The sequence below is a fragment of the Aspergillus brasiliensis genome, assembly GCF_001889945.1.
Source record: "Aspergillus brasiliensis CBS 101740 unplaced genomic scaffold ASPBRscaffold_2, whole genome shotgun sequence".
Taxonomy (NCBI): Eukaryota; Fungi; Ascomycota; class Eurotiomycetes; order Eurotiales; family Aspergillaceae; genus Aspergillus; species Aspergillus brasiliensis.
In genome coordinates, this window is record NW_027137443.1 from 2,236,769 (window position 1) to 2,498,269 (window position 261,501).

Here is a 261,501-nt window from a genome sequence, read left to right on the forward strand (position 1 = left end):
AGTTGTACGGCGTGTAGTGCTTGAGGGGGGTGTCGCTGTAGAGTTAGCCGCCGAGGTTTGATAACAGGGCCTGGGGGAGCCGCAGCCCACTTAACGGACATTGGCTATTGTAGTCGAAGCTCGCAGATTGCAATCGAATCCTAATCAGTCGATGCGATACTCTCAAGCCCAGAGAGGTTCTAAGAATATCCCCGCCTGGATGTGTCGATAAATCAGAGGTCGCGAAGGTCGTCACAGTAGGCGCCGGCCATGACCCTGGACGGCGTCTGGACGGCGTCAGGACGCCTCAGTGGCTCTTTCCCTGTTGACAGCCTGCAACCTGCTTGAGCTTTCTCCAAATGGACCAATCACAGTAATTTCAGAAGAACTTGGGTGCTTACTGTGTGATGAAGTTTGGTTGTAGATGGGTCAGACAGAGATTAACAGACACTGTAAACGGAGAGTCGGCGGGAAGTAAAACAATAGAGCGACCTTGTAGCTCGAGCTGCTGCTATTCTTGGTTAAATTTAGTTTCATGCCCATCGAAAAGTCCCTGAGCCTAACAGCATGCCGTATCTGTTTTCCAGTCCCTTAGGTGCTCGGGTCAATCAGTGCAACTTGCAACAGGTGAAGGTGCAAGAAGAACGCGCCACTCTTTGCAACCATGTCACATGACATGGTATCGTACAATAAGCGATCAACAATCCAATAAAAGTAGAGGGAAAAGCTTTACAGTTACTCAAGTTCCACGTCTTAATTAGCCATATTATTATCATTGTCCTTGCATGACTCCTGATGAGTCTGGAACTATCGGTCATCGGCTTATATAACTGTATTCCAGCTCCCGTCTGGACAAGAGGTTCTCCTCACTGAGAGGATACATGAACAACGTATGAAACATTAAGAGTCAAGATAAGAGGAGCAAAGCAGACCCGGAAAATGGTGGGAGCAATCCGCTGCCCCCGAGCTCTATTAAGGCGAACCACAAATAAACAATGCGCATGCTGAAGGGAATCTAGTAAAACCGTCTAAGCAACCGGTCATGTCCAAAGAAGTAAGGTCGAAAGCAAGTCCATCATATACTCGTCATAATTCATGCCTTGACATCGTACTTGCGGCGGAACATATCGTCCACCTCAGTCAAGTAGTAGGTACCAGGGTAGAGAGTCTCCGTGCTGCCGGAAGGCTTGAAGTTCTTCTTGAGATGAGCATGCTCACGCAGGGCACAGAACTGTAAGCAAATGTTAGCAGCTAATCATAATGAATGTCGAGGCGCATGGCAAGGATAGGTCGTTCCAGCTACTTACATCAACGTAGGACTGGGGAGGGAGAACGTTGCGGTCGCTAAGACGGTTCTTGAGATCGAGCTTCTCCACCAGGCTGGACACGTCTCCGACAATCTTCACGCTAAGCAGGGAGCTGGCAAGACCACTGCCGTAGGAGAAGAGACCGATACGCTTGGGCTCGCTAGCATCGAAAGAGACGTGGGAGATCAAGCTAGCCAGACCAGCCCAAACAGTGGCAGTGTACATGTTACCGCAGAGAGTGGCCACCTCAAGGGCGGGCTTGACACGCTCAGCGAAGCGCTTCTTGGTCAGACCCATGAAGGTCTTCTCCACGTTCTTGTCAGTGAGGGAGGTTGCGTAATCCAAATCACGGAGCTCAGGAGCCACTTCGGCGAAAGCAGGGTGGGTGGGGTTCGTAAGGTAGTCGTTGTACAGCATACGAGCGAAGGACTTCTGCACCAGCTTGCAGGTAGGGGCGTGGTAGCAGAGGTAGTCGAAGCGGTCCAAGGCAGTCTTGGAGTCGTCCTGGGCGGTGCCGTTGGTACCGTTCTGGACCTTCTCCTTCAAGGTCTTCTCACGAGCATTGTAAGCCTTGTAGCAGGCGTCGACTGCCTCAGTGTAGCATCTGAGGGAGAAGTGGCCGTCCACGACGGGGTACTCGCTGGTCAGGTCGGGCTTGAAGAAGTCGTAGGCGTGGGTGACATAGGAGGCACGAAGACCAGGCTCGAACACAATAGGGGCGTCGGGACCGATCAGCATGGCGACACAGCCAGCACCACCGGTAGGGCGAGCAGCACCCTCGGCGTACAGGGCAATGTCACCGCAGACGACGACGGCATCTCTGCCATCCCAGGCAGAGGACTCGAGCCAGTTGATGCTGTTGAAAACAGCGTTGGTGCCACCGTAGCAAGCATTGACGTTGTCAACACCCTCAACGTTGGTGTTTCCGTGAGGGGCCAGAAGCTGCATCAGGACGGACTTGACGGACTTGGACTTGTCCAGCAAGGTCTCGGTACCGACCTCCAGGCGGCCAATGGAGTTGGGATCAATGTTGTACTTGCGGAGAAGGGAGGAGAAGGTGGTCAGGGCAATGGAGTAGATATCTGCCGACAAATGCACATTAGCATTGCCACGCAACCATGACATGTAGACCATGTTTGTCAATATTCCTGAAACATACCTTCACGGTCATCACAGAAGCTCATCTTGGTCTGACCAAGACCAATGGTGTATTTGCCCTCGCTCACGCCATCGAACTTCTCAAGTTCGCTCTGGTCGACGCACTAGATATTACGAGCACGTGTTAGAATGTAGCTCAAAATCGACAAGCAGGAGAATTGAGCTGCGTGGCAAGAGGTACGAACCTGACGAGGGAAGTAGACCTCAATGGCCTTGATACCAATGTTCTGAGGACGGGCAGCCATGGTGATTGTGTAAAGGAGGAGGGGTAAATATTAAGCGGAAAGTGGGACAGTAAAAGTAAAGACACTAAACACTCAAGAAAGAGAGCTATTGAGGAGGATATGAGGTATGGGAGGGAAAAGGGGGAATCGAGAGAAATTGATTAAGAGAGAAAGGAGAAGATTTTGTTGGAAGAGAGAAAGAGAAAAAAAGAGGTGCAGAGAAGGTGAAAGAGGAGAGTATAAGTAGTGAAGCTCACGATATACTGTGAGGGTCCCCCCGAGTCCAGCGGGCGAACGGTTTCCCAGGTGGTCACTGACCATCGGCCGGAGGCAAAAGAAAAAAAAAGCCCAACTGGGCCGACCCCCGTTCCTACTATGCAGCCAGACAATACTTAATGGATCAGCTATGGAGTAGTGTGCTTCTAGTGCGTGGCCTGGTGGGGCCGTCTGGCTCGGTCTGCGAGTTGTGGTTGGTCGACGCCCTGACCTGCCCTGGGGTGCCTGAGGTTGTCCCGGGCGATGTTCTCGCAGTCACGCCGCCTCAGATCTATAGTATAGATGGTATCTGGAGTATAGAGGTCACGGCGCGACACATCAACAGCTTCATTCCACGATACACCATTTCTTCCCCATGACTGGGGCAGGAAAAGGGGTCGAAATTGTGGATGGGGAGTTTCACCGGAAAGGACTCCAACTCAAAACGATCCACCTCCTAATTTCCACAATTGTTGAGAGGGAGAAAATCTGATGGTGTCCAGGATCTGGTATACGCCGTACTCTTCATCCTATGTCCCGAAAACGGGGGAACAGGATACGGCTGCCTCCAACCACAGCTCTCACACACCAACGCATCATTGCACAACCTAGCTCCAAATGGTCTTACCGACAGCTCATCTTGCTCCGGGTGGTTGATTTCTTTTTGGTTCTTCCTTTTCACCGACTCTTGCCCGCCATGTTCTGTCATATGGTCGGTATCTCAACTCACCCTAACTAGTAGTTATACATCCGCCCTCGATCAACACCGACCCATGTTTTTCTTCCACAGTTGGCCAACATAAGCATGGGGATTCGATCTCCACGCCATCATAGGGGATCACTGCTGCAATATTTCCCTACCTACGACAATGCAGCTCAACTGCAGACACATGATGTAACCCGCAATTTGCAGTTCTGTCCCCCGGTTGCCAAGCACTTTAACGCGGCATTGGGATGCGTTCCCTGGTATCCTTTGTCTCTCCCCTGCATCCCGACCATTGATTGCCCATGACGACAAGCCTGCTTACGAGGGAAACTCCGTCTGGGCTCGGAGTATCTTCACGCGGCTTGTTTCTGATCAGACGGTCAATAGACTACACGGGATAGGCTTGTCCGATGGTGTTGCCCGAACCGTAGGCTTTCAGTGTCGCATGCCCCTCGTCTTCTTCCTTTTTTCCCACTCTCTCCTCCTAGCATGGCTCAGTAACTCAGTCGAATTAATTACCAGACAAAAGTAGTCACCTGAGAACTATAGTGCGCTTGCAGTGACATCTACGTATAAAGTGTAAGTATGTTAGCTCCAAGTCCCGTTCTTCGACACCTGCATACGCCAGATACCAAACAAACGGGATGAGGCAAGCAAGCAATATCAGAAAGACACCTCTCTCAATAAGACCCAATTCCGACCGAATCTAGTTCCGACCACATCCACCCGGTATAGCCTGGCCGTGGGGTGGAACAGTGAAACAAGTTGAGGGATTAATCAATCTTATCTTGTGGAGCTTTTCGGTGCCATTGCTGTAAACGAGCCTCCATCTTGCCGAGACTCACAGGCACAAGTAGGGTCCCAGTGGGTTCCGATGTGGAAACAGGAAAGAGGCAAGAACAAGCCCTCCAGTGAAGATTATACCCGATCTTTGGCCGTACTCATCGGGCGCGAAATGGGTCGAGAGACACTCAATAGTCGTTGACGAGAATCCCACATTCTCACACCAATTTGTCTATATTTTAGTAGTAGGCTGCCTGGTGGATAGCAATGGCAGGAAGATCCACCATCATACAATTGGTTCAATTCTTTCATTCTCTCTCAATTTCAGTCACTGGCGCCGAATGACATTCTCGGGGCTGCAGTTGTGTGGTAATTGAGAAACAAAAAGATATCTGTTTGAAACGTTACCAACATCTAGATTGCGTGTGCTGCAGATGCTGTGAACCGCAGTGGAGAGCAAGGGACCACGTCAAGCAATGATGTCGGGCATTTGATCAAGTAGAGGAGTAACTCAGTAAACTCAATAAGCATGATCAAGAGCCTTGCGGCGTTTATCTAACGATGGGACTTGCCAGACCATAACATAGTAGTTGGTAGTGCATATTTGACGCAGGATGTTCAAATTGTTCTCTGATGCTCTACCGGTGAGCTACTAGTAGACAGTAGTACCAAACCAGGTGTGCATCGTAGTCTTACTAGTAGTATTCGGGTGGTATTATTGACAGACCGGCATGTTGATGTTGAACAACTGATCAGGATATATATATTAGCCATACAATCCGCTTCTGAGTTCTTCTTCAATACTTAGTACTTGAGATCCTTCTCTCTACGAGTATCATTACTAATTGTGCTGACACTTCCTTTCATTTCCTAGTACTACTTGGAGTACCATGACCTAGTAGTAGTTGATGAAGTCAAGTTATATACTGTTCCTGGTCCTACTAAACTGTCAATGAGACGGGCAGCGCATCTCGATACGATATGTATGGCCAGCGTCGCTGTATGTGTCTAATTTTCACTTCTATCAGTTGTGAAGCTCCCTTCTCTACTTCCTCCCAATTCAACCAATACCTACCTCATCCTCATCATGACCGGTTGCAATCCATTCAATATGACCGCTGGACATGTGGACAAATGGCCGGATTAAATGGATGATTACATATCAATCGGTCGGGAGAAATCTGTTCCAGAACCCTTCTGCCTGCGGAAGCCGAGCCGTGGCCCCGACCAGCAACTCCCTCGACTGCGCCACGCGTAAGTAGCCTCAATGTCCCCCCAAGTCAGTTCGAACTGACGGGCGGTCCGGGGAACCGAAGTGAGTTCTCACTCACTACCTACTCGAGATCTGACACTGCGATTCGACTACTGACCATCCTCGTCCGTGTTCAGAATACCTTATCACACCCCCCCTTTTCTTTCACCTTCAACCCCTTAGTATATCCCACACTCTCTTTATCACCACCCTCGTCGTTCGTTCCCGCCCCTCCGATCGGGAGCATGGCTGCATTGGCTGTCACTCCTTTCCCATCCAGATCATGATCCCGCTTAGCCCGGTATCTGTGATACTACCCAACTCGCACGGCTCTCGGGAGCCCCGTATCTCCCGCCATGGGCAACGACAATAAATTCGAATATGAAGCCCTCCCAATCCCCTCTTACGAAGAGGCCATCGGCGCTCGTCCGGGTTCCTCTCGATCGCACCTCGATTCTTCCGAAGAAGTGAGCGACAACACCGAAAGACAAGGCTTGCTCCAGCGCGGTCCCCAAACCGGAGCCCGCGGAGAGACTAGACCTCATGGATACCACCCTCCCACCGTCGAGTCCGCTCGGAATAGCCTCGATGACCTTGAGTCCGGGTCTGGATCGGATAGGGGCTCGCTCGAGGAGTTACAGCGGGAACTGGCTCAGATGGACGTGGAGGACGCTGGTCAGCAAACGTCGTCTCAACGCTCTCGCCTACGGTCCCGGTTTTCCAAGCGATTCAACGATCTCACCCGTACATTATCTTCATTCAATCTACCATTTCGCCGTTATTTGCCAAGGTTGCCAAATTTCAGGTTTACTGTTCACCTAGACGAAGCTCGATCGGGCTTAAAACACAATGGTTGCATGATCATGTTGCGTGTCTTTGGATTGCTCCTAGTTGTCACCATTGTGTACATCTTCTTCATTTCCGACCTCTTCAGCATGAACAACCGTTTCATCATGGGCCAATCTTACAGCGCCGCATCCGTGGAGAACTTCGTCCAGGGTCATATCAATGAGACTAGTATTGCGGAAAATCTGAAGAGGTTGACTGCGTACCCTCATATTGCCGGTACGGAAGGCAGTTTTGTCCTGGCGGAATGGGTGGCATCGGAGTTCAACAAGGCCAATTTTGACGAAGTTGAAATGGAAGAGTTCCAAGTATACTTGAATTACCCCCAGCAGGACGGTCGGAGGGTGGCGATCGTCGACCCTCCCGACCTTACCTGGGAGGCTACTTTGGAAGAGGATAACGAGCAGACTTTGGTTTTCCATGGCCACTCGAAGTCGGGGAACGTCACTGGCCACCTCGTCTATGCAAACTACGGCTCCCGAGAAGATTTTCAATATCTGAAAGATCAAGGAGTTGCCCTGGATGGCTCCATAGCGCTGGTCCGTTATGGTGGGTCAGAGAGCGATCGGGCCTTGAAGGTCAAAGCCGCAGAATTAGCCGGTGCAGCTGGTTGTATTATATATTCCGATCCGGCTGAGGATGGCTTTGTCCGCGGTCCTGCCTTCCCCGAGGGACGCTACATGCCAGCAGACGGAACACAAAGAGGCGCTGTCAGTTTGATGTCATGGGTGGTTGGTGATGTACTCTCACCAGGGTTCGCATCGACTCCGGACGAGAAGAAGAGACTCAAGCCAGAGGAGAGCCAGGGATTGACGGCTATTCCTAGCATTCCTCTTGCCTGGCGCGATGCCCAACGGCTCTTGCAGGTGCTGAAGGGCCACGGTTCGAAGGTACCGGCCAAGTGGGTTGGCGGTGTCCCGGACGTGAATCAGTGGTGGACTGGGGACGCGTCGTCCCCCACCGTTAACCTCATGAACTTGCAAGACGAGGTAGAAAGACAGCCAATTTACAATGTGGTTGGGAGGATCATCGGTTTGGAACAGCCAGAGAAGAAGATCATTGTCGGAAATCACCGAGACTCGTGGTGCTTAGGAAGTGCGGATCCAGGGAGTGGCACGGCTGTGTTTCTCGAGCTCGCTCGGGTTTTCGGGGAACTGCTGACATTTGGCTGGCGCCCTCTACGCACCATCGAGTTTATCAGCTGGGATGCTGAAGAGTACAATCTTGTTGGATCGACGGAACACGTTGAAAAGGAATTGCAAGCCCTTCGCGAGAACGCATATGCCTACATCAACGTCGATGTTGGTGTAAGTGGCAAAGAGTTTGACGCCTCAGGAAGTCCGCTCTTCGAGAACGTCATTATGCAGATCCTAGCTCGCATTTCGGATCCTAACAGCAATGAAACGCTCAAAGATCTTTGGGAGAAGAAGAAGAAAAGACTTGGACCTCTTGGCGCTGGTAGCGATTACGTCGCTTTTCAGGACATCGCCGGAACGTCCAGTGTCGATTTTGGATTCATCGGCGAACCCTTCCCCTACCACAGCTGTTATGAGAATTGGGACTGGATGACTAAATTCGGTGACCCTGGGTTTCAGTATCACAAGGTTCTGGGCCAGTTCTGGGGTCTGTTACTTCTGCAGCTCGCAGACAGCCCCATCCTGCCTTTCGACTTGGAGGCATATGCGGCGCACGTTGGTGGCTATATTTCTGGCCTGGAAAATTATGCTAAGTCAAGGAATGTCCCAGTCGCCGATAACCCACCTCAAAACGCTGCTCGCGATGCTTCTGTGACCTTCAAACCCTTGTATGAAGCAGCAGCGAAATTCAAGGACGATGCGGCCCATTTTCAGGAATGGGCTAGGGTCTGGCATGATGCTGTTTGGGGAGCTGGTGGATTCGAGAACAACGTTATTGCCGTTCAGCGGCTGGCACATAATACGCGGATGGCTCATTTCGAAACCCATCTTCTTGACGACAGGCCAGATGGCGGCGTAAGTGACTTAAAGGTTTTCTGTATGGAACAAAGACTAACCGCACATGAATAGGTTCCGAATCGCACACAATTCAAGCATGTCATCTTCGGCCCTGAACTGTGGTCCGGCTATGATCCTACTCTCTTCCCTGCCATCCGAGACAGCATCGATTCTGGCAATTGGACGCTAACTCAGGAGTGGATTGACCGGGTCTCCAACGTCATCAGCGACGCGAGCAACCACCTCGTCCATAAGGACTGATTATTCCATTGGACTGCGGAAATCCCTCCTCACTTCTTCCCAAACGACTTTCTGCTTCAGTCTATCTTCCTAGGCTTTCCTTCTGCCAGATGACGACCCGATACTGTCATAAACTCGACACCCGCTTTATCACCATCATCTCCCGACTCTGCACAGTATACCTCCATAGCTCTTGTCTCTTGTGTATCCTCCTTTTGCGCAAAAGATTCCCTCCCTTGGCATTCGCTGTCCCTTGATAGACGGGCATTGACGAGCCCTCTTCTTTCCTACCAAGCCTTATATTCATGCATCTGTGTCACGTCCTGCCTATCGAATCACATATCTTCTTGTATCTAGCCACCCTGATCCCCCACGGTCCGGGTTTCTTATGCGTCCATCTACCACTACTGTCTTTTTATCTTTTCGTCTTTGTATCTACATTTAGGAGTTTGTCTGCCTCGGTGCTTGCTTTTGCACCTTGCTGTGAAATTATGGTGCATTCGGAGTATATCAACTACTACCACTACTACTAGTCAATGACAAGATTTGTTCTTCGGTTTCCTTTCCCTTACTCCCCTTTGTTCATTTCCGAATAACATCAATCACCTCACGCCGCATTAGTCCGTTCATTATAACACTAAAGAGCAAGTAGCTCTTACCCGACTCGTCATATTCCTCAAAACTACAACGTCCTGCAACCTAAAATACACACCCGTACTGAAATACAATACATACATCATGCCCAAATCAATTCTTATGTATGAGATGATTCCGACATAAATCCCACTAACCCCGAAGTAGCCAAATAGGTCGTTGCCATTATGAGTTTATTGAGTACTACAATGTACTAACCAGTCTCACTATTACATGATTTTTTTTTTCCCTCTAAAGGAGAAATTATTACTTGCGATATTCTCCATAGTTACCAGGACTACGTAGATGAACTTGAATAGAACTCTGAAACTCATAATAGGTGCGTCATTCGCTGACTTATATTGGCCGTTCCCCATGTATCCTTTTGTCTCCATCACGTGCTGTTTTATTTATTTTTTATTTTATTTTATTTTTTTTTTCCAATTTCTTTGGTAGAAATCAACTATATCCTACATTCACGTGCGTGCTGCACACATTGCCATTGCAGTCAGCTAGCTACATCCCCGTTGGAAGGAGTCGAAGAAGTAATAAGAGAGACGAAGTGGAAAATTCAGGATCCAAGGACAGTAGCGGTCAGGCGGAGGGCATTACTATGCGGGGGAGAATAGAACAGGAGTGCTGGAGAAGAAACGCATCGCAGACCACGGCGGCCATAGATGGAAGAAGTAGATTGAATGGTGCTCAGAGAGAATAAACAATAAAGGCTATAAGATAAGGAAGAAGAGACAGCCAGGCCCTCATCCCACATACCCATGCATGCGCCGTGTTATGTATTAGTCAGTCAAACCCAGATTTTATATACAGTACATGTTCGGAAGACAAGGAGGAATCAGAAGGGTAGAAAGGCGACGAAAATAGAATGGAAACGTATTAAATATGCATTATCCCGGTTTCGCCTTTTTTTCGTGGTCATGGGCTGTATGCAATGTGGAGCCGGAAGATGGTTCCTTTGCATGGCTCTATAGGACAGTTCGCGTGGTTTTGGGTGGGGAGAAATGATGTGCAAGAGATGATGTGCTTGTGGTTGGATGTAGTAGGATATCTGCTTTTGGAGATGAATGAATCGAGTAGCCGGAGCCTTCGGAATTGTAAAGAACCGAATACGGAGGAAGATAATACCTCCGTCAGCGCAAGTCAGGACTGACTCATGATCAGTATGGAGGATATACACCATATTTCCATTCCTTCTCAGGCTTCCGGTGCGCTGCTTACTTGCGGAAACTCTCAACTCCCAGCGTTGGTGTTTCAACCATGCGATCGCAGGGCACACCTTCATCGCGTCTCCGGGCGAAGAAGCTATCACATTCGGATACAATCTGTGCCCATTCCGCAAGAGCCCTACCTGCGTATTTACTGGCGGCGAGTTTGTCGTTCATCGCAAGACTGATATCAAGATCATTGGACTGCTTTTCCGACTCCGTAGTGTCGTCTGTTCGAGCTCCTTGTTCGTCCGACTCGTGTGCACCCTGCGGGTCATAACTCTCATCGTCGTCGTCTCCCTCCGCCGCTGAAACGTATTCGGACGACGTGTCACACTCATCCCGCTTAATCAGAGATTTTCGGAGCTGCAGATGCAGCTGCGACCCCACAGGAAGACAAGGCGTGTAGAGACGCTTGTTCTTGCTAGGCCATTGAGGCCGGTCCATCCATTCTAGTGAGAATTTGAACGAGTAGGGCTGGTGTGCAGTCTTGGGCCGACTCAGCTCCCCAGACTGGTTCTGAGGCCGCCAATTACTGTCCAAGGGTTTGTCTGCAGATGCCACATTCTCGGAGCTGGCAGACTCTGACTCGTCAGAACTGCTGGAAGAGGATGCCTCCCCGTTAGTCTTCGAGTTAGAAGAGCCACCGAACATGGCTTTGAGGATGCCCCATTTCCGCTTAGGCGCGGGCAGGGATTCCAACGATTCCGCTTTCGAGGAAGCATTGCTACTGGAGAAGGCGGACGTTTTCTCTGGTGGAGCTGGAGGAACAACGCGATCGAACGATACGAAGAAGTTCGATGGCGACAACTGATTATCGCATCTGATGATGATAATCCTCCGGCCTGGTGCTGGCGTGCACGGTGCAGAAGAAAGCGGTGTGGTGAGTTCTTCGTCGGATTTGGCCTGAAAAGCAAGGTAGTATTTCCAAGTGCGCTGCAGTCGGTTCCAGAGCGTCTCATATATCGTAGTGTCTAGAGACGTAGGCTCATCGTTAAACCTCCCCAGCCTCCAACACAATAGACGATGAAAATATGCGCGAACCATTGGACTCCAGTGACTAAAGTAGTGGTAGAAGATAGATTCTTCCAGGAGGAATCGCAAGCAAAGGTCGGCTTTTCTTTCCTCTGAAGCAGTCCACGTGCTCCAGATAGCAAAGAGAAAAGAGAACACCCGGACTTCAGTGAGAGAATTGTGACTTTGCATCATCTGATGGCAGACTTTCAGCCAGAATTTCCAGTCGAACAAGTCATTCTGAATAGAATGAGAATATCGTACTATGATAGGAATAGCCTCTTCCACAAAGTCGCATAGGAGGAAACAAGCATTATGGTCGAACAGCGACGTCTTCTCCGCAGCTGCTCTCATGATGGTACAGAATGATTCAGCATACAGCAACCTTGCGTGGTTCGGCTCGAGCGAAGATTCCGAGAGAAAATCCCGAAGCAGGATAATCAAGCGATTCTCAGCCATCAAACGATGACTATTCGCTGCCCCCAACGGAAGTGCCGAGACTGCCGCATCGGTTCCTTCTATGAAATCATCGAACGTGACCGCAGCAGCCGTGTGAGTGGTTTCCTGCATTTGCGGAACCGATTGCTTGTAGAGGGTGTCCTCAAGAACAACTAGGAGCTGCGAGTGAATCGGCAGTAAACCTGGTGCCAGGATCCGCTTCGCCTTGTCAAGATCCGGCGGCAGCGCATCGGCGTACAGAACGTGAATGTACTTGACGAAAACGAAGAAAAGATCCGTATCCCGGCCACTCCATCGCGAAACCCACGGGCTCTGCCAGGGGATTTGAACAGTGCTCAAAGGTACGTCAGGCTTTTGACGAAGGTATCGCACTAGAGCCGTATGGGCGTGAAAAGCAAGCGTTCGCAAGGCTGCGGGGAAGTTTAGAGCAAGTTCCTGGGTTAAAGCTTTCGTGCCACTGCTTTTGTCGAGATTTGACTGGGCAAGTACGCGCCGGAAAATGCTAGGAGGTGTATTCCACAGCCGCACAAGAATATCGGCAACGCCAGGACAGAAGAAGAATGCATACGCACAGGCCTTGCCACAGAATGCCACTAAGCTGGCAGGCGCATGTCTCATGGACATCCTTTCAACCACAAATGACATCTGAGACAACAGGTTCTGCGTGAAAATATTCCTAATGTTGTGATGGATAGACTCGAGGAGAAAGTCGGAGCCTGACGAGCCATCCGAGCTCTCCGATATAGAAGTTGACGCATGTTTGAGCGGCTTTGGGCAACTGCTGTTTGACGGAGGAAGAGGAAAAGGAACCCTCCACTCGGGTCGAGTCATAATGCCGACGATTGCTTCCAAATATACCGGTCTATCCGTCCCGGATATGGACTGGTTGTTCTTGCCGTTGAGCATTTCCAGCAGCCCCGTCCACCATTTGTTGAGTATATTGACCCGACGATCTAGGTCCTCCGGTCTCAAGTGTTTACATGATTGATGTGGCTGGTTTCGGCTCAGAAACGGCAGAAGCGCGGATCGGATGACGTTGGCTTTCAAGGCGCTGGACTTGGCCTGAAACCTGAATGGAGACTAGGTCAACGAACGTATGCATATATGTAACTTCTTTGAGGACTCACTTCTGAAAGTCAGCCTCGAGGCCCCGGAAAACACCCCAGAGCTCATCCTTTTTCCGCGGCACGTCCACAGTTCCAGCGGGGTTCGTAGATGCCGGTGCTTTAGGCACCGGGGGTAGGACTGGCGTTGAGACATTAAGGGTTGCAGTAAGCTTTTCTAGCGAATTCTTGGCCACTAGCGATTGAGGTGAAGAACTACTGGGAGTACTTGGACTATCTGCTCGACTCTGGGTCACAACCGCGACCATCGGGCGTCGTGGTCGTTTCTGTAGGATTGTCCGCCTGCGCGCGGGGGCAGTAGGCTCAGTTTCCGCACTCCTAGGATCTGCTTGGCCGTTCACCTTGGGAGAGGTTGTTGGTGGATTGAGGGTTTGTTCCTCTGCACGTAGAGTACGAAGCCGGGAGCTTTTCCCAGAAGGCGGCGAGCTGGACACCCAGGGTTTTCGAGCCAAACTGGCCAGTCTGCCGGACATAGAGCGGGCTTTGGAGGGGCGAGCAACGGGCGACGGTGCCCTTGTTTCCGGAATCTTGGCAGGAGGAACTGGGGTTTCTGGGCCAGCAGGATCCGACACATCCTCTGTCGATACGGTAAAGCGAGAAACAGCGATCGTAGGTTTGTTTTTAGACCGAAGCGAGGTCCGTCGTAAGATGTCTTTGCCAGCAGCCACATCCTCTTTTGACGGCGACTCCGTCTGAACAGGGTGATTGAGGTCAGAGAACGTCCTCCGCAGGCCAGGCCGGCCGGACTCGGTGGCCAATAGATCCGGAAGGTGGTTGTAACTGGCGGCATGAGTCAAATGGACGTGTTCGTCATCGGAATGAGTGGTCGCGAGCTCTGGAGAGGAAGAAGACATGGTCAAGGATAGCCAATCTCGGCTATAGTTCCACGCAGAGGAAGAGCACTAGCGAGGTGTACATCTCCTCCAGCCGCAGAAGGCTGGGCAATATACTATCACTCAGACGGGAGTTGGGGAGACCAGCTCCTCCATATACAACGAAAGCCACTCCCAGAAAGATCAAATCATATACGGACCGGGTCTATTCCAGTAGCATTGAGTCGTCCGGTCACCGATGCGGAGAAAGACAGTGGGTGCGACAGGGGAGGCTTGGAATGACAGCGGCGCAGAAAGGCAGAGGAAAGGCAAGCGACCGCAGCGAGCGAATACGGCGGTTATCGACGAAGCTCGGGATGAGACTGGCTCCGAAAAGCTAAACCGAAAACATTCGACGACGCACGGCAAACTAGGGACTGAGTGTTAGCCAATGCTGGACAGGAGTAAAATGAAGAGTGCGCGGTAGATCGACGGACGGGCAGGATTCCGGCGTGAATTCGAAGTATAACTAGCGGAGGGAACGATCGTTAAGGTTGAACGAGGGGCAGGTAGAAAAGCCGGCAGGGGGGCAAATAGATAGTAGACAGGAGAGCGCAGCAGAGCTCAGACTGACTTGCTTGCTCCTTTCTGGTTTCTTTATAAGGGCCAGGGAGTGATAGAGCGGAGGAATAATGGGGAGTGAACCAGCAAACGAATGTCGGGGGATCAACGAGGGAAGGGAGCAGAGCAGGAACCAAGCGGAATAGAGTAGGGAAAAGGGTGAAAAGGAGCCGCAAGATGAGATGGGATGAACAAGCCAGCGAGAGCCAGCGACGGCCAAAGAAAGAGAGACAGAAACAGAGGGAGAGGGAGATGACGAGCAGGCCGAATGGGGCAGAGCAGATGAACTGACCGGTTTCGATAATACTTCCTCTTCCTATTACATACAAGCAAGCCCACTTCTGCTCTTCTCCTGGTGGCTTCTCCTCTCTAACCCTTGATTTAGCCCTTCAGGAACCCGGGCAGATGGGGCTTTTCTCAGACTGGAGCAGCCCCGTGAAGCTTGGCTCCAGCGATGAAGGGTATAATGATCTCACTAAGTGATTATCTTCCCTTTGAACGACGACGACGACGATGATGATGATGGGGGAGTGAACAGTGGCCTTGCGGGCGGGAAAAGTAGATGACGAGGAGAAACTGGGACTCCTTCCACGTTTAAGATGAGAAAGAAAATAAAAAGCTGTCCTATTCTAAGAGTTCAGGTTGACTTGCCCAAGTAGGCGGTCGCTTAGAATTTCTTCCTTTTCACTATTACTTTCCTAAATTTTTTTTATTTTCTTTTTCTTTTCTTATTTTCCATCTGCCTGCTTATCTGGATTCGATGGCTTGATGATGTACCCCGTCCACGCATGGAGGGAAGAAGGTACACACCGTCTGGCTTGCGCTTGGGCGGTATCGTCTCTTACAGTAAGTACCGGGTATGTATGTATGTGACTATGTATTCTATTACCATACCGCATCCGAACACCAGGCTCGCCCAGAATGAAACTCCATTGTCCGTCGAGAGATCAATTGGGACGAGGGTGGTGATGCTCATCTGATGAGATCGAGGGAAAAGAAGTGCCTGGACTTTGATATTTGTCCCCCTTTATCGCCCCCGCCTTCCTTTTTACGGAGTAGTACTTTCCTATATTTCACGAAGTGATTGAATCGTCCGGGGGCGTCCCTGGTGCTTCAGCCTCGTAGCATATACATGAGGATGGGTGGACTTAATGAGTTTGCCCCATGCAAGGCTGTGAAGAGAATTCGATAATCGCGTCATGACGAGCCCATCCTCCAGGCTGAACTTTTACTATGAATAAAAAAAGACCAAACCCCACTGTCTTGGTCCTTGTGCCTACTTAGGTTCAAGTGGTAGGTGGCTATGGTAACAAAAGGGTGGAGAGAGGGGGGTTTGGAGCATTGCGACTATTGATGAAGGAAAACTGTAAGTGTGACGGTACCATACTTACATCCCATCTCGCTGAGCTCCGGGCTCCGATCCTTCTTGAGGCTGCATGCACGTCCAACAGCAGCTTGCAGGAACAGGTTGGGTACGCAGTAGAGTTTTGGATCCTCGTCCTGGCCCCCGAGTTGGGCAATGCGAAGCGTTTGTGGGAAGGGTTGTGCTGACTCGTCCGAGGGGCGCAGTGGGTGGGAAGTGGAACATTCTCCCGCGTTATTATTAGTAGTAGTAAGTGACATGATTGTAGTTATCTATTTCGTACAGGAGGAGGGCTGGGATCTTGGCAGGACCCTGATATTAGACCCTGTTTGGTTACCATATGGGGTAATTGTGAAACACTGTGAGTAAAGCCGCGCGCACTCGACTTGGCATAGTGAATGGTTTAGTCAGGCTGGGGAGAAAGGAGTGAAGAGCTACTTAGTTACATCTAGTAGATATATTATTCAAGAGCTGTTTGTGTAGAAGGGACTTGCTATCAACCGGGGGCGTGGATGATGGATGTCTGCCCCTGCTTTGTAAGGAAAGTTAACTAAGTAGTCAAGTAAATAAGTATCTCTGGGTGAACTTGGCCTTCACCGTCCGCGCCGTAACTTACCATTCATTGTTTGTTTGGTACCACCAAATATACTTGGATCGGATCTCCAGCAGTACCACCGCAACTCAAAACCTTCAATCCAGCATCCTCTGGGAATAGTCAGGTCGCTAATCAAATCTTAATTTAAGTGGATTTCCATGATCCTCCATAAGACAGATGTGAATTCCTGCCAATTCAATCCTCCGAAGGAATGTTGTACAGCTATAAGCGGTCCACCTGGAGACTCCCGCTCTCATTCCATTTGGCCAACGTCATTCTGTTGATAACAACCGGGGGATGAAGTGGCTCAGCCAGCCATTACATCCCTGCCACCGTTTCCTGGCCTGGAGTATGAGAAATTGAGAATTACTTTGACTGACAGGCCATCGATCGCTCAATCATTTCCCAGATCGACCCTGCAGGTATGGCCGTAAGTATGAGCCCTATGTGTTGAAAAGGAGACCCGATTGCAACAACCTCATAGTGTGATGTAGACAGACAGACATATAGACCAAGACAGATTAATTATCGTATCTGTCTTTCAATCAGAAGGCTGAGCTCTGATAGTCTAGCGGTCTGGGAAAACACTCCTGGCTGGAGCTGTCATATCTCACGCTTCCCACTCACTGTAGAACAACTAACGCTAAATCCCCTGCATGGACAGATCTTACCAACACATTACTAACAACGATGATTCGTATTGCATGTTTTATAAGCCCGATGAAGAAGGACACGTTATGATCGTCTCTCAGCCCGAAGTAAGGTAGATGAAGTTGCATACCCTTGGGAAGATCAAGAGCTGTCCTATCCTTCCATCCGGTCACCGGCGCCCATGTGCACTTGACCAAATGTACCAGATGGATTTGCAACTTCCACCACACGTCGCACACTAAGGTCATCATTGCAGGAGGCGAGTTTCAATTTGCCTGGCTGTACCATGCCCGCTGTACTCCGGACAGCGGTCTCAAGTGGCGTGCTGGGATCAATCTACCAGTTATCAATCAGGAGAAATTCGGACGGTCGGATATATCAAACCCGCCCGCGCCACGGTCGCCTGAGGCCATTTTCTGCGCTCGGGGTACCCGCTTTGGCCAAACTACTCCCACTTCCACTCGTCTTTCTTCAACAACAACCCTTCCGGATTATGTTCCGAAAGGATGCAAAACATACTTGACTTGAAGAGCTTGGAGGAAAAAAGAAAAGTTCATGTGCTCAAAGTAGGTTTAATTTACAGAAGTTACTCCAGGACTCAAACAGCGGAGGATATCACATTAAGTCCATCCCATTGTCTATAAGCCCCGACTCTCCCTTATCTTGTCGGTGAAACAACAGATACCTAGTGAGCAGCGGGGGCCTCCTCCGGCTCCTCCTCGAACCAGCTCTCCTCAACGGGAGCGGCCTCACCAGCGGCGGCCTGGCCCTCAACCTCGACCTCCTGGCTCTCGTAGGACTTCAGCTCATTGGCGAGGTTGGCCTCCTCGGGGGACTGGGGGGCAGCGGGAACAGCGAACTTCTGAACGTGAGCGTCGGCGTCACCGGGCTTGACGGGGGTGGGCTTGTAGGCACGGAGTTCGCGGAGGTAGAGCTCCTGGACAGGGTCGGCTGCAAGACGTTAGAATACCGTAGATGCCTCATATATACGGCTACATTGCCGAATTCGTGTAGTATTCTTGATAAAACTGAATTCCACACTGTATGAAGAGGGTCACATACCCTGACGAACAGCCGAGGTCAGGAAAGTGCGGCGAGAAACAGAGGAAACCTGTTGCCGAGAGACGTGGGAGAAGAGAGAGCGCTACCAAACAGGGTCAGTCACCATGTCATCCGTGAGAGTTGGGGGGTAAATGGCAGGTGTGTCATAAGCTTACCGACGCTCTGAGAGTCTGGGACATCATCGCGGCGGGGTGATAGATGAGGGGGGTTGGAGGAAGGTGGGTTTCTGCGAGGAGAGCAAGTGCTGATTGAAGCCGATGTTGGAAGTTCGACGTTTGTTCGGGAGCCTTCGGCTTGGCGGCTGACTCAGCAGGGCGGCTGCGACGTCCAAGTCAGGTGCATCTCCAAGCTGGGTTCTGTCCGCTTCGCCCCTCAACCTCAATTCTTTCGCTTCTCTTCCTTTCCTCTCTTCTCTCTCTCGTCGTTCTTTGTTCCCCTCCCTTTCTAACCTCCCAGCCACCTCTTCCGCAAGGCCTTCCTTGTCTGCTCTGCGACACTTTTTCGTGATACGACCCTCACGGAGAGACCTTGACTGGTTCCATCGCGGTCGGGCAAGTTTGGCTTCGAGGTTTCGGGGAATACGCTGGAGAAGGAGATCACCGAGTACTTCAGTGCTTTACTCTGGGAACTTTGGCAGGACCAAGAGTCCTTCACCTGCCCGGAAAGGTAAAGCGCTAGCTTATAGAACCTGATCCCCTCGAGGACAAACTGCATGTTGGTGACTACCGGTCAACCTTCACCGAATGTCATGCATCATGTAGTTTTCACTCGGGAATCTCCTGCATCGTCTCCCATTGGAGTTGTTGTTCAGATATGCTTGGGGCTTTCAGGCTAACATCAGTACAAAGGCAGTGACGTGGAGACGTGATTGCAGATCACTCTGAGCGATTTGCCCCGCTGCTGTCCCATCCTTTCTCGCCGCTACACCGAGCACGCCGGTTCACAGAGTCTTTTCGACAGACTTTGGTCGTGAGCCTTCGTTCGCCACTCAAAGGTGTCTTGCATCTACGAATATCTCGACTATCCGCGAGAATCGCAACATTGAATAGCCATACGACAACATCCAGATTCTGCCGCAGTACCTTTCAATATGGCTGCCGTTTCCCCTGCTGCAGCTAGGGCTGAACCGGGTCAATGGAAGAAGAACCTTTCAGCCCACGTCATTTGCCCCGAGTGCAAAGAAGTTCCTCCGAATCTCGAGTTCCCTGGCTCCCACGAAACTGTTTGCGGCTCGTGTGGATTGGTGCTTGCTGATCGGGAAATCGACATGCACTCAGAATGGCGTACATTCTCCAACGACGATCAGAACAACGATGACCCTTCTCGTGTTGGAGATGCCATGAACCCGTTACTCAACGGTGATCAACTGGAGACCCAAATCGCTAGTGGTGGGTCGGGCCGCGTTCGCGACCTTTATCGGGCTCAGAACAAACAGTCGAGTGAGAAGGCCAACAAGTCTCTCCTGGCAGCCTACAAGGAGATTGGTGCTCTCTGCGATGGTTTCAACATACAGAAAAACGTGGCAGATACAGCGAAGTACTTGTTCAAGATTGTGGATGATGCCAAGGCCTTCAAGGGAAAGTCTCAGGACGTGATCATCGCAGGTTGTATATTCATTGCCTGTCGCCAGTGCAAGGTGCCACGCACCTTCACCGAAATCTTCGCGGTGACCAAGGTTACAAGAAAGGAAATCGGGCGTATCTACAAGGCTTTGGAGAAGTTCTTCACCGCGCAGAACCTCGAGCGTATCAACGCTGTGGTCTCTAGCGGAGGTGTACCTGACCCCAATGACACATACACCGCAACTACGTCCACCAAGCCCAGTGACCTCTGCAACCGTTTCTGTAACCTTCTGGATCTGCCATTCCAGGTTACCAGCGTCTCCTCTGCACTTTCCGATCGCGTGACAACGATGGGAGATTTGGCTGGGCGTTCTCCCCTGTCCATTGTGGCAGCCTGCATTTACATGGCTTCGTACCTGATGGGACATGGCAAGACCGCCAAGGAGATTTCCCAGGTGGCGCATGTCAGCGATGGTACGATCCGCGGTGCTTACAAGCAGCTATATGCTGAGAGAGAGCGCCTAATCGATCCCGAGTGGATCAAGGACGGGAAGGGTGACTTGAAGAACTTGCCTAATAGTTAAATGGGCTGGACTTTGCCCTTCACGCATTTTGGACTACTACTCGACATTTGCCGGAACAGCTGCTCGTGCTTCCCCAAGCTCACTAGTCAAACCTCGCTACTAGCCACTGAGAGTAAACATGATACCCCAAATCACCTAGAGATATAAAACAAGAGAGAAGAAACCAAAAACAAAAACAAAACCAGACATCTAATCCAATTTATTCCATACCGTCGCTTCTCCATATCAAACAAAGAATGGCAGAGTGAGAATCAGATCCAGATACCAAAAAGGGAAATTGAACCCTGAATGAAACCTTTCCAGAAAAAAAAAAACCATAATCTGTTTTGTTTTCACAGTCATGCGCCGTCATATATACATGCCGTCTTTGACATTCTCCAGTTTGTCCGCCTGTCCAGAAGCAAGCGATTGAACTCCAAAAGCAGCCTTGATGGACAGACAACTTTTTGCTTTTCCTCCTGTTTCAAGTTGAATTTGCCAAACTCTCTCAAGTTTGCTTACCCATTTGCTCAGTCTCTTTAGCCTTCCTTCCTTCCTTACTGTATGTAATTAATCCAGACATAACCTAAGTTACTAGCTACTAGCATACTCACATGCATGCATGCGTCATTATTTCAAACAATCAATTACAGTCATTGCTACGAGCCACAGGATTCATACTAACTAGTAGATACTACAGTAACCTAACAGCTCTTGGATTCACAGGAGTTAAATAACCCCTTATCTCCCTTATCTCTGTAGTATTATTATAAGAGTGATCAGTGAGTAAGTAGAGTATTGAACTTCGGCCAGTGAAGGAAGGATAATTAGTAAAAGTACCACCACCATGGGCGGGTGCTATGTGTCGCCGCGCTTCACACAAACGTCCAAAAGAATAATGTACGAACGAATGAACGGATGGATACGGAATAGAACTGCTGGAAGTGGGCAGGCACTCAAGCTAGCTAGCTAGATGTACTTACGCTTGTCAACTGGTGGTGGTGGAGGCGGTGGTTGTTGTCGTTGTTGCTCTATAGCTACTGCACAGAGGTATAGTAGTACTATGCGTGTATGTGCTATCGAGGGAGTGAAACAAGACGGTGTGGGGTGCAAGAGTGTCTCAAGGAAAGCTAAGAAAACAAATGAAAAGAAAGAGAAAGCAACATGCAGAAGCAGAACTGTCAATAGCCGGTACTTCACTGGGTCTCGCCAATGTCACCTTCCGAAGGCCGTTTGCCGTCCGCAGAGGCAGCTAGGGTTTCGGCGACGTTGTCGACGTCTTGCTCAGGAGATGAGGTCTCTTTGGCGATGGGGACATCTTCCTTCACCACAGGTTCAACAGCGGGGCTTGGTTCAGCCGCACTGTCGGTTGTTGGTATTGTGTGGGCAGCCTCGGTGAATGTAGGTTCCTTGGACTCAGTGACCGCTGTGTCTTCCGGTGAAGCTGGGGCTTGGTCTTCCTTCTCCGGCAATGGCTGTGGATCAACAGATTCACCGGCGGCGTTCTTTGCAATCGCCGGAGCCATGGTATCGGGCTTGGTATCAGAAGCAGCAGGGTTGGCTTCAGATCCAACGACCAAATTACCATCTTCACCAACTTGCCAGACATTCCACGTTGTGGTGATCTTGACCTCAGGGATAGTGGGTAACCTCGTGCTGGATTTCTCAACGGCAGGCTTTCTCCGCGCGGGTCCACGAGCGCGGCCCTTCCGAGCATCACTCAAAGGTTGTTTTTCTACTGGGGCCGCTTCTTCCTCTTTCTGCTTCTCCTGAGGTTTGGGAGGGGCCTGCGGCCCAAGCTGCAACCGTGAGTTCAGATCCGACAGGAATCCTGCCTTCAAAGCAGCAATCTTGCTGCCGCCAGGACGCGCTGGCACGGCCGGTTTGGGCTTGGCGGCTATATCCTTTGACTCTTCGGGGCTTGCACGAGTAATAGGCTTGGCTGGACGAGCTGGAATTTGAGGCTTGGGTCTATCCGGGATTACCGGTGGTTGACGCTTTTCAGTAGGCGAAGTGACCGGCTTCGCTGACGCATCCACTGCTGGGGCTTGCTGCGGGCGTTTCTGGGGACGTAAGGGAATGCTCGGCTTCGAGGGAACTTCCGGACTCTTGACCTCTTCCTCTGCCGGCTCTATGGTCGTCACTAGTGTATGGCTTTCAGGCGCATCCTCCCAGATGTCACGGCTGGGAAATCTCTGCTTGGCCACTTCCGGTCGAGCGGGTGGCTTCTCATCATGCTCTTCAGACTCCAAGATCTGCGACGCGACCTGATGGGGATCCAAGTGACTCGCGTGGCTCCTACGGAACGACTCTTGCTCCGGAGTCTCGAACGCCTCCTGCTTGGGGCCCTCCGGGGTAGACACCGTGGCGTGCAGCTGCAGACTGTTGGGCGAGTCCTCCCAGATATCCTGGCTAGGGAACCTATGTTTGAGCTCTGGACGCTGCTTAAAGCGCTCTGCAGTCGAGACAGTCTTCTTGTCCTTCGCGTCATCCTCAGGGAACAAGGGCTCGTATTCCTCGACATCTTCAAGGGGGGTGTAGACGCCCCCGTGCTCTTCGCGCGAGTCATATCGTGTCAAAGCAGGCATGCCACTCTGTACACTAGCAGCCCTGCTGTTAGATCTGCTGTGCGTGGCACTAGGTGTGTGACTTCTGCCTTCATAATCGACACTACCACTCCTGTCAAACGAGGGTGAGACAGCGGGATGCTGAAACGCCGACTCGGGACGCACTTCATCGGCAGCCAATATGGGCTCGTCGTCTTCATTAAAATCAGTAGCACCGCGGTTGAGCTCTTCCGGATCCGGAGTTTGAGCGAAACCATCGGGATGGTGCAAGTGGTGATAGGGCTCGTCAACATGGATCACTCGAGGTTCTTCTGGCTTCTCGCCTGCATCCTTTTCCGCCGCGTCTTCCTGCTGTGCCTGAGACTCTGCGACTGGTAAACTCGACTTGCGAAGTGGGGATTCATATGCCGGACGACGATGCGTATACTCGTCAGAGGCAATATAACCGACTTCCTCCTCTGGGGTTCCCGCCACAGCAGGCGAGGTACCTAGACATCATCATCAGCACCATAGTTCCGTTTATTAGCGTGTATTAGTTGTATAACGAACCGAGTCCAGAGCCAGTGACGGCAGAACCACGAACAATCTTGTTCAGGTCATCGCTGCTCAAAGCCCAATCTGGTCTAGGAGTGCCCACACCGGGACCATACTGGCCTTGTTCTTCCTTGACATATTCTTCAGGGTGCTTCTCATACCACGCTTTCTCGAACTTGTCGTTCGTGGGTACACCGTGTCCATGGAGGCCATAACTTCCGGGTGGCAGAGAGGCCTCGCGACCACTACGGGTTCGGTGGTGACTCCGACCTGCGCGTTGTTGCGGGTGCTCTGCGACATATGGACTGGGAGACGGAGCCTGGACATCGCCCGCGTTGGGGTACATGGGGACTCTCTGCCCAATCTCCGGGATTCCGTGTTCATCACCGTGGAGTGACTCTCGGCGATCTGCGGACGCGGTTGAAGACTCAGCGCGTGAGCCACTCGCGCGCGAATGCAATGAGCGAGTGGGCCTTTCGGCATGATCATCATGAAGAGGAGACCCGGCACGGCCCAGACCGGCTGCAGCAGCTTGACGAGAATCTGTACGTGTGACAGCTTGCACCTTGGCCTTGGCGCTGGAGGAGGGTAATGATGGCCTTGGCGCATGGAGCTTGAGATCGCTTCCCACGTTGCGTGTTTCCGCGGGGGTCGACTGGTGGGTGTCGGAGACGTTGCCAACATCCAAGTCTTCGTACTCGATACCCTCTTCACCCAAAGAGGGGATTGTGACACTCGGAGGACGAGGAGGCAAATCGGTCGACGGGGAACGCTTCATACCCGAACCATTGGGCAGCTCATTCAAGGGAGAAGGTGCATAGCTATCGCGGTAGGGAGACACGGAGCGCTCAATGCGGTGGGTAGGACGAGGAGGGATCCTGGGCATGTCTGCTGAGGGAGGTGCAAGGCCTTGGGGTGATCTTGACGGTCGGGGAGGGACGACTGGGGCTGGTTGACTCGACATGATTGTCTGGTTGGTCTGATGTATATGGATTCGGTGAATACTGTGAATCAATTCTAACAATCATCAGTCACATCGGAGCATTGAAATCAAGCAACGAACAAGTGTCACATGAGCCTTTGAATCTCGATGGCGGGGAAGTGGTCAGGGTTGGGTTTGAATTGGAGCTAGCACAGGGCAGCTGTGCATAGGTCACGGAAACAGGACAGGATGCAGGGGCGGTGTTCGGTCTGGAGGGACGTGCTCCCACTGGAAAGATAGAAGAGAGCACTATCTAGCTAGTAGAGGAGCTAGCCTAGGAGCTGCAGAAGAGGGCACGAGGCGAACTGGCGCAGGGATTGTACATATGTCGCCGGAAGCAGGTTGATAAGATAGGTGCCATGCGAAGCCGCTCTCATTCTTTGTTGTCTTGGCCTTGCCCAACAGACTTCTGAAGGCGGAGAGGAAGCCGTTTCAAGAAGATTGGAACGACAGAGAGAGGAACACCAATTGCAGTGAATGATAAGGGACATAGAATTGATTCGCTTACCTGGCAAGAATAACAAGCGTTGACGCAATGATGGAAGGAGGACTCAACTCGAGCTCTAGAATGGGATGAGGAACGGGGGTGGGGAAAGTCAATTCTGGGAGAAACCAGCAGATGAATAGGAATATGTTGCTGAGGCAAGATGGAAATATACGAGAGAATGTGTCTTGAGGAGGGGGAATGAGGATGATAGTGAAGTAATAGAAACAGTAGCAAGTAGTAGGAGGAGGAGCAGCAGCTTGGCAGCAGAAGACGGTCAGGCCTTGCAAGATAACTACTAGTTAACTAAGTAACTAGTTATGGGGATGATGTATGACTCTTGATTCCCGCAAAGTGGCCGTAACAGCCAGCCTAACCGCTTTCTTCCTGCCACGGCCCACCGCCCCATCGCGTGACGTGCTCTGACGGCATGATACCGCCCCTTTCCCCTCATGGAAACCGTATGGTAACCGTATCTGGGCTGTGAGCCAACCGACGCTGTTTGTTGCATTTATTGTTGAGGCGGTGGCAGAGGACCCCGCTGGGATCAGGAGTCATTTTTAGGTTTCCCATTTTTTTTTTCTTTCTGTATCAGTGTGTATTATTCCATTTCCTCTCCCTTTCTTTTGAGACACGTTCCACTAGACCCTTGGGGGTTCCATCATGACCTTTGCACAGGATGTTCATGGTCATCGTTTTAGATAGATAATCATATTAGCTAGCTAGCTAGCTAGATAGATAGATAAAGAAGACTACGTACAAACTGTTAGTCACCCAGGCATCATCGTTCAGCTGACGGTAATCCACCAATAATAGCTGATTAACAACAAAGCCCAAGTCTCTCAAATGAGACTTGCCCTATGCATGAATGACAGTAATGGCTAGGTATGATTAGTTACTGTCACAGCTGATGTTCTTTCTGCATTGCATCATTTGAGGCATTTTCCCCCCCTCTGGTATGCATTGTGTTCAACCTTCCAAGAGCAGACTAAAGTTGCCAGGGCGTCTTAATCGGCCTAGACGCCTAGTTACTAGGTACTACCCCAGTAACGTTAACGATAACACGTTAGCGCTTCGTGATACTACGAATTAGCATCTATGATAAGGTCAGCTCAGACCCCAAAGGCAAGGCCATCGCCCCCGCCTTGCACAACGCAGAAACCCGGTACTATCAAAACTCGCGGACTATGGTTGATGATCTGTGGCCGATCCATTCTTGAGATTCCCCCGTTCGCTCTAAGAATAGTTAGGGAAAATTAAATCCCTCCCCTATTTTCTTTACCGAGTACGGAGTATATCCGTTGAACGGTGCGGGGAGAGGAAGGAGAACATTCTGATACTGGTAAGGAACATAATGTTGGGAAAATGAGTCGGGCTAGACCATGGTCCAGATGTAGTCTCAGCCACAGCGCCACCCAAGGGGTATTCACCTCCCAAGTAAGATGCCCGTTGCTACTGTTGTACTCCGTACAGTTTGAAGAGACCTTTAAATGGATGATACTAAGTCTTTGGGAGACGGGGTATATACTTGGCGACGTAATTCATGTTACCTGAACAGACTATTTCTTCCAATGCATAATTAGTTATCCTCTTTTGCATTGCTCCAATGCTTCATTGTGGCGGTGCAGACTGCTTCCCGGGCTGATTCACTGTGGTACAACAGATGTGTGTGTATGCGTGCGTTGGTTGCCGGTCAAATATCGAGTTACTCCAGGCAAGGCTGCATGTTACTATGCATGCATATAACCTCAAGTTTCTAAGGTCCTAGGTGTCAGCTAATACCGCTAATTCATATATCCATTCACTGGGGTCACCGTGAAGACTACATATATGTGGAGTAGTATATGTAGCATAACATGATGTCGCAGTTGGACATTCCATGTAGTCTATGTCAAAAATGTATCCATGTTTAGGCGGCAAGGTTGTGGCTGTCCTTGGCGCATCCTCCCTGTCCTTATCAGATCACGAAAGAGTAACTATAAAAACACAACACAGACGGTTGATATAAGAGGAGTCTCTCCTTAGTTTCTGCCTAAGTTGATATAGTTACTATATACCTCCAAGAGTCACTTGAGTACTCTTGCATTATCCAAAAATTTATGATTTCAGAACAGATATACTAGTTAGTTGTAGAGATAGTTTCTAGTTCTCTATAAACTAGACATGGATGACAACAGTAACCTTACTACTCCGTGTGCTGGTTGATCATGCCGTGCAAGACTGACTGCGGTGATGCTACATACTTACATAATAGATGTGTCTCTCGAAAGAGAGTCCTCGTCTCCAGCAGGCATCATATCAAAACTTGAATTTGCAGCATTGAGAAAAGGAGAAAGAGTGAGGGAGGGTGTGATTCTTCCCCTGAACGGCTGACCCTAACGACGAAGACCATACCTTGACGAAGCTAAACCATAAAGTAACCTCCAGAAGAACCAGAAGTATTTATTTAACATGGCAGGTCGGTATGGCCACAGACGTGAACAGCTGTCTTCCCTATTTCAAGGACGGTCGTAAGCAGTTGGGATGCGTCGACATAAAGCCAGCCACTAGGAATTATATTGAGCTGCACAAATAAAAGAGATCCCTGCCGGAAGGTACTAATACATGACGGAGGCCACAAAAAGACCGGTTTTTCCGAAAACCAAAGGCAAGTTCCTGGTCGACGGGAAGGGGAGGCGATAGACTTCTGAAGGTGGAAGGGAGGCCAGCGGGCGCCCTTGACGTGTTAGGCGTAGGAAATTATTGGTGCGCTGGTCCGGAAAACTTATCCTACCGGCAGGGCCAGCTATCACTGGCTCCGTCCTGCCTTTACAGGTTCCCCCAAAAGCAGGCGGACTGGTCCTCCGGGTTCAGTCTTGCAACTCGAAACTGTCGTCCACTGGCTCACGCCACTTTCGTCTTCACGTCAATGCCTTATCTATTTCATCGTCTCTGTTCGGAGGCATCTCATTTGAATAGATCCTTGTCGTCTTCTACTGACGATTTATCGTGGTCTTTCAAAAGATATGCCGCATTCTTCATGAAACACACATGAACACTGATGAGAGCCCCCCTCGTGGTACAGGATCTGAACTTCCCCCATCATATGCCCTCCGATTGAATCTGTTCCTTTCGGCTCCCATTTCCTATCCATTCCATCTGATATCTCTATATGATTCGATGCAAACACAATAACGGAGCAACAATGCCATTCTGGCAAATAACGTTATGTCACCTCGGGCTTACAGCCATTGTGAAGTCTCCTGCCCCCTGTGATCCAGCACAGCAACAGCTTCTGGGGGTAACGTGAGCCTCGAGGACTGAACGATGCTCTCTAGATTGCGAAGCATCTCCTTAGCTAACGCGAATCTCTTGCTGAAAGCCACTAGAAACCGACACAATTCCACGAACGCATCCTTCGAATCGTCCTCGTTTAAGGCACCTAAAAAGACAATGAGACTAGTATTGGTGGGCTCGAGTATCTGCCTGGGTATTTGTCGCAGTCCGTAGGATTCATGGTACGAGCGGAGACAATGGACAACTTGCTTCGCCGATCGAAGCTGGTTCGACCTGGCTTGCTCAAATTCTGATGGATGGGACGCTGGGCCGAAATGTTGATGCTCCAGGAAAAATTGAAACAGGACCATGATCGTATGGTGATATCCGATACTGAACTGGCAGTTAGAGATGGTGTGCACATCTGCTCTGGGGAGTTTATATTCCATACTACAGGTATAAGATCTGTGGTGGTTTCTCATCGTCGGCTTCAAAGTCCTTCGGAAGGCTGTCAAGCCATCGTTGCAAGCGAACGCATTTCTTGTTTGCCGCTATCCACAGTTCGCCGATTGCCATGTCAAGCCCCTTGTCAAACAGCAGCTCCGGTATGTCTGCGACAATCTCGGTCAAATCGATCATTTTGGTCATGACAAGTCGTAAATATGCCGGTTGTTTGGCGTGGTCAACCTGATTGAAGCGAGGATAAGGTGTCCACATCACATCATCATCATCGAGAGCAGTTACGGAATAAGGTTTATATTTTGGCGGCTTCAAGTCTGCAACCTTGCGACTATGCAACGACGTTTGCCTGCAGGAATCAGCCGGTTAGTTTGGCCGATTTACGTCGCGGATACCGTCATACCAGTTCAAGATGAAGAGACCCCAAGCAGTGATTGCACAAGCATGCTGCAGTCTGGGAGACATTTTCTCCCACTGGCGGTGTCTCATCCTCGGTGACGTGAACATGCCAAAATCCTGTGCGAGCTGCACTGCTTGCCTGAGCATCAGCCAGCTTAAATCGTCTTTACCCTGAAATTTCAAGCTTCGATAGTCAGTTCTTGCCTGAATTGGGTTATTAGAAATAGAGGGACCGTCATACAAACGACTCATTAAAGCCACAGCTTGGATATTGGCCAGCGAAGCGCGGCCTTCCTCCGCGTTCCACAATCGCTCTGCTTCCGCATAGAAATGCTGCCCCCGTGACGTCTCATCGTCAGGTATAGCGAACACTTCTGGAAAGTCGGAATAGATCTTGTCATGGTCAGAAATAGCTAATCGGAAGAAGGATGGAAGCAACCCACACTTGCCACCGCTAGGATGCTATTCACAAGCAGCGAGGTGCAGCACTCTGGATCGGTTTCTTTGGTAGTCATATGCTTCAGAAACATCTCTTGATCCACGACCTGCAATAACGGATGGTCCCAAGTGAAGTATAGCGATATGAGGTGCGAAACAATATGGTCATCATTAGTAACAGCCGTCCAAGGCCCAGATGGTACCTGAAACAAGGGACTATCGCATAGTCTTTCCACTGTTATCCGCAAGTGGGCGTCGACAACGGGGCGCTCATGCTGCGATGCGATATCTTCCGCTGGTCCGACGCTTTTGGAGTGCTCTGAACTTGCATCACTGAAATCATTGACTGGGGCGTCAATAACAGACACGAGATCGTTCAATTGAGCATTCCCACGGATCTTTTCCAACATCTGCCGGGCTTTGTCTTCATCTGAGGACCGAAGCGTCTCGAGAAGCGAGTATAACAGGCCTCGGTAGTACTCTAGCTCTCCTTGGGTGCGCCTCGCAGCGACCTTCCGCCTTAGGTCGAGCGTCTCATCGAAGATGCATCCCCCGGTGTTTTGGCATGCTTTGCAAGGTGGTGGGCGTCCGCTGCACTGTGATCCCTCTTCGTTAGCCAGAAGAGCAGAAGAGGTGGAGGCACAAATGAAGAGCACAAGAAGCAGGGTACTTCTTCGAAAGAAAGGCCCTGGGAAGCCCAGATCACATTTGGTGAGACACGCACACACAGTGTCTCTCCCTTTCCCCCTCTTTGTGTTCCCACTGCTTTTTACTCAGAGGTAAGAATCCAGGTATTACCTTTCGCTTTGCTTGCTTGCATGGCAAACATGCGGTCGAGTTCTTCCTCGACTTGGCCAAGGTGGTTGATCCAGTTGCAACAGGGCCGCGGGGCCCTGGGGCTAGGGAGGGAAGATGTTTGCCTTGATTTTCGGTGTTCATTTCAGGCGACAATGTCCCCCGGCTGACGAAGGAAAGGTGGCTATGAGGTGCTCGAGGGATGCTATCGCATCGCTAATTAGTGGTCGAGGCTGCTCTTGTGTCAGTTGAATCGTACGACAGGGGAATCACAACAAAACGTACGGCGGTACTTTTGCAATCTGAATCGATTAATCTTGAGGGAAAGGACTGCAAAGCAGTGAATTTCGGCTCAGGAACACGGGCGAAAATGTTAAATCACCTCACCCTATCAAAATTTTCGGTATGTCGCGCGACCTTGGTGGGTTTAACTTTCATGAAAAGAACAACCTATTTCGGGAATCCTATCAATAGGCATATTTCGTCAAACACGGATATCTAGCCTTTCAACGGTCGGTGGTCGTTGCTGATGGCTTGTGCTGCGGGGACAGAAAGACCCAGTGGGGGTTTGGGAGGACAATATCAGCCCAGAAGTGATGGAAGGGTTCAGCAAATGGATTACACCATGATACACCTGATCATAGACTTCATCTATACGAGAGCCTGGGGATGGGAAGGGGCAGGGCTGGCAGAAGCAGAAAGGCTTACCAGATGACTAACGACCATCACATTAAAGCCAAAGCGCTTGTCTGGTATGAAAGACCCCTCAGCGGGAAGCAAACAAGCATCAATACCGGTTATTTCTGGGGCGAATTCCGATCCCTAACAAGGGGCCCTGCTTAAAAAGGCTCCCAACTAAGTGGATGGCTCCCGGTTTTCTCCCCAAGGTTCCTCGATGGGCAAAGGTCTGGCAGCAGCGCGAGGCGCGACGGAGCAAGCTTGTCGTGGTATTGGTTACGACCCTATACCGTTCGCTCTGGTCTGATCTACAGGCAATGATACCATGTTCGCACCCCCAAAGCGAATGGCTAGTGTCAATGTCTTATGGCGCTATAGGTGAGGAAGCTTGGGTGTCACTAGCCCGAACGCATGCTAAAAGGCCTGGAATGTTCGTTTAGGGCGATATAACACCTAAGGTGACAGGTATGCACGGGGTCCCTCGGACCGCAATTGGTCTACACAGTACCCTCAGGCCGTCATATAAGCGTGCCACAAGGTAGGCCAGCAAGGCACGCGCCCATCTTGCTGCTACTGCCATCGGGTCAATCCAGTGCACTGTTGACCAGGATGAGGGATCCAGGACTCGAATGCATACAATACATGACATAGGTCAAACTTTACCTGCGGGTACCATCCATTCCTAGCGATCTTACAGGCCGGGTAAAACAGCCATCGGGCCAGCGAACCGCAAAGCAAAGTAAGGGAGAGTTTTCTAAGGGAAGCACACAGGGCAGAGGGGAAAAAAATCCAAAAAGAAGAGGCGGGCAATATGGCTTCAGCCGACACCCCGTATGCAGCAAATACAATAGGTGGAAAAGTTCACCGACCCGCAACACAATGGAATAGCACCGGCTGGAGGACGACCAGATCCTAGACTGGTAGAGGTCGAGGTCCACCATAAATCAGGTCGCCGGTCCACTCCTCGAAAACGAATAGCTACCAAACCAGACAGCTTCTTACATCAGCCCAGCCGGCTCGCCTGTCAGAATGGGGGCCCGCATCCTTCCCTTTGCTTCCTTACTGCGCGGCGAATGATGCCCCGTTCTAGTCTGCCATGGCATGGTCCCCGCAGCAGTTTCTCGAATAATCCTGGTTAGCAGCTCGAGATTGGCGCCGGCTTATGTAGCTCGCTCGAACCATTGTGGTTTGTGCGGTGCAAAATTCCGTGGGCGTGACGCCTCGTAGCAAACCCGGCTGAGCGGGTATTAGATGGCTATTTGAGACGGGGTCTACCAACTTGAGAACAGAACCTTCTTGCAGTGGGACTATGACCAGAGACTAGAGCTCTCGTGTTATAAGCTTAAATCGAGGACCAGAGATCCCAATTCTCTTTTGACAGTATGACATCCACTGGGGCGCATTTCTATGCACCGAGTGGTCATCCTCCTTGCAGTATAGGGACGGGAGGGGCGCGAGCTGGCTAACATCCCCCATCTCCACATAGCACCTGCGGGCGAAAGTCGCGCCTGTCGATCATCAATAGTTTCAGAGTTGCATTGGCTGGTCATCTGTTGCCGTGGGATCCTTGAGGCAAGTGTGCATACGCGGCTTGAGATATTCTCAAGAGGGTCACAACGAATGGGTCGGATCACCTGACAGCCCGCAACCCATCCGATTTGCGCAAAAACGGCCTTTTACATCACTGTGACATGAGCCTGAACCTCCGTCCATCGTCGGCCTGTTACGAGGGATCCAGGATTTCAGTTACAATGTTGGTGTCAACCCGACGTTGGCCCTCCTTCTTTGCACAGTCATTCGCCACCAATCATGATGATGGGACCATAGGGCCCGGTTTCGCATTTCCAGCAGCATGCGATTCCCCAGCATTTCAAGTTCATTATTCCTCGAATTCTGGGGCAACGCTTTCTCGGCCTGAGTCTGCCAGGGGAGAACGTTAGTAAGGTCCAGGCGCTTGGCATCATATATCTCTCTGCACCGCAAAGCATCGATTTAAATCACCCGGACTCGTCCTTGCCTCCATGGCCTCAGCAGCGCCAATCAAAATCTTATGCAGACCCAGCCTCCGCCCCTTCGTACGCCATCTGGCTCTACAGACAGCCTGCCTAGATGTATGGCAAACATAGTCCACTTCTCAACAAAGCCCCCCTCCCCTCTTCCTGCAACATCACCGTTTGAAGGTACTGGTGGACAGCCCGACGACCCAACAATAACATTCTTCTGTTCGGGCACCACGCGGAAGGAACCCAAGAGCTGGGCATCCATGGTTATACAAGTGTCCGTGGTACAAAGTGCTTTCCCTTTACAGTTTCGCTTTTACGACTTGGACTGTCCATCTGGCTCAATAAACCCCGAGACTTTTCTTCATCCTTGCGTGCGGTGAGTGCAGGAGCTGGCTAATAAAGTTCTAGATAAGCACTCGAATCACACCTACTAATAATCTGTTGTCTCCAATCAAAAGGACCGCAACATGCATCCACAACATTTCAGTCCTTACGAGTGTTTCTAGCCTTTCTAGCTCTACTGAATGTGATACGGGCTCATGGTACCCAAGGATATCTCATTTAGCATGCTTTTCACTTGCTCCCGACGCTCTAAACCACAAGGTATGTGCGCCTGGACTTCTGTGCAATGCATTCTACACCTCTAGTTGGGGGTACGTATGGAGGTCTGTGGGATCGGAATACTTTGCAGGAATTGTTTCACCTCCGCATACATCCTGCCACGGGACTATTCGGCTCGGTATGCTAGTCTCCCACGGGTTCTGAGCACCAATGAATCTGAATCTGTATGCCTTTCATTGGAAGAGAGATCATACTTTGAGACTTAAATGATTGGAAAGCCAGGCAGGAGCTCACCGGCATGAGTCTAGACGACCTGTGATACTAACCGGTCAATTAAGCTACTAATGAATAATTGCCCAGGCCGCAGAAAACCCCCCTGGGAGTGGAAGAATGAATCCTGAGGATATTGCCTAATTAAGGCGAAGATGACTCCTTTCACCTCCGTTTCCGGAGCGATAAGCCGTCTATCTAATCAGGAGCACACCGCCTTCGGTTAGAATCGGTACGAGGGGCTCAACGCGTCAAGCCGATCGATATGCAGACTATGGAGTCCGATGTCTGATATAGAAAAATATCGAATCTGTTACCAAATTGATGCGACAAAGAAACGGACATCAGCCTATCACCGCAAGTCGTGTTAGTTCGCGCCCTGTCAAGAACATGGCGGGACGTTGCATATCGCGTGGAGGCTCGGATATCGATGGCAAAAAGCGAGTCGTCCCATAGAATCAAGGCACCCGAACCGGCAAGTCAGTAAAAACTTTTTTTTCTTTGGTTTACCCTTTTCCCTTGCGGGGATTGTCTGGGTGCTCCTTAAATTCAGTAGATAGATTCGACGGTTCCTCCTCGTTTGTAGAAAAATTTGCCATCTCAATTCCTTCTCTCATCACTCGCTTTGCCACCGTACCTCGTGCGCAACAAGTTCAATCTCTGCAACTAGTAGGTTTCTCCCCGCTCGGGTTACGGAACCGAAGTCGACGCATAAGGTACTTAGGTTGCGCCTCCGAACGGATCGCCAGGGTCAGTCACTCACTTGTTCTGTGACTCATAAAGCATCTTCTTCGTGGAATTCACTTGCACCCAATCATCTCTTGCTTGTCAATTCGGCGTATAATAAGCTTGGGGCCCTATTTTTTTTTATTTTATTTTTGAATTCCCTTCCTTGCTCACGTTCCACGCAAATCATACCACAACGCAATAATGGGTTCTGTTGCGCCTTCTCCTGCGGAGCTCGACGCCTCCGTCGTCAAGGTCACTCGCTCGACCAACCTTCGCGATGTGCCTCTTCCTGGCTCCCCCGAGGAATTGAGCCACTCTCACTGCACCGACCACATGGTCACTGCACGTTGGACTGTCGCCAATGGCTGGGAGACACCCGAAGTGCGGCCCTTTGAGAACCTGAGCATCCCGCCCACCGCCTCGTGTCTGCACTATGCCACCGAATGTTTTGAGGGTATGAAGGTATACCGGGGATTCGATGGCAAGCTGCGTCTGTTCCGGCCCGACCTCAATGGCGAGCGCCTGATGAACAGCTCTAAGCGGTCCTCTTTGCCCTCGTTCCGGTATGAAGAGATCAAGCGCCTCATTGCCAAGTTGATGCAGATCGATGGACCTCGTAAGTTGGACCCGATTGCCGGATGTGACTTCCGAGAGAGAGAGCCCTGAATTGACTGACACTTTTCTCTTTTGTCTTCCCATAGGTTGGCTGCCCAAGGATCAACCCGGTCGTTTCCTCTACCTGCGTCCCGCAATGATCGGTAGCGGCCCACACCTAGGCGTTCAGACACCCAAGGAAGCCCTTCTTTTCATCATCGCCGTGCCGTGGCCCGACCCCTCGAAGAAGAAGTCTGAGCAGCCTGGTGTTCCGCAGGGGCTGAAGCTGTACGCTTCTCAACCCGATAGCATCCGTGCTTGGCCTGGTGGTTTCGGATACGCGAAGCTCGGTGCGAACTATGGACCGTCATTGCTGGCGCATGGCAAGGCGCAGGAGCTTGGGTTCGATCAGGTGCTGTGGCTGTTCGGCGAGGACCGTCAGGTGACGGAGGCTGGTGCTAGTAACTTCTTCATCGTGTGGGAGAACAAGGAGACCAAGAAGCTGGAGCTGGTTACTCCGTCATTGGAGAGTCAGCTCATCCTTCCGGGTGTTACTCGTCGCAGTGTTCTCGAGTTGGCCAGGACGCGTCTGACTCAGTCGGTCGGGAAGCTTGCTGCCGTTGATGTTGTCGAGAAGCACTTCACTATTGGCGATGTTGAGGAGGCTTGGAGGGAAGGTCGCATCGTCGAGTCGTTCGTCTGTGGTACTGCTGTGAGTTTTACTTTCCCCTTCAAAACGTTTTATCCATATGTGTCTGGCGATGATGGATGCGATACTAACCATGACACTTAGTTCTTCGTCACTCCCATCAAGCTGATCCGCAACGGAGACGTAGATATGAACATGCAAGAGGCTGGTGTTGAACGCGCCGGCTACGCCGCTCAGATCAAGTCCTGGCTCGAGGCCATCATGTTCGGCATGAAGGGCGAAGAGGCTCACGAGTGGGGATACGTCATCGATGATGAACTCGAACAGTAAACAATGACTATCATGATCGTGATGATAGTGGTTTGTTTGGGTTAAGGAAAAGGTAATCGAGCCCGCTGGAAGGACTCGAGTAGGTTCGTAAAGAAAACGGTGAGAAGTTGGGCGCGCGGGCAAGGCAGCAGGAGGGAGAAAGGGGGGGAGAGTTGCAGCGACTACTTGGAGCTTACTGTATATACCTCACTTATTTTCTCTAGTACTTTTTTAGACTGCAATGATAGACTCATGTGATATGTCACGCTCCTCGCTATTTTAGTTGGCGCTTACTGCAGTAGTCAGTTAGCTCATTGGCTTTCGTTCTCCCAAACCCTGCTGTTCTGCTTCGCTAGTAGATGCAAACATGGCATGATAATTTTACTTATGTGTATGGGTTAGAGCTGGTGCATCCATGCTAGTAGCAATCAGGTCTTGAGATCAATCAGTGATTGCGTAGAGCAGTGCTACATGTTAAGAATTGTTATAGTACTCCGTAGTATATTCATCCGATCCGTTCTAGCTGTAGTATATACTATTCACCTAGCAGCGGACACTTAACTAGTTGTTGCAGATCAACATTTCCAACCCAAAGACTAAAACTACTAGGCAGTGGATACTGCTAACGCATTGATAAGTATGGGTTGTGTGAACATCTATGCCTTGAATAACAATTCATGATTATAAAGTGCGTATAGACTCATGCATACTTCAATAATGCCGTCTTTAAGCCTCTCCCAAATCTACATGATCCTGAGTGGAACTGTCTCCCAGATCTACCACCATTGGGGCATACTCTCCTAGTTCGTCGTCTTCATCATCATCATGCATGTCGAGCTCCACCTGTTCGCCATCCTCCAGTTGAACCATACCCCGCCGAACAAAGACCTCGCGGTTCAGCTCCCAATCGTATTCTTCTTTGACCCAAGACTCGAGCCTGTCAAACTCCGTCTTCACCACTGACTCTGTCCCATCGACCACCTCGTAGAGCGACCGTCTGAACTTCACAAGTAGTCTCCGTAGGAACTCCCCACCTTCCTCCCCGTCAAGGTCGAAAAGTCCCCCTTCAACATCATCACACCTCTTCAGCTGTAGTAAAAGCAACCTCAGCACCCCGGCCACCAAGGCCTCCCGATCGCGTATAGCCGTCCGACACGTTAGAATCAACTCCAACAGCCTCTTCCACTGCTGAAGACAAGAGTAATTCATGAGCGTCAAGATCATTAGAAATGCAAATTGCAACTCCCCCAGCACCTGAGCCTCCCCAACCTTTTCATCCCCTCCCACGTCCTCAGATACTCGATGTATCAAATCACCCAGCGCCCATGAGCGGTCCTGCGCAGCCTCCGTCCTCTCACGCCCAATAGCCCCCTCCCGCCACGTCCGCTTCAGATCAACCGGCAAAAACCCGAACTCACTCTCCTTCTCCCCCGTAATCTTCTCCAATTCCTCCGTCGCCTCCGCCGAATCCATAAGCCCAGGTATAACATCCGTATCCCTCTGTGCCGAGCTAGCAGACGTAACCATCCACCGCGGCCGACCATCCACATCCAAAGCCGGATCGCCCACGACCCGCGTCAAAAGCCGCGGCGTCAATTTATCCGTCAACTCCTTCCAGGCCTGTCTTCCTTCTTCCTCATCCTCCTCGTCGATTTCAAGTTGTACCGGATGTCCCGCATTCTGTTGCGCCAACGCCGCCGGTGAGACACGGCTGCGGTACCGGAACAATCCGCCCCTTTGCCATATAGCTCCCAGATTGGCTTTATGGCGCATCGCTTCTTGTTTGTCTGCGTCGCTGTCAATGGTTAATGGGGCTAGGGTCTCGGTGTCGTTGTTCCATTTCCAGACGATTATGTCTGCGCCGGGGTGCGAGGGGGTGCGAAGGGAGAGAGAGCCGGCTTCGGCTTCGTTGAATTTGGTGATGTCTCCAACGTAGAACCAGCCGCCGCTTCGGAGTGATAGGCTCTCTGTTGTACCCGTGTAGAGGAAGTGCCATCCTGAGGGGAGGTCACGGATTCCGTGGAAGTTGGGGGTCGAGGTGAAGGTTATTAGGTCTATACCGACAAAGGTCTTTGGTGGGAGGTGGGGGACGAGGATCGTAGGGGAGGGAGAGAGAGAGGATGTCATGTCTGCGTTAGGGGTATCGTTTGATTAAAATTCTCAACGGTGGGATGGTTGCGTTTGGTCGTGTCGCATGTGAAAAGATCGGAGCCGATCCCAAAACTGACGTCAAATCAGTTTGAGGCTGGATGAGGCTAACGGTTGATGATAATGGCATATGCACGGGTATGGTAGAGGAAGTAATTAATGCATGGAGAATTGTTTGATGAGTCCCACCAGAATTCGACGTGTAAGAAAAAGTGGGAGTGACAGGATATGGTGGTGGTGGGAAGCTCTGGGTAGATCGATAAAATGTGCTTATCTTAGCTTGATTGCGGGATAAGCAAGCCCGACTAGGGAGTATCGAGAATCAATGCCTGCCATACCTTGGGATCCCATCTCATATACGCAAGATGCTTCTATAGGCAAGGAATAGAACATTAAGATGGATGCATGGATTTGATACGCATATTGTTGTCTACGGTAATTCTCTACACATCAAATTACAAACAAGGACCACATCAAGTTCTAGGTTCAGTTATATTGACTAGAGCAACCGCCACGAAGACAGCAGACTACCTAAATCCAGAACCGAAAGACACACTTTTGGGTATGTAATAAATTGAAGACCAGGCGATAAAGGCCGTTCTTCGCGTTTATTCCATCCACATACGGCAAGCAAGGCAAAGTCCGCTCCAATCCAACCATGCGGAGAAGCTCCGCACAACTTGGAAGAGATGAACCCGCACATGCTTACAAACGACGACCACGGCGACCACCCTTGCGACGAGTAGAGTCGGAGGGAGTGGGAGTGACGTCCTCGATACGGCCGATTCTCATGCCGGAACGGGCAAGAGCACGGAGGGCGGACTGAGCACCGGGACCGGGGGTCTTGGTGCCGTTACCTATATCCAGTATTAGTCTCTTGTCTCTTGGGCTGATGACTTTGATAGCGCTCTTTCACATACCACCAGTGGCACGGATCTTGATGTGGAGGGCGTTGATGCCAAGCTCCTTGCAGCGAGCAGCAACATCCTGAGCAGCCAACATGGCAGCGTAGGGAGAAGACTCGTCACGGTCAGCCTTGACCTTCATACCACCGGTGACACGGCAGATGGTTTCGCGACCACTGTTATCCCAATCAGTTAGCCAACTGTGTCCCGCGCAATAGCCTATGCGAAAATTCACGATATCCGGCTCCTAGTTCCATTGCGGGGCGCAAAATGTTCACCGGAGATCGGAAGTTCGTGCAGTCGATAATCGGGGAACTTTAGATTGTGACGAACCTCAGATCGGTAACGTGGACGAAGGTATCGTTGAAGGAGGCGAAGATACGGGCAACGCCGAAAACGAGCTTGCCTGCAATTCATCAAATATCAAATTAGACATGGTCCTCGAACCGAAAGTCGTACAGCGTGCACTGGATTGTACATACCATCTCCGGCCAGAGGACCGAGAGAGACGTTCTCCTTGGCAGCACCGGGGGTGGTCTTCTTGGGAGCCATTTTTGTCGACTTGCTGGGGTAGTGGGATGGAATATGGAAAGGAAGGGGAAAAAAACGAAGTCGATAGGCCTCAAATGGCTTGGATACAGAAAATGACTGGTGTGTGCCCTACCCACGGCGGCTCAGTCGCTGATTGGCTGAGAGTCCTCCAGGGCGGTGGGCAAGCGAGTATTGCAGCCTGAGGCCGCGGAAGCGCGGTGAAACCAACTCGATGACTCTTTCTGTGACAGGCATTGTAACGCCGGATGGGCAGTCGGCCCGGACTTGGTGCTCCCACCAGCACTATTTAAAATTTCTGCTGCAACCTCCCGAGTGATAACTTTCTTCTTTCTCTTCATATCCAATCAGACAGACAGTCGGATTCAGTGGCTTTGTCTGCTGGCTTGTTTACTGGCGCAATTGAGCGTGTCGTGCAGCCTAGTTTCTCAACAAACAGGACTGAACCAGGAACTAATTCAACCAGCAAACATGGGCTTCACCAAAGAGTCAGCCGCGATCGGCATCATTGGCATGGGAGACATGGGCAAGATGTACGCCCAGCGTCTGAGCGCTGCCGGATGGAGGTAATATTTAAACAATGTGTCCTTCCCAGTCAGTTGTTTCCGATTATCACCCTGGTGGTGTACCATCGTAATAGGTGAGCTTCTTCCCCTTCTGTTCTTTCTTATCTCCCGCTTTCCCTTCTCCCCTTTGGATGATGACTTGAGTGCATTTGGCTCGAGTATAGTCTGGCGGTAAGTTTTCCTACCTTGGTAGGCTTGCGACTCCGCCAGGCTGTCAATGATGTAAATTCTCAGCTACCTATATTTCTTTGTCTGAAACCAAAGCTATCAACATTTTTTTTATGATTGATTCACACACACACTTGTGCATTATGGGCTTGTGCTAACCATTCTGCCAAACTAGGTTCTCGCGTTATATATTTTTCTTAGAAAAGCAGAAACCGGACTGGATTAGCTATACTAACTATTTACTCTTTTTATTTATCAAGGATTAATGCATGTGACAAACCCGACTCGTATGAGAGTCTTATAAAGGAATTCGAATCTACAGTACGTCCATGATACTTCGCAGCTCGCGCTGTCCAGACATAAACTCATCCTTCATAAAATCAAAAAGCAAAATGTCACTATCTTTCCCAATGGCCACCTGGTTTCCAGAATAAGCGATTACATTATTTACAGTGTAGAGGCCGGTGTCATTGACAAGGTAGTGGAAATGTATGGCCCGTGTATGTATTTCAGTTGTCAAAAGGCTTGCTTGCTGCGTCCTTATATATGCATCATGAGTGAAATGTGCCTGTGTCTGACTTGTGGAATATCACATAAAAGCTACCAAGGTCGGCGCAATTGTCGGTGGTCAAACGTCCTGCAAGGCCCCTGAGCTCGCGGCTTTCGACAAACACCTTCCCAAGGACGTAGAGATCGTATCATGCCATTCGCTACATGGCCCTCAAGTCAACCCCAAGGGACAACCTCTGGTACGCTGCTGCCTGCCTGTTCTGCTTGAGCATGTTGTCGCTCAGGTCAAGATTCGCACAGTACAAAGTTTGATAACGTTCCGTGTTTGTCTTCCTACGTCTAGGTTTTGATCCAGCACCGTGCCTCCGATGAAAGCCTCAACTTCGTCAAAGAAGTCCTGTCATGCTTCGAATCCAAGTTCGTTTTCCTCTCCGGAGAGATGCATGACCGCATCACGGCAGATACCCAGGCTGTCACCCATGCGGCCTTCCTGAGCATGGGAACGGCGTGGCAGGCCAACCAGCAGTTCCCATGGGAAATCTCCCGCTGGGTGGGAGGCATCGAGAACGTGAAGATCAACATCACCCTACGCATCTACTCCAACAAGTGGCACGTGTACGCCGGTCTTGCTATCCTGAACCCGGCCGCGAAGAAGCAGATCCGGCAGTATGCAGAGTCCGTGACAGATCTGTACAAGCTCATGATTGAGGGCCGCCGAGACGAACTCAAACGCCGTGTCAGAGCTGCAGGGGAGGCCGTTTTCAAAGCGGGTACCAACGGCCAGGATCTGCTGCTGAAGGACGAAGTTCTCGACCGTTTCTCCCTGTCAAACCGGGAACGTGAGGCGTCTCCTCCAAACAGCCATCTCAGTCTGCTCGCCATCGTTGATTGCTGGTCCAAGCTCGGAATTGTCCCGTACGATCATATGATCTGTTCGACGCCTGTGAGTGCTTGTCCCTTGCCTTCCCATGGCGTTACTGCATTCTTTCCCTTCTTTCCCCGCGTAATATATGCAATGTAACGTTGCTTTAAATCAAAAGCTAAATCACGGCACGCGTGCAATCTATATAGCTTTTCCGTCTCTGGCTGGGCGTCACGGAATACCTGTTCCGCAATCCCGACCTCCTCGAGGCGGCCCTGGACACTGCAGTCGACGATAAGACGTTCCGTTCGGATGACTTGGAATTTACCTTTGCAGCTCGCGTGAGTACCACCCTGTTTAGCTCCACGAAGAAACCCACAAAAGACCCTGGCCGCGTTTGTGCGGTTTTATTCCAACCCAATGGATATGGATGGGCATCAAAAGAAATCAGACCCCTCCATCCCCCATGCACATTTATGTCCGACTTGTACACACACCATCGCTGACGTCATTCACTATAATCGTGCAGGCATGGTCGGACTGCGTATCGTTCGGTGATTTCGAATCCTACCGCGACCGGTTCGAGCGGATCCAGCAGTACTTTGCTCCCCGATTCCCCGAAGCCGTCAAGCTGGGCAACGAAATGATGAAGACCATTCTGGAGAAGACCGCCACGGGCCAAGCCTAGTATAGGAGAAGAAGACATGAAAGAGATGAGAATATCGAATAATACCAATGGCTCCTCACCCCCCAAAAGTCTAAAAGCCCAATCACAAGAAGCCGACTAGGGAAAGTCGGGTAGCGCGTTTAGATTGGACGTCTCTGCGCCAGTCCGGCAGGATCGGGAGGGGGCAAACCCATAATAAAAACCATAATCATAACTAATATATTAGTGATATTAATAATAATGTGTAATAGGCAGCAACTGGCTCGCTCGCTCTCTGGATGGATAACGACGGATGTCAACGACGACAGGTAATAATAACAGTGGAATTTTTGAGAGACGACGTTACGGTGATTATTATTATCCCTTGAACTAATCGCAATCGGGCAGGTAAGGGTAACCGTCGCATTGTTTTTGATGGAGAATCATAGAAAGTCATGGATTCTTCTAATCATTATCGTTATGGTGCCTGTCGTTGTTCGGTGTGGTTGGAGGAGTTCTTGGTATGCTGAATGGGCATGTATGTATGTATGTTTTTGTTCACGCGCGCGCGGGGGCTCAGTTCGCTCACTCTTTTGCGCACGGAATATTCCACCGTATCGCTATGGCCTGGGCTTTATCCATTTAAGGCAATTCGCATACGTTTCATGGGTCCCGCTTGTGGCAGTCACTAAGTTGCTAGGCCAGGATATTATTAGCCCAAGCGGTGGCTAAAGGCACTAGGCTGCTTGGTGTCGTATCTTTTTGAGAGGTGCCAATACTCTGGAAATGGAGATCGTAGACCCAATCCGATCCCAACAGACTTGAGCAGGGTAGTATCGATCTTGGACCTCTTGCATGGATAGATATTTTGTAGAGTGTGTGCGCGCAAGCGCATTTCGAAGCGACTAGCTACTGCTAGAGCCGAGATCTTATATTACTTGCATGGCCTGCTTTGGGAAAAACTGATGGTTGATCCGTATGCTGCATGACGTTTTGGACGGAGACCCTCCTTTCCAAGGCTTCAACCCCGGGTCGTGGGAAGTCCGCGGTTCCGGGCTCATGGGGACAGGGATTTACGGAGCACGCCGGATCATGTCAATCGACTGTTATCCGGATGGATACTAAACTTTGAATACCATGAATCTCGGACGAGAGGGTCAGGATTGGCAACGAGGATTGGTATTGGTAATGGTCCGGAGCAGGCCGTTTTTGCTCCTCGGGGCACGTCGAATTTCACAGGTTGTGCTCGATCGATGAACCTTGGCATTGATGCGCTGCTAAGTCCAAAGCGGTTGGTAGCAGCCTAGTTGGATATTGATAGTTCATGAACCTGTCGTATACAAAGTATCTTAGAACTGAAGTACTATCTGAGCGGACCAGGCCGTCTTGTGGCGTAGTATCGTCGTATCTGCCGGGGTCTGCTAGGATGATTACGATCCAGGCTATGGCGCTCCCTGGCCTGCATCATCATCTGCATGGCCATCGTCTTTGCAAGCCACCAGATGATGTAGTGGTTGTCAGAGTGGGGTATCACATGGCTGCACTATTTGCATGGCAAAATTTTTTTGCTTGCGAGGTGCTACTAATAACCGAGCTGTGGACTGATCGAGCCTAAAGGCGTCGGAGGCTCGGAGAACTTGTGCGTTATTGGCCTAGTCCGCCCTGGACGAGTCACAATAATGACAGCTTCAGGAGCCCAAAACATAGGGGGTGTCCAACCAAGGTGGTCCTGCTTCTTTTCTGAAACCATGCTGCGCAACCTTTCCCCATACACTTTTCATGTCCGTACAGTGTACGGAGTACTACTCCGCTGCACGCAACAGGCCATACTGACTGTCGGTCAACTCACGAGAACGTGCGGAAAATTGCTGCGTTGTCATATGCTTTAGGAGAACGCGTGGAAAGCGTATAGGAATACGGTGTCTGGTCTTTCCTTTGGTGCATAAACCATGGCCATGAATAGACTTTTCCATCTCAACCCCTCTTGGTTCCCCATTCGCCTCGAACCCCTTTTTATGGCAAAGTAAAAAGGGTTAAGCCCAGCCATTTTCAACCCAAGGTTGCCCGGCTGTCCTATTTCAAGAATGGTAAAACCGCCGTCTCGAGACCTCGCAATCGGCGTAGTCCTCACCCGTGGAAAGCTAGTAAACGAAGGTCCCGTCTCCCGGCTCGACCGTGTGATTGGTTCCGTCATTCCGTCGGTCCACCCCTGGATGAGCAGCGAAAGAACGCCCAGGATCGGTGAGAATATGACCGCTTCCGAGATCCGAGAACTTGGTCTTAGCTACGGAAGACGGATGCTGATTGGTAGCAGTGGTCCTTCACAGGATTCGTGCGTCCGAGAAAGTCGTGTGGGTGACCACTCACGTCTGGTGACGAAAGGGTCCATGATTGGCGCCAGGAACATTAAGCGGACTTTGAGGTCGACGATGCCAGTAGGACCGTAGGAGTAGACTAGATAGTCAAGAGAATGGTAGCTAATTATTACACCGGAGCCACTATGTAAGTAAGAGCTCAGTTTTGAGAAAGTAGTGGTGGGAAGGGGAAGGAAGCTGAGTGAAAGATGGAAAACAACCGAGATACCTACCTGTATCTGAATAGAACATACAGTGCCGACTTAGGTACCCCAATTCTGGTTCGCCAACCGGAGTACTTTTAACTCCGGACCCTTGCCAAAATGGAGAATGAATCATTTTACCATAGCTTCTTGAGATTTGGAGAGTGATCAAGAAAGGTGTAACCAAACGGGAAAGCAATCTCTCATTTCGTTTGTAGATGATGGATGGACCTTCAAACGAACCAACAGATGCGTGCCAGAGAGGGAAGGGGCAGGACAACAGAAAGAATACCTAACAACAACAAGGGAAAAGGACTTGACTCTTGAGTTGATGGGTCCGGCTGCAGGCTGCAGTCTGATTGATCAGCTGCTGGTCTCCGACCCAATTGGCATGCCCCATCCATTGAACGGTCGAAAATCCATGATGCTGAATTCCCGGCAGAAGTTCCTTTCGCTTTTTTTGCCCCCCTCTCCGAGACTCCGTCGGCCTGTCTTTTACAGTTTTGCTCTTTTGCCTTCCTTAATCCTTACTGTGCTTACACTACTACAGTACTAGTGCCCTTCCTTCCCACCCCCAAATCCACACTCTACCCCCCCCCCCAAAGAAACCCAAATTCAATCCAGGCTCCTCCCCCCGTCTGCAAATAAGCACCCAAACGAAGGTTGCGCATGGACCCAACTCCATGGATATGGCATAGTCCCAACCTGGTTTGATTAAATGTCCACTAGGCAGTCATCGTACCTTGGGATGGAACTCCCCCCTCCCCGGCTGCTAGTATGGTTTGGGACATTGCTGGGCTCTTCCTTCAGCGCTGTGTCTGGGCACAAGCTGGCGAGCACAGACCATGTGGCCATTCCACTCCCAAAATATGCCCACTGAGAGCCCGGAGAGGCGTGGCAGCTGGGGGAACTTTAAATTGGAAAAAACCCGAGGATTTTCGCCATGGTTGATCTGAGAAAAAATCAAGGTACCCGCTTGCCCTGCGCGGTGGGCATATCTATCTGACAATCGCCCATTTGGATTGACGATCTTCTCCTTTCGTGGGCCCAATCGTGCTTTCTATCGCTGTGGGATCTGAATAGGCTCGATTGCCTTCACTTGCTCTTCTGCCCTTTCTGTCTCCCTGGCAGCTGCTAGTCCGTCCATCGGAGGGTGTTCGCCCGCATGGTAGCGTGATCTCCCATCTCTTCATCGTTGTGATTGCCATGCAGATCTGTCGCATGGCATCTGTGGCACATCACTATGTGGCTTAGGACAATCATGTACCATTCGATTCTTCAATTGCTCTAAGTATGAACAGCCCTTGTTTCCCCTGTCCCTCCAAACATGGCACCTATGCTCCAGCAATCCCTTGCCAATGGACGTCACAACGGCCCTCCCGTCGCCTCCGAGACCCGTTGATGGTTCCTTAGGGAATGGGGACTTTCGGTCATGTATACCGAGAGAATCCAGTAGACGTTGATTCCCTCAAAGGATAGTGTTTGGTCTTTACTGACAGAATCTTATCTGCGCAGTGATGTTTCTCACCTCGTCTATCTATGAATACCAGAACTCCAGCACCAGCAGCAGCTAAGATTTCAGCATCTATACTCCCAGGAAACCTCTACTAAAGCGTCGCCCGCACGCAATCCTGGTAACATTCTATTCACGACAGTCCTTTTTTGATACTATCCTTTTGGTATCCTCTTATTCTTTCTCATTGTATTATTCGCGAAGTGGCTTGGGCCCGCTGTCTCCTCTCATTATCCCTACATCTACACAGATCCGACTATCAATCGTCTGCCTTTTCCTTCCTTTCTCCAAAACCTACCTACCCTGAAACAATCCTTACTATCATCCAAATGAAGTTTTCAAATTTCTTTGCTGCTGCAGTCGCTGCCTTTGGTTTGGGTAAGTTCTTCCCTGTGGAATCGTTGTAGCTGCCGAATTGGCTGACTGTATCTCTTTAGTGCGCTCGGGTTGCAGCCAAATAGTCCGACACAGACCTTCAGAAGGTGCAGGTGTCTCTTATAGTATCAATGTACCTAAGAATACCTCTTTGGAGGGCACCGGCCCCATATTTCTTCAGCTAAAGGCACCACCCGGTGTCAAATGGTTTGCCCTGGGCCAGGGGTCCCAAATGACAGATGGGAACTTGTTCATCGTCTATGCGGCATCCAGAGACAATGTCACTTTGTCCACTCGAAGGGCAACCGGCCATGTGCAACCTCTTTATGACCCGAGTATCGAGGCATATCTTCTCGATGGCTCTGGTATCCATGACGGGGTCATGACCGCTAACATCCGTTGTGACAATTGCACAACACTGGCTAGTGGAGAGAGTGCACTGGGCAATTCCAGCACCTGGATGTGGGCTTTGACGCATGGCCCTCCACTGATGTCCAGCAATGTATCCCAGTTGTTATACCAACATGACTGGCACGGCACTTTCTCCTTGAATACTACCCAGGCTGTTGGAGGGAACAATAGCAATCCCTTCGTCATCCCGATGGGGACCATGCACGAGCTCTCGGAATACACTCACCAGCAGCAAGTCAGCGATACAATTCTCCATAAGAAGCGAATCGCCCATGGTGTGATGACCTCGGTTGCTTTCGTCCTTCTTTTTCCCAACTTCGCTCTTCTTTTGTACATCGTCCCGTCTCGGCGTACAGTAGCATGGATCCATGCTCCCCTGCAGCTTTTTGCTGTGCTTCTGGCATTAGCTGGATTTGGAGTCGGTGTCTCTGTCTCCAAAGACCTCCAGGAGCTTGGAGGTTACCACCCGGTCATCGGGTATGTGGCGGTTGGAGGTGTTGTTTTGATCCAGCCAGTACTGGGCATCATGCAACATCTTCATTTCCGCAAGACGGGAACAAGTTCCCTGTATGGCGTCTCCCATCGTTACCTGGGACGCTTTTTCGCAGCCTTGGGAATCATCAATGGCGGGGTAGGGTTTCATTATGCTTCCGCCAAAAACCCTGATATTCCGCCGGCCTCCCCTATTGCTTATGGCATAATATGTGGATCAATGTTCCTCATCTACGTCTCCGTTATCTTTTGGAGGAGATCAAAATCGTCGCCAAAGACCACGAAGAGATTTGATTTAGCCTTTTTCCGACGGCAACTAGAGACGCCGACAATTGCCGAACCAAAGACCACGAAGGGATTTGGTTTACCCTTCTTCCGACGGCAACAAGAGAAGCCGACAATTGCCAAACTTGGCAATAACAGCGACAGCACACTTTGTGTCAATGGGGTTGTCGAGACGTCTCGGGAGAAGTCATGGGTGCCATGAAGTTTCCACAGTATATCACGATCATTATCAGCATCTTGTACTACCAAGCGTACATTTTCGTTGGGTCTTGCATATCCGGAGTTTGTCGTACTACAGCATCTTGCCATCTTCATTCTCTTCAATCTCTTCTATTCTTCCCCCCCTGTCTTCATGTAACATTTCATTGCATCAACGGGATCTCTCACTTGTCTTTCTCTCTTCCCCCAACTTTCGCTAATCTTATGCATTATATCTCCGAGAGATTTTTCTGTATATATACGAGCTAGCTCGTTTGACTGCTTGCCATGTGGTTCATGACTGTTAGTCTTTCGCGAATGGCATCGATCGCGATGCTAATCAATCATATCTACTAGTTAATTATAAAATGTGTATCAATAACAAAACAGAGTATAGACATACACTTAATGCTTAAAAAATCGGTGAGTGAATAGTTAGTAGATGAACTAACTAGTACTACGTTGTACTAGGTCAAGTTAGTTAGCCTGAGGCGATAAGAGCGGGTTAGTCAGCTGGGGATCCCAGCCTGAAACCACCGGCGGTGGGATTGGAGAAAGACCCCGGTCATTGAGGCAGATTGCTTGCTTCGTGCTCTAACTAGCATCTAGCGTTGTCATCTGCAACCTGTGCTACATGTGATTTAGTTCTTAGACGCCCTCAACCTTCCCGATCGCCCCCCTCCTCAGCCTCACCACCTTCGTGACCGCCGTGATTTCGTTTCCCCTCCCCTCCCTTTTGAGGTGCCCGCCGTCAGCGAAACACGCCCATCGAGAGAGAGCAGTTGGTTTTCAGTCACCCCGGGCAGTTTGATCGCTCCGATAGTGTTGGTGATTTTGTCGGCGAACTCAATGCAGTCCTCCGTCCCTTATTTCAATTGCGACAGGTGATACGCACTCCTTTGCGGCTAGATGGAGCTCTATGGCGTCCGGACATAACTCAGCGTTCTCCGCGACGTCAATCCAGCACCGTGCTGTGGGCGATGGACGGTCATATAATAGCTTGGAGGATAACAATGCGGACGGTAGCTGGGCTGAGTCCGCTACGCGAACCGGACGAAATGCTCGTTCCGAGTCTGGAGGCAGTGCGACCATTGGTCTCCGGGGAGGGTCATTAGCCCCTTCTTCGGGGGCCCCTGGTAGCTTCAGCTCTGAACTTAAAAGCATGAAGACGTCGCGGAGCACTACTCCTCGACCCGAAGGTGTTCCAGCACGAAGACCGAGCAGCTTGACAGAGCACGATGAGTTGTCCAGCACCGAGGAGCGCCAGGCCGTGATACGGGACAAGATCGCGAAAGAGATGAAAATCAAGACAGGGACGGAAAACATGCTCGAGGCGCTCCTGGCGAAGAATCCGAAACATACCAAAGATCAAAGGTTAAGGGTGGAATCGGAGCTGAGTTCGTCCAACCGCAAGCTTGCCGAGCTACACCATGAACTGGAGGAGGAGATGCTACGTGCGCAGGCGCCGTCCACCCCTCCCCGAAGCCGCCTCTCAAGCCTATTCCAAGGCGGTCCGATGCGTTCGCCGACTCGCAGCAATATGCCTATCGATGAGCAGCAGATCCCGGAAGGTGAAGCGGAAATGGAATCACCGACATATGTGCTTGCAGAAACACTCCAGGCCTTGGAGATTGAGGGCATGTCCCCAGACTACTACGTCGAGCGTGCGAATAGCCTGGTGGAACTGTTCAAGAGACATCCCACTTTGAAGTACGACTTGGAGTGGTCGGTGTTTGGGCTCCGCGTACAAATAATGCTCTTAAGTGACAGCAAGGAAGCCGTAGCCGCAGGGTATCGTTTGACTCGGTATGCCATCGCGGATCGGAAGTCGCTGCAGATCATCCGGTCATTACATACAGACGAGCTAGTTATATTGTCTCTTGTCAAGGAAAGCAAGGCGAGCATCGAGCGTGAGCAGGCGTTGAAGTTTGTTAGAGCGTTCTTGGACGTCAAGGATGGCGTCCGGGAGATTTCGCGTGCTGTGGTCAGAACAATCGTCTCCGTTGCCGAGCATTACGAGGACCGCCTCCGGAATATTTCCATCATGACTCTAGCTGAAATCTTGGTGAAGGATCCGGCACTAGTCGCATACTCTGGGGGCTTTGCCACTCTACATGACGCTCTAGCAGAGGGGACTTTTGGCGCGTCAGAAAGTCTGATAGCAAGCTTTCTTCATGTCCTCGATACCCCTCACAGCAGGAAACACCTCCGGGGAGGGTGTGAGCTAGAGGCTGTTCTCGCGCCGTTCACAGACTCTTTGTCGGATACTGTTCGCAATGGGCGTCTTAAATCTTCGGCTAGGGCCATTTCTGCCATGCTCAAGACGTGGCCAGGATTGATAGTTCTCGCGAGAAACGGGGGCCAGCCTTTGCAATCGCTTTTGGACTCGTTACACTACCCTGACCCACAGGCAAGGGATCTAATTATGGAGCTTCTGTTCGATGCATTGAGGATAAAACCGCCTTCATGGTCATCCTCATTCCTCGCTGGTCGGAGATTGACGACTTACGGAAGAGTGGCTAATCTCAGGACTGAGACCGATACAAAGCAAGCTCGGAGTTTCTATGATGATGATGGGAATAGATTCGACCTGACAGCGCATTTCTCGACTCTCATTCTGGCGACCCTGGTGGATGCAGGATTGTCCAAGGTCGGTTCCTCCCTGTTCTGGATTGTAGTTAAAAGTATTAACACGGTGCAGGCTCTTTCCGATCTCATCGAAGATGAAACAGACCTGTCTCTTAGACGTAAGGCGACGTTGCTCCTGACCGAAGTTCTGAAGCTGGCACATCACTCTCTACCCCAGCATATCAGCGCGAAGCTCCAGGTTCTCCCCCATTTATTACCCGCCGCTATCAAATTCGATGTGGATAATCATGATGTTTCCACTTCAACCATATACCAGATCGAAAGCATCAATCGAACACTGGCCCGCTCAGTAGGGGGCGTTTCAAATGGAGCGGGGCGTTATAACGTCGACGTTGACATTTCTGCCTCTCTGCTCACTGGCGACCAAGGAAAGGAGAAAATGAGTCCTGCCATGGATGAGACCCAGTTCCGAAATGCGATCTTGGAGACCCATGTTCTCAATACTGTAAACTACCTGAAGTGGAAATGGGACTTGATCCACCGTATTGTCGAGGGCCCTCTGACCAACCCCAAGAGGCTGGAGGAAGCAATCAAGGGTTCAAAGTTCATGAAGCGACTCATGGGGTTTTACCGGCCTTTCAAGTATAGGTTTTCTATGCTGCCGAACACGAAACCAAACCAACGTTATGTCCGCACTGGTTGTGCGCTAATGCGCACGCTGGTACAACTACCAGAGGGCACGAAGTACTTGGCCGAGAACAAGTTCTTGAGGCAGGTTGCAGAGTGCCTTGCTCAGGTTGACCGCATGAGCGGACTGACCTCCTCCTCGCCCTTGTTCTCGAAGGAACAGATGACCAACACATTGAGCGGGGGATATTTTGCGATGCTGGGAGTCCTCAGTGGCGACGCCAACGGGCTTGCGATGATGGAACGTTGGCATATGCTCAACATGTTCTACCATATCATTGAGCTTCGGGATCGAGACGATCTCATACAAACACTGCTCGGTAACATGGACTATGCTAAGGAAAGTCATTTAAGAGTCATTCTCTCCAAGGCACTCACCACGGGCTCCAAGGAGATTCGCATATTTGCGACCAGACTCCTTCGAAAGTATGCGGTCGGAAACGTTCCCCTTTCCTCACAGTCGGCCACTGGCAATGCGGACTGGGTAGTCAAGCTACTCGTCACACAGCTATACGATCCTGACGTATCCGTTTGTCAAGTAGCCGTGAAGATCCTCGAAGAGGCATGCAACCAGCGTCACTACCTCGAGTTCGTGGTCAAGTGTCGTCCTTCTCTCGACCACTTAGGCGAGATTGGCGCGCCGTTGCTATTGCGTTTCTTGTCCACCTCAGTTGGGTATCATTATCTGGATGGTCTCGACTACATTACACAGGAGATGGATGATTGGTTCCTGGGCCGTAACGACGCATATGTGGGCCTGGTCGAAGCCGCGCTCTCGCGTGCCTACGTCGATCAACCGCGGCGGAACAGCTTTGTCCCTGAAGATCTTGTAGATCTCCAGGATATCGGACTAGTGCCTCCCCATTTCTATAGAGAACTCGCTCGGACAGCGGAAGGATGCAAACTCCTGGAGCAGTCAGGCCATTTCAACGAGTTTGCGTGGACCATCCGAGATTTTCAGCTGGATGAAGAAGACACAGAGGCTCTTCTTAAGGTCAAAGGCTGCCTTTGGGCTGTTGGTAATGTGGGCTCCATGGAGCTTGGTGCGCCGTTCCTTGAGCCTGATATTGTTCAGCATATTGTGAAGATCGCGGAAAGCGCGGAGGTCTTGACGATGAGAGGAACTGCCTTTTTTGTTCTGGGATTGATCTCGCGTAGTAGACATGGTCTTGAGGTCCTGAGAGATTTCGGGTGGGACTCTGCTCTCGACCATAAGGGACACTCTTTGGGGTTGAGTTTGCCGACCGACTTCAACAAGCTTTTCTTGGTATGTTTCCAATCGCTGATACCACTGTGCACGCCGCTAATCATCTTGATTTTACAGGTTGATTTCCCCAGCCATTCCCGGAATCCTGAGTCGAAGCGCACGTCTCAGGAGAAATTCAAAGAAGCCGCCATGGATACGGATCCGGTCAACCAGAAGATTCTGAAATTGATTGTCGATATGGGCAATACCGTGCTATCCAAGCGGGCTGCGGCAGACCTTCATAAGTAAGGGATATACCTTGTTTAGTCTAATCACACACCATAAATGCTAACATAAACTGAACCTCCAGTCTCAAGGCCAAACAGCCCGATCGTTTCCATCAGCCTCACCTTTTCCGCAAGACCCTTGGTATCCTTGAAAGCCACCACTTCCGACTCCCTGCACGCCGCTTTGCCCTGGACTTGTTTGACAAGAGTGTCATGCGACGCATAGTATTAGAAGATGATTCCGATTCAGACTCGGATGCATCGTCTTCACAGGTATCAAGCTAGGCCGGTTCAAATATCTCACAATGGGCTCTTGTACGCTTTGTTCGCACAATTTCTCTTATTACGAACTATTATGCGCCAAGCTGGACCACAGCATCCGGTGACCTTACGTTTCCTCTCATGTTGGAAATCTTCTTTCTCAGCCACCCTTTCTTTCTGTCTTCCTGGCTATGGCGTTGGATGGTTCCGGTCATGAGCAACGAAAGGATGTTAGCATATCATGTTCTGCACTATTCTACCTTGGTTTCAGGCACATTTGCCGTAGATCCGATACCTTTGTCTGTGTTTCCCTCTTTTTCTTTTTACCTGCTTGCATCAAATCGAGAGTTTGCTCACGGGGTTTGTGGGATTCCTTGCATCAATGATCACTATCTTCCATCTCATGAGTGCCCTTTGCCTTGCTCCTGGGCGCATATGTACTGTATATACTCAAAGATTACCATTTTACCATTTGCAGTCCATGGAAACTTGGACACTTTTTGTCTGATGACTACTAAATAAAAGGTGTCTTGCCCGCCCGCCATGACATCGAAGGCGCCCCCCGAACCTCGGATGACGGCCGGAGGGAGCTCCGTCCGGCATTGAAGACCAACCAGCTCCAGCTCGTCTCCACCCGTCACTGAAGTAAGCCCAACAAAACATCAATCTAACTAGCAGTCAATCAATCAAACAGTCTAAGCGCCGACCGACCGACCGACCGACCCCTTGGCCTAGATCCTTACCATATTCTCTTATATCAAACTCCTCTCCACCCCCCACGATCCCCAATCTACCTACCAAATCCGAACCCGAAGCAGAACCACCCATCCCCAAATGGAAGATGCCAGCATGCCCAGCCCTCCACCACCACCATCACCTCCGCATCCCATAAAAGCAGCAGCAGCAGCAGAAGAAGAAAAAGACGGCGATAATCACCTCTCCTCCACCAGCTCACGCGACACAGACCCGCTCCTTTCCCTGACGTCCGCACATTCCATCATCCGCCTCATCCAATGCCCGCGCTGCTCGTTACCGCTCCGAACCCCGCTGCGCTTACCCTGCGGAAACACAATCTGCAAGTCGTGTCTACCGCCGATTCGGCAGCGAACGGGAATCACGTACCCGGCGAATGAGGAGCGGAAACAGGGGTTTACGTGCTATTGGGGAGGAGATGCGGCGGGCTGCTGCTCTGGGGAACATTGTCTTGGGGATTGTGGGACGGATGTTTTGTTGGGGAGGGTGGTGGATGTGTTTGAGGAGGTGTTAGGGAAGGTGCATGATGGTGGTTGTGATGGTGATGGGGTTGGGTGGTGCGATGTGAAGTGGGAGAGGAAGAGCATGAATACTACAAGGTTGGAGGGCGAGGTTCAGGGGAAAGGGTTGGAGACAGAAGCAAAGACAGAAACAGAAACAGAAGTATGTGTCGCTAGGATTAGGCGTGATGATTTGTTACGCGGGGTGTATGGGCTGGTTAAGGAGGGTCGGGTTGGGTATGATGATTTGCTGGAGGTGGGAGATGACAATACTACGTTTGAGGAGGGCCAAAGGCAACAATCATACAAGAGGTTGAAGGAGGCAGTCCGGGGCGAATTGGACTGTCAGGTCTGCTACTCGCTTATATTGGATCCGCTGACGACTTCTTGTGGACATACGTTCTGTCGCGGATGCGTGGCTATGGTTCTGAATCATAGTGACCTGTGTCCGCTTTGTCGGCGCAAGTTGAACATGGCTTCGACCGTCCGGGCTGAGCCGGCTAATGGGAGGATATCGGATCTGGTGGAGACTTTGCTCCCTGAGCAGGTTGCATCGCGTCGCGAGGGTTCTTCTAATGAGGATGGGGTGGCGACTACTGGGGATGGAGAACGGACTATTCCCTTGTTCGTGAGCTCGCTTTCGTTTCCGACGATGCCGACTTTCCTGCATGTTTTTGAGCCCCGATATCGGACTATGATTCATAGAGTCATGCAGACCAGGGATAAGAAGTTTGGCATGGTGATGTATAATCGCTCCGGTCGTCGGCAGGAGGGTTTGGGGAGGGCCCAGTTTATGCAGTATGGCACGGTGCTGGTGGTGGAACGGTTCGAGCTACTCCCGGATGGAAGAAGTTTGGTGATTGCGTCGGGGGTGTCGCGCTTCAAGGTGATCAGCTTTGAGATGGTGGATGGCTACCATGTTGGAAGAATACAGCGTGTGGATGATATTGCGATATCTGAGGAGGAAAGGCTAGAGTCTTTGGAAACGTCTTCAGGAACGGGTGAATCGCCATCGCCAGCATCATCCCCACCTGAGTCTCTGTCCACGCAGCAGCTTTTTCAGATCGCCTTGGATTTTATCGATAAAAGCCGACGTGAAGGAGCAGCATGGCTCCATCCGCGTGTCTTGCTAGCATATGGCGAAGTACCTACTGATCCGGCTGTGTTTCCCTGGTGGTTCGCCTGCGTTCTGCCTCTTTGGGAAGATGAAAAGTATCAGCTTCTATCGACCACCAGTGTCCGGGATAGGCTGAAGATGGTTGTGCGGTGGGTGAGGAAGTCAGAGTCTCGAGAGTGGTAGGTAGATGATCGGCCTGCTTTCATTTCGGCTTTTTCTTCCACATTCCTTCCTGACTGGTGCTCACAATTTCTCTCGATAAGGTTGGCTCGACCCCGACCACCATTCGCCTCGGTCTTATGACTAGCCGTCCCTCTCCTCGTCTTCTCCCTCGTGCCAATGGTTCTGAGTCCAGTTTTGACATACCTGGCGCCGTCCGCGGGAGTCTTTACGTCCTTCACGCCATTCTCCATGTCTGTCTCCATCTCGTTTGGGTCTCCTCGTCCAGTAGATCCTGATCGCCGGCAACGGGCGCAGAGTCAGGATTCAGGAGGAAGCTATATCCCACAGACTCTTGTTATGGGGGTTTTCTTGGCTATCTTTGCAACGCAAATGGCCATCAATGTCGTCCAAATTCGGCGAGCCAGACGGCGAGAACCACGCTGATAGACATGAACAACGCGAGACGAGGGAATTGCAAGACGAGGAAGAGGGACACCACTCATTCGCGACAAGGTACGGACTAATAATTGACGTATCGAAGGCGCTGACAGTACGCGACAGCGTTTACTGGTCCTTCTACAAGTTGACCTTCGTGGCGCCCGGCCTAAGACTGTGGCAGCCATAGTTTCTCCTCACCTCTGTGGAGCAGCAAAACCGAGGAGTATAAGTAGTCTATCCCCCGTTTTAGCTGGTGACTGGTTGCGCAGGGGTCCACTAGTTTCGGGAGCTATCCATCGCATCGTATAGGCGGGCTAACACCCATCTCGTAAGAGTCCGGTGCGACTCCATGCAGGCATGGTATACTTTCTTTCTTTCTGTTCTTCTTTTTTTCCTCCTATGATCGACCGATGACAGGGTCGACGGGAACTTACAGATTTCTGCAGATAGAGGGGTAATAGGAGGGTTAGGAAGGTTTTCAGGCAACTAAAAGTTTGGGAATCCCTGCATGTACGTTGAGAGAGCACATTGTGTGGTGGAACTGGAAGAGCCAACCCGTAGCTATCTATGCATAAAGTAGGAGCGAAATACGCCTTGCGTGCGTACCGCAGCAGGTGGAGATGGCTAATGGCAAAGGCTGATAAGAGAACAATGTTGCCTAACTGGCAGGGGTAGAGCCTCTGGGCGACAGTTCAAGCTCTGACTTGTCCACCGCAATGCAGTGCTGCTGCGGCCGTTTGCCGCTGAGCTGCGCTGGTTGGTGGCCGTTGGTCACACAAGCGCTGCATCTGGGATTTGCGACGCCAAACCACCCATACCGTCCAAAATGACGAGTAGAGAGCAGAGAGCAGATGCAGCTCCTGCAATCCTAATCGCCCTTTCCCATGGCGTGCCTCGTCGCTTGCCTGTTCGGGCGCCATTGAGTCTGGTTCGCCATGCTGGGTGCTGATGCGTTGGCTTGCCAGCTCCCCCGGTCGTTTTCCTTCCTTCGCTTCTTTTTCGCCTTTCTTCCTTTATCTGCAATTGATCCGCTGTTGCGTCTTATCTGCAGTCGCCTTTTTTATCACCTCCAGATCTTTTACGACGCGTGGAGCGCCCACGGTGAGTAGTTATATCCAAACTGCATAGTGTATTGTTTTTCGTCAGCAGGATGGAATCTGTGAGAGAAGACACCAGAGACATCGGAACAAGGCTTCTGTAAGAAAATGAGTAAAGAAGAAAAAGAGTCGGGTGATCCATCGTGCTTCCAAAGTTGATGTGGAGCGACCTTGGATTGGAGATATCAACTTCCCTTTCCTCCTCTTCTCCCCTCTACTTCTTCCCCTGTTCTTCGTCTCTTCATGCTTCCCCTGTGCTTCTTTCAGCTCCTCTTTTGCATCTTCCAAGTAAAGATTGCTCAGGCTGACAGCGTCTCCCCAGTATTATCTCAATGTCTACTTCTTCAGGTAAGCTTGGCTTCATCGTCAGTTGTTTAGTTGCGGGCGGATCGCCTGATCTCCACTAAACTCACCCCACGCCCAGATTCCCGTACTATGGCCTCGTCAACCACATTCGCAGGCCACCCCAATAGCTATATGTCTCGAAGGTGAGTGGCAGTGGCATTCAAATTCTATTCTCGTGCTGTCTACAGTTACGCGCTTTTTCCATTTCCCCTGAGATATGTACTATCCAACTGACTGTTTTCAAAACAGACCATATGCTGTGAGTCCCATAACTGCTCACTTAAACTCCATCAATTGCGAGCTGATCATACGACTTCATCATGACACAGCAACTGCCTAGCTATAGAAGTATCCCATCAAACGCAGAGACCGTCACCATCCCCCGCTCGGAATATGATCGTCTAGTAAGTTCAATGTGACAGGTCCAGGATGGCCCCTCACTGACCGGTAACACTTCGTAGCTCCAAGATTCGCAACATTTCGGTATGAGACCGCCTCTCATATATCTAATAGCCACACCGAAGGCTAACATCAGTCATCACAGCTAAATTAAGATCTTCACTCCTCACTGGAGGGCTGTCGCAAGAGACTCTTGATGTTAGAACACGCCCATTGATTGGCGTATATTTACTGATCTATACAGGTATTGGTTTACGGGGCTGCTCAACAGCATTCTGATCAAAATGCCCGCGGAAACATCTCTCAGAGCCCGCCGACTTCTAATGCGACACTCGAGAATAAGGCCCCCGACTGTCATGAACACTCAGGTGTGAAAGTTCATGACCCTGAAGAGTTCGACATTGGTGAAGATGAGGACGAAGACGAAGACGCTTTGCTGGACTCCCATGGCAGCGAAGACAAAGATGACTATGATGAGTCCTCCAGAAGTGCAGGATCTTCACCTACCCCAAGCGCTCAACAACGTACCGTACTGATTCGGAATCTTCCCGACCGCATCATGCACAAGGACATCGTTGCAGCTATAAGGGGCGGGGCCCTACTGCACATCTACTTACGTGCGCGGGAACACATGGCCAGTGTGTCTTTCGTGGAGGAAGCGGCCGCTCGTGATTTCTTCCGGACTACGAAGGCCTACGGTCTCATTGTTGCTGGGAAGCGTGTAAGTGCTCAACCCGGAAAACGGTAGCACCGCTAACCGGTACTATAGGTGGAAGTGGGTTGGAATGACAGACAATTCTACCTTCCTCCCTATGTCCGTGCCAAAATCGACAATGGAGCATCGCGCAATCTAGTCGTCTACAATGTACAGCCGAACGTCACGGAGTGGGTCATCCGGAAGGATCTGGACCATATCCACAACCTAATCGTGATCTCGGTACAATTCAAGAATGGCAATGCCTACATTTCCACCAATTCGGTGCATAATGCGCTCTTTGCGCGCTCCTGCATGATGTCTCGGTTTACATACAAGGGCATGAAAATTGGATTCTATCCGGACGAGTGCGTAGGATCTCCAGGGAAGAATCTCAAGAAAGAACCACAGACACCAGCAAAGAAAACCGGCTCCGTGCCCAATCGATTTCAGCTTCTCTCCCTGGATGGGGCCGATGATGAGGACGACCATAGCAATCATGATGGACTGGGAGCGATGAATAACGGAATGCGATGGGCCGATAATAGAGTTTCAGCCTGACTGGTTACCTCACCTCTCCCTGTTCCCTCTGTTTTGCTTCATTTTATTCGTTGCGCCACCAATAGTCGGGCAGTACCTTATCTTTAGGCGGGACGAGTCGTCTAATCTGGGGGAATTGCTAGTAGGGTGGCGTGTTGCGTGGAGGGGGGAGGTCTGGCGTAAGGCACGGGATGATTGATTAGGTTGTCCGGACAAACTTGACGGGTAAGCAACGGCGGTGGGGTGAGAATGAATCAGATGGCGGATGATCTACGAGAGGGATGGCCAGACTGATTGCCAGATGCTATCATGTACCGTGGCGAGCGCATAATCAGTCATTTACAACAGTGCATCCATTACAAGAATGTGCGTTTGTATGCTAATACAACGCACGGACAGCCAATACAAGTTGATAGTGACAGGACTGACGACAAAAAAAGAAATTGGGTGATATTTGAGATAGTCCAGGCTTTTACTAAATAACAGCCCAAGACCGGAGCCAGCATTGCACCATAATTTCCAAACACAGCCACTGTAAACAACCCAAACCATCCTCGTATTGATTGAATTGTCTGCAGTGGTGGAATGGGACCACCACACCAGATCTCTCTCTTCTTCTCTCCCTCACCCCAGTAAGTACAACCGTTAAAACGACAAACAGCAACAACAGACACCATCCCGCGAAATATCCCGTTTCTGCCCCACAAATCCCTCATAACCCGGCCATAATCATAAGAGGGGAAACGTTATAGGGGAAAACTTTTTTTTTAAAACCGATCCGAGCCAAGCATGCAAAACCCGGACCGTAAAAGGAGGGGAAGCATAACAGCCGGGAAAATAGGGGGCCCCAGATCCATAATTTCCCTTCTTTCGAAACGGAAAACGGAAACAGGAACAAGAAATGAGACAGAAAAGAAAGAGACGCGGAGCAGCTTGTATGAGTGTATATTGTTGGTGTAATTGGAAGCCGTTTAACGGTAGGACTTCTGGTAGCGAGCGCGGGCACCACGACCACCGAACTTCTTGGGCTCCGTACGACGGTTGTCGGCGACGAGGAGTGTGCGGTCGTACTGGACAAGAGCCTGCTTCAGCTGGTTCTTGGAGTGCTCATCGACGTACTTCTGGTAGTAGGCGACGATGGACTTGGCGATGGCCTGACGGATGGCGTAAACCTGGGAGGTGTGACCACCACCGGAGACGCGGACGCGGATGTCGACACCGGCGAACTTGTCGGCTCCAACGATCAGGAGGGGCTCGTAGACCTATTCATTGAGAAGATTCCTTGTGTCAATTAACCCGTCCATGGCACTTCGCGAAAACCCAGACAGGTAGGTGAGTTGTACCTTGAAGCGGAGGATCTCAGGCTGGACCAGAGAGAGGGGCTGGCCGTTGACCCGGATCATGCCCTTGCCTTGCTGTAGTTGGAAGAAACGAATCAGTTTGATGTTCCTTTTTCATCGTCTTATTCCCCAGTCCCGTTGCGATTTGGTTTCATCTGATATGCGATGCGGATGCAGATGTGTCGTTCGGTTTGGTCGCGCATTGTCTTCTTTATTTTCCTTCACGTGTTCGTCTGCCTTCACATTTCATATTCGTTTCGTTTCATCATTTCGATACTCGATATCGCTTCCCCGTATTTCCCATGCAGTCCACAATATTCACAATCCTAAACCCTTGATGTCGAATGATACCCTTATATCCCAACCTTCCGAACCCTAATATTGACCAAATATCGAACGACACATCGGCATCCGCAACACGATAAATCCTAGACCCAAGGGGGATGGGAAGAGACAGAGAACGTAATTCTCATACCTTGCAGTGGGCGACAGCGGTGGCTAAAATCACACATCAACCGTTAGCATCCTATGCTACCTTCCGAACCCTCCCAATCTTCAAATCCTCCAACAACCCAATCATAACCACCACGAAAAATATAGAGGGGAGAACTCACCCGTCTTCTTCTTGCCGAAGCATTGCACACTCGGGACGGAAGCCATGATGGGGAGGCGGCGAAGTGTGCTGGGTGGTGGGAAGTAAGGTAGACGGTGTCGGGGTCGTGGAGTATTTTGTCGTCGATTAACGGAGTCGCGCTGTATTAATTTTCGCTTCGCACAGTCAGGCGGTGCGATTTCTTCTTTGGGGCTTGTGGTTTTGCTGACTGTCCAATTCCTGTGTCTCGCTTAGTGCGCTGCGCTAGGCCGCTTTCGGAGGCTGAGGTAGGGCTTGCCTAAAGTGACCTTTTGTGTCACGTGATGGGGGAAAGTTCGGACTCCCGGGATAGTTCGAAGCATATGGAGAAAGTTGTAGGTGATAGATTGAGTAAGGCATATAGCTATAAGTTTTACGTCAAGATGTCGCAGACTGTTGGAAAGGTATATCCTTTGGCCCCATTGTCTCATTGTCCCCCTATACACTCTTATTTCCTCACATGTTGTTCCTTCCTCTCTTTCTGCTACTGTTTCAATTTGTCTAACTGTATATCAACTTCATTGATTATAGACCCGTCTCGCCTTCTCCCGAACATGGCACTACGTCGACGTCGGCAGTGACCCTCGCAGTCTGGGCAGACTCGCCTCCTCCATTGCCCTGACTCTCATGGGCAAGAACAAGCCCATCTATGACCCCTCCACGGACTGCGGTGACTATGTCGTCGCCGTCGGCTGCCACGACCTCCGCGTCACCGGCAAGAAGCGCCTCCAGAAGAAGTATTACACGCACAACACCCGCCCTGGTAGTCTGCGGAGCATGACTATGGACATGATGTTTGAGAAATGGGGTGGTGGTGAGGTTCTCCGTCGTGCTGTTCGCGGCATGTTGCCCAAGAATCGCTTGCGGGATAAGCGCTTGGCTAGACTGAAGAGTGAGTATAATTCTCTATCATTTACCTCTGATCTGGCGGTTACTTGGAATTTCTTATGCGGGGTGAAAAGATATATGCTAATGATCGTGTTGTATAGCTTTCGAAGGTCTTGCGCACCCCTACAAGGAGAACATCGTCAAGCTCAACGGACAGTCGGTCATCGGGAACTTGCCCGAGGTGAAGGAGGCTTTCAAGGCCGCTAAGACGGATGCGTAATTGCATTGTATTGTCTGCGCGCATCTATCGACTTGCTGGATCGGGATACCATTCACTCTATTTACCTCTTGTACTTTTACATATGTCATTGATATTGCTGTTGTCATGTTATGACTTGCTAGCGCATGGGTGGGAGTTCTATGATTTTGTTTTCCTTTTTTTATATTTTGTGTGATATATATTGTTTATATTATTACTAGCTACGCTACACAGATTACAACAGCTTCGTGGCATCTTCTACCGGTGTGTATTGGTTCATGGTGTATCAGAACATGGTGTGAATGATGCTATTATCCCTAACCTATATACAAGTGCCCGAACTCCATCTCATAACTGCTAATGCAATACTACAATAATCATCCTACAGCTTCGCCTTCGTGTTGCGACCAACCGTGCACTTAATCAGTCCGTTCGGGTTGGTCTGCGGCGCATACACCTCGGCGTCCTTGCCGGTGTTCTTCAGGCCCTTGTGCCAGCTCAGGTCTGCGACAAGACAGCGGGGTTAGCCGGAATCTGGTATACGAGCAGATATAAACCGAACGGATTACGTACCAACTTCAAAGTAGTGCTTGTTAGGCAGAGAGTACTCGACCGTGTCGAGTAAGGGCTGATGAGCCAGGATCTGCTCCGCCATCTTGTACATAGTGTTCTGCACACTGGCCGAGTTGTCCTCGGCAAAGGTCTTAAGTGTGATATCCCTGGCCGCCGACCAGGTCGCATCGAACTGGGGCACAGTAGCGCGCACCTCGTCCAGCCCGCTGAACCGGCGCCACTGCCAGCTGGCGTCGACATCGGTGCTGAGAATACGATCCCATGTCTCCGGGAGGGTGGTGTACTCGTCGCGCAGGAAGCCCCAGAACTGCGAGTTGGTGCTCTTCAGCACGGTCAACTTGGCCAGAGCCGACTTGATGTCCACTCCCTTGCCCTCGACGACATCGACCTGCACGTTGCGGGTTTCCTCGCCATCCCGGAGGAAGGAGTGCGGGTGCGGCTTGCCGTCGATGGAGATACGGGTCCAACGGTGGGTGATGATGTTGACATGGGCGGCGTGGATGTGGTTGTACTTGGTGATGAAGTGGGTTCCAAGGATGGAGCCGAAGAGCTCGGGGGGAGTGACAGGGTTTTGCTTGGCGGTGATGTAGATGGTGTTCTTGATGGAGTCGGTTGCGACAATCACACTGTTATCGGCCTTGGTGTAGCTATAGGAAATGAGAGTTAGCTTTGAGTGTGAGCTAGAAGGAAGGAGTATACATACGAGGTGTCGATGTCACCCTCCAAAAGGACGCAGACGGTCATCTCCACGACCGTCTGGACGCCGGTCTTCTCGTCGCGGTGGACCTTGTATACTCGGACATTGTCCTTGCCGTAGCGGGCCGCAGTGACTGGGGAAGACATGGTGGGTATGGGGTAGGGAGAAGGAGAAGTGGATGAGCAACCAAGAAGGGAATCAAATCAACAATGTATACAGAACTGGAGATTTCAACTGCAACACCTGTGGCAGCAGGATGAAGCTTTTTAAGACTTCTCCGGAGCCAGGGAGCAGTCGGGATGGGGAGAGGCAGCGTATCGGCCACCTCCGAAGCCCGCGGGACTTGACGGCCGCAGCCTCCCTCGCTTTATCTTATCGCCCCGGGATTCGTAACCTTTGGGGAAATGCAAACATCAGGCAATCCCGGGCTGTGGTTGCCGGGGGTGTTGGCGAGAATGTAATGTAACTAAATGATCGGGATGGATTCATCTGGCTGCCGTCGGTGGTTACATTCATAGAGCAGGAATGACAGCCAGACTAAGAAAAACCCCCAAACGTAGATGAAATAACTAACTATCGGACATGTGACCGCCCCGACGTCATCCACTCAACATGAATCTCGCGACTCAACAAACAATGAATCCCCAGATGCACAGTGGTTTTCATGCCATTAATACTGGAAATGTCGGGATCTGCTGTTTTTCTGAATAGAGCATATCCCGTTTGAACTCTCGACTGGCCTTCAATCGTTCTGCTACGGACCTGTCCGATACCGCGGGACCAGCCAGTTGTCCATCGGTACAGCAGTGAGAGCAGACCGGCTCAATCGTGCTGATCAGGATATCCAGGTGACAAACTGGGTATACTATGTGGTTTACAACTGAATTCAGAGAGCGCCCGCCATGGCTTCTCAAGTACCGTTCCTCCACGGCCTTCATTATCGCGACAGTCTGGACCTCTTCGTTCACAGTATGCAGACGTTCTATACCAGCAGGGACTCAAAAGCTGACGCCGACAGGACTACTTTCTCTATGCCATGGTGAGCGTCAATCATAGCCACATCTATATTGCCATCTGACTGTCTAGATCGTCCCCGTAATGCCAACAGCCCTAGTTGACCGCGCTAAGATTCCCTATGAAGACCGTATGTCACCCTGCACCATGATCGACCTAATCTACACCATCTAACACACGACCAGGCGAACGCTGGGTTAGCATACTTCTCATCTGCGAGGCCACAGTCGCATTCATCTGCTGTCCGATCTTCGGATACCTGATCGATGTCGCACCCACGCGCAAACTCCCTTACCTCCTTGGGCTCATCCTGCTCGGCGCATCTATGCTCATCCTCTGCCTCGCACGCACTATTGGCTTCTTCGTCATCGCACGCCTCTTGCAAGGCAGCGCAACCGCCGTGGTTGTCGTCGCTGGACTCGCCCTTCTCACTGACTCCGTCCCATTCGAGAACCTAGGCCAGACCGTCGGATACCTAGGGTCAGCCGTTACCCTAGGGTTCCTTCTTGGTCCATTGTTAGGGGGTCTTGTGTATCGGGTAGCAGGGTATCAGCCCGTATTTGCCATGGCATTTGCCATTGTAGGGATAGACCTGGTAATGCGATTTGCAGTGATCGAGAAGAGAGTCGCGAAGCGGTGGATGGCACTCGCGCAAGATGACGCCGACGACAACGACGATGACACCAACAACCATAATAATCCATCCGATAATAACCCACTTGAGTCCGAGTCCGCAGACAACGAGACAACCATCGTACCCAAGCACTCCCGTAAACCTACACTCCTGCTCCTCATTCAACAACCCCGAATCCTCATATCATCCTGGGGCCTTCTCGTCCACGGCATGATATACGCAGCTTTTGACGCCGTACGTCCCTCTCCCACCTCCACCTCCAACCATACTCCACCCTACCTATCCAACCCTACTAATATCGCACCCAATGAACCAGACAATCCCCATCTTCGTAGAATCCCACTTCAACTGGACCCCTCTAGGCGCCGGCCTAACCTTCCTTCCCTCGTCCATGACCGCTCTTTTCGAGCCCTACTTCGGTAATTCCCCTTTATCCCCCCCCTTCCATAAAACCAATTAACCAACCAACCCACTACTAATAAACACAGGAAAACTAACCGACCACCTAACCCCCCACCCAATAGCAACAAGCACCTTCCTCCTCCTCCCCATCCCACTAACCCTCCTCGCGCTCTCCACGCACCCCACAACCACCCACATCACCCTCCTATTGACAAACCTCACCCTCACCGGCCTCCTCGTCAACATCGCCACACCAGCCCTGTACCTCGAGACGCAGCGCGTCCTGGACACCATGGAGCGCCGGGAGCCAGGGATCTTCGGACCCCGGGGCGCAGTCGCCCAGGCGTTTGGGATCCAGACGATGGCGCAGTTTCTGGGGTTGAGTTTGGGGCCGTTGGCGGGGTTCGTGGAGGGGAGGTTTGGGTGGGGGGTTGTGGTTGTGGGGTTGGGGGTGGTTTGTTTGGGGACCGGGGTGGTGATGGGGATTGGATTGAAGAATAAGAATTATTATTATGAGGATGATACAGAAGAAGGGGAGCGGGAGAGGGAGAGGTTACTTGGTGGTGATCAAGTCGCTGAGTATCTGGGTAGGTAGGTCGGTAGGTCGGTAGGTGTAATAGTTGAATATAGATTGGATTGCTTTTGCTTTGATTCCAGGTAATGTGACTATAATAACACTGAGAAGGGGGAATCTTTGTATGTAAAGTAGTTAAGAAACCCCTTAGATTGGGTCAGATGCTGATACACATTCCCGTATTTCAGATCAGATCTAATCATCCATCCATCATACCACTGCACCTTTTATCGAAAGACTAGAAAAAGATTCATGCATCACACAAGACGGAATTGTTCTTCATATACAAATTCAATCTTCAATCCAAATATACACCGGTGTTGGGTGTAGCGTAGCGTAGCATAGCAGGGCGGAGCGGAGCGGAGAAAAAGATGAATCCATATCAGCAGCACCAGAATGAAATGATTCATATAGGATAAGTAAGGAACTTGAGTAGTTGTGAATCGAAAGTATAAAAAGGGGTAAGGTTTTTTGGTCTGTATTCACCGTCACATCCCACGGAGGAGGAAAAAAGAGGAAAAGAGAAATGAAAGATATTAACGCCATCCAATGCCCTACTTGGACGCCAATCACCCCTACACAGTAGGGGGGATAAAATGTAATGAAAGAAAAAGAAAAGTGAACTCCACTGTAACGCTCGTATCCCCAAACACCAGAGATAAATCAGTCAATCATCAAATCATAGACTTAGCTGGTCAATACTTCCAACTCTACCGCTTCCACCGAGCCGACCTCCGCCCTTCGTCACCATCCCTAAGCGGTAAAACCGCTCCTCGCCGCCAGGTGTCCGACCCCCAATATACCACTTCTCCGGGCCCAGCGCATCGCGGAACCCTCCCGAGCCACTTGAGCTGTCGCTGCCGCGACGCTGACGGCCTTGGTTGTTTGTAATAGGGATGGGGTTGGATGCGGCCGGAGTGGGCGGGGAAGAGGCGACCTGCTGCTGGGGCTGAGGCGGGACCGGGGATGCTGGGGAGGATTCAGACGGGTTCAATGGGGATCGCTGGTGCGAGTGAGGACGGGAGTGGGAGGAGGATGAGGCGCTAGTGGTGGAATGATGGTGGTAGTGATGGGTGGTGGTCGATGGAGAGGCATCTGATGAAGCAGCGGCTGCGTTGCCGCTGCTGGCCTTGGTGGCTATAGCTCGCGCGCCTTGCGAGATTTGGGTGGAAGAGAGAGAGGATGGGCCAGCGGTAGCGGATTGCGAGCCTGCTGTTGAGGCTTTGTAGGTGGACTGGGCGCGAAAGGCCGCTAGGAAGTTGGCCAGGAATGGCCGGTTGGTGGACATGGTGGCGAGGGGGGGAGCCACGGTGAGAAGATGGAATGAATTAAATTTGGACTGACAGGGGTACGCTAGTCGGATGGGACTAGGGCCTGTAGTCGGTCGGAAATTGGGCTTTGCTGATTTTGATGTAGGAAGTATTGGTTGGTGAATGTGAGGAGTGGTTGAGGTGAGGGGATTGTGAGTCTTGTATATAGAGTTGGTATGGGTGGTCGTCGGTCGAGATCGGGGCGATAGTAGCCGCGGAGTTGCGGAGAAGACGAGATCTAGACGGGGGGTCTGAGAGGAGAACTGTGGATGGAGAGAGAGACTGAGTACACGGGGTACACGAGTACACGAGCACAGACAGGAGAAGAAGGAAACTGCAGGAGGGGACGGACGATCGGAGCCAGAAGAATGACGGAGGAGGACGATGACGAGAGAAACGGCGAAGGACGAGATTCAGAAGTGAAGCTGGAGGACCTCCGGGGAGTCCCGTGGGCGGCGGCCAATCAGCGGGGGTGGATATCAATCCGGGGGAGCCCCTCGGCGGTGACGTCTAGTATTAATTACTTCCTGATGCTGGTTAATCGTAGTTGATACCTTAGTTATATCCTGTTGGTGATGTAGTCACTAAAGTGCTCTAGATAACAACTCGTGCATCTCTCTCTCTCTCTCTCTCATGCTGGGTGGATATCCACCTCTAGTAATACGATGTCTTTCTCTATCTTCCCTCCCCCACTGGCTCCCCTCCAGCATCGGCTTACACTTTGGCACATGCGAAACCCAAATAGAAGGGGAAAACAAGAATCAAATCACCTGCAACAAGAGGATCCGGTCGCACTAACCAGACAGCGCTCACCGTAGGGAAATCCCGGGATCTTCCCCAGGCCATCTCCGCCCCGAACCAAAGGTTGACTGGTTCGGTCGGGAAAGTCAAGTTCCAGGGAGTCACGGGGTGTTCACATGGCCTGTCCGTTCCGATCCCATGAGGCTCTCCTCATTATCCTAGTAGTTTACTTTTTCCACTCCTACACCTCTTCTCCAAAATGATGAATGAATCATGTAAATATGGCCCTTGTTATTTCTCGTTCAACTCCGAAGCACACTGGCTGTCTATATTCTAGCTTTTGGATTCCCGTGGCTTCCCATAAGTGACAACTTCCACCAGGCCTGATGCAGGAGGGTTTCAAATGGCCTCCCTGGCCTCCAGACTCCAGGACCAGATACAAGAAGAAAATGCATGCGGCATCATGGATAGAACAAGTACATAACCGACGTATGGAACATCTGGGGGCTGACCAGGGGTGTGCATCCAGGCAGATCAACCAACCGCCGTCCGGAGTAACAAAACAAAAACAGGCTCCAACACAGCAGGAGTGTCCCTGACTGCGGCCAGGATCTGCAAGCAACCCAGCCGCGAAACGTAGGAAATCGGGCAGTTGAAAAAGCACCATGCTACCTTTTTCAATCACAAAAGGAAAAATGAAAAGAAACAGACAATGGATAAAGCATGAGACACGAAAGGAAACCGAAGCACACTGACACAAAATTCACACTAGATAGGAAAACGCAGGAGGCAAATGATAAACACAAGACGACGCAACACCTTTCATCCTAGCTCGACCTCGTATGTCCTCCATCGGACACACAGAATGTACTTACATGGTCGACTGGAAGACAACATGCGGATAGGAAACGGCCGTGACGGTTTATGCAAACAAATGCCGAACACACTCAACCCTCCGTGCAGCTCAAAATTTGGACAGGAATAAGGGAACATGCGATTCGGAACGAAGAGTGGACGGAGACCTTCCCCGCAAGAAATCTTTTGAAGACTCGAAGATAAGAGCCCTGACGCAACAAAAATCGAAAACACATGCCCAAGTCTATGATTGGACGCCAGTTAAAAACCACACACACCATCCCATCAACCCACTCATAATGGATGGAAACAAAACAAAACAGGTCCAGTATCACCGCAAATCTGCACTCGCCGTAGAAAATGCTCACAAGATTTTTCAAATAAAACATGGATGACCAGAGAACCCAGTAGGACAAAAAAGAGACGTTTTCATAACAATGAGTAATCCGGATGCTGTAATCTAGACCAACGCTGTGGCGCGCTGCGCGGAGTCGGTGGCCGAAACGAGCTTTTTTCTATCTGTAGTTTTTTCTTTCCTCCGTTTTTCGGTTCTTTTTTTAATTCTTTTTTTATGTTCTTTTCAGGGGAACAACCCTCAATAATCATTCACGTGGCTTTCCAGGCTGGATTCATGTGCATAATCCAGGAGATCGGTCAAGACGCCAGACCGCATGGCAGGTACACCCGTTATGTAAAAGCATCAACGGGCATGACGGAGAGGCGTCCTCACAAGTGCTCCCAGACAAATGCCTAGCATCTGCAAGACATCGCTAGACTTATGCATAACATCGTTTGACAACATAACCCAGTTAGTAAGACAAATTTTTGTAACCGTTCGTTAAGGCCGCAGTACTTCGTCTCCCTTGACATTATGCATATCAAGCTCAACGTGGTCAGCTCAAGACATCCCTTTTGAGTCACCACTATTGTCTAGCAGGCTGGACGGTACCTAGGATTCGGGGATCAGCATGCCGTCGATCATACGCAGGGGCGGGATTGAGTTCCGAATCTCCATCACTTACCGTCGCCGCTCAACGTGGTCGAAGCCAGGTAGAGACCGTTCATCCCACTCTCCTGGGGGCCAGCGGTGGTGGTGGGGTAAAACTTGCGTTCGGTATCGACGTGAGCGTGGATGGGCTCCTGGCCGGACGCCATGGTCTGGGGGAAGACGGGATTGATGTAACCGTCGGACGCTCCGGGCTGAAACATCGAAGTCCAGTCAATTTCGCCAGCGTGATTGGGAGGTCCAGGCATGACAGGACGTTTAGGGTCTTGAACAACCGGGGGCTTTACCTGCTCAATAGGAGGACGATCAACATTCAGCTGCTGGCCATTTGCATCTGCGCCAGGCTGCACCATGTACGGGTTCTGCTTGGGAGCAGCAAGCCAGGGTCCGCGCTGGTGAGGCTGTCCGCCGGGGAACGCGTCTTCGGGCTGACCGCGGTTCATCCCATTGACGGAAGGCATGGAGAAACCCATGGGCTGCTGATCCGGATATCCGGGGCGACCGGGGGCCATGCCGTTGCCGTTGACGGGCGCCTCGCCATATGTGGCACCCGGCATACCGTTAGGATGCGGGACGGTCGTAGGGACTTCATCCTGAACGGGTTTAACAGCATTCTGCGCAGCTTGAGACCGCTTCAAGTGTGCCTGAGGGTGCGACAAGTGAGTCGCCCCGGTAGGGTTCCCGCGTCGCAACGAGCACTTCTGGAAGTGGCGCTTGAGGATATCACTGCGAGAGAAAGTATCCTTGCAGAGCACACACATGTACGGACGGTCTCCAGTGTCTATCAAAGAAAAAAGGATTAGTCATCGGACCCATTCAATCCCCGCCATGCGCTACCAAATTATCCGAATGAAAGAGGGGTACTCACGTCTCAGCAAATGGCGCTTCAAATGCTTCGCATGAAGATAGGTCTTGTTACAGTGCGGGCAAGGGAACTTTCCATCCGCGTCCTTGGCCGGAATAGTAGTGTTCTTCGCGGTACCATTGACACCGTTCGTGACGGGAGTCGCGCGTCCCGGAACGCTCGGCAAGATTCCGCGGCGGCCCTGCGACCCAACAACCTGTGTCCTGGGCGGTTCCTTCGCAGCATAAGGAGGAGCACCGTTTGCACCTGCAACAGGGTCGGGGTTCATCCAAGGCGAGCCCTTGTTATCGGTGTAGCTGAAAGCACCCGAGGGAAGACCAGAGTAATCCGAGCGACGATCACGCGGAGGTGCCGGCGCAATCGGCTGCGGATAGGTCTGCGCGCTGGACGCGGGAGGCAGCACGCTATGAGGCGGAGGGTAGGCTTGCGACGGCTGGGGTTGAGCCTGCGGATTGGGGTGGGACAGGAAGGACGAGGGAGGCAGACTACCCACGGTGGTGTGAGGCATGATAGGAGCCGCGGAAGACGCGTAGACATCGTGAGTAGATGCGGGATACCTCGACAGATCCGGCCGGTACGGCTGGCCCATGTAGGAGTGAGGGGCAGGGGATTGACTGTGATGAGGCTGCAGCGGGGGGAGAGTATGCGGCTGGGACACAGGGTATTGAGGCTGCATGGTGTACTGAGGCATAGGCATGCTCGAGATGGGTGTTGAAGACAAAGGCGTGGAGCCCTGGGGTAGGCTGGTGGATGGGGGCCGTGAAGGATGAGATCTGGGATCCATCGTGACGCGGAGAGGCTTTCAAACACGGGAGGGGAGGAGGAAGGAGAGAAGAGAATTGGGGGGTAAGGAACTGGCGGAAGAAGATTTCACGATGTCTCGATCATTGATCGCAGGGCGAGAAAACCTTTTCGTAGGATGTGTCTTGCGACCAAGGCAGTGCTCCGTGGATGCGAAAAGACTGCCAATGCCACCTTGTTCAAATCCTGATCGCGTTCGCTCGCAAAATTCTCCTGCCCGGAGTTGTGTGCTCGCTTCTCTTCGATTGTGACTTCTGGGTCCTTTTTTTTTCTCTTTCCTTGTTCCGACAACTTAACAATTCTCCCACTTGATGCGGAGAATTGACGATGAGATTCGCGGAGGAGGTAGGTTCGATAAGCAAATCGACGCTCAAGGATCCTCAAGGTCGACGATAGACGTGCAGGATCAAGTCCGACTCCACTGCAGAAAAGAAGTCAGGAAAGAGGTCGAGATGCTTAATCTGAATTCCCCACGGTCACCCACCAGAAACTCGAGTTGTGTGGGAACTTCTCACTATCCGCACGTTGTCAAAACAGTCAATGGTTCTGATCCACCAGGGAGGCGGCGTGTAAGTGGGTCTAACACAATCAGCAGTGCTAGAGGGAAATTTCGCTAGCCAATTTTTGCTTCGCGTCAACAATGCGCGCGAGATTGACCAGGATGGCTCTGATGGGAAGATCACAACTGCCAGGGACAACGCGTATAGATGCGGAGACAAGGGCGAAGGAAGAGGAAAAGTAAGGGGGGGAAGAAGAAGAAGAGGGCAAAAAAAGAAAATGGAAATGCAAATGAAAATGGATGATAAAATAAAATAAAATAAAATAGGAAAAAAAGCTTAGGAAAATTTGTTCCAAGAGGGAACACCCAAGGTAGCCGTCCCTAGGGTAGTCACGGGAATGGAGGGAGGATGAGGGGGGGGTGGAAGGGGGGGCGACGAACGGCGGCGGCGGCACAAAGTTAAGTGGGTGAAGGAGAAAAAAAAAATGTTAGGGGGAAAAAATATTATCGTCAGTATCGGAAGAGCGAAAGATGACACACTACCTACTACTAAAGGCAACGGAGGAAAAAAGTGGAAGAGGGAAAGAATTCACGACTAATTGAAGGTTAACTGGGGATTGGCGGTGACGATCTTAACTCTGGGAGGCGACAACCGTAAAGGAAGAGAGGGTAAAAAAAAAAAAGAAAAATGTAAGTAAAAAAAGAAATATGGTAAAAAAAGGTAAATACTGCTATTAAAAAATATAGAACGGAAGATATTAGTTATTTTTCTATGATTTTATTAGCATCGTTTTTTTTTCTCTCTACGCAGTCAGCACCCAACGTTTGGGACAGTTGCTGGTTGCCGTTGACCTGATTCGTGCCTCGTCCGGTTTCCGAAACCCAGTCAAGAGCCGAACAAGGTCTGCATTTTCTCTGCAAACTATCTAGCCTATCCTACTTTTGTGTTCTTCCTAGTCGCTTTACCTTTTGGGTACAACGATGTCGAAAACGTTAACCAAGATCTGCGTTCTTCGGTAGACTTCGCAGTGCCTTTGGCACTGGGAATTCTAACTAACCCACGAGAAGGGGAACGGTTCTGTAAACTTTCTGCCGCCCAAGAGACGGCAAACTCGGCTCAACAATCAGAGTCTTTTCCGAAATGTAGTAAAGACCGGAAGGGTAAGGAAAGAGTTGATTTTGGTTGGCACCAGCGGCAAGCAGGGGAAAATTGTTGAAGGCGCTATTTCGATCGACGATGCTGGTTGGCTAACCAGTCTATCACATAATGTATTTTAATTATTCGGATTTCTTGGTCAGGCTTCCTCTGTGTCACAGATTGGTTTGGATGGGAGACACATCGGGCGTGTACCGAAGTACAGACCCCGATGTACTCGATCGTATCCTCGCCGCAGACAACCACGGGAAAGATACCTGGCAGGAACTTGTTGTTACCGGTCTTATAGCCTACCAATCATAACGCGTCAGAGACTGCGCGGACGCAAGCGGAGAAACGCATGAACTGTTCTAGGCCAAGCGTGAAGCATAATGAAGAATTAATTATATTCCTCGACGTAGCTATGAGAATACGGTCTTAAAAGGACATTCTGCGTATCCAGAACGGAGTCGGACAGTTCAATGTCCGCGTCTCGATTGTTACACCCATCGCAAAGAAGACCGTAATTTTACGCATGCTGGTTGTATATTCCCCGGGAAGGCAAGGGCCGGAGGGAGGGCCGGAGACATACTACGAGTAGAGGACTACAAACACACCAGGCCGGGTGGAAGGATCAAAGGAGAGTAGTAAACAGACACAGCAGCAGCATAGCAAATCATCTCTCCTGATGATGAGGGGGATAGTAAGTCATGGAGGGGCGGGAGGTCTAAGACTGCATGCCCGCCGTAAGATTGAGCTTCCGACGAGCGTAAAGCCGGAGCTTTGGTCTCGAAAGCTTAGTGAATCACGTAAAGTATCCCTGTACGTAGTTAGTTACAACTTACATGCTCCATAGTAGTAGATGCATGCCTACTGGCAGTACATACTAAGTAACGTTCCTGTTTTTGGTACATACTGAAAACTACTAGCAGAGATTAGTTAGCAGGCAGGCAGTGCTCCGTCCGGTCGCGTTCAACTGCCCTTTCAAGCTGGGACATATCACTGAGGCTTCATTTTGACCTGAGTGCAGCAGAGTCTTTCAACGAGCTCTTGGGTCTCTCCTCATATTGGAGGAAGCAGTAGTCTTCAACTTTGCATGCTTGATGTCATGAGGCGGATGGAGTTCTGCATCCCTTCTCCGCAGTTGACAGGCCCGCTTGCTCGATATTGGCTCCTTGGGGCGCTCAGTCCTCATGGCACATCCACAATCCCACATGAATTAGGTAGGGGCAGGAAACCTTATCAAAGCGATATCTTTGTTCGGAGTGGAGTGGCATCCTGGCTTGGACCTGAGCTTCACGGCTGGGAATAATGGTAGAGTTGCCCACTCTACTCCACGGCTGTCAATCTCGATTTTAGAAGTATATACTCCATCAAAGTACTCCATAACGTTTGACATCCGATGGGGATCCCTATGGGGCCTTCCTTCCTGCACTTCTCCATCACCGGTATTTATATCAACTGCGGCTTGTCCGCATCATTCAGGTACCTTCCTTCAGTTGATAGTGATTCAAAATCCAATGTCTCCTGCCTCGGGCTACAACACCTATGCAGCCACAGTGTTATGCTCTTCATTGTCCTGTATCTTTAACTTCAGTTGATATACATTCTACGGTCTTTATTAAGGACTGACAGGACTTAGTCTAACGGTGGTGTCACAAGCAACGACTCAACGGCTGAGCCTGCATCTAACTATTACTCAGATCATGCGCTCGGGTTGCTTTTGACTAACCAGTTATTATTTCGGACTTGCGTAAGCTGCGCTGGATGGGCTCCCCAAGTAGGGTATGTGTGTGCCTCCTGAGACATCCTGAGATTACAGGTTCGGCGTTCAGATCACTCAGGCTACCCTCCAAGTCTCCTGGGAATGAAAATCCAACGCCTAAGGACAAGTGATGTTCAGCGCAAAGACACCACCACCTACAGGGCTCCGACCATTGATTGAACGCCTCAGGTATATACCATCTGCATGGAGCTTCTAGACTGCAGGCCGCAAGCGTGGTACTTTTGCGTTTCGGGGAGTGGCAGAAATCCGGCCAATTGGCAAGTCGAGGCGGCCACGCACCTTGTTCCATCCATGCCCGTGTGCCACCCCTAACAGCTTGATTACGCCTTGGAAATTGTGAATTCGGAGAGCCGAGTAATACCACATTTTCCAGGAGTAACCCGTGGTTCGGCGCTGCGTATCCTTGCCACTTCCGACCGGAGGTATGATGGATCATAATCAACTCATTCCTGAAATCGCTGCTGGCGTCAATCCTCGAGTTCCGGAATGGGACATTAGAGCAGCGAGCAGGATCATCCAATGTCTACGGCTGTTAACCTACAAATCATTCTTCAGAGTTCAGGTAAAAGATTCTTTATCATGATGGGTCCTCTTTTAGACTTCAAGATTGCGGCTGTTCTCCACCAGGAGATTTTCGCTGGGAGCTTCTCCCGCTTCGATTGTGGACCTTGACCTCTGGCTTAGGCGGGCGAGTGGAATCGCTGCACTTGCTTCTCCGTATTATATCCGCAGCTACGGAGTACCTGATCTGACTACCCAGAAGGGGTCACACAGCATGCAGCGATTCATAAACTCAGAAGAGGCGCACCCAAGTAACTACAGTCTACTGTGCAAGAGAAATTGGCGATGCATGGCGGAATTGCGCGGAGGAAAAATTCCGTCAGTTTGCAAATGCGGAAGCCTATTTTGCCTTCTTCTTTCCCAGGAGGAATAATATTAACTACATTCGGACGAGGCCTCGCGCTCGTGGCCACGGAGCACTACGGGTGCGTGAAGGACAGATGCCGTCATACACCCCCCGTACCATCCATACATAACTTTGTTACCAACCCGGTATTATCATTACTAATGTGTGCGGAACGGGAACTGAATCTTGCAATCTGCACTCGGCTGGATGGAATTTCCGTTGCTGACTTGGAATCTCCTTATCCTAAACTCATTAGTTGTCTCTCATGTTGTTGGGAGTTGTCCATACTATCATCGCCTGTGCGATCGGATATATCGCTCATTCACGACTAACAAAACAGCTAGACTAGCGCTTGCTCCTAGGCCGGTGGTTCTGCAACATCTCGCCCGACTTGCCACTTACGCTGACGTTCCAGGGAACAGGCGCCCGCAGTTCTCGCGCCGGTCAGCACCACTGCGAGACGCCTTCCCGGACACGGTAAGACCAACATGATGCATCCAGTGGTAGCCTCCCGGTACTACCCTGCACCTCGCCCAATGTGGCGGTCCGATCACGGCCGCCGGTCTCCACCAACGAAGCCGATGGCCCGCTCATGGAAACTTCTACGGAGACACCAAGCAAGGCGGTGTGGGAGATCCCAGGAAGGCCCAGTGGGATAGTGGCTGTCGTCCGAGAGAAGGCGCACTAGACGATGTTTGTCCTTAGGCAGCGCATAGCCAGAGGTTAAACCAGGTGCTTAACGGCATGGCTTAACGAGAAATTGTCCGACCGATCGCCGCCAACTTGCTATCGTCCTAAAGCTTGGCCTCGCTTGTGAGACATTTGCGTACTAGTTGGACTACGGAGTACACAGTAGGTAGGCATATTGCTGTCCGCCACTCTCCGCCAACCATACGGTGTCAGGCACAAAAGGACTATCGGGCTTGGTACTCACTCCTACTGGGTACGGAGTCCTTCCCAGCTGCAATAGTAGCCAAGCACCTATATGTGGTGTCAAGTTCCTTCGTACCGACACGTACCTACAGCAAATTGCGTCGAGTTCCATATATAGATCCTACGGACACCGCTGCCCTCAACAAAAAGGACTGTGTGCAGGCCCGAAAGTAACATCCACCACAATAGATCGATAGAACCTCTGCCGTAGACTTATCTACGTGGCAGGGATGAGCAGGCACAACCGCGCAGCGTGGCTGGTCCGAGTCCAATCTCTGAACAATGAAAACCAACAGGCGCCGCGAAAATAACATAATAGTGATATAATGCCACTAAACTCCGTACCCGGACTAGTGCAGCAGCGCTAAAGTCCTTAGCCCCTCGACGAAAAGCATCCTTACGGGTCCTACAGAGCAGAAAAGAACTCAAAACGACCGCATGCAGATCCTCCCGCCGAATCCGGGACGGTCACAGAGTCGGCCGGATACTTCCTCGGCACTTTTACCCTGCCAGGGTGGTTTTTCCGGCCATGGCCGGAGTAATGCCGAAGCTCAAGTCTGGATCGGCTCAGTTTCAGACCTCGCGTGCAATCCAATCACAACGAAAGTGTTGAGCGAGGCGAGAACGCCACTCACCTCATTCCACTTGATGCCAAGCCGACCGGACGCTCTTGCGATGCACAATTTGTTGGTTGTTCGGTGTGAGTATTCAGGATTGTGTGCTGTGTGGCCTGAGCCTGAGCTGCTTTTGGCTTTTTTCCCCCCCCTCTTCGCTCACCTGTTTTGGTTGGTAAGAAAAGGAACTAACTACTCAACTACTCCGTAGTTAGTTAGCGATTGATCTGGATCGCATGGGTGAGGTAATCCTGGTCATGTGCCTGACGCTGCGAGTCAGTCAGCCAGCCCGTTCTCGCTCTGTCTTCCGCCCTTCCGCCCGGATTACTCTCGCTTCTGCTGCTGCCGCCGCCATCATTACTTTTTCCCAATCAATCAGATACATCTCGAGTTACCCAGCAGGTGGCTGGGGTAGATACCCTCCATCCTTCGAGGTATCTACTACGTACACCGGCTGGCTTATGTCTGAAAATTAGGGCCACACTTAAACAATGGCTATCAAAAGTAACTTACAAGATCATAAGCTACTACTCCGTACTGCCCTAGTTGACAGAAGTGTAAGAGCGAGTAGTAATTAATTAAATTGAGATTTTATTGCAGATACAGGCTACTATACAGAACTTGACGGGCATGTTGGCGCTTGCAACAGTTGCTCTATCCATTCGCCAGCCACCCAGACTAGGGGTCATGCATAACTGAGGGGGGGAGGGACTCGCTCGATCGAACGATGTACCCAGTCGGACATGGGCGGCACTGACACTGGTCGTCGATCCGAGGGTAGCCATCGAACCATGGTCTTGGATCCGAGGATGGGCCATGGCAACACGACCGCATGGTCCCTGTTGACTCTTTTTGAATGATACGATCGCGGAACCTTGGGATACGGGATGTATCGACCAGGGCCGCGTCATGATGTTTCCGACTGGCTTGACTCGCATGTATGATCCGGCGAGTGTGATATGTTCAACCGTCTCAAATGCTACCAGGGCCGGAGTGGCATCCGGGTGGCTATGGTGAGAATGGCCTGATTAGTAGGATTAAAGTTCGTTGAGCGTAACGCCGTTACTCAGCGGCGTGGCGGAAGGCCTATACCATAGTTACTGTGTGTGTTGTGTACAAATTTCAGATAGAGTATGTGGCTGCCTGAGGCGTGATCAGATAAACGACGAACCCTCCTCCCCCCCCCTCCCACTAAAGCTGCAGGGGTATGTCCGCACTACGGAGAAGAGAGGAGGAACTAGGGAAAGGAGGAGGAGGGGGGGGGGAAGAGGGATGCTGAGGGGATGCTGAGGGGAAAGGGGGAAGGAAACCTGGAGTTGAGGTATCCATTATCCATGATCTGCTCAATGGCCTTCCCTTCCGTATGGCCAGCAAGGCAAGTCTAAAACCCGTCCCGCTTGTCTGTTGTTGTGAATTATAAGGAGTTTGCCACCGGTGACAGGCCGACAAGCAGCCACGCGGACTGGGATTTCAGTGTGAGACAACTGACAAGACAGGTTTATCTGCCTAGTCTAGTCTATGTGGCAGATTATAATTTCTTCCTAGGCTGGAAACGGATTGTTGTGACTTTCCTCAATAGGCATCTTCCACGGTCTTAAGACAGGGAAGAGGCAGTAATATTGAGAGGTAAGCTGATTCTATCCTGCCTTTAGATGTCGATTACTATTATCATTCTTATTATTATCACATTCATTCTGTCATCTGATGATTCACTACCACCAAGGTTGTTCTCGCAGTGAAACAGCATCAACAATCTTCGGCTGCCGAGGCACAAGAATACTGATAAAACCGCAAGAGGGTCAGCCCCAGGCAAACTAACTAAACTCACTACTAGCGAGTTAGGGGCCTCAGGCGGGACAATCGGAATAACGGACTCGTCGCCAAGCACCAACCTCCCTCCCCCCTCTTCCTTTTCCCCCTGTCAATCAATCTATTCCCCCAGCCCAAACCCACCTCAGCCCGCTGCTCTACGTAGTATGTAGTATGTACCACTCGTGTTCTTTCTTTCTCTCAAGGCTTGGGATTGACTTGGTCTTTCCAAGCAGAAGATAAAGTTACAAGCTACACCCTATAGTCGATGCAACTTTCATCCGAATACGGGCTAACATCCGACGGAAGAGCATACCAAGCAATCAACTTACATGAAGAAATACTAGCTAGATAGTTACTCCGTAGATGCTAACTAATCATTCTAAACCGAGTATGCTCGACAAATGTTGTCGGCAGCACCAGGTTAAATTACCAATGGACAATTTTGCCGATACGATTACGATAGGCAACGACTTGCCTACAACTTATCTACCAGCATCCCCGAAAAATATAAGTTGAGTTGCAAAAGTCGGTGAAGAACTGAAGACAGGTTGAATATCATCGCTTACCTGACTACCTGCTAAGTAGGAAATGAAAGTAAAGATACGAAGTCGTTACCATGGATTTATCAACTACCTAAGTAAGTAAGTAACATATTCCTCCTCGTAAATAAAATATACACCAACCAAACTGCTACATAGTGGAATACTATCGCTACTCTACAAAACACCCTGCATTGTGTGACAGTGACACAGTGGATAGATCAAATCAGATATATAGTTAGATAGACATCGGATACAGATACAGATGAATGGATACACCAAACCCAGCCCTACTAAGTTAACTAGTTACACCATAAGTAGATATAGTAACTACTGCAACCTGCGTACCTGCAGGAAATTGCAATGACCCCCATCAAAGTGAAATTCTGTACGATCCAACCGGATCAATTAGGTTAATGGGCTTAAGCAGAAACAACCCGCGTCAAGGTTGCAGACTTGCAGGGCTTCTTTGGACATAAGGGAAAGAGAGGGAGGGAGGGAGAGACGGGAAGTTAGTTCATTCGTTCGATCGGAGGAGGCGTAAGTGGAGATAGTACGGAGTGTATGGGTTTTTTCTGGTGGTCGGGGCTGGCGTGATGTGGATCAGGTAGTAGGGATTATGCTTGCTGATGGAGTACATATGTTGGTGCTTGGTGGTGCTACTACTGATTACTCAGTGTGGTATGGTTTCGTGTATGGTGTGACTGATTGCTATCTATTATCTACTATCTTAGTAGTATGGAGGAAATGTTGTTGGAGATACAATGTAGTTAGTAGTATGTAGGGCACTGGTTGATAAATAGGGATATTTTCATGTATTCTATTTTATATTTATGATACGCTTCGTGAATGGATATCAGTAGTACTGGTACTTTACATGGTCTTGAGTTAAGGATACATTAGATGATGGTTAGTATATATAATAGTAGTATGCCGCGTTGGTGTTGCTTTATCCTTCAATATATAGTACTGCGGAGACTGCAAATTCAACTATTTTACCTCTGCACCATCGCACAGACTCCGAAGACGACTACTAGTATATACAGTTGAGCCTTCTCGAGTCATCTTCACCCAAAGAAATATATAAATCGCGTTATTCTCAGGTAACTACTAAGTATAGTCCATGATAACCTTAGCACCTCAATTTCTACTCTGGTACTTAAGCCTACTAAGCGAAATATATTCACGTTCCCATCATGGGAGTGCTAGTAGAACATTACCATAAAACCACTATATAACCATAACTTCTCTCTTAATATGATTTTACATTCCATTTGATTACCACTGATGATGCTGTTTTCTACCTAATTGCTCATTTACTACTAATAGAGACATGGTCGGCTATGATAACATCTAATATTTCATGCTACTAGTAAATAGTGGTTGATTCTAGTCATGTGCATGGTTATAGATACCAATATCTTGTATACACCCGTCTTCATACAAAAGAGCACTGCATTGTTATGAATAAACAAAAAGCATATATTCTCATAGTAAGTACTAATACTCGAAAAATATAAAAAACCCCAATCATCCACTGCTTTCTAAATCATTGCTGATATATAGGAAAGCCAAGTTCCTTCTTAATGGAAAGTTACTTGTTGCTTCTGTTGAATATTGCCACCCACCAGCAATGCCTGTCTATACTTTCAATTTCCCCCCTCTCTCTCCTTATGCACATTCAAGTCCCTCCCACGAGATAGAAGTATAGGACCTTGTGACTAACTATCGCTCATAGGATGGAAGAAAGAAGATCAGTATCAGGAGATTAACTCAGAACCAGTCAGTCCAGTATATCATACTACTTCATACATGCTTTGATTTTCACGAGGTTTATATCACACCAGTGGCATCAAGGTCCCATCACTGTCCTCCCTACGACACCAAATACTCCACCGACTCCACCATCACAGCAACCCCAACCAAACACAAACACATCTTCCCATGCAACTCTAAACAGTATAGCAACTGTCTCACACCAATCATCTCTATCACATCGAGTGGATCCGAAGGTCCTGGTAATCCGAAGATGTCTTTGATGAGCTTGCCTTGCTGCTTTGGATACTCCTCCTCCTCCTCCTCCCCACCTTCATTCTTCATGTCATCATTGTCACTGTCATCCTTCTTCTCATCCTGTTGCTCCTCAGGCAGAAAGATCAACGTCTCACAAGCCTCCGGTATCAAACTACCCTGAATCACAACAAGTACAATATAAGTCGGAAGCAGAAGCAGAACCTGAGCCACAAGCATAAGTCCCGCAACGAGGACATCGTGTCTCACGAGGGCAGTAATATCCGATAAAACCGACGAGGATGTCATGGCTTGATATTGCTGCTGCTGCTGCTGTTGCTCGCCAAGTAGTGAACCCGGCAGATAGATCATGATCGTCTCAGCAATAGCATAAACTAGTGTCGGGAAGTAAAGAGTTGTCACTCGGTCACGATCATGATCAAGAGGCATGTAGCGTATCTGCTCAGCGGGAGGTAGGACCGAGCCTGCGGTCCAGAAAAAATGGTATTCGGCTAGGACGACAGAGGCAATGAGGTGTGCAACGGGTGGGTGAGGGAAGAATAGAGGCCATGAGAGCAAGTTTGTGAGCATGATATGAAGTGTTGCGTAGAGACAGGCGTAGTTGAGGCCGTTGAGGAGGAAATCCAACCCTCCTTTACGGTAGAGGGTGGTGATGGTTTGGCGGAGGTTGCGAGTGGTAATCGATCTTGGTTTTGACTTCTTGTCCTTGTTGGCTTGATTGGGGCGGTTTTCAAGGGTTTCGAGGATTAAGAGTGGCATTATAACGTAGCTGATGATGTAGCGAATCTGGGGTGGGTGGTGGAAAAACTTGTGAGTTTGAGCGTGTCTGGGGGACGAAGATTGGGGTGCTTACTGCCATATCAAGGATTATGCCTACTGTGGTTGAAGTCGAGATTAGCACATTGTGAGTGGGTTGAGTAGGAGGACTCTTTGGGAAGAGCCCATGAGCGCGTGCCAGTAGTGGATCGTTCCCTGAGGAGTAGATGAAGGCATTGAGGAGTTTGCGAAAGATAAATAGCAGAAAGTGCGACATTGTGAGTCCGCTGTAGACAGTGAGCGTGAAAACCACGCCAGAAGCAAAGGGTCTGGAACTTCCACGGTCTAAGGGACATAACCAGTGAGGTATAAGTACTAGAAGCTATCCCTGCTTCGTCGAGGTGTTGTTGGCACTTTCCTGCTTCCTATTTCGGGAGGCATGCCTAACCTATGGCAACATCCGCAAGTAAGTGAGCGTTCTTACGGATACTAGACTAGGCTCTTGAAAGGGTCCATATATAGGGCTGAAGAGACTCTAATGCTTCTGGGGCCTAAGTGCGGGTGGATCCTGCTTGTGGAGAAGAGAAATGGTAGCTGATCATGAAGGAACAGCGATATCCTCCCATACCACCACAATTAATAACTTTTACTTCGGGAAGTAGTAGTGCAAGAAAAGTTTTTGTCCTTGCCTACCGGTCCCCCCCACCGATAAAAGAATTAGTCTTATATAGACTGGGATGCGTTAGGTCGAACAAGCTTCAGAGATACAATACTAATCTAGTGGTATATTGACGTACGGTGCCGGATCATTTACAACAGAGTATGCGGCGTATGTGGACGACTGTATCCCAAATCAGAAATGTCACACTAACAATTTCAAGTGAGACAACTACCTCGTAGATGCCTTGCTCGACGCGCTATCTTGGCCTACATCCTCATCTGCTCCCACACCTTCTATAACAGCCGCATCGCCCGCTGCGTGGATTGCGTGCTCCACATTGACCTTCGGTCCCGTGAACCACTTGTGCGCATCCACAACCCACCAGATAGTTACCGCCAACATGGGCGCACCCCAGACCAGACACGTCCAGTTCATCAGATCTGGTGTCAGATCTGAGCCTGTGACACTGGGCAGACACAGTACGGGCACCATGAGAAGCACGAATGCCACGCCCATCCCTCCAATCCAGGGTCCAAACGGACCCAGATGCCACGGGCCTTTACGGAACCGATGGCCAACAAAGAACACTCGAATTGCGATGGGAATGGCAAAAGCGACAAACTGAGCGATGCCGCCAATAGAGAACAACGCGCCGATGGCTACATCGCCAGCTAGAATCAGCAGACACATGAGAATGCCCAGGATGCCGTTGAGGATCACCGCATTGACAGGAGTCTGGGTGCGCGCGTTGACCATTTTCCAGTATCTGGATAGAGGAAAGCAATCATCCCGTGCATAGGCGTAGGTCACTCGTGAGGCAGCCACCATGCATCCTTGTCCCATGGAAAAGCCACTGATGATGGTGAGAGCTAGGATAGCCAGGGCAGTCTTGCGTGGCAAGACCTGGAGCAAGTACGAGGCCCAGGGCTGTCCCAAGTCCGAATTGATCACTGCGTCGATGTCGGTGACAGTGTAGGCGACGACTAACTGCAGAAACCATCCCAACAAGCCACCAGCCCCCGAGGTCATCACAATCGCACGCGGCGAGGCGACATTGGCATTGGAGCATTCCTCACTAAGATGAAATGGCGAATCGTAGCCAGACATGGTCCAGATGACGCCGACGAAAGTCATCAGCACGGCCACACCATCGGGGAAGTCGGTGAGGTTGGTGATCGTGCCCCAGACGTCCTTGGACGAGGAAAACCTGGGCTCATTTGTAGTCCCGGCAGGAATGGCGATGAGGGTAATGATAAGGGCGATGATGTTGAATGTTGAGCCCCAGGAGTTGACGCGGGCGACCCATATGGTGGGCATACTGCTGATGGCTGTATGAATGATGAGGACGAACACTGTCAGGAGATAAACCTGCCAGTTAGTGGGGACATAATCTGGGTTCTGCATCGATGCAGCGGCGAGGATCATTGCAGAAAGCGCGTAATCCACAGATGGTGCTGCGGTGATCTGCCCGATCCAGTTCGACCATCCTGTGATCCAAGCGGCAAATGGCCCATACTTTGGAGGTGCCAGGACTGCTGCGGCGTAGTAAAGACCACCACTATGGAAGTCAGTCTCACTCCCTATATCAGGTGATGGGAAAATCTTCTACCTTGTAGGCATCGCGGAACATAGCTCAGCCATAGACATGGCGACGCATTGAATGAAAACCATCGCGATGATCCAGCCCCAGACCATACCGGCTGTCCCCGCATAGCCCATTCCTTTGTAGACGTCAGCCGTATCCATCATGTCAATGGGTCCAGGAACAGCTACCGTAGTATATCGTGCTTGCAAATGATGGAAGCAACCCTAATACAGAAAAGCTGACGCAGAAAGTTGTCCATAGCGAGAACTCGCGCTTGAATTCTTGCTTATACCCCAGGGCCACAATCACCCTTTCGTCCGCATCCATCGCATGGTCAGTATAAGGGACGTCGCCTTGTGGCAGTACGGTCGTGACGGGGTCATGATCAACGTCCGTGAACACTGCTCCTTTAGAGACAACCTTATGACTGTTCGCACCAGACATTATAGAGGAACCATTCATATAACAAGAGGCGATATGTGTACAGGAAGCTGGTGCTGGAGAGTGGGAACGGCGGGGCAGGAAGTAACGTGGAAAGAAGAAAAAGCAAGCAACGCAAAGACGCGGCGTTCGCTAGCCCAGGCTCACACTTTCATCTGCCTAGGAAAGATAAATGTCAAAGCAGTTTAAGAGTCCCCGAAAACAGATGGATGGAAGATAAGTCATAAAATGACTACGGGAGAGCCAGGGTCATGCGCCGGTACATATATGAGGGGCTTTCGGGATATCAAGACAGCCATCTTATCTGCACTAGACACGTTCCGCCCGGCAAGGTCTGGGTATTGATAGTAAAGCCTTGAGTAACATAAGTGGCATGCTGTGGAAGACGATAAACGCCTTAAGGAACTCAGGCACCTTCAAAGCTGGGCACAAGCGAAGCGGGGATCGAGCGCTGATACGCTTGGCAGCTGGTCACGATCTCACTGGACGACCAGAGGGGGAAAAGACGAGATCATCACTTGCAGTCAGCCAGCAGGAACGGGCAGGATGACTCGCTAAAAAAGGAGATGAGATAGGATGCAGCTCCTTGCTGGTCAGAGAACTGAAGCTTGGCATGCACCATACTTGGCTGGGAAACTTCAGGCGCCGCGATCGAAGACAGAGCTAGGAGAACCTTTAAAAATTGACGCTAAACCCATGGCCCAGAAGCTGGGGAATCCATCCACTCGGGCTTATCGGAGGCAACTGGTTGGCTATTGGGTGCTTTGACTGCCGGATGATAAGCATCGAACGAATATCAAATTGGTTCCCACGGGTCGATGATAAGACGGACGGCAGTATCTGGAGCTGGTCGGAATTATGACCTGTCAATGTAAGAAACAATTGGCTTATACCGAGCGAGTCGCTCGTTGCTGATTTGGCAGGCTATACCTGCCTTTATGAGAGTAGCGGGAATGTAGTCGTTCATTATCAGTGTCTCATCGTAGCTACAGTGTGTCTAGTAGAGTGCTTGCTCATCGGTGGTCCCTAGACGAAGCATACTCTGTAGACACCTGGATCAGCCCCCACATACAACATGCATGGACATCACGGGAGCCATTACCTTGCATTTGATTCTAGGGACCTCACTGGCCTTGTCTATTAGTGGGGAGTCCACAGCGAATGGCAGCCTCCAGACCTGTTCGAGCCAGATCGCTTATACAAATTCGGGAAGGTTCATGGTCGTCCGAGGATCTGAAACCAATGACTATTCCGAACTCACCAGCGATGGTGACTTAGAAATGCGCAGCGCAGCACTCGAATGGTGCTGCAATTGCGCTGCTGTAGTCCCGCACCAGAGATAGAATGGCTAGCTCTTGACTGGTCTTGTGACGGACGTATTGAGGTTAACGGTTGAGCTCAAACCATAGGCGCACTCATGTGTATGCGTAAACGTAAATGCCCAATGTTGTGGTTGGGGAAAGAAATAAGCAGTCTATGAAAGGAAGCGATGTGTGCCTGAGGCGGGAGGTAGTTAAATGGCCTGAGGCTATAAGGCATGCATGTGCTCCTGGCGAGCCTCTAGCCGTCTGATGCAGACAAGAAGACGATGCACAACGCAACTTAATGTTACTGGAGGAGATAGAATGAAGCAGCCAGTGTCTATGTGCTATCAGAAACTCATCGCTATTCTACACGTACAGCACCCTCTTTTCTTCACCATCAACCCGCTAGGTAGCATGTCCACACTCCGTGGGTTCTTATAGATGGTCGGAAAAGCATATCCCATACGGCACCAATTTAGAAGGGCTAGACGATTGTTAGCACAGCCCTCAATACTGGTTGCTGGTGCCACCGGATCGATATGTTGGGAAAACTACTTACGTTGTCCTCGGGAGCGATCGTGCGGTCGAAGTACTCATCGAGGAAAGGAACCTTCTGGAGGATGTCGCGGCGGACACGGGGGATCTCGCCGAAGAAGAAGAGAGCGAAGGTACCGGCGGCGACACCGAAGGTGCCAGCAATGGTAGCGCTAGAAGTGCCAAAGTGTAAGTTCAATTGTCGAAAAGTCAAAGGCGAGGGGTAGCCTTGGGGCCCAAGGGGGAAACTTACTACTTGGTAGCCAGGCCAGTGGTGAGGCCGTGGAAGTGAAGGGGAGTGTGGTACCTATTACATGCGGTTAGAACGTTGCTTCCATATCCCACTTGCAGTTCCCGGCTCAATTGGTGCCTTCACTAGTTGGATCTTGGGTTCTCGCCAGAGGCAGGGTATGGCAGCAGTAGTAGGTAGTTTGCCAGAGGCAATCCGCAGTACCTAGAGCTAGCAGCATAATCCCTGCCTCACTGAGCCTACCCAAGCCAGCATGGACACCCTGTGTATTTGTATGTCGACCGAAGATGGGGTTATCGGGGAATCTCACTTGGGAGCGAAAGGGGAGCGGTAAGCACCAGCGCTCTGGGCGGCGGCGCGGCGGAGAGTCTGAGAGAAAACCTATCGGCAAGAAGACGAGGTCAGCATTGATTCACTTGTTTCCAACTAGGATTGCAGTGGCTATCATAATAGTATGGATAGCGGTTCCCGAAGCAATTAAACAGTGGGCAAGCTCTGAGGAACCCGATGGCACGCTGGCAGGGTGAAAGCCACACGAAAGTTTTCTGAAAAATACATACCATTTTGACTGGGTATAAAGAAGCACGTCCGGCAACGACAATTGCTCCAGCAAAGGATGACGGCAGCTGCACTTGAAGTCTGAGGCTGTCGACGAAAACCGGGAGACTCCGCGACGTTGAGTGCTTGCGGCTTCCGATAGCCAATCAGAGATCGGCAATTGGCATTCACGTGACATTATGATTGGTCAAATCAGAGGCCACGCATTTCCACTGCTCATGCCACCATTTATGCCTACAATTGGAGTGCTTGATTCGAAGGGTTCAACATTCTACTGCAGCATAGCATCTGTTCGAAAAGGTCATTTAGAAGACTCGGCTATCATGCCCACATTTTTTGTGTATGGCTGACTGGAAGACAGTGAAAGGGTTAAAAAGGAATTTGTGTACAACAGTAGCGCCATATTCTTAACACCATTCGGGACAAAACAAAAGACGAATGTATAAAGTAGAACCATCAATATCACGAACCCAGAGATCCTGGTAAGCGTATAGAAACCCAGTTAAAGTCCATATAGACACGAGATTAGGGCGTGGGAAAGAAGTATAAATGAAGTGACTGTACAATGCCCATATCATGGGATCAATCAACCTTGCCGGTCGATCCACCGTTCAGAAGACCTTCCTTTCCATCAAGGTTGAAGAAACCACCACCGGTGTTACCAGTAACCCCGAGTATTCCGCCACGAGCCCCGCGTCTAAGACCTCTTCCACGAGCTACAATCGTAGCACCAGCCACCGAAAGGGTCAGGAGGATGAAGAAGATAATCGGGTGACCACTGATGAAAGTCCGAGTGAAGAAGAACACCGACTCGAAGGTACCGACTGTGGACTTGGGTGTAAGTTTCGGTGGGTTTGCGATGACCAAGGGGATGGTCTCAAGGATAGAGGTCCGGGAAGCCATAATAGAAGCTCCGCTGGAAGACGTATCCCAGTAGCGCCGGTTCTACAAAATTGTTAGCTTCCAGTTCCACAGATGATGGACTGTTCCGTTGTAATCACTTACATCCTGGTCGTTGATGATCACACGTTCACCATTCTCGACATCGATGCCGTATGTGGTTCTCAACCACCGTTCCCAGAAATCGCCATCAATCCAAGCGAAACCGACTTGCTTCTTGTCATCTTCGCGGATAGTGATACGCATGTTCTTGGCTGCCCGCAAAGCCCGTTGGTCGTTACGGTCTTCAGCTTCCTCAATCCGCAGCTGCTTAGCGTCACGCAGCTCTGCACGCTCCAACTGGAACAATTGCGTCTGCTTGTCCATCCACTCAAGGGCGGCATTCTTGAGCTCTCTCTTCGACTGAAGGAACTCATCCGAGTGCTTCCGGCTCAGGATGCCGAGGACCACATACTTGCCGTCCATGATCTCCCGCGCGTTGGAGGCGGTGAGTTCAGGAACAATGGGCAGCCATACAGTGCGCATCCAGTTAAGAATCTGGCGGAAGTCCCGCATATCCTTAGGAGCAAGCGCATTGTAGTAGCTGGGGCGGCCATCACGGGACACAAGGAGGCGTGGCCAGGTCGAGATCTTGAACCGTTCCGCAAGAGCAGCGCTGTTCGTTTTGACAAGCCTGGCATGACCAACCAAGCTAAGGGTAAGGCGCTCAAGAGCTTCGAAATCTTCCGAGGTGGTGGCATGGTCATAGAAGTAGAGGAAGATAACGTCTTCCTTCTCCTCCAACTCCTTGAAGGTGGTAGCATCGACGTCCTGCACACCGGATCCAACATCAACAGCCTTCTTGGCATAGCTGACCAAATCCCCGAGGCCACGGAGACCGGTGTATTCAACCCTCTCGCCGCCGCGGAAGAAATACATCGTCGGGAAGCCGCTGACACGGGCATCTTTGCAAAGTCGGGATTCCGCGTCGCAGTTCACTTCGCCCACGTTGAGAACACCTTGCATCTCCTTTGCCATTTCCCTCCAGTTGGGAGCCAATGCTTGACAGTGGTGGCACCATGGTGCGTAGAACTTGATGAACCAAGGATCCTGAGTAGTCGTGACCAGCTTCTGAAAGCTCTCCGCGGTGAGAGGGACAGAAATGCCCTGGGGGTTTGCTGGGGCTGGCTTCGGCTTGGGCCTGGACTTGGAGGACGCCTTGTCAGCGGGTGCCTCCTCATCGGCCAGTTGCGCAGCCTGCTCATTGTGCTTCTCTCCAGCCTTGGTACCCGCCTCACGATCCTTATCCTTGGCGACGGGGGCCTCCGGCTGAGCCTGAGTATCCACTCCCTTGTCGCCGGGTTTGGGGAGGTGGAGACCCTGGGCAGGCCGCGAACCAGGCTTGATCTGTTCCAGCTTCTCCTCAACGAACTCGCTGAGCCCGTCCATACTCTTCTTTCCAGTATACTGTTCAACCAGTTCACCGTTGTGATACAACGCAAAAGTGGGGAAGTATTTGACGTCGAGTTTCCGGCAAAGATCGCCATGCGCGAGACAGTTCATCTCCGCGAAATGGAAGTTGTAGAAGCCATGGAAGGAGTTCAACGAATCGGTGTTGGGCGACTTGGAGGAGGACGAAGACAAAGGATCGGAGGTCTAGTGGGACGTTAATGAATGCTGCTGGTAAGGTGCGAAAACGTTCGCCGCGTGAGAAGCCAACTCACGTAGTAGAATTCATAGAGCGTTTGCCATGCAGGGGCAATCTTCTGGCAGTGTGGGCAGGACGGGGAGTATTGCTTAACGAACCTAGATGCTTATCAGCCTTCTGAATGACCAACGGTAAGTGTGGGACGCTGAGAATACATACCAGTATCCGTCCTTAATCGTGTCATCGAAGTTGTCGGGAGTCAAGGCCTTCATAGGCGGGACCTCGATACCATTGAAGGTAGTCGACTGACCCTCCGACTTCACGTCGGAGTCGCCTCTCTTTACGAGGTGATGGCTGGGAGAGACATTATCGGAGGGGGCGGCTAAGGCGGGAATCGAGAGAAGAGAGAGTAGAGACCACGCCAGCAAAGAAACCCTCATGCTGGCTGTAGCGCAAGGTCTTGGACCTTGAGAGCGTGACTGAAAAAGAGGGACGGATGAATTTCGGGAGTTGAAGGAGTAGTGAAAGAAGTCAGGACGGGGCGTCACAGGTGGCACATTGGACTAACGACGGTCTAGAATCGCTAAGGGACACGCTTGAATGTACCCCTTGTTGATGGGGCGAAAGGGATCAGCAAGACAAATGCTGAGTGAAAAAAGAAGAAGAGACGAGCTAGGCTCAGAGACTACTGCGGAGGCGATCCGCAGGCTCTTTGAGAGAAAGAATGCAGGAAGGACACTCCTACAAGAGAAAGCGATAAGCCGACCAAGATCCAGTTGGCGGTGGTGGTGCTTCACGAGAGCCGCAGGGAGGGAGAGAGAGAATGTCCCCCGGCGCCACGGTTTCTCCGCGCCCCGACACGGGACCTCAACCCTTCGCGCATCGATCCCGATCCAGTGTGGTATCTTGACGACTGACAGCGCCGCTATTCCCGCTTATCGTCTGCCATTGGGTCTGTCACCTCCCGACCCTTTCGCCCAATTACACAACCTCCAGTCATAATGAGGTCTACGTTCCGGTTGCTAGCCGGCGTGAAGCCGGCTCGCTACTTGGAGCCTTTCGCTCCTACCGGCTTGACCGGCCTCGTCACTCACCCTAGCCCTCGCCCGACCCTGATCTTCCTCTACAAGTCCACCCTGGATAAGCTGAAGGCTTTCCCCGAATCTTCCGTCTACCGCCAGTCTACCGAAGCATTGACCCGCCACCGCCTGCAGATTGTCGAGTCTACGAAGCCACCCGGATTCGATGCTTGGTTGGAGCGTGTGAAGAAGGCCGTGGCTGAAGAGCCCGAGCGCTTTGCCTCCCTTCGCCGTCCTGACGGTACATATGCCGCCTTCCAGCGTGATGACGGTTCCGACAACCCCCGTGGCGAGGAATGGGATGGAGAGAGCATCGAACCTACTACCGAGGGCCCCGCTCGTACAGCAGAGGAAGAAGCTCGGTGGCACCAGGCCATTGAGGACTCTACCAAGCCCACCGCCGAATCAGACTTCTACACCTCCCAGATGAAGTGGGAGAACGAGCCCGCCCTGGAGGCCGAGCAGTATGTGGCATCGCCTCTGAGCTATACTACTGTTCTGTGGAGATGCTGACCATCCCTTTTAGGATTGCCGAAATCGAGAGACAGATTGGTGCCGGCCTGATTGAGGAGGTCATTCAGGTTGCTGAGGGCGAGTTGAAGGTTGTTGACGAGCTGTACAAGACTTCCGCGTAAGTTGACTGATTGACAAGTCTGTGATTGAAGCAAGAGATGCTAACATTAGCTTAGTTGGGAGGAGCTTTCGGAGAAGCCCAGACCCGGCCAGTGGTCTTACTTTGAGCGCAAGACCGAGTAAGCATAGAATGGTTTCTTCACGAATGGAAGATTCGAAATTAGATTCCAAGCTGCCTGTAATTATTATCTTATGGTTGTGTGAAACAAAATTCGTTGCCAATGCCAGGCCAATTTTCTTTGTGATGGATCTATTCCCATATACGTAGTAATAGTCACTGTTAGATCTGCATGCAAATGTCCCTTTCTAAAAAGCACGCTGGTGCAAGCGATGCTCGCGATCATTTGCGTAGTCCATTTCTCTGGTTGGTAACTATTACCGCAATCACACTTACGAGAGCTTGAAAGTGATTCATCTTCACACAGAAACTCCCTCCCCAGATATTTGCAAGCTGAAAGATATCTACAAGCATCTATAGCTTGAAGTAACAGCAAGTGCTGATGTTTGGACTAGAGATGGAATCACAAACCGTAGGCGGTGAGCCCCATATGGCTAGCCGGTTCCAGATAGCTGGCGGGATTCCGTCTCCTTGTGGACACATCGCTGCCGGTCCCTGAACATCTGCGTTGACCTTGCTGGCCATTCCGGTCGGGGACTTTCTTTCTTTCTTTGCGCTCTCATCTATCATCTTCTCGGGACTCCTTTGCATAGACGGGCTGGCTGTTTGAGCGGCTCGTGGCCTGGTTTCCCCTCCTTCTCTCAGGCCGTTCTCCGACGCCGCACATAGTCGCGACTCTCCTTCCCCACACAACATGAAATTGGATGTCAAGGTACGGCCTATAAGGCGGAGTCTGAAGCCTCTTGTTTAATAAGGGGCTGTTATGTGCAGGGGATAAACTTCTGGTAAACAATGACATGGATGCTGACTGTTGTTGTCACCTAACAGAGACAGCTGTTCGCCCGCTCGGAGCGGGTGAAGGGCATTGACTTCCATCCCACAGAGCCATGGGTGAGTACTCAATCGCCCCAATCTATTAATCAATACTAATTATATCCAGATCCTCACGACGTTATATAGCGGTGCGTTGCGATAGCGAGTAGGGGAAGTCATTGGATGCGAAGTGCTAACTGGACACAGGCCATGTATACATCTGGTCTTACGAGACCCAGGTGAGTTGTGCGAACAAGGAATTGCTATGATGCACCGCTAATTGCTAAACTGTCTAGTCGATTATCAAAACCTTCGAACTCACCGATGTCCCTGTACGAGCCGGTCGGTTCATCGCTCGCAAGAACTGGATTGTCTGCGGATCCGATGACTTCCAGCTTCGCGTCTACAATTACAACACCTCCGAAAAGATCGCCTCGTTTGAGGCGCATCCGGATTACATTCGCTCTATCGCAGTGCACCCTACCCAGCCTTTCGTTCTCACGGCCTCTGATGACATGACGATTAAGCTGTGGGACTGGGAGAGGGGCTGGAAGTGTGTCCAGGTCTACGAGGGTCATAGTCACTACGTGATGGGGCTGGCTATCAACCCCAAGGATACGAACACCTTCGCCTCCGCTTGTTTGGACCGCACCGTCAAGATCTGGAGCCTCGGCTCGCCGCACGCCAACTTCACCCTGGAAGCTCATGAAACCAAGGGTGTCAACCATGTCGATTACTACCCTCAAGCGGATAAGCCATACCTTCTTACGACATCAGATGACAGGACCGTTAAGATCTGGGATTACACGACAAAGGCGCTCATTGCAACCCTGGAAGGACACACAAGTAACGTTTCGTTTGCCTGCTACCATCCGGAGTTGCCGGTTATCATTTCCGGTTCGGAGGATGGCACTATCAAGATCTGGCATGCGAATACATACAGGCTGGAGCAGTCGCTAAGCTATGGCTTGGAGCGTGCCTGGTGTATCGCTTACCAGCGTGGCAGACAGGGGGTTGCGATGGGTTTCGACGACGGTGCGGTGGTTGTAAAGATGGGCAGAGAGGAACCGGCGGTTTCAATGGACGGCTCAGGAAAGATCATCTGGGCCAGACACAACGAGGTCGTTTCCACTGTCATCAAGGGTGGTGATGCCAGCATCAAGGACGGAGCCCCTCTATCTCTCCCCACTAAGGAGCTGGGATCTTGTGAAGTCTATCCCCAGACGTTGTCTCATTCCCCCAACGGCCGTTTCGTTTCGGTATGTGGCGATGGTGAGTACATCATCTACACTGCCCTTGCCTGGCGAAACAAGGCTTTTGGACAGGCCCTGGACTTTGCTTGGGGCTCCAAGGACAACAGCAACGATTACGCTATCCGGGAGTCCACGACCAGTGTCAAGATCTTCAAGAACTTCAAGGAAGTGAGTGGTGGCCTGGACGTGGGCTTCCAGGCTGAGGGTCTCACCGATGGTGTGCTTCTTGGTGTTAAGGGGCAAGGAGGTATTGGTATGTTCGACTGGGAGACGGGTAACTTGGTCCGCCGCATTGAAGTCGACCCCAAGGCTGTAAGTTTCACCAACGATTTCAAAATCACCTCTCACTCACACATCAAACAGGTCTACTGGTCCGAATCTGGAGAGCTGGTAACCCTTGCTTGTGAGGATACTTTCTACGTCCTCCGATTCTCGAGGGAGAACTACGTCAATGGTCTCAACGCCGGCGAAGCCGACGAGGATGGTGTAGAGTCCGCTTTTGAAGTTGTCACCGACATCAATGAGTCCGTCCGCACAGGTCAATGGGTTGGAGACTGCTTCATCTACACGAACTCAACGAACCGCCTTAACTACCTGGTCGGTGACCAAACCTACACCATCTCCCACTTCGACCAGGGCATGTACGTCCTGGGCTACCTGCCCCGCGATGGCAGAGTCTACCTTGCCGACAAGGACGTCAACGTCGTCTCCTTCGGTCTCTCCCTCAGCATGGTCGAGTACCAGACCGTGGTGTTGCGTGGCGACATGGACATGGCAGCTGAGCTGCTCAAGGACGTTCCCCAGGACCAGATGAACAAGGTTGCGCGTTTCCTCGAAGGCCAAGGCTACAAGGAAATGGCCCTTGAAGTCGCGACCGATCAAGAGCACCGGTTCGAGCTGGCACTCGGGCTCAGCAACCTCGACATCGCCCTGGAAATTGCCCGTGAAGCCAACAATGAGCACAAGTGGAAGACGGTCGGAGATGCCGCCCTGGCAGGATGGAACCTGGCCCTAGCCCAAGAATGCTTCACCAACGCCAAGGACGTTGGCTCTCTCCTCCTTCTGCACACTGCCAGCGGCAACAAGGACGGCCTCCGTCAGCTGGCCGAGCAAGCCTCGGACGCCGGTCTCCACAACGTCGCCTTCTCCACCTTCTGGTCCCTGGGCGACGTCGACGGCTGCATCGACCTCCTGGTGCGTACCAACCGTCTGGCCGAGTCCGTCCTCTTTGCACAGACCTACAAGCCTTCCCGTGCCCCTGCTCTCGTCGCACAATGGAAAGAGTCTCTCGAGGGCTCGGGCAAGACCAAGATCGCCCGTCTCATCGGTATCCCCCCGGGCTGCCCTGACCTCGCCGCGGACGATGACCTCTTCCCCGAATGGGACGAATACCTCCGTCTAGAGAAGGAGGGTGTTGTTCCCGAACCCCCGTCCTCAGAGTCTCTGATCGACGTGCACGCTGACGAGGACGGCAATGCCGTGTCGGCAGCCAACGGCGAGCCTGAGGTGGAAGCTCAAGCCGAAGCCGAAGAGGAAGAGGAAGAGGAAGAGGAAGAGGAAGAAGAAATCGAGGCATGATTTGATGAGGGGCCTGAATAAAGGTGGAGATGGATTAGGAGAGAGCGAGTGCGAGGGTTTCCTTAATTTTTCTGGCAGGAGCGGGAAGATGTGAGAAAGAGGAAAATTTATTTTTTCATGTACTGTTGACAACCCTCCTACTTGCTACTTTTATCTAGCTTGCTGCTTGCTTCTTTTTTACATAACTTTATTCTCTCTAGAACTATGTTTGCTTTCCTTCCTTTTCTACATCCGCCTGGTTTGTCATGATTCAACCTTATGTTGCTATCCCTTTTCTTATTCATTTGACCATTGTATGTTTCTCCGGTTCTGTTTCTTATTATACTTTCTGTATCTATCACCCCTGTTCTAACGATTTGAAGTGATGATCATATTGTGTCCCTTGTTTTCTGCGTATGCATGGTGAAGTTCAGACAGTACGGTTCAACAAGTGTAAGCTACCACAATATGTTTGTTCAGCTGTGTGATGCAAATTCATTTGTAGGTAGCAATCCCATTGTCTATGAGCCAGTCATGTCAAATCAACAAACACCCTTACCGTCAACTGGTTAGAGTCCATCCCAGCGCGCAAAGCAGCAACACCCAGACAAAATTTTCGACAATAACATAAAGAGGAACAGCTTAGTAAATGGTCTAAATGGAGGACCGCTCAAATGTGTACTTTCATATGTAAATCGACCCCAAATGGATTTGGCTTCCCCAGGAGCAATCCGTAGTTCGCTGGAGCAGCGAAGGATCGGACCAGCAGATCTGAAACAGAATGACGAGGTCGGTTCATCAAGCATACAGAGGCGATGTGCAAAGGGCTAAAATGTGGGAGCTCTTCGCTTTACCTGTGTCGTCCGCCTGTCGTTCGAAGAAGCAAATCACTGACGCAAGCCCGAGACAAATTTGTGAAATGATGCGGCAGTCAAAAAGAGGTGTGGTAATGACAGTGAATGAGAAATGCACGCAAGGGACCCGCCTCATTGTATCTCAAATGCAAACCAGGATAATAAAAAACAAACACAAGCGCTCAGCCGAGATCACCGCCACAGAGAATGGATTCCAACAAAAAGATACCATGTACCACTTGTGCTAAGAGGGAAAACGGGGAGAACCAGCAGTGAAGCAAGTGCTCGAGCTATGCAGACAATATGCACGAGTAAAGGTGAAAAAGCAAGAAATTGTCTCAAACAATTTCCCTTTATGTCTTGAAGGGAGGATGGTGTTCAAGTGAGTCGATTGATGATGTATCAGCTTTTACTCGGTGATGCTACCAAAAGAGGGGTCCTTGACACTGCCACCAGCATCCCCGAGACCGGCAACCGGGCGGTTGTAAGACCAGCCTTCAAACTGTTGCTGCATAGTCTGCGACAACATGGGGCCGTCCACGTAGGAATCTTGCGGTGCTTCGGAGGTGAACTCCCGGTCGAAGTTGGTAATATCGCGAGCGCCCATCTGCGAAGGTTAGTCATCATCCCCATTATAAGGCGAGCCGAATGAGAAGGAGTCACATACCACGTTCGGACGGAAGCTGGGCTCGTACTTCCGCTGGAGAAGCTTGCGCCAATCGATGTTAGCGAAGAAGTGGTGCGACTTGATCTCCGCTGCGCCGTTGGCTCCCAAGCGACGTTGAGGGTCGCGGTCAAGCAGTCGGCTCAGGAGATCCCGAGCGGCCGGGGGGACAATGTCCGTGCTAGGGAAAGTCAGGGGCTCCTGAAGGATCTTCCGATACATATCGTTGGTGTTTTCATCGTAGAAGGGGGGAAGACCCGTCAACATCTCGTAAAGGAGGACACCCAGCGTCCACCAGTCAACGGTCTTTGTGTATCCGTTTCCAAGCAGAAGCTCGGGTGCGAGGTATTCAGGGGTACCACAGAACGCTGTTTGGAATGTTAGACAGATACATGGAAAGGGGAACGACTAATCTTACTGTTTGTGCGATCCTCATCCTTCATGTCCAACTTGCACAGACCAAAGTCGCACAGAGCAATGTGGCCAGTGTAGTCCAGAAGAATGTTTTCAGGCTTGAGATCACGGTAGATGACCTTGAAACCATGCAGACACTCCAGCGCACAGAGCAGCTCCGCAGTGTAGAAACGGGCCCGATTGATATCGAAGCGCTGCTCGCGCTGAAGATGATGGAACAGCTCACCGCCGTTTACGAAGGCGAGGACGAGGTACAGCTTCTCCGGAGACTGGAAGGAGAACTTTAGGGGAACGATGAAAGGATTGTTGATCTGAGAGAGCACGGATCTTTCGGCGAGGGTGTGGGTGACTTCCGACCGTGAGATGATGTGCGCTTTACGGATAGTCTTGAGGGCGTAAATCCGACCCGTATCCTTCTTCATGACCTGCATGACCTTGCCGAAACTACCCTTACCCACGACCTTCAGCAACTCGAAGTCTTCCAGCTTCATACTGCGCTGCTTGTTCTCGACGAACGAGACACCAATCTTGATGGAGCCGGTGCCAAACTGCATATCCAGCCATTCGGCGCCCAGCTGGCCCAGCTGGCGCTCCTGTGGCGTCTTCTTGGACTTGGGGTCTTCGGCATGGGGCTGAGCTTCCTCGAAACGAGGATGTACCTTGACGGCACCGAGGAAGATATCCTCGCTCCGACCAGCGCCAGGACGAGCGGTGGGGTTCCGTAAATACAACTGAACGTTCAATTCCGTCTTGCGCGACACATCAAACTTGTAAGCAGTGTTGTCTCCCGCCCACAAAGGGTTTTCGGGGGAACCAGAAACGGCGTCGACGAAGACTTGGTTCTTTTCGAAATCCAAAAGGGCGTAAGGGAGGTATTTGGTCGAATAGCGACCGTGGGAGGTCGGAGCGGCATTGATACCTCCGCTGGTGGATTGAGGACGGCCGCTGGGGACATAGGAGGCAGCCTGTCCGTGTGTAGAGTGGGATGACGAGGAGCTCGGACGCATGCCATAGGAACCGCTGCTTTGGAAATGGGAGTTGAAGATCTGTTGGTAGTGGGGGGAGAGCGAGAAGCCACGACCTTCGTGGAGGGTGACGATCAGGATTCCGGGCTTGACAGGGGCCACGGGCGGGGAGACGAGCGACTCCGAGGCATCTTAGGAAAATGTTAGACGGTCGGCAAAGAATTGAAGAGTAGAGGAGATATTTTAACGACATACTGATTCCATTGGTGTTGGTTGTGGAGATGCTGGGGGTTTGCGAAGCAACGGGGGTCTCTTCGCCAGAATCACCTCTGATGGTGGATGTGGAGGAGGATCGGGTGAATGTTTGGGTCAAGGGAGCCAAGTGCGTCTCCTTTAGTTCTGTATGAGGGAATTAATTCATTAGCATCCGATATGCCGGAACAAAGGAAACACAACCGGGCATAAACAGCGAACATACTTCTAGTGAGTTTCCACGACATTGTGAGAAGAGGATTGTTCTAGCAAGCGAATCCAGGGTATGTGTATGTTTTTGGAAAAAAGAGAAAGGAAGAAGAGGGAGAAGAAGGGGGACAGGAAGAGAGGATCAATCCGAACAGTTTCCCCCGACGGTTTTAAAGAAGAGAGGAAAAGGAGAGGAATAGGAGGCCACAACTGGGTCGGAGGCCTGGCAGAGAAGAAGGGCAGAACGAGCCAGACCAGTCAAGTGCAGTGATAAAATGCAGAACCGCCACAGCCACAGCGGTCAGCAGCAACACACGGAAAACGAGGGAGGAGAGAAGGCGAGGGAGAGGAATGAGGAGGGGAGGGTAAGTAAGTAGTGTAGTAGTTTCAGGAACCAGCGATCGGGCGGGAACAGGGGAACACCCGCGAACTGTACAAGACGCTTGAAGGACAAACGAAATGATGATGGAAAGTAGAACCAGGGTCTGGGAGATACGATCAAACGACAAGAAGGAGGATCGACCGGAGTTGAGACTTTTAGGGAGAGACAGTGATAAGGCGAATTGGGAAATGGGGGGAGGAGGAGGGGGGGGAAAAGAAGAGGGGGTGAATGAATGAAGGTGGGAAAGGGACTGAGCGATGGAATTGGGAGAGGCTGAAACTCTCTCTAGAATTAGTAGTAAGTGACCGCCACGCTCTCCTTCATTGGCTACAGGAACCCCGTTGCCTGAATGTGTGCCTGGGGCATCAGAATCTTGGTCACGCTGAGGCGGTGCATCCCTGGATCGGTGGCTAGTCCCGATCGAGCAACCACAAAGTGCACTAGCCCCAGAGCTCAGCCACCGCCCACCCCAGAACCTCGAGTCGTCCGTCCGCCGATACGCGACCAGTCTCATATTCACTGTGAACTACTGCTGTCACAATCCTTTCGCCATCCCCAGAAATCTTGTCGGTACTACGGTTCTTGTCTGTGCTGGATCGTTATTCGGGGCCAACCTGACGTGAACGCCCCCAAGGTTACTCCACCCTGGTTTCCCCGGCATTGGCATTTCCCCCCCGCTCATTGACTGCGGAGACGTACATCCCTTTGCGCTACCGACGTTCTCCGAATCACCATCTTCATACCCGACGCGCATCACTTCTTTTTCATTAGTCCGAAACTGCCCTCTCATTTCACTGGAGGGCGTGTCGGTGTGGTCGAAACGGATCCGGGAACATTGGAGGATGAAAGGGACCCGCGACCTATGGGTGTAATACGGAAGAAGACCGCCTCGCGCGGCACTGAAGCGGGCACCAAGTATCACTGTGATATCTGCTCGGTTGATGTGACTTCGACGGTACAGTCCTGCGATCTGTTCCCAAGGATGTTCACCTCACGTCGGCCTTAATTCTAATTTATTGATCCCTTTCTAGGTTCGCGTATCTTGCGCCCATCCCGCCTGCCACGAATATGATCTCTGCGTCCCCTGTTTCGCTGCCGGAGAGAAATCCAAGAACCATGACCCGTCCACGCATCCATTTCAGGTGATCGAACAGAATTCGGTCCCGATCTTTGAAGAAGACTGGGGGGCAGACGAGGAGCTCCTGCTGCTGGAAGGCGCTGAGATCTACGGACTGGGCTCGTGGGCAGACATTGCAGACCACATTGGTGGTTACCGTACCAAGGAGGAGGTCCGCGATCACTACATTAGCGCCTACGTCGACAGTCCGAACTTCCCGTTACCGGAGCGCGCCGATCCGGACGACAAGCGCCTTTCGGAGGCCATTTCGAAGGAAGAATTCCAGGCGCGGAAGAAACGCCGGATTGAGGAGCGCAAAGAGGCGGCCAAGGCAGCCCCACCCACCACACCGAAGCAGAAGCCTACAGCTAGTGTACCGGCTTGTCATGAGGTGCAAGGTTACATGCCGGGTCGGTTGGAGTTCGAGACGGAGTTTATGAACGAAGCCGAGGAAGCGGTACAGCACATGACATTTGAGCCTGGTGCAGGCGAGACAGCGAACGGCGAGACGGATGCGGAGATGGAATTGAAGATGACTGTAGTGGATATCTATAACTCGCGACTTACGGCGCGTACGGAGCGCAAGAAGATCCTTTTCGAGCACAACCTCCTCGAGTACCGCAAGAACACGGCATTGGAGAAGAAGCGCACGAAGGAGGAGCGTGATCTGTTGAACAAGGCGAAGCCGTTTGCGCGCATGATGAACCACGATGATTTCGAAGAGTTCAACAAGGGACTCGAGTACGAGCACAACCTGCGGCTGGCCATCGCGCAGCTCCAGGAGTGGCGCCAGATGGGCATCGGCGATCTCAAGGGTGGAGAGAAATACGAACAGGAGAAGCAACAGCGGGCACAGCGTCTGGTGCCACAGGGCTCGTTTGATCGGTTCGCCAGCACGCGACCGACGAAGCAGTCGCAGCAACCAGAACAGCCATCCGCTGCCAGTCAGCTGACGACTCCAGAGCTCCCTCTCCGACTACAAAAGGCGTCTGGGGCGCCTAAGGCGCCAGAGCCCCCGAACCCACCGATGAATGATTTCGATCGGGCGTTCGCCGCCACCAATGGCGACGGGATCAGCACGCCGCAGCCAGTGAAGACGAAGTTCGTTATCCAGCCACTGAACGGAGTGATCCCGTGGAAGCTGGAAAACGAGGGTGCACCGGACCTGCACCTGCTGACAAAGGAGGAGGTCGAGGTGTGCAATGTGCTGCACATGCAGCCCAAGCCGTACCTGGTAATTAAGGAGACGTTATTGAAGGAGGCGATGAAGCAGGGCGGCAGTCTAAAGAAGAAGGATGCGCGAGCCATTTGCAAGGTAGGCCCTTTCCCTCCCTTTTTTCTACGCGAAGAAATTGGTATAGGTTCTAACGGATCGCTACAGGTTGACAGTACCAAAACGAGTCGAATCTACGATTTCATGGTACACAGCGGCTGGATTAACAAGAGCTGAGCGTCTGATTTAGTTGAGCAGGATACCACGTGGTTCTGTATAAGGAGTTGCGGCGTTGGCGGTAGATGATACGATTTCTGGGCTTTTCAAGTAGATGAACATATTAGATGTTCTATCTATTTATACAACGGAACAAATATAATGTTCTATTATATTAGTGGAATAAACACATTGTTCTAATATATTGAAAAACTTCCACATAGCCACCAAGTAGTTACAGTAGAGCATAAAGCATAGAAGATACTATAGATAGAAGACAGTAATCGGAAACGATACCCACCGGCTAGTAACAACAGAACTAGTCTAGCGGCAAGAAGTCCGTCTTCTCCGCACTCCAACCTTACTTTGATATAACATCCGACCGAACCTCGGCATCATTTCAGAGACCCGTAATCAATTAAATCGCCTTTATAACAACAACAATCATTTTCACTTACTCCCCTTTCACAATCACATACACACACCCCCATTAACCTCCTCAAAAACACTAATTAATTTTGAAAACAAAATGGCTCCAACCCTCCCCACCCCATCCTCCAACACCATAACCCTCACCCTCCCACACCCACAAGTCCTCCTCGTCACGCTCTCCCGCCCAAAAGCACTAAACAGCATCTCAACCGCGGGCCACCACGACCTTCACAACATCTGGACGTGGATGGACAACGAGCCCTCAATAAGAGTAGGTATCTTGACTGGTTCGGGGCGGGCGTTTTGCGCGGGCGCAGATCTCAAAGGTATTCCCCTTCCCCTCACCTTACCGCCAAACTCACCACAGTGCACTCATATATGCTAATCATGATATGTATATATCTATATTTATAGAATGGAACTCCACCATGCAATCCCCCACAGACACCCCCTCGCAAGCGCGCACCATGCCCCCCAGCGGCTTTGGGGGTCTTTCCCGACGCAGTGGCAAAAAACCCATCATCTGCGCCGTGAACGGACTATGCCTGGGAGGCGGATGTGAAATGGTTCTGAACGCAGATATGGTGATCGCCGCGTCGCCGGGGGCGTATTTCGGGTTGCCGGAGGTGCAGCGCGGGGTGGTAGCGTGGGCCGGGGCATTGCCGCGGCTGGGGAGGATTGTGGGACGACAGAGGGCGATGGAGATGGCGTTGACGGGGAGGAAGGTATCTGCGGAGGAGGCGGAGAGGTGGGGGTTTGTGAATGAGGTTGTTACTGTTGATGGGAATGGGAATGGGAAGGGGGTGGTGGAGAGGGCGTTGGAGGTTGCGGTGCAGATTGCGGGGAATAGTCCTGATGCGGTGCTGGTTAGTCGCGAGGGAGTCAAGTTGGGGTGGGAAGGTGTTGGGGCCGAGGAGGCGACAGAGATGTTGATTGAGGGGTGGTCGGACAAGTTGAATCAAGGTGAGAATATCAAGGAGGGATTGCAGGCGTTTGTGGAGAAGAGGAAGCCGGTGTGGAGGGATAGTAAGTTGTAATAAGCCAGGAGCTCTATATATTACTCATATACTATTTACGAGATATTTGAGTATAGTTTCATGTTTCAGACATGTATTCATGCTAGTTGCCAGCAACTATGTACATCATTATCATGTTATGACTATGCTAATCCGTTTCCATACCCATGCTCCCATCCGCGCCGACCAGTGTTCGCCGTATCCCATATGGCCTTGTCACCGTCCTGCGGCGTGGCCAGTTGTACATGCAGGTGATCGACTCGGAATGCTTTCGCAGTTTTCGTAATCGTAATCATGAACATTAAAGAAGACACTTTGCAATCACAGCAATGCCTTTACTTCGTCCCCTGCTGCACCTTGCGCACCCGCTCCAGGACGGCAGGGTACAGCGGGTGTTTCTCCTCCAGGCCGGTGAGGTTGGTGGTGGCTTCTTCCGCCGACTGTTCGTGGAGAATGTTGGCGAGCTCCTCACTCTCGTTGTCACCAGGCACCTTCTGGAAGCGCAGAGCCATCTCGACAGCGTCCATCAACGAGTCATACTTCATGCCGCGCTCGGCCAGTTGCGAAGCAGGTCCAATGAATCGCTCCTTGCGAGACAGCTTGCGCAGGGGAGCACGGCCCACGCGTTCGACATTGTCCTCCAGGTAGGGGTTGGAGATGCGGCTGACGATCTTGTCGACGTACTCCTTCTGCTCCTCTTCGGAGATATCGTGCTTGGCCACGATGAGTGAGGCAGTCTCCTCGAGAACCTTGTGAACAAGTCCACGAATCTCCTTGTCCTCCAGAGCGTCGGCAATCGTCTTCTTGCCGCGGAAGTGACCATAATAGGCGGTAGTAGCATGGCCGGTGTTGACAGTGAAGAGTTTGCGCTCAATGTAGGGTTCGAGGTTGTCGACCCAGTGGATGGCAGGAATATCGGGGTGGCCAACAGAGCCAAAGGGAGTCTTCTCGACGGCCCACTCGTAGAACTTCTCAATGCGGACGTCGAGACCACTGTTGGGAGGCTGCTGAGGGACGATGCGGTCAATGGCCGAGTTGGCGAACTGGGCGCGGTCGTACAGAGACTCGACGCGGTCCTGGCTGGTGTGCTGCTTGATGAAGCCGTGCAGGGTGTCGGTAGCGCCAATGGCATTCTCACAGGCAATGACCGCCACGGGCTTGGACTCTGTGCGAGCATCGATACCCTTGGCAATGACCGGGGCAATGAACTTGAGAATGTTGGGGCCCACGGCGCAGGTCACGACATCAGCCGTAGCGATCTCCTGAATGACATCACTCTCATGGGTCTTGGAGTTGATGGCACGGTAGTTGGAGATAGTTGTAGTGTTCTCACCCTCCTCACTAACCTCGGTCACCTTGTACGACTTGTTCTCCTGCAGAGCGTTGACGATGTTGTCCATGACATCGACAAAGACCACTTCGTAGTCCGCCTTATGGAGGAACTCGGCGACAAAGCCACGGCCGATGTTACCACCGCCGAACTGGATGGCCTTCTTTCCCATGATGGAGTGGAAGTATGATAAGTAGAAGGGGAGGTTGAGTAATTGGAAGACTGATCAAGTAAAGGAGATGATCAGTAGTATTGAATGATGATTGGTATCGCGAAAAGAAGAGTGGTGTTGAAGACAAAAGGGAAGATTGAGAGTTGAAGAGCAGAGCGAGACGAAGAAAAGAGGGGGAATGGAGGGGTATATAAAGTATAATGAGAAATGAGGGAATGAGGCAGACTCACGATGGAAACAACGGGAAAGTGCAACGGTGAATGGGACCGAGACTACTACTTTCACGATGCCCAGGAGCAAGTGGGGAAGAAAGAACACTATGATCCAAGTAACTAACTACTGGTTAACTAACTAACTGACTATGACTTAATGGATCACGATGAGGCCCAATCCAAGCCGATCCAAACAGGACCAGTGCCGGCCGTTCCAATGAGCGGCGATGACGCAGGCCCAATGCGGATTGGCCATGCGGGCATTTTCAGGCTTTGCACGCCTCCCTTACTTTTGGCTCTATCCCAATCAGACACGGCCACCGTCAAGGTCCCGGTTGATTCCGTTACCCACAGACAGGCCTGTCTGTCGCATGTGCAACTGTGCCATCGTGAGGTTGACGATGCGATACTGCCACTGGCCCGTTGGCCCGGATGGCCATCAACTATCCTAGTTGGTCCTACGGTAAGTCATCTCACAGATTCTCATCCCAGCTAGCCAGTCTAACCCGTCTTCTTCCAACAAGTCATCTTCCCTGAAAGGCTGTGTCTCCATATCCCGATCGCTGGCCTATAATGGCTGGTGTAGTCCAGGTCTCCTACATCATTCCCCTGAATATCATCATCGTCCAACCGGTCGTTAACATCATCATCATGGAATCGAATGGAGTATCCACCAGGGGTTGACCCACCGCTGGTGTCAGGCAAGCGATGGAATGGATAATTCAATGAGATTCTACTGTTAGCGCTGGACGATGCCGGGAACGAGCAGCGCCGGAGGGCCCAAGTGAGGCCATGCGCCCTCGTCATTCGACCCGAGCCCAATCCTGCTCCACTGGTGACGTGACCGGTTCTTCCCCCAAAGCAACACTACGCTGCACTGTACCACACTATCGTCGGTTTCCCCCCAGTGGATGCGATCAACAATGGACGGCCGTAGAATCCCTTTCATGGGGTTTCTGTGGGTCTTTATACCCGGCTCCCTCTTATCCCCAAAGACAATCCAATAGCTTCATGTTCTATAGCCTGGCTGGATGCATTCCTTGCATTTCGATTCATTTCTATCCGCACTATCTACCCTTTCCATCAAATACAGCCCCTGTTCCTCTTCTTTCCATCACTAATTTCCCTCCTTTTCTGTCCCCACCCCGGGAGATGGTTCTGCACTGGAATTGACCGATTCAATGTCCGAGTGCATGAGGGACTTGGCTTGATCATCACTGTCACCTGCAAGGGTGCCTGTCTCTGCTCGGCTACGGTCGAACAGCACCGTCAACAGACTGGTGATGCCTCCCGCCAGCAGCAATCCCGTGGCGGCCCAGGTCATCCCCAGAAATTGGGGGCCGTACTCAGCACTCACACCCATGTCGCGGCCATGGTCATTGACGAGATCGACAAACTGAAACGCGATAACCGTCGCAATAATCGAGGAGATTCCGAGCATGATGAATCCCAACTAGCACGTGGTTAGTGCTGGGATGACCCCAATCATATGTCTGGGGAGGGATGTTTACCAGTAATGCCGCTAATTCGATCGCGGACTGCCGTGGTCCGCGCCGAACCAACCAATACAATCTGCCCACTATCGCCAAGCCAGCAGCCCCGGCTCCGATGCAGTAGAAAATCCCTATACTCCGGCTGGTCATGCTGAAGGCATGGAAATCATCTGTAACGGAGTCTGGCCATCCTAGGTTCGAAAGTGAAGTGGTGTTACCGGTTTCTTTCAACAGCACCACGGAAGGGTCAAAGGCAAACGGTAATGCGGCTTTGGAACAATTTGAAAAATGTCTGTCGCCTGCCATGAGATCTCCTTCGCAGTACGACATCACATAGATGGAGTAGAAATCATGTATCCCCGTATTTCGACTTTGTTCTGAAGAAAGGATCTATATTGAGATATCTCAGCTGACCGACCAGACACTACTAACATGCAACCAGAGGGACCGTTCGGGGAATCAACAAACCGTGATTAGATCGACACCCGGTAGCACCGTCAATTGTGTGCCTGCGAACAGACATAATAAGGTGAGGATGAAAGCGATAAACGCTGTTATTGTGGGGAAGTAGTTCACCAAGCGACCCATGGTGAGAGATGATCTGCGTTTCTACTGAAAATGTTTGCGACGAAGCTTAATTGATGAATACTGCAGCATGATAACCGTGATGGTAGTTGCTGGCTCGTAGACGACATGAGCGATAACTTAAAGGATCCCAACCGCCGTGTGTCCATCATTCCTTGAGATGGCCGGTATACATCGTCTTCGAGAGAGAGCAACGAGTCCAACTTCCTCTCCTCCTTCAAGCACGTGGCCGTTCCCCAGCTGCATTGGTCGCGGGTTCTGCCAGGAAATCCAATTGGCCGACGCGAGCAACTGGGAATGTGCATGCTCGATTTATCAGAGTCTGGCATGTCTCCCTTGAGGGACCGCCCGCTTGAAAAATGCCCGCCTGCCGAGAGCATTCGAGCTGAAAGAACCATAAAGGGTCCAGATCCTGGATTTGTCATTTGATCCCATGCATGACGCTGTCGGATTGACGGTACACTATTGCTGACACCACCAATGTTCTGGTTCGTGATAATATCCAAGCGATCTGAGTCCGTCGTTTTGGCGGTCGAGAATCGCGCTTGCTCGAGCTTAGTCTCTTCCACGCGCGGCATTGCCAGTGACACCTGAGTCGAGCTATTTTTGTCCGTACTACTAGTTTCTGCTGATGTTTCACCAAACTATTTTCAGGCAGCAGCGCTTGACTCAGGGAGTTAAATTTCCCAACAGGATCCTCAATCCTCTCTTGCGATCAACGGCCGACACGTGAAGTCCTGCCGCCAGTGGCATGGTGTCTGTGCTAATGATGTAGGGTTATGAAGGTGGTGCCAATTTCCATCGTGATATTTCGGGTCTTTACTCCCAGATATCTATCTTGGGGATATCGGTCTTTGTTGGATTACTGATAGATACTGATCAGACAACGCAAATACGAGGGTCTTGGAATATGCCCCATTGAATGAATGGGAACACCGTCAGTCCATATTGTATGAGTTCTATCACTGAGTATATTCTTCTACTTCACTCATAAAGATATCTTCACACTCATTCATCCCATTGGCCTTGGCCAGTCACTTGCCACTATTCCCAAGCCTGAGTTCTTCTCCCTATTTAATCCTTCTCATTGCCCTCGATCTTCTGCTTTCTGCATCTACCGATTGCATACCCTATTATCAATAGTATATCCGTTCATCATATGTAAGCAAGCCAAATAATTCATTCCGCAATCTCCCAGATTTACATCAAGAGAACCTTATCTACTCAAACACTCCGAGATCTCCCGCTTGAAGACGTCCCAGGACGCATCGCAGCATGCACACATAACATCGGTTCAGCGTTGCATAAACCCATAAGAACGACTAGTATCTCTTGATGTAGTCATGCCAATAAATACTTGCGGATAGCAGACAAGTATCCGCTCACATCACTTCGCCGTCCACTGACAAGAATGGCCAACACGCTGGTGAGTCGACGCCACCGGAGCCCGAAAAACCGACGCTCATATTTGTAAATAACGAACAGGCGCCCACAGTGAGAAAGGTTGGCCTTTCTACGATCAAAAAAGACCAGCCTATTGGATCATACCATTTTCCTACATGACAAATGATAGGTTGCTAGCATGGGCTTCCCACAGGCTGCAAAACAACCACTGCCCACAAATGCCAAAGTCTTCCGAGACAGAAGCCCGACATTAACCACATTGATTGGTCGAATAAACTGATGAACATCGGATAAGCGTTTGAGCAAATACTTTTCCATTTAGGAACCGATAAAGCCTTCATAAATACAGTGAACGGCCTGACTATTATGGAGAGCAAAGGGCAGTTACATACTTCCGTCCACAGTAATACCCTCCGCGATGATACCGAGCTTGAACTTGCCCGGCTGGCAGACGTTTATCAACTTATCATAGTCGCATTTTGAATACTACCTCCTCCGGTACTCTATGTACCAGATGGCGTCTACACAAGTCTACCGTCTCAGGAATAATGACACTGGATGAATACTATCAGTGAACCAAGAGGTCCGAAGTACTTCTCCCTTGGTTAAATGGCCGCATCGACCTACGGACTGCGTATACTCTCCCACGTGGCATGGTTCATCAGTGCCAGCCTCCGCGACATAGCTGAGCACCTGGATGAATATGGGATGCCCGCCAAGAATGAGAATGTGCCGGACCTGCTGTCAATATAGCAGGACATATACAGACTACTAGTCTGGAATGCTGAAGAATTATAGCAAAGGGACAGGTGATGACTATTGATGGGTGAAGATTGCTGCACTTCCCAATCCCTTAGTTCTACTGCCCTATTTCAACATGTCGTCCTCCTCACTGGCTGGATTTTGTGACCTCTTGGCCCAGTTTAGGCTGTTTACCTTTGACTTTTCTCAGGTGAACTTTTCACTAGATAGACCCCTATGGCACTCTGCGAGCTCATACAAGAAGTGAACTGGTTCATGCACCATGAGCAGCTCCGTGGCCCCGTATCTGGTGAATTGTCAAGGGCAGCCGTTGAGATTCTTCATCACGCCAATGCAGCGTTGGAGGATAGTCCTGGGGTGTGAGTTTGCTCTTTCCTTTCGAATTTGCTTATTATCGTGGTAGCAGAGTCCTGGTATAGATTTGTATGGTCTCAGGTCTTCTCCAGCTCCCGCTCCTCGTGCTGGTGGCACCCGCTCCTCTATTCGTCAGGATAGGCGTACTGCTCGTGCCGGTCAGGGTACACGTGCGTCCCCAATCAGGGTTCCTGATTCATCTCTATCCCCGTAAGTCTGTCCTTGGTCATTTCCTTTCAGTTTCCCATCGCAGGTTGTGTTGGTATAGTTCTTGGCTTTAGCTTGACTGGCTCCGACATTCCATATTCCGCGGCCCCAGTGTCCCGTAAGCCTGGCTCGATTCCCGGATCCGCCATTGAGATCATGGATTCTATGAAGAAGACAAGAGGTAGAGGAGGAAAATACGGTAGTGGAAAACTGGTAGCATGGATATCTACTGGATCGTTAGTTCCACTGGTCAGGATTTATGTGTTCCTGTGCAACCCCCCTTTTTATTTTTTATTCTTTTTCCCCTAATATTCGTTCTGCTTTTTCTTTTTCGTTCCGCGGTCGCCCTTCTGGTGGAATCTATCCACTATAACTATGATATGATTACTTCCCCCAAAAAGGTTCTATCATGCTCAGCAAACCCTACATTAATCGACCGTATTAACACATTTCTGTGGAAGACTGCAGCATTGTTTGAAAGATACCTACAAAGCCCGATACCTACCTGACTAATTAACGACGGTGCTGGTAACTATCGAGGGAGTGACTGAAATTATAATCATATGTACTAGGATGAGTTTCATAGGTCATTCTGTCTTACCACAGATTGGGGAGTATCAAGTTCTGCGGTGATTGATAATTCAGAGCCGCAATGGCTGTGTTGACTTCTATTACATCCCGGGAAAAGAGTATTGAGGTTGGGGGGGGGGAGGGGGAGGAGGACCATTGAGCTGCTTAGGAACCATAATTGCGTTGATGGACAGAGAGGGAAGTACCGTTCCTGGCTGGAGGATATAGCGGCCGCCAAGTGAATTGTGATTGGATGGACTGCACATCCACGTCTTCTCTCCTTTGTACAGCCGCAGTTCCATTCGTGCGGCTCATAGATTAGCTAATTTCTGGACCAGAGACACTTCTTGATTCATGATATAGTATCTAATTGTAGCCCGGATGAAGCGAAAAGCACATATGTAGAACCAAAAGGGTATCAGATACATTGCTGTTGCTGGGGATATGTAAAGAAAGCGAGCGTATATAAATTCGACCCTGGGGCTTGGGACCCGCAAGGAATTGGATCATTAAGGCTGAAAAAAGGATAGATATACCCCTTGAGCAGGGGATTAAATATCGAGATAAAGGTAGTATGCATATCAGGCCGTTGACCGACAGGTGAAGTGAAAATAACTTATTCTGGAGGACTGTAAAGAAGAAAAGGGCGCATTTCCCTGAAGCAGATCAAAATGCTAGACCAACAGCGGAGTGACGATACTCGTAATATTGGGTAAGCATATCATCATAAACTTCGGGCTCCTGGTGCTGTTGCTGGTCACCCTCGTAGATTGTGGGGTAGGCGTGCTCCTCCGTCACGGTTGGAAAGGTCTGTTTGGGTGAGAATGGGCTGCCAAGAGGGAGGTCAGAGTTCCGTGATTCAGTGTTCGATGCTTGCATCACTGGGGCTACTGTCGTGCCGCTGGCGAGGGACGGGGTAGCCTTGTGCCCTCCGGTCAGATTGGTTATGGTTGATGCGAGCGTAGAGCCGCTCAGCGTCCGCGAGCGGATGCGAAATGGCCCCTTGTCGCTGGGCTTGCTCGGGTTGGAGAAAAGAAAGTTGGGCTTGTTGGGCGTCTGAAAGAGCCACTGGGTAACACGTCCCGAGCGGGTTGGGGTTCGATTGGGATTCTCCGATGGCGTGGTTGGAGGTCTGGTTTCGGAGGGAGTAGTAGGTGGGTGATAAGTACTGCCCGAAGAAGGGGAATCCTCCTCAGTCGGGATAGAAGGTAAAGGCCTGTCCTGCAGGCTGGATTTGGTGGGTGTCCTAGGAACCGTGGATATTGGGGATTCGTGGGTATCCCGGTGTAGCTTGTTCCTAGCCAGGGACGTGCTGCCGCCACTTAAACCCAGCCTGGGAGGAGTAGAAGGAACCGCACTTGCGGTCAAGCCAGTAACCGCAGAGCTACGCTGTGAAAAATGAGGGATTAAAGGACTGGTGATGGGGGTATTTCTCTCCAACAACTGGAGCTGTTCTTGTGTTGGCAATGAGGATCGACGAGAGCCTGACCCGACCGGCTTTCGCGCAAGCTGGAACGACGAAGAGGGTCGGTGAGTCCACGGTTGTGATATCCGGCCCATTCCGGTAGACGACAAAGCCCGCGGAGGCCGTGAAATGTCCTGCTTGCGGTCGTGCTCGAGAGGGAAGTCTTCAAACTGGGGGAGATCCGGGAGTCTGTTGCCTGGGGTATTGAAGCTCAACTCCAGGGGACGATACTCATCCAATTCAGTCAGGAACATTGAGACTCTTCTAAACTCCGAGGGCCCACTGATCCTCACGGGAGCAGTGGACTTCCTCTTGAGCGACATACTCGCCCGATTCGACGCTCGCGATGCCCGGGTCCTGCCCTCAACCACCCATGACTGTAGCGATGATACCCGAGGCCGAGGGTTTGGACTGGGCAAGTCATCGAAGCCGGTGAGGTTCATCGGAGGAACGAGATGAGGCTGAGTATGGCATACTTTCATTTCTCGTTCGACACCTACAAGGGACGACAGTTAGTCCCCATGTCTGAGTGGGAGGAGTTGTAGTAGAAGAGACTATGGGGGAAGCTATACCTTTTTGCTTCATCGCCTGTTGATGATGAAAGCTCTCATCATCGCCCCTCCCGCTCAGGCAGAACAAACAGGAAGATATCCAGCCAGTGAATATGGAGCCTGCCTGCTCAATTGCCTGCATCATGGCTGCCAGCGCATCAGTAGTGACGCTCCATCGCCCAGTGGCCAGGGAGGGAGGACTGGGTGGGGATCGGAAGAAAAGGCAGGCAGCAAAGGCGCGAGCAAGCGATGCACAAGGCAGGTCAATGAAACACTAATACGAGACATCTGCCCAGCGGGGATGCAGGAGAATTAAATCGGGGGGTCCGGGAGGGGGGCCCACGAGGGCGCTGATATGAGAGAGCGCGAGGAAGAGAGGGAGAGAGAGAGAGGCTGGGAAGGTCAAAGTGACAAAGAAAGAGAGAGTAAGCAGGCAGATGAGGGAGGGAAGCGGGACAAGAGTTCTGGTGACCAACCATCTCCCCCAAGTGTTCCTTGAACAACAGAACAAGCGGCGACCGGTTGAGGCTATTGTCCCCTGATTCATCAATAAAGGGAGATTGGAAGCAGTAGAGCAGCTAACGAGATGGTGCCATGCAGCCCGAGGCACCCGCTAATCAAGCTGGCAACCAATAACCGCCATGATCAACCCCTCCTCGACAGCGTGTCGGACTTGTCGATCAGCCATCAAACCATCAACTGATGGCCATGTCACCCCCCTCGGCGCCTAATGAGAGCGCTCCATTTGTTCGGATCGTTGGGGGTGTGTGATCCGGCCAGCGGCAGGTGGGATTCACACTTCACACTCACAGCAACTCATTAGACGGAAACAATTTTAGATACTCGGTGCCTGACTGCAGTGTTCCCCCCCAAATCCCGCAGCTTTCCCCTGGTTTCATCCTTCACCTCCTGGGGTGATGACCGGCTTGCATCTTCTCGTATCGATAAAACACTTGATAGTTTCATTCATCTTACATATCCTATGCCTCAGAAAATATTTGCAGATGCCCGCCAATATGTAAAAGCCACTGGAAATGGGCGGGGATGGGTCTGTGCATGAAGCAAGCTCCGTCAATCTCCTAGCGATCCCATACATTCTCCTCTTCCAACTCCCCATATGCCCAATTTGGCCTCGTCGTCGGCTCATCATCCCCTGCTCGATCGGTTGGGCTTGCAGCTCTGGTATCCTCCGTTGTGCCATCTGCACTATTTTCGAGATAGTCTGGCCGTTCATCAACTGGCTCTCCAGAGGGTCTCCTATATGAGAGGTCAGTGCTGTTCCATTTCGCTGCAGGAAGATGAGATGAGATGTATGAGATGTTGTAACATACTGGAAGTGTCTCTGGTCCGGCTCCAGCCAGGTCGATCCGAACGCCTTCTGTGTGTGCACCCTTTCCGCTTCTTCTGCTTTGTGGTCCTCCACTACCAAGTCCACCAGCTGACTGCGCTGGGAGCTTTGGGATATGGAGGAACTAGTCTCTTGACGAACTGCCTGGCGACCGTTGGGGGGTTCCCTACGAGAACTACGGGAGCTGCCTTCACTTCGTGGGGTGCCTCCGCCACTGTTTATGCGGGACTTTCGGTGCTTTCGCGTCCGTTTCACTGCTCCGGGATTCTGTGAAAGCGGGGAGTTTCGGTGGTGTATTTGCCGTTGATCTTCTGGCACTTCGTTGGCCGTGATCACGGGATACTGATTGCAATTAGCCCATCGGTGTCCTGAAACTAGAGCACCAACCAGGTTGACTTACATTCCAATCGCCAAATTCAAGAGCGCGTGCATTGGTAAAGAGTCTCTCATCCTCATCGTCCAGGCCTATCTCCTCGATGTCACTGTTTGATCGAAACCGACTGAGTGTACTGCTTCGTCGATCGCGACTGCTTCCTTCAGACCCTGCCAGTAATGGCGTTCGGCTATTAACCTCGCCTGGCTTTGGAATCCAGTACTTCGCTTTCCCCCCACGCTCATACCGCATGCCCTGCATCACTCGCCTGACACGGGAGTTAGACTCGGCATGAGGAATGATGTGATCGCCAGAGTCGAAGAGTCTGTACTCGTAGTTTTCTCCTCGAAGAGTCATCTTCGTGTCTTCAATAAGGTCCCGGATACCAAAGGAATCACGAAGGGCGAACTTCACTGGTAGACGAGCAGCTGAAATGGTGGAGTCGGCGTAGTCATGCCAGGAAAAGGCGTACCAGTGGGTAATGGCGAAGAATGGCATCTCGAAGCAGATCAAACTGTCCTGGATCGCAGCGGCGAGATTGTCGGGCGTGTATCCCGCCACGCCGTTGGACAGAGCGCCCAGCCATTGCAAGATGGACAAGAAAAAGCCTTGCCAGTAAGAAGCAAAGATGATAAGCTTGACACAGAGGAACTTAGGAACCGGACGGAACGGTGCCAGGTCGTTGTGCAAACAGACCCAAAACATGGCTAATGAATAGAGACTTATGGTCACGCTGACATTGTACACGATACCCGTCCAAAGATATCCCGACGTCAAACCCAGATAGCCTTCCTGATAAGTGTCCGTTGCTTTCATGACAATAGAGATGATAGCCAGAATGGGCTTCAGCCATGTATATTGGAGAATTCCACGCTTGACAGCTAAGAAGGTCTGAGGGTCGGAGATATCTACTTTGGGCAGGATATGGTTCAATGGCCAAGCATGTTGAATCGGAGGACGTCCATGGGTCATTATGATCAATGATCGCTCGCCTCCAAGAAAGTTGATGAGTAACTGAAAGAAGGTATAGATCGTGAACGCCTGCAGGGCACCGTAAGCATGTGGCTAGCCAGTTGTGGGCTCGCATAGGTTACCTCGTAGACATCGCGAACGGGATCCAGCCACATCGCCGCCTTCAATGATATAATACTAGCCCAGGAGGAAACCGCATAGATAGGGACCCTATTATAATCAGCATTTCGCCTACATGGTTGTCCATAAAAGTGGAGAATCGGACATCAACAGTATGCGGACAACATATCGCTGGAGGAGTGGTTTTCGATAGTTTTTCCTACGCCACAGTCAGAGCAGAACTTGGACGAGATGAAAGGTTTGGAATATCGTACGTCTGAAGCCATATGGACCTAGGACCGAGATGATCGGTTGCTATCAGCACATGTACCCTTGGGGGCCCGCCAGGGGCAGCGGGGAAGGAGAGCTCGCTCACAATAGAGACAGAAGTGAAGCTACCAGCGCAGAGACACCAGCGACTATCACCACCGCTCGTGCCAGGCTCGAGCCTGTACCACCGAAGGATGAAATGCTACTCATGATCAACAAATTATCAGTAATCGCGGTAGATGACCGCGTGCGCTTTCAAGGCAGTGTCCGCGGGCAAAGCATTCCGTTTCAGACCACCAGGATGTCACCAAGCGCCGGACATGATCATCGGACAGGTATAATCGTGGAACTGAAAACTTCCCAAGACCTCCCAAAGCGAAGAGCTCCCTCGCATGACGGGTGGGAGAGAAAGCAAGGTCGTGCGGTGAATATTGCGTGGACATCGGGGGGTGGGATCCTTATCCATCAGGCCCATTCCTCCGCTCTAGCTTGGAGACACCGCCTACTGACACTCTGTGACTGGTTCTGTGACGGCAGCCTAGTCTGAGCTAAGCTGGTCTAGTGCGCGTCCGCCGCCCGTCCCTCCATCGGAGCTTCCCCGTCCTCTCCACCATCTTTTGTGATCCAACGGCCATTCCAGCCTCAGTTTCAAGAAACCTGAGCCCCCTTTCCTTGCTCTATTCTTCTTGGAATGCTGTCGCAAAATCTCTCTGCTGTTTAGACTATGCTTCAATCCCGGTTCTGGCGTTCATTAATGGCATAGTGATTGTTTCGCAGAGTCACCATGTTCCCGAAGTACACGGGTTCTGGTAGGAGGATATTGCGACATGGCCAGCACAAGCTTGACGGCTTTATCCCTGACCCCGGATCCAAGCTTTAACTGGTCAGATTCTTGTCGCGTTTAACTTACAATGGCTAACATACGTTTAGGTTCTTCCTCCTTGAACTCATTGTCTCCTGCATTCTGTGGGTTCCTTTCGTTCTCCCCTTTCTCTACAATGCGACCCGCTAACGATAATACTGCCCAGCGTATTGTTCTTCCTGCTCTACTTTAATCGTCTCTTTGCGACCCTCCTATCTTACGGAATCCGCGCCTATACATGGCATTATTATCGTGCCTATGTCGACATCCGTGCGCTTCAGATCTCCCTATTGGGAGGAAGGATTTTCTTCAAAGGCATCCGATACCATGGGGTGAACGAAACGATTTTTGTGCATGGAGGCTTTGTAACATGGCATTATTGGAGACACTCAGTCAAGAAGACGGACCTTGCGAATGGTAAACCCGACAATCAACAACCGGAGGATGAAATCCAACACAATGGAGCCGCCAGTGCCAGCGCGAGCAACAATAGCGATCGAGGGGAACAAGGGGGGTTGAAAAGTACGAACACGCTTCCATGTCGCATTACCGCCAAGCTATACGGCCTGGAGTGGTTTGTATACAATCGAACCCCAGCCTACGAAGGAATTCTTGCGGGCTTCAGTCCCCCGCCGCCCGCGCCATCGTTTACCAGACCGCAGTATCCTGGAAGCAATACCTTGGATTCCCGACTGCAAGATGATGCAATGGATGGTGCTGCGGGCCATGCTGCTGACCAGGCATCTGATATTCATGGCAGTCGTCGCGATAGCGGGTTGAAGGGGTCAGTCGCATCTGCAGCCTCGGAAGGCAATGGGCAAGAATTAGGGGAGAGCTTATCTAGATTGCTTCGGCTCCTACCTATAAGAATCGAGTGTGACAAAGGCGCTATCGTCATTGGCAACGAAAATACGAGATCTGTACTAACTACCGTCTTTGATGGCGCCACGGGGTTGATCGAAGCCTGCGATTCCGGTCCCCTCGACCTTTACCGGCAAGTGTTTTCTTTTGATTTCACTCACCCGGTCATACAGATGCGGCCCAACCCAGACTTCAAGCAAAACCAGCTCGCTGCTGCGAAAAGCCTCGGTTCAACCCCCTTGGAGCAAATGGAAACGAAACGCAAACGAGACACGATCTTCAACTACCAGCTGCAGAAGCGCAGGGTTTGGCACAGTATCCGTGATCTTATTCCGTACTTTCAAACTTCTGTTGAATCATTCCATGTACGTGGGAAAAACACAGACGCGGCTCCTAGAAGCTCGGCCGACATTCCCGATGACACACGCTGGGTTGGGCTTTCCCGATATTTGGATGAAAGCTCACAGGATGACCATGAAGAATGGAATCCTGTCGAATATGCCAGGTTTTCCACACTGATCGACAGTCCTAGCATGACCGTAGCTTACTACTGGGATGTTCCTGGTTGTGTCAGGCCGTCGCCGGGTGTACCGGCACCTTCAACTTCAGCATCTGATATCAATGGCGCACCACCTCCGGAATGGGGTATCGATGTGAAAATCGGCGGCGGCACTATTAATTATGGCCCGTGGGCTGACAGAGAGCGAGTAGGCTTGCAGAACATATTCTTCCCCAATGCCTATAAAAGCTCGCAGCCGGTCGATCCACTGACACCCGGGGAGCTGAGAAAGAACTCTGTATTTCGCCTACGAATTGAAATCAACGACGAGTTGACTTTGCGAATTCCTACCCGGGAGCCTTCAAAGGACTGGCAGTGGAAAGGTCGTGCTGACGCAATACGCGGTGTGTCCAAACTGCGAAAACAGTCAAGCCGAAGGCAGTCGCGCGCAGGAGACGGGGATAAAGGCCATATAGGACCTGACATACGCCCTTTTGGGTGGCTTTCGCTCCGTGTCGCGGGTGATTCCACCATCAACTATGCTATGGATATGGTAGCGTCGGCCTCAGGGTTCCATAGCCAGCTTGACCTCGATTTCCGGGAAACCAAGATGTTGTCCAGTGTCAATCATGCGCTGTTGTGGCAATGCCCTAGACAACTTGTTAGCTGCGATCTCTCCGTGCCGCCTTCTTGGAACAGCCTTCGGACTTGGGTGTTCGATGTTAAAAGCAACGACATGGAATTATTTCTCCTGCGCGATCATATTTTCCTTGTAACAGATCTCGTCTCCGACTGGGCGTCGGGCCCTCCACAGGACTATCACACTTTTGTGCCGTTCGTATATAAGCTCAAATTGTCCTTTGACAACTTCCGGTTGTTTCTCAACGTCAACGATATGAACATTGTCAGCAACCCTTCGGACTTGGATGACAATCGCTCATTGGCTATCAGGGGCACGACACTCACTTCCGATATCAGCATCCCCTTGAACAAGTATCAGCCCGAGCAGAACGCCGTTGGGTTCAGCGTCAAATTGGAAGACGGCGGCATAGACTATCTGACTCCTGTATGGGATACGCTACATGCTTTCTTGCAAGATAAATCGACTGCCACTTTGGAAAGCCTCTTCATTGATGGTTCATATGACTATTATTCTTCAACATCCGCGGAACTAACAGATACGTTGTTGTTGAACATTGACGGCTATTCTCCCCGGCTCTACTTGTTTGGGTTTTTGATACGGTCTTTTATGACAATCCGGGAGAACTACTTTGGAGAAGAGATGCATTTCAAAACTCTAGAGGAATATCAGGAGCACGCATACCATCAAGAGGAGTCTGGATCGCATGGCGGAGTCAACCCAAATAGGAAGTCGAACGATCTCGACGTGATTGTGCACGTAACTGTTAACAGTCCTTGTGCGCTCTTCCCAGGAAATATCTATGAACATGCCGACTGTCTCAGGCTTACTGCACCTTTGCTGGAGGCCGACCTTCGATTCACAAATTACTACATGGACTTGCAGTTCTCCCTTGCTCCACTCAAGGTGGCCTTAGAATCTAGCGAAATAGGAGAGGAAGTTCTCCCCGCAGAGACCCAACTCTTCATCGATGGTGTTTCTATATACGGCCACCGTCTATTTGGTCTGCCTCCTGCCGAACCAACGTATGTATGCAATTGGGACTTTGGGGTTGGCCGCATCGTTGGGGAATGCTCGCCCGAATTTCTGAGCTGTCTCGTAGCGGCTTTGCAAAGCTTCGACTTGACGTTTGACAATGAGGAGAATGCGCTTCCGCCGTTGTCTCCCATTCAGCTTCATGATGTCACCTTCTTACGGGCTAAGGTTGATTCTATACATCTTTCTGTTCTCCTAGACAAAGCCGCGCTGATGGTCATGTCTGGGCCGATAAAGACAGATTTCAATGATCTGGCGAATGCCAAGTTTTCTAAGCGGATGAAGCTCCTTATCCCGAACTTTTCCATTGCCGCAATCGATTATCACTTCTTGGGTCGATTTGGAAGTCTGCTGCACACGGAAATAACGCCTCTCGCGCTTTTCCAGTCCAACTTGAAGATGATGATGGTTCAAAGAAGAAGTGACATAAATGAAAGCCGGAATCTACAACAGGAACATATCAAGGTGCATGACAAAAGGACACAACGAACGCCATGGCTTCTTATGGATTGGGAAGACATGGATCCCGACTTGCTGCAGCCCAATGAGGATGACTCTGCACCGCCGACTATTCCTATACCTACAATGCCCGAGCCTATCTCGAAATACTCCGGCCTAGGGGCCTTGCCACCACCGAGGCGACGCTTTTCTGCAGACAGAAGCAATCTGAGCTCGAGAAGCTTTCTTGTTCTGCCAGATGCGTCGAGCGTTAAAAGCGTGCACAAAAGAGAAGCACGTACGCCTACCCGACCAACTAATATGCCATACAAGATGGGGAGGAATCAGAAGCTGCACCGGGCAGCGACAGTCGCTTCAACGCCTACAGTATCTAGGCACCAGGATTCGTTCAAGGATGGATCAGTAAGCATGCCTGGTGTGTCACATGCGTGGATCATGCCGGAATTCTCTCTCCATCAGACCATCCTTGATACATCACAACTTCCTTCAGAGAATGTCCTGCACAAAGATGGTGCTGCCTCGATGGGTAACCCTCCCGTTGTGGATGTGGACCCGTTTTTGTCTTTCTCCGACAGTGATGTGACGACACATACTAACCTTGCCATTGAATTGCCTGTCGGGATCAGGGGCTTCTGCTCCCCAGAGTTTCTTCACCTTCTGTCGGCTTTGGTAGAACGATTTCAACCAAGATCACCGGTTGCAATTATTGATGCTCTCCAGAGAGAAGTCATATCAGACATTGTAGGATATGAAAAGTCGATGAAGCAGCCAAAGACATGCACCAGTGTTGCCATCAAAGCTCCTTCCATACTCGTCAATCTGGTCAATTCTGAGTTGACTGCGAACGGGGATTTCCATTTTCGTGACGAGTATAGGATTGAAGCGTCTCATTTAAAGACTGAATTAAGGACTAAGGTGGAGCGGCAAAAGGGTGACCTCCTTTCAGGAATTAACAAGAGCTCCATTGTGCATGCGGCTGCAAACAATCTTTCGATATCTGTCCATGGTACCACTTCTGAGATGTGCCAACAAAAAGCCGAATTCAGTTGTATATTTGGCGATATGAACTTTTGGCTTGTGGCGAACCCGGATGTGAGATCGAATTTTCAGGTCAGGTCATTCGACACTGTGACCTCGACGAAATCCGTGGAGCACCTCGCCTTTCTAGTCCGGCGAACAACTACAATGTCGGATTCCCTTGCATCATCATTCCAACGGAGCTCATCCATCGGAAACAGACGGTTGCAGTATCTCATTCACTTCCTTACCCAACGAGCCACGGACATTCCAGACCCAACATTTCTCGTACGTATATCGTACGTTCTTAGAGTTGCGCGTTCCCATCTGCGACAGCACGACTCCTGGAAAATCATCTCGCGCTTGCGAAATGTCTACTGTCATATGTCGTCCAACCAGCGCCGGGTGCTGACCGCCAACTGCCTCCACGATGAGTTTGTACTTCCTCCAAACGCTAGAACTGTCGTACTCTCTGATTTTGATCAATGGCGAGCCTGGGATTTAGCTCACGTTGAGAAGAGTTATGTGATGCGAAGGATATGGAACACTTCTGATTCCGAATCCGAGAAGACTTTGACAAATCTAATGTTCACCTCTACGGTGAAGCTATTTCGATTCTCTATCGACCCTGGGCCGAAAGAGAGTGCTTTCATTGTCGAGGATCTGTCGACTGCTGTCTCAGTTCAGCCCAGTGAATCACCATCGATAGGTCAAGAGCGCCAACTAAAGGAGGCAGTAGTCATCCAGTCGTATTGCTCTTCCGTTGGCCTCCACTTACGATGGGAGATTTTGGATCTTGTGGAAGGAGTACTAAAAACAATGTCTACAGTCACACTGGAGTCTACTCCTCCGGCCCAGAGTCATGGCAGCGGCTCGGAAAAGCTCACCGAAATTCAGGTTGTCTTTGGAGCTGACATGGGGTCAATCATTCTCGATGGTATCAATATAAAGCTAGCGTTGACCGGCAGAGCTCTCAGGAGCTCGCTTGTGCAAAAGCCTCCCAGTGCAGAAAGTCCGGAAAGCATGAGCTTGTTGTTAGGCTCCGAGGCTTGCTACTCTGAGCTCTCTAGCTCCTCCAAAACTCTCATGCTCTGGAAAGTTAGCAATCCTCATATGTACTGTTCCCTCTCAACTGTAGAAACCGAGGCAGAGATCAATCACGAGTGGAAGATTGCTGGTTCTTGCAGAAAGCTTCGCTATGACATGAGGGAAGATGTGCTGGGCCTTGCACATACTGCTGACCGATTAATAGAGGATGAGATTCGGTTCATACAACAGCTTGTGAATAGTGTGGAATTGCCATCACACGAGCCGCTTGATAAAATTCCTTCGAAGAAGCGAGCCCGCAATGATTTCCACGTTGCCATGTTCCTGGACGATTACCGACTGAGCTTTTGTGTGCTTCCATCGCTAACATACGTCATCGCTGGAGAAGTGGCACGTACTTCGATCACACCGAAATTGGGATCGAAGATTGAAGTAGACTTTGACTTGAAGAAGAACGCACATACACTTTTATCAAGCGAAGGCGGCAAATGGCGTTCCCTTTCGACATTGGAGATACCGCCTATCAATGGCCGGGTCGTTGCTGATGTCTCCCCAACTCGCACTGATATGGAAGTGGATGTCACTATTGAATTGATTAGAGTAGAGGCCAGCGCTGTGCGAAGCCTACTTGGTGCCCTATCGAAGCCGGAAATATCACACTTGCTTGACGATCTCAAGCAAAGTCTCGAAGTCTTGCGGCTACATTTTAACGAGAACCTTGTCCAGAAAAGATCTCCGCCACAGCAGAAGGATGTGTCTAAGAGTCACAGCATTCTGTACAAAGCACGCATGACGATGGCGGGAACGACCATTCATGCCAGGGCACCGGGGCTGAACGGCAAGAGCTACACTGCAGACATGGATATCAGCCTCGGGATGGTGCGCCTTCACCTAGACAACGGCCTCAAGGCGGGACATGCCTTGGAATATCCGGAATTTCATATCGATACATCGAACATAAGTTTTGATCTGCGGAAAGAAGAGGCATATCGGAGCCGCTCATACTGCACTTTTGCAATCGACGCTAAGCTCCAAGGTACCTCGACGACGAGGGAGAGTGGGGAAACAAGACGAGTGTTCCACTTGACCAGCAAAGGATGTGATATCGAGCTTTTCCCAGAGACCGCGGCATTAGTGGTGGATATGGCCGCCCACTTGCAGGAACGCATCAAAACGCTGGATCTTTCTCAGGAGGTGAAGCGATTCAAAAGGTTGCGACATCGCGGCCACACGGAAAGCAAAGAACAGGAAATTCCCAGCATCAACGTTGCGGATAGCGCCTCCTCTGAAGGACTGTTCGACGCCATGTATTCCCTTGATTTCAACGATATTCAGATTGGATGGAACATGGCAGGTGTACCGCCGATGGCATCCGGACGTAAACCCGATGATCTGGTGTTCTCCATCAAGCGTGTGGAGTTGTCCAACAGAAAGGCAAATGCCGCTAAGCTCCGGATTGAGAATGTCCAGTTGCAGATGGTGCCAGTTTCTGGTAATAGGCGGAAGCGCTCGCTCAACTCTGCTCTATTGCCAGAATTGGTTTTCAATGTGGCATACTCCTCAGCCGGGAAGGAGGTTCGGCTGGCCTTCCAAGCTGCAGGAAAATCCTTAGACATGCGCGCTACATCTGACTTCATCTTGCCAGCAAGCGTGATCCGGAACTCACTTGCCTCTGCTGCACGAACTATCCGGGAGGCCAACGCCACTCTAGTGACAAAGCCGTCCGATGATATCACCAAACACCGACCACTCTTTGGAAATAAACGCTTTCGCTCTGTTCTAATAGATGTTGACTTTGCCGGTGCCGTTATGTCTTTACAAGGGCAACACACAGATGATACACAGGCAATGCTAGCGCCGCCTCTGAAAGAAGGCAGGCTTCCGGGGTCTATGTATGGGCACTATATCCAAGGAGATGGAACAGCCACTGCAACGTTCAGGGCTCCAGGAGTGGCTCTGAAGGTCCAATTCGAGGACAACGGGCGAGATGACTCTGCTCTCAACGCGGAACTGAAGGTCGACGCTTCTACAAATGTCTTATATCCGAGCCTCGTTCCCCTGATAAAGCAGATGACCGCTACTATAAAGGAAGCAATGGGCGACCAACCAAAATCTCGGCGGCCGTCTAATGCCATGATGTTGCAATCGCAGAAGTTGATGCAGGAGGCCCCTCTCGATGAAAAAGGACCGGGTTCAATTCTTGGACGGTGCAAGGTGAACGTAGGCATCTTGATCTGCAAACAGGAGTTTAGCTTAAGCTGCCAACCCATCGCTAGAGTAGCAGCTACGACGCGCTTTGACAGTGTCTATGTGACGATCAATACCGTCCAGTCGGATGATCATGAGCGATTTTTAGCCGTCCTGGTGGCTTTCAACTCACTGCAAGCGTCAGTGAAGCATGTCTACTCAAACGAGTCCACCGCGAGCTTTGAGGTTGAGTCCATGGTCATGTCTCTCATGAACAGCAAACACCTAGGACGGTCGAAAGGGATTTCGGTCGTTCTAAGAGTGAGCCCGATGGAAGTTGCCCTAAATGCGAAGCAAGTTCAAGATCTCCTGCTCTTCCGTGAAATTTGGGTTCCTTCAAGTGACGAAGGCGACGCTGGCCCTCCACCCGAGCCACAGCCCACAGAGACGCAGGCATACATCGTGCAGCGATATCAACAAGTCGCAGCAGCCCCCGCTTTCCCATGGAATACTACGGTTTCGATTGAAAAGTTGGAAATACAACTTGACTTGGGATCTACGCTAGGGAAAGCGCAATTCGCCATCAATGACTTGTGGCTGTCCTCGAAGAAGACGTCCGAATGGGAGCAGACCCTCTGCATCAACTTCAATACATTAGGGGTCGAAAGCAAGGGCCGAATGAGCGGTTTGGTTGAGCTTCAAGGCCTCAAGATATCGACATCCATCAATTGGCCAAATAAGCAGCAGGTCAACAAGACGCCTCTCATTCAGGCATCTATATCTTGGCTTCAGCTACAGGTCAAGGTCTCTTTTGACTATCAGCCATTTTTGATAGCTCACATCTCCAGCTTTACATTTCTGATGTACAATGTTCGGCAAACGGATGACGCTCCTGGTGAGCGTCTCTTTAGCATACTGGATGGGGACAAAGTGCAGGTCTTTTGCACAAGCCTGACTGCATCACAGTCGCTGGCATTGTACCAGGCATGGCAGCGACTTGTGCAAGACAAGCAGGCGGCATACGAAGCTTCCCTACGAGATGTGGAACGATATCTGCGCCGGAAAACGTCGGTCTTCTCGGAGAAACAGGAGGTTTCGTCCAAGGAGACATCCAAACCGGAGGAAGACAAGGCCGAGACATCACCAATAACCTTGCACACTGGGGTCGTTGTCAGTATCAACACCGTTAGCATAGGGGTGTTCCCAAGCTCGTTCTTCGACAATCATGTGTTCAAGTTGGAGGCGCATGATGCGCAGGCTCGGTTTGATGTCTCCTTGCAGGACGACAAAATACACAGCGCATTAGGCCTAACTCTGGGCCAGCTTCGGGTCGCGCTTTCGAACATTGTGCGGTCCGGACCTATGGATACAGAAGAGCTACTTGTGAATGAAATCGCCAACCGTGTCACGGGATCCCGGGGAGGGACTATTCTTAAGGTGCCTCGGCTTGTGGCTCGCATGCAGACCTGGCAGGTCCCGGGATCTCACCAGATTGAGTATATCTTCCAGAGCACGTTCGAGGGCAAGGTAGATGTTGGCTGGAACTACTCTCGCATCAGTTTCATTCGAGATATGTGGGAGACGCATTCTCGTGCCTTGGCTACTCGACTAGGGAAGCCGCTGCCCCCGTCCGCGGTTCGGATCACTGGGGCGTTTGATGCGGAAGGCAGCGGCAACAAGAATGAGCCGCAAGAGAAGATCACGGCGGTAGTCAATGTGCCACAATCGAAGTATACATATGTGGCGCTGGAAACACCGGTGATTGAGACGCCCCAACTGCGCGATATGGGGGAGGCGACGCCACCGTTGGAATGGATTGGGCTTCAACGGGATAAGCTGCCCAACATTACTCATCAAATCGTCATTGTTACACTTCTGGAGATTGCCAAAGAGGTGGAAGATGCGTACGCAAAGATCTTAGGATCTTCCTGATTTTATTTTATTTTATATATATTTTTTTCTCTTTCAGACTGCAGCTCTGTATATCTGTTTTTGGTGACTGCAGTTGGGGGGCGCGGGGAGGTATGCACGGGTAATCAGGCGTTGAGATACATAGGTTGAATGGATAGACCCGGGTGGGCAATTTGTAATCCTCATTGTGTCTGTCGCTCTCATTGTATATACTAATAGCTCTAGAGAATACTTTATCACGTTTAACTACCTTATGATACACTGATAGATAGATAGAAGCTAATAGCCTGGTTCATTGGTGTACTGCAAAAGGGCATGTTCGGACCGCATTTGTAGGTGTGCAGTAGTAGTCGGGCGGTCGATTGGCCTGCCGCTGTCAGAATGGGCGAACCACGTTGTTGTAACGTCCGGTAATGCATTAATTCCTAACTCCGCTTTTCTCTTTCCCCTCCCCGTGACCAGCTGGGCGGTGAGGAAGGAGGGGTCGACAGATAAGTTACCAGCATGCAGGAAGCAGCTAGACTACAGCGTACATAGTAGACTGACTATTGACTATTGAGTGTTTTCAAGACAAGCCATTTTTGATTCGTGATGATCCATCCTTAGTAGTCTTCCCAATTACTTGACAACATTCTCCCCCATTGAATGAAGGCTGACCAGGATAATGAACATGAGAAGAGGTTGGCCAGTGGGGACTAGGCCGCAATGGGTAAGCTTCATACCTTAATTACCCACTCACACAGTGTCTGGTACAACGGATCATGATATCAGCACAATTCAGCACTCTTGCCACCCACCCACCTGAACACGGGATTACCAGTTGAAGGAGGCTGGACGAGGTAGCTACTACTAGTGATATCTTACCAGACGAGCTCGTGTACAGGAAAAGAGAGGAGCTGTGTGAGCTTTCTGAGCTATGGTCATTTATCATTGGATGACCTCTCCAGCGAAAGGTAAATTGTGCCCATAAACCATGGTCAACCCCGACGACCTTAGTTTCAGTCCAAGTGCGGGCACCCAGAGAGGAAGTTGGATGAGCATTGTAGCAGTGCAACTACCCGGGGTGATGATGGATGATGCGTCCTATAGCTGTTGTAGTTCAGCCGTCATTCAACACTCATTCGCCTTCTGGGTTGCCGGGAGGCCTATCTACCATAATTCTCCTTAACCCATAATGATTACAATACTCAGGACTGGCAGGCACTGGAAAGGGAGAGTAAGTAAGAAAACAAGAGAAAAGAGAAAAAAAAATCTGTAATTAACGGGCAACCGACGCTAAGTAGTGAAACGGTAAGGAAACGAGGGGCCCGACAGGAAAAAACGCACATCCCAGATTTGAAATCGGAAAAAATCCCACCAGCACAAAAAAAAGTGTCCCCACCCGCCGCCCTCTCGCTTTCTCGTCTGCTTTTCCCCTCTTCCTCTCTCTCTCCATCCGCCCTCTCCCTCTTCTCTCTTTTTCCTTCCTTCACCTTCCTCCGCGAAGCCATCTCTGTCTCTTTCCCCGGAGCAGCGCACATAGGCCCTTTTTGTCCTATTTGATTCCTCGGTCGAGCTAGCTCTCGATCTTGGTCCTTTGTGTGTCGTTCTTCCTTTTTATTTTCTTTTTTTACGAAACCCCGCCTCTACGGCAGTTGACGAGAAAAATCAGTCAAGATGGTTAAGTACGTTCACCCACATGTCCCTGTCAATCTGACTTGCTATGCTACTCGTTGCATGTTGGATTAAGCGAACTGTATCTTGCTCTATCAGATGGAATAACGTGCTAATAATGTTCTCTATAGCTTCACTATCGAAGAGGTCCGTTCTTAATGTTCCCCGCATCGACCTGCATCGGGCTGCTCCTCAACACCTTGAGAGGGCAACCCAGACCCCAGAATTGGGAAAAGGCAATCAAAATGAGGATGGAGGTGTACTAATGCTGGAAACAGATCCGCGGCCTGATGGACCGCCCGGCCAACATCCGTAACATGTCCGTCATTGCTCACGGTATGTACTTGATAGATGTCTTGGCATCATGGATTACCATGGTATATATCGAATGAAGCTCGCTAACTGAACAACGTGCAATAGTCGATCACGGAAAGTCCACCCTTTCCGACTCCCTGGTCCAGCGTGCCGGTATTATCTCGGCTGCTAAGGCTGGTGAGGGTCGTTACATGGACACCCGTCCCGATGAGCAGGACCGTGGTATCACCATCAAGTCCACTGCCATCTCCCTCTACGCCAAGTTCCCCGATGAGGAGGATCTCAAGGAGATCCCCCAGAAGGTCGACGGCTCTGAGTTCCTGATCAACTTGATCGATTCCCCCGGTCACGTTGATTTCTCCTCTGAGGTCACTGCCGCTCTCCGTGTCACTGACGGTGCCCTGGTCGTCGTCGACTGTGTCTCCGGTGTCTGTGTCCAGACCGAGACTGTCCTTCGTCAGGCCCTGACCGAGCGTATCAAGCCCGTCCTGATCATCAACAAGGTTGACCGTGCTCTGCTCGAGCTCCAGGTCTCCAAGGAGGATCTGTACCAGTCCTTCTCTCGTACCATCGAGTCCGTCAACGTCATCATTGCCACCTACTTCGACAAGGCTCTTGGTGATGTCCAGGTCTACGCTGAGAAGGGTACCGTTGCTTTCGGTTCCGGTCTCCACGGCTGGGCTTTCACTGTCCGCCAGTTCGCCGTCAAGTTCGCCAAGAAGTTCGGTGTTGACCGCCAGAAGATGCTTGAGCGTCTCTGGGTATGTATTCACAACCTATCAGTATTCCAATATAGTATATATCGCTAACAATCTTCGATAGGGTGACAACTACTTCAACCCCTCCACCAAGAAGTGGACCAAGACCCAGCCCGAGGTCAACGGCAAGCCCGTCGAGCGTGCCTTCAACATGTTCGTTCTGGACCCCATCTTCAAGATCTTCCAGACCATCAACAACGACAAGAAGGACCAGATCCCCACTCTCCTTGAGAAGCTTGATGTCAAGCTTGCCAACGACGAGAAGGACCTTGAGGGCAAGCAGCTCCTCAAGGCTGTCATGCGCAAGTTCCTCCCCGCCGCTGATGCCATGTTGGAGATGATCTGTATCCACCTTCCCTCCCCCGTTACTGCCCAGAAGTACCGTGGTGAGACTCTCTACGAGGGTCCTACCGATGACGACTGCGCCATCGGTATCCGCGACTGTGACCCCAAGGCTCCTCTGATGCTTTACGTCTCCAAGATGGTTCCCACCTCCGACAAGGGTCGTTTCTACGCTTTCGGTCGTGTCTACTCCGGTACCGTCCGCTCCGGTCTTAAGGTCCGTATCCAGGGTCCCAACTACGTCCCTGGCAAGAAGGAGGATCTGTTCGTCAAGAACATCCAGCGTACCATCCTGATGATGGGTCGTTTCGTTGAGCCCATTGAGGATGTTCCCGCCGGTAACATCGTCGGTCTGGTCGGTGTTGACCAGTTCCTGCTCAAGTCTGGTACCCTCACCACCTCCGAGACTGCCCACAACATGAAGGTCATGAAGTTCTCCGTCTCCCCCGTCGTCCAGCGTTCCGTTGAGGTCAAGAACGCCCAGGATCTGCCCAAGCTGGTCGAAGGTCTCAAGCGTCTGTCCAAGTCTGACCCTTGTGTCCTGACCATGATCAACGAGTCCGGTGAGCACGTCGTTGCCGGTGCTGGTGAGCTTCACCTGGAAATTTGCCTGAAGGATCTCGAGGAGGACCACGCTGGTGTTCCCCTTCGTATCTCCGACCCTGTCGTCTCCTACCGTGAGACCGTCAGCGGCACTTCCAGCATGACTGCTCTGTCCAAGTCCCCCAACAAGCACAACCGTCTGTACCTCACTGCCCAGCCCCTGGACGAGGAGGTCTCCCTCGCCATTGAGGCCGGCAAGATCACCCCCCGTGACGATTTCAAGGCTCGTGCCCGTCTCCTTGCTGACGAGTACGGCTGGGATGTCACCGATGCCCGTAAGATCTGGTGCTTCGGTCCCGACACCACCGGTGCCAACTTGCTGGTTGACCAGACCAAGGCCGTCCAGTACCTTAACGAAATCAAGGACTCTGTCGTCTCTGGTTTCCAGTGGGCCACTCGTGAGGGTCCCATTGCTGAGGAGCCCATGCGCTCTATCCGCTTCAACATCCTTGATGTTACTCTGCACGCTGATGCTATTCACCGTGGTGGTGGTCAGATCATCCCCACTGCTCGTCGTGTCCTGTATGCTGCTACCATGCTTGCCGACCCCGGTATCCTGGAGCCCATCTTCAACGTCGAGATCCAGGTCCCCGAGCAGGCCATGGGTGGTATCTACGGTGTCCTTACCCGCCGTCGTGGTCACGTCTACACCGAGGAGCAGCGCCCTGGTACTCCTCTCTTCAACGTCAAGGCCTACCTGCCCGTCAACGAGTCCTTCGGTTTCCCCGGCGAGCTTCGTCAGGCCACCGGTGGACAGGCCTTCCCCCAGTCTGTCTTCGACCACTGGGCCGTCCTCCCTGGTGGATCTCCTCTTGACCCCTCCTCCAAGGTCGGTCAGATCGTTACTGAGATGCGTAAGCGCAAGGGTCTCAAGGAGCAGGTTCCTGGCTACGAGAACGTAAGTTGAACTCCGTCTTTGATGCTGTGTTTTATGACATCCGAAGCTAACATATGTGAATAGTACTACGACAAGCTGTAAAAACCTTCCATACAAGCCGACTAAACTTGCAACTTGTGATGGATGGAATCCTCTGTTTATGAGATTGACGAATGCAATACCCTGTCTACACTGAGGGGGAGGATATAAAAGAAAAAAACAGCTTAATGTCGTATGTGGATTTTCGACCGCTTAGAGAAGTAGAATCGAGCTGTGCACGAGCATCTGCGATGGCTTTATTTTTACGTTAACGACCGCGAGGGATTTTCCATAGTTCCTTTCCTATTCCCTCGATTGGAGATGAAAAAAATATGATGGTTTTCCAAGTTCATTTTTTCAGTATATCGTCACTCGTAGTTGGCTTGTAGATCCGATAAGAGAACAACCGGCCGTGGACGGTGGTGACGTGATGTGGTAGGGCAACTGGGCAGCTCGCCCAGCGTAGGTCACGTGCCGAATCTGTCATCCGCGTCGCTCGCGTTTCCCCGGCTTTTTTGGTCCGCAAAGCTCTGTTGCTATCTATCTCCTCACACGTCCTTTCCTCGTCACATGATGATTTGCGCAAGTCTCTGATTAAACTCACCGACGAGCTTTCCTTCTGTCACTAGACCCATCAACCGCATTCTCGACGCCGATTTCGATCGCGGACCCAGTCTTTTCTCGAGCGCCGCCAAGTAACGCCTGCTGCATCTTGAAGCTCCTCGAGGAATTATTTTCTTCGGCAATCGTCGCCTGGCACGGTTTCGACCTTGCGCGGCAACATGCAGCTCACCGAAGATCAAGCGACGGAGGTGAAGAAGTGGGTTGTTAGGAAACTGGAAGACATGTAAGGCTCATGTGGCCGGCGACTGTTTCTCTGAAGATGTTCCCTGCGCTGTATCACAAGCTAACGCATAACTCTCCGGTTTAGATCGGATGCCGATTCTGACGTACTGGCCGATTATGTCCTGGCGCTTATCCGAACAGATGCCCCGGACGAGGAGATCCGGAAGGCTTCGGTGGAGAATCTGGAAGACTTCTTAAGAGAACGTTAGTCATATTGAGGTACTTGCTTGCGCAGAATAAGGCGCAGTTGGCTCACTGGCTTTTCTTGCATCTATAGACACCGTTCAGTTTGTTGACGAACTCTTCACAACGTTTGCGCCCAAGCCGCAGCCCGTTCCAACCGCTGCGATGTCCCATGATGGTGCTGCAGGATCAGCTTCGGAACAGCAGCAGACCTTTGGAGCCCCCTCCGGTCCAGCAAATGGTCCATACGGCATTTCACAGTCGCAAGCTGATGGCTCCAACTTCAATCGCAAGCGTAACTACCACGAAGGATTCCAGGCGGATCAGGAGCGCGAGGATGGACCCCACCATCGCACATATAAGACCCCTCGCCGAGGACGTGGCGGTGGCCGGGGAGATTGGATGGGCAGGGACGGCGGCCGCGCAGGACCAACTGGTCCGGGACAATTCCATCCTGGTGCAGCGGGATTCCCGGTTATGCCTCCTACGTTCCCCGGCTTTGACCAGAATGATCCGATGGCGGCGATGATGGCTCTACAGAGTATGGGCTTTCCTCAGATGCCGGGCATGCCTCCGATGCCGATACCACCCCCGGGCGCCGGTGCCGGCCAGCAACCGGACAAGATGGGACCCAAGAGTTCAGAGCGGTGTCCGTTCTATGAGACTCAGGGTATTTGCTACCTTGGCGCTACATGTCCATACCAGCATGATGCCATGCCGGGGTCTTCCAAGGAAGATGGTAAGCCGATTAGTTGCGCTGGCTGCTAGGTAATCTCTGCTAACGACGGAATGTCTTAGAATACGATCCTAAATCCTCGAATCTCATAACCGACTTCCAAAGGCGCACAGATACACCCATGCGAGGCAGCGACAGAGGTCGCGGCCGCGGCCGTGGTGGGGACCGAGGCGGTTTCGGAGGCAGGGGACGGCGCTCTGAGTTCTCTTCTGCTGGACCCAACGAAGACACGTCGATCACGACCATTGTCGTTGAGCAGATCCCCGACGATAAGATGGATGAAGCCACAATCCGGGAGTTCTTTTCACAATACGGCGAGATCACGGAAATCTCTCTGCAACCACACCGGCGACTGGCCTTAATTACCTATGACAGCCACGCAGCTGCTAAACGGGCATGGTCTAGTCCTAAGGTGATCTTTGACAACCGATTCGTCAAAGTCTACTGGCATAAGCCCAAGGGTGATCGGAATGGTGACCATCGGTCTCCCGCCGGTGACGCCATGAACGAGGGTCCCGCCTTCAACCGCGAAGAGTTTGAGAGACAGCAAGAGGAAGCCCAGCGGGCGCACGAGGAGAAGTTAAAGAAGCGCAAGGAGACCGAGGAAGCCAAGCAAGCCCTCGAGCGACAGCGCGACGAACTTCTCAAGAAGCAGCAGGAGGAGAAGCTTCGTCTGATGCAAAAACTTGGCGGAAAAGAAGGCAGTGATGGCAGTGCCTCGCCGGCAGACGAAGTCGGTGCGTCACAGGAGAATGTCAGTGACCAGACCCAGCAGCTCCGTGCACAGCTGGCCGCTCTTGAAGCCGAAGCGAAGAGTCTTGGAATCGACCCCAACAGTGCTGGTGCGAGTGCCGCGTACCCCTACCGCGGTCGCGGAAGAGGATTCGGTGCGCGTGGAGGATTCCCGCCCCGGGGCCGTGGTTACGATCCGTCCTATCGCGGTGGATTTCGTGGCCGTGGCGGCGCTGCTCGCGGCCGAGGTGGTGTTCTGCGTCTCGACAACCGACCCCGTAGAGTGGCTGTCTCGGGTGTAGAGGTCAACTCCGAAAAGGACGAGGCCTTGAGACAATTCCTCATTGTAAGTTTCTCCCTTCGGTCTTAACCCGCTGTTTACGCAATGATTGCTAACTCAGACTCCCAGGGTGTCGGCGAATATGAATCCATTGAGCCCAACCCCGACCAACCCGACTCGCTCATCGTGGCCTTCAAGGAACGCTACCTGGCCGAGAAGTTCATGTTCGGTCCCCGAGATATCCCCTCGGTAGGCCAAGTTCAGCTCACCTGGGTCCCCAACCCCCCAATCACCTTCCCAGCCAGCGGCGCAACATCCGGCCCGGGCTCGGACACCAACAAGACCGGGTCAGACGAGGACACAGTGATGGACAACGCAGGCGGTTCATCCATGGTGCCGGAACAGACTGGAGCACGGAAGGACGGCCCGCATGATGTGGACTACGATGTGGCGGAGGTGGATGACAGTTGGGGAGTAGAGTAGAGAGTACCTACTTCCTGCTTCTGAGTGTAATTGTTGCTCACGATGGGATGGACGGATGGATTGATAGATAAATACGTCTGCACTTATTTCATTCTCTGGCGTCTTAAGGGAAGGGAAAATGGTTTCTTCTTGTTGCATAAAGTAGTCGTCAGTGTGCTTCTTTGATCCCCTATTTGCTTTGATGTGATAGACTCGGCTGGGTATGTATATATGTACCTGGGCTCCTTTTCTCTGTGTCTTTAGGCTTGTACGATACTTAATTAGGTATGACTGCGCATGTAAGTGATGGATGATGATGCTTCAAGTGTTGATGGTTTGATGCTGCTCAGGTATATATATCGACCTACTCATACTGGTAGTAGTAGTAGTAGTAGTGATCGCTGGTCTTGATCAATTGAGCCTTGCTATCATGTACTAAAACTAGTAGTAATTGTGGGTTACTTGGTAAGTCTACAGTCGAAACGAACGTTGTATTCAATTAGTATACTTGCAACTCAGTAATCAACTATCCTGATTGCCATAAAAATTGTCGTCCATCCGCAGTTAGTTCCTCCCTTGAAACCAACCCAAAAACTCCCCAAATCCTAACCTATACCTCGGCTTCCATGCAAGTCTTAAACGTTAGTATGAAATACGATGCCGTCCATACAACAGAATCTATCCAACGCCCTTGCTTCCTTCAGTTCGGGGCTTGGTCGCCGCATACCTCTAGGATAACATTCTCCTGTGTCCAAGTGGGTTAGCATGAGCTGATTTGAAGACTTTGCATCCTGATATAGCTCTGTATACCCACGAAAGATGATTTCTTCATGATGTTCATCTCCTACCAAATACCAAGTACACAAGGGATGCAGTTACCCACTGCATATTCATGCTACTCCGTAGTCGGGCTTGACTATACCGAGGCTTCCTTGAGGCAGCTCCTTCTGAATAGAAAGATGACTGTAGCACCTTCCTTTTTTTACCGCATTGCAAAGCAGTATTACAGAAGCCCCGTGACTTGCTGTTTCTCTTCGCCCTTCTCGCTACTTCACCTACTCTTACTGTTTCGTTCCATCTTATCCACAATTCTAATCCATCCACTGCATTCGACCGCACGAGGGACAATGCAATATGATCTTCCCGACACTCGCGCCTCTTCAGCTTCCCCTTCAAGTCCCACATACCTCCTACTCCAGCGGCTGCGCAGCCTCCCATGCCTCATTAAAGCCAAACGAAGACGGCACAACCAACTCGAGCGTGCCATCTGCAAGCAACTGGTCTATATTCGATACATACCATTGATAACCCCCTCCGGGCTGACCATACCACGGCAGAATCTCTCCTCCCAGGGCTGTGAACTCCTCCGTCACATTGAACAGCCAGTAGTTGTACATGGTGCTATTTGGGAACTTGTTCAGACTGCTGGGGCCGATGGACCGTTGTTCATAGGGAGTGAACGCAGGGGCCAGATAACTACCGTCTTCCCTGCCAAAGCGATCCACCAAGGTGCCGACCTGGAGAGTCACATTTTGGGGACAGCCCTGGAAGCCATTGTTGGGGGGATAGACGAGGTGACTATTCTGGGGGTCGAATCCATTATCCGTCCAATTCGCCCAGGTGCAGAGCCAATCTTGCGGACAGTAGCCCCCGAGTGGAATCCAGTCTTCGAACATGTCGGTGAAGTTGCCGGCCGCGTGGAAATCGGACCATCCTAGCAATCTGTTGTTGCAGATGCAGTAGTCACAGTAAAAGTTCGCGTCGTCCGGATCCGGGGTTATGTTATCGCAGGCATTGAGACAGGTCGAGGGATAGTCTTCAGCCTGGGGAGTGATAATATTCTGTTAGTGTATTTCCTCTTTCTCTCTCGATACATATACCATTTAGCCTATGTACGTCCATACATCATGATATAATGATAGGCTATATATGTGCGACTCCGTACCTGAATTGCATGAGACAGACTTCCGAGTAAAGGGACAAGAAGCAGCGAGACTCGGGCAAGGAAAACCATTGTGACTATTCGTCGTCGTCGTAGTAGGCACTGGGGACTGGAGCGAGCTGGAGACCGATCAATCTGTTTCTGTAGATAGAAACCTGCAGATGTGAAAGGTGGCAGTACTAGTGCATCGCATCGTTTGAAAGGCGTATACCTGGCGACTTATATATTATTCTGTTTCTGTTCTCTCAATTTAATCTTTTACCCCTGTTTAAATGTTCGCTGTTCCTAAAGGGAGAAAGAGAGGGGGAGGGGAGGTGAATCTCATGCCTACTAGAACATCATTCCTTAATCCTATAGTGGAATGCTATATACTGTGCTACGAGAATGTGAAGCCCCAAAACCAAAACCAGATCATGGCTGAAGTGCGGGATGTAGTAGTATGCTCTTGTATTGTCAGTTCTAACTTGACGTATTCGTAGTACTTTCTATATCGTAGATAACTGTCAGAGGGAGAGAAAGAGAGGAGGATAGCACTCATAAAACTACTAGTTAGGAAAAACACTACCAACCCATAGGTTAATTCAAATATATGTACTTCATAAAATTCCAACTCTATTACCATCACTGTATAGAAATGAAAATCAGTACTGCTAGAATACTGCAAGGGACCACCCAATAAATATGTAGCGAAATAGATTTAAGGAACAAAAGGGCGAAGCTGAAAGAGGATTGAGAAGCCATTAACTAAATACCTACTGAACAGAAATGTCCGCGGAGTTCATGTCACCTTCCCTTTTTACTTTAGGTAGGTTCAGCTGACGCCTTTTTTTCTTTTGCTCACTGAGTAGTAGTCTGGAATATAGACTTCTCTCCTAGGAACCGAGGGTCAGATATTTTATTTACCTACCTAACAATATACCAAATGAGTATAGTCTTCTTGGTGGAGCTTTTTGACATGACTAGAACACTTATCCACACCCCACATCCCATCGCCTGCATGCCACATGATGCAGATCTCGCATCCAAAAGTCCGCGGGTCAGTTCTGGTCAGCATGAGGCATGCTAATCTATAGCATTCATTTGCTAAAGGGGCTATACTCTCGTTTGGTATCATCTCAAGTAAAATGCCCTGAGCTACAAGCAGCGCCCTTCCTTCTGATTGTTCGAAAACACACTATGGTACTGTTATGCAAGTTCCGGAAGTAGATATACACCGAGTTGGCATATATAACCTTAATATACTCTGAGCAGTAACTATTTATGAAGGGTTAAAAGCCCAGCATTACGTTAATTACCCGCTAGGGCTTGACGATCTCATCAGGCTGCTCACTAACTATAGAACTGTCATGCCGAAACAAGCTCAGCTCTCTTCCGTACCGGTAGTTGATAGCATTCTCTACCATTAGCTCAGCACTTCTCACTCAGGTCTATATCCGTCCCGACTTGGAACAAACCCCGCAACGCCCTGGCCGTAACCCCCCCAGCCATCGAATTCAGTGACATATTTGATGGCTGCCTTGAGATAGAAGTCATTCTTGCGACCAAATGTCTCCTCGAAGACCTTCGGGGCGCGGACTACTTTGAAGAAGTGGGCGTCTAAAGCCCACTTGTGTGCCAGTGCAGTATCAATGACCCAGTTCCAGTCGCGACCATCTAGTTGGACGCCTTCGATCCAGTCTAGAGAGAACTGGGGCCGCAGCTGGCAGATATATGTCATGATTCCGAACAGGGCATATTGCTTTAGAATGGAGACGCGGTGGCTTGGGGGAAAGTAATGCCACAATACCCGCAAGGCGTGGGCAACAGTCATGATGTGCGCATTATAAAAGTCAAAGGAGTCTTTAGGGTTCCCATTGCTCAGGGCGAGCAGCACGGCTAGATCGCAGCATTCTTCTAACTGAGCTAGGAGATGGGGATCTGTGACGTCCCAGGCATTCCAGTGTTCTAGCACGACAGCGAGATTTTGCTCTTGAGAAAGGAGGCCGAGGTTGTTGAATCCAGGCTCATTGAATAAGCCATCCAGCCGTGGATCTTGTCGCACATTCTCGAAGATGACGGCCAGAGAGGCAGATTTGTACTTGGATGAGTCGGAAGGTGCCTGGTCAAGAAGTGTATGCAGAGGGTTGTACTCAGTGCACCCTTGGCTGAGGGCTTGCGTCGCAACCTCCTTGCTACGGAACTCGTAGGCGTAGGCGAGATGGATAAACGGGTGGCCTACTGTTGTTTATTCCACTTGGTTAGCCTGTCGGTTGTATTCAGTTTATAATAACAGGACGGCAGGGATTGGCTTACGTCCTCCCGTGAAGCCGTTCACAAGCGGTGTCGTTCCAGAGTAGAGATATTCTTCAAGCACCTTTCCCCAGTCTCCCTGATTTTCTTTCACTTCGTTGTCGAAGAAGTCCTGATACGCCACGGTGTACCTATGTATGATGTGAGTAGCAGAGTCACTCATCCTCGTAAGGAATAAAGATAGCGCACTCTTTACAAGTCAGAAATTGTCTCCAATTCTGCTTCGAGATAGCCGTGCCTCGGATGAACCCTCGGGCGATAGGGACCAACTGGGTAACCTCATGTTCGTATGTTCTAGTCAATTGATCGCTACTGGCACCCAGCGCATAGGCAGAGCCAAGAAGCTGGAAAGAAAAGTCAATCGCTAAGCCTCAATCGTGGATTTATAGGGTAAGGAGTATACATGTGGCAAGTGACTATGCAGGATCAACTCCGGGTCACGCAAGGGTGCAACCGTGACATGACCTTGCTCCAGGAGGCTTCGTAGCTTCTGCGTTCGTGTATCAGGGAACTTGGTCACGTCGTAGATGGGCACCGGTTTAAGGTCTGTCAGACCAGAATTTGGTGGCAGTCTGACCCCTTTTTGGAGGCTGTTGCTGGCGTCGGAAGACATCGCTGGGAAGTCGAGCTTGGTTTGGTTCTTTAGTATAAGTAAACTGCCGTCTCTCTAGAAGATTGCTAAAATGTGCTGGCTGAACAGTATTGTCCTTTGGTAGTTGACGAGCGCTCTAAATACCTTCGTCGGCTGCTCATCTGCCGCAGACATCACAACCCCGCAAGCAAAGCAATTGATCAGGTGTGCTGATTTCTGGCTCGGTAGCCCGGTCTTGATGAACGTCCGACAGTCATCTCGGGCTTTGGAACGTCCATGCTAAGTCCGAGCTGGCAGGGTGCCAATAGAATGTCATCATATTGCATATACTAAACAGCGTCACTGTCTGCTCCGATTGGAAAGGAAGGAGAAGAGGGATCCCGGGGAGGAGGGAGGACCTAAACAGAAGTCCATGGGACTGATTATGATAATGCTCCCAGGAACCGAGTAGTGGGGAATTTGGGGAAGTGATGTCTCCAGTCATGACATCGATTGTGTGCAGAAAGAGAAAGGCAGCGCGAAAATGGGGGAAGCAATTACAACCAGTCTAGTTTGCTAATTTTCTTGACTCGATGTTCAAGTCTTCTATTATTAGTTTCATGAGGAAGAAATCAGACTGCCAAGCTTCCTCTTGGGCTTCTTCTGTGAGTAGAGATCTCAGAATATTCAGATAGTGCCAACGTTCTTGCAACAATGCGTATACAGGGGATAGACGGTCATATCTTCTCTTGCTGCTAGTCTAGTGATTCCCTTTCATGCCCCGGATTGCCAGCAGTGTAGACTAATTCTATTAATGTCCATACATGCTAGGAATCCGCCACTTCAGACAATGCTACCCCCGTTCACTCTCAAAACTTGGCCTGAAATCCAAGCGCTATCCTTCCCCCACAGCAAACTAACCGCCGCAGCAATTTCATCCGTTTCTGCAATCCGGTTGAACGGGTTATGACTCGCAATCATCTGTGCCCTAGTTTCGTCCATTGCTCTGTGGAATGATTCTGTGCTCGTTGCGCCGGGGGAAATGGCATTGACGCGAATTCCCATACCTGCAAGGTCCCGTGCGAGCACCTTGACCATCTGGTTTATTGCTGCCTTGGTCGATGTGTAGAGAAGGAAATTTGCGGCAACAGAAGATGCGTCGGTCATATCAGTCGAGATAAAGATGATAGTACTGCCTGGTTGCATGTGAGGCAAGGCTTTCTGCGAGGGTTGGGATCAGTGTCGCTCTCAGGATATTCACTTCTTCTATTGACTGCACTAACCTTGGCCAGGAAACAAGGTCCTTTGACATTGACAGCAAAGGCGAGATCGAAATCCTCCTCCGTGACATTTTGCAGGTCGCTATTGGGTACATAGGCCGCATTGGGGATCAGGACATCGATTCTCCCGAAACGAGCCACCGTCGCTTTGATAAGTTCATCAATTTCCGCGATCTTGGAAATATCTGCCTGCACGGCAAGAGCACGATCATCACCAATCTGCGCAACCAGGGCGTTAGCACCCTTGACGTCGGACATGTAGTTGATGACCACATTAGCCCCCGCTGCGGCGGCACGGAGGACGATGGCTTTGCCGATGCCCTTGGATGCACCGGCAACGACCACCACCTGTCCGGATAATGTCATGGTGATCGTATATGACAGGGATGTCTGGGTGAGAAGTGAGACTGGACGGTAGTATGTCAACTCTGCAGGAAGGCGGAGATTAGTTCAGTCTACCTCAAGTTAGAGGAAGTATTTATAGAGAATGGTTAGCACCAGGCTTAGTGTCAACCCGGTCTAGATGTTTCCAATGAGGACATTCGCTTGGAGATCCTATCGTAGTCGGTATTCGGAGACTTCACAGTGCCGACCAAGTTCTCCGCTTCCACCAAGCGGGTGGTGTCCTGCATGGACAAAGCTCAGGTAGGACTAGAACCATACCGGTCTCCGAATCCTGGGCTCCGGCCGCATCTAAAAGAGCATTGAAGACAGTCCTGATAACGCCCTCGAGAGCTTTGTAACCATCCGAAAGGTGGGACAGACGGGGGCTTGATTCGTACTTCTGCAGGGTGTTCGAGTGGATACTTTAACTGAATCGATTGGTGACCTGATATGCAACCGTTTCCAAGGAATACCTACTACAGAAAACTCTTCAAGGAAGAAGATCTACCCAATAAAAAGTCTAAAAAAGTTAGATGTCATTTCTCTGTCGAAAGCAGCTTTTGCCGCCTTCGAAAGCAGCGGAATATAGCTCCATCTAATCCATGAAAGCCTAAATCTAATAGTCTGAAATTGTTTCACGGAGCGTTATGACTCTGGTAACTCTCTCTAGAGTCTAGATAGCTCAAGCGCTGTGCTGTGGGGCAGCAGACCCTCTGTGTACTGAGATGAATCTGGTCTGTAGAGTGTAGGGGATAATCTGATATGGTGGATCATAAGGTACGCCGGTTAAATTCGTCAGGGCAAAAGCCGCAAAAGCCGAGCTTCCAATCGAAACTGCAGACGATCGTCCCATCAGCGTAGAGGCTAGAGGCTAGACTAGAGAAAGAGGGGACCAACTTAAGCTTGTGGCTGGCACCCACACTAATGCTGAAGTTCTTGTGCCACTGTTGAGAGTGGAGAACTTGATCGGTGTTAGAGACTCCGGACACCGACCATGGATGAATCCCCAAAGATTGATACAGATTATACTTCAGTATGGGTGGGGAATTCTTCGGAATAAGAGCGGCTTAAAGAGTTTAAATCCGTCTTCTAAGTAGTTGAGTAAATTATGACGAAATGTATAGATATTATATTGGTACCTATATAGTAGTAAACAGCCTTCACGATGTTAATGTATAGGCACACATTTCAATCACCATTTGATCCCTTGATAATGTCTTTCCCTTACAAGAAAATCCTTCTGATCGGAGCTACCTCAGGTACATCTCTTTTCCTGTCACCGAATAGTGAAAGTAAAATTTCGCGCTGATACGGCTACTACAGGTATCGGCCGCGATTTGGCTGCCAGCTTCATCCAGCATGGCCATTTCGTGATTGCAGTTGGTCGGAGACAGGAGAATCTAGATGCATTTGTCCAGGAACATGGAACAGACAAGGCTGCAGCAATCCAGCTGGACATTAGCCAGTTGGATCAAATCCCACATTTTGCGAAGCAGTGCGTTGAGCTTCTCGTGATTTACCTCTATCCTAATCTCTTAGACTGACTGCTCGGTTTCGGACAGAGTGACCCAGCTCCATCCGGACCTGGACTGTGTTTTCGTCAACGCTGGCATCCAGCGACGATCGGTCTTTAGCGAGCCAGAGGCAATTGATATGGCAGTGATCGCGGAAGAGATGAACGTACGCCACATCACCAAACCCTTTAGAAAAGGCCAGAGTATAGTTCAGTTCGGTTACTGACATTCAACCTATAGGTGAACTACATCGCCTACGTTGCCTTGACAAAAGAGTTTCTGCCGTTCTTCCAGAGCAAAAAGAATACTCCAACATCATTCATCTAGTACGTATTCTGTCGCACATACAAGATATATACTAGAGAGTCATCTCGCTAACAGCATGTCTCTCAAAACAAAAGCACATCATCTAATCTGGCCCTCGTCCCTATCCTACGATGCTCAAACTACTGCGCCTCCAAGGCTGCCTTGCACCACTGGATTCTCTGCCTACGGGAGCAGCTAAAGGGAACAAATACCAAGGTCATCGAAATCTTCCCGCCTATTGTTGAGAGTAATATTCCCCCGACCTCCCTTTTTCAATGATCAGGAACTAAGTTTGAATCACAGCTGAATTACACGATCCCAAGCATCAACCCGACATGGCAGAAACAGTCAAGGGGCGGTTCGGAATACCTGTGGAGCAGTTCACCAAGGAAGTGAGTTTCTCCTCCTCTCATGTCCACATCTGTCGCATATATATATATATATATGCACGTACACGGCTGACCTGGTTGCATTAGACTATGGAGAAGCTCCTTACAGGCAGCGATCAAATCCCAGTTGGTTTGTCAAATATCGCATTCAATAGCTGGGAGCAGCAGCGGCAGCAGGCTTTTCATCATGTTGTGGAAATGATGAAGAAGGGTGGCGCACCCTAGATGGTAGTGCATACGCTAGTATAGCACTAGTTAACTAGATAAAGTGGTGAAGTAGTAAGTTGAGCGAGCCCGGCGCGAGGTTGTTGATTTGCGCGAAGTCTTGGGGAACAACCGCGTTAGTGCAAAGAATAGACATATGGTTGGTGAGAGTATCTTATTTATTCCATTTACGGCGTGGCAGAGATGTACTACTGAATTATCTATTACTACTGGAAAGGGAAATGGGAGGAGTTCCCGCGTGGTTTGTAGTTATTGTGGAATAGAATTCATGGCTTGGCTTTCAGGGCTGCAGCTATCCTTGAAGGGAGTCTCGGAGCTGCTATAACTCAAAATCCAAGTCAATGGTTCATTTCCAATGGAAACTAACTAGACCGGGCCCAGTGATCCTGCATGTTCTGCGGAACAAGTTCAACCATGTATCCATCCTGAACAACCGTCAACAAATAAAGTACTGTAACTATAGAATCAGGCCAGCCTACCGGATCAGCCACACACGCAATCTGATCGTAAATCGCCTTGAACTTTGGATGCACCTCCCCCGTCCCGAGCCCGCGATGCTCCTCCCAAGCACTGAGAGGAACGCTCCCCCTCGAACTATCCCCCTGCTCTTTCAGCACGTGCACACCTTCGCGCCTCAGTCGCTCGACAGCCGCGGGGACGTCCGGGACAGTGAAGCCTAGATGGCCGAATCCCAGGGTAGGAGGCGAGTTTCCGGTAGAAATTCGAAACCCTTCATCTTTCTCAGTCCCATGAGTATGGTAAAACTCCAACAGCCCAATGGTCTGAGTGAGTTCGTGGACATTGGCGACTCGGGAGGCCCAGGCGGAAAGATCGGCGCGGTCGCTAGAAGTAGGTGGGTAGCCAAGGTAATACATGGTGAAAGGGCCGGTGTTCATGGTGAAAATGGTGCGCATGCCCATGAGGTCAATATAGAAATGCAGGGTGCGTTGAGGATCTCGGATGCGGAGCATAAAGTGATTCAACCGATAGCCGATCGTGTCGGTGGTCAAAGGCGGGTCGGTGTTGTGCCCGCCAGGGAGATAGATGCCAGCCTCGAAAGGAGAGGAAGATGCGGAACGTGCTGCTTCATCCATTTCCATTGACATGAAGCAAGATTATGGCTTGGAAAGGTGCGAGTTGCTCAGGTGCAAGTCGGATAGAATCAATGCGCACAGGAGAACCTATGTAGCGAAGCCCTTATAGCAGCTATAGAGAAAAGGCCATATAGGAGCTCGTCCGGGTATGACTGAAGAATGACCTGCGTGGAGTATAAAGTGGCACTGTGGACCGTGGAAACATGATGCAGAGAGCGCAACTCCGTACGGCTGTTCCTTTCGCTTGAGAATACTAATCGCAGTACAATGGAGAGCAGTCCAGGGCGGGCTGGACCCAGATACCTGACCCAATTTGGGTTCCTTGCCGATAGGGATTCTTCAGGCTGTAGGAACATTAGAGTAGATGAAAACTAGGAAAATCTCATCCCTAACCTGTCGAGCACTCTACCAGCATATCCCGCCGTCCATGTGAGCTTGACCCAAACACCGCAGGCTGTGTGGAATGCTCCATCCACCTCATCGGTTATGCTCCTGAGAGCTGTCAGCTTGCTTTGAGCTACGGTCCGTAAAGCTGGACTGTGTCGAAGCAAACTTGACTTCGTCATCGCTGTCACTGTCCATTTGATCCAGCATCCGGTCGATCTCGTCCCCAGCGTGCGATGCTAGACCAACCGTTCGACCACTGGAGGCTGGCATAGACTGGCCATGGGAATTGCTGACTTGTAAATCCTGACTATGGGGCACCCGACCGCCGGAACTTCTAGAATCGCTGCTGCTCTGAAAGATGTTTCGTTGACGTTGGGAATGCTGGGAGCCGGAGTGATAGCCTGAATGCCCGGGACTGGACATGAAAAGCAGAGTTTCGATAGCGTCCTGCTCCATCGCACTACTTCGAAGATGATTCTGATGACCCGCTGTACTGTTATAAGAAGCCTGACTCGTTGGGCGAAGAGGAGGGGTCCCAGGCACCTGCACCTTCTCCGAATTTGCGGCTTGCCTGGACACACCGACTTCTTGGTGAGAACGATGCCTGCGATGCACCGAGACAGGAAACTTCGACTGGTGCAGCGCCTCGTTAGGGTTGGGACGTCGGCGGCGACTGCGGCTTCCACTGGCAATATCTGCAGGGGGTGCGAGTTTTGGACGAAGATGAGACTTTGGCATATCAGATTGTAAGGAGGATGGCGACGCATCGGCGGATTGGGCCACAGGAGACAGCCGGCCAGGGCCACTCGGAGTGTAGGCGTTGGCTGTTGAGGGCACATCCGGCGCGGACATGATGGTTCCATTCGGAGAACTATTTTCTGCCAAACGCTGAGCCTCTATCTCGCTGAAGGCGGGCAAAAGCCCAGCCTTAGCCAGGGATTCTGTACTGGTTGATAAGCGATGAGCCTGGATGCCCTGGATCTTCCTACTTTTCTCAACTTTGGCAGCAGCATACGATAACCGCGTTCGCAGGTGAACAGACAACTAATTCGAGATCAGAACTTCACTTACAAGTCCCCTGGAACTAATGTAAGGGGCGAGCCTTACCGCTGCAATCCTGCTCTCACGCGACAGGGAGCCGATACTATGGGAGCGGCGTCGATTGGGGCTGTCTACTTCAGAAGTGTGGTCCACTCCTGGGGCATCGTTCAGGTGTTTGGAGATTCCAGCTGCATTCCTTTTCGGTGCTGGGTTATTTCTGGATGGGCTTCGGGGTACTGTCATGGATGGACTATGGCTCTTCCGAATAGTTGATGCCAATGGCTCAGACATAGTCTGTTGCCCATCAGTGGATGCGTGTCTATTCGTCCCCGCGGGTTCTGACGAAGGTTGGTAGTGGGATATGTATTCTTGCGTTTTCATGTATTCGGAGTGCTTCCCTTGCGCGACAGGCACCAGACCCGCTGAGACTGAAGACTGTGAAATTTGTCTATTGGAATTAGATGCCGACTGATCCGACGGTGGCTCTGATCTTATGTTTACCGCCATGGATGACTCCGGCTTGGGTGGCGATGCGCCAACACGACGGTTTCTATGATCTATGGTGTCATGATGGCGGCTGTCGTGTTCGGCGGCTTCTGCAATGTTCCGCGACGCAATTTGCGGTTGGGGATTCTGCACATGTGGGCGTCCGTCTAACCGCGACGATCCACTCATACTGGGAAAACGAGCGGTGGAAACCTGACACTGCAGGTCTTTTGAGGAATCTCAATAAGCTCTCGGGTGTGGCGTTTGCACATTCCTCCGATGGCAGGAGAGGAAGCAGAGGGTAAACAACCACTACAGCCCTCAGACTGCCTGGCGTCTAGCGTCGAACAGAAGCAGATCACCACCCGCTTCCGACGTTGTTGGGCACGGGAAGGTCCGAAGCGGAGCTGTCAGAAGCACACAGTTCACTGGCACGAGATACCTGAGAAGCTGCTTGCTGCAAGGGATGGCTTTTGAGGAATCCACACATGCAAGGTGTGACTAAGTACTAGCAAAGCACGTTGTTGTCTCCGCACGTCAATCCCGATGCCTGCTGGATCGGCTTGAGGGGCGCGAGGGAAGGATAAGGAGGGATGCCATATGAAGACGAAAATCCGCCTACATGGAAAACAAATTGAGCTGAGCTAGCATTCACTGCGCTGTTGGGCGCAGGCAACAGGGGGACGATCTTCCAGGACCAGCGCAGCAACAAGCGACGAGACGAGACGACGCGTTTCGCGGCGCGATCACGTGGGGTTACTTCCGCCACATAATTCAGGCACCGCTTTAAGGCAGCCACGGATATGCAAAAATCAACACCAACTCAGTCTATTCCTGGTATAGAGCATCAATATATCCAAATAAACAATAATCCAATAAGAGGAATAAGAAGTCCGACACTATCGTCGGGTAGCATTCAACGCCATCCCCCATGCAACATGTAGATAGATACACATCGACCATATTCACAGTAAACTTTTAACAACCGGTAGAGATCCCAAAAACATGCTGTTGCAGGAAGCGTTGCCTTACTTGCGCTTCTTACCCCCGCCACCTTCGCTGTCTTGGTTCTTGCGCTTCTTACCTTCTCGGCGCCAGTATTCATCCCGTTCCCTCTTCTCCCGCTCGGCCTTCTTTTCCAGACCCTCCGCAACCTTCGCCCGATACACCTGGCGCCGCTCCTCCTGCTTGGCCGCGCGCTTGGCTTGCTTCTCGTTGCGCATGGTGTTGAGCTTCTGCATGAGATCGCGAGCCTTCTTCTCTTCACCACCCAGAACCACAGCACGCTTCTGCATGTAGGTCTTGTCCTTCCGGCCCTTCATTTTCGTGATTTGAGACTTGAAGGGAAGGTCTGCCGCCAGCTGGCGTGGCACACGAAGAGGGTTGAAGTGGCGCTCGGGGCGCTCAATGGCGCGGTAAGCCGAGTCCTTGTTCATGGGGGTAGGGATTCCCTTCTCGCGACGGACTTCACCCGTAAGACGCATGGCCTTCCAGCCGTTGTCACCGACACTGTCCTCGTCCAGATCCAGCAAGTTGGTGACGGGGTTGTAGAAGCGATGAGGCTTGATTGGATACCAGGCGCGGAGGAAGACGATATCACTCATTAGAATCTTGTCCTCGAAAGTGGCACGGAAGTAACCCTCGGGTTTGCTAAGGGCACGCTTAATTTGACCACGGATACCAGATACAGTCCGGATGGCAGCTCCTTCGAATTTGGCGATTTCAATAGACGAGTTGAACATGTCCTTGATGAAGGCCGTGTTCTTGAAAATCTTGTAGGGTACACCGGTCAGCTTAAGCTTCTTGACAATCTCCGTATGCTCGTCAACGCTCAGTACGACACCCGTAGCGGCGATGCGGAATCCCGGGGTCTTGTTCGAGAATGATTGCAAACAGCAGAAACCGGTGTTGGGTGCGACGAGAGGCCCATAGAAGGTACCAAAGCAGTGCATGTGTTCGGGAGTGTACTTGAGCATGCGGTTACGGGTTCGACTGTCCGAAGTGCTGTATATCGGCAGAGACTGGAAGCGGCGCCAACCGAGAGAGAAGATAAGAGGGTCGTTGCTCTTCAAGATCTTCTTGTGCCAACGATGTCTCTTGATACGGATCTGCACATAACCGAATCTGTCTTCAGTCGGGGCCAATCCACCCACAATGACAGGGAACCGGGGGTTGAACTTGGTTGCAAATTCGCAAGGAACATTCTCAAGCACGATACGCGCATAAGTACCAGCCTTGAAACCTTCTGCCCGAGCCCTCGAGGCGGGGTCGAGCATGTCGAATTCAGCACGGTTGATGTCAATCTGCTTCTGGAGCTTGGCCTTCTGCATATCGTACCACTCGTCCTCTCCGAATTCTTCATCTCCACCACCGGCCTGCCGGGAGTTATCTTTAGAGTTGGCGAATCCTTCACGGTCTTCTTCCTCAAAGCGCAGCCTTAATTCTTCCTTCTTCTTCGCATTACGTTCTCGCTCCGCCTCTAAGTCGACAGGACCTTCAGCATCTGCAGCTTCATTGTCCTCGGCGCCTTCTTCGTCAGAGAACCCGTCGAAAGCTTCGCCGGTCTCCAGATCTTCAAACTCTCCGTCGCCCTCGTCATCCTCATCAAAGTCATCATCGGCATCCGAATCATCGTCGCCGCCACCAGACAGTTTGGCACTGACGAAGCGTTGCCGCAAAGACTCAATCATATCTGCATCTTGCCATTTGGCTTCCAGTTTGGCGTAGTCGTACTCAGGAACAGCACGGTATTCCGCAGCTTCTTCCTGCTCCACGTTTGTCTTTCTGAAGAAGGCTTCGTCGTCCTCTTCAGGCTCTTCGTCGTCATCTTCTTCGCCATCCTCCTTACCACTCCATCTGCGTATCACATCTGCAGGTGTGATGGTTTCATCGTAAAGCATGCGAGACAAGTCGGGAACACGGTACTTAGGGCGCTTCGAATGAAGGGCCTTGGCATTAGCAAGCATGTTATCCTTCCAACGAACCTCGCCGTCGTCTTCACCATCTTCACCGTCTTCGTCGTCTTCGTCGCTATCGAGGACCTGGTCCTCTACGGACGAGATGGAACCAAGATCGGAGTCACTGTCGGCGAAAGCGATGTCGTCCTCCTTCTGGCGAGTATTGCCGTTTTGCCTTTCCTTGAAGTTGGCCTCGAAATCTGGCGGCGCGGAAGCGTCAACCTCTTCCTCATCACCGCTGAAATCTTCATCCTCATCATGTTCCATATCTTCCTCGTCCTCATCGCCCTCTTCGCTTTCGAAGCCTTCATCATCGTCATCCGTCGCATCCTGGTTGTCCTGTTCGCCGTCTAAGAATCGAACATTCCTCTTGTGTTTCCTGCCAACGGCTTCATCCTCGTCATCTGCTTTTTCGATGGCACCACCGCCGCGGAACAAACGGACACCACTGTCTGCCTCTCCCAGAAGCTTCCGCTCTCCTTGAAGACCAACGACCAACTGCTCTCCCAAACCACGTTCCTCATCGTCGGATTCCTCACCGCGGTCGAAGTTCGAAGTCTTCACATCGATATAAACAGCATCCTTGTCAACCAAGACACCACCGACATCGGACATGGGGGCAAAAAGCAACTTCTGCTTCTCTCCCAGCCTGCGCTTGCTATTCTTGCCGGTAGCTTTGGCCAACTGCTGATCCATGTAAGGTGTTGGGCATGGATCCGGGAGAGACTCGATACCAGAGACAGTCAAATCGCCCACACCTGGAACATGCACTCGCGCACCAGAAGCAGGGAAGTTGGTGCCTCTGAGGTAACCATAAAGCGCTATTGTTCGATCACACTTCGGATTCTCTTCGATTTGGGTAGGAGGAGTGATGTCGAGGAATCGATCTGCCAGGGCGTAAGGGTGGGAGTTGCGCCAGATGAGCGGTCTCGGGTTCTTCATGACAGACAGGAAGCGGGACAGGTTGTGCACTTCACGGTCGGGGTAGCGGCCATTGACGACTCCGGAAAGGTAGAAAAGCTTGGCGCCATTGTACAGCTCGCTCCAGAAGCGGTTCTTCAGGCGCTTCTTAGCAGCACGCAGGGTGCTCTGCTTCTTGAAAAGATCCAAGTGGGTCAGAATACCAAACACATTTCCGGGCATACCGTGAGAGCCCAGGACGTTCAAGAACTCCATTGTCTCCATTTCAAAGCCATAATTTCCGTCGATCATCAGAAGCACAATATCCGCGATCTTGGCCACATCGACCATGCTGGCGAGGGAGTCGGAGGGGCATTCTAGGAAGGTAAGGCGGCGCCGTTTGGAGGTGACGACAGTCAACGGTCCCGTGGGGGTACTGAGGGTCTGTTTCGTGTATCGACGGATCAAGGACTTGATAAGTGTCGTCTTGCCAACCTGAATGCAGCGACGGTATCAGCACGTTGCCTATCCGGACAATGGCATTATTGGCAAGGATACATACCCCCGGTGGTCCAACAATAGCCACCACGAGCGGCGGAGCCTCCTCGGGAAGGCGATCAACAAGAGGCACATGGAGTCTCTTCTCTTTGATCTATGCGGCACAATGAACATCAGTGACCGTTGCGTATAGAGTTATGGAAAGGGTAGTAGCGCATACATCGTGAGATCTCGCACCGGCTTTGTTCGATTTCCCAGGGTTCGAGAATGCGAAAGCCTTCGGATTCGGACCTAAATTGCGATATATCTGTTAGTCGACCATTTTCTTGAGAAGCGGCGAATCAGACTTTGGAGTACAACATACCGTCGTACTTCTTTTTCTCCTTGGTAGGGCGATGCGCCCTGTTGGATTGCTCCTCCATCTTGAGAACACGAGGTCTGCAGACCCCTCAAGAAAACTCTCCCCGGCTCGTGAAAGAAAGAAAAAGCTTTCACCAAAAGTCGAGCAATCGGCGAGCTGCTTCCGTTGTCCAGTAGCTCGGCCAAAATTATTATTTCCATTTTCTTTCGTCGGAGGGTGCTTTTTCCGAGCCGAGATCTTCCCGCCGGAGAAATTGGGGGCAAAAGGCGAAACAGGAACATGTCTGCCCCAGGCAACGAATGACTAATGGGATCGGCTTACTATCAGTTATCGCCCGGCCCGGTCATGTCCGATAAGGGCTCAGCCCTCTCTTATCGGCCCGGCGTCAAGATGTCGCGATGGCCATCAGAGGACCCCAACTGGGACCCCAAAGCGGGGCTGTATGGGGCAGAATACGATAAGGAACGCTGCGATCATCGGCAGGCATCCCGAGGCCGTCGTGTATTAAAGCATAGGTTCACTGCTCTGGCGCGGGCTAAGATGTACACTCCGCTCGTGTCGGTCCTGTACACTGCTCGTCTTGAACCGCCAAGTATACCTTTGACTAGTACTACTTCAACCAGACAGAACAATGGCTGCTCCGCGTCGTCCCCCTCCGGCTTACACAGCTCCCGTTGATTCTGGAGTTCATGCTACCTCCAAACTGTACCGAAACATCTCGGAGACGGCTTCCGAATCCTCCAAGCGAACTCTTGAGTCATCCTTTACTATCCGTCCATGCTCAGGCCAGGCTTGGGTAGTACCAGCTGGGAACATCTGCCGTCTCACAACACCGAAGGGACCTCAAGTGGGTGATCTCAACATCTGGAATGCGAATAACCCACGCGAAAGACTCTGGGCAGCACGCACTCGTCAGATTCACGCCTCCCATGTCTCGGTTGGTGACCGCCTGTGGTCGAACCTTCCATACTTGCGCCCTCTCGTAACCATCACAGGTGATTCGCTAGCAGGTGGGCAACTTCATGAAGTCTTGGACGAGAATGGCACTCGAAAGGAAGGAAAGGGCTTCGGCACAACGCAGTTCGGAGGGCGCGTGCACGACCTGCTTGGTACCCGTTGTGACCCTTATGTGAATCTGGTCATGGGTGGGGAAAGCTTCGACTTCCACTGCCACTCAAACCTGACGCGCGCGGTTGTTCCGTATGGCTTGACAGAGCTCGACGTGCACGACGTGCTCAATGTCTTCCAGGTGACGGGGCTCGACGAGGAAGGAAAGTATTTTATGGAAACATCACCTGCAAAGCCAGGAGAGTACTTTGAATTCTTTGCTGAAGTTGATGTTCTTTGTGCGCTGTCGGCATGTCCTGGAGGTGAGTGTTATTCTGCAATTTCGTCCTAAGCGATATATTAATCCGTGGTTATAGGCGATCTGTCGAACTGGGGTTGGGAGGAGAAGGCGGATATGGGGGCAACTACACGTCCCCTCGGTGTGGAAGTGTACAAGTTGGTGGATTCCAAGGTACTTGAGGGATGGAAGGAGCCTCAAAGCCCCAAGTATGCTGGTATGCACGGCATGAGGATGCCACAGAGGGAGGAGGATGGATCTGGCTATGTTGGACTATAAGTGCTGGGAGGCGCATTGTATCAACGCCCGCATAAGTATGATCTACAACCTATGACAAGGTGTGACCGCATGTCGAGTCGAACCGTGCGATTAGTAAAGGCAAAGGATCCGTTTATAGCATGACCATCTTATTGAGTCCTAGTTTGTTGAGGTATTCTGCCCAGGGTAGTAAATCTTGCGCTGAAGATGGCTCCTTTGTCGCGGCAAGAATCAGTAACTCAGTGTATTCGTTGAATGTCCTAGAGCCCTTGACTTACTGATGAGACATTCACTCCAGCCAGGCATCACCTGATGCTTCGCTGTTTTTGCCTACGCGTGTCTAACCACCACTACCAATAACCATCACCTTGATATCAGATAGATCATATACAATCAAATATCCTTTGTCTAAAATAGTTACGGAGTTTGCTGTGTACTAGCTGCCTAGGAGACTTAAAGCCGTCGTTCATCACTTAAAAGTCAAGAACGTCGGGTCGGCGTTGGTCCCGCTCGGGCAGGGCAACTACTAAGTATTTTGTACTCGAAACACTTCCTGCTGGTTTTCTCGTCCTGTTCGATACTTCAAATCCATACAGAGTAACGGCTATCAGAGGCCCCGTGATGGACGAGACCAGCGAGTCAAGCGGGGTGCCTTACAAGTGGCGAAATCTACAACCAGGCAAACGATACATTAGAATAGACGAGGAGACGCTGTTTCCGTGTCCATCGGATTTCACAGAGGCTGACATCCTTAAGTTTCCTCCGAACAAGCAACTGATTTCTGTGCTAGACAAACAGCTGGCTAGGCTCGTCATTGAAATTGACTCATCCATTGTTGTAAAGTCTGGATGTGGAGTGCGAAGTTCCGAAGTGGAGGCAATGAAAATTGTTTCCAAGCATACTTCTGTCCCTGTACCGGAAGTGATCATGGCTCGCTTTCACAGAAAGGGAGAAATACACATGACTATTATCCCAGGCACCTGCTTAGCGAAGAAGTGGGATATGCTGGACATCAATACTAAGGAGTCTATCTGCCTCCAGCTTTGGCGCCTTATATCCAAATGGCGAGAGATACCCCTACCGTCAGAATTTGCTGGTCTCTTCCAATGCGCCGCCGATGGCTCGCCATCGCAAGACCCGCTCCTTGAAGATCTACGCACTCCACCGCGCCCACTAAGGACTGACGCTGAACTTCGAGAGCGTATCTACGAAAGGTATCTCCACTGTGGAGGTCTTCGGTATGAGCATACGCTGCCGGACATGCTGCCGCGGTCTGATAAGAGCGTCTTTACCCATGGAGATGTTGTCCCCCGCAATATCATGGTTGATGACCAAAACAATATCACAGGCATTCTTGACTGGGAATATGCCGGCTGGTATCCCGACTACTGGGAATATGCTCAGATAATGAGGCCGGCTTTTTATGGAAGTTTTCAAGACTTGATGAACAAGACAGCTCCACAAAGATGGGATCTTACTCGTATTAATGCATCGCGGAAGGTTCTTTTTTAAGCACTTGCATGTGGGGATTGTGGTATTATCAATTATCTCATTGTCTACCCTCTTGAGGTTACCGATACGCGTGGCTTGCCTGCTGAAAAGAGTGTATCCGCGCCGTCTATGCAACAGTTTTCTATGTTCACTGGCATGATACTATTCTCAGGGAGTAAGCCCGAATTAATTTGCCCCTTGATGCCGAAGACTCTCTACCTCCCGGAGAAGGTCCCCATATCATCTTGTAGATCGATCAAAACATAGCAACAGGCGATGTAATGAGCCTGTGTTAAACTACGTAGACATTGACGCCAGCGCACATATCGGCTTGGACGTGCACGATAACGTTGTTTAATCCCAGTCGCTGAAAGAACTTATTGCGTTGAAGAAGTTTTTGTTTCCAAGCCATGAAACAGCGACGATCATGTGAGCGAGGTCATTCCCCCGGGAAACGCCAGGTTTGGTCTAGACTTCTGCATCATAGCTTATTCCCTCTGACATCCCAGCATCAACGAGTCGGAGCGAATGGCCAGCGCCATGTGGTACGGGATGCATTGGACCTACCATGAATGTACCAAGCAACTATTGGTGCTAACAAATGCCGCACTCTCGGAGCCGAACTCAAGAGGTTGGACCAGAAAAATCCCTCTCCAGGTGCCTGCATCTTTATCTGCATTTATCTGTGCATTATCTAAAAATTCTTAGGATATAATTCAATGATCAATAGCGTCAAGATAAGGATATAGCTAAATGGCGTTCGATGGCTCGTATACGATGGTCACGGTGTGTGTCCACCCACTGTAGTGGGAAAAGCATGCGGGATGCACAATTTCCCCAAAGCTGATGCTTATCTTTATTTCTTGCCGCCTGAACTATGAATATAAGTACTACAATGCTCAGTGACTCTTATGGAGGTGAATTACACACAGCTCTACGTCATTTCATACCTCTCTCGCTGACGTGACCTGACCTTTAAGCCAGCTGGCTGCCAGCTCCCACGAGTCTGTCTTTGCCCTCAGATAACAATGGATCCTGACCCAGACGTCATGAAGGAACTGCCAGCACAGGCAACGATAGAAGAAATGTCGCAGCAGACTCAAGACTCTATCTACAATATCCGCCCATGGAACAACAAATTGGATCGCGCCCTTAGTGCTGTGAGTACTATGGGCGAGGATGATGACCCAGGCTTGCGCAGGCCCACGGACTTCAAGCAACGGCAGGTACAGACTGACAGATTATCCAGTGCTCAAAGTAGGCAAGCTGACCCTTGCAGGATTTCTCCGGGAAAATGCTTCTTTGGCTCGCATACCAGTCCATCGGTGTCATCTACGGAGATATTGGAACCAGCCCGCTCTATGTCTATTCGTCTACTTTCAGTGAGCCGCCATCTCGCCAAGACCTGATTGGTGTACTTTCCATCATTATCTGGAGTATTACTATTATGGTGACCGTGAAATACATCTTTATCATCCTTCGCGCGGATAATGATGGAGAGGGTGGCACATTCAGCACATATTCTTTGCTCAGTCGCTATGTAAGGCACACATCTCTCTGTGCAGGATATAACTGACCAGCTCAGATGAACGAGGCATCGCTTGTACAGATGAAGAGACACTTGTCGATTGATCTCGAGCGCTCCAGCAGATATGCCCGACACAGCCTGGAAACAAGCAAGTTTGCGAAGCGCCTACTGAAGGTGGTAGGAGTACTGGCCGTGACCATGGTTCTTGCAGATGGCCTGCTCACTCCAGCTCAATCCGTTCTAGGTGCCGTCCAGGGTATTGAAGTCGTTTCTCCGAACATATCCAAAGGCACTGTTATCGGGGTCACCGATGCTATCCTAGTCATATTGTTCTTGATACAGCCTCTTGGTATCACGCGGGTTACGTTCGCCTTTGCCCCCATTGTCATCATTTGGCTCGGATTCAATGCTGCTTTCGGGATATACAATCTTGCTAAGTACGATGCCGGGGTTTTTGTCGCCTTCAACCCCGGGTACGCTTTCAAATTCCTGATCCGCCACGGAGAATCGGGATGGAGGATGCTTAGTGGTACTTTGCTTGCCTTTACCGGAGTCGAAGCCCTGTTTGCCGATCTTGGTGCTTTTAGTCGTCGGGCTATCCAGATAAGTTGGCTATGCTACACATTTCCTTGCCTGCTTCTGGCGTATATCGGGCAGGCTGCATACATCAGTGTGCATCCAGAGGCATACTCGAATCCCTTCTACAATGCAGCTCCTCCTGGCACAATATATCCTGCGCTTGTGATTGCCATTCTAGCAGCTATTGTTGCATCGCAAGCAATCATTACTGCCACATTTCAGGTACGAAGTCTACCCTACGAGAAATGACCAGTCTGACTCCGTTTAGCTCCTAGCACAAGTGATGAAGCTCTCATACCTTCCACAGTTCAAGGTGGTTCATACATCCGATATATTCCATGGACAGCTTTATATACCTCTTGCGAACTGGCTTTTGATGATAGGGACAATACTTGTGGCATCCATCTACAACAACGTATGTCGAAGATGGTCTAAACTCTATGGAATCCGCTAACAAAATGCAGACTACATCTCTTGGAAACGCATACGGAGTTTGTGTCATCTTCGTGACCTTCTTCGACACATGCATGGTAGCGATGGTAGCAATGTTCGTGTGGCGCAAGAGTCCTTACCTCGTGTTCCTTCCCTGGCTTACAATTGCTTGTTTTGACGGGGCATACCTTTCTTCGGCACTAACAAAAGTCCCAACTGGTGCATGGTTCACTCTCGCCGTAGCCACCGTCCTCGCCTTGCTCTTCCTCCTCTGGCGATTTGGAAAAGAGCAGCAATGGTTGGCTGAAGCGGAGGACCGCTTTCCCACGTCGCACTTTGTGACCAAAGATCAGGATGGCAGCATTCGCCTGGCAGACAAATTTGACGGTGCACCTCTGAGCACTACCCAGGGCGTGGGGATATTCTTCGACAAAGCTGGAGAGACCACACCCATTGTTTTTAGCCAGTTCATCCTGAAGCTCACGACGATGTTTGAGACAATCATCTTCTTTCATCTGCGACCTCTCGAGACTCCATCAGTCCCTATCGATGACCGCTACACCGTTTCGAAACTTGCGATTCCGTATTGCTACCGTCTGGTGGTCCGCTACGGCTACAATGACGAGATCATCTCCCCGGATCTCGCCAGCACCATCACTGATCAGGTCCGCAAATACTTAATCGAGCACAGACACACCACTGCTCCAACAGAAGCCAGCAGGAGTATTAGCCAGCTGAGTCGGGACATAGGCCAAGATACGACGAGTGCTGAAGAGTCCCGGACGATCACCAGCCGAGGGAGACAGATCGACCCGGTGGCTCTACTAGACAAGGCTTGTGCACATAACGTGCTCTACATTACTGGCAAGGAACAAATGAAGGTCAAAAGGGGTACCAATATCTTTAGGCGATTCGTGCTGGAGATATTCCTATGGATTCGAGACAACACTCGGGCGAAAATTGCTTCGTTGGGACTGGGAGCTGAGAAGGTGATTGAGGTGGGCTTTTTGAAGGATATATGACAACATAGTATGTAGTGCGATAACAACATATCGTATGACTTTGTCCAGGAACTTTATCTGTGCTATTCTTGGCCATAGATATTGACTATATCCTAGTGCCTTAAGATTTTCACTCCACGTCATGCACAGGCTGTTGATAACTATACAACACACGTGACTGCCCCTCGCGGGATAACGTCATCGGGTGCGTCATTGCCGCAGGAAATCACAGGATGGAACAATGCAATTCAACAAACGGATCCGGAAATGCCAGTTGCATTTATCCATAGTTGATAAAGAGTAAGACTTTATGAGAAGCAGAGTGTGTAACATCAACAGCATGTGCACAGTACAAAGCCTTCTTATATCATGCGCTCCTCCAGTCTCTACAAATCACAAAGAGAATAGGTCTTGGATAGGACGATGCCTTATGTAAACAATCTCATAATTCATACATAGAACTTAACAAATAAGATATAGTAGGTTATCTAATCTCCCACCGCAAAGTATTCATTCATACGGCCGGACCAGTCCACTCTGATAACCCTTCTTCACTGGATCGAGACTTCGCTGTCTTTCTCGACGTGGATGTGGTCGGAGGACTGGAGGGTAGAGACTTGCTCGTCGTCATATTGGACACTATATTATCATGAATTAGTTAGGGTGTGCAAAGGGTAGTTTAGTAGTTGGGGGAGGAGGTTCATACACGAATCCTTTGACCAGAGCAAATTCCTTCACGATCTTGCCTCCGTTGTCGGTGGCACTCTTCTTGGCCCTGAATACAAATACATATTAGATTTAATGATCTTTTTATGTATGGAAAGTGGTAGAACTCACTTCTCAAGCTCCTCAGGGGGAGACTCCTTCTTGAGGCTGACCTATAAATGAGATCCGTTAGCATTCAGCCAGGGGCGGGAAGAGGGGAAAAGACAAAAAACGGACCATGTATTGGTGAGGCATGTTGGCGGTAGTTTTTTTCTGATGAAGAGAAGTAGTTCTCAAGTGAGAAAGAGATCTGTAAACGTAGAATCTGAAAATGTTGGCGAAAGATGTAAGATGAGTTGCCCGATGGGTCAGGGGACCGTTTATTTATACTCTGCGGCTACTAGTAAGAGTCAGTAGGAAGTAACAGTTAGGCACCTGCGGGGGTCGATCTCACGCTCTGATAAGAGGCCGAGGGGTCGGAGGGACCAACCAGTGCACACTCCACTTTGGTGGGCGCAGTGCAGGATCGATGATGTCTGCGAGGGCAGGGATTACAGAGTATTCTTAATGTGGCTAGAGAGTGCGTGCAGATATCTACGTCGCATCGCATATGGCTACATTCTTTGCTTTTTTCTTGGTTGAGGGGTCAACTGGCGAGTCGGTGGCAGCACGTGAGACGGATCCCCCACGGACTCCGGCTTGTGAGGTCATCGAGTGCTGTCTCGCAAGTCGCGATGGCCAACTTCTACCATGGCGGTAAGACGAGCCCTGCAGACTGCGTCTCGGGGTGCTAGCTTTCGATATCATCGTATCTCAACCCTTCCAGCAAGGTCCTTTTCTTCGTCACCCCTCGTGCAGACTACTACATCCCCGCGGCACGCGTTCGCCTACGGCGCCAACGATGAAGTTGCACGCCTCGCTGCCAGTCGTCGCCGCCCATTGACTCTAGCAGATCTGCTCAAGTATGTATCATGCGATGAACTCTGTTATCTATCTATGGATAATTGTTGACTTGGATAGACATGGGCGGCCGCCCTTGTGTAAAGATGCCCTCCTGGCTTCGGCCAACTTCACCCTCTCCCTCTTGCCGGCCCGACTAGCGTCACGCATCGAGGCTCTCCGCAACCTCCCATTCATCGTCGTATCGAATCCGCATGTATCCAAGATCTACAACAATTACCTACACTCCCTCTCGACTCTCCTACCATACCAACAACGCCAGGTCACGACGCTGGAGGAGGAGAACCAGTTCGCAGAGGTACTGGCCGATCTCGTGCATACACATACGAACACCATCCCCATTCTTGCCCGCGGCTTTCTCGAATGTCGCCGATACATCGATCCCACTGAGGTAACACGGTTCCTGGACACGCACCTGCGCGCCAGAATCGGCACGCGGCTGATAGCAGAGCAACACTTGGCGCTGCACTTTGCTTCGCAGCCTGTCCGCGACGATCCCTCTGAACAAGAAGCACCGAAGGATGCTGCGCCATCAAATTACATCGGAGTCATTGACACGGCGCTGCAACCCGCCCGCATAGTCAAGTCGTGCGAGGACTTTGTGGGCGAGATCTGCGAGCTGAAGTATGGGGTCCGTCCGCGGCTGAATATCGGCGGACAGCCGGACGCTTCTTTCGCACATGTGCCGGTCCACGTGGAGTATATCCTTACAGAGCTGCTGAAGAATGCTTTCCGGGCCGTTATTGAGTCCGGGAACGGGAGTGAGCCGATCGAGGTGACCATTGCTGCGGCACCCGATGTTCCTGCCAGTCCGGTACATGACCCGAAGGCAAAGGAGAAGTGGAGTCATTCTGATTCGGATACTGGGTTCCACATGGACACGGTGGTGGGGACGGCCGATGCGAACGAGTCGATCAAGTGCTGGTCGCCGTCGCAGCAGAGCATCACGATCCGCATCCGAGACCGGGGCGGAGGTATCCCGCCGGAGGTGCTGCCGAATATCTGGTCATACAGCTTCACTACGTTCTCTGACTATGGGATGAATGGGTCGGAGAACGGCAGCATGGACGCGCTGAACACGATAGCCGCGAGCGGGGGTCACTTGAGCAGCATTGCCGGGCTGGGGTATGGACTGCCGCTGAGTCGGGCATATGCAGAGTATTTTGGAGGAAGCATTGCGGTGCAGAGCTTGTGGGGATGGGGGACAGATGTATACTTGACGCTGCAGGGAGTAGCCATGCCATCTTGCGTGCCGCAACATTGATATACCACTAATTTAACGAGGGCCGGAACCAATCTAATACTACTTACTATTTCTCTTCCAATGTCACCTACTTTTCAGGAATGTGTGTCTCTGGCCTCGCAAGCAGGTCCACCAACTCACAAACCCTGGCATCATCCCTCTCCACCATCTCCAGAATCCTCTCAATCTCCTCCTCCGTAAACATCAACCGCATATTCCTCACAAACTTCCTCCTGACCTCCTCCTCCGTCCTCGGGTTTCTCACATGCCCAACCGGATACTCCACCAGCACCTCCTCCAACACCCGCCCATCCTTCAACCTCACCACCACTCCAGCAGCAATACTCCTCTTCCCAACATCCAAATAATCCCTCGTCAATGCCTCATCCACCTGCACCACAATCCTCCCCCTCGACTCCTCCAACCTCGAATCCCCCACCCATCCTCCATCATCCTCATAATCCTCCACCTCAATCTCCCTCCCCTTGGCCATCGCCACAGCAACAACCCACTCCAAACAATGATCCCTCTCCGCCGCACACTTCAACGCCTCCCTCCCCGGCCTCGAAATGATATACTTTGCCGCCCACGTCGTCCTCACCAGCACCTCGTCCACCTCCTCCCATATCCCCATCCCCATTCCCATTCCCCTCATCCTCTCCATCTGCACCAACACAGCCTCCACAGCCGCGCACCCATGTCCCTCCACCGGCATAATCTTATACATCACTCTTTCCACCCCTCCCCTCCCAAGAGCTTCCACAAACTCAAACTCCCTCCCCCCAAACCTCCCATCCCAAAATCCTTCCCCCCTTTTACTCAAAACACAGCCCACTCCCCTCATCGCCTCCCCGGCCCCGTCTCTATCCGCCCTCATCACCAACTCCACCGCCCTCGACGCCGCATCCGCAGCCGCCCATCCCTTCCGAGGCACAGTGCACGGATGCGTACGATACAGACGACTTGGTCCGACATCCATCCATACATGGGAGATGATACTCTGCGTTAGTGTTGCCATGTGGCCCATCATCCAGGAGCAGACAGCCGCCGAGGCCAATTCTACAAGAACGACATGGTCGAGGTTATGTGCGTGGAAGGCATTGAGGGCTTGGTAGTGAGTTTGGATCTCGTAGGATTTGGTTATTGCCGTTAGGAGGGTGGATATTGTTGGGTTGGGTTTTTTACTATCTTTGTGATGGTCGAGGTGGGCAGGGTGACGGCTGAGGTAGTCTGATATTGAGAGGAGGGCGGCGATGTTATCTATTCATTCATTCAGTCAGTCTGTTAGTACAGGGATAGTAGTAAGGATGATGGTATTGAGGGTATGGTGGTGGTGATGGTTGTGGCTACCGGATGGATGTCCCCATTCCATACCCCAACTCGCATCGTTGTGGTCGAGGTAGCGGATTAAAATGCCTAGGTCGAATGTACCCTTTACTGGGTCTACTATGTGTGAGGTACCCGGGACTTGAAATCCGTGGGGAACGATGGTGTCGGGGATGATGGGGCCGAGGAGGGCTCGTGCGGAGGGAGACTTGGAGGCTGTTTCGATGGCGCAGGAGAGGGCGTCGAGGAGGGCGGTTCGGGCTGCGGTGTGCAGGGTGGATTCTTTTGTGGTGGTAGAGGAAATGGTGTGGGTGTGGGTGTAGTTGGTTATTTCGCGGATGGGGAGGTCGTAGTTTGTTTCTTCTTCCATTTTTGATGGTAGTAGGTTGTTGATGCTTTAATGATAGCCTATATGCAGATCAAGTATGGTTCTGGGGGGTTGGGGGTATAGTATATGTCCAACTGTAAGAATCACACATGCTATTCACTAGGTAAAGTCGTACATGTCCAACATATCGCTGATAAATAACCAAGTATTCAGATCATCCAAAAGGCCAAGCAAAATCCTATACTAGAAACCACCCGCTCCCCTCACTCTCTGCACCGCTCCTACTGCTCCCCGTGCCCAGCTAAAGCGTCCCGGGTCAATGCCAATCGACCCCACGGGGATATCATTCGTCGTTGGATCATGCCAGCAGCCGTCGTCGGGGCTGACGCCGCCGTAGTACGCCGTGTTCTGGTTCCGGTCGATGGCTTCACGCCAGGCGTGGCAGATGAGTGGGGAGTCCAGCAGGAGATTTACCTCCTGGCTATGGTAGAAGGATTGGGTGTCGAGATTGCCATTACCTGCATATTGTCAGTTTTCTCCGTCCCCTTGGGTTATTGCATGAGGTGTAGGGTAAGGACTACCTTGTATGGCAACCCTCTCATCAATAATCATCAACTTGATATGACAACTCCTCCGCTTGAACTTGTTATGGATCGGCCGGACCTGATCCTTCGCCACATAATTAAAGATCCGCAGACGGAACCGCTGCTCGTCCGTGTCCAGCGCCTTGTACATCCGATGCGCTATCATCTCATTCGTCCCGTTCTGGAACGGCAGTAATTCACCGGCATCATTGTACCCCAGACACAAGTAGCATGTGACGGTGACGCCGCGGGTTTTGACGGCCTCGATGAGGGCCTGGACGATGGGCTCGGCGTTCATGTTGGGCGTTTGGATGAAGATGGATTCTTGCGCGTTGTTGATTGCCGCGAGGAAGCTGCTGTTCTGCGGCGTGTGGATGCTGCTGTGGTTGGGGGCGCCCCAGGGTTCTCGGTTGATGACGGCCATGGGGAAGGGATCGTGCGGTGGAAGGACGACATAGGGCTGCATGATGGATTCTTGGTCGCTTTCGGGGGCATCCGCGGACATGTCGGTTTGAATTGTGGTGTCTATTTAAAAAAGATTAGTTTCTGGTGTCGCGTGGATCTGTCAGGGTAGTGGTGGTGCATACTTAACCGACGGGTCACTGCAAGTGTTCTATTCTCTCCCTCACGTGGTAGCAGCAAGCCGTTCATGCGCTGGGCCTCAGCCCGAATATCCGAGTCATAGTGATGCTCATCGACAGTGAGCTCAGGTAGAGGCCCCGGGTCTGGAGCATCATAGTCTGGCTGCTGCGAGGCGTGACATGGAATGCGAGCCCCCGTGGCGGGCGAGTCCAGCATGGGCAGTGGGGGGTCGAGCGAACGACCCCACGAAATCAACGCCGTGTCATACAACCCATCCACAATGGGTCCTTCGACATGAATCATCATCTCCAGATTGTCATTATCCTGCACATTACTGCTCTGCAGCAGTCCAATTCGTCGGTCAATTACCATGAACTTGGCGTGAAAGGTCCCAAAGATGGGCCGGTGGTAATTGACGACTTGCAGATCGATGTTGGGGATCTCATGGGCCGCAGGCAGCTGCACCTTTTCGCTGGTATATTTCTTCTCTGGCACTGGTAGGTGGTTCTCGAACAGCTGCTGCGGATCACCGCGATCATAGACCATCTTGACGGTGACTTTCGTTCCACGCTCACCAGCTCGCCGGGATAGCTCACGGAACGCATTGGTTACCAGCGTGGAGGCGTCTGAATGAATCCAGAAATTCGTCGCCAGGAATACTTCCTTCTCAGCCCGCACAATGCAGTTGGCCATATGACGGCAAAGATCGGGCAATGGGGCGATGATTGTCAGAGGGACTACACCGTTGCTGCCCATAAGTGGTGGGGAGACTACCCCGGACATGGGATTCTTCTCTAATGCGCAGAGCGCATCGTGATATATCTGGATGAGGGTCAGGTATGCTTCCCAAAACTTAAGTGATGATGAAGACAGTATCGACAGGTTAGTTACCTTCAAGAAAAGGTCGCTGGGTTGAGAATTGCCCCAGTTTCCACACTGCAGGACCTTTCGCAGTTCATTCTCATCTTTGTCCACCGACTCATTTGAACCCGACTTGTGCGACTTTGACTTCCGATCATGATACAATTTCTGGAATAGCTTGGTAGGTGATTGCGACGGATCCTGCAGGAGCTCTGAGGTGACGGTCTTTTCGTCATGACAGAGCTCATACACAGTGTCGGAAAGCATGGTGGTTCGCGCTTGATTAGCGCTCTTAGGCTGACGAAGGAACCAAAAAACAAACGAGGCCAAACTCAGGGAATAAACAGCGCCGGCGAGTTTAAAAAGGGGTATCCAAGTGGATTCGCTGATGGGACCCCAGGGCACTGGCGCGACCATGACTATTAATATTAATACAAAGGGATGGCTGCCTGTCTACAAGATGACGTATTTGGGGCTACCGGTCAGCAATCAGATTCTGGATGACCCTGGGATAATATAGCGAATAATTGGGGCCAATGCTACAAGATGATGTGGTGATCGCATCCCTTTTGAAAAACCGCAAGCAACTGGAGAGGGACGCGGCCACGACGTCATGCCGGGCTGACGATGGCCAGTGACATTCAATTGACAAACTGGCCGATGAGCAGTGGAACTATTTTGGTACGATTCATCGATGGATGGATCCACCAACCATTAACTTGGCACTGAAACAAGCTCCTGTCGGAGAGAACTGGGCAGAATAGGGCTGATCGAATCCTCGTGATACCGGGACACTCTTGAAGCCATTATAACTATTGTGGTTGCTAGTTACTGATCGGCTTCCATCGCAGAGCGGAAGGATGAGCACCTCCACGCTAAACTGCATCTTGCAGCTTAACTATGGATTCCACCTCATCGTCCCAACTTTATTAACGAACTACTTTCCTAGTTAGGTGATTACTCAGGGAATGCCATTAACCTCGGTGTTAAGCTGCAGCTTCTCCTCACTCGGACTTGCCCCCGAGCGTGTTCCTTTATTAAGCCGACTTTATCAATCTATCCCCGAATTCCTGCATTCCCCCTTCCTTTACTCCGCACTGCTCTCGTTCATCCTCAGAATCCCTCAATTGCGACCATGTGAGTATCTGAATCCACCCCAATGGCCAAAAATTCTGTCTATTCTATAGTCCCTGACAATCCCCAGGGTCTACACAGCATCCTTTGCCTTCTTCGAGGCGCTCTGGGAGGTAACTATGAAAGCCGTCTATATGGAAATGTCGGTCAAGCTAACTTGTCAGGCTGGAGTCTCCCATGTCTTTGTCAATCTGGGCTCTGACCACCCCTCCATCCTCGAGGCTATGGTCAAGGGCCAGAAAGAAAAGCCCAATGCATTTCCCAAGATCATAACTTGTCCCAACGAGGTGAGCCGATCAATGCAATCTCGTGGTGCATCTCCGCCCCGACACTAACCCCGCATGCCCCCTTGGCAGATGGTGGCCCTGTCCATGGCCGATGGTTATGCTCGCTTGACTGGGGAACCTCAATGTGTGATTGTCCATGTCGATGTCGGCACCCAGGGACTCGCTGCCGCTATCCACAACGCCTCTTGTGGCCGAGCTCCCGTCTTGATCTTCGCCGGTCTCTCCCCGTATACTATTGAAGGGGAGATGCGTGGCTCGCGTACTGAATACATTCACTGGATCCAAGATGTTCCCGACCAGAAGCAGATCGTCTCACAGTACTGCCGATATGCCGCCGAGATTCGCTCTGGCAAGAACATCAAGCAGATGGTCAACCGCGCTCTCCAATTCGCGACCAGTGATCCCAAGGGACCCGTCTACCTGGCCGGTGCACGAGAGGTCATGGAGGAGGAAATCACTCCCTACACTCTTAACCAGAGTCACTGGGTGTCTGTCTCCCCGTCTGCTCTCCCAGCCGACGGTGTCGAGCTGATTGCATCGGAGCTCGCAGCTGCCAAAAATCCTTTGGTCATTGTCGGTTACTCTGGCCGGGAAGCGCGAGGTGTCCATGAGTTGGTCACCCTTGCCAATACATTCCAGGGAATCCGCGTCCTCGACACTGGCGGCTGTGACATGTGCTTTCCTGGCGACCACCCCGCATATCTAGGCATGCGTTTTGGTGTTCACGACGCCATCAAATCCGCCGACTTCATTCTTGTTGCTGACTGTGACGTCCCCTGGATCCCAACACTCTGCAAACCCTCCGACTCCGCCCGCATCATCCATGTCGACGTCGACCCCCTTAAGCAGCAAATTCCCGTCGCCTACATCCCCACAATTGCGACCTTCCGCGCTGAGTCGGCAACCGCTTTCAAGCAACTCAACGAATACATTGCCTCCAACACCTCCATCCAGCAGACAGTCCAGTCGGACGAGAACCGTGCTCGGGGCAAGCGTCGCGCAGAGGCTTTCCAGAAAACCCGCCAGGCTATCTACAACCTCGCCCGCTTACCCCCCGGCGGGGACGTCGCCCCCCTCAATGCCTCCTATCTCATCAGCCAACTCCGCCAGTCCTGCCCACTTGATACTATCTGGGCCGTCGAATCCGTAACCCTCACCGCCAACGTGGCCGACCAGATTGCTCCTACCCTGCCGAAATCCTGGATCAACTGTGGCGGTGGTGGACTCGGCTGGTCCGGAGGCGGTGCCCTGGGCATCAAACTCGCCACTGACGCCAAACACGGCGGGTCAAACAAGGGTAAATTCGTCTGCCAGATCGTCGGCGACGGCACCTATCTCTTCTCCGTTCCCGGGTCTGTTTACTGGGTTGCTCGTCGGTACAATATTCCTATCCTTACGATTGTGCTCAACAACAAGGGCTGGAATGCCCCTCGCCGTAGTATGCTCCTCGTTCACCCCAATGGCGATGGATCCCGTGCTACGAACGAAGATCTCAACATCTCTTTTGCCCCAACCCCTGATTATCCAGGTATCGCAACAGCTGCGTCTGGTGGTACCTTCTGGGGTGCTCAGGCTGCCAATGTTGCGCAGCTGAGAGAGCTGTTACCTGAGGCTATCAAGAGCGTGCAAAATGGTACCACGGCGGTTTTGGAGGCGCAGCTCGATGGAACAAAGGGGAAGTACGTCGCTGCGAAGCCTTCACTGTGATGATATCTTCTTCTCATTCTCACGCTTGTCACGTCTATATGAGAATCATGATATATATAATACGGTCTTATCTTGCTCAAGCAACAAGACTGATGCCGCCTCCGATCAGACACATAGCAGACACAGAAACCAGTTTCAAACAATACAATGACTCGAATACACTGAACACATCTTACTACGTATCAATAACCCACTAGCACAGACATAGATCACTAAACAGCTTCTGCTGGTTAGCTCGGAAGTCCAAGGGGAACGGAATTCAACTTCCAGTGCTTGGATTTAATTCCGGAGAATGTGCGCAATTCATTTTCCTCGGTAATTCTCGAAGTCTCGGGCTTCCCTCCGAGAGATGCACCGTTTCGTCCTTATGGACATCATAGTATATTCAATCCCTAAGATATAACCTGCTTGTTATCATTCCCGACATTTGTACTATTAGTAACAATAGACATCCCCGACTCACTCACTCCCTCCCCTCCCCTCCCCTTCTCAGACACCATTATTCCGAATTGGAAAACGTATCATGACCCAAGCCAGTAGTAATAGTATATAGCAAGGCACGCCTCGAACACAAAACTGCTTTGTATACCTACCTACACAGACGTACCTTCATCAAAACACGGGCGTGCGCGAAGATAGAAAACTACAATCCCAGAAGCAGAGGATTTAAAAGGCATTTCACCCTTGAGGTCGTTGTTCTGGCGTTGGCGTTGGCGAGGGCCGGAGTTGGAAGAGTTATGCTGTTGCTTTGAATCAGCAGTGGACTCCTTCGAAGATTTCGTATCTGCTTTTGACTGTTTAATATGCTCATAAGGATGTTGTTACTCTTGTGTATTGGCTGTGACTTGGGAATATACTATAGCATGGGTTTGTGGTAAGTTACTGTGTCCTAGTCGTCACTTGTGAGTTGGCAAGTGTTAGTCAGGAGGTGTTTAGCTGGGCTCCTATTCATACAAGACGATCAAGTTCGATGGGGATGTCCAGGGATAATCTACGAAGTACTAATATCTAGGCAGCCTTGGCAATACACAAAAGCAAGTAAATTCATCTCATTAACCGTATCATAACAAATCCTGAACAATTTTGGTCAGCAAGAAAACATGCATTACTATCCCTTTTTTTCAGTGTTTCCCAGCAGTTTCAATTCGAAGCAACGTCCCCCTTAAGCAAGCAGATTAACGCCGTTGATTGTTTTCCTGGTCCGCATTACCTACTAAACAGCATCGCAATCCTTGAACTTGCTGAGCTTGAACAACCTTCTTGCGTTGTCCCGGCCAACACGGAGATATCCGTCGCGACCACCCAACGCTTCCTTGATCTTCTCCGCGTCGTCATCATACCACTGGCAGCCGTGCTCCATCCGCTCGTAGGGGAAGTCAACGCTAAACATCATTCGCTCATCGCCCAGCCAGTCGTACAGGTAGCGCAGGTTCTGGGTGCTGAAATGTCCACTGGTGGTATGTAGATGTTGCGCTTGAAGTAGTACAGTGGCTCCTTCTGGCAAACAGTATCTCCGTTCTTCTCTGCCAGCGGCCGTGTCACACCCTTGACCCAGTGGTCCATCCGCCAGAAGTCAAATGGAATGCGCTCGCCCATGTGTCCGACAATAATCTTCAAATTGGGGAATCTATCGAAAACGCCGTTGACAATGATTCCCATTAGGTGCAGTGCTACTCCGTTGCAGTAGCTCTGGGGAGGCCCGACGAGATACTTGCGGTCCGCGTAGAATTGCTTGTAGCTTTGGGTATCCCGCAAAGGTGCAGCAGGATGAAGATAGACCGGGACGTCCAACTCCACAGCCACCCTCCAGAATTCGTCGTAGTCGGGTTGATCGTAGAACAGGGGTTGGTCTTCGTCTCCTTCTCCAGTATGCTGAACATCATTCAGCAAGGCCCCGTGGAAGCCCAACTCCTTCACACAGCGGCGAAGCTCATGTCCCGCCTGTCTGGGATCATGCATCGACAGAGCCGCAAATGCCCCCAGTCTATCACGGTGACCCTTGATCTGGTCATGAATGTAGTTGTTCACGTCGCGAGCCCGTTTCTCGGCCTTGTCCTTGTCAGTGATGCCCTGAATGCCTGGGACAGTCAGGGAGAGGATGCTATATCCGATGCCGTTTTGGTCGGACAGCTGCAGGCGTTCGTCCGTGATAGACACGATTTGGCGCTTGTACCGCTCAACATCGTTGGGGGCGATATAGAGGGCTGCCTGGGCATCGATCTCCTCATCCATGCCCCTAACCTCAAAGGCTTCTTCGAGAGCGACCTTTCCACGCATATTGAAGTGTAGGTTTGATAACTTGCTCAAGCTTTCTAGTGTGATGCAAAAAGGTAGAAGTCAAAGTCAAGAAGAATTGATATTATTATTGTAGAGTAGATGATGCTCGTTGATCGAGATGATCTTCTTTTCGAGTTGCCACGAAGTGTTTGAGGGCGATTATATAGCCGCGTCGCGACTTAACCCATGGTATTAACTCCATGATGTTTAATGACAAAAGATCCCCGCAGAATTTCCCCTCCGTAGCATCGGGGTTGATACAGCCAGCTTTAAGCTCAAACTGCGGTGGTTAAGAGGGGTATCAGAGGAATATCGATTCCAGATGCTAAATTTGACTTTCGGGTAACTGTTCCAAAGCCTCAACGCCTATAACGTGGAATGTTGTTTGGAGTCTGTCTCAGCGGAGTTTCAGGCACAGAGAGAGTGCCTTGAGGAGGCTTCTTGTCATGGTTATTTCATTCGAGCTCATCGCTAGTAAGATGTTGATCTAGACTTGAGTTCCGCAGCTGTGGCCTCACTCGGCTAGGTTCGGCTGATGGGAGTGGCTTGTGATGGCCTCAAGGAGGGGAAGACTAAACAAGAACGTTGTATGATCTCAGTGTGATAGGAATGCATCTTGTTCTGCGTTTGAATTGGGCGGGGAATGATGACTGGCGTTCTATCCACTGGGAGCCGCAACCGACATCTGAGCAGATTCAGTTGTCAAAACCAGAACGGCAATAGCCCAGAGTACGTCACATCTAAGAGCTAGACTGCTCTTTCCAGGTTGAGCTGACTGGCTGTTGTAAGATGCGCTGATGCCTGGCTGCAGATTCCCATTCGAAAGTTATGATCTTCAAGAGTCGTCACCTGCAAAGTATCTCATATCCAGAAGAGCATGAGGGTGGTAATGTTGAAGCTTATCCTGAGCCTACTGTCAAGCATCGTGAATTAATGAGAGGGATATGTAGCCACGTTGTTGTGTGTAGCTCAACGGAATTATTGTGGTGGTTAGCGGATGGAGGGAGAGCTGCACAAAGCCGTAGGTCTTGTTTGCACCCTTTGAGTACAGTCGAGGGACTTGTGCTTGAGCTTGATAGATTCATCCCGGACGTAATATCGCTGGAATAATCAGTAGTGCAGTCTCGATGTGATGTTTCATTGGCAATAACTCGCATTGGTGGAGAGCACAGACTCAAGCTTTTCTCCAGCCAGAAACTATGCGAAAGAGGGGTAGACGCAACAATTCAGTCTTACCACGTGAATCCCCTCCTTTGAATGAACTCTACCAGACATGGGCCGTCACAACCGATGTTAGTGGTGTATCCATCTCATAGTGCACATAGGTGAGTCAAGGATCAAGCGATAGATAGTATGGAGTAGTAGAAGTAATGGTAGTTCGTTTCGATTGCCTATTCGGGGATGACACCGCCATCTTATCGCCTCGATAAGCAAGTCCGATGCCGGCGATAGCCTTATCTAGGCGCGGGGTTGTCACCCGAGCGGTAATTTAATTCCATGCATTATTCTTGTCTGTCTTGCTGCGGCTGCTGTAGCTGGTCCTTGCTTCATTTCAGCTTCTTCCTCGTCGTCAGGCCAAGATCTCGTTAACGCTGAACCAAAGTACCACAAGGGTGAACTGGTATCAACCAATGGCTTTGTGAGATGCAGCTATGAAGTGTCATGGAGCAGTACTCCGTACTAGTATTCCTGCAGGCCCAACCATACAAAGAATGTATCGGGAATACCAATTACGTTATCGCCGCCCGCCGCGCCCTGTGAACGACAGCGTCACATCGCATCAGCTTGCGGCATCTCGCGGTGGAATTAGATAACGAAAACGCGGTGAAGCTCCTCCATGGCATCTGATTGCTTCTGCCTTCCTCTCCATCAGCAATGGGTGCCCCTTCGCATGCCTCGTGGATGAACTCGGTCCCCATCGACCCAATGATGCATTACCGGCGGAACCGGTCCGCCCACTTAAGCGGAGAAAAAAGCGGACGCCCCTGCGTGACTCGATTCTCCCCTTCACTTTCGCCATCAGTTCTCCTGCTTTGTGAATTTCTCTCTCAGTCGTTTATTTTGCTGCACTGACATCCGTGTGGATTGTGTTGTATACACTGGCCTGCATCTCATCTTCACCAAGTTCTCTACGTTCAATCAGACCCCTGTCTCAAGAATGAGTCCTCCCGTCGCTGTGGACAATGACTCAAACAACGTGGGCTCGGTTGCCGCATCCGGCCCATTGACGGTCGATGCCATCCCTGCCCTGAGAGCCAAGAGCGCAAAGATTCCCACCGGTGTTGCTCCTGCTACCAACAGTGACATGTTCAAGAGCCCGGTAAGTCATATCCTCGCCTTCACTGACGGACAATTTGCTGTGGCGAAAGATCGACTGACCTTCAATTTCTCTCGTTTAGCACTGCTACACCAAGCCTCAATCGAAACGCTGGGATCGTAAGTCGTCCGATTGCCTCCGTCTCGAACACCTACTAATTCCCTGCAAGATATCTTCTCCATCGAGTCCAAGTCCCGGAAGGTTTGTCCGCTTATGCGCTTTGGTTGGGGTCTACATACATACTAAACTAAACCTTCTGTTAGAGTTCAACTCTGAAGGGTGCTGCGCGGTACCTGAAGAATCCCGGACTGATTTCCTTGGGTGGTGGCCTCCCCTCCCCGGAATACTTCCCCATTGAACAGCTCTCCGTCAAGGTCCCCAACGCGCCCGATTTCACCCCGGAGGCTATCCAAAACTCCGGTTCCCTTTTGACCGCGAATAAGGGTGACGCGCGCACCGGAAAGAGTCTTTACGGTCAGTTGCATCCAGTCCCCGGCATTCAGTTGCATACTAAGTGAGCTTATGATTAGACTTGGAGGTTGCCCTTAACTATGGCCAGGCTTCCGGAACTCCCCAGTTGCTTAGGTTCGTGACAGAACACACTGAAGTATGTGGAGGCAATGCAACCCGATTGTACATGTGGAGCCTTAGCTAACCCCTGCTAGCTTATTCACAACCCCCCTTATGCCGATTGGCAATGCTGCTTGACTGCAGGTAGCACGTTCGCGTGGGACGCGGTGCTCCGCATGCTCTGCAACCGCGGTGACTACATCCTGATGGAAGAGTACACTTTTGCGAGTGCTCAGGAGACTGCGCTTCCGCTTGGACTGAAGGTGGCGCCTGTCAGGATGGACGGAGAGGGCCTTTTGCCTGAGTCCCTTGATGAGGTTCTTAGCAACTGGGACGAAGCCGCCCGAGGTGCTCGTAAGCCCTACGTGTTGTACACCATTCCCACTGGCCAGAACCCGACGGGTGCTACTCAGTCCGCGGAGAGGCGTAGGGCTGTGTACAAGGTCGCTCAGAAGCACGACGTGTACATTGTGGAGGATGAGCCGTACTACTTCTTGCAGATGCAGCCCTACGCCGGTCCTGACAGCGAGCCTGTCCCGCCACCAGCGACCCACGAAGAGTTCATCCAGTCCCTTGTGCCGTCGTATCTGAGCCTTGATGTCGACGGACGTGTTCTTCGCATCGAATCATTCTCCAAGGTCCTTTCTCCTGGATCCCGAGCTGGCTGGATTGTCGCTTCGGATCAAGTTGTGGAACGGTTCATCCGCAACTGCGAGACTTCGGCCCAGAACCCCAGCGGTATCTCGCAGCTGATCTTCTACAAGCTTCTCGATGAGCACTGGGGTCACTCTGGATACCTTGATTGGCTGATCAACCTGCGTATGCAATACACCGGCCGCAGGGATACGATGATGCACGCTTGTGAACAGTACCTGCCTCGCGAGATTGCTCAGTGGATCCCCCCTGCCGCAGGCATGTTTGTAAGTATTTACTCTGACCATTATAGCTCTCGATTCAGATGATAAGCTAACAAAGTGGCAGCACTGGATCGAAGTTGATTGGAAGAAGCACCCTGGCTTGGCGTCCGGCAAGACTCGTGAATCCATTGAAGAGGAAGTGTTCCTTGCTGCCATCGATAATGGTGTCCTTGTCTCTCGCGGCAGCTGGTTCAAGGCGTTGGGAGTCAACGAGGAGAAGATGTTCTTCCGCGCTACGTTTGCTGCCGCCAGCTCGGAAGGCATCACTGAAGCTATTCGGCGGTTCGGTGATTCTCTGAGAACCCAGTTCGGCTTGTAGAGGACAGATGACTGCTTCAAAAAGATGTACATACGAAAGAAGTAGATAAACCCATATTCTAATTCTAGCGTGAAGTTGGTTATAGAGTAATCAAATTGGATACGGCCTCTTTATTCGAAGGAATTCTATCATCAAGATAATATAGAAAATCCTATAAGTACCCCTTGCAAGTCTCCAAATCCATACATTTCACCTCGTTGTGCAGCTATATCACATCCATATGCCGTAGAAATCAACGATATCGGAACCTCGTGAAAACAATATTCCGCCGCTGATCCACACCACCACTGTGACACTATCCCGAACGAACGCTCTGGAACTTTAATCGAACGTTTGCCCCAAAACCCTCCATTTAACTATCTAACGAGAGAGAAGAGACGATGCATCTTGTTTATTATTATTGATATTACTTCCACCAGCTCGTGATACCCCCTTAGACTTTCTTCTTCTCTATATTCGTTTTCCGTTGCCCTGATTCCATTTCCTGTCTCCCCCCTGCATTGGCGACCGAACATCGCCAGGTTCCTTGTTCGTTTTCTTGTGCTAGACCAGCTGGTTTGGTTGTGGGATTATTGGGTGCTTGTTGTAGGTGAGTGGGTATTTGGATTTTTAAGCTAGAAATAGAGGGATCTGCCTTGTCTCTTTTGGTGGTCGAATTGCTTGCTGCTCAGAAGTTCATGGGGTTTCTTGCGTTTGCTCAATGTCACGTGATAGCTATGAGGCGGTTAGGATACAAGATGCCTAACTAATCAGGCTGGGTGCCTGGGCTCAGTGGCATTTTTGTGTCTGCATGTGAACCCATTTGTGATTCCTGAATTCGTATTTGGCTTTGAATAGTGTGCTCTGGTGGTAGATGCATGGCTTGTGTAGTGCTAACCTGCGGGCAGATTATTTCACTATAAAGATTTCGTCTGTTCCAGCATCTAGCATCTGGCTTCTCTATTCATATCACAGGATCGTGCAGGTGAACTCAAAGCTGTGCATATAGAGGGTCTTTCTACTATCTCAGGTTGTCATTTGGTTGTACAAAACAGTGATTAATCACAGCCTTAGCACCTGGCCTTGTGCACTTCACGATATATCAAATATATCGCATTCACTAAAGCTCAGCTGGTTAGCCCCTTGGAGAACTGGCTTCTTCGTGGCACTAAACTAGCTCGTTCTTCTTCGTCTTTGCACCTCTCACCGCCCTTTATTCACAGCATCCTGGACTTCAGTGCAACACAGCATACAAGGTGAGATTGCACCTATTCTGGACAGTCTTTCAGCAGTGCTTGAGATCACAGGTCTCTAGGGGCAGCAAGATGCATTTCAGTATGTAGCTGACACCTCGTAGCTCACTGGCTGGTCCCGTCGATCACTGAAAGTCAGCTCATAGTGAGACTTGCCTTCCTACTCCGTGAATGAGACACGGAACGTTCGGCTAGGGCCTCGGATCTTTCCTTTCAGCATCCGATCCGTTCTATATTGGGAAACTCCCGGTTGAGCTTGAGGTAAGAAAGTGAATTCAGCGGTCACTTCCCGCGTCTGTTATGTTTTCTTCGTCTTCTGCCGCTTGCTTTTCCTGCTTCTGTTCTGCACCTCATGCCACTCGTCGATGAACCGCATCTGTGACGAGCTCTTCAGTCTCTTGTTCTTTCTCCCTCAAACCTCATCAATTTCTGCGTGATTCCTGATAATGGCAGGCTCAAGCTCTTTTGAGCGCTGTGAACGCGTCAACGGGTTTGCTATATCCGGGTTGTTTGGTTATCAATGCTGATCTAGTTGTAGTCCCCAAACGTGGCGAGAGTATCGCCAGGAGGGCCAAGGCAGTGTAGCGGGCCTAGAAGGGCATAATAGTAGGTGTCTGTCGAAAAAAGACCAGATTGCAAGGACTAATTCCTGTATAGGCCCAAAAGGTAACCTGCTCGAGGATAGGAATAACCGTCGGCAACAAGGTCTTCTGCACAAAAAGTGCCTGAGTGACGAGCCGAGCTACCAATCTCGCCAGCGCTCAGAAGGCAGTAGGCGAGAACGACTGCCATTCTTCGGCAGGAAGACCGACAGAGGAAGCGAGCAGAAGAGGAGCTTTTCAGGCAAATCCGCCGCCTCAAGAACGCCAGACGAACAGTCTCCAGTTGAAGCACGTGCCCCCAAGACTGGCGACTCGCTCCGGAGAAGGCGACTCTTCCGTTCTCAGACATACCCTTTTGGTCGCAACTCGCAGAGACAATCTCCGCGTACCGGAGGCTCTGATTCCAAGCTTGGTTTTGCTCTGCAGAACATCTTTCGGTCCGGACGGCCGAAGGAAGACGAAGGAAAACCACCAGCAAGATTGAACCTTGCCGACCCATTCCTGATCAGCGTGCCTCCCCTTACCATCGCTCCTTTATCTACACACTTTCCCAATCACCAGGAACACCGTCGAGCTCAAGTCTTACCATCTGCGCCATTCTCAGACTGTTGCCCGGCTCAAGGTGTTGGTGGACCCCCCGCAGGCTGCTGGAATCCTTCCTCTCCCCTCTCTCCGCCGTCGATCCACACACCACCTTCCTTTCTTCCTGTGAATTACAATTTCCCTGGAAGCCATCTCTATCCCATCACTCCTGTTTCTCCTACTCAGTGTTTTCCAACATTTGATTGTGAGTCTCCAGGTTCCCAACGAACTCTCCCCTTTGTACCCTTAGATCCTAGCAAGGATCCTAATCCCGGGACTTCCATCCAACACCACCAGCCTTATTCCTGTCAACAACCAGTTGATTCTCCCTCTGGCTTACAAGATCATCCGCTACCCTCACAGCATCCCGAATTCGCCATGGATGCCTCACGTGGATCGCGCTTTCTGGACCCGGCGGTGGCTGCCCTCTCCAAGCATAAGGCAGAAGCCATCAAGCTTGCTCGTGAACAGGGTGTTGCTGTCCAAGAGATGTGCCGTAGGGCCAAAACAAAAACACCCCCTTATGAATTCGAGGAGTTGATTGGAAAGGGCTCGTACGGACGCGTGTACAAAGGCCACCAGCTCCCCTCCAGTAAGATCGTTGCCATCAAAGTGATGGACATTGATTCTTTGGATTACAATACTGTTCGTGACTTCAGAGATGAGTCGATCAAGGACTTTATCCACGAGATCACGGTGATGAAGCAGGTCAAAGACGCGGGTGCAAAGAATATCAACGAACTAATCGAGGCAGTCTCTATTCACTCACAACTGTGGCTGGTTTGCGAATACTGCCCTGGTGGTAGTGTTAGAACTCTGGTACGTGGATTCCTGCTATCGGTTTTCTGCCTTCGTGAGTATACATCAGTGTGCTAATGTCTTTCTACCGCAGATGCGAGCGACCGGCGACCGGCTTGAGGAAAAGTTTATCATACCTATCGCTCGAGAGCTTGCTGCTGGGTTGCGCGCCATCCATGATGCAGGCATCATCCACAGAGATATAAAAGGTATGCAATTGCCTTGATGCTATCGGGCTTGCGACTGACCATCTTGAGCTGCCAATATTTTGATCCACGAGGAGGGAAGGCTGCAAATTTGTGACTTTGGTGTCGCTGGAGTGCTTCAATCTCAGATGGACAAGCGGTCCACTTGGATTGGGACACCACACTGGATGCCACCCGAGATGTTCGCAACTCGCGGTGAAGCCCACAAGTACGGTAGCGAGGTGAGCTCTACGCAATTAGTGAGCCTTTCCGATACTGACTGCTATAGATTGATGTTTGGGCCTATGGCTGTACCTTGTTCGAATTCGCCACGGGAAATCCCCCGAACTCGAATCTTCGCGAACGTATACAAATCGGCAGACAGATCACTCGCAACACTCCGAAGTTGGACACTGACAAATATAGCGACGGCCTAAAGAGCATCGTTTCATTTGCCCTAGAATCCAACCCGGTCACCCGGCCCGCGATGGCAGATATCCTGACACATCCTTACGTTGCTGATACTGAGGATGCATATCCTACTGCATCCCTCAGCGAGCTCGTTCGCATCTACTATCAATGGTCACAGCGTGGTGGTCAGCGCATATCTCTCTTCCACCCCGGAGGTGCTGCTGCTGCAGAACTCCCAGGCGCTGAATCCGATTACGAAGAGGACTGGAACTTTAGTACGACGGATGGCTTTGAGCGTCGCTTTTCAGTTATTGATCTTGACCAGCTAGCTGCCTCTTTGGCGGAGCTGGAAGATCAGATCAGTCCAACCACGACGCCTAGCCCGGAGCATGAATCTTCTGAAGAGGGATCGGACAAGGTCATGACACCCGAGGAACAAGCAAATTTTGACGAGCGCGTGCGGAGGGGAGCTGCGGCGATGGAGGGTCTTTTCGACGAAGACAAGCCCAGTTACAAGTATGAAACCAAGAATGATTTCGTCCCAATCGAGCCCAAAGCCCCTGCGTCGGATCTTCCGCTTCGCACAGATACCGATCGATCGTCAGTCACATCGACTTTTATCGATATCGACATTGGCTCCTTTGATTCCTCGCACTATGCTGCCGGAGCAACCTCAGCCCAACCATTCCAACTTGCCGATGCGGATACCATTCGAGCGAACCGAACGAGTGGGCGTCAGCACCGGAACTCTGTCGAAGGCCGTTCACGTTCGTCCAGCAGCGGTGTTAGCAGTAACCGGGGCTCCGAAGATATGACATTCCAGCCCCAGACTGGGCCTCGTCCTCCTACAATGGACTGGAAGTTTCCTGTGTTCATGCAACCCCCGACGGAGGAGGCCGAGCCAGCCAGCTCACCGGAACCAGAGACAAAGCCGGCTGAGCCCGATACATCCGACAAACGAGCAACTATGGAATGGACATTCCCCGTCATGACCGCTCCAGCAGATGATGCGGGCGCGAGCAGCGACAGCTTGGCGGATACCAGTCAGTACGATACACTGAAAGCACCGATTGTGGACAGCCAGCCTGCAGCCACAGTGCGGCGCCCGAGTATCGGTGAGCCGGGAGACTCCCGGCCATCTACGTCCAGATCCGGCGAGTCCAATGGATCTGAGACTGACTATGACCCTTTCCGCTTCGACCGACCTTCTACACCACCCACCCAGCCGCCCGCGGACCCAAAAGATCCCGAATATCCCCAGTTGCTGAATACGTTCCAGTATCCTAACTACGACCAGTCCAACATCATGGACGGCCCAGGTCCAGATGAAGAAGAGGAGACGGATGACGTGTGGCAGAAGCCTTCTGAGGATACGGATGACCCTTCTTTGTCTGAACCGTTCCCGACAGCGATCCCCACCAAAGGCATCGACCTCAGCCTCCCCTTCGTCCCGTCTACCAACTCCTCAGTATCGGAGTCCTTGTCTACGGCACGGACCAATTTTCCTGCGCTCACCACGGATGACGGAGAGCCGATTCTGTTTCCCGAGCTCCCTCTTCCGCAGCTTGAGCTCTTCATGGCGGGTGCTAATGACCACGCGATAGCCGGGGAATTGGACCGACTGTTGGAAAGCTTTATTGACTCCTTGAATTCCACCGGACAGGCTTTGTCCCGAATTAGCATTGGTCCAGAGGTGAAAGAGGAGGTAAAATCGGAGGCTGAGTAGGTGGTTAAGCTGTGGTAGTTTCAAAAAGGGGTATCGGGCTGATGGCGTCTTGTGAACATGACATGTGCAAGGACATTTTCCTTGAGAGCTGTCTATGCATATTTCGGTGTTTCGTGCTGGATGATAGGGGGTTTGTGGTGGACTGATGTAGATGGAATTTCTTCAGTCGTGATGTAAACAACTTATCTCTGACGCAGCCTATCGTAATGACTATTCATCATTCACTGCCGAGTCCCTGGCCCACATCTAGTATAGATATCCACTGCAGCAAGAACTACAACAAACATTGCAATCAACATCTCGATACATACTGTATAGTCTCAACCCTCGTGGCACGACACGAAAAACAAACCCCGTCACGTCCAGACGTGACGCGCGTCATGAGCTGGATGCATCTCATCGCCATTTCTATATTGGTGGTCTAACTTTATGTCAACCAAGCCTTCTCCTCCTTACATCTTCAAGCTTCAAAGCCTACTACTATCCCCATGATTCGAACGACAATCAACAATCCTTGATTGAATGTGCTTACATACATAGACTCAGAATGTCTACCCCATCTACAACCTCCCCAAGCTCCCAACCAAGAACATCACCAAAAACAACTACAACAACAAAGACAATCCCCAACTGGCCCCTCACCCTCCGCACCATCAAAACTTTCTATACATCTAACCACTACCGCCAATGCATCGCCCACGCGGCGGAATGCTTGTCTCTAACGGAGCAGCCGGTACAGTACTTCATCATAGCTTCCCCTCCCCCTTTCCCTTCCCTCTCTTTTATCTTCTGACCACCACTCTTGTTTACTATACATGACTACTCTGGATGAAAGAACAGACATGCTAACAACTTCACTACCCCTATATGGCGTCGATTCGAGGAAGTAATAAAGATATACAAAACCTATCTCACGTTTTACATGGCCATTTCATACGAAGGAATGGGTCTCGCGGCCCATCAGTTCTCGAGTCAGAAGATGCCGCTTTTGCAGGCGGCTGTGGAGTGGTTTGGGGTGTGTGGGCGGTTGTTGGATGAGGTCCAAGGTGATTGGGATGATAGATTTGGTGGTACTTTGGGGGGTTGTGATAGTGATGGAGAGTGGACTTTGGTGGAAGGCAGAGGTGGTGAGAAGGGGGATGAGGATCCGTTTGTTGAGTATCATCCTGATGATGGTGGAAATTGGTGTGAAGAGGAGGATGAGATGCTGTTCTCGGGTGACAGTGACAACAGCTACGATTATACCAACACCACTATCTCGACGTATAGTGACGCATCGCTTTTCGACAAGGCTGAAGATGAAGAGGATGATGGGAATGGGATTGAGCGCGGTCTTGTTCCCTCACCGTTGAAGGTACGGAAAGTATCTGGGGAGTCGCCTGAAGTTGGTGCTCTGCAGGGTTCTGAGGCTGAGGATCATGCTACGAGTGCCTGCAAAGCTGGTGTTGGGGTGTCGGTGCCGTGGCCATTGCCGTTGAGGATCGCTACTCCCACTACGCCTACGACGATCTATACGGATACCACGAAGGAAGTTGGTATACGAGCAATGCAGTCGGTCAAGAGAACGCAATGCAAACTGCAAACCAACATCAACACCAACACAACAGTTCATTTCCTCCGTCACCAGGTCACGTCAAACATCACCACTCTCCAGAAAATGATCACGGACGTGGCTGAGATGCAGTATGCACGGCGCATGTCCAAGGGGATGCGACGGTCTGGGTCCTTTTGGAGCTTCAGTCCGGTGAAAGAGAAGCAGGTTGCTGGTGGTGATGGTGACGGAAAGGAAAAGTCTTCGTTTGGGGTAAAGGAGAGCAAAGAGCAACGGATTGCGAGGTTACGAAGGGATGGATGGCAGACGGTGGGTATTCGGGGACAGAAAAGTGGATGGAAGGGGGAGAGGTATTATCGGGAGTATTGTGAACGAGTGTTGGATGAATTGTATCTGGAAAGATCTTGAGATCTTGATTGTGATTGTGATGGTTATGGTATTTGGTTTGTGATCGTTTATGATAGGATGTTTGGTGTGGTTAACTATTATACCCTTTCGGTGTTACAGGTGTTCAATGGATTGGTTGAGCCTCCAAGATGAAGCCGCAGTCAGACAGCCCAACTAATCAAGTCGGCGTAGTAAGTAATCTATCCGGATGACCACGAGGCTAGCAAACCTGCATTCAGCCCGAGTGGAGAACGATAGGAATCATCCGAAGGACTGCTAGCAGGCCTTCAGTCAGCCTGTCAGGGCAGAGGGCGATCCAATAAACCGGCGTCCGTCCGGTTAAGCATCCCAGATGAGATTTTAGGCTGCGTCTCCGCGCCATCCTTTCATGGGGGCCAGAATTAATACCACTACGGAGTAGTATCAAAACTAATGGCCGGCATAGCCCCTTTTGTAGATAGTAGTTACTGATATGTCTCAGTCCGAAGACACGATGTGGGAAAATAGAAGACGAATACGGCGACGGTTTGGATTTCATTATGTTTCTGTCATGGTGAGTGAGACAATATTTTTCTATCTTCATCTTCTTCTGTGGCTAGTGCCCAACCCAAAGGCTAGAATTAATTAGCTCCAGGGACTGTTTTCTGTCGGCAATGTTTCAGCCTGGAGGAGAAACGGGGAAGTGCCTGATGGGCCAGGCGTCAGCATTGGCCCGCTGGTCGATTTCAGATTTGGGGGCCCGTTTCACACTAAGCCGCTTTTTCTTTTAGATTTCCCTCAATTTTCAGGGCGGAATCACCCATCATTTGCATGGAAGGGATACTACTCCGTACTGTGTAGAGAAATATACAGGAAGGTTGTCAAGTGAACAATCTGTCAATACCAGACAGATATCAGACCCGAATCACACTGCATTTCTTATGTAGTAATGTGAACACCAGACCAGTTTTGTTATTGACTACTGCATCCATGGATCACCCTACTAAAATGCGCTGCCTGGAGCATCAGCCTTGCGTGGCCGCTCCATCTGCTCTGCAGTCTCCCCATCCAGTGCATCCACATCCACTATAGATAGGATGCCCCCCCCCGTGGCTGTGCTGGGCAGCCATGGGTTAAACTCTATCGCCGGGCCAGAACTGGACCTTTTTTCTCGCCTGCTCTCCCCCTCCTTTTCCAGATAATTTAATCACTCGGTTCGCTACTAGTTATTCCCCTTCTTCTCTTCTGGTCAGTTTCAGCTGTCTATCAACTGTTAGTCTCCTTCCTTTTCTTTTCCGACCGACACGACATTGCATTGCATTGCCTTGTCTGTCTGTATCTTGCACGTGCAGCCACCGGCAAAGCGATCAGGTACCGTGTGTTTACCCAGTTAGTCTTTTTTGGTGACCCCCTATCGCTGGATGGGTTTATCCACCAGCAATCAGCTCTCTCCCTCCACACGGACGCCGTCGCTGCTCGTGTACGGAACTTAATCCCACCAAATACTTACTTCTTCCGTCTTCCTCCCCCAGATTTCGGTTTTCGAACTTCATCCTTAATCCCTCCAGAAACGCGACTCTCGCGATCTTGTCTCTCAAATCGCCCCGCTACCACCGCCCTCACGTGCGGGGTTCCCATTCAGCTTCGCGCTCGCTGGCCTCGAGCCCACCGCACACTACACCCGGATAAACCCCCCCTACTACCCTAGGGCCTTCACTAAGGCCCTTCTACTCCAGTCACCATGAGTTGTAGGTCTTTTGCTTTCTTTCGCTTATCTTTTCTTCTTTCTTTCCGCCGCCGATCAGCCATTCGTTCGTTCCCACGATGGCATATACTCTCGTTAGTCTAGCTTGCCATTGACAGCCATTGATTGGTCTCTGTGCGATTGCGCCCGGGCGGCAGCCTCATGCCTTTCATGAGCCATGTCTTTGTCTCTTATTTCCACCCTATCCTGGGGCCATTGCGTCCATGCAGGTGGCATTCTCATCCTGTTCTGGCTCTTCGGTTCGATCGTCCCATCACTAGTTGCCCTGCTTTCTCTCGTCCACCTCTCTCGTGATTTCTTGAGCGACTATTATGCTAGTTACCTTCATTTCTGCGACGTCCAAGCGCTGACCAATGAATGATTTCACAGTCCATAATATGCTCAACAAGCTGTCGGGACAGCCCGAAAGCTACGAGAAAAAGTACGATAGGCCCCTCTCGCTTCCCCTTACATCTGCAGGCATATAATAACCGTTGTGCAATCCTATCAATAGGTCCCACTACAAGTTCGGACGCACACTCGGCGCTGGTACGTACGGTATCGTTCGTGAAGCCGACAGCAGCAAGGGAAAGGTCGCTATCAAGATCATCCTCAAGAAGAATGTCCGGGGCAATGAACGCATGGTCTACGATGAACTAGAGATGCTTCAGGCTCTCGACCACCCCAACATTGTCCATTTCGTCGATTGGTTCGAATCAAAGGTCGGTGCATGAAGGCTACGCCTCTGGACGCTTCCCTGTCTAACGCTGTGGCAGGATAAATTCTACATTGTCACACAGCTGGCCACTGGTGGTGAGCTGTTTGACCGGATCTGCGAGTACGGCAAGTTCACCGAAAAGGATGCCTCGCAGACCATTCGCCAGGTGCTGGGCGCCGTGCACTATCTGCACGAACGTAATATTGTTCATCGAGGTATGTCCAACTTATCATCAGTTGTTCATTTGCCAGGAGCTGAACTAACATTGGGATCCCCTCTGACTAGACCTGAAACCCGAAAACCTTCTCTATCTTAACCCCGACCCCCATTCACCCCTGGTCCTCGCAGATTTCGGTATTGCCAAGATGCTGGATAGCCCAAGCGAGGTTCTGACCAGCATGGCGGGCTCCTTCGGCTACGCCGCCCCAGAGGTCATGCTTAAGCAGGGTCATGGCAAGGCCGTCGACATGTGGTCCCTCGGTGTTATCACCTATACCCTGCTTTGCGGCTACTCTCCCTTCCGCTCCGAGAACCTGTCCGACCTGATTGAAGAGTGCCGAAGCGGAAAGATCATCTTCCACGAGCGCTATTGGCGCGATGTGTCCCAGGACGCCAAGGACTTCATCCTCACACTGTTGCAGCCCGACCCCTCCAAGCGTGTCACTTCCGATGAGGCCTTGAAGCACACCTGGTTGACCGGTGAATCGGCCAGCGACCGCGACTTGCTGCCCGAGATCCGCGCTTACATTGCCCGCTCTCGTCTCCGCAGAGGCATCGAAATCATCAAACTGGCGAACCGCATTGAGGCCCTCAAGATGCAGGAGGATGACGAGGACATCCCTAGCCCGGTGGAAATGGCAGAGAAGGCTTCTGGCTCGACGCCCTTCCCTCAACTCTCGCCCAATGGCAAATCAAATTCCGCACCCGCTGAGGGCGAGGCTACTGGCACGAAGAAGCGCAGTCTGAGCAAGGTTGCCCGCGGCGCCATCTTCCGTGAAGTTGTGCTTGCCAAGGTCCGTGAGGCGAAGGAGAACGAGGAGCGCGAGAAGGTTGAGCGTGAAGCTCGTGAGCGGACCGCCCATGCATGAGGCTTAATCGGATGGCGTTGATAGACTTACTTTCTGCTGCTGCACCGGTTCCATTCTTGTTGGGTCACGGACCATCACTGAACTGTTTTCTGTGAATAACTTTCGATGATTCCCCGTCCATATACTGATGTGGCGTATTCTTTTTGTCTGTTTCTTGGTTTGCTGAACGAGATGGGTCTTTAATGGAGGCTTCGGTTACGGTGATAATATCCCTTTCTGTGATCTGAATTTATATCCGGTTTTGGCATGATCTTTCAATCACGCTCCGCATGTAGACTTGCATCCATGTAATTGCCTTATAAGCAGTGATCAACACTGTACGTAGAAACGTCTGATTATGACCAAATCAGATGCTGAAATATCACGTGGGGGCATCCCCCAGCGTGATCGGCCCGAACCAATCAGGTGATGGAGTGCGGCCCCGTCAGCCACCGCCAGCAGATGATCGCCCGGAGATACCCTCGCGGCCCTCTTTAACTAACTTCTATCCCCTCTTCTTCACGTCCCCCTCTTCGGTCTCTCTTAGCTCAGGTCTTTCTCGGACATTCACTGTTACTAGGGCCCATCATACTGTCACTTTCTGTCTTTCACTGAGACTGCTCCGCTCAAGAACTCATCTGTGTCCTGTGGATCGCCCCGCTCAGTTGTAGACGTCATACATCTGTGCGCTCTCCACGATCTGACAATTTCTCCCGACAAGGCTGGCCGACTATCTCCCGCCAGATCTTCCCTGGACAACCTTCAATCGACTGGTCCTCACTTCTGCCTCAAAGAGGCGCTCTGCCCATCATGTTCGCCGGCAAGCGCCTGAGCAAGGTCAGCTATAATGCCATCTACCACTCAGCTATCATCACGACCATTGCAGCTAACACAAATTCACATACAGGAGCTCTTAAAGGTACCGATTACTCCCCGATAACCTGCAACAGTCACCCTACCGGGCTGATCACTACCACGACCTACACTCCAATGCGCCACTCCCACACGAATATAACTAACACAGTCACTTCGCAGATGAAAGACCACCTCCCCCCGGGGATCACCATCGTCAAGTCCGAAAATCTCGAGGAATGGCAAATGGACATCAAAGTCCTCGACTCCAACCCACTCTACCAGAACGAGACCTACCGGCTCAAATTCACCTTTAGCAACAAATACCCAATCGGTAATTAAGCCCTACAACCTCTTACCTTCTTCTCATTGAACAATAAAACATCAGCAAACTAACACAATCCAATTCTAATCCTTACAGAACCCCCCGAAGTCCAATTCATCGAATGTCCACGCACCTCCGACCACCCCCGTCCGATCCCCATTCACCCGCACATCTACAGCAACGGCATAATATGTCTCGATCTGCTCAGCTCGGCCGGCTGGTCGCCCGTGCAGACGGTGGAAAGTGTCTGCATGAGTATTCAGAGCATGTTGACTGCCAATTCACGCAATGAACGGCCCCCCGGTGATAGTGACTTTGTGTCGTATAATCGGAGGAGACCGAGGGATATCAATTTCCATTATGATGATGATAATGTATAGTATGCTCGGGATGGGTGAAAGTGGTGGTGGTGGTGGTTGCATTGACATTGGCGCGTGATCCTCATCTTCATTCCAGTCCATTTCACATCATATCCAAATTTCTCTTTTGATTCACTATCTGCTTACTTGCCTACTTGCTTGCTTGGTGATTCTTATCAAGACTACGGAGTTCACTGGAATCTGGATGGAGCGTTGGTATGCATTGCATTGCATGCATTTACGCATGAAATTTTTTTTTTCCTTTTCTGTTTATCTCTTCTCTCATCTTTCTCTCTTTGCATACAGTTACTACTACATCTCCTGTTTCACATACATATTCAACGCATATATACACACATACATACGTTAGTCACGCTGATACACGTATTTTTCAAGAAAAACAAGTAAACAAAAATACGGGCACATATTGAATACATTCACACGCCTACTCAGTCCCTAGTATGAAGTACTACTATACCAATCCAATCTAATCCAAATCGTAGTCGATGTTTTGAGTCACTATACACAGAGTTTATGGAAGAGAACAAAGAGGAAAAAAAAGGGGGACAGACACAGTCGACGGAAGTAGCATCAGCGAGACAGGAGTAGACAAAGGAAAAGGTTCAACGCCATAAGAAAAATAACTCGCAAAGGACATTGGTACAGCAGGTTGGATTCGGGTTGGAGATCGCCATAACCAGAGGGACCTGTTACACACAACTCGCACACAAGCTGAAAGATGATGATGTTGTTAATAGTAGAGACAATTAATCTTTCTCTTGGTATATCTGCAACTTCTAATCGAGATTTTGGCACCAATAAATCAGGGTCATGCGTCTTGAGCTGTTATACAGGTCTTGTTGGAGATCAGACGGTCCCATCCTTTTCTACCGGTCAACCTCACCGAACACAAGATCCATCGTTCCTAAAAGATAGATATGTTAGTTGGTTTGTTGATACGCTAACGGCAGTGTGGTTTATGGCTTACCAATAATAGCGACAGCATCGGCCAGAAGATGGCCGCGAGACACTTGGTCGAAACCACCCAAGTGAGCAAATCCAGGAGCACGGATCTTGCAGCGGTAGGGTCTCTCGCTACCGTCACTGACCAGGAACACACCCATCTCACCCTTAGGAGCCTCAATGGCGGAGTAGGTCTCACCCGGAGGAACGGCGTAACCCTTGGTGAACAGAAGGAAGTGGTGGATCAGGGCCTCCATGTTCTCCTTCATGGCCGCACGGGGAGGAGGGGAGATCTTGTAGTCCTCAACGCGGACAGGACCAGCGGGCATCTGGTTCAGGCACTGGTGGATGATGCGGAGGGACTGACGGAATTCCTCCATACGGCAGAGGTAACGGTCGTAGCAGTCACCGTTGACACCGACGGGCACGTCGAACTCCACCTGGTCATAGGCATCGTAAGGCTGGGACTTACGGATATCCCATGGGACACCGGAGCCACGCAGCATGACACCAGTGAAACTCATGTTGAGAGCATCAGCAGCCTTGACGACACCAACACCCTGGGTTCTGGCCTTCCAGATACGGTTATCCGTGAGCAGTTCCTCGGTCTCGTCAATGCGGTCACCGAACTGAGTAGCCCACTGGTAGATATCGTCGAGGAGACCAAGGGGAATATCTTGGGACACACCACCAGGGCGGACGTAGGCAGCGTGAAGACGGGCACCGGAGACACGCTCGTAGAATTCCTAATTTCAAGAACCCATGTCAGTCATTGCGGCTAACATACAGCCCGACATGCCAGGAAACACCTACCATAAGCTTCTCACGTTCCTCGAAACCCCACAGGAAAGGTGTCAGAGCACCAACATCCATCGCGTGGGAAAGGACGGACATGAGGTGGTTCAGAATGCGTGTCATTTCACCGAACAGTGTCCGGATGTACTTGGCTCTCTCAGGGATCTCAATGTTCAGCAGCTTCTCAACAGCCAGGGAGAAGCACTGCTCGTTGGTCATCATGGAGACGTAATCCAATCGGTCGAAGTATGGCAGGGCTTGCATGTAGGACTTGTATTCAATCAACTTCTCGGTACCACGGTGAAGCAGACCGACGTGGGGGTCGGCGCGAACGATCTCTTCACCATTGAGCTCCAGAATCAAACGCAACACACCGTGAGCGGCCGGATGCTGAGGACCAAAGTTGACAGTGTAATGGCGGATCTTGCGGCCGGCTCCAGAGTCCTCGGACTCGAGGGCGGCGCCCACATCAGCCTCCGAAGGGCCCTCCTTGTTGGCCAGAGATGTGAAGGTCGGGTCGGCCGGGATGAGGCGGGTGGCCTGGTAGCTGGTGGGTTCTGCGTACCGGCGAGGCAGCGACGTCGCAATCGTCCGGGGTCTGGGGATAGCAGTGTTTCTGGAGAAGCTCGAGGGGCGGAGGCAGAGCCTTTTGGGCGCGCTGCCCGCCAGGCGAGTGAAGGAAGCAGCCATTCGGGAGAGCGGGGAGTGAGGATGAGGGTAAATCGAGGCGGAGAGCCCTCAATCCAGACGCAATTGGGTTGGAAGGAGGGGAAATTGGCGGGGATTGGAAGCGATGCGGACTGACGCTTGCTCCTCGTTGGATGAGGTTGCGCTTTCCAGGCGAGATACAATTTGGGCAGTCACGTGAGAGGAGCTTATGGTCATCAGCCCGTCTCTGGTTGGTCTGCCGCTGGCCCTTTATAGCTCCGGCCACTAGTGCCGATTCCCCCTACAGTGCTGGGTGTATTATAATCACCCGCCTCTCCGCCTTTGCGGCCTGCAGAATTTCAAGAAAATACTGCCGCTTCCGCCAAAGAACTTTTCGCAGTTGCTCCTCCACTTCGTCCCTCTTCCTCCTCCAATTCTCCCCGCCGCTCCTAAGTCCATCGCCCATCATGGCGCCTCTCGTTCCCTCGCAGGAGGAGCTTGATCGCAGAAGGGTATGTTCTGCCCTCCGACCGTGACCCTCTTGTTCCTCTCTTCCTTCCATCATGCTGACTGCATTGACTTTCCAGCTCGTCGACATCAACCCAGAGACCGTCTCCAATATCCCCTCCACAGATTTTCCTGGTCATTGGCCCGGCGAGTCGCACGAATGGTCCCTCGAAAAGTTCAAGAATGTACGTTGGTAGTACTCAAGTGTCCGCGCTCACATTGCCCTCCTCCACTCGAGTCCCATCAGCTTTGCGCTCACACGTCTTCTTTTTTTTCGCGAACAGGATCTCAAGATCGACTTCCACCGCAACGAGCGGTTTGAATCCTCCTTCTCTCTCATCGGAGTCGATGCCTCCATCGCCAATGCCTTCCGTCGTATTCTCATGGCCGAGGTGCCCAGCATCGCTATCGAATATGTCTTCGTCCACAACAACACCTCTGTCATCCAAGATGAGGTTCTCGCACAACGTCTGGGTCTGATTCCTCTCAAGGGCTCTGTGGAGGGCATCAACTGGATGCGCTGGTTCAAGAAACCAACCGACGATGATCCCAATGGAAGCAGTCCCGCCGACTACAACACCATCGTCTTGCGCTTGGACGTCGAATGTACCAAGAACCCCAACGCGGATCCGGAGGAAACTGATCCCCGCAAGCTCTACAAGAACGCGCACGTCTACGCCAAAGATATCACATTCCACCCCGTTGGTCGCCAGGAACAGTTCTTTGCTGGCGATGACGCAATCCAGCCCGTCAACCCGGACATCCTGGTCGCCAAGCTTCGCCCCGGTCAGTCGATCGAAATGGAACTTCACTGTATCAAGGGTATCGGTGCCGACCATGCCAAGTTCTCCCCCGTCGCCACGGCCACCTACCGTCTACTCCCCGACATCAAGATCCTCCGCCCCATCATCGGAGACGATGCTAAGAAGTTCGCCAAGTGCTTCCCCAGCGGTGTCATTGGCCTCGAGAAGGTCACTCGTGAGGAGGCCAAGCAGAAGGACAGCGGATACGAGGGTCACGAGGGCGAATTGAAGGCAGTAGTCGTGGATCCGTTCAATGATACCGTCAGCAGAGAATGTCTGAGACACGAGGAGTTCCAGGGCAAGGTCAAGCTCGGTCGCGTCCGTGACCACTTCATCTTCAACATCGAGAGTGTTGGCCAATTTGAAAGCGACACCCTCTTCCTGGAGAGTGTCAAGGTCTTGAAGCTGAAATGCGCAAGATGGAAGCGGGGCTTGACGGACCTTATGCGCTAAGTCGAAGCTTTTCGACTCAGCCCTCCGTGAAAAATGATTCAAAGCTATATAATGCATTGGCCTGGCGTTGGATTGTCTTGTTGATTTTGTACATTTACGAAAAAGTTGGTGACAACCTTCTTTACACTTGTTGGGAGTCTGGACTGGGATCTTTTTGTGATAGAAAAAGCAGATTTGACTTCCTAGGTCTTGAACATGATCATCAGAGCATCAGTGATTCTTCGTAATGTGTAGTCGCAGGTCCATCTCAATGACCTCCTGTCTATTGGAACGCCAGTCGGAAACGGAAATCGATGATATACGCAGGGTCACTGACTGCGATTTCCTGGCCGTCCTGAATCAAATCCTTCAGCTTGAGCTTCAGATTAGCGCGAGTCTGTTCCTCCAACTGCGGCGGGAACCGCTGGTAGAGTGTCTTCTCCTCCGTTCTCATACTAGGCTTCTTCAGCTGAGCCTCGGGCCGTTCTCCAAGCGTCTCGATAAATTCTTCAAGCGTCATGTTTGGGTTCACGGTCAACTTGCGTGCCAGATTTCCGCACACCGGGCAGTCTGGCTTTTTCTCCGCCTCAAAGGTATACGTATACACGCCTTCTTCGCCCGCATACATCATATAGTTCTCAAGGTAAGGGTTGCACGAGGTGGCAATCTTCAATGCCTCAGAAGTAGTCGCGGCTGCGATCACGGCGTTAGTTGAAGCAATGGCCGGGATAATGTTCTTGACTACTCCCTGAGTCATTTGGAAAGTGACGCCGGGGATATTGAACTGCTTCGCCCGCTCCAGAGCGGCATTGTAAACCCAACCAATGTGCTCCATATCATCACTATCAAATGCGTCATCTTTACGCTGTTCCTGCCAGGCGATCTGATGAGCCCATTCGATGCAGTGTTGAGGCTGCCGCGGGATGGTGGCGATGGTACAAAGAGGCACGGCTGGTCGCGGCGCGTGCATGTCAAGCTGACACTCGATACAGGAGGAAAGCGTGGGTAAAATCACACGCGCCTGTCCCTTGAATCCTGTTCATTGGTTAGCTGTGCTGTGCTGTATTTTGGGTCCAGCATAGATGAGTAAACATACCTTCTGTTCCACCATCGATGAGTGGCTTCAGACTTTCTGGATCCTCGAAATCAACCATTCCGACCAGGGTTGAGTTAATCCATCGTCTGGCTTCGATACTATCAAGACCACAGACGATGATCTTGAACTGCATGTAGTAATCTTCGTCTTTGTCCTGGATTTTCCCTACATACGGAGTGATCTTAACTCCTTTGACTCGTCTTTCTACAAAGGCTGCAGCAACCTCAGCTTTGGGCTTGCCTATGTCTGACTGGCGGAATAGAAACTGTCTGTTCAGGTTGGAGATATCGATCGTATCTGCGCATATTAGTCATTTGCTGTATTTGCGAGTTAGGAAGGACCTACCCATGTCAATGACGTGAATATCTTTGAAACCTGATAAAGCCAAGTTCTTGAGAATCTCACATCCTAGACCTCCAGCTCCTCTGTAAGCAGTGCTTGGTTATTATCCACAGAACTTCTAAGGGAGTAAGAATGGCTTGACTAACATGACCCTGTAGTACTATTAGCGAGTCCTATCTTATCATCACAGTGGTGAATACGCACAAAATTTTCGATGACTCTAAAGCACTTATCGTCTCGGGTCCAGGGACCCAATCTTCGTCGCTGAAGGGTCCAGACTTAGTCAGGACGTTGTATAGATGCTTCCTGGAGTGGTATGAGTAGCTGCGGCTATAGAGTGAAGAATCTATCTCACCATCGCTGAGGCGCACTTGTAGCTGCCATTTTTCGATAATGTGGTCTAGATTAGCCAAGTAGCCAACACTATTTGCCTCTACTTAAGCTCTTGTTGCATAAGCAAGTGTTCTCTTGCCTCCAAGTTGTACTGTTTATGAGCTTCCACGCCAGTTCAAATAACCTGGTGTCGTAATATAAGTAGAATAATAGCACGACAGTCGAGAGCTACGTTGCTATAGATTCTGGATCTTCAGTTGGTAGACAGCGTGGAGGAGATGATGGGAAGGTGACGATGCTGGGCTCTAATGGTCGTTAGATCGATACAGCACCGCCCCACGTGACCCCTCCGCTCCATACAATCTCCTCCAACTTCCACAACTTGGTCCTGTTTCCCTCGCAACGTTACGAAGATAATGTCACATTTGTAAAATGGATGGACTACTTACGGCCGTTAAGACGGTTAAACACGGCCAGCAGCCCATCTTGTCGGCTGCTCCCGAGGGATTATATCCAGCCACCACATCTGACGGCTCTGAGCACCGGTCCAAAGCCGATCTCCCCGGGGACGCAACATCCTCAGGTCATATCCTGGCCGTTTTGAAGGCAAAACCCGACGAGCACGAACTCGCTCAAGTCTTAGCCATACTAGATCCCTCGAATAAGACGGCAACTCCCGATGGCTTTGATATACGGGTCCCGCGCCCAGTAACAGCGCAAATTCTCAATGCACTGGTTAGCATTACCATTCCGGATCATTGGGAGGCTTTTGGAACACAATCCCAAAGTTCAAAGCTAGGCAATAAGAAGCTTCGATCCGCTCTTCTGAGATGTCTCAGCAGCGTTGCGGGAATCAGTTGCTTGGTGACCCAGCTCCGTTCTCTCATAGCTGCGTCCCGTTCATCGGCCGAGCATGCCAAATCATCCGGTCATAAGATACAGATTAGAGATACACTTGCGGTTATTTCCGCCCTGCTGGAGCCGAGCGACTTTGCGTTTCGCTTACACGCTGACATGGATAGTTTGTACAGCAATGCGACACAGAAGCAAGTGGCTTGGAGGGAATTGCTCTCCATACTTGCTGCGAGTAAAGTTTTGTCTACGGCGGCAGAGGCTCTTACTCTGATCACTGGGCTTGACGGTATTTCCACAATCGCGTGGATTGGAGAAGGTTCAAAATACGCTACCTGGCTAGGTTCGAATATCTGTTATATGTCTTCGAAGACTGCTCTCGGTGATGAAGAGGCTTGGAAGGCTGTGGCTCTTTTAACCGGGAGGTCGCTAAGCTTGGGCTATACAGGTATATGAAGGCGCCGTTACTCGTGAGCTTCAAATGCTAAGTATCTACATAGATCAGGTGGTCAAACAGATCTACACTGGGCTTCTTGTTCAGCGAGCATACTCCGAACAATATACCTCACTTTTTGACCGTCTGCGGCCAACGGAGCAGCTAGCATTGCTCGAGGCTGTCTTTCGGGATCTCGAGAAGAGGCAATTTCCAGGTGAAGTACCTGGTGACAGAGCCAGCAACACCTCGGAACGAGTGGTCAGTAGTGTGGCGGCTCTCTGCTCAATTGCAGTATCAAAACGGTCAGATCTGCAAGGTCAGATCATAGAATGGCTGTCAAAAGGCCAAGGGGGCTCGATCCATTCTTTGGGATTGCGTCGTGCTCTAGTAGCTATATTAGCGCAGCAAGAAGGTGGGCTATATCTGCATGACAAGATTCTTCCTACTGACATGAATCGCATCAGACTCGATAAATACTCTTCTCAGTAAAAGTCTCGATCAATCAGGCGACAAGTTCTACATTCAGCATGCTCCCATTAGGTGTCAAGAAGGTATTATATCCCTACATCACGTATATTAAGAGGCACTGACATCTCTCAGCCAATGCCCAAGTTGTTCTTCTCGCTGCGGGATACCTCCAGCGACTTGATGCTGCAGCTATGATGTTTATTGGACGCACCGGAGTCTTTCTGAACGCAGTTTCGAACCGCCTGGCAGCTTCTTCACCCAGAGCTCGCTTCCTCGGTATGTTGATTGGAACTACAATCTCACAGCTCATCGAGCAGCAAGGCAAAGGGATGAGGTTCGATCTCGAGGAGATGGAAAGTGATGAGGCAAAATGGTATTTGGACCTTGCTAAATTTAACGATACCGTTGGTCCTATTGAATCCATTGAATCACTGAGAGAGCCTGCGACGAAACCAATCGAAAAGCGTACCAAAAGTCAAATTTCTGGGATCAATACGCCAAAGCAACAGGACACCAGAAGAGCAAAGATCGTTGCCATAGAAGAAATCAATGAATCGGATCATGAGGATGAAGAAGACGAAGATCTTGTTCCATATGAAAAGCCCGATGAAGATCCCTCAGATTCCGATGACGACCCAACCTTGGTCCAACGCAACAAACCTACCGCACCAGTGTATGTCACAAACGAACCGCAACACATATGATCACTAACGTGAATTAGGTATATTCGCGACCTTATAGCCTACCTACGCGACACTGAGAACGTAGAGCGCTACGAACTGGCTCTCACCACCGCCCCTTCTCTGATTCGACGCAAGACTGGCTTCGGAACAGAGCTTGCTGAGAACATAGAAGAGTTGGCACTTGTCATCGTGGGCTCGCAGGAGCATGGAAAGATTCCCAAATTCCATGAAATCCAGCTTCAAAGTATGATCGCACTGATCGTATCTCAACCCCTCAAGATGGGCCACTGGTTCTCGGCCATATTCTTCGATGGGGACCTATCTCAACCTCAGCGCTCCGCCATCCTCACAGCCCTAGGCCTGAGTGCTCGCGAACTCGGCGGAAATGGCGAAGCAGACGCTAAAGCACTGGGTCTCCCACGCGTATCCGACGCTTCGTTCCCATCCAAGAAGCTCCCTGGCAACCTCGAAGCCTTGTATCAGCCAGAAGCCGAATCGCCTATTGCAAGCCTAACTAAGCAATTATCACGCGCCTCACTCGAACCATTGGCTGCCGAAGCCTCAGACTCCTTATCTGGACCCAATGCGCTCAAGGTCCGCACATTTTCTTCACGAATGGAAGTCGAAAAGAAACGTCAGCAACGTGAGGCTCAACGACAGAAGTCCACCGCAAAAGATCTATACAGGGTCCTTGCAGACGGATTCTTCTATCCTCTGAAAGGTCGTTTTGAACTAATGATCATGCAATTCTCGTCGTAAGTTCTTCGTCCTCCCCCAAAATCGCCAGGCCATCATCACTAATGAACAGCTCCACCGCCCCCTCCTACAACCCCTTCTATGCCCCTCACCTCCTCAGTCTCTTCATCCAAACTCTCACTCTCATTCTCTCAACAATGGGTCCCCACACGCCACATCTCGCAGCCGTTACGCACGAAACGTTGACATTCCTGCTCTCGCTCCACGCACGCCCCATATCAGACGATCCCGGCATCTTGTCCTCACTTCTATCCCTTTTCCTCGCGGCTGTAGATTTAAACATCGCCTCCGGTACCTCCGGGGAAGAGCGTCTGGTCACTGAATTCGCCACGCAGGTTATGGAGCTGCGAGATTGGGTGGGGGAGATATTTGATCGGACGCCTCCTGTACAAGACACGAGTGATCCGCGAGAACAGGTGCGGACATTAGCTGCAGGTGTCATGGTGAAGTTGGGAGAGGTGATAGAGAGATACCAGGGCCGGCTGATGGGTGTGAATTCCGGGTTCAGGTACTAGATGTAAATAAACTCAACTCAACGCAACACAACACCACAAAACAATATCAAGCTCTCCCCATACATTTCACGAGGCTTGGGATGCACCAGCCGCAAAGTATGATCCTCCAGATACAGCGTAGGCACCTCAGATCCATATAACATTATGAACGTCCGCCACTTCCTCAACAAGATGAGGTTTTGACTATGAGTGGTGTCCTTCCGGTCCAGGAGAACCATGATGATATGTTAACTATCCGATTAGATAAGATCCGGTTGAGAAGGCTGAAGATTCTTGCAATGAGCACATTCTCGAGTAAACGAAAGGCTGTGGCACACCTTTACAGCACTAAATACAGAGGCTATTAGTGATATTCGTATCCTTCTGTTCTCACTGTGTCAGACAGATACTGTTGAGCCTGTTCAATCACAGAAACATGCGATGGGCAGCGGTGCATCAAATTACAGGCGTCGTTAAAGCATCACCTACAAATTCCGGATTGTCATGCAGCGTGGAGCTGATATCATCAATTGCTAACATTATGTCTTTACCTGCCCTTCACTCCAGCTTCGCAAAGCTCCCCTTCTCGATCGCCGCATCCATCATCCGATCACCATTGATAAGGCCCGTCGTACAAATCACAATCTTCCGCCTAGGAGCTTCCTGCGCCGCAATAAACCTCAACGCCGCAATCTCTGTAAATGTAATTCCACCCAAGAAGAAAACATATACGGTCTTGATGGCATTGTTCCCACTGATTGTCTGCCGCGCTCTGATAGCCTTATCATCACCCTTCTGTACAATGCTAAATGTCGCGCCGCGAGCACTCTTCACTACATCCTCAAAGCCAAGCCACCCCGGGGACGAGGCGCTCGCGGGACTCGGCGTTGCAGCAGTGACAGGCCCGCCCCTGACAAGAGAAAGGATGTACGGTTTCTGCAAGACACATTGGACGAGACGGATGCTAAGGGGGGCGAAACCACTATAGACGTACGCAACGTCATTTGGGTCCTTTTCGCTGACCTCTTCGACGACCAGTCGGAGATTCTTGCGGAGGTAGCCGTAGTTGGTCTTGGTGCCTGTCTGGGCGCCAGCAGTGGGGAGGAGCATGGTGGTGGCAGAAGAACGAGGCTGAAGAAGTTCCATCTTCTCGAGGGCCCAGAAAGTGAGTAGGTGTTGATGGCCGTAAGCTTGGATGATTTGGCGTTTGAAATTTTCGAGGTCGCGGGGCCGGAGGCCACCGGACATGCAGGATTCAAGACAGAGCAGGCGGAGGATGGTCTTTAAAGGAACGTCGCGGGCGATGAGCTCCTCAACGGCGTCGTGATGGTATGTGGCGTCAGCGCCAGCGGCATTGTTTTGCTGGACTTCAAGGATCTTGCGGAAGATGTCTGAGCGGGTGGTTCGCATGATTTCTTCGGCAAGGTTGGTATGGACTCGGAGACTTTGGTGCTCCAGTTGGTAAGTGGGAAGTTTGTTGACGAACTCGCGGAGCTCGGAGGTGGTTTTGGCGGCATGTCGGCTTTCATAGTCGCTTTCAAGACGGCGTGCGACCTTGTTCAGGATGTCGCCTACGATAGCGAAGTTGGCGTCACGGAGCTGGCTGAAGAGTTGATCAGACGAGTCCAGTTGAATTTTCCGCTTTTGTCCCTGTTTTGAGGATTGCTGAGGTGCTTTAGAAGACTCCTGAGCCTGAGGCACTGCTGTTGGCCCCACGATGGAAGTGTCCACATCTGCTTGGTTGTTCTTGATGCCAACCGTCTCATCGATCAATCCTTCGTAGGTCAATTGTGTGAGAAGTGCAGTCCCAAAGTCGACTTCGCGATCGATGATGATAAGGCTTTCGGTGCTTGCGCTAGGAAGAAGGCCTCGGGCAGAGACTCCAGCCAGACCCGAGCTCTCTTCAGCATCAAGCTCCTTTCTCATCCGCAGTAGGAGGTCTGCAAGGCGTCGGGCATGATCACCCTTGCCAATGATACGAGGGAAATAGCCGTGCCTCTGCTGGATGTCCATGAGGGCTTTTGCGGAGTGGAAAATACATCCTGGATCCTTGTGCTGTATACCACCGGGTGTTAATAGGGTGTTTGGAACAGGAAGTCGTGCTCTTCCTTACCAGGTACAGATCACCAAAGGAGTCTTCAAGCTCCAGAGATAGCACATCTTGCTCCAAAGGGGCAAAGTACAGTGGGAATTCGGCAATGTTCACGTCGCCTATGATGCCGGCTTCTTCAAGAATGGAATTGCTTACAAGAGTCCGCCTCGGAACCCAGAATATGGAGAGCTCATGTTCAACATTGCCGTTGCGCTGAAGGCGCTGAATCTGTTCTAGAGGAATGTTAGCTCACACTGATGGCATTCAATCGGACGTGACTTGAAAGAAAGCCTTAGAAATGAGCTGTATACAAATCTCTCTATGTTGGGATCTCTTGACTGACTACGTAGAGTGTAAAATCGATCTGCGTAATCTACTGTTTGTCCCAAAGAGATATAGAGGCATAGCTTCGCCAAAGATCGCATGACGAGGCACAGAAGAGAGAGATAGAGAGAGAGGATTTACAATGGTGCAAGGGCGACGGGGTGGTGATCCGGAAGAAATGGACATACCTGCCACGGCCCGCACCTGGCGTATCTTTTCCGCGTGGACTAGAAAGACGACATTGCGCTGAGAGGAGTCCACGTTGCCATTCTCGAGCAGGAACACGCGATCTACACCGTATTCCTGGAGCAGCGAGAACTTGACGAACAGTCCGACTGGACCAGCCAGATCCTGACTGACGACAAGATTTTTCTTACCACGTACCTGCACCACTAGATTCAGCCCATGCACGGAGGCGAGGAGGATTGCTGCTGCCTTGAGGGACACGTTGTTGGAGGCTTACTCACGCCTTCAAGGAGAGTTAACAAGTCCCTACGCGCCTTGTCCCTAAAATAGTCTGCATCAGACCCTGGATACGGCGCCATGGCTGCGGTGAAGCATGCTCCGGCGATGTAATTGGGGGAGGAAAGAAGGGAAGACGAGAAAGAATAGGAGGAAGAGGAAAGGCGAGCAGCTGAACGAAGGCAACCACCAACTCGAAGTGGGAAAGTTTGCACGTTTGCAGCCACTGGTTCGTGGCTGCGAAAAGGGTCCAGCCACCCCACTAGCCGTTTGGGGATTAGTGCGTGCACTGCCTGTCATGTCTGTAGTTTCGATACCGTATTAAAATCCCAGATTGCCAGCTTATCCTCCAGAAATAGTGTATCAGAATTACCCTCCGCCTTGGGTCTCGACCCTCCATCCAATAATGCCTAAGGAGGCGTTTCCCTGACCGGCTGCTCCCCTGACCAACTGGAGTTATTATTATCGTTGGTTTCACATCTTTCGCGCTGGTCCCTCTCTGATCTCCTTTTCTACCTCCATCTGTCCTTTTTTCAGTCTCTGTCCTTTCGCTCGCCGGCTTAATCGCTACTAGTATCTCTTCGAGCTTCTCCCACCCTCATACTTGACTACTAATCTCATTCGCATTCCACGCCATGGGCCGATTCGGTTTCAAAAAGTCCGGGGACGATGATGAGGATTCCGGCAACCGTCTGGCACTTTTCGGCTCGAGATCGAAGAGCAAGAGCCCAGCGCCACCTGCCAACCCCTACGCTAAACCTATCCCGACCGACCCTTACACCAAGGCCAAGATGCAGGCGGGAGTTGCTCCTCTGCCAGCCGGGGAACAACCTCCCGCCGCTGGCCCTTCCAGTGCCCATAACATCCCCGGAGATAACAAGTATCAAGGGTATGCGCCGAATCGATATGGAAACCAAGGCGGCTATGGATCCGACCGCTTTGGTGGCGGGGGTCCTGCCCCTGCCGCTTCTCGGTACGGCCCTGGCGGCTATGGAGGATTAGGTAGCGCCGATCCCAATGACCCCGCGGCGGCGGACAGCAACAGAGATGCGCTTTTTGGAGGGGCTCGGGATCGCGCACAGCAGCAACAACAGCAGGGCGGCCCTCCCCCGCCTTACACCGAGGGCGAAGCTGCCTACGGCGGAGGCAGCAACGAGTACAACACTTCCACATACCAGGAGCGTCACCTTACTGCTGAGGAGGAAGAAGAGGAAGAGATCCAGACCATCAAGCAGGATATCCGATTCATCAAGCAGGGTGATGTCGCCTCAACTCGCAATGCGCTCCGTGTGGCTGCCCAGGCCGAAGAGACGGGTCGCGAGACACTTGCTCGGTTGGGTGCTCAGGGCGAACGTATTCATGATGCCGAGAAGAGCTTGGATGTTGCTACAGTCGAGGGACGGATCGCGGAGGAGAAGGCAAAGGAGTTGAAGACACTCAACAAGAGCATGTTCGCTGTTCACGTGTCCAACCCTTTCACCAGTTCCCGGCGTCGGCGAGAGCGTGATGAGCGAATCTTGAACACGCACCGAGCAGAGCGGGATACTCGCGAGGGTACCGAGAAGGAGGCTTTCAAAACCAACCAGCGGATGGAGCGCACATTTAGGGAAATTGACAAGGAGGCTTCCAAGCAGACCACCCGCAGCCGGACCAACGTCACCGAACGTGCCAAATACCAGTTTGAGGCGGACAGTGAGGATGAGGCAATGGAGAACGAGATTGAACAGAATCTGGACCTGCTTGGAGGAGCTGCGAGCCGTCTGAACGGACTTGCCAAGGCGACAGGTCGCGAGTTGGACGAGCAGAACCGTCATTTGGAGCGTATCACGGCCAAGGTAAGCCCTTTGGAGATCCTGTTACGGATTCGAATATTTACTAACTGCACTGTAGAGCGATTTTGTCGACGACCAGATCGCCATGAATCGGGCCAAGCTGGACAGAATCCGCTAGGCTTGCTCCTAGAACCATCACTGACCGCCTGGTGCCGTCGATTTTCTACTGTGCATATCACTACCTGCTACCATATCCTTGGCGTTCTGGGTATTATACTACATTATGCTTGCTATCGGCCTTTTGGTCATTGCTTTTCACATACGGAGGAAGTAATAGTTGCGAATAGAGATGTCACTTTCCTTAGCTCATTAGACATTTTACGTTGGCTCTTGGGCTTTCCCCCGGATACTTGATCGAAATGTTTTGCATCAGGCACATGAAAAGGTCTGAGGACACCTAGCTTTCCAAGAGGCAAATCTAGACCTTGCAGAGTAATACTTGGTTTTTCCAGCATCGCCCAATCCGGTCCAGCTATCGCGTCCTCCTTCGACAGGCCACATGCCCAATAGCCGATGCACACGAGCCCACCACAGACACCCATGCCATACACTCAACACAGCAAGTCTACCGACCCAACCCGTCCCAAATCGATAGGTAATAACTATGAAGCAAAAGCATAAGCAACCAACAGAACCTGAAACATCATTTATATTATATCATATTACACCCACCTCCGCTCATTACACAGACACACGGTCCCATTCAGTCCATGTAACCCCACCCACGCACATACAACAAAGTAATCAAATCCGAATCCCATAATCCACAACCCAGAAAAAGGTATTTAATTTGAAAGGAAGGCTGACGTATACAGCCCATGTACAAACCACGCGGTCTAACTAAGAACGGTATGTCGACAGCAGTAGTCTAGTATGCCCCACTGCGCGTGGGTGTGCGTGCTATGGCCTCGCGGAAACCGTTATTAACCTGCTATATTATATATAACTGTTGCATATTGGGCTGAAACACGGTGGGGACATGATCAAATGAGACAGACTGTGGTGGTGACTTTATTATTCCTATCTTTTTTCCCAATTTGATTTTTCTTTGTTTCTAGTTATTTTGTGGTTTGTTTCCGCGTGGAGTCGCTTTTTAGCCGCGTGGAGATGGCATGATGTCATTTTCATTGTCTGTTCGATTGGCGAGGCTTTTGGTTTCAGGTGTGTGATTATGATTAATTCTCTTTTTTCCGTTTTGCAGGAATCTTAGGAAAAAAAATATGGGTATCGAAGAGCTGTCAGGTCGGAAATATTGTGACCAGTCATTACTTGTTTGTTGTAAGTAACATAACGGTTGTAAGAGTATGAATGGAGTTGGAAGAGCTTCGGCTGTTAGTGTGATGCGCAGTATACATACTTAGTAGATGCCTCAAAACTCTGAGTAAAGGTGCGCTTTTGGGGTTTAATGTCAACTTCTGTTGAAAATGACTATTATTTCGCAATTACTTCTAACTCTATGTGAATGAGTTGTACTACTATTACTACTACTTAAGATATATATCCGGGTTGGGAAGGTCGAGGCATATGCCGTGAGTAGTAAGATTATGCAGTATCCATTATCCTCAACCCAATGCCAGAGCGAAACCCGATGGACTCCATTAGAGGTCCATCTTAGTTTATAATCAGTGTTCTCTCGTAATGGAAGCTGTTTGCGTGGTACTAATATCGTCCTCAAACATGATATTGTGGCAGGACTGTAAGCGGAACAAGCTGCTAGGTATTTCCGTTGAACTATGGACATCGGAGACTCTAGGTCATAGAACAATTAATGTTGTTAGTAGACACAAAATTGCATAACCCATTTGTGAAGCGATGCTTGAGGGGGAAATGTATATCAACCACTGATACTACTTCTAAAAGAAGTACTTAGTTTGAAGTTATATCACTGCAGCAATGTACCAAGGAGCTCAGCAACAAGCGGTAATATATAGTCAATCATCCTAACTTACCCAGTGTGATCATTCTGTCCATACAAGATGTCCGTTTTGCACACGACAACGGTTACTAGTTGTACTTCTTAAAACTTTTATGCTAGCCTTCTAATTGTACTATGTCGGAACTCAATATCTAATCTAATCAAGTTGATATGTTGTTGTGGCGATCCGAAATGGCGATGAGCTGGGTTCAATACTCCATTTCTACATTGAACATAGCTACACAGATGAGACGGGACCCAATCTGGTTTCCTCTAGAAGTCTACACAATCTGAAGAAGATAAGAACAGAAATTGAGAGAATATAAAGGTGAGAGCGAACAAGCACGACAGCTACACGGCCATCACGTGCCTCATCTTAGTCATCAATCTAGTCCCGCCGCCGAACTTCACCTCACGTCCTCTGATATTTTCATCGCGAGACATCAGCGCAACACCCTCCATCGCCCCCAAGGTCGCTGCTATTGTCCGTTTTTGATCCGAATGTAGCTGCTGTTACCCCTGCCTGGGAGTGTTCGTTCTCTTTCTCGTCTTTGGGATCTCCACAACCGCCACCATGTCCGACGGTAGGTAACCCCCCGATCGCGAACCTTGCATCTGATGACACGCTGACGACCTCTTCTAGCTGATTTCGAAGCTGTCCGGAAGCTCCAAGCTGAGCGGAACGCTGCTGCATCTGCGAAGAAAGGTTCTAGGACCTTTGATCCGTCTAGCCAGCGCACTGACAACTCGACCAAGGCCTCCCTGACTGAATCCTTCGATACCACCCTCTACGAACGCGAGGGCGCTGATAGATATGCGGGATACGATACTTCCATCGCCGTCAATGGCGACGATGAAGAGATGGAGGATGCGGACGGAGGCCACCGTCTAGTGGGCCAATATACCGCGACTAGGAGCCAGATCGATGAATTTGCCCAAGGCAATGGTGTGGAAGAGGAGGACGTTCTCCTGGGGCGCGAAAAGGCGGCCAGAATTGCTGATCGCGAGACGGACTATCAGAAGCGTCGCTTCAACCGTGGTCCGCTGACGCCTACACGCGCTGATCCGTTTGCCGCGAACACACATGCAAACGTGGAAGGAGAGGGCCAGACCTATCGTGAGGTTATGGCTCTACGTGAGCTTGAAAAAGAAGAAGAGCGTGTTCAGAAGCTGATCGCAGAGAAGCAGGCCCGTGGAGAGGACGATGTTCAGGAGCACGAGGCCACCTTGAAGTCGGAGGACAAAGAAAACGCCGAAGCTGGTTCGACCGTTTCGGTCGCCACCGGTCGCAAGCGTAAGCAACGGTGGGATGTGTCGTCTGAGCCTACTGAGTCGGCTGAATCTGAGGCCCCGCAGCCCGCAGACACCAAGGCCAAGAGATCCCGCTGGGATCAAACGCCTGCGCCTGCTGTTCCTGGCGCCGCTGACCAGGAAGCCCCTAAACGCCGTTCTCGATGGGATCAAGCGCCGGCCATTGCGGCAGCCACCCCCGTGGGTAACCAAGGGCTTGCCACCCCGATGCATCCTTCTCAAGTAGGTGTGCCTCTGATGCCCACCAGCTTTGGAACTGATATCTCTGCGCGCAATGCTCCTCTGTCTGATGAAGAACTCGATATGATGCTGCCCTCGGAGGGCTACAAGATCCTCGAGCCTCCTCCGGGCTACGCCCCTATTCGGAACCCCGCGAGAAAGCTTATGGCAACGCCGGCACCAATGGCCAGTGCTACGGGAGTTGGAGGTTTCATGATGCAGGAGCCGGAGAGCGCTCGTGCGATGGGCAAGCAGCTTCCGACCGAAATACCCGGTGTTGGTGACTTGCAGTTCTTCAAGCCGGAAGATATGGCCTACTTTGGAAAACTCATGGAGGGTGGGGATGAGAGTGCAATGTCCGTGGAGGAGCTGAAGGAAAGGAAGATAATGCGACTTTTGCTGAAAGTGAAGAACGGCACTCCGCCTATGAGAAAGACTGCACTCCGTCAGCTCACAGACAACGCGCGGCAGTTCGGTGCCGGCCCTCTTTTCAACCAAATTCTCCCACTTCTCATGGAAAAGTCCCTTGAAGATCAAGAGCGCCACTTGTTGGTCAAGGTTATTGACCGTGTTTTGTACAAGCTGGATGATCTCGTTCGTCCTTATGTGCACAAGATTCTGGTCGTCATCGAGCCGTTGCTCATTGACCAAGACTACTATGCTCGTGTCGAGGGTCGTGAGATTATCTCCAACTTGGCCAAGGCCGCTGGTCTTGCCACGATGATCAGTACCATGCGTCCCGATATTGACCATGTCGATGAGTATGTCCGTAACACAACCGCTCGAGCATTTGCCGTCGTTGCTTCTGCGCTTGGTATCCCTGCTCTCCTACCGTTCCTTCGTGCTGTCTGTCGGAGTAAGAAGTCGTGGCAGGCCAGGCATACTGGTGTCAAGATTGTCCAGCAGATTCCTATCCTCATGGGCTGTGCCATTCTTCCCCATCTGAAGGGGCTGGTCGACTGCATCGCGGACAACCTCAGTGACGAACAAGCTAAAGTCAGAACTGTCACCGCATTGGCTGTGGCTGCTTTGGCTGAAGCTGCCAATCCGTACGGTATCGAGAGTTTCGATGAGATCCTCAACCCCCTGTGGACTGGAGCTCGGAAGCAGCGTGGTAAGGGTCTGGCAGCGTTCCTGAAGGCCGTTGGTTATATTATCCCTCTCATGGACGAGGAATACGCCAACTACTATACTAGTCAGATCATGGAGATCCTTCTTCGTGAATTCTCCTCCCCCGACGAGGAGATGAAGAAGGTCGTCTTGAAGGTAGTATCGCAGTGTGCTAGCACTGATGGTGTGACAGCCAGCTACCTGAAGGAACACGTGTTGACCGACTTCTTTAAGAGCTTCTGGGTGCGGCGTATGGCTTTGGACAGGAGGAACTATCGCCAGGTGGTTGATACGACCGTGGATCTTGGCCAGAAGGTCGGCGTGGGTGAGATCTTGGAGCGTGTCGTGAATAACCTCAAAGACGAAAGCGAGCCCTACCGGAAGATGACGGTGGAGACGGTAGAGAAGCTTATCGCATCCCTAGGAGCCGCCGATATCTCTGAGAGGCTGGAAGAACGACTCATTGATGGTGTTCTCTACGCCTTCCAGGAACAGAGCATCGAAGATATCGTGATTCTGAACGGTTTCGGAACCGTGGTCAACGCCCTGGGCACTCGCTGCAAGCCTTACCTCCCTCAGATCGTCAGTACCATCCTCTGGCGGTTGAACAACAAATCCGCCACGGTCCGTCAGCAGGCTGCGGATCTGATCTCGCGCATCGCAATGGTTATGAAGCAGTGTGGAGAAGACGCTCTGATGGGCAAGCTTGGTATCGTGCTCTACGAATACCTGGGTGAGGAGTATCCCGAGGTGCTTGGTTCCATCCTTGGTGCCCTCCGTTCGATCGTCACCGTCGTCGGTATCAACCAGATGCAGCCTCCTATCAGAGATCTGCTGCCTCGACTCACTCCTATCCTGCGTAACCGTCACGAGAAGGTGCAGGAGAACACCATCGATCTGGTTGGTCGTATCGCCGACCGTGGACCCGAATCGGTCAACGCCCGCGAGTGGATGCGTATCTGCTTCGAGCTGCTGGACATGCTGAAGGCCCACAAGAAGGGTATCCGTCGTGCTGCCAACAACACTTTCGGTTTCATCGCCAAGGCCATCGGTCCCCAGGATGTGTTGGCAACGCTGCTGAACAACCTTCGTGTCCAAGAACGTCAGTCCCGTGTCTGTACCGCCGTCGCCATCGGTATCGTGGCTGAGACTTGTGCACCTTTCACCGTCCTTCCGGCCCTGATGAATGAATACCGTGTTCCCGAACTGAACGTCCAGAATGGTGTGCTCAAGGCCATGTCCTTCTTGTTCGAGTACATTGGCGAGATGGCCAAGGATTACGTCTACGCGGTCACGCCTCTTTTGGAGGATGCTCTCATCGATCGAGACCAGGTGCATCGGCAGACGGCAGCCAGTGTTGTCAAGCACATTGCGCTGGGCGTGGTTGGCCTGGGTTGTGAGGATGCCATGGTACATCTGCTTAACCTGGTTTTCCCCAACATCTTCGAAACTAGCCCCCACGTCATCGACCGTGTCATTGAAGCCATTGATGCAATCCGGATGGCAGTCGGCACCGGTGTGGTCATGAACTACGTCTGGGCGGGCTTGTTTCACCCGGCGCGCAAGGTGCGCACGCCATATTGGCGACTGTACAACGATGCGTACGTGCAGAGTGCGGACGCGATGATTCCCTACTACCCCGGTCTGGAAGACGATGGTCTGGACCGGACTGAGTTGTCTATCATTGTTTGAACAAAAGCCAGCCAGCGCATGTTACTTCTCCTCATCCTCTGTCTCTGTACCCTCTTCTGCCGTGTGTTTTTCTATCTATTTTCTCGACATATTGGGGCTTGTTCAATTACGGTGTTTCTCTGGCGGGATTTGGCGTGTCTGAACCATCTTTATCTAAGATATAGTAGTCTATGGCAATATCCAACATTTCAACGTTCAATTACACTTAATCCATTCCATTTACTTTCATTTAAGCACTTTTCGTAAGGTAAAGCAGCAATCAACTGATCGAAGCGATCGATCTCTGTCAGTCGATCCGTAAATACTCCCCCGCAATTCCGGCGTGGGAAGCACCCGCACTCAATACTCCGCACATCTTAATATGCGTTCGGCAATTTTTGAGATCGAGTTACCCACGATCACTCTAGCTATCCACTTCTCTCACTAACATTCCTGTCTCACTTCCGATGACATAAACCAGCGCTGCCCAGAGTGGCCGGAAGGACTCCCTCCGCCTTCCCTGTGGCACCGACGGAGCATAACTCTCCGTTTCCCAACATCATCGGCACCATCCCCGCCGTCCGTTGCTACATACAAAAGCCGCAGGCAAGTTGAACACGGATCCCAGGGTGATATGTATCTACTTGATGCGATGATCATCATATTCCTTCCTTTGCCAGACTAGATCTTCTAGATGCTCTTCTCTCTTTGACGCATTCACACGAACGCACAGGCACACACATACACACTTCAAATCTCTCCAGCACCATGGCTCTTCCCCCAGAATGCGACGTACTCGTCATAGGCGGCGGGAATGCCGGTTTCTGCGCAGCCATCTCGGCAGCCCAGTCCGGCGCAAAACATGTCGCTATTATCGATAAATGTCCTGAAGAATGGGCCGGAGGCAACTCCTACTTCACGGCGGGCGCGATGCGCACCGTCCACGGCGGGTTACCAGATCTGCTTCCCATCGTGAACAATGTCGACGCGGACACGGCGAAGAAGATTGATATGAAGCCGTATACCGTGGAGGACTTCACGGGCGACATGAACCGTGTTACGGGGCGGCGCACGAATCGCAAGCTCTGCCAGACACTGGTCAATGAGTCGAATTCGGCGATCAAGTGGCTGGCGAGTAATGGCGTGCGGTTCCAGCTCTCTTTCAATCGACAGGCCTATGAAGTCAACGGCCGGATTAAGTTCTGGGGTGGACTGGCGCTGAAGACTCAGGACGGCGGCAAGGGTCTCATTCAGGATCACTTGCAAGCGGCCCGGAGATTGGGAATCCAGGTGTTCTTCTCGACTGCTGCTCAGAAACTAGTAACAGACCCCGTCTCTGGAGCCGTCACGTCCGTGGTGGTGTGGCATCACGGCCGCGAGCGGACTATTCGGGCTGGGGCTGTGATTCTCGCGGCCGGTGGCTTCGAAGGTAACCCGCGCATGCGCGCACAGTACCTTGGACCTCACTGGGACGTGGCTCTGGTGCGCGGCACGCCCTATAACTCTGGGGATGGACTCGAGATGGCGATCCGGGATGTTTCAGCCAAGCAGGCCGGCAACTGGTCGGGATGTCACTGTGTGGCGTGGGATGCTAACGCACCGGCCGATACGGGCGACCGGGAGATCTCCAACGAGTTCACCAAGTCCGGGTATCCGTTGGGCATCATGATCAATCGGCAGGGAAACCGGTTCGTGGACGAGGGGTCGGATCTGCGCAACTATACGTACGCGATGATCGGACGCCAGATTCTCAACCAGCCCGGCCACATGGCGTTCCAGATCTGGGACTCCAAGGCTATCCCTTGGTTGCGGTCGGAGGAGTACCGGCCGGAGGTGGTGCAGCATATCAGCGCAGCCACGATCAGTGAGCTGGCGGAGAAGTGTGCCGAGTTTGATCTGGAGGATAAGAAGCGCTTCGAGCAGACGATCCATGACTATAATAAGGCGGTTTATGAGCGCCAGCGCAGGCATCCGGGCGGGAAATGGGATCCGGCTGTCAAGGATGGACTCACGACGCAGTCGGAGGGCTTGGAGCTGGCGGTTCCCAAGTCTAACTGGGCCCTTCCTATTGATCAGGGACCGTTCCTGGCTGTTCGCGTCACGGCGGGCATCACTTTCACGTTTGGTGGATTGGCGGTTCGTCCGGAGACGGCGGCGTTGGTGTCGTCGACGACGAACCAGGAGGTGCCGGGATTGTACTGCGCGGGGGAGATGCTGGGAGGATTGTTTTATGATAATTATCCTGGAGGCAGTGGATTGACGTCGGGGGCAGTCTTCGGACGACGAGCTGGTCGGGCTGCGGCGGCGAGAGTGTCGAGTCGACAGGCACGGTTGTAGGTAGCAGTCGAGTGCTGGTATAGCAGGTAGCATGCGATCAGGCATTCAGTGCTCAACTAGCGAACATACAGCAGGGGTATTTACTATGTCTGCATCTAGATATACACTGAGTGAACTTCAGTTCTATAATGTGACTGTTGAACCTAGAGAACAATGGTCATATAGTGTAGCACTGTTGTGACTGATCCAGTATAGACATCTTCAACACTACTAGTATATACTAATATATACAATCACCAACTGAGAATCAGGACCATTACCACAGAGTGCTACAATTACTACCAGTACTACTATTACTTCCCAGAATACACCTAGTAGTAGTAACCACACCCATCAGAACATATACACTACAGAGTACTACATCCTACCTAGCAGTCATCGTGTAACCATCTAGGAACAAAAATGACAGTAACCAACTAACAGTTGAACAATGAGGTCATCCCTCCCTTCAGCAGTTCCCCATCACAATAGTAATTACTAGCAACAACCACAATCACAATCACCAAACGAATACGACATCAACCCACCCACCCACATCTCCCTACGGAGTACAGGTCTACACAGATACGCACAAACCACCATCCATCCACCCCATCCATCCCACATCACAAACGATATCATCATCATCATCATCATCATCATGAAATCTAAATGCAAGCCAGCCACAAAGCCCGCCAAGCCAAGCCCTGCATGCAGCAGGGCACATTTCCAACAATGACAATATGACCAAAACCCATCGATAATTCTACTTCGAGGATAGTAGACTAAGATAGTTAAAAAAGTGTAGGTATGTTTGCCGCGTAAGCCTTCTCCATCAGCCCATGTCATGTGTGGGCTTGGCCCTGCTTGTTCCGTGTTGTGGGGGAAAATAGGGAAGGAACAAACCCCATTTGGGATGATTTGATTGGTTGGATACTCCGTACTTGTTGCTTTTTGGTATGACGGGATGGGTTGGTGGGTGTGGGTCCTTCAGCTTTTCATGGATTTTGTCGCGTTCTATCTACTTAGGTACTAGTTAAGTTAGGTAGTTAGTTGGGTTTTGCCTAATGCGGTAGTTCTAAGGAGGTACCTATCTACTTACTGTAGACTACTCCGTAATTGTGGTGATGGTGGTGATGGTGGAGGTGTGGTTTTTTTATAGTACATTTAAAATGATGATGATGACATTCCCCGGGTTGGGTGTGCTTTTTCCTTATTGGGGTTGACTGGATCTAGTGGTTCGTTCTATCGGTATAGTATCATATTGTTTAGTGAGGGTATTTCCTGGTAAGTAGTACTCCATAGTAGCTGGCTGTGAAGAGAGGCTTGAGCGCGATGGCGATGACCTAAGCGCTGTTAAACATCGGAGGTAACTAGTTAGTTATTGGTTCGGAGGAGTTGTGTTGTAGACATCAGACATCTGAGTCACTCAGTAACTAACATTAAGCACAGACATCAAAACAATAACTCAGAGAGTTGCCTTTAATTAACTTCCTCTGCCTTAAAAAGGTTCCGAAGTTATAGGAGTAACCAAGCATATGATCAATCCATCACTTATCACCATATTATCTAGGCATACATGCAGTTGGACTACTGTACTCCGTGCCGGGAAAGAGGCAACACCAGCATTAGCACCAGCAGCAAGTCGTCATCACATTAATTGTAATTAGCATTGGGCATCTGCATGAGGAATGAATGAATGAATGAATAAAGAAATTGTGCCTAGGCCTTCATTTTCTGCACCACATGGGCCCCTGCTCCATTGGACTGACTAGTGTTTTCCCCCCTTCGGATGCAACCCTACCTTAGCTACTCCTTAGCTCTCTCTGGATTGATAGGATTAGATTTGTGGAAATTATTTCCAGGGTGGTAGTTGGCGGGCGGGCTGGTGCGCGGCATCATTCATCATCCCTTGTTCTATCCGTAGTTAAATAACTAGTTAGTTACAATTCTCATTTTCCAACTTAGTCATGTCATTGTTCGGCATGACAAAGCTTAGTTATGGAGCAAGAATCCATTGTTCGCAATTCCGAGGGAACATGTGAAGCCGAATTGGCGATGAGAAGGAAGAAGAGGAGGGCTTGGTAGCTAATAATTTTGGTTTCGCGTCACTCCATCTCTCATTCTCCCCCTGTAAGAGAGATTAAGGTATGTCTGATGCCCACTAACTATTTACTGTAGTTAGTTAGTTAGCGATGAGGAAACAAAAGCAAGAGCGACCACGACACGAGAGCTTATGACGTCTAACAGCTTCCTCTTGGCGTTAGTTTCGAATGCAGGGTCTCTTATAACAAGAGTGATATTAATAGAAAAGGAGCAATTTAAAAAGAAATCACTAAAAGTCCTCAGAAATTAAAAACGCAGATTCAATCCATGGTGCGCGCCCTCGCGCACAACTTGGATCGACTCAGCAACTAGAACGCATTGATCAAGCGCTAGACTAGTTAGTTGAACCCGATGTGCCGTTGCGATTTCAAATCGCGGCTCCATTTCAATATTAATTAGAAAGAAGAAAAGGAAATTGCAATTTGAGGAACGCACGAACACACACACAACTCGGAATTAATCAACTCGAGACACAATCAGATAAACTCATCCATCAGACTGTTTCAGATTCGTAAGTCAATGAAGACGACAATGACGACTGCTCTGCGGGATGACTTCTACCTAGTAGTTATCTTTTTTAGTGTGGTGTTTGATTTCTCACGAGGACTCTCATCCACACACCCACCCACACACACTACCATACATCATCACCTTTATGACATTCCGCCAAGGGGTTGGGTGGTGGTGGTGGTGGTGGTGGTGGTGATGGTGGCTTGCTCCACTTCCTGCACACTAGTTCGATTCGTTTCTGTCACGTCGGGGATCCTACTCCTAGAGACGCGGCTGTCGCAGGAAGCTTAGTCGGGTTGATTGATTCATTCAGGGTCCTACACTACTAGTTACGGAGTATCATGGCTTGCTTGGTGGCGGTTTTGATTAATTCCCCTTTTCGGTGTCCGCCGACCTGCCCTGATGCAATGTCTCATGTGTGTCGTGTCGTGTCGTGTCGTGCACGTCTTTTTGTCTCAGGGTTATCGTCGGAAATCCCCGCAAATGTAGGTACGGATAGAAGTGTTACGTACATACCCAGCAGTGCTGTTTGTAGTTTGTACACAAGTCTGGTGTAGGAGGTTGTTGACTGGGTGGCTCTCCTCGGGTGGTGGCACAAAGTTTGGAGTACATCCACTGCGCACAGATGTATGCTGTCAGGTGAGCTGTGAAGATAAACGGTCAGGGATGTTGGCAGTAGACCAGTCTGTTTTACCACCCACAAACCCCTGAAACTCAACTCAACATCCCAGTCAATACTATGCAGTAGGTAGAGGGAGTCGAGTTCGGGTTCTGCTTTCCCTATGTTGTTTGTGAATAAGGAAAAAACCATCTAGAACAGAACAGGACATTGCGCTTGGATAATGTCATTGTTATTATTAGATACGTTTAATTAAAAAAAAAAAATAAGATTGATGCGTTCGAGAGGCAAATTATTACCACCTTCCGGGAGAAGCGTAGTCTTCTCTGCAAAGTGCGAAAAGACTGGTGGCATGCCTTCGTAACTTCCAACGGAAGAGAGGGGAAGGTGATATCATGGCCAAGCCAACCACAGAGCTCAGTTACATATGTTCTTGAACTTGAAGAAGTAAGCCCGGTGGAGCCCGAATTGGCGTTAGAACTTCATTTTGGTCCAACCCTTTTTCGACAGGCCAAGAATGAGCCGGCGCGTTTCAGGTGGCTGCTAGCCGCAACCCTGAGAGTGGCAGTGTCCTGGGTGTGGTGGTGGAGCCCACCAGGATCGCACGCAGGGATTCTGGTCAACGGGCTTGCGGGGTTCAGAATGGAGGCCGATACGGGCTTTAACTCTTGACTTTTGGACAGAGTTAATTAGAGTTGTTTGGGTAAATGTCTATCTTCGTTGTGGTGTCCGTCGACCAGTTCTGGTTTAGATCTATCTGTAACCAAACGAAAAGCAAAAAACTTACCACTGTGCTGGGTAAGAAGTTGCTACTTTACTTGTACGTACTGAATCTTTTTTTTTCCGACAAAAGCAGGTTTGAGTAATGCCTTGCGGACTGCCAAAAACAAAATACTAATAACATATCCATCCAATAACTATGATAATTAGATATTATAGAAACCATGACAAAAGAAACCCTTGCTGACAACAAACCATATACTGGAACGGGGAAAGCACCACCCTAATACGGTATAGCTCTGTGAGATGTGCACGCGTCAGCTCCTGTGGGGCTTCAACTGTGATTGGGTGATCTGTGCGAGCCAAGCTCGGCTATCGACTATCTGCCGTCCCCCGGGGATGTGGCTAACATGCCCCCCCTGCTTTTCTTTCCTTAGTCCAGGGATTGAGTGTGAGAAAATTGAATCATAGCGTGGTTTGCCAATAGCGTGACTGGTGATTTCTGGCTCGTTGCGTTTGGATCTTAGTTTGCACACTAAACCAGGCCTGACCCGCCCATGGCTCCCCTCTCTCTATTTCTGTTTTCTCTGTTGGATGGAGTTACTTCCCACCGAGCCTGAACTTCCTCTTATTCCGTAGTTGTACGTATGTATGTATGCACTTACAGGCGACGGAATCTCACGGAGGTATTTTTGATTGATGCCGCTTTGTTGCTTACTTCTTACTTGTGACGCAGATTGCTTAACTTCTTACATTTACCGGGTGGGAAAATTAAGCGGATGTGGATCTCCCGAATGGTTTGGTCGCGGTGGTATATCGGGGTGAGGAACCAATCAGGAACATCCATATCGATTTGAACGACTCAAGCAACATCTGTGAGCAGGTTCGTCTGACACATTGCTCTTGCAATTGCGCAATAGTTAGTTAGTGGGACAAGACACACAGAGTCACAGACAGAACAACTCCGTAAATTGGCTAGAAAAATAGTCTTGAAAAGTACAACCGTAAGCAAGCAACAAGCAAGCAAGCAAAGCAAAGTCAAAGTAGTCTAGTCTGGTTCTGCGCGCACGGGAACTGGATTTTCTCTCTTTGCCGCGATTGGATTTGATGGGTGACCTTTCATTCTCATCTTGGCGGGGCTTCCCTTTTGGGAGTGTAGTTCACCCCACTTTCACCTCTTTTGGGATTTTCTTTTTTTTCATTTTCCAAAAGAGATCGATTTAGCATTTCCCGTTTTAATTTATTTCTCTGGTTCGTCCCTAAGCCAGTCCCTCTCTTCCACCCCCCCATCCACATCCGCGGACCCATCCAGCCACAAAAGGTTAGTTACTAGGGGACGCGGGAGGGGAGGGGGAGCGTGAGCGTGAGCAAGTGGGCTTTGTGAGCAGCTGAGTGGATGAAGAACCACCAATATGAACAATTGGACAAGGGATCCATCGCTAAGGGGACTGTCAAAAATTTGGGTATGGGCTGCCACGGGAACGAACCATGCACTGATTTGTACCCATCTCACCTCCAAATAACAAACCTTCGACCATCGAACACGACTCCAAAAGAGAAGCGCCCCCCATCTCCGAACCAAAAAACTTGTTAGTTAGTACATAGCGGTAGAAGATATACCGATCAAACCAGACCAAACTATGAAATCTCATCTCATTTAGGGTTCCCGAGATACGAAGCGAAAAAGACAAAAGAAAGAAAGAAAGAAGCGCCAACGCCAACGCCAACGCTACACCTAAAATTGCAAAAGAAGATTCATGGAAAGTTCAGTTCATGTTCTAGTCACTGTCTAGTAACTAAACAGATTATTTTGCCTCTTCGCCTGGTCCCCACGTCCACGTCCACCGTCCACCGTCCAGCCCTTCCGCCCCGCTATATTCGCTCTCTTAATTTCGGGGTTCATTTTTGATTTCCCGCGGGAACCACTAAGTTTTCTGGTTTGTTCTTTAGTTAGGGATAGGAGGAGAGAGAGACATCGATTGTGATCTATGGATGGGGACAGATACAGATTCAGCTGAAGTTAGGTTTCGTAGTAAGTGTTTCTTTTTTATATTTCGCTTTTGACTTTCCGTGGATGGATTACTACTTGGACCAGCTACTAACTACAGGGGTGTAATTAGTAGGTTAGTTTCATGGTATGTACTCGTATCTATGGCACATGATACCCAACCAATACTTCTCATCTATTTATTTCGATACAAGTAAGCACGCGACAATAGTCTTACGTACCTAACCTTCCTATTATGTTTCTTCCTTTCTTTCTTTCCTCTACTCTGACCTACACTGTCTACCAGATAGCTACAGTAAGAGAAGCAAAGCAAAGCAAAGTAAGCAAGCCAAAACGCCATCATGCCAATCAACGACGATCTGCCGTGTGGGATCTGCCAAGAAAGGAGCCCCGTGCAGATTGACAGATGGTGGTTAAACCCACGAAAAAAAAAAAGAAAAAGAAAAGATGAAAAAAGGGGAAAATGCCTGACTCGCCCTCCCCAGCTCCGTAGCTTGATAATTTGATTGCTAATGCTTGCTATGCTTACTTAGGGTTATTAGTTTGACTCCATAGACTAACTGTAGTTGTACGGAGTAGTCTATGCTCTACTGCTCGCTACTTGGCTTGCTGTGTAGTGTAGGGGGGGTGGGGTCCGCAGTTGGAATGATGATCGTCCATGTTCCTGAAGAATATGGGATTTTAGATTATTGCGTTGATGTTGGTGTGGGTTGGGTGAGGATGAGAAGCTGGACTTGGTGCCACTATCTATCTATCTAGTTATCTATTGATCTAGCCAAGTAGTCAGCTAACTAGCTAGCTAGTAGCTGGCTGGCTATTTATTGCCGACGTCAGGATGATCGACTAGGTGCCGAGTTCAAGATTGATGATGGTCATGATGTTCTATCTGATCGAAGTAGAGTAGATTTAGTTTACACTACTACTACTCACATAGTCTACTACTCAAGCCACTGAAAAATAGCTACTACTTGCTATCAATACATAGTATACAGTATTCAGGTATCTTGGTTTATACCCGTCCCCTCTCATCTCGGATTCCTCGGAACTGCTGCTTGTTCTATGTCCCTTGGCACCGACAGTCAGGTGTATAGTCAGTCTAGACGTTCGGTGTACGTATATTAACTGTTCTCCAGTGAAGAAGCGAAATTAAAAAGTCCTAATTATAACAACACTACTCCGTACAGAGCACGGCTAAGGGCTCTGCCGAGATGGAACAATGATTTCACCGGGAACTATGGAGTATCTAGTCACCATCTAATTAGCGAAGAGGTGCAAGGGCCTAGCCTACTAACTACTAGTTACCCACTGTCGTTCTTACTTTCTGTGTTCGACCCCATGTCCTCCTATTCGATGATACTACTGCCATATCTTGAATGAATACTCCACGCTTTTGCGTCGATGCTTCTGTCACCAAAGTCAAAAGCGTGTGGAAACTTGGCTTCGGGGGAACAGACTACCGTCCAATCCCGGAGGATAGAGTGTCTTTCCCCGAGAGTTACTATTTGTTTTGTTTTCTTTCTCCTGGAAGTCATCACTGTTGTAAGCCGGGCAGATTTTTTCGCCACCGAACTAGTGATGCTTTTGTTGCCTTTTCAACCTAGACTAGTCCGTACAGCGCGCAAAGTAAGTACTAAGTAGGCTGGACTATACAGATTACAGACAGACTAAGGCAAGTAGGTAAAGAAGGCTGGCTGGCTGGCTGGCTAACTGTAAGGCCAGACCAAACCCAATCAGCAAATAAGGAAGGCATAGCGGTTCCGTTCCAATTGGGTCCCGACTCGGTACGAGCTGACTGGTTTGGTTTGGATTTCTGGGAAAAAGGGTTCCCCACCGGATATCCGCATCGAGACTCCCCGCAATGGTTGGTGGTGGGATTTAGGGGAAAAAAGGGTCAGGACGGGCGCCCCCCTCTCCCACAAAGTGGGTTGTGGCTGATGATTGGCCGACCGTTTCTGGGTCCAGTTACGCGTTTTTGGGGATGATGTGCCGTGTCAAGGGGGAGGGTGCGCTTCCTCATTCGGTAGTTTACGAGCTGCCAAGATAGGCTTAGGTGCAATCCCTGCAAAAGAGGGCAAACCTTAAGCCGCTAAAGGCACGGATTTGATGGGAACTCAGTGTGGCCGCTGAGTAAGAGTCTATAGAGTTATTATGGATTGAGTCGAGGTGAGCGTCAATAGTAGTTGTTATTGTTGCTACTGCTAACTACGTACTGCGACTGCTACTGCTGCTGCTGCTCCCCTCCGCTTCCCCTCCTCTTCTTGACAGCAAATGGAGGGCTTACCATCCGGGAAAAGCGGTGAGATCTGGATGGTTGGCGCTCTACTGGGTGGCGTTTTTCCCTCTAAAAAGGCACGGTTCCGCTAGGAAAAGCGGATCCGGCGGTCAAGAGGCAAATCAGCCAAGCCGGGAGCTGACCTTTTCAAACAAACCCCCATGAAAGAAATGGAACTCAAGTTTGTGAGACCATCTGAAGCTGCGTCTCAGATGTTGTCGTCAGCCAAAAAGTACCTTTCTGACATGATCCTATAGTAGCCGTTTTAGATTTTTGTTGTATAGGTTGCCTGAATATACAGAATACACACACATACCTAAGCTCTCCATCTCTTACTACTAGATACTCACTCATTCCTTTCGACCAAAAATAGCCCCGATCAAGAATTTCAATTTTCCCAACCTCCAGTCCCCGTCCCTCCAATCTCGGGTCGCGGGATTATTCTGGTTGAAGTTTACGCAATGCACACCCGCTTGGGCCTCTTCACTACTCTCACTTGCTTCCGTACAAGCCCAGCCCGCGCATACCTATCGTTTTTTCGTCACCTAGCGATTTCGGCTCGCCTCTTCTGGGAATCCCCGGTCCACGTTATGGAGTCCCTCTACGGAGTAACCTCCCGTCATCAACGCCCGTACCTACCACACCCTGCCTTTCTGGTGGAGCAAGCATCCTGGTTGTCTGAGAATGAGCATTGCGTAGAATAGATAGAGATGACTATTTGGAAAGCCAGAGATAAGCACATAGATCAGTTTGTACCTCTCATTGCAAAAAGGAAAATCGTTCTTCTTCCTGGTATTGTTATTTACTTGCTGTAGTTAGTCGAGGAGTAGAGTGAGTAGTGACTTTGGTAATGGATTGGTGGCCCGCCGCCAATTCCGTCATAAGCAATCCAACCCCGAAGTCGGCATCATCACCACCACCAGTGATAAGGGATTGCACTTGTTCGTCTAACTACAATACCGAGTAAGTAGTGAGTGAGGCTTGCTCCAATAACCGAACCCTCTCGGTCTGAAGTTGCCCGTCATCTCAACATCCTCATCCTCCCGTTATTTCCGTGCCGCATCGTGCGTCAGGAGGAGTCACTACAGCAATGTACTCCGTAGTAACAGTAGTAAGTAGTGTGATCACGATCTCTATTGGCCACCAAGCAAGTAGATATCACAGGTGGCATGTTATTAAGGAAAGCATTGCGAAAGACCGGGGGGTGTGTGTGTGTGTGTGTGTTGAAACGACCCTAGGTACAGAATAAATTGCACATGAATATGGCCAGGATTCAAGACCATTCTGAGACGCTCTCATAGGTAGGTAGGTAAGGTATTCCTCGGCCACTGACTGCGAGACTTGTGTTCAGTGAGTCGGGGTGGATACGAACCAGGAAGGTAGACTACGGATTGGAGATGGAGTAGGAAAGTGAGTGAGTTGAGTAGTGAGAGGGAAACTCTCGTCGCTCGCCCCCTTCTGCAACGCCTCACTGATGATGCGTCCCTTTCCCACTCTCCCTCCTCTTTCCCTCAAATAGGAGCCCTGGATGGAGTAAATAATTTTAAAAAAGAAAAGAGACAGATAACTAGATGCTATACCTCTTAGGTATACTGTAGGTAATTTGGAGCTCGTGAGACTTGCGACCGACCGCGGAGATTTGTAATTTACCCCCTCACAGCTGCAATCTCATCCCCAACACCAACCACCGTTTCTCTAACTACATAGTAAGTGTGAGTGAGTAGTAACCAAAACTCAGCTTGCGCATACACCTTCAACTTGCAGGCTGAGTTCTCACTCTACCCACAGTAACTATTACTATTAGCTAGGTCAATATGTGATTGCCTCTCAATGCGGTTGGTCATTTAAAGTAGACGCCTCTTAACCTTAGTGGCTAATCCACACCTGCGCACTGGGACACTTGGAAGGTCCCGGTACCATGTTTCCATCCTCTAGTTTCGCCTGTCGACTTGCCATTTTGCGTAAAAGTCCAATTGGTGTCTCAAGTCTGAAGAATTGGGGAGGCGAAAGTGGGAAGCTTGGCCTGGCGCTGTCAGTCAGGCTTATCCCTATCGAGACGGAGCCACGGACTACTATTGAATCCCCCAACTGCGATGAATCCACTCTTCACCACTGCTAGTCCAAGGGGCGGCGGATTTGTGAAAGGTGTGGCCCAACTTTGTTTCTTTTGCGGTTCCTCCATTTGATCGATCCACGGGCCAGAACTTTGAGCGTTTTGGAGATTTTCGAACCTTTTTGAGGATTTTCCAAGGCTCCTCTTGTCGCCCGCATGGCCAGCCTCGTGCCAAAAACCGTGTGTGGGCTCTCTCCGACCCACGTTCCCGTCGCCGCTTTTTCTTCTTCTTTTTTTCTTTTTTTCCTTTTCTCTTTTTGATTTCTTTTCGGCCAGCCGCTTCTTCCTATTGGACCATATTGGCAATGGGGACCTGTTCTTGCACCTGCTCTTTCCGGTATGTCGAGAGGTTGCGGTTGTTAGTCTTCGAGCCAATGGGAATAGAGCCCTTTCCCTTTCCCACGACTCCATACACTGAGCTCATTCGAGAATTCCAGTCCCCTTAGTCACGATATTCTCCAACCAGAACTAAGTAGTAGACTACGATGTCACCAAGAGTTGTGCACCACGCGACAGCTTAGTTAACCTTTCCCTACTTTGTCAGAGCCATTGTCTCCAGTCTCCAGTTCCCCCCCATCCAGCTCTTCCCAGGGATCCGACCTAAACCGGTTCGCGCAGCCATCTCCGATGGTCGGCATGCACGACGAGTGACTCGATCTTGGCCCGATGCATGTGGTCACCCACCAGCATCTATCTAGTCAATTTTTCCCCTGTCGCTCAGTCCTGCAACCCTCGCCTATTAGCATGTTATCGTCGAATCGAAGCGTCCCACCCTTCCCTCCTGGGGGGGATCAGGAAGAAACTTTAAGTTAAGCTAAGCCCGAGAGGTGATGAGCTGTACCTATCATATTGATCCTTGGTGGTCCCTCACCAGCTTCCTCTCCCGGGCTCCAGGTGGCCACAGACCATCGCCCTGAGGGAATGTTAGTTGTGGACTGTGGACACTGGACAGCAATGAAAGAGGAAAACGCCCCAGCCGAACGGTTGCAGAAAGTGGGCGTCCGTCAGTCAGTCAAAGTCCTGGCCTTCGCGGTCCCCTCCCCCCCAGCATCCACCTTGACTTTCTCTATACGGAGTAGACCTGTGCGGTATGGAGGCGGCCGTAGTAGTAGTAGTAGTAGTAGTAGTAGTAGTAGTAGTAGTAGTAATTTGGTACGCTTCGTATGTGATATTGGAAATTTAAGATGAGCCTCTTGGAAATGAGCCTGGACAGTTGAATTAAGCGTGATGACCAATTTCTATTCTTGGTTTTTTATTTTCTTCCTTTAATCTTAACCGTAGTCGACTACTAGCCTACTATGTGTATGTATGTTCAGCCGCTCATGGCCCCAACCAACAACCACAACAAAGCAAAGAGTTGGGGGTTATGCCAGCTTGGATAACTCGAGCCTCTCCATCAACTAGTAGGATAAACTCAAATCATCACTCAGCTGCTCTCACCACTTAGTGTATATCCGTACCAATGATGGTACTCGCCTGACTCTTGTCAACTGGAGACTTTTTCGAGTGACTGTGTGTGTGTGCGCGCGACCCCCCCCATTCTGCTCCTGCTTGATTGATGTGGATGTTGCGTGTGATGTGTTCTATCCTCGACCTTTTTTTCCGACCTATGGCGGGATTCAAATTACTCGAGCTGTGCCGCTAGTGTAGGGCGCGGCCTATCCAGTTCCCGCGCTCTGACGTCGGTGAGAGACGGTTCCTTCCCTTCGCCTGCCCACCGTGGCACCCACACCCACTTCCACCCACTTCCCTTCCCCCCTAATAGTGTCATCACTCATCAGTCAAGTTTCAGGAGAGCGAGAAAGTTGATGGGGGGAAAAGCCAAGACTGGAGCATGGACTCTCTTGCCCCGTTTCCATCTTGTGGTATGGATTGATTTAGTCCCAGAGGAGCAAAAGCAGAAGTAAAAAGAGAACTTGGACTCTTAGGGGGACGGACCCAGAAGCAGGAAGCCATGGGAATGGATGGAAATTGGTTTCCAGTACCATGTCACTAGCCCAGCTAGAACCGAGGACGGGCGGGTCAGCCCATACAATCCCGGTAACGTGGTCGCGATCTGAATCGGAGATGGTTCCATTAAATTATCTTGACTAGTTATCTAGTAATCTGCTCTTCTGGGTGTAATGCTCAGATCCTAAGCGGCATGGGAAAATGAAAGTAGTATGGAGTACAAAGTAAATGATCACAAGTCTAGTGGCTGAGGAAATATCCGGTGTGCACTTTCATCTTATGTATTATCTTGGAGGCCATGTTTGGAAAATTACCATGACAGGGTCTAACATCTTGCGACCGCAAGAGACTGATTCATTATAATCATCATCGTCGTCATCGTCAGCTTGGCTGTTTTATTTAGGGGAACAACCAAGAATCAGATTGACGTGACCCTGACTGTCTGCTCCATTGGCACCGCACGTTAGAGATAGTTTAGTGGTTTATGCCTGCGATGGGGATGGATGGAAGAAGTTGCTCTCTTCCACATCGTCAGGCGGGGCTTGTTGGATATTACTTGTTACCAACACACGATGAGGGGAAAGGAGCCATCATGACGGGAAATCCCTTCCCAGTCCCTCGCATCCACACAATCCCATGCAAGCACGGGTGCTTGTCTACTTTACCTCGATAGTATTCGTAGTTCCTCGGAATCATTCGCACCCTCCGGCTATCGACTCCGCACCAAGAGAGGCAAATATCTCATGACGGCAGACTCCGACCCCATATTAACACGCGAGAGCTCGAACTCTGCAGAATGCAGACCGCGCAAATTGCAAATGGACTCCCGGTCCAACGCGTTGCAATCGGGAAGCCATGTCGTCATCCTGCATGTCCCTCTGCCTTTTTCCGCAGCAAGCCTTCCCCGATATCATCACCTACAGCATCATGGCTGAATTTGATGCAGCAAATGTTGATGATTAGTCCGATCTAATTTGCTCGACTTGCATGAGTGCGGGTTGAGCTTGCTATACATGTACTTGTAGATATCTGACCACAAAAAAGTATGTGACGACGTCGCCCTATAGTCCCGACCACGTCCCATCCCGGTCCATTAGTAGTAATCGGCTAAGAACCATGAACTGGTTGGAGTTAACCTTTATTCCACGGAAATAATCCTAAAGAGACAAACTTTCATTGTTCGATCTCTGATGGATGGATTTTCCCTGTAACTAACGCACGGTGCACCCATCGCATGATACATTTGAGCCTTGCGCCCGAATGTTGCACCGCCGACCATGCATGCAAAAGCGAATCCGAACAATATCTTCGACAGGAAGAATATTCGATGAAAACTCCGCGCAGAGGCAATGGAGTTGTGCTCCATAGTGCAGCTGCAAAAGGGTACTTACTTCCCTCCCAGCATCAGCTTGAGCCGCTGCCCGTTGCTATACCGCCTCAACCAGGATCCCTCCTGCTTAGTGGTATTACGGGGATTCCTAGGCCCTGCAGCCAGCCCGCCCTATGGCCTCCGGCTACGGCGTTCCCAGGCGGCCAAGTCATCAACTCTACCAAACTTACCTCCTAGTATTTAACTACTTCTTTACTAGACTCAGATGAATTAGTTACCAATCATCGTGCTTGGACTGTCTGGACTTGCGTCTTGGCTGCTTTCTTGCGCAACATGTCCACTGCATTATGGCGTCGCAGGAATGCCACCATTGGCTGCCGACTGTGATATAGAACTCTTAAAGGGGGGAAGAGAGATGTGAACATCGAAAACCAACAATTTTAATTTTTATTTCCTTTAGAATAATGAGTTCAAGGCAGCCGTTTGGTTACCTACTCCATCCATCCATGTGCCGTCTACTTACTCCTTTCGCCTCTCTTCGGGAGGGCGGTTCAGTTCTGGTGGTGTACCTGTGGTAACGTTACCGGTATCGCAATAGAAAGCACATTGGGATTACCACATCAGCGTACTAACCAGGTACTAACCTACTAAATGGCCTGCCAGATCCAAAAAGGCAAAAGAGTAGGAAAAGGGACAGCCAGTCAATCATGGCTAGCAGGTGGGGTTTTGGCCCACCTATTCCTGGGAGCTTTTTTATCTCTTAGTCGTCCAGTGACTTCCTCCCCCACGGAACGGGTATACCCTTTGACGTATCTTTGTGATCTGCCGCCACTCCCCCGCTACCTTGAAACACCCTCAAGGGCTCAAGGCGAACCTTGGTCGCTGCATCTAAGCTTAACTCTTGGCGTTGCCTACCCTCCTGCAATCTTTCCCGTTTCCCTTTTTTTCCCTTTTTTTTCAACTTTTCTTTTTCCCTTACCCTCTCCAATATTTTCTTTTCCCATCGATCCACACCATCTTCGTGTCTACCCTCCTCCTCCCACGCCTTTCTCTTTTGGTCACTGGTCACTCCCCTCCCGACACGCTACTTTGTATAGACACGGCACAAACTACACCATTCTCTCTCTTCCCTCGTCCCCCCGCCCCCCTTTACACTCACAGTCCATTCTGGGCGTAGTCTCTACTTCTCTCACTCAGGTTCAACTTACTTACCTTCCTCTGTAGGCGTGCGAGCCCACCGTACTCCGTAACCACACCCCCCCCCCCCCTATGGATATGATGAATTATTCCCGCACGTCGTCTCCTGCCAAAACTGCCACAAATGGAGAAAGCACGGAACGAAGAGGAGAGTAGAATAGACTAAAATAAAATAGAAAAAAAAAATATGGAGTCCGTTCTCCATATTGCGCAGTGGCTAAACCATGAAGGAGGAAAAGGAAAAAGAAAGAGGTCCTGTGCCTGACTGAACTTGTCGTTACTCCATACGCCATTCCATGTTTCCCTATTGTTTGTATTTGCCTTTTTTTCTTCTTTTTGCACAAAGAAAAATCCACACTTTTGTTTCCCCCTCCCATTCCCCTCTCTCCCTTTTTCCACTTACTTAGTTACGTTGTCTACGGAGTACTATCTATCTGTTCTCCTTTTCGCTTTTGCCCTTTTGGTCTTTTGACTTTGGTGCTTAACGCTCGTTTCTTTTTCGTGACCATCCCGTGTTCGCCTCCTAGTAGATAGTAGATGTTGCTGCTTAGAGCCAAAACTTACTTACTACTTAACATAACATAATACTTAATATTACAGAATACATAGTTAGTCCACTTACCTACTGCCTGCACCAGCAAAGTAAAAGCATAACACTAGTAGTCCTTGTCTCTCGTAATTAATATACATACATACATACATACATACATGCCTCAGCTAAGCGGAGTTTCAAGTGTCCCCTTTTCCGCACCACCCTGCGCGTTTTGAGTTATTAGCTAGCTCTTCTTCTACTCCGTACTTACATTAAATAATGCTATGTTGTATTAATTATATTACAATTTCAAATCTGAATCAAGCATAAAGTAAGCAGCAAAGTACGTAGCGTCCGATTGCTAGATAGTTAGCTAGTCTAGTCTCGCAGTTGAATCTGGAGATGACGCAAGATTTGTATCGCCTAGTCCGATTGTTGATTTCATCTACTATCTACTATGTATGGCATTTCGTTTCCCTTAGATTATGGTGATCATATTAGGAAAGTGAACACAAAAATAGAAAAGAAGCAAATGGGGAGGGAGGGGGTGTGTGTTTGGGACGACCTGAAAATTCATTTTCTGGAAAATGAAATGGGGCTATGGGGGATGGGGAGGGAATGAGAAGGGAAAAAAGAAAGAAATAAAATAAAAGATAAATTCGCGGCGGAATTAGAAAAATAAAAAATAAAATAAAAAAATGAAGGGAAAATGAATAGGGGAACGGAAGGGAAATAGGTGAGAGAGGGAAAGCCAAAAAAGAAAAAAAAATAAAAGGGAAAGGAAAAAAAAAGGGCAATGCTCAATTCAGCAAAAGAGTAGCCCCTCCTAGGTCGCTCTCCCCTCTACTCCGTACCCCAAGAAAAGAAAAATGATAGAATAAAAAAATTATAATTATTATAGAAATGATAAAAAATAAAATAAAATCGATCCAAACCAGGGAAAAAAAGAAGACCCATCCAAAACCTTGAGAGTCACCCGAGGAACTGGTTCCCATTTGGAGATTTCCACTGCCACTAAGCAATTCCTCTCGTTTTTTTAACACTGGCGCCGTTTCGAAGCCTAAGCGGCCCAAAGTAACGATCTGCAACCGTCCCCGACGGGACGTCGTCAGTGGCACTAGGCCATCACCAACACGGCAACGCCAGGGCTTCCTTTCGTCCCTGCGGTCCATCCTCATGCTGAGATCCTGTATTTGTTCATAAGCTTCGCCGATCCCCTTCGGGGCCCTTCCCCAGACTGTCTTGTCTTTCCTTCTTCCTGTCTGTCGGGTTCTCACCTTCAAGGGATTTCTGGATTGTTTTTCTACCTCGAGCTGACCTGGCTCTCTTCTACTCTTCTCTACTTTTTTTTCTTATCATAAACCCTGTCTACTACCTTCAGGAAACTATTTTACTTTGCGCCTCCTCCATCATCCTCGAAGCTTGTCCTACACTTGCATTCTGCGCCTTCCGTTCCTCTATACATTTTGCGCGGATCAATTCATCTCTCCTCCTGTCCTCATTGTTGATCATCCTCGCGATCTATTCTCCTCCCACCCCCTTCCATTCTTCTGCTCCTCCCCACCTTCTACCATTCCAGTTCACCCGCGCAATCCCTTTTTGTATCGTCAACCTTTCGCGGGGAAATCCTGTGTTTTGGTTCCTGCATATTCCCAGGGATATCTTGCGCCGTGATCTCGTGCTCTCCAACGTCAATCACGCCGTTAAATCATTTTTCTTGTCTCACTCCTTTCTCTAAATTCAAACCCACGCGATCAAAACTACTATCCTCCATGACGATGGTTATTGAGAACCAGAACCGCCAATACGGCGGGATGGGCTTCGATAACGTGTATCAACACAACATGCACCACAGCACTCCGCAGTTCACCGACCCATGGGCCGCTCAAACTTCGTCCCATTCCACTCCCCCGGTCTACGCGACCACCATGGGACCCAGCCAAATTGGCCTCGGCCATGTTAAGCAGGAGGAAGTGAGCCGCCCACCGATGTCGATGCCATACTCGAGTATTCCCGTTTCCGCTCCCTCGATGGTCGCCGGGAGCAATTACTCTACCGCTACTGCTTCGAGTTACCCCGGACCGGAGATGATGGGTTTGTCGCACGACATGCCACGCACTTCTTTCGATCAAGCCCCGGCCTACACTACCGCCTCGCCCATGACCAGCTTCGCGCCCGCGAGCTACGCCCCGCTCAGCTATGCCCCGTCTATGCACCAACACCAGGACCGTCGGATATCTCATGCGTAAGTTTATCCCCATATTATGAAGCTTTCAGCGGTGTGCTATGGACGGAAATATGCTTACATTCGATTTTCATCTCGATCAGTGATGCTCGCGTCGGTCAATCGCAACCCCCTTCTGCCCCAACATTCGGAGACGCTCTTGATGCTAGCCGTGGAATGGTCGCGCTCAGCCAGGATATGACCCCTCGCAATATCTACGGCCCTCGCAGCTCGCGAGGCTCGGGTGACTCTTACGGTTTCCCCTCGACACACTCTTCTGGATCGTCGATCTCTTCCGGCGGAAACTACCCTTATTATTCCGCCTCTGTCGCATCAGTGGAGTCCTCTGTGACTGATTACAGCTCCACTACTTCGGAATCTTACGAGAATGGTCACTTGTCGCGGACGCTGCCTCGCCCGTCGAACCTGTTGACGGGAAGTGCGCCTCCAGGACCCCAGTCGATGATGAGCCAGTTTAGCTCCAAGATGCCGTCCAACACCCAGAAGAAGCACAAGTGCAAGGTGTGCGACAAGCGGTTTACCCGCCCGTCGTCTCTTCAGACTCATATGTACAGTCACACTGGTGAAAAACGTAAGTTCCAGAACGAGTCCGATTTCAAAAGTGGTCTGTGATACTGATAGTCGGGAATATAGCATTCGCATGTGACGTGGAAGGCTGTGGCCGCCATTTCTCGGTCGTCTCTAACTTGCGGCGGCACAAGAAGGTCCACAAAGGAGAAAAGGAAGGTGCTTCGGGCGAAGATGAAGAGTAAATTGAGCCACTCTTCCTTTCAGTCTCGAATGCCTCCCCCTTAACGCGCCACCTCAACGGGGCGGAGGAACAGCGGACTACGATCCTGAGACACATCGCAACACCTTGTGCGACGTCCCACTCCTGAATCTGGTTCGGTCTCTTGTACAACAGCTTCGATTCCTCTTCTACTACTTTTCTTCTCTTTCCGTCTCGGCCGGTGTGGCAGAGAAACGATACCCCATTTCTTTATTTTCCTTTGTTTATTCTCAGATTCCCCTGGACAGGCAAGACACGGTACAACGGCTCGGAGGGTTGCTAGTGATGTCTTTATTACCCAAGTTTATGACCATAGAGGTACCGGTTGTTTTGCTGGTTGGTGATTTGTTTTTTCTTTTTTTTCTGGTTCTCATTACCCATTTCCTTCTTATCTCTCGCTAGACTAGGGAGTTGGCCCGATGTTGTTTGATTTCCTTTCTGTTTGGCATGACTCTTCTGCTCAGATACCAGCTGGGGTTTGGTTCTTGATGATTCACTTCTTTTCCTGCGTTTCCGTGACATGATTGCAATTCGGAATATATACGCAGCAGGCCTTTTATTTACACATTTCCTTTTTTTCTTTCATGATCTAGAATATTTCCTTTCTTCTCTCCCCCCTTTTTCCTTGTGTTTGTTTTCATCCGGTTGCTTGACCTTTTCCTTGCGCTGCCGCAGAGTCTCGCGTGATTATTTGTTATCGGGAACTAGCATGGGCTGTTGATCTGAGTTGGGTTTGTTTTTCTGCTGGAATAAATTGCTATAAGGAGGCGCACTCGCGTTGGCGAGTGCAGGGCTGATACCCGTTGCAATTGGGCGGAGCATGGGCTGGGAAATGCAGGCTGGTTTGTTTGCCACGACTAAACTTGTTTGGAGCATACTAGACACCCATTGTGTCACCTACGGTCGCTACTATATACCTTATTGTCTAATTAAGATGCTTGAAATGCACCCCCGGGGTTCCCTGTAGACTGACGCTATCATTTTCTCTGTACTTTCCCTCCCTTTGAACCGATCTTGCCATGCTCAGTGATAGTGACCCCTGGTCCGCACGCGCGCCCTGTTTGACCTGTACCGCCTCCACGGGGATAGATCCAGCTACTTTCCCCAAAATGTATGGATCAAACTCCGTGCAGCAGGTCAGCTAAGACCCTTGCTTACTTACTTGCTTGCATGCTTACATCCGGCGTACCTTCTTCAATGGGACATGAGGAAGCTGGACAGGAAGCTAAAGGATCTGTGTGTGTGCCTTGGGGGCCCAAGCAAGGGTTACCCCCCAACTTTCTCCGCATTGTCTTGTCCCGAATGAGTGTGTCAATCTCGGATATCCCGAGGGGACTGACGATCTTCAGTGTCTTTATTTTCATACTGCCTTTGTCTCTGCTCAATAAGGTGTGATTTCTCCATACCAGTTTGTTCATTATACTCGTTGTGCGCAATGACTGATTGACTCCAGAGCATGGGGGGTTGCGTTTTTCTATGGGTGATCTTGATATCATGGAGTGGAAGGATTGCTGTGAATCTACGGGGTGAGTGATGGAGGTTGGCTTGGGTATGTATATTCAATACTATATATACTATTCATGGTATATATGGTATATATAAAGTGTGCTGCATACGGGGAAATGGTGGGGGTTCACGGCGGATTCGCTAACGGCGATGGTGTAACAGGTCCTGGATTTGAAGCGCCGGGCGCGTCCTTGTGAATATTTGGTCCCCTTCAGGATATTCGCGAGGCATGTTCATAGCCTGCAGGATATGTTGTATATTCTATATTCATGTTCATTCTGAACCGGTCTTCTGCACTTTGAACGGATTCAGTATCGGAGACATCTCGTCGTCCATTGGGGTGTATCATCGGCAAAGCGAAACCATCTCCGGAGAGGACACAGCAGGGGCACCAAGAACTTGCGGTATACAGCTACATACCGCTCACGGCAGCTGGCATCTCGAATCTCCTACGCATGGAAATAATAGTCTCCTTCAGCACCAATGATGATGGCTATGGAGCATTGTGTGTCCCGAACTGCGCATGACTTTATGTATGCATGCAACTCCACCAACTTCCCATTGATCTATCAAATGAAAGTAGCAGGCGCTAACTCGGCTACGATGTTGCAGGGCGTACTTAACATGAGTGTATCTGATTCGGCGTTGTTTCCACGACCGATGCATGGCCACGAGGGCAACGGCGCTTATATCAAACCTTGTTGGTTTTATGCGCGTCTCACACCCACTGTCGTCCACGAATGTCTGTTAGACAGATTTCAAGATAGATTACACCGGCGTGTGGCTATATCTGCAAGAGTGCTTCTGGGTGTAGCGCCTGTGCTGCCTATAGGGTATAGCTTGCTGGCCGGGGGTCCATGCCATGTTCGACTGACTTGGTTGAATGTTGGAGGGTTGTTGCCTGTGGGTTGCCTTTGCATGCGAGATATTGGGCATACTGAAGCTATTCCTTTTTCTCTGTTGCTTTAGAATAAGGCTTCGGCCTTGTTGACTTCAGATCTCACCGGTTATCTCTTGCTGAGGCAGTGTATGTGGCTATCCAACATATTGTTGTTTGTGTGTATCAACTGGACTGGATTGATTTAGCATGGCTGAGAGCGAATCCTGAGGGATGTCAAGGCAGACTGGCTTCATTATAGTGTTACTTCTGAGAATTGGAGTTCAGTGCATAGGTGGTGAACGTGAGTACCAGTGTTTGCAATAACTCACTGGTCTATCCTCCTACTACTTATGTGTCGATGCTTCCTTCCATCAGAACAGCTTTCCTCTCACTACCAACCCACTTCATCCTTCAGTTGAAAACAACAACTCACAATCCAAACCGCTCACAATCTCCTGCTCTATCATCCAAAGAAATAGACATCTGCACCATGCATCTCAACTACCTCGTCTTCCTCCTCCCCCTCCTCGTCACTGCGATCCCACACTCCACCCTCGACGAATCCAAGAACACCGACACCGACGCCAACGATGTCCTAACCACCACCTCCACCTTCAGCTCCACTATCTCTACTCTCAAGGACCTCGACCTCACCTCCTGCTCCCTTAACACCACCACTCTTAATATCAGCTACAACCTCACAGCCCTTTCCATCCCAACCACCAATGTCACTCTTAAGCACGTCGCTCTCGGCCGTGGAACCCAAAACTACACTTGTCCTTCACCTCAGAATACTACCGCCAAGCCCACCGCCGTTGGTGCCCTGGCCACTCTCTTCGATGCCTCCTGCATCGCCTCGGTCGATGAGGACCTCCTGCACCATCTGCCTGCCATCGTGCAAGGCATCCCGCTCGAGACCCTGGACTTTCTCGCCACGTTGATCAGCCTAGCTGGTGCGGGAGAGGGCATTCTTGGCGAGCATTACTTTACGAAGTCTGGGCAGCCGTTCTTCGATCTTGGGTTTGGCGGGGATGAAGGCGATGGTAATTGGGCTGCGATGAAGAAGGTTGGTAGTGCTGCTGCGCCGAGGAGTGTGGACGTGCCGTGGCTTAAGTTGGTAGCGGTTGATGGAGCGGGCATTAAGGTATGTATGATGTTGCTATACTTGTGTGCTTCGTTTACTCGATACTGATGATGGAGTGTAGGAGGTTTATCGCGTTTATACGGCTGGGGGTGCTAGTCCGGCTACGTGCGAGGGCCACGAGGGCGAGTTTGAGGTGGAGTATGCGGCGGAATATTGGTTCTATGGGTGATAATTCCAATTTTTCTCTGAGTGCTTTGTTGCTGGAAGTTCTCGGAGCTTTGCTCTTATGCTTTGCTATGAGGGAGGATATGCATTGATTTGATAATTAGGGTACTTTGCGCTGGGTGACTAGTATTTGTTAGTAACAACCCAACTAAGTAGGTGACTAACGAATTTACATCTTACCTCACCGTATTTTGTCTTTGCTGAACAGACATCGAAACAAGCAGGATGATTACACTTTCATGTGTAACATTCTCTACATCCAAGAGTGAGATGTCAACGATATCTCCCGTCTATTACAGATGCATTGTAAGGCATATTCTCCTGTCCAACAGAGCCATAACAACTGACTGTCTATACCCACACTACGTATACCCAACAGTCTCTATATCCCAACGTCAACTAGTTACAGCGCTTAGACTCAGCCACGTCCGGATCCCTCCGCCACCAAATAACCCTATCGAAGCACCACGTCAACAGAAAGTCTGTGCTTTCAGCTGGCAGCTGCGCCAATCATCCCACATAAAAAAGTATAACTGATAGTTCTCAGCCACAATCTGACTGACACCACCCGTCACCACTCTAAGACTTACTAGCAATTATGCGGGATTCATCTGTCTTTCAGTTCAGCTGTCATCCTCGAAATTAAAGCAAGCCCAAGGCTTGGTCTTCTACTATTTATATTCAATATAGACAAGCCGGAAAATTCCAAGATTATTCTAGTATTAACTTAACAAAGTATCTCCGAAACAAGCCCGCACAGTATCTAGAAAGACAGAGAGAAAGAGAGAAAGAGAGAGAGTACAAAGAAGCCCATCCAATAACTATGCGATTATGTCATAAAGCATTAATCCCTCACGTGACACAATGGTCTCGCCCAAACCGGTAAGCTCCGCAGCTGAGAACAGAGAGAGAGAGGGAGACAGAGAAACTGGATTGGAACCTGGAACCAACACCCGCGTTTTCCCCGAAAACGCGTAGCTTCAACTCACCTTCAACCACCACCACCTCCTCCTCCTCCGGCCGGACCTTTGCTTCCATCCACACCCACCTCCCATCTCTTTCTTTTCAATACAGTTACCACGACCACAACCACAATTACAATCACCATTTAAACGGTTTTCTCCTCTTTTATAAATTGAAATTCGTTAATGCGCATGGTGGTTGTACGAGTGTGATCGGTCAATCATCAATCGCTTTGCTCTTCTTCTATCATCTATTTCAATTCCCACCTCCCTCCCATATATTCCTCCATCCATCCATCTGTCGCGAGCTTGCTCCCTCTCTCTCTCTTTCTCTATCTTTCTTTCACTCATACTCACCTACTTTACGCTATCTTTCCGTCCATCCGTCCATTCACACCTACCTACCTACTTCATATCCTATCGCATCACATACCACATCAACCTACCTACCAAAATGGCAACCGACTACAGCAAAAAGACCAACGCCGAACTAATCGAGATCCTCAAGTCGCGCAATCTCCCCCACACGGGAAAGAAAGCAGAGATGGTCGCTCGACTACAGGAGAACGATAACAGTGCGGCCAAGACTGAGGACAAGCCTGCCACCGACGATGTGATTGACTGGGAAGACGATGAGGTCCCGGCTGGTGAAGCGGCTGCTAAGGCGTCGACTGCGACCGGCGCGGCGGCTATCGCGGCCGGTGGGCAAGGCGAAGTAGAGAACCCTGTTAAGGTGCCGAATCAGAAATTGGACGAGGAGGCCGATCCCGCGACCGCGAAGGACTTGAAGGTGGAACAACCTGGTGCTGGTGCTGGTGATGCTGCGCAGCAGCAGGAGGAGGGGAAGAAGGAGGAGGAGGGTGCTGCTGCTACGGAGAAGGTGGAAGAGGAGGAAAAGAAGCCGGCGGTTACCTATTCGGCTGGTCTGCCGATTACGGAGATGGAGGAGGAATTGAAGAAGAGGAAGGCTCGCGCAGAGAAGTTTGGTGTTACGGAGGAGTCGAAGGCTGCGATCGAGGCGGCGGAGAAGCAGCTTGAGCGGGCGAAGCGGTTCGGTACTGCGGCCCCGGCCCCTGGTGAGGTTGGTGTGAAGAAGTTGGACGAGGCGCTGCCGGAGAAGGAGGAGAAGTCGCGCAAGAGAGGTCGCGGTGATGACCAGAGTGGTGGTCGCGGTGGGAAGAAGAGGGATGTCGGGGGAAGGAACCGATTCCGCGGTAGAGGAGGACACGGTGGAAATCGTAACCAGGGTCAAGGTGGTCGCCCTCAGAGGCAACAGAATGGCGGTGGTGCTCCTGCTGCTACTGGACCCAAGACCACTAACTGGAGTGACAAGGACGTCCAGGCCCTGGAAGCTCGGAAGAAGAGGTTCGGCGCTGCTGCGTAGACCCAGAAGGAGGGTCGCAATGTGATATTCCCGTCCATATTTCTGCTATCTCTTCTTCTTCTCTTCTGTTTACAGGTTACTGGCGTTTTAGGGGAATTCAAGCTTTGGTTCGAAAAAATATCCTGTTGTGTACATGTTGCGAACTGGAGTCGCGGTTGACGGTGTGAGTGATATTGTGATAACTTTGGCCTGCATGCCACTAAGAAGTGCCGGACCTGGTCGATCGGGTCGGCCATTGTGTAACTGGCAAATACGATTCGGCCATTGGATCTGACGGTGTGACAAGCAGTCAGGGCCATTTAGGAGATCCCGGTAGGCATTGTTGGATATTGCTCGGAGATTTCCCCTGGATGTGGTCAAAGATCCGTGCAGGGTAACATGCATCCATCCAATCCGCCCTCTGAGTTGCTTTCTTTTTTTCGTTTTCTCTTCCCTTCTCTAGTTATTGCTTTCCCCCGTCAAGCATTGCTTACCATTGACGAAGACACCAAGCGAATGGTATAGAAAGGGCCTAGTGTACAGCATATAAGCTATCGAATCCCATGTAAATAGTCGAGCTGCAAGCCTAATTCTGTAGTGGAACTAGTAGTAAGTAGCATCCACACGTTCAGCTGAGAATCCCTGGCGCATGAGCATGATGGCGCCCCAGTTCCTGCAGCGCCAACCGACCGACCGACCGTGGCTTCTTTCTGGCTTGCCTTGGGGATCGGATCGGATCTGCAGAAGTCTATCATCACGCACATTCCTTTTGTTTTCGCGCCCCCTGGTCGCATGTTTTTTCCCTCCTAGACCGACGCGTAAACAACCAACTGTGAAGGGAGATCTAAATACTCCGTGATTGGTATATGTCACATCGCTTAGGGGAGACGAAGGAGGGGGTAAAGTTCAGATATAGTATTAGTTAGGTAGGCCAGAAGTCAGTTAACCGCCGTCCCACTGAATCACATTCACAAAAGGCAGGGAAGGGGAGAGGGGGGGCCGCCTTTGCTTCACTCTGTCGGGCAAATGCCCCTTCGTTGTTGGTCCAGTGCGCCCGTGGTGCTAATTGCTAAGCCAGGCCCCGTTCACCTTGGATCCGTCAATCAGGCGTGATTGTCGCCCCGTGTTGAAATGTCTAGCGGCGGATCAAGACCCACGGCTCAGCGACTCCGCATTTCCCTCGGATCGGGGGCGAGGCAATGAGGCACTTTTTCTTTACTTAGTTGATTCGAAAGGATTGCAGATAGGGAATTTAGGGATCGACTGTGGTTTGCTAAGGCGGCGGGGATCCACTGGGCTCAGTCCTCGGTCTCAGCTGCTGTGTGCGGCCTGTAGCTTCGGGGATGTCACTGGTTGCGTGAATAGTACGCGAAGGAACAAAGTATATCATGTTTGGCCGTTGTGAGAGTGGATCGAGGCAAATGTCCATTTCATTTTGTGTGATGGGGGTTATAGGCGATGTGACTGGATGGGGGGGAGGTTGAATGGATCGGGGCGAACCTTCCGGTGTACCAGGGTTGAGTGTACTCCGTAGTACCTTGTCGCTCATTCAGAGCACACACGGCAGAGTCAGAGTGAGAGAGAAGGTGGAGAAGGTTGACTTTTGGAACTCTCTAGAGATAACAAAGTAGACAATGCTGTGTAGTTGATCCCTCAGAAAATCCCATTGTGGAAGAAGAGAATGAAGGGCCGCATGTGTTGCTATAATTAAAATCCAGAGGCTAAACTCGGCCTCCCCGAATTGTCACTGACCATCAGTGACGGTCAGTGACCACCACCTGACCGGCTTGGGTCGCCGCCGTGAAAATCTCCGGTGAGCGTCAAATCAGCGCCCATCTTCTCCAAAAACACACAGACCAGTTCGAGCTCGAAGCTCGCTTTTTAGTCCTTACAAAGCACTAGTCAACTGCGGCAATCCTGACTGACAACTGACAGAAGACTGACAGTGACCACCAGCATGCTTGGCTGATGCCTGCATCTGCCATCCGCGCGTTGGCCCACGGCAAATGGCCGGTTCAGCGCACGACGGTCTTCCCGCTATCTCACGCCACTCAACTCCATCTTGACCTGTCAAGCGATGCCGTTGAACAATCCCCAACCCTGGGAGGCCCTGGTACTTACCAGTTAGAACAGCCGTAACAACCAGGAGTGGGCCGCGGGCATGGATTCCTTCCACTGTCCGTTTGCCTTTGCCTCTGCTGTCCTTACGGTTTGTCCCCAGCCTGGTCGAGGTTCGAGGCTTTCGAGAGATTATTCGCCAGCCTGCTCGTGACTTCGGCTGATTTAGATAGACTCCAGGATTGAGACCGTCGATAACAGACGACGGAATCACAAGTGATAATTAACCACATCAAGGAAGGGCAACAGAGAAAAGGAGAAGTGCCTGCGCCAATTATCATCCCGGTCACATCACTGCTCGAATCCCGACCCAACGTCGATCGCACAATCGTCGCGCCAGGATTACCTGTGATGGTTGACGCTCTCTAGACGGATCGTTTACCTGCGAATCGGGTTGCTGGTTCCCCCACTGCACTCAATGTCTCCAAACGGGGTTCGAGGGTAGTCCTGGCTTGTCCAGGGTTTCGCAGATGGTCCAGATCTATTCCTGGTACGGGACTAATTAAGACTACAGGTCCCAGTCCGCGTGCCCTTCTCTTTCTCTCTCTTCCTCTTTTCTTCTTCTCCTCTGTCCATCTATCGTTCTTTTCATTGTTTTTTCCTGTGTATCTGGTCTTGGTTGTTCTATTCTACGCCATTCAATGTGGCTTCTGCATAGTCTGCCTTTTTCATTAGACCGACGCTCTCTGACGTGGTCGTGCAGACGGAGCTCGACCTTTTTTATTTTTTTTCTTCCTGCATTTAGCCACTCTGGACGTCTCCATACTGTGGCGCAGCGCCTGCACGGTGTACACTTCGGTCTTTTGTATACTTTTTAAAATCTTCTTTTGCTTTCCCTAATTGCAGTCTCGTATCTTCTTGTCGGACTTGACGATAAATATATGATATCTGCCCCGCTAAATACGACTGCTTATTTCCCCAACGCTCCATCTAACTGTGGCCCTGTTCTGAATAGCTTCCTTCTGCCCCGCCTCTACATACCCCGCTGCGCGGTTACTTTTCAAGGTTTTATAATTGACCGGCACCTGTCACTGTCTCAACTCGCACAACTCCCAGGCATGTTATGAAGGGTAAGTTATCCCCCAGGTGCTGGCATTGGCTCAATGGAAGCTCACAAGCCATATCGCTGGTAGCGTTCACGTCGGCTATAAATATCACCAGACGGAATGATTTCCTGTCTACCTCGTCCTACTCCTATCGCTAGATCGTTGGTCTTCGGACTACAACTGGAGGCTGGAGCCAGGTCACACCATGTCGTCGTACAAGTCTGACGGCGGTCGAATACCCCGACTGAAGAATGTTGTCAGCCAGTCCCGGAGCGTATCGTCGCCCGCGATGGCCTCAGCTCGGCTTCACGACGCCCCTGCCCAGCTATTGCCCAGGCCGCAGATACCCAGACCGACGCTTGCCTCGACTAGGGCTATCCGAGCGTCATCGGTGTCCAATACTGAGGAAACTCGTCACAGTGTCGCACGATCAGACCCTTCGACGATCCTGGCCGGTCAGCATGCTCGTCCATCGATACCTCCGCGAACAGCCACGCATCCATTGCCGCCGACACCCTTGCATTCGATGCCGGATGGAGGCGTTCGCCAACCCTCCCACATGGCGGCTGAACCCCTGAATGCCCTTGACACCGACAAGAGGTCCCCTGCTCCCGGTCGACCGCGCAATGTCTTGCGGAGGAAGGCGCCGACAATCGGTCAACATACTGCACAAAGTAAACCAAGCTTGGAGAGATTACGACCTGAGAAGCTCAATGTAATTATTCCGGATTTCCCGACTATTGGGTCCACTCCGAGCGCCTCTTTACAACTCTCTACGAGCCAGTCAATCTCAGCGTCGCCAATGGCTTCGGAGGATAATCTTTCGAGTACCGTACCGGAAGAGCACGTCCATACCGGTCCGAAGGAACTTGCAAGCCTCAGGACCACTATCAACACACAGAATCTACCGCCCCCAACTTCGCTGATTCCCTCCGCCAGCAGCCCTTCCACAAGGTATTCGGAATCCCCGGGCGTGTGGAGTCGGACTTCGACCCCAACTACTTTATCCTCTTACTCGCCGGGAATCGTGAATTCTGTTAAGGGTCCTCGCCTAAGGCAAGCTAGCCCATCTCAAAGTCGACTTCCGGTGTTCTCCCACCAGGCAAGCCCTGCAAGTGACCGAGCAAGGCCGGGCGCAACACAGTCCCCTCTGTTGGGCCAAAGCACCAGATCGAAGGCATTTGCTACTGAGGCTGAGACGAAACAGACTGCGGTGAAGACTGACACAACAAACACTACCAACATATCTTACAGCTACCTTCCCCGTAAGACGTCCACGAGTAGCACCCGACGACTTTCGGTCAAGGAGAAACCAAACTCTGAGGCAGCACAAAAAGGAGAGGAAGAGAGAAGGGTTTCACGAGCCATGTCTCACGCAGATAAAGTACGTGCAGACTTGATTGGCAAGCCTCTCCAGATACCCAAAAGGCCAACCAGGGAAGGCACTCACCAACTGGTACTGGAACCGTCACCCGTGGTGCAGAGCAATATATCTCCCAAAACGGTGACGGGTCACAAACGGCGAGACTCAATTGAAAAATCTCCCATTGTGGAGAGGCGTCCTGGGTTGAATAGGTCTGCGGCCACCTCAATCGACTCACTGCATGCAAGGGCTCCCTCCCAGACCCATGGACCAGCATCGCCGGAGCTATCACGAAAGTCGCCTCGCCAACCTGTCATGGAAGGGAGGCCACAACAGGACTCATCCGTGGCCCCAGGAAAGACACGAGGACTTGGCCTCTTCACCAAGAGGTCCAAACCCGATATGGATGCACGAAGTGAAGGTCGCTCAGCTCGCAAGGGTCCTGCTGCTGGCACGGGGCATGAAGGCTATGGCAGATATGCACAGCGTGGCCGCAGATCAAGCGTAAGCAGCAGCACTAGCCGAGCAAGATCAACTAGCACAACCAGGAGCGGCCCCAAATCTGTCGCCAGTAGCAAGGGTAGCACTAGAAGCCGGCAGGAGCTAGACCTTGACGACTTTTTGCTCGATCGCCTTGAGCCTGTGATTATCAGGGGTGGGAATATGGACGGAATTACTTTCCAGAGAAGGCCAAGTGAACAAAGCACAAGTGGTTTCAGTACAGCATCTACCTCAAACTTGACGCAGCCGTCTATAATCTCCGAGTCTCCTAGTTGCTCTACAGAGACCTTGGCTAGTTCCCGAGCATCTGCAGACTCATCGGAGCCGACAACTAAGGGCATGAAGGATCAGATATCATTTGAACAGCAAAGGGTGGCGTATTCTCGCCCGGAAACAGGTTCGAAGATCACAAAAGCTCCTGCAGCTTCTTCAATTCAGGACTTACATCAATCGAACCTTGAAGTTCATTCTACGCGTTCCAAAGCTCTGGAAGAGGCGCAAAGCCCACAAAAGCAAACAAAGCGAGGCCTGGGCTTGAAGTGGAATTTCTTCCAGAGGAAGCAAGAACCCGAGAAGCTTGAAGGAAAGATTAAATCCCATACTGCTCCTCATCTTCATGCGACAGTGGCTCCAGCGCCTGCGCACCGACCTATTGCTCACTATGCTCTGATCGACATCGACTCTGACCCTTTGGAGGAAGTCGTACACAACGTGGAGAACTCACCACCCACTGAGGATGAGGAACTCAGCTCTCCAGTGGAAGTACCAGCTGCTCTCAACATTAAGAAAACACCTGAATCCATCCTTCTACCTTCCCCACCGAAGCTGCACGACGCTATCTTTAGGGATCAACCCCAATCACCGAAAGTCTACTTCAACAAAAGCCTGGTACCACAAAGCCCAGAGGTAAAGCCAGAAGGAGAGCGTCAGAGCCGTCTGACGTCCATTGGGCGTATTCCGCGCGTAGTCTCAAGGCGTGAGAGGCCGCATAAGCCGGCTGTACAGTCCTTCTCAAGGCCTTTCAGTGTGGCCCAATCACCCCCGTCCTTGACTGCCCCGGTTGCTGAACGCTCCGATGGTATCTCGTTCCCACCCATTTTCACCCAAAGCACCCTTTATCCTGCGCTCTCCGGCAATCCCGCAGACTACAAGTTTGATCTCACGAATCCTTTCAAGGATCCCCTGAAGGGTAGTGTGTTAGACTTCATTGCCGGTCCTTACTCCAAGGAAGAGTTCCTAAGATTCTCACCACGGAAGGACTCCATTATGTCCACTTCTAGCGGCTCTGACAGCCTCGCTGCTGTCACAGCCGTCATCCCAGGTCCTGACTCTGAATTGACTGAGGATGAAATATGGGGTGAATATGACGACCTAATCGACCATGTTCTTTCTCCCCAAACGGCAAGCACGCTCTTCGAATCCGAATCCGAGGTAGATCACAAGCTTGAGCTGGCGACAATGGCGAGCAAGACGCTTCAAGCAGAAATAAACGAGACTCCAGGACTGTCTCCACCGTCCGAGAAGCCTGCAGTTGAGCTTACGGCCCCGTCACCTAGGTCTAGCACTGGCTCTGTCAGGCTTCGAAGGTCCAGAATCGTTGCCGAGCTACACTCGTCTTTGCCGCTGTCATCTCAGCCTTCATACAGTGAGATCATTGCTAGCTATTGTGACGATCGAAGTGAAAGCAGCGTCGTGGAGAAGGAGGTAGAGGACAAGCTATCGGCACCAAAACCAGTGGTCGAACAACAATCTGGCTTGTTAAGTTCGCCAGCCCTGGCTACATCACCGAGTTTCGAGATCTGCCGACAGCGCAACACCGCCCTCTTCGATATTGCAGAACGCGATCGTGAAGGACCCACTGCACATACCAATATTCGATCTGGATCCCTGATGACAAGTCGATGGCTGTCCTTTGGGCGGGTCCTCTTCAGTCCCGCACACAACCATGCCAAAGGTTCTGACCAAGAGCGTATTCTGGTAGTCGACGGACTAGGAAATGATGATTGGTCGTTCTACTGTGCCTTGACATATCCGAACGCGGAGGTGTACAGTCTTACTGATGGGCCAAAACCAGTCGCATCCAAGCACCCACAAGCGTGGCAGCCCCCATCTAACCACCACACCATTCAACACGCAAGTCTCGATGATCAGCTGCCTTTCCCGAGGGGCTTCTTCGCGGTGGCTGTCTTGCGGTTCCCAGCTGCTTGTTCTGAAAAAGCGCAGGATAAAATCATTTCCGAATGCAAGCGCGTTCTTCGCGCAGGCGGCTATCTGGAAATGAGTATTCTCGATCTGGACATGGTGAACATGGGAATCCGCACGCGAAAAGCCGTGAGGACCCTAAAAGAACGGACGTACATATCAGACGCAAATATCAGTCTCAAACCTGCAAGCGACAGCATCCAACGACTGTTAGGACGGCACAAGTTTGACAACCTGCGACGATGCATGGTACGAATCCCTGTTGCTGGAATGATCGTCCGATCATCAGCGTCCTCCACCTCCACCTCGTCTTCGAATCCATCCACCTTACCCGGAATAATGTCCCCGAGTACCACCGTCTCCCCCCTTACAGGTTTATCAACAGCTGCCAAAGCGAAAGCAAGGGCGCATGGAAAATCCTCCTCCAACGACACGGACCTATCTCTAGGCGATCTTCTCTCTGACCCTTCCCCCTCGCCTTCTAACGACGAATCCATTCGGAAGATCGTTGCTAAAGTCGGTCGATGGTGGTACACCAGATGCTATGAGATTCCTGTTCTTCCAAATGGCGATGTCGCCCTTAGCATCTGGTCTGACAGGAAGATCCTGCGCGAATGCCAACAGCGCGGCACCGGTTTCCGCCTGTGGATCGCATATGCACAGAAACCAAGCGAAAAGCGACGAACAGCAAGTGTGTAGCAGTGATACACATGACCTTCTTCTTTGTGATGACCGATATGATATGACTTTATGATAATGCTGTCGCTATTGTTACACAACAAAGCCAACCAACCAACCAACAACCTATGTAATGATGTCTGTCACTCTTACGATATGGGAGTCAAAACGGTCCAGGAAAGACAAAACAGATTGCTTGATTGATTATGAACATGATACCTTGTGCATGTATTGGTTTTTCTTGATTTCTTTCATCTTGGTGTTTTCGTTCGTTTAGTATGATCTTCATCTTTTCAGTCTTTAAAGCTGGACTTGGGGCGGCTGTCTGAACATTACGTTTTTATTTATATTCATTTCAATCTGGCGTTGACTTTTTTTCACTTCTTATTCCCCCTCCATGAAGCAGGCTTAATGGGTTAACGGCACATAAATCCTTTCAATTCCAGGTTTCCAGATTTCAAATCTGACTACGATAGTGACTATATTTGTGACACCTGCATCTTACACACTTACAACACAACATGATTCAGTAAATGTAACGTATCTATCCACCTTCTATTTCATGCTGGTTGCCTATTCCAGGCATCTGCATTTAGTATATGACACTAGTAGCTTCCTAGAACGTGGATACGAATATATATTATCATAGCAACTATATCTAGTAGTACTTTGTGGTAAAGCATACAACCAGATAGCACTATGAAACATCATACCATGCCATCAGATCAGGCAATGATATTTTCAACAGGCGCAGTAGTACCTTTGTCTCTACCAGTGAACTTGATGAAATATAATAGAATACTGACAGTTTCTTCCGAAGAATATTACGAAATAATCCATCCGAATGTAAGATAGACTGAACTGAATCTGTCAGTCCATTGCATAAGCACTTACGACTTACTACTTACGCAACTACTCTACTTGACTACTATCCACTGCTGATATCACTAATTGCAATATCGCCCGACCGATCAAATCAGCCCCTTGAGTCAATATGATATCAGATTTGGGTAATTTCGGATTAGAATCATACCTGTACATACTAAGCTGATAATATGATAGATACTAATCTGTAGTAAGTGTGACATTGCCACTAGTATGGCAATTGACATACTGTATACAGACAGATAGACATATGGGGAAGGAAGCAAGGGGATATAGTTTTGTCCGTGATGTTAAACCATGTAGTCTAGCTGTTAGTGGCGATCGAGTGAGCGACCGATCGGATCGCTCTTGCATGATGGTGATTCCTCAGGATAGAGAGAAAGAGAAAGAAAAAGAGAGGACAGATTTGCCTGTGGCGACTGCTATGCTAGGAGGGTAGAATGGTCATGTAAATCATGATGAAGTGGTGGTGGTGGTGGCTAATCTTCAAGAGAGGAATCAGTGGTTAGTTGACTTTCTTGGACTACGTCGGGGTGCATTTTGTGGCTTCGAGGCGCATTAGCTAGCTATACTGTTAATGTACGATTGTGTCGAGCATGCGCCATTAGGTAAATATTCGCTTTTCTGGTTTACGTCCAGATGCTTTCGTGGCTTTGGATGCACGCCGCAGAGATGACCTTGCGTGTTGCTAGGAGTTGTGCAATCAACCAAATCCTTCTACAGGTTTCTGGAAGACAGGCAAAGAGGGCATTCGACTTGCTTGGTGTAATATTTGGTCCATTGAGTTTGGGATGGTTGTTGGTTCGCCGGAACTTGTTGAAGAGGGTGTGTGTGCCATGGCTCGTGATCGGGGTGTGAGAGGGGGCAGAGAAAAGTGGTGAGGATTTCCTTAACATGTGTGGTCGCATGGGGACTGGGACGGCCGCGGAGAAGGTTCGATACCGTGATGGTCGCACATGGTTATGAGTTGGCGGACCAGGGTTGTCCGGTCTGTGTGCTTCGTACCCCGCAATGTCCATCAAATTGAGCTGGAGTTACGACGATTGTAGAATCTGGTGGTGGTGAAAAGAGGAGGAGCATTTGAACTTACCATCGTGAGTTTAGTTAACCCAGGGAGTTGAGATCTAGAACCCAGTGCTTCAGCTACTTCACCGGTAACATTGTTTTCACCCGTATACTAGTCGACCCTGGGACCCCATGGGCCATCACAGATACCCAATAGCACTGCCTCTGAAAGAGGGGAATGTCGTGGGCTGTTGTCCACTGAGGGGTTGCGCGCTCGGACAGTGGCCTAGTCCGAGTCAATGGCATGTTTGACATCCCCGTCGCTCGCCCCCACTGGCCAGGGTGATGTCTGTGCTCGACGGACCCCGGCCCAGTGGCATTACTACTCGGCTTGTGCGGCGGAGGACCTACACCCGGGCTAATGGGATGCCCCCGAAATTGGCATCGGGCCATCCGATATCAGTCGATAAATGTGAATCTGAAGAGCGGGGAGGGGCGTGGCTCTTGCTTAGGTTGGTCATGGGTATAGCTGTCATGTGTACACAAGAAAAGATGTTGGTAGGGCGCAGTCGGGGTGATCGGAAACCGTCTAGTAGATCGTATGCTGTGCTATCACTCGCTCACGCTTGCGTAGAATGTTGCTAATGCGAGTGAGCTTGCCCTATGTGGCATCGACACCTAACATGACGGCCAGATTTCCAACGCAGGATGGTTCTCCGACCGACCCGTGTTTGACAGCTTTCATGTGTCACCATATAGATGCTGAAATAATGGTACTTGCCCACCTATTCACGGTGCTATGAGTTGTGTTTGATACCCCAACATGGACAGACAGCCGCGCGGGCCGATATAAATTGCGTAAACTTGTTGGATCCGTATGAGCCACAAGAAATGCCCACTCGAAGAACCCCACAAGTCCCTTGAGCTCCTTGAGCCCAGGGCCTAGGGGCGGTTTGAATCCGCAGCAGAACCGCCCCAACTGCCTCTGCCGTACCCTGACGATCAACAATCAGGTGGTCAGGAGCTGCATGAGGGAAAGGAACGTGATCCCTCTCAGACTTTGCTACTGTCCTTCTCAGTATCACGGCTACGGGTCGAGTTGCGACCATCGGGTATTGACAGGGTGACGCCCGTGCCAAGGTTGCTATTGTCCATCGGAAATGTCAGTGAGCAGACTATAGTAAGATACCGATGAATCAATAGCCGCAGCAACCTATCAAGAGTATACAGGTGAGTTCCTGCATCGGAATGCACAGCATAGCCGTCCTCATGCGAGTCTCAAAGAGTGGTCGCGATGAATGATCGATAGAAGAGGTACCCTACTGATCACGAGAGGCATCATCGCAGATACGCAGCAAGCACGCAAGCAGGCTTGCGCGGAGATCGGTTTCCCCGTGGGGTCTCCAGCTGAGGTTCTGCTGCGCCAGCCATCCTGTGCGGCACATCGTCCCCACTGCTCTTGGGACGGACAGGATGCGGAGTTGAGAAGCTTGCGACGCAGCCCATGGGTCGAGACCGCAGCGGTTATCGGACAGGAAGAACAGTCCTTCTGCGTGCAGAGACTCCGTGGTGGGCCGGTGCGATAAGAGTTTCTGAACTGGCCCACGAGCCAATCTGACATCCGTTATGTTGCACCCTGCCGCTAGCAGCGAGCTTCCCCGCCCGGCTCCCAGGAAGATACGAGCAAAGTAAACTTCCCTGACCGCCTTTAGTATGATGCACGTCCCATTCTATACAAAGTTTATCGTCTCCGAAACGTGTATCTTTGTTCAAGTAGCGAAAAGAGGAGAAAAACAGAAGAGGAACTCAAGCGCTGGAGCTTGAACTCGGGGCGTGGGTTGTCGATCAAGGAGTACGGCTGTGCTAATCGGCGCCGATTACCCGCTCGGGCGCTCGACCGGCCGTTGTAGCGTCAGTCGAAGGCAGAGGCTAGTCGCCTGAGGGCAGCTAGTCATGTCAGTGCTCAAACTCAGCTAGTTTCAAGGGGGCGTTGATGGCGTTTAGTCGGAGATGAGGAGCACGCACGTCATTTACCTCGAGAGATTCTAGCGGATTTCGAATGAGAAAGGCATTGTTGTTCGCCTTCTTCTGCAGTGTGATCTGACTAGCCGTAAGGCTCAGCTTTCTCTTTGTTAATTTCCTCGATTGCGCGGTAAGCTGTTTGAAAATAAGAAAGGATATACCATGATATAAAATCCATCAAGAAGCAAACAAGACTAGCAGTGACAGGCATTGATTGATGGGCAGAGCTAAGATGGAGAGGGGAGGGTAAGGGAGACGGCGAAAGGCTGAGACGACGGAGGGAGGAGCCACACTAGCGTCGTTCTGCAGCTGCACGAGGGATGCCGCCGGCGGTCGAATGAGAGCAGCGCCATTCGGACCTCACGCGTTCGGAACGACATTACATGACTTCCATCGAACGAGGGCCCGATCATCACTCCCGTCTAGCCAAGATCGGTGGCTTCGAGATATCTTTCTGTCTACCACTGTCAACCCCTCCACCCATCCAATGTCCTCTCACCGAGCGTCCAGATCCTGCCGATATGGTTTCCATCATGGCACCCAGCAAATGGGTCACCAATTAACGACTATCCGCTGTGGCTTGCATGCCGGTGGCAAATCAGACACGCAGCCAATCGATACCATCACAGGAATTGAGTTGAAAACTACTAAAGTCGGCCAGGGGGGGCCGCCCCTGCCGTGCGGTGAGTCGAGCCATGATAAGACCGGAGGGCAAGTGAGACAAGCGCTCGCTCGATGCTGGTCGTGCGAGGAGGGAGGAGCCCATAGGTCCGTGGCATCGAAGCGTCGCGGCGGATTCCTACTAGATGAGACCTAGTATCTAGAACCAGAGGCTACCGCAGACATAAGTCTCCGCGATGGGGGCAAGAACAGCAGCTTTAGAGCCAGTCATGGGCCGAATAGCCCTCTGGCAACAGATGCACCCTGAAATTAGTCACAGAATTAGTCTTTACGATGAAAAGGGGGGAGGTTGCGACTCCAAGCATCGGACCGGGGGTTTCTCTCCGACATAGGCCGTTACACAGCGTTGCAACACTTCATCTGAAGATTCGATTAGAAACCGAAATTGCTCAATATCAAAGGGGAGTGCATTATCAACTCCCGATGTCTTATGCAAGCCCGTTGCACCAGGGCTGTGGATGATAAGGATACCTGCTGCTGTTCCTCCTCCCCCTACATACAATCCATACAATCCATACACAATTTTCCTAAGTCAGTTGGGAAGTGGGTGGTGGATAATAATGTTGAGCGTCCATGCGCAGCGGCAGCCAAGAAATGCGACGTCGACCAGGTCACTAAAACTCCCGATGCCAGAAGCCAAGAGGTGCGCACAGCCAACTTTCCTTTCCATTTTACTTCTCGGGGGGGGGGGAGGTCCATCAGTTCCGTCTGCAGGATAGCGCGGACACTTCGGTTGGCCAGATCAAGGCAGCGCTGCAGCAGAGCCTTTTAAATTCTCCCGTGGTCCGTGCTGACCTCTAGCATGACGAGTGAACTGACAACGCGATTCGATAGGAATGGGTAAGGAAGCGAAAGGAAGGGGAAGAGAGGACAAAAAGTATCAAGTGAGGTTCTCACTCAGGGAAAAAGTATCTTTTCTGATGTCATACTGGCAAGGTGCCTTGGAAATGGGTCGTTGGAGCAGCGCTAAGCGACCGGGCAGCTATCCATTCATATCCACCCCCAACCCAGTCTCCCCGTATACTAATTACTAGTAATCCACTCCATTTACTAACTAGCCGCTTTGGCCCTAACCCCCGCGCCCCTCCAGAAAGGAACAAAGACGGCGCCAAATTTCCATCAGGATGCTATAAGAAAACTTGTAGTAATTTTTAGCTTGAAAGTCGACTAATGTGGCTGAAAATTTGTGCACTTTTTTATCAGTGAGCTGAGCAAAGCAATGCAGAATCCTTACAAAGGTGCATTCTGAGAGTACCCGCCCGCGTGAATGAAAGAAAAAGCAAAGAAGATCGGAGACCGTCTAGAATGTCTAGAATGTCTATCCTTAAAAGTCTGAAAGGCGGAGAGGATGATGATTGACCAACCCTCGTGCGAAGACCCCAAGTGTGTCTCAAGAAAAGCAAGCAAAACATGGGATGTTGCAGGACAAGACAAGACAAGAGAGAGAGAGAGAGATGTGTGTGTGTGAACGTGCGCGCACTGACAAAAGCAAAGGGACAGGTCTGCATCCGCAACAACCCCCCTGGCGTTACGCTCTACTAATGTGCGTCCTATGTACGTTGCGCATCAGTCAATAAACCCACCGTATTCCCAGGTGATGTTATAATTATAAATAATTGTAATCGTACTAAACTAAACCCACTAGCTAGCCAACGTAGGTTAATGTAACTATCCTCAGACAACTTACTTTATGTCAGACATTTAGTGGAGTTGGTGGTTAGTTAATAGACCGACCGATCGCTACCACCCACAGAACTTGACTTCAGTACTAGCTTGATACTCACTAGCTCCCCCCCAACATTTCCGCCTCTAGACCGTCCAGGCCTCCTTAGTGAAAAACCACTTCCGGCAGCGTTGGTTGGGCGGTGGCGACTTTTAGACTGGCGCTACGGGAGGGCCTGAAAGGTTGGAAACATCCGGTAAGGTAAAAAGAGAAGAAGAAAAAAAGTTAACCAGAGTAGATTGTGTGAGAGACGAAGAGAGTGGGAGAAGGAGAGAGCGAAAGAGAGAAAAAACTGGGGGTGGGGACCATGGTTGCCATACGTAAACTGCACGGTCGGAGGTACCTAGACAACCTAGACAACCTAGACTTTTCACTAATTAGATAGATACGCTACTTCTTAATGCTAACATGTTCGGTCGGGGGCGGCTTCAGGACCAAACTTGGCTTATCGCTGAGATAAGTGCTTCCATGGAACAGATCAAGTCAACTAATCATCTCCTGATAAGAAACAGATCCTCCGGAAAGGATCACCAGAGGCTACGTAGTAGAGATTGGTTTTGTCTCAAGTTTTTTGTAGAAATGAGGGAATGGCGTAGGGAAGGAAAAAGTAATAAAAAAAAGGCATAATAAAGGAGGTCATAGATTTGTATGGCGACATCAAGGGAAATTTGGAAGGATGCACGTATGCCTTGATCCTGGGCATTCCTAGTGAGCACGTACATCATACTAAAGTAGCACATACATCGTTACACACATACCGACAGAGACAAAGTGGACTGGATTACTCCGGACATGCAGCCTTGAAGATCACCTGGCCTCCACCTTTAGCCACATGTACTGTAGACTGATTAGGTGCTTTTCAATCAAATCTATAGCATGGGTCAGTCTTATCTATGTTTAAACAACTACAATCCATGGTCTTCCACTACGACCGTAGTACTCATTGATAGATATTGTCCCTTCGATCTCGTCCATGAGGCCAAAGGAGAGAATATGATAGGGAGTAAGCAGCCAATGGTGCCATCCGGGCCCAAGGTACCGGACGGGCAAGAATGCGATCGGAGAGGCGAAAAAGCCGGGCAGGGTTCCAATTCTCAGTCCATCAGACAATCACCACCCTCCATGATGGAAGTTGGAACCATTTGCTACAGGACAGACAGTTCCACTGTTTCTACAGGCAGGACCGAAAGATATCGCTTTTTCCCAAGGACCCACCGGGCCGGAACGCACTGACTGGCCGACGAGGGATCGTCTCCAGTCCCAGACCGTTCGATCGCCTATTTTAAGTTGGTTAGTAGCGTCCCAGCACCCGTATTTACCGCTAATACCACCTCCGCCCGCCGCCATCATCATCCTCTCATCGTCCTCCGTCCTGTTCCGGGTACGGCGGCAATGCGGCAGGGAGAGAGAATCTTGCTCGTTCTTCTAGATTTTCTGTTTTAGTGTTGAAGCTCCAACGGTCGTCATCACAAAACATTCCCCCCCTCCCCGTCCTCCCGTAACTAAGCATGAAAAGAATAGTGACGAGAAGAAGAGGGGTGGCCATCTATAGTTTGAATACATAAATCAATTAAAATATGGAGAAAAAATAGAAGAAAAAGAAAGAGTCAAGGTGAACAGACCTCCTCCTTTCACTAAACTGGTATAATTCCTTTTCCTTCAGGGGAAAAGCAAGTACCTCCAGAGTTGAACGGAGAGGGGAAATCCGAGCAGTGCATTTCCATTTCTTTTCCTTTTTTTTTCTTTTCATGCCCCTCCCTGGCTGAAGGTTACCAACTTTACCAGGACGTACCGAATTTTCCTTGCCTTCGATCCCTCTTGACGTCCGAGCTCCCTCCTCCCTTATCAATATCATTCCTGAGACGTTCATCCTTTTTTTGTTTTTCTTTTCCAACTTCCATGCTTATTTTCTCTTTTGGATTTTTTCTCTTTTCTTTTCTGCTAAATTAAATTAAATTTCCGTTCCCTCCTTTTGCTTTCCCCGTCAAGTGCGGCTTACCCTAATAAATTTCTTCTCCACTCCGTCACCTTCTCATATACTCCATTACCCATCCATCCATCGCCCGTTTCTCTTTCAATTCACCACCACCACTTCTTTGTATCTAGTTCCTCTTCACTGTGTGCTTGAAACTGCTCCCGGCTCGGCTGTTTGACACTCTGCGAGCTTTATATTTGCTTTCTCTCGGGTTCTTCCTTTTTTTTTTTTCCTTTCATCTTTGTAGTTTCTTCCATGTCCAGTCCATACTAGATGTCGAGTCCGCAAGGTAAGTGAGTGTACCATGAAGTCGTCGTGGTTTTTTTTTTCTTATTTCCTCTCGAATCCCTCTTATCGCATGGTTATTCGTCCCCCGACTGCCTCTAATGCGATTCTCCAACGATGATTTGTGTGTTTGGGATCTTTATCGTTGCTCCCATCTGTGCCACTGCCCAGGATCTCTTGTCTCGCAACACCCTGTTGGCTGCATCCGCCCTCCGCCTCTCCCCGGCTTTGCCTCCAACGCTCCTTCTGATACCTTGGAACACCCTGACTTTTCAGTCACACCACTTTCCTCCCTTTTGTTACCGACCGTCTGGCATGATTTGTAACATCAGCCCTCCATCTTCCTTTTTCTTGATATGATCGCCCATGTGGAGGCAATGCTGCTACTCATCATCCTCGCCACTGTTTGATATCGCTTCCAGACTCCGCCTCCACACTTTGGCTAACGTGGGGAACTAGAATATATCAACAGACGCCGTTTCTCAGGACCAGAAGCCTTCTGTCTATAAAGACCCTTTCCTGAAACGAGCTTCATCGTCCTGTCGATCTTATTTCCACCTCATTTGCCCGCTGTTGTGTCTGCTTACGCAAGCAATCCCGGCCGGATGCCATACACTGCGCCGTTGAAGACGTCGCCTTCTGCGCAGCATATTGAACACCCTGAACTCACTCCACAATCCTGTCCTAGCTCCCCCACCGCTGTCGTCTCTCACCATCAACGTCAGCACTTGCCTCGCTCTTATTCTTCCACCTCTTTTGTGCGAAGGCATCGACGAAGCCCTTCGAGTAGCAAGGTGTTCGTCTTTCCAGAGCCCGGCGGTCATTCCAAGGTGGATCATGTCACCGACCCTCATGCCAGTATTCGAACGTCGCCACCTCCCATAAGTGATGCTGTCATCCCTCCTGGGGCTCTAATCTCACCTCCTGAATCTGCCAACAACTCAAGTGATGAAGAGGTGTCATACCCATCCCAGGACGGGCTCCAGCTGAAGAAATTGGAGGCTGCTGTGAGGTCCATTGAGCAGAGACGAGTCTCCTCGCCGGAGAGACAGTCGTCGTCCGAGGTGCAGCCCTCATCGAGCATGGCAGCCATTGCTGGCGGCCCGGTGCAACCTCCGCGACCACCCCTCTCCAGAGAGGCTCGCAAGATATCCCACTCACGATCGGTGACAGAAACTGCAATTGACCGTAAACAGGAGGAGGCTTTGACTAGCTCTCCAGAGGAAAGTGATAGAGATGACGAGCCCCCGGTCAGGCATCCCATGGTCCGCAAGAAGTCCGGGGAACTGGTGAGACCAGCGCTTCGCCCACCTTCGGCTCGGCGGCGCCCCTCTAGCATGCCGGGGACTCCAACTTACGCAAAGGCTGTTCACTTTGACGCTCAGCTGGAACATATCCGTCATTTTCTACAATTGGATAAGCCTCAAGCTGTAAGTGCAGACACATCGCCAGTGGAGGACTATGACGCAGCGGAGGAGTTCCCATTCAAGAAGGGTCATCGGGACATTCCCGCTTTTGAATGGGAGCTTGGTCTATCGAACTTTCCGACAGACAGCTCCTCTCGGGCTAAGCAACGCGTTCGATTGGAACGCCTGCATCTGTCTTCGGATAAAAATACCATGATCGGAGTCGTCGGGGTTGCCAACTTGGCTTTCCACAAGCACGTTGCCGCTCGGTTCACTCTTGACCATTGGAAAACTGTTTCTGAAGTCTCAGCCGAGTACAGCGACGACCCTCGACGTAAGCCCTCTCTCGATGGCTATGATCGGTTTTCTTTCAGCATTAGACTGGACGATCAAGCCAACTTGGAGAGAAAAACCATGTTTGTCTGCGTTCGCTACAATGTCGCTGGAGAGGAGTACTGGGACAACAACAACTCTCAGAACTATCAAGTCAACTTCCGCCGAGTGCCAAAAGAAATGCCCCAGGCGCAAGCTCCACCCTCCACGCGTCCTCGCACAAATTTGCCCAGGAGCAGGAGCTTTGCTGGATCCAACAGCCGCCCACACTCAATGCCCCCTTCATTTGATGCCTTGTCTGATATGGACAAGTACATCTCGTTTGGCAACCCGCCAACGAATGGCAAGAAGGAGCATCTGGGTGATGATGATCCGCATGATGTTGAATTGGTTGCTCCGATCCGTCGCGATAAGCAAAATCACCAGGTTTTTGGGAATCGCTACGATTTCGAAGCCTCGTTGTCAGCAGCTATGCAGACCAAGCCGACTCACGATCGCACGACATTGACAGCCCGAGCGAAATCGAAACTTCCGACGCATGGTAGCCATAGCCATTCGTCGGAACGGAGAACAAGCCAGAGGGAGGAGAACGCGCCTTTGCCTAGCAGAGGTAGCCAGCAACCGGGGTCCTCAGACCGCCATAAACCCTCCACCATCGTTTCTGGCAAGCCCCATCGCGAGTCGTCAGTGTACAAAGAGTTGGTGGATAAATACTGCTTCTTTGGATCGGGATCGGTAAATTACCCAAGTGGCGCAGTTGGTCCCGTCACGGCAAGTCCAGACTACGAAACCCGCACGAGCTCTAGTAGCAGTTCTAGCTCGGTGTCCCCATGCTCATCTCCTCGCATGGATGCGGTTTATGGTGGCGATTCTCGACATTCCCCGGCCGCTCCGTCATCACCGAACCATCTCGGATATACATATCTTCAGCCTATGCAGAATAGCTTTCTGAAAGACACTCAGACACCTGCTATCATCCAAGGATGAAGATGCATACGCGCTTTAGTCCCCGCAGCCTACGGTATTACACGCGAACGTCCTTTACTTTTTACGTGTCTCGGTGTCCCTTTCATCGATGGATGGCACGGCAATTATTTTTTATCCTTTCTGTTTTTCCCCCATGGGAATTAGCCTTTTGAAGGCTATCAAGCTCGACTGAAATTTTGAAACCACGGTGCAGTTGTCAACCTGACCTGCTCATCTGGTGTCGCCATGAAGCCGCCCCGTTCCAATATTTGACTTAACCTTTATTGATGTGCTTGCCTAAGTATCACAAGGATCCTTTGCGATGCATTATAAACCGCGGGATCCGATGTTATGCTGGGATGCGCATCGTTTTCTACCTATACAACATCAGGGAGGCTTTCTTCAATACATGGGGCGCGGCTACGATTCTGCTACAGTAACGATTACGATTTGATGTCTTGTATCTTTCCTTTTCAGTTATTCTTGTCAGTTAATTACCGGAACTACCTTTACTGAGTGGATGGGATGCATGGTAGGTTTCTGCGCAGCATTTCAAGGGAAGCGAGGAGGCGAAGCAAGGAAAAGTGCTCGCATTGAAGTGGTCTAACGCATTTGCATCATTGTTTTTCGTCATCTACTTCCCAATGATGAGTTTCTGTATGGTGTTCGGAGCATCGTTTATCTGTTTCTTGTAACTTATGTCTTAATTCTTACTCTAGGCTCATGATTCCTGCAAGTTTGCTCAGGGTGGGTGGTGCATGGGTTCCCATTTTTATCCGAATTACTGTGCTCCAGGGAGGGTCCGTTAAAGCGCGTGTATCTCCTATCCAGATTATGCAATGGTCTACAATACAATTGATTAGATTGCGAGAGATGGGAGTTGCCACTCCAGTTCGGAGAATATAAGTAGAGTTCAGTAACTATAGAAAGTGGTGAGGAAGTGACATCCGGCTGCCAAGTCTCACGTGATGGACCCGCAGCCTTACGGCCTGAGCCGCGCGGGCAGCAGCAGCAGAAGTCGGTCCCCAGCGGGAACAGCGCCAACCCGCAACCCGCAAAATCACCACCTCGAAAGCGGTCGTTCATAACGCCCTTTTTCACCCCCGCGGCCCGCCAATCACGGATCACCATTGCTTTTGACCCTTCCAGATCAACCCTCTGGAGCTTAGTCATTCACTCCAAGGGGCAAAGCAGCGAGATCACGCTCTCGCTTGCCGCCCGCGCCGCGAAACCTATATAAACCGGTGGCTCCTCGCTCCTCCGCCACCTGCTCTCGCTCTCTCTCGACTCTTTTCTTCCTCTCAGCGACCGGCCCGCAACGCGTCACGCCGAACCACCCACCACTTCCATCAAATCTTCCCATCTCATTCATCTTTCCATCAATTAATCTCATCTCAGCAATATGACTGGACGTAAGTATTTTGTCCACTTTTCTTGCTTCGACTACTAGTTCCTCGTCGGTTCCCTACTCTCGGGTGGGATGGTGGTGATGATCTTTGGATGATCTTGATGATGATGATGATGCACCCCTGGCGGCACGTGACCGCGTACCTGTCACGCCCGCGCGTCGTGTCCAACAAGATTCATTTGATCTTCACTCCACTCTCATATACTATCACATACTATTACTGAATCAAACAAAACATTTTTCAATAGATAACTAACTTCTTCTTTCACAGGCGGAAAAGGAGGCAAGGGTCTTGGCAAGGGTGGCGCCAAGCGTCACCGTAAGATCTTGCGTGACAACATCCAGGGTATCACCAAGCCCGCTATCCGCCGTCTCGCTCGCCGTGGTGGTGTCAAGCGTATTTCCGCCATGATCTACGAGGAGACCCGTGGTGTCCTCAAGTCCTTCCTCGAGTCCGTCATCCGTGATGCCGTCACCTACACTGAGCACGCCAAGCGCAAGACCGTCACCTCCCTCGACGTTGTCTACGCCCTCAAGCGCCAAGGCCGCACCCTGTACGGTTTCGGTGGTTAAATTGTCTTCAAGCCATCGGAGGGATTACTGCTATGGTGGTTTGCCATCTCTGGTTTTGAATCTACGACTGGGGATGGGACTAGACCGGCAGGATCCGCCGTGCACTCGGTTGCTTTTGTTTCTGGTTGTTTCTGGGGGTTAATTCTTTCATATCTCGTTACGGTATTGGGGTTTAGGAATGACTGGGTTTTTCTCTATTGGAATGGATTACGTCCACGGGTTTGATACTCTGCAACTCTCTTATTTTCTTGTTAATGGGATCGGATGGATGGAATGGAAATCATTGTACCTAGACGGCCTCTTTTGAGGCTTGATGGACGAAATATCACGTGAATGATCGCCAATACGTATTCCTTGCTCTGTAGACATCGTAAGCTGTAATCTGATTATGGCAGACACATGCTTGAAAATCCCCTAGTTTATTCTCTGCAAAGGCCAAGGATCGAGAATCACCCGATCACATGCACCCCGCACAGGCCACACCTCCCACATGACGTAAGGGTCTGGAAGCAGCACAGAGAAAGAGGACTACTAATCAACCTCGGTCGGCACAAGCAACCCATCACATCATACTACTTTTATATCACTGTACCTGCCTTACCTCTACCTGCTAGTTAGTATTCAAGTGATGTGCAAGACTGAGGTGGTCTGATGCACAACACGGTATGCATCGTCTAGTTAGCCATCCAGAGTTGATTGTCCTATCGGGTCAGTCACTTGACTACTAAACCATAGTTGAATCTGCACGTTACTAGTAGATGATCTTCTTCTCTCTATCCCTTTTCACTTCATCTTGAATCCCTATCACTCTTTTCTTTGGAGATTTCTTGAGGCTAGTTGATGAATCAATATGTCAGAGTACAAGGTGGAGTATGATTCGGAGCTGGTAAGATTATCCAGATGGTTGCATTCGTGTTCAGATGATTCGTATGATGCTAATGTGGACTTGGGTGAAAAGGATTCCTTCCAGCTCTACCATCGATATGAAGAACCCCAACCCAACCTCGACTGGAAACGCGCCGCTCTAAGCGGACCTGCACTTCCGGCGCTGGGCAATGCCGTCGCTGGGGCAGTCGGCTCGGCACTCTCGAATGTCGCTACGTATCCGTTGAGTTTAATCGTTGCGCGATTACAGACGCAGAAAGTCAGAAGGGGTACAGAGTCGGACTTGGAATCCAACGCCGACGAATATACCAGCGTCATCGACGCAGCTCGCAAGATCTACGCCGAGGAAGGAATCGCCAGTTTCTACACGGGTCTAGCGCAGGATACAATAAAATCCGTGGCAGATTCGTTTCTCTTCTTCCTCGCGTACGAATTCTTCCGCCAGCGGAGGATACGCGCCCGGTTTGGTAATACCCATCGCAGCAAGCATACTGTTTTACCGGTGCTGGATGAGTTAGCGGTCGGGGTCTTGGCGGGGGCGTTTGCGAAGTTGTTCACGACGCCGTTGGCGAATATTGTGGCGAGGAAGCAGACGGCCAAGACTTCTGCTGATGTTGGGAGTACGAGGGAAATTGCTGCGCGGATTAGGGCGGAGAAGGGAATACGGGGGTTTTGGTCGGGGTATTCGGCTTCGTTGATTTTGACGCTCAATCCGTCGATTACGTTCTTCCTGAATGCCGTGTTGAAGTATGCGTTGTTGCCGAAGAATCAGCGGCAGAAGAGACCGTCTGCTGTGGCGACGTTCTTTTTGGCGGCGGTTAGCAAGTCGATTGCCTCGTCAGTGACTTATCCGTTTTCGATGGCGAAGACGCGGGCGCAAGTTGCGGGGAGTCAGACTACGATGACATCCGATGGGGAGGAGAAGACGAAGAAGAAGGAAGATGAAGGGGTGTCGTTGATGCCGGCGATTGTTAGTAGTGTGGTTACGATTGCGCGCACTGAGGGCGTTGCTGCGCTTTATGCTGGACTTCCGGGGGAGGTGCTCAAGGGTTTCTTCTCGCATGGGTTCACGATGCTCGCGAAGGATGCGGTGTATTCGGCTATCGTGAAGAGTTATTATCTTTTGTTGATTGCCCTGCGGAGGTATCCGACCCCGGAGGAACTGCTGCAAAGGGCTCGCGAACAAGCAGAGGAGTTTGCTGATGCTGCTCGCGAGGGTGCTCGTGATCTGACGGAGAGAACGCGGAGTGGCACGGAGGAAGTCTTGAGTCACCAGGCTGGGGGTGTGACGGTGGATATGACTTCAAGCGAGTTGACCGATTCGAATGAGACGGCGGAGATGGTGGGGGATTATGTTGAGGATGATGGCAGTGCCAAGGATTTGTATCACTGGTTTTGGGAGAAGGAGAGATATGGCAAGGACTGAAGGGAATGCATGTATTTCTTAGCATGATAACTTGTTCCATTGAGCATTTAGTGACTGTGTAGTTATGGTGTAGAATGAAGATATGGTTAATGTTAATGAACTGGTTCTGCAGTGGATCCGAGCCGCGATCGACCCGCGGGACGCCCGATCGATTGATTCGCTCTCCAACCACCGCCTGTTTACTCGCCCTGTCAATTACCTTTTACTTCTTCTCTCTTCTTCATCCTTTCTCTTCCTGCCCTCCCTTCATTATCTACTTGCCAACTCTTCTTCTGCTTTCCCTCTTCTAAACAGCACCCCCATGTCGACCGACCTCCATCCCGGTCCCGGTCTAGGGGACCTGGAGAAAGAACTCACCTGCTCGGTAAGTAAATCCATCCAGCAAGAAGTGTGGGGGATTTGCGGAATGCGGTCTGCTACGTACTCCCCGCCACGATTTCTCACCGTCCCTTGCTTTGATCGACTAGCATAGCAAAATAACTGGTCGGAAATTATTCCCAGTAGACCAGGAGCAAAAAGAGGAATACTCGGATAGTTTTTGTGCAGTTTATTAAAGTTCAACGGCTAACCAACGTATCTCTCCATTCCCCAGATCTGCACGGATCTGCTCTACCAGCCTCTCACCCTCCTCGACTGCCTGCACACCTTCTGCGGCTCCTGTCTGAAAGAATGGTTCTCTGCACAAGCGTCTCGCGTCCGCTCATCATCATCATCCGTCCGATTCACATGTCCATCCTGTCGCGCAGTTGTCCGCGAAACCCGCCCTAATGCTACCGTCACCACATTACTGGATATGGTTCTGGCGGCGAGTCCCGACCGGGATAAGTCGGCGGAGGAGAAGGAGGAGATTGCGCGGAAATATAAACATGGTGACTCGGTGTTCCCTGCTTTGCCGTCGGCTGAACGGAGGGATGATGTGTCGGATGATGAGGATCGGAGGTTGTTGGAGGAGGTACGGGAATTGAGTCTGCAGGAGAGTCGGGCCCGGACGAGAAATACTACTGGTCATCGATCGAGGCAGTCATCGCGGACTCGTCGCACGGAATTGAGTGCTGATGCGGATGGGGCACGACAACGACGGCGAGAGGAGGAGCGTGCTGCGCGCCGACGGCAGGGGGAGGATGTTTCCGAGCGCAATAGACGCATAGAGCATCAGTCTAGTTTGCGGTCGTTGTTGAGTTTGTCGGATACTGAGACGATACAGGACCAGATTCTACGGCAGATATTAGAAGAGGGACTCTTGGATGATATCGACTTCGATAATCTGGGCCCGGCGCAGGAAGAGGAGCTCAGTGAGCGCATCGCTGATGCTTATCGTCGGAGACATAGGTTACGGTCTCGCTCGCAGCAACGACTGGAAACTCGGGAGACGCATCAAACGTCGTCTCGGGCTCGGGCTCGCTCGCAGTCTGTGCAGAGGCCACAGGAAACTTCTACGCCGACCGAGTCCAATCGGAGTCCTCCTGTGTCAAGACCGTATCTACTGGATCCCCTTGTGGCACGCAATGGGGCTTCGGGTCATCAGAGGCGGTTGTCGGATCAGGGCAGCAGTCGTCGGCGAACGTCTCCTGTGCCGGCAAATCCTGCGTCTTCATCGGAAGTTACGCTGAGGCCTGCTGCGCGCTCGTCTAGTGATGTGATTACTGATCGTCCCCGGAATTCTCAGGCTTCTCGAGTCAGAACGGATTCATCTGCGCCGCGGTCTCGACGTGCTACGGCGTCTGAGCAGAACACACCGAGCATCTGGGTCGAAGGGGCTAGGGAGCGTGCCATCCGGCGAGCCCCTGGTCGATTATCAATCGACTCACCACGAGTGGTCGCGGCTCCTGAGCAGAACACACACACCGGTCCGTGGCCAGCGAGCCCTGGGGTGACCGTGCCTGCGACCAGCTCGTTGGTAGCAGAGGTCGGAGGGACAGGCAGGTCAGAGGCGCGATCTCGGCCATCTTCGTCTCGATCCAATGCACCACGCTCTGCTATCACGTACAACGAACCATCTATTTCATGCGACCGGTGTGGCAAAGAGAAGATACAGTACGATTTACACAAGAAATGCCCCAAATGCAACGATGGCGAATACCATCTGTGTTTGAGATGCTATCGCACCGGCGAAGGGTGTCTGGAATGGGCAGGCTTCGCAAAATCTGCAGAAGCGGGCTTTGAACGTATTATCGCTTCTTCGAGCGGCCACCCCCCGCCACTACGCAGCTCCCAGCAACACATCTTACTGTCATGCAAGTACCGCCGGGCACCAGACATAGCATACCGTCCCGATCGAGACGGACGACTCATGACCACCGACGACCCAGCCCACAGACTAACCACCGGGTTCTTCTGCGATAGCTGTCAGTCTCCAGCAAACGACTGCTACTGGAAATGTGACCAGTGCAACGAAGGTGACTGGGGGTTCTGCAACCGCTGCGTGAACCAAGGACGATGCTGCACCCATGCTCTCCTCCCAATCTGCCGCATAGCGCCCGACAACAATAACTCATCTCCAAGCGCAACCGCAACCGACAACAATACCCCCTCCTCATCGCTCGAAACCTACAAGATCCTCTCCATCGCAACTAACTGCGACATTTGCACGCACCCAATCCCAGACTCCACTCCCCGCTTCCACTGCCTCCAATGCAACAACGGCGACTACGACATCTGCACCAACTGCTACCTCCGCCTCGGGGCAATCGGCAAGATCCGAAAAGAAAACGGCCACAACGGCTGGCGCCGCTGCCTGAAAGGCCATCGCATGGCGGTGATCGGCTTCGAAGACCACGAAGAAGGCCAACGCCGAGTCATCCTCCGCGACCTCGTAGGCGGCCGCGCCCTCAACGACGACCACCTTATCCAGCCCTCTTCTCCAACAGCCTCCCCAATCACCGCTATCTCTTCTTCCAACTCCACCGCTAACCCCAGCATTGCCTCCCCGGAAGTCGGCTCCGGTGACTGGAGCTGGAAAGAGGGCTCCGAGCGACGCAAAAAGGCCTCTCGCATCAGACCTTGGACTATCGGTGACCGTGATCGTGATCGTGACCGTGATCGGTCCTCTGAACCAAGCACACCCACCATCACCACATCTTCCCCATTTACTATCTCCAGCCCAGCTATATCCTCACAAATCTCATCCCCAACGAATTCTACAACACCAACAACAACATCAACAATGACAACAACCGGCACCCGCCGCTACCCACCCGACGGCGGCGTCGGATTAGTCGTCCATGCCCTATGGTCATGGTACCCCGAAGACGGAGTCAAAGACGAGCTGATGTTCCCGCGGGGAGCCGAAATCACCGAGGCGGAGAATATCAATGATGATTGGTACTGGGGGTGTTATGCTGGGTTGACGGGATTGTTTCCGGGCGCGCATGTGTTTGTTGCGGGGGAGGTGGTGTGAAATGAAATAACTCATTCCATTATGATGGTGGTGATGGTGACGATTCGGTTTTTGTTCTCGCGTGGTCCTTGAAGTTCTTTCACTATTCTTGCTGCATGATCAATTTGTTTACAGTTGACTGACTGACTGACTGATGATGATATGTTTCATGACTTATGTTTTGTATGTAGTATATGTTGTTACTTTACTTATGATGAATGAATGAATGAATGGACGAACGAATGAAGGATCCTATGGAGAAGCGCTACAAATACAAGCTGGGCGTTGATGATAGGTTCGCAAATTAGAATCAATCTTGATGGTCCCATTATTGGAAGCTACTAAGTAGAGTTAACTGATGATAATAATAATTATCGCAATCCATAAACTAAGTGAGTAAAAAGAAGTAGCCACCCGACCCAGTCTATCATCGCCCATAACAAGATTACAGATACAAATCCAGCCGCACCATGCCAACCATACCATACCGTACCCGTGCCCAGTCGTAAGTCATGGCTGTTTCGTCAAGTAAAACATTAAGAGAGCGATAGCAGGGACAGAAGTGCGGCTACTGCAATAACGCAACCATCAATCGCTGGTAATCACCACTCGTCTCCCCCTTGACCCGCTCGATGAGATCTCTCTGGAACCGATGGCGATACGCCCGTTTCACCTGATCCATGTGCCCAGGTGCCCAGTGTATGCGGACCACTCGCGTCACCAGTTTCTCGTCCTTGGTTCCCATTCCCTTCATGCAGTCTTCGAGCTGCTCGGCATCGTGCATGGCCGGATCCAATGCAGCACCAAGCATATGCAGCAGTGCATCCTTCATGTGTCCAGAAAACTCTTTCTCGATATGCTTGGTCAACTGGATATTGTATCGGGTATAGAAGGCATGGTTGATCGCACGAAGCTCGTTATCTGAGGCCCTGGCTATGATACCGCATACTTCATCAACGTTGTTGACGACCCGCGCAGCCGTTGCTTGGTGAAGAGACTTGGCTTCTTCTTCGATGATCTGGGGGTTTAATGGGGCTGACTCCTCGTGTC

The 261,501-nt window shown here is 50.8% G+C and overlaps 87 protein-coding genes across 87 annotated transcripts in view; 47 read left to right on the forward strand and 40 right to left on the reverse strand.

Moving 5' to 3' along the window:
* Window positions 1–751: 751 nt before the first annotated feature.
* On the reverse strand, window positions 752–3,025 carry erg13 (hydroxymethylglutaryl-CoA synthase). The gene is made up of 4 exons (XM_067623963.1): window positions 2,630–3,025; window positions 2,446–2,548; window positions 1,287–2,368; window positions 752–1,210 (listed from the first exon to the last, which is right to left on the reverse strand). The coding sequence occupies exons 1-4, from the start codon at window positions 2,687–2,689 to the stop codon at window positions 1,073–1,075; spliced, it is 1,383 nt and encodes a 460-aa protein (XP_067483429.1). The 5' UTR covers window positions 2,690–3,025; the 3' UTR covers window positions 752–1,072.
* A 2,679-nt stretch (window positions 3,026–5,704) lies between these two features.
* ASPBRDRAFT_38590 (M28 family metallopeptidase) lies at window positions 5,705–9,171 on the forward strand. The gene is made up of 2 exons (XM_067623964.1): window positions 5,705–8,501; window positions 8,556–9,171. Exons 1-2 carry the CDS (start codon window positions 6,021–6,023, stop codon window positions 8,742–8,744), a joined length of 2,670 nt encoding a protein of 889 aa, XP_067483430.1. The 5' UTR covers window positions 5,705–6,020; the 3' UTR covers window positions 8,745–9,171.
* Window positions 9,172–10,585: 1,414 nt separating this feature from the next.
* On the reverse strand, window positions 10,586–14,027 carry ASPBRDRAFT_26676 (DUF1765 domain-containing protein; the record flags this gene model as incomplete). The annotated part of the gene is made up of 2 exons (XM_067622290.1): window positions 10,586–13,118; window positions 13,177–14,027. The coding sequence occupies 2 exons, from the start codon at window positions 14,025–14,027 to the stop codon at window positions 10,586–10,588; spliced, it is 3,384 nt and encodes a 1,127-aa protein (XP_067483431.1).
* A 1,754-nt stretch (window positions 14,028–15,781) lies between these two features.
* Window positions 15,782–16,251, reverse strand: ASPBRDRAFT_38592 (uncharacterized protein). The gene has a single exon (XM_067623965.1). The coding sequence runs from the start codon at window positions 16,227–16,229 to the stop codon at window positions 15,954–15,956; it is 276 nt and encodes a 91-aa protein (XP_067483432.1). The 5' UTR covers window positions 16,230–16,251; the 3' UTR covers window positions 15,782–15,953.
* Window positions 16,252–17,818: 1,567 nt separating this feature from the next.
* ASPBRDRAFT_72201 (ATP synthase subunit H) lies at window positions 17,819–18,513 on the reverse strand. Its single transcript, XM_067629157.1, has 3 exons — window positions 18,433–18,513; window positions 18,278–18,359; window positions 17,819–18,166 (listed from the first exon to the last, which is right to left on the reverse strand). Exons 1-3 carry the CDS (start codon window positions 18,457–18,459, stop codon window positions 17,901–17,903), a joined length of 375 nt encoding a protein of 124 aa, XP_067483433.1. The 5' UTR covers window positions 18,460–18,513; the 3' UTR covers window positions 17,819–17,900.
* An 854-nt stretch (window positions 18,514–19,367) lies between these two features.
* On the forward strand, window positions 19,368–20,423 carry ASPBRDRAFT_117945 (transcription factor SUA7; the record flags this gene model as incomplete). Its single annotated transcript, XM_067617134.1, has 1 exon — window positions 19,368–20,423. One exon carries the CDS (start codon window positions 19,368–19,370, stop codon window positions 20,421–20,423), a length of 1,056 nt encoding a protein of 351 aa, XP_067483434.1.
* Window positions 20,424–21,598: 1,175 nt separating this feature from the next.
* Window positions 21,599–24,467, reverse strand: ASPBRDRAFT_118263 (uncharacterized protein; the record flags this gene model as incomplete). Its single annotated transcript, XM_067617158.1, has 2 exons — window positions 21,599–23,457; window positions 23,519–24,467. 2 exons carry the CDS (start codon window positions 24,465–24,467, stop codon window positions 21,599–21,601), a joined length of 2,808 nt encoding a protein of 935 aa, XP_067483435.1.
* A 3,723-nt stretch (window positions 24,468–28,190) lies between these two features.
* Window positions 28,191–30,459, reverse strand: ASPBRDRAFT_192355 (putative C6 transcription factor; the record flags this gene model as incomplete). The annotated part of the gene is made up of 6 exons (XM_067620471.1): window positions 28,191–28,617; window positions 28,676–29,032; window positions 29,087–29,266; window positions 29,324–29,475; window positions 29,526–30,116; window positions 30,319–30,459. 6 exons carry the CDS (start codon window positions 30,457–30,459, stop codon window positions 28,191–28,193), a joined length of 1,848 nt encoding a protein of 615 aa, XP_067483436.1.
* A 266-nt stretch (window positions 30,460–30,725) lies between these two features.
* ASPBRDRAFT_38600 (uncharacterized protein) lies at window positions 30,726–31,859 on the forward strand. The gene is made up of 2 exons (XM_067623967.1): window positions 30,726–30,779; window positions 31,024–31,859. The coding sequence occupies exon 2, from the start codon at window positions 31,179–31,181 to the stop codon at window positions 31,431–31,433; it is 255 nt and encodes an 84-aa protein (XP_067483437.1). The 5' UTR covers window positions 30,726–30,779; window positions 31,024–31,178; the 3' UTR covers window positions 31,434–31,859.
* A 2,848-nt stretch (window positions 31,860–34,707) lies between these two features.
* Window positions 34,708–36,374, forward strand: ASPBRDRAFT_144815 (branched-chain amino acid aminotransferase, cytosolic). Its single transcript, XM_067619233.1, has 3 exons — window positions 34,708–35,172; window positions 35,258–35,862; window positions 35,944–36,374. The coding sequence occupies exons 1-3, from the start codon at window positions 34,758–34,760 to the stop codon at window positions 36,127–36,129; spliced, it is 1,206 nt and encodes a 401-aa protein (XP_067483438.1). The 5' UTR covers window positions 34,708–34,757; the 3' UTR covers window positions 36,130–36,374.
* A 343-nt stretch (window positions 36,375–36,717) lies between these two features.
* Window positions 36,718–38,481, reverse strand: ASPBRDRAFT_38604 (AAR2 splicing factor family protein). The gene has a single exon (XM_067623968.1). The coding sequence runs from the start codon at window positions 38,233–38,235 to the stop codon at window positions 36,835–36,837; it is 1,401 nt and encodes a 466-aa protein (XP_067483439.1). The 5' UTR covers window positions 38,236–38,481; the 3' UTR covers window positions 36,718–36,834.
* Window positions 38,482–38,757: 276 nt separating this feature from the next.
* Window positions 38,758–39,567, reverse strand: ASPBRDRAFT_38605 (40S ribosomal protein uS11; the record flags this gene model as incomplete). The annotated part of the gene is made up of 2 exons (XM_067623969.1): window positions 38,758–39,113; window positions 39,177–39,567. Coding segments are annotated over 2 exons (318 nt in total), but the record flags the coding sequence as incomplete, so codon positions are not given.
* A 614-nt stretch (window positions 39,568–40,181) lies between these two features.
* On the forward strand, window positions 40,182–42,504 carry ASPBRDRAFT_51846 (prephenate dehydrogenase (NADP(+)); the record flags this gene model as incomplete). Its single annotated transcript, XM_067626805.1, has 7 exons — window positions 40,182–40,276; window positions 40,705–40,765; window positions 40,833–40,944; window positions 41,045–41,193; window positions 41,298–41,897; window positions 42,026–42,157; window positions 42,346–42,504. The coding sequence occupies 7 exons, from the start codon at window positions 40,182–40,184 to the stop codon at window positions 42,502–42,504; spliced, it is 1,308 nt and encodes a 435-aa protein (XP_067483441.1).
* Window positions 42,505–45,174: 2,670 nt separating this feature from the next.
* Window positions 45,175–45,610, forward strand: ASPBRDRAFT_398512 (uncharacterized protein). Its single transcript, XM_067624229.1, has one exon. The coding sequence runs from the start codon at window positions 45,351–45,353 to the stop codon at window positions 45,573–45,575; it is 225 nt and encodes a 74-aa protein (XP_067483442.1). The 5' UTR covers window positions 45,175–45,350; the 3' UTR covers window positions 45,576–45,610.
* Window positions 45,611–46,861: 1,251 nt separating this feature from the next.
* Window positions 46,862–48,297, forward strand: ASPBRDRAFT_115653 (cytochrome and DOMON domain-containing protein; the record flags this gene model as incomplete). The annotated part of the gene is made up of 2 exons (XM_067616918.1): window positions 46,862–46,910; window positions 46,970–48,297. The coding sequence occupies 2 exons, from the start codon at window positions 46,862–46,864 to the stop codon at window positions 48,295–48,297; spliced, it is 1,377 nt and encodes a 458-aa protein (XP_067483443.1).
* A 915-nt stretch (window positions 48,298–49,212) lies between these two features.
* Window positions 49,213–53,327, forward strand: ASPBRDRAFT_51848 (putative cytosolic regulator Pianissimo; the record flags this gene model as incomplete). The annotated part of the gene is made up of 4 exons (XM_067626806.1): window positions 49,213–50,943; window positions 50,995–52,836; window positions 52,894–53,060; window positions 53,126–53,327. 4 exons carry the CDS (start codon window positions 49,213–49,215, stop codon window positions 53,325–53,327), a joined length of 3,942 nt encoding a protein of 1,313 aa, XP_067483444.1.
* Window positions 53,328–54,152: 825 nt separating this feature from the next.
* On the forward strand, window positions 54,153–56,279 carry ASPBRDRAFT_117229 (putative ATP-dependent protease (CrgA); the record flags this gene model as incomplete). Its single annotated transcript, XM_067617067.1, has 2 exons — window positions 54,153–55,852; window positions 56,024–56,279. 2 exons carry the CDS (start codon window positions 54,153–54,155, stop codon window positions 56,277–56,279), a joined length of 1,956 nt encoding a protein of 651 aa, XP_067483445.1.
* A 1,526-nt stretch (window positions 56,280–57,805) lies between these two features.
* On the forward strand, window positions 57,806–59,369 carry ASPBRDRAFT_117103 (RNA-binding protein; the record flags this gene model as incomplete). Its single annotated transcript, XM_067617054.1, has 7 exons — window positions 57,806–57,858; window positions 57,965–57,974; window positions 58,045–58,119; window positions 58,177–58,198; window positions 58,260–58,312; window positions 58,359–58,835; window positions 58,884–59,369. 7 exons carry the CDS (start codon window positions 57,806–57,808, stop codon window positions 59,367–59,369), a joined length of 1,176 nt encoding a protein of 391 aa, XP_067483446.1.
* A 740-nt stretch (window positions 59,370–60,109) lies between these two features.
* On the reverse strand, window positions 60,110–61,617 carry ASPBRDRAFT_144840 (40S ribosomal protein uS9). Its single transcript, XM_067619234.1, has 4 exons — window positions 61,303–61,617; window positions 61,164–61,186; window positions 60,692–60,763; window positions 60,110–60,610 (listed from the first exon to the last, which is right to left on the reverse strand). Exons 1-4 carry the CDS (start codon window positions 61,346–61,348, stop codon window positions 60,320–60,322), a joined length of 432 nt encoding a protein of 143 aa, XP_067483447.1. The 5' UTR covers window positions 61,349–61,617; the 3' UTR covers window positions 60,110–60,319.
* Window positions 61,618–61,702: 85 nt separating this feature from the next.
* ASPBRDRAFT_116693 (mitochondrial 54S ribosomal protein uL13m) lies at window positions 61,703–62,427 on the forward strand (the record flags this gene model as incomplete). Its single annotated transcript, XM_067617008.1, has 3 exons — window positions 61,703–61,723; window positions 61,851–62,211; window positions 62,309–62,427. 3 exons carry the CDS (start codon window positions 61,703–61,705, stop codon window positions 62,425–62,427), a joined length of 501 nt encoding a protein of 166 aa, XP_067483448.1.
* Window positions 62,428–62,788: 361 nt separating this feature from the next.
* ASPBRDRAFT_169931 (urate oxidase) lies at window positions 62,789–64,243 on the reverse strand (the record flags this gene model as incomplete). The annotated part of the gene is made up of 3 exons (XM_067619666.1): window positions 63,683–64,243; window positions 62,980–63,626; window positions 62,789–62,910 (listed from the first exon to the last, which is right to left on the reverse strand). Exons 1-3 carry the CDS (start codon window positions 63,820–63,822, stop codon window positions 62,789–62,791), a joined length of 909 nt encoding a protein of 302 aa, XP_067483449.1. The 5' UTR covers window positions 63,823–64,243.
* Window positions 64,244–64,543: 300 nt separating this feature from the next.
* ASPBRDRAFT_115917 (uncharacterized protein) lies at window positions 64,544–66,321 on the forward strand (the record flags this gene model as incomplete). The annotated part of the gene is made up of 6 exons (XM_067616935.1): window positions 64,544–64,645; window positions 64,695–64,715; window positions 64,763–64,820; window positions 64,876–65,558; window positions 65,641–65,743; window positions 65,813–66,321. The coding sequence occupies 6 exons, from the start codon at window positions 64,544–64,546 to the stop codon at window positions 66,319–66,321; spliced, it is 1,476 nt and encodes a 491-aa protein (XP_067483450.1).
* A 658-nt stretch (window positions 66,322–66,979) lies between these two features.
* On the reverse strand, window positions 66,980–67,588 carry ASPBRDRAFT_26694 (uncharacterized protein; the record flags this gene model as incomplete). Its single annotated transcript, XM_067622291.1, has 1 exon — window positions 66,980–67,588. One exon carries the CDS (start codon window positions 67,586–67,588, stop codon window positions 66,980–66,982), a length of 609 nt encoding a protein of 202 aa, XP_067483451.1.
* A 2,632-nt stretch (window positions 67,589–70,220) lies between these two features.
* Window positions 70,221–71,861, reverse strand: ASPBRDRAFT_192370 (uncharacterized protein; the record flags this gene model as incomplete). The annotated part of the gene is made up of 2 exons (XM_067620472.1): window positions 70,221–70,993; window positions 71,081–71,861. 2 exons carry the CDS (start codon window positions 71,859–71,861, stop codon window positions 70,221–70,223), a joined length of 1,554 nt encoding a protein of 517 aa, XP_067483452.1.
* ASPBRDRAFT_72219 (uncharacterized protein) lies at window positions 71,844–73,109 on the forward strand (the record flags this gene model as incomplete). Its single annotated transcript, XM_067629158.1, has 4 exons — window positions 71,844–71,923; window positions 72,019–72,136; window positions 72,211–72,447; window positions 72,539–73,109. 4 exons carry the CDS (start codon window positions 71,844–71,846, stop codon window positions 72,692–72,694), a joined length of 591 nt encoding a protein of 196 aa, XP_067483453.1. The 3' UTR covers window positions 72,695–73,109.
* Window positions 73,110–75,379: 2,270 nt separating this feature from the next.
* ASPBRDRAFT_51858 (uncharacterized protein) lies at window positions 75,380–76,335 on the forward strand (the record flags this gene model as incomplete). The annotated part of the gene is made up of 5 exons (XM_067626807.1): window positions 75,380–75,404; window positions 75,502–75,597; window positions 75,675–75,720; window positions 75,897–76,037; window positions 76,224–76,335. 5 exons carry the CDS (start codon window positions 75,380–75,382, stop codon window positions 76,333–76,335), a joined length of 420 nt encoding a protein of 139 aa, XP_067483454.1.
* Window positions 76,336–77,933: 1,598 nt separating this feature from the next.
* On the forward strand, window positions 77,934–78,503 carry ASPBRDRAFT_38625 (uncharacterized protein). The gene has a single exon (XM_067623972.1). The coding sequence runs from the start codon at window positions 77,989–77,991 to the stop codon at window positions 78,226–78,228; it is 240 nt and encodes a 79-aa protein (XP_067483455.1). The 5' UTR covers window positions 77,934–77,988; the 3' UTR covers window positions 78,229–78,503.
* A 3,475-nt stretch (window positions 78,504–81,978) lies between these two features.
* ASPBRDRAFT_26696 (uncharacterized protein) lies at window positions 81,979–83,167 on the reverse strand (the record flags this gene model as incomplete). The annotated part of the gene is made up of 2 exons (XM_067622292.1): window positions 81,979–82,920; window positions 82,988–83,167. 2 exons carry the CDS (start codon window positions 83,165–83,167, stop codon window positions 81,979–81,981), a joined length of 1,122 nt encoding a protein of 373 aa, XP_067483456.1.
* Window positions 83,168–83,779: 612 nt separating this feature from the next.
* Window positions 83,780–85,580, reverse strand: ASPBRDRAFT_26697 (amino acid permease; the record flags this gene model as incomplete). The annotated part of the gene is given in 3 exon segments (XM_067622293.1): window positions 83,780–85,109; window positions 85,161–85,360; window positions 85,380–85,580. 3 exon segments carry the CDS (start codon window positions 85,578–85,580, stop codon window positions 83,780–83,782), a joined length of 1,731 nt encoding a protein of 576 aa, XP_067483457.1.
* Window positions 85,581–86,189: 609 nt separating this feature from the next.
* Window positions 86,190–86,764, reverse strand: ASPBRDRAFT_400078 (uncharacterized protein). Its single transcript, XM_067624257.1, has 3 exons — window positions 86,680–86,764; window positions 86,508–86,619; window positions 86,190–86,440 (listed from the first exon to the last, which is right to left on the reverse strand). Exons 2-3 carry the CDS (start codon window positions 86,542–86,544, stop codon window positions 86,253–86,255), a joined length of 225 nt encoding a protein of 74 aa, XP_067483458.1. The 5' UTR covers window positions 86,545–86,619; window positions 86,680–86,764; the 3' UTR covers window positions 86,190–86,252.
* Window positions 86,502–87,027, forward strand: ASPBRDRAFT_400075 (uncharacterized protein). Its single transcript, XM_067624256.1, has one exon. It carries the CDS (start codon window positions 86,657–86,659, stop codon window positions 86,918–86,920), a length of 264 nt encoding a protein of 87 aa, XP_067483459.1. The 5' UTR covers window positions 86,502–86,656; the 3' UTR covers window positions 86,921–87,027.
* Window positions 87,028–88,610: 1,583 nt separating this feature from the next.
* On the reverse strand, window positions 88,611–91,409 carry ASPBRDRAFT_144859 (putative disulfide isomerase). The gene is made up of 4 exons (XM_067619235.1): window positions 90,970–91,409; window positions 90,827–90,908; window positions 89,229–90,758; window positions 88,611–89,168 (listed from the first exon to the last, which is right to left on the reverse strand). Exons 1-4 carry the CDS (start codon window positions 91,188–91,190, stop codon window positions 88,806–88,808), a joined length of 2,196 nt encoding a protein of 731 aa, XP_067483460.1. The 5' UTR covers window positions 91,191–91,409; the 3' UTR covers window positions 88,611–88,805.
* Window positions 91,410–91,751: 342 nt separating this feature from the next.
* On the forward strand, window positions 91,752–92,710 carry ASPBRDRAFT_169948 (complex I NDUFA5 subunit family protein; the record flags this gene model as incomplete). The annotated part of the gene is made up of 3 exons (XM_067619667.1): window positions 91,752–92,293; window positions 92,356–92,460; window positions 92,519–92,710. The coding sequence occupies 3 exons, from the start codon at window positions 91,752–91,754 to the stop codon at window positions 92,583–92,585; spliced, it is 714 nt and encodes a 237-aa protein (XP_067483461.1). The 3' UTR covers window positions 92,586–92,710.
* Window positions 92,711–93,274: 564 nt separating this feature from the next.
* Window positions 93,275–96,224, forward strand: ASPBRDRAFT_51863 (coatomer subunit beta'; the record flags this gene model as incomplete). The annotated part of the gene is made up of 6 exons (XM_067626808.1): window positions 93,275–93,292; window positions 93,409–93,471; window positions 93,521–93,542; window positions 93,601–93,632; window positions 93,690–94,958; window positions 95,010–96,224. 6 exons carry the CDS (start codon window positions 93,275–93,277, stop codon window positions 96,222–96,224), a joined length of 2,619 nt encoding a protein of 872 aa, XP_067483462.1.
* Window positions 96,225–97,466: 1,242 nt separating this feature from the next.
* Window positions 97,467–99,600, reverse strand: ASPBRDRAFT_169951 (serine/threonine-protein kinase; the record flags this gene model as incomplete). The annotated part of the gene is made up of 5 exons (XM_067619668.1): window positions 97,467–97,664; window positions 97,725–98,089; window positions 98,140–99,291; window positions 99,356–99,499; window positions 99,579–99,600. 5 exons carry the CDS (start codon window positions 99,598–99,600, stop codon window positions 97,467–97,469), a joined length of 1,881 nt encoding a protein of 626 aa, XP_067483463.1.
* Window positions 99,295–100,632, reverse strand: ASPBRDRAFT_400457 (uncharacterized protein). The gene has a single exon (XM_067624267.1). The coding sequence runs from the start codon at window positions 100,456–100,458 to the stop codon at window positions 99,733–99,735; it is 726 nt and encodes a 241-aa protein (XP_067483464.1). The 5' UTR covers window positions 100,459–100,632; the 3' UTR covers window positions 99,295–99,732.
* adaB (chromatin-binding transcription regulator ADA2) lies at window positions 100,435–102,681 on the forward strand. The gene is made up of 3 exons (XM_067623975.1): window positions 100,435–100,899; window positions 100,976–102,376; window positions 102,443–102,681. The coding sequence occupies exons 1-3, from the start codon at window positions 100,807–100,809 to the stop codon at window positions 102,509–102,511; spliced, it is 1,563 nt and encodes a 520-aa protein (XP_067483465.1). The 5' UTR covers window positions 100,435–100,806; the 3' UTR covers window positions 102,512–102,681.
* Window positions 102,682–103,019: 338 nt separating this feature from the next.
* On the forward strand, window positions 103,020–103,959 carry ASPBRDRAFT_117097 (enoyl-CoA hydratase/isomerase family protein; the record flags this gene model as incomplete). Its single annotated transcript, XM_067617053.1, has 2 exons — window positions 103,020–103,248; window positions 103,337–103,959. 2 exons carry the CDS (start codon window positions 103,020–103,022, stop codon window positions 103,957–103,959), a joined length of 852 nt encoding a protein of 283 aa, XP_067483466.1.
* Window positions 103,960–104,273: 314 nt separating this feature from the next.
* Window positions 104,274–105,440, reverse strand: ASPBRDRAFT_117349 (mannitol-1-phosphate 5-dehydrogenase; the record flags this gene model as incomplete). The annotated part of the gene is made up of 1 exon (XM_067617084.1): window positions 104,274–105,440. The coding sequence occupies one exon, from the start codon at window positions 105,438–105,440 to the stop codon at window positions 104,274–104,276; it is 1,167 nt and encodes a 388-aa protein (XP_067483467.1).
* Window positions 105,441–106,083: 643 nt separating this feature from the next.
* On the reverse strand, window positions 106,084–106,574 carry ASPBRDRAFT_38638 (uncharacterized protein). The gene is made up of 2 exons (XM_067623976.1): window positions 106,176–106,574; window positions 106,084–106,114 (listed from the first exon to the last, which is right to left on the reverse strand). The coding sequence occupies exons 1-2, from the start codon at window positions 106,457–106,459 to the stop codon at window positions 106,111–106,113; spliced, it is 288 nt and encodes a 95-aa protein (XP_067483468.1). The 5' UTR covers window positions 106,460–106,574; the 3' UTR covers window positions 106,084–106,110.
* A 195-nt stretch (window positions 106,575–106,769) lies between these two features.
* On the reverse strand, window positions 106,770–107,733 carry ASPBRDRAFT_192381 (SUR7/PalI family protein; the record flags this gene model as incomplete). Its single annotated transcript, XM_067620473.1, has 3 exons — window positions 106,770–107,105; window positions 107,164–107,535; window positions 107,614–107,733. 3 exons carry the CDS (start codon window positions 107,731–107,733, stop codon window positions 106,770–106,772), a joined length of 828 nt encoding a protein of 275 aa, XP_067483469.1.
* ASPBRDRAFT_26705 (uncharacterized protein) lies at window positions 107,718–108,308 on the reverse strand (the record flags this gene model as incomplete). The annotated part of the gene is made up of 1 exon (XM_067622296.1): window positions 107,718–108,308. One exon carries the CDS (start codon window positions 108,306–108,308, stop codon window positions 107,718–107,720), a length of 591 nt encoding a protein of 196 aa, XP_067483470.1.
* Window positions 108,309–111,511: 3,203 nt separating this feature from the next.
* ASPBRDRAFT_400707 (uncharacterized protein) lies at window positions 111,512–113,655 on the reverse strand. The gene is made up of 2 exons (XM_067624272.1): window positions 113,065–113,655; window positions 111,512–112,988 (listed from the first exon to the last, which is right to left on the reverse strand). Exons 1-2 carry the CDS (start codon window positions 113,186–113,188, stop codon window positions 111,694–111,696), a joined length of 1,419 nt encoding a protein of 472 aa, XP_067483471.1. The 5' UTR covers window positions 113,189–113,655; the 3' UTR covers window positions 111,512–111,693.
* A 718-nt stretch (window positions 113,656–114,373) lies between these two features.
* ASPBRDRAFT_38643 (OSTA/TMEM184 family protein) lies at window positions 114,374–116,563 on the reverse strand. Its single transcript, XM_067623977.1, has 5 exons — window positions 116,212–116,563; window positions 116,111–116,128; window positions 116,002–116,055; window positions 115,859–115,946; window positions 114,374–115,805 (listed from the first exon to the last, which is right to left on the reverse strand). Exons 1-5 carry the CDS (start codon window positions 116,313–116,315, stop codon window positions 114,744–114,746), a joined length of 1,326 nt encoding a protein of 441 aa, XP_067483472.1. The 5' UTR covers window positions 116,316–116,563; the 3' UTR covers window positions 114,374–114,743.
* A 170-nt stretch (window positions 116,564–116,733) lies between these two features.
* On the forward strand, window positions 116,734–126,870 carry ASPBRDRAFT_169971 (putative fermentation associated protein (Csf1)). Its single transcript, XM_067619669.1, has 3 exons — window positions 116,734–116,988; window positions 117,036–117,071; window positions 117,134–126,870. Exons 1-3 carry the CDS (start codon window positions 116,933–116,935, stop codon window positions 126,642–126,644), a joined length of 9,603 nt encoding a protein of 3,200 aa, XP_067483473.1. The 5' UTR covers window positions 116,734–116,932; the 3' UTR covers window positions 126,645–126,870.
* A 1,545-nt stretch (window positions 126,871–128,415) lies between these two features.
* On the forward strand, window positions 128,416–131,416 carry ASPBRDRAFT_400991 (elongation factor 2). The gene is made up of 4 exons (XM_067624275.1): window positions 128,416–128,612; window positions 128,697–129,352; window positions 129,414–131,192; window positions 131,256–131,416. The coding sequence occupies exons 1-4, from the start codon at window positions 128,567–128,569 to the stop codon at window positions 131,271–131,273; spliced, it is 2,499 nt and encodes an 832-aa protein (XP_067483474.1). The 5' UTR covers window positions 128,416–128,566; the 3' UTR covers window positions 131,274–131,416.
* Window positions 131,417–131,992: 576 nt separating this feature from the next.
* On the forward strand, window positions 131,993–134,470 carry ASPBRDRAFT_117221 (CCCH zinc finger and RRM domain protein; the record flags this gene model as incomplete). Its single annotated transcript, XM_067617065.1, has 5 exons — window positions 131,993–132,057; window positions 132,142–132,260; window positions 132,334–132,978; window positions 133,038–134,053; window positions 134,117–134,470. The coding sequence occupies 5 exons, from the start codon at window positions 131,993–131,995 to the stop codon at window positions 134,468–134,470; spliced, it is 2,199 nt and encodes a 732-aa protein (XP_067483475.1).
* A 1,169-nt stretch (window positions 134,471–135,639) lies between these two features.
* Window positions 135,640–136,463, reverse strand: ASPBRDRAFT_51873 (TNT domain-containing protein; the record flags this gene model as incomplete). Its single annotated transcript, XM_067626809.1, has 2 exons — window positions 135,640–136,272; window positions 136,395–136,463. The coding sequence occupies 2 exons, from the start codon at window positions 136,461–136,463 to the stop codon at window positions 135,640–135,642; spliced, it is 702 nt and encodes a 233-aa protein (XP_067483476.1).
* A 1,070-nt stretch (window positions 136,464–137,533) lies between these two features.
* Window positions 137,534–139,365, reverse strand: ASPBRDRAFT_72236 (questin oxidase family protein). Its single transcript, XM_067629159.1, has 4 exons — window positions 139,084–139,365; window positions 138,870–139,024; window positions 138,684–138,811; window positions 137,534–138,608 (listed from the first exon to the last, which is right to left on the reverse strand). The coding sequence occupies exons 1-4, from the start codon at window positions 139,291–139,293 to the stop codon at window positions 137,809–137,811; spliced, it is 1,293 nt and encodes a 430-aa protein (XP_067483477.1). The 5' UTR covers window positions 139,294–139,365; the 3' UTR covers window positions 137,534–137,808.
* Window positions 139,366–140,094: 729 nt separating this feature from the next.
* Window positions 140,095–140,897, reverse strand: ASPBRDRAFT_117185 (putative oxidoreductase, short-chain dehydrogenase/reductase family; the record flags this gene model as incomplete). Its single annotated transcript, XM_067617059.1, has 2 exons — window positions 140,095–140,472; window positions 140,535–140,897. 2 exons carry the CDS (start codon window positions 140,895–140,897, stop codon window positions 140,095–140,097), a joined length of 741 nt encoding a protein of 246 aa, XP_067483478.1.
* Window positions 140,898–142,128: 1,231 nt separating this feature from the next.
* ASPBRDRAFT_664501 (uncharacterized protein) lies at window positions 142,129–143,693 on the forward strand (the record flags this gene model as incomplete). Its single annotated transcript, XM_067628718.1, has 7 exons — window positions 142,129–142,174; window positions 142,239–142,410; window positions 142,478–142,595; window positions 142,670–142,755; window positions 142,831–142,982; window positions 143,039–143,106; window positions 143,212–143,693. The coding sequence occupies 7 exons, from the start codon at window positions 142,129–142,131 to the stop codon at window positions 143,347–143,349; spliced, it is 780 nt and encodes a 259-aa protein (XP_067483479.1). The 3' UTR covers window positions 143,350–143,693.
* Window positions 143,694–143,711: 18 nt separating this feature from the next.
* Window positions 143,712–144,443, reverse strand: ASPBRDRAFT_192390 (putative lactoylglutathione lyase (Glo1); the record flags this gene model as incomplete). The annotated part of the gene is made up of 2 exons (XM_067620474.1): window positions 143,712–143,774; window positions 143,829–144,443. 2 exons carry the CDS (start codon window positions 144,441–144,443, stop codon window positions 143,712–143,714), a joined length of 678 nt encoding a protein of 225 aa, XP_067483480.1.
* A 477-nt stretch (window positions 144,444–144,920) lies between these two features.
* On the reverse strand, window positions 144,921–147,205 carry ASPBRDRAFT_51878 (uncharacterized protein; the record flags this gene model as incomplete). Its single annotated transcript, XM_067626810.1, has 4 exons — window positions 144,921–145,796; window positions 145,902–146,570; window positions 146,878–147,001; window positions 147,177–147,205. 4 exons carry the CDS (start codon window positions 147,203–147,205, stop codon window positions 144,921–144,923), a joined length of 1,698 nt encoding a protein of 565 aa, XP_067483481.1.
* ASPBRDRAFT_38651 (GTPase BMS1) lies at window positions 147,174–151,229 on the reverse strand. Its single transcript, XM_067623978.1, has 4 exons — window positions 151,077–151,229; window positions 150,933–151,003; window positions 150,777–150,866; window positions 147,174–150,709 (listed from the first exon to the last, which is right to left on the reverse strand). The coding sequence occupies exons 1-4, from the start codon at window positions 151,132–151,134 to the stop codon at window positions 147,386–147,388; spliced, it is 3,543 nt and encodes a 1,180-aa protein (XP_067483482.1). The 5' UTR covers window positions 151,135–151,229; the 3' UTR covers window positions 147,174–147,385.
* A 475-nt stretch (window positions 151,230–151,704) lies between these two features.
* On the forward strand, window positions 151,705–152,697 carry ASPBRDRAFT_116242 (urea carboxylase-associated family protein; the record flags this gene model as incomplete). The annotated part of the gene is made up of 2 exons (XM_067616966.1): window positions 151,705–152,443; window positions 152,498–152,697. 2 exons carry the CDS (start codon window positions 151,705–151,707, stop codon window positions 152,695–152,697), a joined length of 939 nt encoding a protein of 312 aa, XP_067483483.1.
* A 399-nt stretch (window positions 152,698–153,096) lies between these two features.
* Window positions 153,097–154,551, forward strand: ASPBRDRAFT_401142 (aminoglycoside phosphotransferase family protein). Its single transcript, XM_067624281.1, has one exon. It carries the CDS (start codon window positions 153,298–153,300, stop codon window positions 154,186–154,188), a length of 891 nt encoding a protein of 296 aa, XP_067483484.1. The 5' UTR covers window positions 153,097–153,297; the 3' UTR covers window positions 154,189–154,551.
* A 644-nt stretch (window positions 154,552–155,195) lies between these two features.
* On the forward strand, window positions 155,196–157,728 carry ASPBRDRAFT_51880 (uncharacterized protein; the record flags this gene model as incomplete). Its single annotated transcript, XM_067626811.1, has 5 exons — window positions 155,196–155,393; window positions 155,447–155,707; window positions 155,753–156,496; window positions 156,543–156,689; window positions 156,739–157,728. 5 exons carry the CDS (start codon window positions 155,196–155,198, stop codon window positions 157,726–157,728), a joined length of 2,340 nt encoding a protein of 779 aa, XP_067483485.1.
* Window positions 157,729–158,231: 503 nt separating this feature from the next.
* On the reverse strand, window positions 158,232–159,008 carry ASPBRDRAFT_38656 (uncharacterized protein). Its single transcript, XM_067623979.1, has 5 exons — window positions 158,867–159,008; window positions 158,650–158,812; window positions 158,545–158,585; window positions 158,414–158,482; window positions 158,232–158,346 (listed from the first exon to the last, which is right to left on the reverse strand). The coding sequence occupies exons 2-5, from the start codon at window positions 158,665–158,667 to the stop codon at window positions 158,259–158,261; spliced, it is 216 nt and encodes a 71-aa protein (XP_067483486.1). The 5' UTR covers window positions 158,668–158,812; window positions 158,867–159,008; the 3' UTR covers window positions 158,232–158,258.
* A 70-nt stretch (window positions 159,009–159,078) lies between these two features.
* ASPBRDRAFT_38657 (alpha-ketoacid dehydrogenase kinase family protein) lies at window positions 159,079–160,926 on the forward strand. The gene is made up of 2 exons (XM_067623980.1): window positions 159,079–159,374; window positions 159,433–160,926. Exons 1-2 carry the CDS (start codon window positions 159,163–159,165, stop codon window positions 160,634–160,636), a joined length of 1,416 nt encoding a protein of 471 aa, XP_067483487.1. The 5' UTR covers window positions 159,079–159,162; the 3' UTR covers window positions 160,637–160,926.
* On the reverse strand, window positions 160,704–162,311 carry ASPBRDRAFT_117850 (putative 2-methylcitrate dehydratase (PrpD); the record flags this gene model as incomplete). Its single annotated transcript, XM_067617127.1, has 2 exons — window positions 160,704–161,875; window positions 161,966–162,311. The coding sequence occupies 2 exons, from the start codon at window positions 162,309–162,311 to the stop codon at window positions 160,704–160,706; spliced, it is 1,518 nt and encodes a 505-aa protein (XP_067483488.1).
* Window positions 162,312–162,512: 201 nt separating this feature from the next.
* ASPBRDRAFT_192399 (IQ calmodulin-binding motif protein) lies at window positions 162,513–164,563 on the reverse strand (the record flags this gene model as incomplete). Its single annotated transcript, XM_067620475.1, has 3 exons — window positions 162,513–162,787; window positions 162,851–163,378; window positions 163,441–164,563. The coding sequence occupies 3 exons, from the start codon at window positions 164,561–164,563 to the stop codon at window positions 162,513–162,515; spliced, it is 1,926 nt and encodes a 641-aa protein (XP_067483489.1).
* Window positions 164,564–165,072: 509 nt separating this feature from the next.
* On the forward strand, window positions 165,073–167,620 carry ASPBRDRAFT_401191 (putative thiamine pyrophosphate enzyme). Its single transcript, XM_067624282.1, has 4 exons — window positions 165,073–165,433; window positions 165,501–165,543; window positions 165,595–165,717; window positions 165,787–167,620. Coding segments are annotated over exons 1-4 (1,806 nt in total). The 5' UTR covers window positions 165,073–165,431; the 3' UTR covers window positions 167,425–167,620.
* A 1,017-nt stretch (window positions 167,621–168,637) lies between these two features.
* On the reverse strand, window positions 168,638–169,701 carry ASPBRDRAFT_192401 (amidohydrolase family protein; the record flags this gene model as incomplete). The annotated part of the gene is made up of 2 exons (XM_067620476.1): window positions 168,638–168,875; window positions 168,911–169,701. 2 exons carry the CDS (start codon window positions 169,699–169,701, stop codon window positions 168,638–168,640), a joined length of 1,029 nt encoding a protein of 342 aa, XP_067483491.1.
* A 2,158-nt stretch (window positions 169,702–171,859) lies between these two features.
* On the forward strand, window positions 171,860–173,824 carry ASPBRDRAFT_192402 (aminotransferase-like domain-containing protein; the record flags this gene model as incomplete). The annotated part of the gene is made up of 7 exons (XM_067620477.1): window positions 171,860–172,021; window positions 172,101–172,137; window positions 172,188–172,219; window positions 172,282–172,492; window positions 172,549–172,625; window positions 172,684–173,508; window positions 173,570–173,824. 7 exons carry the CDS (start codon window positions 171,860–171,862, stop codon window positions 173,822–173,824), a joined length of 1,599 nt encoding a protein of 532 aa, XP_067483492.1.
* Window positions 173,825–175,502: 1,678 nt separating this feature from the next.
* ASPBRDRAFT_203894 (putative serine/threonine protein kinase) lies at window positions 175,503–179,632 on the forward strand (the record flags this gene model as incomplete). Its single annotated transcript, XM_067621684.1, has 6 exons — window positions 175,503–175,546; window positions 175,595–175,662; window positions 175,714–177,059; window positions 177,133–177,247; window positions 177,296–177,465; window positions 177,513–179,632. The coding sequence occupies 6 exons, from the start codon at window positions 175,503–175,505 to the stop codon at window positions 179,358–179,360; spliced, it is 3,591 nt and encodes a 1,196-aa protein (XP_067483493.1). The 3' UTR covers window positions 179,361–179,632.
* A 48-nt stretch (window positions 179,633–179,680) lies between these two features.
* Window positions 179,681–181,427, forward strand: ASPBRDRAFT_401399 (uncharacterized protein). The gene is made up of 2 exons (XM_067624287.1): window positions 179,681–180,093; window positions 180,256–181,427. Exons 1-2 carry the CDS (start codon window positions 179,908–179,910, stop codon window positions 181,318–181,320), a joined length of 1,251 nt encoding a protein of 416 aa, XP_067483494.1. The 5' UTR covers window positions 179,681–179,907; the 3' UTR covers window positions 181,321–181,427.
* Window positions 181,428–183,396: 1,969 nt separating this feature from the next.
* On the forward strand, window positions 183,397–184,828 carry ASPBRDRAFT_117330 (serine/threonine-protein kinase; the record flags this gene model as incomplete). The annotated part of the gene is made up of 4 exons (XM_067617082.1): window positions 183,397–183,464; window positions 183,537–183,744; window positions 183,799–183,955; window positions 184,026–184,828. The coding sequence occupies 4 exons, from the start codon at window positions 183,397–183,399 to the stop codon at window positions 184,826–184,828; spliced, it is 1,236 nt and encodes a 411-aa protein (XP_067483495.1).
* A 491-nt stretch (window positions 184,829–185,319) lies between these two features.
* On the forward strand, window positions 185,320–186,782 carry ASPBRDRAFT_38666 (ubiquitin-conjugating enzyme E2). The gene is made up of 4 exons (XM_067623982.1): window positions 185,320–185,644; window positions 185,715–185,726; window positions 185,843–185,993; window positions 186,081–186,782. The coding sequence occupies exons 1-4, from the start codon at window positions 185,618–185,620 to the stop codon at window positions 186,362–186,364; spliced, it is 474 nt and encodes a 157-aa protein (XP_067483496.1). The 5' UTR covers window positions 185,320–185,617; the 3' UTR covers window positions 186,365–186,782.
* A 448-nt stretch (window positions 186,783–187,230) lies between these two features.
* On the reverse strand, window positions 187,231–188,791 carry ASPBRDRAFT_116210 (NADH-quinone oxidoreductase subunit D; the record flags this gene model as incomplete). Its single annotated transcript, XM_067616963.1, has 3 exons — window positions 187,231–187,268; window positions 187,332–188,052; window positions 188,120–188,791. 3 exons carry the CDS (start codon window positions 188,789–188,791, stop codon window positions 187,231–187,233), a joined length of 1,431 nt encoding a protein of 476 aa, XP_067483497.1.
* Window positions 188,792–189,087: 296 nt separating this feature from the next.
* On the forward strand, window positions 189,088–190,721 carry ASPBRDRAFT_38668 (DNA-directed RNA polymerase core subunit RPC40). The gene is made up of 3 exons (XM_067623983.1): window positions 189,088–189,261; window positions 189,337–189,441; window positions 189,541–190,721. Exons 1-3 carry the CDS (start codon window positions 189,217–189,219, stop codon window positions 190,510–190,512), a joined length of 1,122 nt encoding a protein of 373 aa, XP_067483498.1. The 5' UTR covers window positions 189,088–189,216; the 3' UTR covers window positions 190,513–190,721.
* A 53-nt stretch (window positions 190,722–190,774) lies between these two features.
* On the reverse strand, window positions 190,775–192,313 carry ASPBRDRAFT_192409 (NEDD8-activating protein UBA3; the record flags this gene model as incomplete). Its single annotated transcript, XM_067620478.1, has 6 exons — window positions 190,775–191,526; window positions 191,588–191,884; window positions 191,933–192,012; window positions 192,076–192,081; window positions 192,134–192,235; window positions 192,285–192,313. The coding sequence occupies 6 exons, from the start codon at window positions 192,311–192,313 to the stop codon at window positions 190,775–190,777; spliced, it is 1,266 nt and encodes a 421-aa protein (XP_067483499.1).
* A 344-nt stretch (window positions 192,314–192,657) lies between these two features.
* ASPBRDRAFT_38670 (telomere length regulation TEL2 family protein) lies at window positions 192,658–196,044 on the forward strand. Its single transcript, XM_067623984.1, has 6 exons — window positions 192,658–193,562; window positions 193,615–193,962; window positions 194,015–194,101; window positions 194,151–194,691; window positions 194,740–195,456; window positions 195,498–196,044. Exons 1-6 carry the CDS (start codon window positions 192,695–192,697, stop codon window positions 195,970–195,972), a joined length of 3,036 nt encoding a protein of 1,011 aa, XP_067483500.1. The 5' UTR covers window positions 192,658–192,694; the 3' UTR covers window positions 195,973–196,044.
* A 320-nt stretch (window positions 196,045–196,364) lies between these two features.
* Window positions 196,365–199,011, reverse strand: ASPBRDRAFT_170031 (Sec1 family protein). Its single transcript, XM_067619670.1, has 4 exons — window positions 198,835–199,011; window positions 198,556–198,751; window positions 198,065–198,276; window positions 196,365–198,006 (listed from the first exon to the last, which is right to left on the reverse strand). Exons 1-4 carry the CDS (start codon window positions 198,910–198,912, stop codon window positions 196,510–196,512), a joined length of 1,983 nt encoding a protein of 660 aa, XP_067483501.1. The 5' UTR covers window positions 198,913–199,011; the 3' UTR covers window positions 196,365–196,509.
* Window positions 199,012–199,464: 453 nt separating this feature from the next.
* ASPBRDRAFT_192412 (putative plasma membrane SNARE protein (Sec9)) lies at window positions 199,465–200,779 on the forward strand (the record flags this gene model as incomplete). Its single annotated transcript, XM_067620479.1, has 2 exons — window positions 199,465–200,664; window positions 200,720–200,779. The coding sequence occupies 2 exons, from the start codon at window positions 199,465–199,467 to the stop codon at window positions 200,777–200,779; spliced, it is 1,260 nt and encodes a 419-aa protein (XP_067483502.1).
* A 2,179-nt stretch (window positions 200,780–202,958) lies between these two features.
* On the forward strand, window positions 202,959–207,282 carry ASPBRDRAFT_401909 (U2 snRNP complex subunit HSH155). The gene is made up of 2 exons (XM_067624296.1): window positions 202,959–203,160; window positions 203,220–207,282. Exons 1-2 carry the CDS (start codon window positions 203,151–203,153, stop codon window positions 206,906–206,908), a joined length of 3,699 nt encoding a protein of 1,232 aa, XP_067483503.1. The 5' UTR covers window positions 202,959–203,150; the 3' UTR covers window positions 206,909–207,282.
* A 373-nt stretch (window positions 207,283–207,655) lies between these two features.
* ASPBRDRAFT_118192 (uncharacterized protein) lies at window positions 207,656–209,224 on the forward strand (the record flags this gene model as incomplete). Its single annotated transcript, XM_067617150.1, has 1 exon — window positions 207,656–209,224. The coding sequence occupies one exon, from the start codon at window positions 207,656–207,658 to the stop codon at window positions 209,222–209,224; it is 1,569 nt and encodes a 522-aa protein (XP_067483504.1).
* A 9,804-nt stretch (window positions 209,225–219,028) lies between these two features.
* On the reverse strand, window positions 219,029–220,158 carry ASPBRDRAFT_401974 (uncharacterized protein). Its single transcript, XM_067624298.1, has 2 exons — window positions 219,509–220,158; window positions 219,029–219,461 (listed from the first exon to the last, which is right to left on the reverse strand). Exons 1-2 carry the CDS (start codon window positions 219,960–219,962, stop codon window positions 219,370–219,372), a joined length of 546 nt encoding a protein of 181 aa, XP_067483505.1. The 5' UTR covers window positions 219,963–220,158; the 3' UTR covers window positions 219,029–219,369.
* Window positions 220,159–226,332: 6,174 nt separating this feature from the next.
* ASPBRDRAFT_116888 (C2H2-type zinc finger protein) lies at window positions 226,333–227,557 on the forward strand (the record flags this gene model as incomplete). The annotated part of the gene is made up of 3 exons (XM_067617026.1): window positions 226,333–226,805; window positions 226,889–227,376; window positions 227,439–227,557. The coding sequence occupies 3 exons, from the start codon at window positions 226,333–226,335 to the stop codon at window positions 227,555–227,557; spliced, it is 1,080 nt and encodes a 359-aa protein (XP_067483506.1).
* A 1,012-nt stretch (window positions 227,558–228,569) lies between these two features.
* ASPBRDRAFT_402047 (uncharacterized protein) lies at window positions 228,570–229,426 on the forward strand. The gene is made up of 3 exons (XM_067624301.1): window positions 228,570–228,963; window positions 229,028–229,123; window positions 229,243–229,426. Exons 1-2 carry the CDS (start codon window positions 228,688–228,690, stop codon window positions 229,106–229,108), a joined length of 357 nt encoding a protein of 118 aa, XP_067483507.1. The 5' UTR covers window positions 228,570–228,687; the 3' UTR covers window positions 229,109–229,123; window positions 229,243–229,426.
* A 1,024-nt stretch (window positions 229,427–230,450) lies between these two features.
* ASPBRDRAFT_115790 (DUF3455 domain-containing protein) lies at window positions 230,451–231,273 on the forward strand (the record flags this gene model as incomplete). The annotated part of the gene is made up of 2 exons (XM_067616926.1): window positions 230,451–231,104; window positions 231,166–231,273. 2 exons carry the CDS (start codon window positions 230,451–230,453, stop codon window positions 231,271–231,273), a joined length of 762 nt encoding a protein of 253 aa, XP_067483508.1.
* Window positions 231,274–232,496: 1,223 nt separating this feature from the next.
* ASPBRDRAFT_402089 (SAP domain-containing protein) lies at window positions 232,497–233,659 on the forward strand. Its single transcript, XM_067624305.1, has 2 exons — window positions 232,497–233,021; window positions 233,112–233,659. The coding sequence occupies exons 1-2, from the start codon at window positions 232,686–232,688 to the stop codon at window positions 233,613–233,615; spliced, it is 840 nt and encodes a 279-aa protein (XP_067483509.1). The 5' UTR covers window positions 232,497–232,685; the 3' UTR covers window positions 233,616–233,659.
* A 3,304-nt stretch (window positions 233,660–236,963) lies between these two features.
* ASPBRDRAFT_115744 (uncharacterized protein) lies at window positions 236,964–241,523 on the forward strand (the record flags this gene model as incomplete). The annotated part of the gene is made up of 1 exon (XM_067616925.1): window positions 236,964–241,523. One exon carries the CDS (start codon window positions 236,964–236,966, stop codon window positions 241,521–241,523), a length of 4,560 nt encoding a protein of 1,519 aa, XP_067483510.1.
* A 2,494-nt stretch (window positions 241,524–244,017) lies between these two features.
* Window positions 244,018–245,307, reverse strand: ASPBRDRAFT_402198 (uncharacterized protein). The gene is made up of 2 exons (XM_067624310.1): window positions 244,716–245,307; window positions 244,018–244,536 (listed from the first exon to the last, which is right to left on the reverse strand). Exons 1-2 carry the CDS (start codon window positions 245,011–245,013, stop codon window positions 244,190–244,192), a joined length of 645 nt encoding a protein of 214 aa, XP_067483511.1. The 5' UTR covers window positions 245,014–245,307; the 3' UTR covers window positions 244,018–244,189.
* A 5,376-nt stretch (window positions 245,308–250,683) lies between these two features.
* ASPBRDRAFT_117959 (protein phosphatase regulator GAC1) lies at window positions 250,684–252,804 on the forward strand (the record flags this gene model as incomplete). Its single annotated transcript, XM_067617136.1, has 1 exon — window positions 250,684–252,804. One exon carries the CDS (start codon window positions 250,684–250,686, stop codon window positions 252,802–252,804), a length of 2,121 nt encoding a protein of 706 aa, XP_067483512.1.
* A 1,660-nt stretch (window positions 252,805–254,464) lies between these two features.
* On the forward strand, window positions 254,465–254,764 carry ASPBRDRAFT_116587 (histone H4; the record flags this gene model as incomplete). The annotated part of the gene is made up of 1 exon (XM_067616995.1): window positions 254,465–254,764. A coding segment is annotated over one exon (300 nt), but the record flags the coding sequence as incomplete, so codon positions are not given.
* Window positions 254,765–255,614: 850 nt separating this feature from the next.
* On the forward strand, window positions 255,615–260,472 carry ASPBRDRAFT_51905 (uncharacterized protein; the record flags this gene model as incomplete). Its single annotated transcript, XM_067626813.1, has 4 exons — window positions 255,615–255,650; window positions 255,723–257,041; window positions 257,370–257,439; window positions 257,668–260,472. The coding sequence occupies 4 exons, from the start codon at window positions 255,615–255,617 to the stop codon at window positions 260,470–260,472; spliced, it is 4,230 nt and encodes a 1,409-aa protein (XP_067483514.1).
* Window positions 260,473–260,744: 272 nt separating this feature from the next.
* ASPBRDRAFT_38696 (uncharacterized protein) overlaps window positions 260,745–261,501 on the reverse strand; it is a 1,849-nt gene continuing 1,092 nt past the window's right edge. Inside the window, exon 2 of the mRNA XM_067623989.1 lies at window positions 260,745–261,501. This exon is cut by the window's right edge and continues 849 nt beyond it. Coding sequence (XP_067483515.1) covers window positions 261,020–261,501 — 482 coding nt within the window. The 3' untranslated portion in view covers window positions 260,745–261,019.

Coding starts and splice junctions, on each gene's coding strand:
- erg13 (XM_067623963.1), bottom strand. CDS start 2,689: ATGGCTGCCCGTCCTCAGAACATTGGTATCAAGGCCATTGAGGTCTAC. Junction 2,549..2,629: donor AGGTCTACTTCCCTCGTCAG/GTTCGTACCTCT, acceptor CGTAATATCTAG/TGCGTCGACCAGAGCGAACT. Junction 1,211..1,286: donor CTCCCCAGTCCTACGTTGAT/GTAAGTAGCTGG, acceptor ATTTGCTTACAG/TTCTGTGCCCTGCGTGAGCA.
- ASPBRDRAFT_38590 (XM_067623964.1), top strand. CDS start 6,021: ATGGGCAACGACAATAAATTCGAATATGAAGCCCTCCCAATCCCCTCT. Junction 8,502..8,555: donor ACGACAGGCCAGATGGCGGC/GTAAGTGACTTA, acceptor GCACATGAATAG/GTTCCGAATCGCACACAATT.
- ASPBRDRAFT_38592 (XM_067623965.1), bottom strand. CDS start 16,229: ATGTCACTTACTACTACTAATAATAACGCGGGAGAATGTTCCACTTCC.
- ASPBRDRAFT_72201 (XM_067629157.1), bottom strand. CDS start 18,459: ATGATGTCCCAGACTCTCAGAGCGTCG. Junction 18,360..18,432: donor CCCAGACTCTCAGAGCGTCG/GTAAGCTTATGA, acceptor CCTGTTTGGTAG/CGCTCTCTCTTCTCCCACGT. Junction 18,167..18,277: donor GACCTCGGCTGTTCGTCAGG/GTATGTGACCCT, acceptor AACGTCTTGCAG/CCGACCCTGTCCAGGAGCTC.
- ASPBRDRAFT_38600 (XM_067623967.1), top strand. CDS start 31,179: ATGGCTCCCGGTTTTCTCCCCAAGGTTCCTCGATGGGCAAAGGTCTGG.
- ASPBRDRAFT_144815 (XM_067619233.1), top strand. CDS start 34,758: ATGGGTTCTGTTGCGCCTTCTCCTGCGGAGCTCGACGCCTCCGTCGTC. Junction 35,173..35,257: donor GATGCAGATCGATGGACCTC/GTAAGTTGGACC, acceptor GTCTTCCCATAG/GTTGGCTGCCCAAGGATCAA. Junction 35,863..35,943: donor CGTTCGTCTGTGGTACTGCT/GTGAGTTTTACT, acceptor CATGACACTTAG/TTCTTCGTCACTCCCATCAA.
- ASPBRDRAFT_38604 (XM_067623968.1), bottom strand. CDS start 38,235: ATGACATCCTCTCTCTCTCCCTCCCCTACGATCCTCGTCCCCCACCTC.
- ASPBRDRAFT_398512 (XM_067624229.1), top strand. CDS start 45,351: ATGGGTCCGGCTGCAGGCTGCAGTCTGATTGATCAGCTGCTGGTCTCC.
- ASPBRDRAFT_144840 (XM_067619234.1), bottom strand. CDS start 61,348: ATGGCTTCCGTCCCGAGTGTGCAATGCTTCGGCAAGAAGAAGACGG. Junction 61,187..61,302: donor CTTCGGCAAGAAGAAGACGG/GTGAGTTCTCCC, acceptor GTGTGATTTTAG/CCACCGCTGTCGCCCACTGC. Junction 60,611..60,691: donor CTGAGATCCTCCGCTTCAAG/GTACAACTCACC, acceptor CTCAATGAATAG/GTCTACGAGCCCCTCCTGAT.
- ASPBRDRAFT_38625 (XM_067623972.1), top strand. CDS start 77,989: ATGGGTGAGGTAATCCTGGTCATGTGCCTGACGCTGCGAGTCAGTCAG.
- ASPBRDRAFT_400078 (XM_067624257.1), bottom strand. CDS start 86,544: ATGAACGACTACATTCCCGCTACTCTCATAAAGGCAG. Junction 86,441..86,507: donor CGCTACTCTCATAAAGGCAG/GTATAGCCTGCC, acceptor TTACATTGACAG/GTCATAATTCCGACCAGCTC.
- ASPBRDRAFT_400075 (XM_067624256.1), top strand. CDS start 86,657: ATGGACATCACGGGAGCCATTACCTTGCATTTGATTCTAGGGACCTCA.
- ASPBRDRAFT_144859 (XM_067619235.1), bottom strand. CDS start 91,190: ATGAGGGTTTCTTTGCTGGCGTGGTCTCTACTCTCTCTTCTCTCGATT. Junction 90,909..90,969: donor ACGATTAAGGACGGATACTG/GTATGTATTCTC, acceptor ATAAGCATCTAG/GTTCGTTAAGCAATACTCCC. Junction 89,169..89,228: donor TGATCATCAACGACCAGGAT/GTAAGTGATTAC, acceptor ACAATTTTGTAG/AACCGGCGCTACTGGGATAC.
- ASPBRDRAFT_400457 (XM_067624267.1), bottom strand. CDS start 100,458: ATGAGACTGGTCGCGTATCGGCGGACGGACGACTCGAGGTTCTGGGGT.
- adaB (XM_067623975.1), top strand. CDS start 100,807: ATGGGTGTAATACGGAAGAAGACCGCCTCGCGCGGCACTGAAGCGGGC. Junction 100,900..100,975: donor CGGTTGATGTGACTTCGACG/GTACAGTCCTGC, acceptor ATCCCTTTCTAG/GTTCGCGTATCTTGCGCCCA. Junction 102,377..102,442: donor ATGCGCGAGCCATTTGCAAG/GTAGGCCCTTTC, acceptor GGATCGCTACAG/GTTGACAGTACCAAAACGAG.
- ASPBRDRAFT_38638 (XM_067623976.1), bottom strand. CDS start 106,459: ATGACGAGGGCGCATGGCCTCACTTGGGCCCTCCGGCGCTGCTCGTTC.
- ASPBRDRAFT_400707 (XM_067624272.1), bottom strand. CDS start 113,188: ATGATGCAGGCAATTGAGCAGGCAGGCTCCATATTCACTGGCTGGATA. Junction 112,989..113,064: donor ACAGGCGATGAAGCAAAAAG/GTATAGCTTCCC, acceptor CGTCCCTTGTAG/GTGTCGAACGAGAAATGAAA.
- ASPBRDRAFT_38643 (XM_067623977.1), bottom strand. CDS start 116,315: ATGAGTAGCATTTCATCCTTCGGTGGTACAGGCTCGAGCCTGGCACGA. Junction 115,947..116,001: donor GTTGTCCGCATACTGTTGAT/GTCCGATTCTCC, acceptor TGATTATAATAG/GGTCCCTATCTATGCGGTTT. Junction 115,806..115,858: donor CCGTTCGCGATGTCTACGAG/GTAACCTATGCG, acceptor GGTGCCCTGCAG/GCGTTCACGATCTATACCTT.
- ASPBRDRAFT_169971 (XM_067619669.1), top strand. CDS start 116,933: ATGGCCAGCACAAGCTTGACGGCTTTATCCCTGACCCCGGATCCAAGC. Junction 116,989..117,035: donor CCGGATCCAAGCTTTAACTG/GTCAGATTCTTG, acceptor ACATACGTTTAG/GTTCTTCCTCCTTGAACTCA. Junction 117,072..117,133: donor CTCATTGTCTCCTGCATTCT/GTGGGTTCCTTT, acceptor AATACTGCCCAG/CGTATTGTTCTTCCTGCTCT.
- ASPBRDRAFT_400991 (XM_067624275.1), top strand. CDS start 128,567: ATGGACCGCCCGGCCAACATCCGTAACATGTCCGTCATTGCTCACG. Junction 128,613..128,696: donor CATGTCCGTCATTGCTCACG/GTATGTACTTGA, acceptor AACGTGCAATAG/TCGATCACGGAAAGTCCACC. Junction 129,353..129,413: donor AGATGCTTGAGCGTCTCTGG/GTATGTATTCAC, acceptor AATCTTCGATAG/GGTGACAACTACTTCAACCC.
- ASPBRDRAFT_72236 (XM_067629159.1), bottom strand. CDS start 139,293: ATGTCTTCCGACGCCAGCAACAGCCTCCAAAAAGGGGTCAGACTGCCA. Junction 139,025..139,083: donor TGCATAGTCACTTGCCACAT/GTATACTCCTTA, acceptor TTTTCTTTCCAG/CTTCTTGGCTCTGCCTATGC. Junction 138,812..138,869: donor CAATTTCTGACTTGTAAAGA/GTGCGCTATCTT, acceptor CATCATACATAG/GTACACCGTGGCGTATCAGG.
- ASPBRDRAFT_38651 (XM_067623978.1), bottom strand. CDS start 151,134: ATGGAGGAGCAATCCAACAGGGCGCATCGCCCTACCAAGGAGAAAAAG. Junction 151,004..151,076: donor GGAGAAAAAGAAGTACGACG/GTATGTTGTACT, acceptor ATCGCAATTTAG/GTCCGAATCCGAAGGCTTTC. Junction 150,710..150,776: donor CTATTGTTGGACCACCGGGG/GTATGTATCCTT, acceptor CGCTGCATTCAG/GTTGGCAAGACGACACTTAT.
- ASPBRDRAFT_401142 (XM_067624281.1), top strand. CDS start 153,298: ATGGACGAGACCAGCGAGTCAAGCGGGGTGCCTTACAAGTGGCGAAAT.
- ASPBRDRAFT_38656 (XM_067623979.1), bottom strand. Junction 158,483..158,544: donor CCCCCTGAGGAGCTTGAGAA/GTGAGTTCTACC, acceptor ATTTGTATTCAG/GGCCAAGAAGAGTGCCACCG. Junction 158,347..158,413: donor GCTCTGGTCAAAGGATTCGT/GTATGAACCTCC, acceptor ATGATAATATAG/TGTCCAATATGACGACGAGC.
- ASPBRDRAFT_38657 (XM_067623980.1), top strand. CDS start 159,163: ATGGCGGTAAGACGAGCCCTGCAGACTGCGTCTCGGGGTGCTAGCTTT. Junction 159,375..159,432: donor ACTCTAGCAGATCTGCTCAA/GTATGTATCATG, acceptor TGACTTGGATAG/ACATGGGCGGCCGCCCTTGT.
- ASPBRDRAFT_401191 (XM_067624282.1), top strand. Junction 165,544..165,594: donor TCTTCGAGGCGCTCTGGGAG/GTAACTATGAAA, acceptor CTAACTTGTCAG/GCTGGAGTCTCCCATGTCTT. Junction 165,718..165,786: donor TCATAACTTGTCCCAACGAG/GTGAGCCGATCA, acceptor CCCCCTTGGCAG/ATGGTGGCCCTGTCCATGGC.
- ASPBRDRAFT_401399 (XM_067624287.1), top strand. CDS start 179,908: ATGTCTACCCCATCTACAACCTCCCCAAGCTCCCAACCAAGAACATCA. Junction 180,094..180,255: donor TGTCTCTAACGGAGCAGCCG/GTACAGTACTTC, acceptor GAAGTAATAAAG/ATATACAAAACCTATCTCAC.
- ASPBRDRAFT_38666 (XM_067623982.1), top strand. CDS start 185,618: ATGTTCGCCGGCAAGCGCCTGAGCAAG. Junction 185,994..186,080: donor TAGCAACAAATACCCAATCG/GTAATTAAGCCC, acceptor TAATCCTTACAG/AACCCCCCGAAGTCCAATTC.
- ASPBRDRAFT_38668 (XM_067623983.1), top strand. CDS start 189,217: ATGGCGCCTCTCGTTCCCTCGCAGGAGGAGCTTGATCGCAGAAGG. Junction 189,262..189,336: donor AGGAGCTTGATCGCAGAAGG/GTATGTTCTGCC, acceptor TTGACTTTCCAG/CTCGTCGACATCAACCCAGA. Junction 189,442..189,540: donor CCCTCGAAAAGTTCAAGAAT/GTACGTTGGTAG, acceptor TTTCGCGAACAG/GATCTCAAGATCGACTTCCA.
- ASPBRDRAFT_38670 (XM_067623984.1), top strand. CDS start 192,695: ATGGATGGACTACTTACGGCCGTTAAGACGGTTAAACACGGCCAGCAG. Junction 194,692..194,739: donor AACAAACCTACCGCACCAGT/GTATGTCACAAA, acceptor AACGTGAATTAG/GTATATTCGCGACCTTATAG. Junction 195,457..195,497: donor ATGATCATGCAATTCTCGTC/GTAAGTTCTTCG, acceptor CAGGCCATCATC/ACTAATGAACAGCTCCACCG.
- ASPBRDRAFT_170031 (XM_067619670.1), bottom strand. CDS start 198,912: ATGGCGCCGTATCCAGGGTCTGATGCAGACTATTTTAGGGACAAGGCG. Junction 198,752..198,834: donor TGTTAACTCTCCTTGAAGGC/GTGAGTAAGCCT, acceptor CTAGTGGTGCAG/GTACGTGGTAAGAAAAATCT. Junction 198,007..198,064: donor CCTTTGGTGATCTGTACCTG/GTAAGGAAGAGC, acceptor GGTGGTATACAG/CACAAGGATCCAGGATGTAT.
- ASPBRDRAFT_401974 (XM_067624298.1), bottom strand. CDS start 219,962: ATGGAGTCGTGGGAAAGGGAAAGGGCTCTATTCCCATTGGCTCGAAGA. Junction 219,462..219,508: donor AGTTGGGGGATTCAATAGTA/GTCCGTGGCTCC, acceptor TGACAGCGCCAG/GCCAAGCTTCCCACTTTCGC.
- ASPBRDRAFT_402047 (XM_067624301.1), top strand. CDS start 228,688: ATGGATCAAACTCCGTGCAGCAGGTCAGCTAAGACCCTTGCTTACTTA. Junction 228,964..229,027: donor CTTTGTCTCTGCTCAATAAG/GTGTGATTTCTC, acceptor GATTGACTCCAG/AGCATGGGGGGTTGCGTTTT.
- ASPBRDRAFT_402089 (XM_067624305.1), top strand. CDS start 232,686: ATGGCAACCGACTACAGCAAAAAGACCAACGCCGAACTAATCGAGATC. Junction 233,022..233,111: donor CGACCGCGAAGGACTTGAAG/GTGGAACAACCT, acceptor GCTACGGAGAAG/GTGGAAGAGGAGGAAAAGAA.
- ASPBRDRAFT_402198 (XM_067624310.1), bottom strand. CDS start 245,013: ATGTCAGATTGGCTCGTGGGCCAGTTCAGAAACTCTTATCGCACCGGC. Junction 244,537..244,715: donor GATGATGCCTCTCGTGATCA/GTAGGGTACCTC, acceptor GATGGACAATAG/CAACCTTGGCACGGGCGTCA.